The sequence below is a fragment of the Streptopelia decaocto genome (assembly GCF_964273445.1).
Source record: "Streptopelia decaocto genome assembly, chromosome: 2".
In the NCBI taxonomy this organism is placed as follows: Eukaryota; Metazoa; Chordata; class Aves; order Columbiformes; family Columbidae; genus Streptopelia; species Streptopelia decaocto.
In genome coordinates this window covers 98,051,224-98,339,581 of record NC_138655.1, presented here as the reverse complement: position 1 = coordinate 98,339,581, position 288,358 = coordinate 98,051,224, and the positions used below count along the sequence as shown (strand labels likewise).

The window sequence follows — 288,358 nt, the reverse complement described above, 5'->3', positions numbered from 1 at the left end:
CAAGTGAGACACTGCATGGGGTAGGGTGGCTGGTGGTTGGAGTTTGGTTGTTGAGGATTTTTAGGGTGTTTTAGCTTCGTTGTTGACGTTTAGTTGATTTAGATTGGTTTTTAGCTTGGTGATTGTAGGCTGGTTTCAGCGATTCTATTTAGCTTTGGGTTGTTTGCTTGAGGTCATTTTGGTCAGGTTATGTCATTTGGTTTCATATTTTTGAGGTTGGTTTAGATGGGTTGTTTTAGGTAGTGTTATCCTTTATCAGATTGTTTTGAAGTTGTTTGAGATCGTTTAATGGTTGTTTTAGGTTAAGATTGGTTGGTTTGGGTTTGTTTAGCTTGTTTGGTTACAGGTTGCTTAAGGTTGGCTGAGAAAAGCCGGTTTCGATTTTTCGATTTTTTTAGTTTTCGATTGTTTTAGGCAGGATTTTTTAGATCATTTGGTTTGGGTAGGTTTGTTTTAGGGTGTTTAGGTTGGTTTCTTTAGTTAGGTTTAGGTTGGTTTAGGTAATTTGTTGTAGATTGTTTAAGGTTCTGCTTAGGTTGTTGGTGGCTGATTGAAGTTTTTTAAGGCAGACTGGTTTAGGTTGTTTAAGGTTGGTTTAGGTGACTTGTTCTGTGCTGGTTCAGGTAGGCTGTTCTAGCTAAGTTTAGGGCCAACTCGTGGAGCAGCAGGCACCCAGCCCAAGTGGCCCAAAGAAGCCGTGGCAAGGGGCCGTGCTCAACGCTGCAGAGGAAGGCAAAAAAACCCCGGAGACGCTTGCTGTCCCACCTGGGGGGGAAAAAAGCCTTCCTCCCCCCAGCTGCAGGGCACGAGAGGCCATCTTCCTGGTGCTTGAGCAGCAGGCAGAAACCGAGCCAAAAGGGCCCAGAGGAGCTCTGCAAAGTGGTCATGCTCCATGCTGCAGAGGAAGGCAAAAAACCCCCGGGGACCAGTGCCAATCTGCCCCGGGGGAAAAAATTCCTTCCTGACCCCAGTGCTGGCGATCGGCTGTTCCCTGAGCATGTGAGCCAGACCTGGCTCCCTGTCCCACAGGCTGCTCATGCCCCCCAGGACCTGCCCAAGCCCTCGCCTATCCTACCCTATCCTACCTTGAGCTGGAGCCACCTCCCGGCCTTGGGAGACTGCCGAAATGCCTCTGAGCTGATGGACCTTGGGGGCAAGAATCCTTCCTGTGCCTGGTGGGCACCAGTGGGTGTTCCAAGCACAGAAGAAATTCCCTTGGTCTCTCCACTGCTATCCAGCTGAAAAGGATTTCCATCCATGAGCTGAGCTTGGAAGGTGGCCCTGCCAGCAGATCACCTTGCAGTGGAGAACCTCCAGCAGCCTCATGCAAGCTCTTCCTCCCTCAGCCCCTGCCCTGTGATTCCACCAGCTCCTCAAGTGCTTCCTCTGGGATGTGTTGGGGCTGCCCCCGGGCCAGCTCTGGCAGTGGACACGGGACCCGGCTGCTCCTTTGGATCCTGCCCAGGGCATTGTGAGTGCTGCATTGCCGGGTGCTGGCATTGTGACACGGGGGTGACAGAGCCACACGTGTGCAGCCCCACCCACCCCAACTCCGCCCAGCACCCTTGGGAGGAAGCCTTTGGGGTGCTGGCCCCAAATCAGTCCCTGTCGTCTACAAGACAGGGGAGTAATCAACCTAAACATGTCCCTTTTTTGCCAAAAAACAGTGTGGATTTGTTGCCAGTCCAGCCTCACTTCCAGTACTTCTTCCTACAGCCCTGTTACGAATTCCTGACCAAACCTGGGAAGAAGAAACAAAATGCCAGAGATGAGAATTACTGAATGCAACAAGAAGACACAACAGAGATGACGGAGGAAATCAGCAAGAGGGGAAGGAGAGGAGGAGCAGAGGACATGTAAGCAAACAAGATCCTTGAATCTCACCCCATCAAAGGAGTGATAGAAGGGTTCCCAAAGACCAGGCTCTGAATAAAAAGCATACCTCGTAAGCTTCTGTCTCCAGGTCTCTAATTTGCTGCTCAGCCTCAGGTCTGCTCTGACAGTAGGCCACATTTCTCTGCCTCATTTCAGCATCTGGATGCGTCAGAAGAAATGTGTGAGCTGCTGCAATAGCCTTTGCAAGGTTATGAGCCTAAACAGGGATGGGAAAATAGGAAGGGGGGGAAAAGGGTTAATGGGGGAAAAAAAAATCAAAGTTCACCAGTTTTTGTCAACAAATTTTCCTGCAGCTTCTAGATTCCCAGCTTCCTTGTACTGAAGCCACGGTCTTGGCAGATACAATTGTACACTAGATCTGATACAATTCTTCTCAGTTTTACTAACAGATGCATAATGAGGAGGTTTTTTTTAATGTTAAAATCTGTTATTGCTGCAGATAGCATAGATGATGACTTTAAGTTAACAGAAGAGCATTTTTCCCCTCCACTTGCCCTGTTCATAAAAATAAGTATTTCCACCTACTTGTAATGATACAGAAGCTACAGAAGAGGAAAAAAATGACAATAAAACCATAGCTCCTTCCTCAATGTATTAAAAAAATCCTTTTAGATTTCCTGAAACTAAAAGTGAAATCTAGCAGGTTTTTTAAATTTTTGCTTTTCTGGAACATAATATTTTGTTTTTCTATTTTTTTTTAATATAATTTAAGTTCTCTTTAGTGCCATGGAGTACTAAATCAGAAAATCCCTCAAATAATCTCTGAAGAAATAGCAGTGTTGGATGTTTAATAAAACAACCATCAGTGCAATTTATTATCATATTCCTAACTTAAAGACGGCTCCATGAAAGGACAAGTGAAGTAGCTTATATTTTCCACAAGTTACAAGGTTATATACAAACCAATACTGCAGAGCAACTGTTTATATTTGGGCTTTTAAAGAGTAGTTTGGTTATGTACTATACTCTTACATCAGCCTCAGTAAATATCCCCTAATTGGCTTAGCAGCTAATGTTTCAATCTTTTATGATGTGGTAATTGTATTAGCTATCCATCCTAGCGTTATTTCCCGTGTTCCTTTCACTATTGACATATTTGGTTTCTCTAGCCATTCAATCCCATTTTCTGGAGCCATCCTTTTGTATGGCTGAGCTCTTGAAGCTTCCAAATGTCAGTGTGAGTTCCTAGGAAGACACGGTCACCTAAAAAATCTCACCTTCATCCTAACAATAATTAAACTGTTACTTGTCTGCTGTGTTAGACAAACTAACCATATTTCTCTCTGCTCTTTTGCTTTTCACACATTTCTTTCAACTTGCTAGTGACCTTCACTGCTGCTTTCTGGAATGTCTCCCATTTCATTAAACCTCTTTTTTTAGCAGTTCATTTGACTTTAGATATCTCAGTTATCTGACTTCTTCTTGTACAAGTCCCTGTCTGTAATTACCTTTCTATTCTTTCACTTAAAGCAGCTTTGTCTGTACCCTAAATCAGTGCTGGTGACCTTTCCTGCAATAAGCTTGATGACATAATGTATAATTGTCACTTATTCCAATACCTTCTCCTTTCCTTGCAATTACTTTCCAGGGTTCTCTCAGTGGAGAATTTCTCCTCTTTCTCGAAGGCTGCTGTGCTGTTCCTAGATGAAAGTATCCTGTAGAAACTAAGTTAAATGTCTCTTTTAACAGGACTTCACTGACTTGCTTCCCATAGCAGTTCCCTGAGTACAGCTGAAGCCAGTTGCAGTTTCCTGTTGCAACTGCAGAGAGCAGTCGAGACCAGACGGATCAGAGGATTTCCAGACGTTTTTCTTTCAAATTGTCTTTCCCCGTTTCTCAGGAAAAAAGTCTTGATCTGAGCATCTTACTCAAAACAGCAGCTGCTACCATTTTTCATTATGAAAGTACTCTACATGATTTGCCTACTCTCATTCCTTCAGAAACTTGTTTCTTCGACATGGGAGAATAAACAGCTCATTTCAAGGCCAGATCAGAATTCAGTAATTCCATTAATGACATCCAAAACAGATACTGACTGAACAATATCCTCACAGTGCAAGGATATTTTATTCCTTCAGAGGTAGATTCCTGTGGAACACTTGCTACGGTATTTGCATGATGCCAACCTACATCGGGAGAGGCAGGAACGTACAACGATTTGGTGCAGCAAACTGGCAATATAAGCTATTGCGCAGGAATGCACAAATGCTCGGATGTTAGTGGATACACAACTCAGTCACTTGATCCAAGTGTGATCAGAAAGAAAAGGGCTATAAAGAAGAGACACCTCATTTTTCTTTATCATATGTTTTGTATGTAGCTTTCTGCTTCATGCTTTATAAAGATGAGACATAACTCGTTCCAAATGATTAATTTCAAGCTAGTGTCTCCAGGTATTAAATACAAAATATTTCCTATGTCATGTAGGAGGGTTAGATTATGCAATTACCCACAAACATTGTTTTAGTCTCTATGGTTACTCAGGTGATTCTGGCATTTTTCTTCCACACCATTGGTTGCCAAGGATACAAGTTGTTATAAAATACAGCAGCTACAAGCCAAGATATAGTCCTCCTGCATGCAGCAGTTATGTATAATAAATCTTGCTTGAAGCAGCATTTGAATCCTGAAGGCGTTCTCTCTGGAGTTCTTGGAGTTAACCAAGCTAATAAGTTTGTTATTAAAGGAGAGGATGCTCACCAAAGCTATCAAAGATAAAACGTATATGGCACATTGCCTGAAATAAAGCACTTGAGTGCCTTCTGGCAAAGACTAAAATATGCTGATCCTAACTATATTATTCTCAAATAGAATTCCAATCCAGACCAACAGAAACTGAATCAGAGCAGAATGCTTTCTCCATTTAAGGACAATATTCCCTTACCAAGAGAGATATTGTCCTGCACTGTAAAACAGCTACTTGTAAAAAAGAATTACAAGTATTTGCTCATGTCTGCTGCATTATGTAAACTGGCAAAAGGAGACAAAACTGCCTATAAATGTGAAAAGCGACAGAACAGGAAGCGCACTCAGCTATGTTTACATTTTTCTGCTCATAAAATTGCAAAGACAACTTTATGTGGATTTTCATATGTCTGAGTTATCTGAACTGCAGGGAGGTTACAGAGGTGAAACAGCTGAACTGTATTCAGAAACTGAGCCCTTAATGATCTACATCACATCGTGTGTTAAAAATAAATGCTGTTTGAAATCATGCAGTTCATATATATTAAAATATAACCCCCTGTATTTTCATTAGAATACAGTTATCTAACATCTAAGTTTTTCAGTTCTTTCAAATTTAAAAAGTAAAAAAATACATGTGCTTTTCTAGACCCGTGACCCCAGAAAAACCACCAACTTGCTGAAAATTAATCACTTCTTATTGTGTAAAAACTCGACAATTGCTACAGTGTGCATTATATCATCCTAGTAGCTATAATATTTACCCTTATAAAGACAAAGTGAAATAAAATTTTAAAAAACCTTCTGCATATTGTTGCTGTCCGAAATGACAGAACACATTTTTCAGCCATCATGTGACTCTGAATTAAAAAATACCTTTTCTCCCATGGAAGTTTTCTTTTTTTACAGATGTTGATTTTCTGCTTTAAGTTCTAGAAATCTTGAGTATCAAGTATCTAAACTGAAATATTGAATTGCTTTTGTTGTGTCTTGTGATTTTTTGGAACTGTTCTTGTCAATGAACGTCTCCATTTCCTTTTATAGGATGGTGTATTTAAATCCAGTCACACAGACTTTTTTTTTTTTTAATCCATACTGAATTTTATTTGTAATTTAGTTGTATTATTGACAAAATATTATTGACAGTAACTTTTTAAATGCACAAGTTGTATGCAATAATTAGAAAAAATAAAAATTAAAAAAACAAACCAGAAATGGCTTCCATTTCTGAAACACCCACTATTCTTCTAAGTTGGCTAAAGTTAATGGACAGTCTGACCATCTGCTTAGGAGCATAAGAATAACTTCCAGAGACCCTGAGTTTGCCTTTTAAAATATTATATTGCAATTTTAAATGCTTGATTGTTCTTATACTAAGACATCACAGAATCTGTGAGAGGAGTTTGATAAGCTGCAGAACAGGAAAGGTTGTTTGAGTTTTTAAAATATAATCAGGTGTTTCTTTTTCTTCTGTCAAATTGCCTATTTTCCTTTTTTTTAAAGCATATTTTACTGACTTACCTCAAAGTCTGCATCTTCAGTTTGTTAGCTGATAAAGAATGCTAGTAGTAAGCTGATTAAACAACTCCATGAAGAGATTTGCAAATTTATAATCATCATACTTTATTTAGGACCAAATTCAATTCTGTTAACTGTAGTTGGGCAATGACTTCTTAAGCTACCAGTGTTATAAACCTGAGGCATTGAAATTACATTTGGAATTCATTAGGAGGTTGCAAGCTTCATGTGAAGCCACCCTGAACTAAGCAGAAAATGTTGTAATAGCTCTGTCAAAAGTGTTGATATAAAGTATACAGCTAAATCTTTGCCATCTTCAGGCTTGTCCTGAACATAGAAATAAAACCTGGATGTTTAGCTCCAACACTAGAGAGCTTTAGAGTCCAGGATTTTGATTTAATCCATTATTTGAGAGCTGGCTGAAATCACCTTTCTAGAAGAGCTGTAATCTCATCCATGAAACATGCTTCTGTGCATCAGAAAGTAACTGTATAGACAAAACTGTAGATCTAGTAACAGAGAAAATATACTGCAGAATTTCAGCAACACTGCAGAAAATGGCAAAAAAAGCAAGAATATGCTGCACAGTGCATGGTGTGGGTGTTTAGGAAATCGGACTTTTCTGAACCACTTTGAAAATTCAACCTCCCTATGCTTTCTATCAGCTACCGAGTTGTGGGAGCTTGAAGCTTTAAAGCTTTGTATGTTCTTGCCAACAGATGGCATGGAAAATAAGAGCTAATACAGTTTCAAAAAGAACTTGGGTATTCATGGACTAGAAATACACAGATACAGAAATACCACAATCAGCTCACAAACACGGAGCCAAATACAGCTACATGCTCAGCAGATATTAAAGCTATCGTATATTTTTCCCTAGCCATCTGCTTTTGGTAACAACATGGGACAGGGTACTGCAGTAGATGAACCTTTGGCTTGACTGCACTTCTCTAAGAAATGTTTGACATGCAATTTTAGAAAGAGAGTAAGAATGAGTGTTACATGAAATATTCTGCTCAAGATAAAATTACACTGTGAGATACAAACCCACTTAAAACTCATCTTGGCTTATTGCAAACAGCTTGGATTTTCTTTCCCAGGCCCTCTATCACTCCCTATAGCTATAAACAGTACAGTGATATAGTTATAAAAATGGACCATGATGACACCATTCCTTTTTTCAAAAATCTGTCTGCTTTAATATCCTTGTTCTAGTCAGCTATTCCTTTCTGGAAGGGCAGCCTTGCAGGGCCATTTCTGATAGAGCACCCTTGCCAGCATGGACAGAAGGTCACAGAGCCAGTTGAGAAACCAGAAAGGCAGCCAGGCCAGTCATTTTACTCTAATTAAATGTGTGTGAACAATGTCAATGTGTTTATATTCCTCTGTTTCCACAGCTGACTTGTTTTTACAGTCTGATTAATACTATGGGAATCAACTATTGCAGGCAAGAGTGACAAACTTTCAAAGCATGAGGGAAAGACCCACTGCAGGGATCAGAAAGGTAAAAGCTTCTTGAAGGGCAACCATGATGTGACAATTGCAATAATACTGCCATAATATTTTAAAGGAGCTATTCTCAACATGCCCCAAAAGCTTCTAACCAGTAACACTTCACTTAGGAACACCAGTGTGAAGTCTCGTGAAACCTAAGCCAGAAAACTCAGAACTTGATTTATTCAGTTATGTTCCCAAATAACTAAAAGCTTGTAAAATCCTAAGATACGTATTGCTTTTTAGAGGACAGTGCTCATGCATAATAGCAGGAGAAAGAGTGCTTGGGGTGGGTTTTTTCTTTTCATTTTGAAAAGGTTTTTCATTTGCTTAGACTCTCAAGGAAACGATGACAGAGAAAAACAGGGTTTAACATGGTTTCTCATGTTACCATACTGTGTCTTTTATATGTCTTTCATACTCCTTTGGTTTATTTGTGGTTTTACAAGGAAACATTTCAGTGCAAAGCGAATTGGACTGAACCTAGTGAAAAGAACAATATTGTACGAATATTCAAGCCTGATCCTAACCCTTACATAGACATGAGAACTGGGACTGTGATTTAAATGACACCAGTACTGTGAAATTTAGGAGTCTAATATCATAGTTTTATATGATGCAAAAAAAGGACAGTGTTGTTGAGACTCACAATGTCAGTTCACAATTCCTGGCATTTTTAAGGAGTTATAATACTTGTGCCCCAGTTGACTTCAGACCTCACGAGAGGTTCTCTCTCTGTATCAGTAGCTTTGCCAGAGCAACTCTTCCCGCAGTTGGTGGGCAGCGACAACACCCACAGAAGGCACCAAGGCCAGCACGAGCAAATAGTGCTCACACCTTCTGATTTGCTGCACACTCTCTTCTTCCTCACTAAGAGGAAATAAATGATTTAAGGTTTGTTGCTGTCACCACTTGCATCTCCTTCCCTTCTCTGGTAGTTGCAGCCAAAGGATTCACAGGGAAGGTGAAGACAGGGGATGGCGATTTAACATTCCAAGGATCCTGGAGAAGGGGAAAGCACAATAAACTCATGGTTTGGCAAAGAAACACCAGTTTACATGGCATCCTGCATTATGGTTACTTTTGTTGATGTAGGCACCTTCTGGACTATTTTGAAAAATATGAAAAAGGTTGATGGCTGATGTTGTAGGATATGTTTTTAATTTGGGGAAGAAGGAAATGAAAAAAGAGTGTTCAGACCTGTCTGGTTGGTGTACAAAATTAAAGTCCTTGAGACCTTAACTGAGATGTTAAAAGAACAGAGAGTGGAAATAGTCAACAAGGAGAGAATAAAGATGGCAGTAATTGCACAGAAGCAGACAGGTGTGTTTTGCTGAGTAACTGGCATGATTTTCAGCTGTATCAGCCCAGTGTTGTTTGAAAATCTCTGCTAAGGTCACGTTATCACTTCTTTGTATTTTGGTGTGTTTTTATCCAGCAGCAGGGGTTACAGAATGACTCCACTTAACTTCATTAAGGTAAGATTTCCAGGCTTTTTGTTCACTAAGAGTACAAAAAAGACTAATAAAGATACATAAATAGCATCTTTCTATTTCTTAGAGATGAGGCATGTTGTGGAACATTAGCTCAGAGAAAACAGAACCCCAAGCAACTGAGATGGAACCCCAGCTGCCACAGCAGTAACAACTGAGAAAACAGGAGGCTTAAACAGGAGATGCAGTAAGCAGGAATGCTGCTAAATTACAGCATGAAAGGAATGGAATGGAATGGAATGAAAGGAATACTGTATCTGCAACAACCCACAGTAAAATCACTAGTATATAATTATTTATGGATTCACGAAATGGATCTATTAACATAAAGAAAAGTTGTAAAACTACAGTTTTGATTAAGAAAGAGGGTAAAAATATACATTTGCCTCAATGTAAGAAAATGTATTTCAACAAAACAAAGAAGGAAGGGATTACACCATGTCTCTCTAACCTTTTGCGCTCTTACTAGATTTCCTGATACAGTCACTAATGGAACAGAGAAGCTATGAATAATAAAAACCTACTCAGACATCATTTGTTGATGCAGAAGCTTTACGTGGACTGGCAGTAGAAATAATGTGTGAGTACAACTGATAGTGCTGGACAAATATGGCCAAGAACAGGAACTCACCTCATTGCAGCTTTCAAAAATTCTCACAATTACTGAGGAACCAGAAAAAAAACCTGTCTCAGATGCCTTGAAGGTGAATTTTTCAGTATTGGCAGACAGTTCCTCAACCTGAAACAGATTGAGGGTTTTTTTTACCTGTTTAAGATGGAAGGTAGGGAAGGGGTATTTTCAGAAAAGCACAGTACACTCTAACAAAGGTTGAGTATTGGTAACCAAATTAGCTTATCTCTCAAACTCCTTCTTCTGGAATAGATGTCACAGGGAAAACTCCAAAGCAACTGGTTTAGCAGAGCGGGTTAGTGGGGGAAGGAGGGCAGGGTGCAGGGTGACTGGCAAAGCTGGGACGGAGGAACCTTCTCGCACACCACAGTAGTGTTATGTCTCAGGCCAGAGCTTCCCTGTCTCGGCACCAAGATGCTCAGAAGGGCCATTTGGCAGTGACGGGGGGTGCGTGTCAGAGGCAGACTCCAAAATGCTCCTGGATGTCTGGCGGTGAGTTATTTGTCCTGGGTGATGGCAGCTTCACAAGGCTTTTGTGTGATCAAGTGAATGCACTTACTGTGGGAAGGTAGATGGAGGTAACCAGATCAACATTTACCTAGAAGTCTATATTTTGAAGTTTCAATGATTTTTCAGATAACATTACAGCACACTTGCTGAGCTTATTATTTCATGAGGGTTAAGCCTATTAGTTCATCAATAATATGAAAGGCAAGAATTGGATCAGCAAGGAAATATCATCTTAGCCGCAGGCATCTGCAGCGATACTGCTTTCTCGGTCTGTTCCACCGTTTCATGGTGTTCCTGGAGTTTGCAGATTGTGAACAGGCACCAGGTGCTGCTGCTGTGTTTCTTGAATGGGACCTGTTTGCTCTGATGCCTTTCTATTTGCACGGGACGTGCTGTGTCCTGCTCATTCAACAGAGAAGGCAATCTGCGTGAAAGAAAGTCAAGGGTGCTGGATCGGCTACTCCTGTGCAGAGAAAGCAAACAGGGGGACAGTCATTCCTCTCATCCTTTTCCCCGGCTTTCACTGAGATGGCGGGAGGCACCTCCTGACAGGACATACAGAGGACTTGTCTCCCTAAGCCTGTGCTGCACTAAGGAGCCTTTTGCATACTTTTGCCACTCCATCTGGTGCTTTTACACAATCCCGCAAAGGACTGGAGGAAAACCCTCTTCCCCCTGTGGGTCAGTAAATCAAGCCCCAGGGCTGGCAGGAAAGCTGCAAGGCGTGAGAGATGGGGCTGCCTCACCAGGGAAAGACAGCCAGGCTTCCTCTCTCCGCACACGCTTCAAGTCAAGTAGCCGTGGTAACATCGGAAACAATACAGCAGTCTTTTTATCGATCCTTTTGTGTTGCTGTTAGAATAATTATTAGGAATTTGCACAATCCTTTTTCCTTCAAATAAGCAGATTTCAGTCTCCATATGCTGACCAAAACAGCCAACATGCAGAAATCACAGAAACTGAGGAATGAAAATTGGCAGAGCAGAAAAATATATTTAAAACATTTATATATATACATATATTTATATATGTTTTTATATATATTTATATTTATAAAATATATTAAAATATATTTTAAAAAGTGTCAACAGACAATTCCTCTAGGCTTCTTCCTAGATCATCACAAGCAATCCACTATTTCAGGTCAGAGATTTAATTCCTTGCTTTACAGAGCAAGCACATGAGTTATGGGCTCCCCCTAACAAGGAAGATTTAAGTAGGTTCAGGAAATGTCATATACACTATTGTTGAAAAAAGCTGGTAAGGAGGGAATCAGAAGAAGAGGTGAAAAGAAGAGGTAAAAGCATTTGTATGCTTAAGAGATTACATTTTTATGTCTTTAGAGCACTTTTTTTTTTTTCATCATCCTGTAGCACCTGCAAAATACCATTTACCTCAAGTCAAGGACTTACAATTCATTGGAGACTAAGAAGAACTTGACAATACACTAGCATCACTAGTAGGTGGAACAGAGAATTTGGGACCTTAGGCTGGTGCAGATCAACATGAAACCTTTGCAATGGAAGTCTGAAATTCACAGCTCTTTGCATTTTATTTCACTTGAAATCGCTTGCTTAAAATGTTGCTAAGATGGACAAACTTAAAGTACTTTTCTATGGTACATGAACTTTGGTGCTGGGTAGCAAAACGCCTCTTTCCAAATGGAAATAGCCCAATTATTCTGGAGTCCAACTGTAAAAAATCAAAGAAACAAACCATTTCTGCACGTTCTTGACTACAAACGTACCAGAGTCCCTTGGCAGAAAATGTGAATGGGGCAAGAATCAGGACAGAGCAAATTGAAAGACACAGAAATGTGAAATACTTTATTGGAAAGCTATGCTGTATAAGCTATGGGTACTCTTACAAAGGTTTCAGAGGTACTTGCCGTTGGGACGTGGGGCTTTGCCAGCTGAGCAGTGTCAGGTCCCTGGCCCAAAGTTTTTCAGAAAATCAGACAGGTAAGGATCAGGAGGAAGGCGGAATGAGGACATGTAGCCTGGGGGCAGCACAGCTCATGCCAGACGGGTGCCAGACTCCTGCTGGGAAAAATCCCGACCAGGAGTGACAGTGTCCCCAAAACACACATGTGGACACAGAGCAGTGAAAAGACATGCAGGGGACAAGGGTCTGGGGACTTCCATGCAGCATGACCACACGAGAGTGGTGGGGTCCGACCTTCCAAGCCCCTCGGCAGACAACAGGGACGCCGCGGTCGCCTTACGAGCGCCGTACACAAAGCCACGCAGCACAGAGAGCTCGGCTACCCTCGCAGGACAGATCGTTGGTTCAACATCTTAAGACCTTTGCTTAAGGTCTTAAGACCTGGGAGCCTCTTGCTGCTTTATATCCCGCAGCAGCACCGAGGTCGAGCCTCTGGAAAGGTAAACCCCCTCTCGGGGTAATCCTGCAGGAGGTAACACGGCTCTGCTGCACCGGGACCCCGCTGCGGGGGGCGGCACCGGAGCGGGACCGGCATCACCCGCCACGGCCGCAGAGGGTCTAACACCGGCCAGGTGCGCCGGAGGCGCCATTTGGAGCTCGCAGCCCGGCCGGGGGGCGGCGCCATTTGCTGCCCCCAGCGTCGCTCCCGCGACCCCTCCTCAAGATGGAGGCGCGGCGTCTCTTCGCCTCGCTGCCGGCGGGAGGTCCCCGCGCTCCCGCTTGGGACGGAGTCGGACCAACCTCGCGTCCCCCATGGGGATCGCTTCCCAGCCCCTTCTCTCCCTTCCCCGCGTCACCGCCGCTGCCCACAGGTGTGTCTCCCTCAGCTGCGGCCGGCTTGGCGGCCTCGGCGGGCGGTGCGTGTTGGGCGGGGGTCTCCGGGCGTCGATCCTGCGCGAACGCGGCGGCCGCCCCCGGGAGGCGCGCGGAGGGACGGCGCCTGCTCCTGAGTCAGCAGCGGGAGGAGGCGGGAGGCACCTCGCCGCCCGGCCCGGCCCCGCCGAGCGCCCCCGGCCCCCAACACCGCGCTGGCTCCCAGCACCCCGCGCTGAGCACCCGCGCAAGGAAGGGAAGGAGGAAGGGCGCCGCGGGGGCTCCGCCGGCTCCTGCCCTCCGCCGCCGGCAGGTAGGCTCGCCCGCGGCCTGGGTGCGGCCGCAGGTGTCGGCGCGGGTGGGGAGGCGGGGAAAACCGAGTCGGCGCTGCCCAGCTCCCCGCTTGGGCTTCGGGTGACCGACCCCCGAGCTGAGCGCTGGGCGGCTGCTCCGGCTCCCCGGCGAGGGGCTGGGGTGGAACGTGGGCGAAGGGCTCCGGAGGAGCTGTGAGCGCCGTGCTGGCGGGACGGCGGTGGCGGTGGTCCGGGCTGCGGGGAGTTCTCCCTCCCTGCTTCCTCCCTCCTTCGTGTGTGTGTGTGAGACAAAATGCGTGTGGTGTGTGTGTGCAACCTGTTAGGCCGGGAGCGTGGGGAGAAACAGTAGTGGGCTGTGTTGCGGGAATGTTTTTATGTCTGGCTGTTTAATTTGCAGATACATTTTAATATATGTATGTAAATAAATCTATATTTTCATATATATATATATATATTTGTGTATGAAGGATCAAGCAGTTTTGATGGGATGTTTCCTAAGTGTGCGTGTGCATTTAGCTGTGTCTAATCTGAACGCAGAAATCATAGCTTTTTGTATTCTCCATGTGTGCATGTATATATATTTGGATATTTATATATCCAAAGAACGTAAGAATATTACTCTTGCCAAGTTGCTTTCCTGTCTTCTGCCCAATTATGTGTTTGTTACAGCTTAAACGTGTATTTATGTGTGACAGGTGAGCAAGCTACTAACATGTAGTACGTGAAATGCTTTGTCAGATTGCTTTCTGAAAAGCGGAGCTTAAACAGAAGAAAATACTGCATGTGATTTTTATATCGCTGCAGTTTTGTGTGCGATCTACATTGCGATTGCTATACAAAAGCAAAAGACAGTTCCATCATTCTTCTGATCCCCTTCAGGAACGTATCACAGATAACCTACGAATAGTCAGATCGTTGAGGGAGCAACTTGAAGCACAAACTGTTCTGCCCTCTGTCCCTCCCTGTCTGTTTGTGCTGTAGGAGTGCTCTCATGTCTGCATGATAAGATAATGGAGTTGATATAGGGTATACTGGCCTTTTAGCTCTTTGGGGTTGACTGTGTATCTGCTTTTGCCTTTACAATATCTTGTAGTAGGAGACTGATCCTCAGCCACGTAAGTCTAATACACGTTTGTTTTGTTTGATTATCCTCTCCTTGTATTTGGGAAGGTTGACAGTTGCAGTCGCTGTTTCACAATTAGGCATTGTCTTGAACCAAATCTGAATCATTAGAAAGCTGCTGTAATACAAAGGTAATGGGTGATACTGTGTCTGCTCACTTTGGTAGCTTAGATGATGTGGGTTGAGCAGCTCAGCATGGTGCACATCAAATTGTATGTCTGGGTGGTACAGGTGAGGTGAGAGTGCATGTGTGCAAGCTTCACAGGCTGGTGCTTTTCCTTTGAGCTCAATGCAACAGAAAATGCAGCTGGATTTTATATTGTTGAAACTAATTGGAGTTATGATTGTGGTGTGTGGAGGAGGCTGTGCTCTGTAGATGCTCGTCCAGTTTAGTCTTTCCCCACCTTTTCCTTCAGGCAGTACCGTGATGGAGGGCTGGAGGTGCACTTCTGTGACACTCCTGAAAACTTCAGGTTCCACAGAAAACGCATGCAAATATGAAACTCTTACAACTCCACCAGTTGCTTGTCAGTGAGCTGCGATTCTGTCAGTTCTAATGAGCCGCATGGAGTGAAGGAGTTTTGGTGAATTGGAGATTGTGTGGTTTAGTTCAGCTGTGTGCACAGCCGACCTCTCACCGTGTTAGTTTTGGATGCTGAGCAGGCTGCTGATTTTAGTGGTGGGGAGGTGGAAGAGTTTCCATGGACAGGTTTCAGAACCTGCTAGTGAAATCTCCATCAGCAGTGCTTTAGAAGAATTTGATCCCCTCTCCTCCCTCTGTGTACAGATGTGGTACCTGTTTCAGATGGAGATCTTCAGACCCTTTTTGGCTGTACCTTCTGTGATGCCGAATAAAGTAGGCTTGCTGTGGGCTTCTTCGCATATTGGTTGTATGGACTTCACTTTTAGATCTTTCCTTTCAGAAAAAGTGGTGATGTTTTATGTTTGCCAGTTTTGATAGTGATAGTAAATGTATATTCTTAGTAGGAAATTGGCGATTAACCAGGTGCTATATATCCATCAGTCTCCAATTTCAGCACTCCAGGGATAGCACAGAACCCCTGTAATGGATATTGTACCCATGGGGAGAAATCGTTCCTACTGTCAGGCAGTTAGTTTTCAATTTCTGTCACAAAGTGTCTTTCTGTACAAATTTATAATCTAATTTAACTGCAGATATCGTTGCTCTTCCATTTAAGTACCTAATCTCTTTCTGAATGGTGCCAGGGTATGACTGTGGAGTACTTTTCAGGATGATGTGACTTTGTACTGAGCAGAGGCAATCAGTCAATCCAGTTGGAGGTAATACAAATATGGTTAGCCTGATGCCAGTTTTCAGCTAGTTAACCTTGACAAAGAGGCGGTTTGGTGGCTGTTTCCTGTCCTGATGCTTTTTCCTTGCTAAATCTGTACAGTTTATTAACTCTTTTGCATGTTACGAAGAGTTTCACTTGTTAAATATAGGTGGATTTTAAAGAAATAAAATGTGCTCAGTTATCTGAGGTAGGGCTCCAGAGGTTTGCATCTTAGGGGAGGGTATGTGCACGTGTGCTTTCTCTCTTTATAACAAGCAAGTAGTATATATCCGTATATAACAGTGTATATATATCTGTTTATAACAAGTAGTTTTCTGAACAGGAGAGTTATTGAAAATTTCTGTGAATTTATGTCGTGTGGTCAAATAAAGATTTTTCCATTCTCTTTGCATATGCCTCTACATTTTTTCTAGGTAGTCCTCTCTTTCTACAGTTTGCACTGATGGTGCAACACATGGGCTACCATTTTCAATTATGGAAGTTGGATGGCATTTTTTGTGGGGTGGGCATGTAGAAGTTCAAATTGCAGTTTTGCCTTCTCTGGCTTGGTATTTTTACAGAAGTGATAAGAATTACCTGCTGGTAATCTGTTCTCTGGTTGAAATCCCTCAATGGCTTAAAGGGTAGTGTAAGTAAAAAAAGGGACCTATTTGCAAAGCAGTCAAGTAAGCTTTTTCTCTGCAGGAGACCAGACCATAAAACTTGGCATGGTCATGTGGGTGAAAAGACTTCCCTCTTTCCCGCCCCGCTTTCTTAGCCAAGAAAATTTACTAATTTCTCTGCTCTTACATCAACACACAAGGTTTCAAGTGTAGAAGTGGATGTACAGCATCCAACTGCATTGAGAGTCTTTTCTTGAAGGTGATAAAATAGCAAGGTACAAATGGAGAGAGTATTTATGTATTTTACTTGCAAGATACTGTTTTTTTTTTCTGTCTGTCTCCTGTTGTACCCACACCACCTTATGGGAGCTTTTTCCCTGCAGGGTGTGCGGTTGTATCTCAGGCAGTGTCTGGGTGTTCAGCACTCTAACATCAAAAACGGTCAGTTAGCTTTGTTGACATTAGCGCTTACTTTGCTGGAGCCAATCTCTGCCAGTCAATCTGTGAATGGCCTTTGAAGGCTATCGTAAATTAGATGCACTTATGTAACTTCTAAGTCTGGTTTTATGACACCATAGTCTTCTAATACAAAAATGTTACTGAAAATCCTAGCGCATCTATTTGACTTCAAGTGTCAGAGTGTTGTTTTTTCTATGATATGGTGTATTGTTAATTAATGAGGATAATATAAATCACCTAGAGGCCATAAAACAGAAAGTTTTCTTTTCATTTTAAGTGAAGTGGGTTCCAGAGAACTTTTGCAGTAAAACTTAAATTTTAATGTAGTAGTTTTGGATTGTGTCCCTCCACAATGCTTGTATCATGGGTATTATTACTGCTACTATGTTGAAGTGAAATCTAGTAGCTGATTTTATTGCAACAAGTCAAATTGCACTGGACAATAAGTAATATAAAAGCTTTTGCTCCCCTTTATGTAGGTGGTATTGCTTTGGCTGAAGTTGTAAGCTTTCATTGTTTCAAGACAACCTCATGTTTTATGTGGCGGCCAGCCTCTACGTTTTGGAGATAGTGAGTGTCTGTGGTTTCCTTTGAATTGTGAACATCTCTGCAATCAATGTCCAGGGTTCCTATATAGTATATTTACAGACTCGAGTCCTCTGGATCTGCAAATATTAGCTTTGATGCTTCAGTAGAGATCAAGTTACAAGAAGAGTTGATTTTACTTTTTTTAAAGTATTAGATATTAAATAGCGGTATTAATAGTTGCAAGAGTTTAAGTATCAAAAATGAGATGTCCGTGTTCGTGACTTTGTCCCATGAAATTTTTCTTTAAGAAAAAAAAAAATAATCCAGTATTTAAAGTCTTGATGATCTGTGAAAGACTGTAAATCTTGTGGGTTCAAATTGTCAGGCTTTCTCTGCAGCAATGAGAGAGAGAATATTTTTTTTCTACCAGAGGTTGAGACTTCCAAGAATTACTGTAGTTCAGGAAATAGCGCTTCAGGAAAAAAATTAAAAATCCTAAGAACTGCAGTACAACAATTATTTGAATCCATTAATAGAGTGCTTATAGTCTTAAATGGAGAAAAAAAAATCCTCTTAGTTTCAACCCAGTGTTATAGAAAAGCTGTTTTTGTAGTTTTTTTGTAGTCATTTTTGACCTTGAACAAGTGCAAAATCAATAAATTATCGCGTTCTCCGCACTTACGTGATCCAGTTTGAACTATCTATGTATCTTTCTTATAACTCTCCTTAAAATTTACTCAGGTTTCTCCAAAAGCATCAGCTCTTGCTTACACATCGTACCTCTGCCACAGGAGGATGTCTCGGTGTCTAGTCACAGCCTGCTGTGCAGTGTGGCTCGCTGTATTTATTGCTTTCTGTCGTGATGACTCTTGAACTAGAAGTGGATTGAGACCACACAACTTTGTCACACAGACCTTCATGCGGCCGTCGGACAGTAACAACTTGGAGCTTTGCGAGCTTGGAAGAGATTTGTACCAAAATTTTTGTGTATGTCTCCTTCTTCCAGGCAGTCTGCTAAATCTCTTTTTTTCCATCCAAAGCTCAAAACTGATCTTATGTTTCTTCTGTGATCTGTTTTCCTGTTGTAAAAATAGTTAAGTACTGGAAAAAGATATATAGAGATATTCTGAAATACCCTTCATGGGAGGCTTATGGCAGGTTAGATAAAAGTTGAGAGGACGATATCTTGCTTCTGGGCTGTGGAAGGGACAAGATACCATCTTATTGCTTCAAGCTCTCTCACTTTCCAGATCTCACTTCATTTTCACTGCAGAGTACATATTTTATGATAGCAGAGAGAACTGATAAGTGAGGCCATGTTTTGTGAAAATGGAAGACATGTGGAAACCAGAGTATGATGGTTTAGAGGAACTGTCTTATAGTTCACCTCCTTTCTGAGGGCAGATATTTCCATGTCCCTGGCCTGTCAGTGCAGGGCTCTTGGGTCTCTAATGATCTCAGTCTGCACTACTAACTCTTCCTGAGGTTAGTTTTTGATTAGTGGGTGCCCCCTCTCTGCTGGTCTGGCTTACCTTGAGGCTATACAAATGTCTGTATTGCAAATTAAGCAGTAATAATGCTGAATTATTCTGACCTTTTTCCCCTTATTATTGTATGCCACTATATGATGTAAATCCCAACACTAATAACAGTGATTTAATTTCTCAGCAGAGCAGTTCCACCATTCATTGGTGTTTCTTAAATATTTTTTTCTTCTCTGTAAATAATTCTTGACACCATATATGCCTGCTAAGCATCTCACCTTTAGGATTTCCACTGTTGTTTGCTCTCTCCACAGCATGTGTAATAAAGGCTACTTAGATCTTGTGGAATGAAATTACTCTTTCTGTGAACCACTGCTGTTTTGTTTTTGTTTGTCCAGTTGTGCCGCTTGACAGAGCTGTGGGTGTCAGTGGAACACGTAGTCCATCCAGTATAACAGGGCAGGGTATTTTCAGCTATTCAGTTTGTTGTTTTGTCACCATTAACTTGCTGTTTGTGCCCTGAACTTGACTGAGGAAATTGATTTAGAGTTGGGACATAATGCCAATCCAATGTCAGCCTTCAACAAGACCTGTGGGAGCCCCTCTGAATAAAGCAGAGAGACACTGGCAATTATAGCTATACCCTGTAGCTGCAATAGCTTGCCATCAGTAGTCATTGTTTTGTTTTCAAGTATAGGTCCCTATAGTTATTATAGAAAATTGTGTAGGAGAGGAAGGTGACTTTGCACAGGTTATAAGCATTGATGACTCTCTGATATCTTCCACATCTGCTGAAGGGCTTGAAAATTATTCTCTTTATTTAGATGCCTGACCTCTGGCTGTATTGATGGTGTGTGTTCTAGTAAAGCCTTTGACACAGTTTCCCACAGCATTCGTCTGAAGAAGCTGGCAGCTCATGGCCTGGACAGGCATACTCTTCACTGGCCAAAAAAATGGCTGGAAGACCAGGCCCAAACAGTTGTGGTGAATGGAGTCAAATCCAGTTGGCGGCTGGTCACGAGTGGTGTTTCCCAGTGCTCAGTACTGGGGCCAGCTGTTTAATCTCTTCATCAGTGATCTGGATGAGGGGATTGAGTGCACCCTCACTAAGTTTGGAGATGACACCAAATTGGGTGGGAGTGTTGATCTGCTGGAGGATAGGAAGGCTCTACAGAGGGATCTGGAGCAGCTGGGTCATTGGGCTGAGGCCAGTTGTATGAGGTTCAACAAGGCCGAGGGCCAGGTCCTGCACTTGGGTCACAACAACCCCAGGCAGCGCTACAGGCTCAGGGAAGAGTGGCTGGAAAGCTGCCTAGAGGTAAAGGATCTGAACATGAGCCAGTGGTGTGCCCAGGTAGCCAAAATGGCCAACAGCATCTGGGCTTGTATCAGGAATAGTGTGGCCAGCAGGACTAGGGAAGTGATCGTGCCACTTTACTCAGCTCTGGTGAGGCTGCACCTGGAATCCTATGTTCAGTTTTGGGCCCCTCACTGCAAGAAAGACCTTGAGGTGCTGGAGCAAGTTCAGAGAAGGGCAACGAAGCTGGTGAGGAGTCTGGAGCACAAGTCTGATGAGGAGCAGCTGAGGGAACTGGGGCTGTTTAGCCTGGAGAAAAGGAGGCTGAGGGGAGACCTATAGGTAGTCTATAACTACCTGAAAGAAGGTTGTAGCATGGAGGGTGTTGGTCTCTTCTCCCAAGCTGCAAGTGATAGGACAAGAGGAAACGGCCTCAAGTTGCACCAGGGGAGGTTTAGATTGGATATTAGGAAAAATTTCTTTGCAGAATGGGTTATCAAGCATTGAACAGGCTGCCCAGGGAAATAATTGAGTCACCATCCCTAGAGGTGTTTGAAATATGAGGTTCTTAGGGACATGGTTTAGAGGTGGACTTGGAAGTGTTTGGTTGTTGGACTCGATGGTCTTAAGGGTCTTTTCCAACCAAAATGATTCTATGATATATGTTGGGGAATGACCTATTAGAGAGCAATGTAGGGGAAAGGGACCTGGGGGTCCTGGTGGACGGCAGGATGACCATGAGCCAGCACTGGGCCCTTGTGGCCAAGAAGGCCAATGGCATCCTGGGGTGTGTTAGAAGGGGGGTAGTTAGTAAGTCGAGAGAGGTTCTCCTTCCCCTCTACTCTGCCCTGGTGAGACCACACCTGGAATATTGTGTCCAGTTCTGGGCCCCTCAGTTCAAGAAGGACAGGGAACTGCTGGAGAGAGTCCAGCGTAGGGCAACAAAGACGATGAAGGGAGTGGAGCATCTCCCTTATGAGGAAAGGCTGAGTGAGCTGAGTCTCTTTAGTTTGGAGGAGACTGAGGGGTGACCTCATTAATGTTTATAAATATGTAAAGGGTGAGTGTCAAGAGGATGGAGCCAGGCTCTTCTCGATGACAACCAATGGTAAGACAGGGGTAATGGGTCCAAACTGGAACATGAGAGGTTCCACTTAAATATGAGAAGAAACTTCTTCACAGTGAGGGTAACAGAACACTGTAACAGGCTGCCCAGGGGGGTTGTGGAGTCTCCTACTCTGGAGACATTCAAAACCCACGTGGACGCCTTCCTGTGTAGCCTCATCTAGGTGTTCCTGCTCCAGCAGGGGGATTGGACTAGATGATCTTTTGAGGTCCCTTCCAATCCCTGACATTCTGTGATTCTGTGTGTAAGAGGTGACAATGTAGTTCTGCTTCACTGCTCCCTTTCTCTAAGGGAGAAAATTGAGTTTGCATTAAGGTCCAGGTGAACCAAAATGCAGGGTGAGATTTTGGGTGGAGGAGAGGGGGACAATTCAGGCAATTCCTTTTCCTTGGAGAGCTGTTGTATTTTGTGTGTTATCTCCCAAAAGATGTTGTGGTCCTGATCAGCAATTGCAAATGTTTAATAGACCGCGAAGTCAAAATGCTTGTATTGAAGAATCAGTTAGAACTCCCCCTTCTTCTGTTGGCTAGAGCACTGACAAAAGCTGCCCTCTGGAACAGAAAAATACGGCTTTCAGATTAAGGCATATAGGTATAATACATATATATCATACCTGCATATACACTTCTTAAGGCTGCCGTCCCTCATGTAGCTAAGAGGGCCAGTTAGGCTTGAACCCTCACTAAGTGTGGAGATGACACCAAATTGGGTGGGAGTGTTGATCTGCTGGAGGATAGGAAGGCCAAGAAATTCCAGCAGTCATTACCAGCAGTGGTGTCTGCTTGTATTCTTACAAAAATAAGAGGCTTTGTGATATCACTGAAGGACAGAGATTCAGCTAGAAAGTTAATCTTGTGGCTTTATTTTTAACTGCTGGAATCTCATGGAATCTCATCTTCTTAAATTTTAATGTCTCTTGTGTTTGTGTGATGAAACTTGCACGTGTGGGGAACAGTAGAGTATCATGAGGAAGATAAGAGGAGCATTGCATGCATATACTGCAGCGGTGTTTACTGTCTTAACTGTTTAAGAAAGCATGAGGTTTCTGGTAGTTATGTTCTCATCTGTGCACTGAATTGTGGTGACCCATGTGTCTGAGCTTGATCCTAATATCAGGAAATGCAAGCTAATTTTACAGTGAACGCAAGCTCTTCTGTTATGTGGACATTAAACATCAGTAGAATTATAGCCACAAAGACGCACAGGAGGTCACAGTGCTGCTTTTGTGCATTCACTGTATCCTCACTTGGTGTGTCCTGTAAGGATTCAATGAAAATTGTGCATGCACTCCAAAGTCTACCATTCTGTAGCTTTGGTAACTCATGCTTCCTTAATTTAAATAAATAAATAAATGCTGCCATCCCCCTTGCCCCCAATAGTGTTTGCTCTATCTACAGGGTTTCTGAAGTCAGGACAAGCAATGCTGCAAAAGTCTGGATCATTTGCATGGTCTCTCAGTGTTTTTCTTGGTATTGCTAGAAGTAATCATGTGGTCTCCTTAGTCAACTCTTCTGTAGGATATAGAAGCAGTGACTTGTTTCATTTTAATGGCAGTGAGATAGTAAAGTTGGCCTTGCAGAGGAAAAAGACCCACGAAATAAACAAAAATATTTTTCTGTGATCTGATCAGTGTTAATTCTGACCATGTGATATTCTGATACCAAGCCTGATGCATTTTTCCTTGGGCTAAAGGACTGAAAGTCTCTCTTGGGCATCTGTTCCTTTTGACTGCTCTGGGAATGAGGGAAGGTTACAGCAAATGCACAATATCTCGGAAACCTGGAGTTTTGGTAATAAGCTACTCTGCAAATCACTTTTTTTTCTTTTTTCGGGGCTAACAATTTTTCCAAATCTAGACAGATTTCCATAGAAACAGGGAAAAGGCTGTATGTGAAATTATGGTTTTACTGTAATAATATCTTCCTTACCACTCAGTCTACTGAGGTATATGGTGTATGTGTTAACAAAGTGGAAGTACTTATTAGGTTGACCATCCTATCTATGCTCTTCTCATTCTCAAAAGCAAAAGGAACATTTAAAAAACTGTGGAAAGGTTAAATTTATTAAAAAATATACACTCTGTCTGGCTCCCTGGTTCGGTTTGAAAGTTCTGAAATAAAACACTAAATAAAAATAATCACTTTGAGTAATGCATTAGAATAAATGTGCAGAAGATCAGTAGGTGCAGGTGTGTGCTAGTGGGTTCAGCTCGAAAGGCTTAAGAAATCATCTGTTTTCAGCTGGAGATCACTGTCTGCATATCTGAGTGCCAGGATGGATTCATGCTTGACCAACCTCTTAGTCATTTCATTATGGGAGTCTGGCCTGGTAGATGAGTGGAGAACAGTGGATATTGCCTGCTTTGACTTCATTAAGGCTTTTGACACTGTTTCCCTTAATATCCTCATAGAGAAGCTGTTGAAGTACGAGCTGGATAAGTAGACAGTGAGGTGGACTGAAAACTGGCTGAATAAATGGCTGTGCCCAAAGTGTGATGGTCAGTGGCACAAGGTCTGATTGGAGGCTAGTACTAGAGGTGTACCCCAGGGGTCAGTCCTGGGTCCGGTCCTGTTTGACATGCTCATTAATGATCTGAGTGTTGGGGCGGAGTGTACCCTCAGCACATTTGCTGACTCTCTGGACGTGGTCCTTGGCAGTCTGCTCCAGGTTGCCTTGCTTGACCAGGGGTGGTTGACAAGGTGACTTCTGGTCCCTTCAAACCTCAGCCATACAGTGGATTGATTGTTTGAGTCTGCATAGTTCATTTCAGTGTAAAATGAAACTATTTCATTTGCATCGCCTTTACAATAAAATTAAAAGGTGATGTTCCACGTTGTGGGACCTTCAGGACTGACTTAAACACTCTTCCTCTCCCATGCTGAAGTGCTCATTTCTGTTCAGTTGCTGATGATATTGTACCTTGACGCTACCCAGGGCTGAGACATCTCAGTGGCTGCATTCTAAGCAGGAAATTTGGAATCTCTTGGCTTAAAAATATAAGAACTTTTGGGTTTTTTGTCTGTTGCAAAACCACATAACTTTATAGTTGATGGAAGGACAGAAGAGCAATTGGGGAATGCAAGACAGTAAAAAATGGCCCTGTTGCTGAAGAGTTTGTGTCACAGATGTGGTAACTGGAATCATCTAGACAACCTGTTGGCTCTTTCCAAGGTAAACCCTTACTACATTAATCCTGTTCACTACAGAGGAGCACAGTTACGTGTGTTCTGTCAGGAATTGCTTCCTGAGAGAACATCTAACTGCAGATACCAAAATAGTGTCATACTAGAAGCAGTGTAGTGTTGTTGTATGTAGTGTTTTGGCTTTTTTGATGACAGTTATTTCTTGTCATCAGAGGTAGTTTTTCTAATTGTGCAACATAATGAATAAAGTGGGAGACCAGCTTACTCTTCAATGTTCTGACTGCTCTGCAGCTCCCTTTGGAAGGGGACTTTTGTTGGTGTTGGATAGAAGGAAGATCACAGAAGTCTAGTTATATTTTAAATCTGGTGTCATGCTTTTGGAAAGCTAATGATAGTCTTCCCTGTTATTGCAGGGAGTTTGCTGAAAGCCTTACATTTTTGTACTTGGAACTTGGTTTTCAATCTAATTTATTATTTTCCTTTTTTCTTGCTTTAGTGATTTTCTGTGGTCATTTTGCTTATGTCTTGAGCAGAGTTAATGTTTGTACCACAGACTTGACAAGAAGTTGTCAGAGTCCAGTATGATCATACTGGTTTCCTTTAGATATTCCGCATGTGAAGGTTGTAAAGTTTAATATCAGATTTACTTATTTGGAGATACTTTATATGACACAGGATTTCTGATTTAGTGGAGCAGTACAACAAATACTGAAATCACAAAGCGAATGTGATAATGGCAAATGGCAAAATACAGCAATGCCAGTATAGAGTTCAATCGCAAACCAACGTGGTTCTCTTTGCTGGTCTCCATAATAAGCTTGCTGTCGCAACACTGGGCATCCTCCATCACCGAGAAGAAGCGCGTGGGTTGAGGCCAGCTCAAGCCTGTTGCTCTCTTCAAAATGATTTTGTTAGCTGTTTAGCTTTATACACTGTGTTGGGCTGAGCCACATATTAACTTCCCCTATGCTGGACTGGCTGGCTCAGGGAGACATTCACAGTCCTTAATGAACTAAATGAGAGAAAGATTCACACCATCAGTTAATCTACTCAGCTGTTGATAGGTGTTTAACAACATCTATCACCTAAAACACAGGCTAGCCCCTGGTCCTCTTCATGTTGAGATAAATAAATACATGGCTTGCTTTGCAAAAGGTGTGATCAGGCTCATTCTACCCTATTACCTCAGCTCCCTGGGCACATTACTCTTGCCCATCTCCTCCGAACCTTCTGCCATTGTTGGGATTTATTGGTCAGTCACAAAAGTGTAAGCTGCAGACCACGGTCCAGTTGCTCCTGTGCTTTACAGAGGTGCTATCTATAAAAGATCCTTTATCAGCAGAAGTCCAGCTGCTGAGCTGCTGGACTTTCTACTCCAGTTCAGTCAGCCTTAGCAAGAGTAGCATGTCCAAGTAACTTACTTCTACCCTTTGCAAGGGGAAAAAAGCAAAATGGTCTTTCATCATATAAAATTGTGTGTGGTAAGGAACCCAGCCAGTTAGCAGCATTTCTATGGTATGTAGATATGGGCAGCTGAAATATGAAAGTCATTACCTTTACCAAGTCATGTAATGAAAATTAAAGCTAATTGACTGGGATACTCAGCCTTGAAGGGTTGTTCTCAAACAAACAAACAAAAAAAACCAAACCAAAACAACAACAAAAACAAAAAAAAAAAGCCAACCACCCAACACTGCCTGTGTTTTCATGTACAGAAGAGTTTTGTGGTCAGTCACCTACTTAGAATCCTTTATGTGGGAGGAGTTGTGAGTTTGGCTAAACTAACTTTTCTCCTTGCTTTGAATTATTCCTTCCTTAGTAGACCTCTTGTTGCTTAGGCTGCCTTATTTGGATAATTTAGTGCCTTTGCAAAGAACATCTCCCTGGAAAGTCTGGAGAAGTGTCTGCTTGTATTACCTTGATAGCTGGGAGAGAATAGCTTGAGGACTGCCACAAGAGCGGACTTAACTCTGCATGGATTTTAGCATGGCCATACTGTCCATTATTCCTTGGTTAGGGGTACCTGTTAGTTGCTGTTTAAAGCCAGAGCAAAACCAGGGTCTGGATAACTGCAGACAGAGCATTTCTAGGTTTTGAGGTACAGAAGCCCATGCATGCAAATATTTCTGGGACATTTCTGCATCTCCAACAAATGAGATTTCCAGGTAGGTGATTTATTCCATATCTTCAGCTTACCTGATCTGTTGTCATCCATCAAGAAGTCAGGAAGTAATAATAAAGCCTGTATTTAACTTGTCTATTGGCTTTTACTGTGACATTCTAATTAACACTCACATCTGACCTATTTCTTCCTGTGCTGTCTGTTGCAGTGCTCATGGCCACAGCAGGGTACTAAATATTAGAGGAAACCAACATTAAGACCTACAGTTTCCACGCGGCTGGTTGGAAAAGCACTTGTTGCTGCCTTCCTGGTGCAGCATGGCATTTGGACCTGGTGTTCTCTGCCTGCTACTGTGGGCAGTAACAGGTAGGAGTTTACTTCTTACGTGTCTGAGTCACACAGAACAAGTGAAGCAAATGCTCCTGGAGTGTGTATGCAGATGTGAATGAAATATGAGTAAGGCAAGAGCTGGGAAATCTTGTGACTCCTCAGTGCGAAAAGTTCTTGTAAGATACAGCTTCATGACCAGCAGCTGCTTGCAATGGAGGAAGGCAGTTGTGAGTACCTGTTGGCAGCCAATTTCAATAGGGCTGTTTCAGAGGAGATGTGTGGGGCAAGAGGGGGTTGTGGGAGAGTTCAAAGAGTTTTGCTTCTCTTTCTCTTGCAGGACAGCAATTTAAGAATGATGTATTGATTTTCTTCTAAGCTACCTTTTTTTTCCTGAAGTATGGTTGAATTACAAGAAGCATGAATGCATTTATTTATGTCTCTCATCTCATTATCTGCTCTACAGACAGACATTATCTTTGGAAGACCACAGGAAGGTCCTGTAAGAGATAGGTAAATTATTTCCAAAATCAGACAGATGGAGAATTACGGTAATTCTTAATACTGTGTCTATGTCACAGGGAGACTTAATGTGGTACAGGCAGTTTTGACATGGCAACTACAGAACATTATATGCAAATGTGGGGTTAATTTCTTTAAAAGACAGTGTTTTAATTATGTCTGTGGAGATACTGGCAGTATCTATATTAGCAGGAATTGAGAAACTAATACTCCTGTAGTATAAACAGGATTGGCTGTTTCATGAGGGAGAGCCTTGCTGATGTGCTGAGGCTTAAACTGACTACTGAGTTTGGAAATGTTGGATGAGGGGGGGGATAAGTATTAACTACAGCTGTGCTCGTAGATGGTATGAATTAGTCCTCAAGATCACACTGATGATCTCATAGTGCCAAACTTTTTGAGGAGGAGATGGAGCTCGGGTTTTTGTTGCTATAGTGAACAATTATGCCATTTGTAAATAAATAAAATACAATACTCTCCTATGAGATATCAGGTACCTGCTGTGGAGTCCATGCCAGCATCTTTAGAAAAAAAGACAAACAGCAACTTCAAGAGAAGGCAATAATATGCAGTAAATGCTGAATTTTTGTTGTAGACAGTGTCACAGTTTTATGCTTTTGATAATGCTGTTAATTGTTAGCAGGCTAGAGTATCCTCCATGTGTATATAGAAACTCTTGTTTTCATTCTTTAGTTGCAATTTTGCTGCACTCTCCTGATTTATCTGAGAACAAGGCCATTACACTGAGACTGCTGGCTGTATTCCAAGCCTCTCCCTGTATCTCGGGTACCAGCACACAGTGTTTAGGGGCTAATACATTCTACTATCACATTTTAGTATAAACTTTAGTATTTATTTATTTCCATCTTAATAATTTGCAGTATTTTCCATCCACTTAATATTAACTCTAACTGAACTGGAAGATACTTGCTGATTTCCAGGGTATGTTTGCTGAAATACATCAGTGAATACTCACCTTTGTTAAGTCAGAAGGACTTCTTTTTTTGTGCAGGCTTTAAGGTGAATTGACTCAGGCTCAGGAAGTTGCTAGATGTTTGTTCTCAGTTTTTTTCTGCACATGAGGTTGTGCTTCTAAAGGTTACTTTTTCTTAAAAAGAAAAAAACAAAACAACTTACCACAACTTTAACTTAAGGTAATGAGAAGGTTGACTTAATATAAGAAAGGCTTGACGTTGCATTGTTGAGACAATAGAGAAGTAGGCTCTTTAGTGAACATTTTCAAAAGGGCATTGAAGGATATGCTCTGGTTTGTCGAAATAAATTGAGATGGGCTACTCTCTCCTGTTTAGAAGACTTTTAATATTTTTTTTTTTATTTTGTGCATGGCGGTTTTTGGTTAAAAGTGTTTGCTTTTCATGAATGTGGTAGGTTGACCCTGGCTGGGCACCAGGTGCCCAGCAAGTCCTTTTACTGTTTCTCAACAAGATGGGAGAGAAAAATGTGATTAAAAGCTTGCAGGTCGAGATCAAGACAGGGAGATCATGTATCATTTACAGTCAAGAGCAACCCAGACTTGACATAGGGAAGTTTAATTTATTTCCAGTTAATCACTGTTGGATAATGAGAAGAACAAATCTGAAAACACCTTTCCCCCTCACCTCTCCCTTCTTCCCAGGCTCAGCTTCACTCCTAACTCTAACTCCTTCCCCCAAGTGGCTCAGGGAATGGGAAATGAGGGTTGCGATTAGTTCATAACACTCTGCCACTCCTTTCTCCTCACACTCTTCCCCTGCTCCATCGTGGGGTCCCTCCCACAGGGTACAGTCCTTCACAAAGTTCTCCAGTGTGGGTCTTTCCCATGGGCTGCAGTTCTTCAAGAACTGCTCCAGCATGGGTCCTTTCCAGGGGGTGCAGCTCTTCGGGAACAGACTGCTCCACTGTGGATGTCCTGTGGTGTCACAAGTCCTGCCAGAAAATGTGCTTCTCCGTGGGCACCTCTCCACAGGTCTACAGGTCTTGCCAGGAGCCTGTTCCAGCATGGGCTCTCCATGGCGTCACAGCCTCCTTCGGGCTCATCCATCTGCTCCAGCATGAGGTCCTCCACAGGGTGCAGGTGGATATCTGCTCCACCGTGGACCTCCGTGGGCTGCAGGAGGACAACCTGCTTTATCATGGTCTTCACCATAGGCTGCAGGGGAATCTCTGCTCCCTCCTATGTGTGGAGAACCTCCTCCCCCTCCTTCTTCACTGACCTGGTTGTCTGCAGGGTTGTTTCTCTCCCATTTTCTCACTCCTCTCCCCTGGCTGCTGCTGTTGCACGGGGGTTTCTTTACCCTTTCTTAAACATGGTGTCACAGAGGTGCTCCCAGCATTGCTGATTTGCTCAGGTTTGGCCAGTAGTGGGTTCCTTTTGGAACTTGCTCAGTCCGATATGGGGACAGCTTCTGGTGTCCTCTCACAGAAGCCACCCCTGCAGTCCATTTCCCTCCACCCCCCAACTGTTGAAACCGTGCCACATAAAGCCCAATACGATGAAAAACAAAGCTAGAATGGTAGGCAGATGACCTAATGGGTACACCTGTCTACCACCAACTAACGTTTGTGTCTGTCAGGAGACTTGAGCTGCATGTGGCAATACGTGTTAGTGTATACCATGTACCATGCTGCTGTCACTCAGCATCTCATGCAATTTGGATAATTGACTCCCCAAACCTGTGGGTGCCGGTCTTAATTTCTCCACATAGGCATTCCTTATAATTCCGGTCTCATTTTGTTGCCTTGTATCCATTCATTGATGAAATAAGTTTATAATGGCTATTAATAAAAATTGATAGTTTGTATGCTAATGTATCTAAAAATTATTTTTTTCCTATGAGAGATAGAAGATACTGCTTTTCACCACAGAAACAATGGTCTACTTTGCAACTGGGAATCCAACACCTTGGAATCAATTCAGTTTAGTTCTCATCAGTTGTATTCTAATCTGCCATTTGGGGCAGACCTTGCAAATACTGCTATTGAAATGCGTTTCTGCAAATATAATAGCATTCTCATGGCTGACTCTCAGTTTTCTCACACTGTGTGTTCATATTGTGGTGCTTTGTTCTGAGATTAGCCACTCCAACAAAAATGCAAAGATGGATTGGCAGGTAATTGTAGTCATGGGTCTTGTGCAGTCTGGTCTCCTGTTTTTAACTCCATGCAGCTCAGGCACAGAATACATGACCTCGCAGAGTCTTTGACAGATGTCACCAGTATCCTTTACTCTAGGGGAGGCTGTTTCTAAATACATTACAAACCATCAATTTTCAACACATTTGACCACTGCTGGTCTTGGACTTTGCAGAGTGAGATTAATATCCTTTTCTTCCCATCTATCTAACGCATTAAACAGTCCAGGAATGTCAAAGGACACTTCAAGATGTAGGTGTGCCTTTGAAATGGCACTGAAACCACTAGCCTGGGCTCACAGTGTATTCTTTGTTACTTATACTGCCATGGCTAGGTGTCCTAGTAATGTGTTCTGGTTCACACAGGTCTTTCTAGAGAGACAAGAGGTTGTAGTGCCTGATTATGATCTCTGAGATTATAGTGAGTTATGCAGTATGCCAGGTTAGTTCACACTGTCCGTGTCTTTGTCGGAAGTGGTCTGGTGTGTCCTTGTGGAGGGATGTGGTGGCTGCACCCGTGCATCTACCCTTCTAGTCTCCAACTGCAAATACTCAGTGCCGCTGATGGGACCATCTGTTGAGTGATTCAGTGTGCTTAGGTGCTTCTGTGTAAATTAAGGGGAGAGTGCACTGTGGCTTGGATGAATTGTTTTGACAGGCCAGTTGTGGTCTGCGGTTTGGGCACAGCTGGATTGTGAACATATCCACAGCCTGGTTAAAAAAAAAAAGAGAGGGGAAGGGAGAAGTGTTCTTTAGGTGTGTGGTGTCCTTTTCCTTTCCCTTCCCTTTAAATAGCACTTGGTTGATTTATCAATGACAAACAGGGATGATAACAATTCATGGAATTAAAATTATACTTGGAGAGGACCATCAGGCCCACTTAACTAATTAGGAGATTTGGCAGATCCTGGACACAACATGTGAATTATAAACATCACTAGGGCTGCTGTAATGGCCACAAAAGCTTTGCAGCTCATTATTTGTAGATGTAACTAGAATACTGTTTGCTTTAGCATTGTGTTGAGGATTTGCTTTTATGTAATGGAGCTTTTTTTTTTTTTTTTCTATTTGTTCTCCTTCTCCTCCCCTTGCAGTGCTTAATCTGCAGTCAGCGTCCTTACTGAGGCCCAAAAGAACACTTCGGTGCCCCAGATGTATCCCTGTTTAAAGATCTGTGAGATTTCAGGGAAAGGGAGGGCAAGCACCAAATAACCTAAAAGCAGCCTGTAGAAAAAGAATGAAAGATTCATAGTATATGAAGTTGTTAGCTTTTGCTTGAGGAACTGATGCTGTTGATGAAGTTCTCGGTAATATGGGTTTTCTGGTTTCCAGGGCAGTACTTTCTGTAGGCCCTTACTAAAGCTGCTGGAGCATAAGCCTTTTTCAGCATTTGTGATATGAAGTGTGCTTTTTAGGGATTTGTAACTGCTGTGGAAATTGACTCTAGCTTGAAAATTGGAATTTAAGTTATCTTTTTAGGTGATGGCAGTTAAACAAAAAGTTATTTTTATTTTCCAGAACCTTATCAAAATTGTTTAAAAGTATTATGGTGGCAGGAAAACCAAAACTTATTTCTTACTGATACAGCATCTATTCTCTCAGAATTCACCAAAATGCGGTAAAGGTTACTTGGATAGATTAAAAAAAATATCATTAACCCTAAAAATTAGAGTGGAAATGGTTAGTTGCTTAAAGAGAATGGAGGGAGCAGATGTCAAGGCAACAGGGAGAGTCCTGCTCTTCCTGTAGGAACCTACTGTAGGACCTTCCATGCTCACGTAGTTCAGAGGCTGTGAGCACAGTGTGCTTCAGCTCTCAGTCCTGTGCTGCCAGCAAGAAGGTAATGGGATGTGGTTCTGGTCAAATGTGGCTTTCCTTGGTTCAGGGTCTGATCCGAGCTCTTCTCTGTTGCACATTACCTCTTGCCCCTTCTTTCTCCTTCTTGTTGTACTGCTTGCTGCTAAGGAAAACAACTAGACCAGCCCACAAGTGGATAGTTCTGTCCTTGCAGGGGTAATCAGCCATGATGAACCCCGTGTTTGTACAGTGTCACAATTTGCTGCTCACTGACTAAGGAATATTTGTATCCAAGTCATTCAAGTGCTTATGGTTGTGTGAGGGAGGAGAGCATCTGTTAGGTTTTGCAAATAGTCTCCATGTCCAGTTGAGGACAGGTCTCCAGCTCCCTGCAGTGGAGGAGCAGCTGTGTTCCTGCTGGGCTCTTGCCATCGGTGGACTCATGTGCCAAGAGAGATGTGGAAGAGTGGTAGTGTGCAGCTCAAAGAAGGGTGTGGATGTTTCCTGAGTGAGGGAAGGACTCTTTTTAAAATGAAGCTGTATTCCACAATGTGACTGTTTATTAGGGTTTTGGTGGGGGCTATGGGTTGGTTTTTTTTAGGGTAACCAGCTTGCCTGATTAGGTCTCTGGATATGTCAGTGTTGGCCTACTATAGACACAATAAGGTCCAGCTAAAAGGATGGGGAACATGCAGCTTGCAGAATTTTTAGGCTGTTGATAGCCCAGGCACCATGGTGCTTTCAGGGCTCATAATAAAGGGAAGCCATAGTTCTGTTAGTAACCTGGAATGAGTACTTCTGAAACAGTAAACAGAATTGCAAGATGCTGGGTTTTTTTTGCCATTACTTGTCAGAATAGAACAGTGCTTTAATTTCTGAGTTTAATTAACTAAAGGAAAACAGCTGTGCTGTGACCTCAGCCAGCAAATAAGGGTTTAGGAATATTACTGTGTGGCCTTTGTGTCACATTTTTGGTACATTTTTTGTAAATAAGAGACCTCGCTATCTCTTACTTGAGCCCATTGCAGACTGGAGATTGGACAGGGTGAAGGGAATATGAAATCAGAGGTCAGATTAAGTTCACTCTTTGTAGATCTTATGTATTTTATGTCTGAAGACAATTAATGGACGTGCCTGGTGTTGGACTGAAATAGCCTGCTAAATTAATCCATTCTTGCCCACCTAATGCTAGAATTTAAATTGGGTGTAATTGTAGCTGAAGCAAAAGATAAAACTGATTACTTTCATATTTGGATTATACTTACATTTAATTTAGAGTTGGCAGAGAGAGAATTTTATTGTTGTACAGAAATTCTGGAGTTTAATGTTTTTTCCTTATTGGAACGAAACAGAGGCTTTCTGGCATTTAAAAATAGGGGTAGCTAAGATCTGTGGCTATGATGCTTGCTTGGGCTATTTGAGTTCAAAGTCATGCATTATCTTAGGAATATGCTAGACTTGTTTCTCTCTGTGGCTAATGAAACACCATTAATTTTGTGGGAGCTTGTCTCTGCAGTGTGATAGCTGATGTATCAACCTGAAAGTGTCAGAGTGAGATTTGAAGCTTGCTTTGATGTCAGAATGAGTGCAGAGTTGAAGTCTGGCCTGAGGTTAGAGCTTTGGATTATTCCAATTGTGTAAGTCTGTCTCTGAAACAAGAATTGTTGGTCATTCTTTTCTGAACAAATAAATAATAAAACTTTCAAATTTCTTTTAACAGATTGGTCACTTTCTCCTTCAGGGATGAGGTAAAGAAGGGAAGGGATGAAAACAGCCTTCAAAGGGTTTTTTCAACCCACTTTAATAGTGCTGTTCCTAAAGCATTAGTTGTAATGAGTTGTTACTGACCTAATATTGCACATTCACACAGAGTCGTGTTCCTGTTTTACACTTTTAAAGGCCTATTTATCATCTTTCTGCTGACTTACAGGATTAACTAAGTTGGTATGGGTTGAAAAGAACAGAATGGTTAAAAGGGCTGCCTGATTCCTATACTTCATTTTAACCCAGAGCTCTGCTGGCCGCCTGTCCTAAGTTGTGCACACAGCTTAAAGGAAAGACTTGCAATGACAATTCAGAGTCACTGTCAGGGTCTTATGTTCTTGGACGTGAAAGGAAATGTAGGGAAAATATTTATATGCAATGTAAAAGAAAAAAAAATGCACAAATCCTGAGCATCTCCTGGGTACAGATAAAGATACTTCATGTCTGGGATATGTCAGAACAGAATAGTTTGTTTGAAATTCATGTTCCCTTGAACAGATTTTTCACTGAAAGTGTAAAGTGGAAGAGTAAACAGCGTCCCAGCTCTATGTGAAGGAGTAGCTGGAGTCAAAAAAAATGCTACTTAAAGCTATTTATCCTTTTTTTTCAGCTTCCTATTCAGCTATACCTATTTGCAAGCCATTGATGTTTTTAAAAATTAGCTTTTGTTTCATGTTTTTCCTCACCCCATATAGCCAGCTCTGCAAAAGCATCACAAAGTCTTGTCTTCTCTGTCCCTCACTGTGTGGTGCAATTTTTTTTGTTTGTTTTGGGTTTTTTGCATTGAACCTAACCTACTTTGCAAGCTGTACGCTCATCCCAGGCGGTATGATGCCCCACAGGTATTTCAGTAGCTGTATTCAGATGATGTATTGTGAAGGAGTGCAGTGCAGTTCAGCGCAGGAGATGTGGTGGGAACTGTAGTGTGATGGTTGGACGCATTGCATGTGCTGGAGAATCTCTGCATCTCCGAGGCTCTAGGTCATGGTCAGACCTAAATCCTGTTGCTAGCCTATTCCTACTCCTTCATTTCATTTTTCCTGCCCATCAGTTCAACATATTTGAGGTAAAATTTGTCAGTCGAGCTACCTTTTTATTTTTTTCCTGCCATATATTATTGTGAATAATGAGGTTTCTCCTGCCAGAACTTTACTGTTAATGCTGTGCACAGCAAGCAGCGTCAACTTTGTCTTCCATTACTGTGTTAACTCCACAGGGGTGGCATCTTGTTTTCATTCGTTGAGTTAGCAAGTCTAGTTGAAAACCATGTTAAGAAGGGTGTCCTGATTTTACTCAGCTGTTTTTTGAAGCATGATCAGAGTTTTTAGGTTCCATTTTGGAGAGAGAAATTCTGAAGCACAGTTATAACCAGTAAAAGAACACCTAGAGAAGATGTTAAAAATTGACTGAGATATAAAGTATGTTGATTCATACTTGATTTAAACATTTTATGCTCAGTCTTTGATGTACTGTGAAAATAATTCTGGTGTCATACTGAAAGATTACAGCTTCACTGTGGAGTGAGGAAAGATGTTCCCTAATGGAGCGAGCTTTTGGGATTTCACATGAACTAGTGGGTAAAGCAGTGAAAGTTTGAGAATTATGTTGGTGTGAGGGACTCTTCATGAAGTTTAAGTGAGATGGCAAATATTTCTCCTATGTAGATTTTTGCTGCCTTCACACTCAAATGAAACAATGACATGTTACAGCATCTTAATAGCATTTTAAAACATGTTTTGCTCACTATGCTATGAGGGTAATGGAGGTACTCCACAGGTTTTTTGTGTTCCCTACTCTGTTCTTGTTTTTAAGTAGTGGCAGCTCTCATCTCTGTATTTGTATGTGTAGCAAGGGAGTAAGAGGTACTTTGCAAAATTATCAAGATTCTACAAAGAAAAATCTCTGAAGTACAAATACTACTGCAGAGGGACCTGCTGAAAAAAATAGTGGTGACATTAGCAAAAGGAAATTATCTTATTTAAACAGGGTACCACCTGTCTTTTTCTTGTCTCCTGTGATAAGCCATTTTTGGTCACAATAAGCTATACTATGGGTTGGTTGTGGTGTTGTGCCTTATGTTGGTGGTGTTGTTTCAGGTTCCAGATGTGAGCAGTGCAGAGAAGGCGCCACGTATTCAGGTGCGGTAATATCTCCGAACTTAGAAACCACTAAAATTATGCGAGTTCCTCATGCTATGTCAGTGTCCGACTGCATCGCAGCATGTTGTGATCTCTCTGGTTGTGACTTGTCCTGGATGTTCGAACGACACTGTTACATCGTGAACTGCCAACACAAAGAAAACTGTGAACCTAAAAAAATTGAAACTGTGAAGTCCTATCTTACTTTTGTGCTGAGGCCTTCTCAGAGGGCAGCCTCACTGCTAGGATTTGGGCAAGTGATCCCAAGCATGGTCCACTCTGTAGGACTCCAGAACGAGCCATCCGAGGAAATGAGTAGCCTGAAGGAGCTGTCTCTGTTTGGCAAAGATCCCAGCCTTGAGGAGATACCTGAGTACATTGATGATTATAAGGAGTTGGAACAGGACCCCTTTCAGGTGAGCATCAAACATGAGCAAAAGGAGAGCATGGATTATGCTGATTGGGCCCTCATGGTGGCAGGTGAAAACGGTGTCAACTCTTCTGTGGGTGATGATGGAGATAACCAGGAAGACTTTGCTGAAAAGAAAGGAGGGGCTGGAAAAGTGGAAGGCCTTCTGAATAAAACCAGCTCTGAATTGAACTCTGCTAGTGAACACTCCCTACAGAAGTTGTCATCTCTCCCGGAGGTTACTCCATTCCCTGAGAAGACGTTTGAAAGTGAAGCAGCTGTTCAACTTCTTTCACAACCTGATGATGCTTTGCAAAAAGAGGTATGTTTGCCCCTCAGGAAGCAGGCAGAGTATGGTGAGGCCGCTTTGCAATTGTTTTATTTTTCAAATCAAATTAGGTTATTGCTTTGTAATGTAACGCTAATACTCAAATGATTTACAGTTCTGTTACAGTGTAGAGAAGGCCCGAGGTGAGAGGGTTAACTAAATAGATAGATTAATTGCTGAAGGGCTTCTTTTGGAACATTGTGGGGTTTCCTTGGAAGTGTACAGATGAGTGGGCTTGGACCTGGTGTTGTAATAGTGTTACATTATTCTTCCCTTCTGAACCTTGCTGACTCATTAGAAGTTAGCTGAGCAACACTGGTGGACTCTGTAGTATCCAAAGGCCAAGACTTGTAAACGTAAGTTCTTCCATCAATAAAATTAAGCCTGTTTTATGGGTTTCATGTTACTAATGCATAGTGGTGTTACAGATGTAATGGTGCTGAGTAAATACCTTTTATAATGGTTGAAAAACATACGAGCGGCAAGGTACATAAGGAGGGACAGCAGTGGTTTTGAGCCATGATGTACAGTGGGGTAAAGTAGATAATGTGTTTTTGTTCTCAGAATCCTTTTCTTGAGGCTGTCAATAGGGAAAAAAAAAGTTAAATACTCAAAACCTAATGTAGGTACTTAAGTAAGATGTACCTGTTCTGTGTTTGTGCCAACCAGTTTGATCAGTTGGGCTTAAAAGAGTTCTGTTTCCTTAAGAACAGGGTGGGATCAGCTGGGAAGCTGAAACAGGCTGTAAAGCCAACTTTTACTGGGCTTGAAACACATCCCTGCTAGAGGGAAGACGAAATTGAGGAATGTTAGCTGTTTTGCTCTAAATTCCACCAGATTTTGTAACCAGCAACTACTTATCTCTTGCTGTAAAAATGAGAATTGATTGCCATTACTGTAGGGAAGAAAAATACATGTAAATAAGAAAGTTGCATGAAGTCTCTGTTAACTGAGGTTCATGGAGGGGATGACTGAAATGGCAAAAGTATGTTTAGAAAACAGCAAGTCTTAAGATACAATGTAACTTAGTACCATTGCAAGCTAGAGATGTGACATTTTCCGGGCTCCACTTTGAGATCTTCTAGATATTCTGAGAACTGGAATTCTTGGAGGGCCTCTGGGAGTGCATGTGGAAGAATATTTGATAACAGAGAAAGTGCTGTAGCAAGTTAAAAAGCTGGTACTGCTTCTGTAGGCAGAGTTGACAACAGAAGAATTGTTTTAAAAATATCTACCATGCAGATCTTGAAATGAGCTTAAATTAACTTTGGAGTTCAGGCGAGAGGAATGGATATTATTGTTTTTTTTCTATTAGTATGCAAAAAGTATGTATAAATGTACATATGAAAAGTATGATACCAAAGTATACTGTTCCTGCTGATAGAATTTAAGAGCAACATTCACTCACTAGAGTTGCCGTTAATTCTAACGAAGGGCAATAGCTGAGCTGTTCTTACAAAGTTAAAATTAAGGAAACCCAACCACTGCTGTACTAAGTTCATTTCCCATTTTTCCTTCCATTTCCTTAGTTTCCTCCTGCTAGGGGAAACTAACAGGCATCTTTTAGTTACTGCCTGTGCTGTGTGCTGGAAATGAAGCCATGGAAAGAACCTGCAGTAGCTCTGTGCACCACCATGTTTATGCACTTGGGCCACGCAGTTAGACTTGAAGCTTGCCTGCATTGTGTCTTGCTGGCAGACGGAAGCCACCTTAGCACTGTGCTAAGTTTTAGCCAATTGTCAGGATGTCTGCAGACTTAACTGCTTCTGAATTGTGCCTTAGGGGAGCCGCACAACTTTGAGTTCACCTGAAGTATGTGGCAAACAGACCTGAGCAAATTTGTCCCCAGTCTCTAATGAATCTTGTGAATACAGTTTTATGAAAGTTGAGATTTCACATCTTGCAGTGGTAACAATATATATGGGTAAGCCTAATTTGCAAGTCTCTACTTTGATTTTGCCACCCCAGCCAGAATAGAAAGGTTTTGCTTTCTTTTTGTGCACTGCCTGTGTAGATGGGAGTTTATTGTAAAGTGAAATGGAGAGAAACCTATTTCTGACTGGGACACAGAGGAGGCATTCCTGTATGGTCTTCACATTATGCTAACACAACCATTGAAATTCTTGTGGAAGGGCTGAGGAAGGAGCTTGCTTATTTCAGTGCAGAAGGAATGAAGCTCCAAAACTAGGTCCGTCTTTAGCCTCAGCTGGTAGTGATGTTGAAGAGCTGATAAGACAACTGTAGTTAGAAGGGGACCTAGCAGAGCTGTGTTGATGTGATAGCATCAAAAACTCTTCATGAAATGTATTGTCAAATGACTCTGAAGTCTCTCAGTGTATGGAGAAGTTAAGAATCTGCAGAAGCAGAAGGTTTTGAGAAACGGCCCAAGCCTGTGCAGCCTTTGATTCCCAAGTAGGAATCCTTGGAATGTAGACATTTGTAGAGAAATGATGATGATGAGCAGTTTTGGCAGACACCTTTCCCTGGCTTTCCCCAGATTCAGTCCAGACACATCTCCTTTCCCCTTCCTAGTCTCCCCTCCACTTCTTTTCACTGCACATTATGCTTAGTCCCTTTGGTGAGGTGACAGGTGGCACAGGAGGTTTGGGTTAGTGCATGGCAGTTTCCTTTTTGCCACTTGTTGCTTCTTTTCTGCGACTGTTCCTTCCTTCTTGTTTCCTCTGCCCCAGCGTGGGCTTCTCTGCGGGCCTCAGACCCCGGGGAGGTGGCATGAAGTGCCTCCTTCCAAGAGGTTGTCTCCAGCCCTGTGACAAATAATGTCCCCTTCCCCATGTTCCCTCCCATGTCTCTTGTTGTGCATCCCCCCCACCTCCTCCTGTGTCCTCTGCAGCCCCAGTGGCTGTTGCCCTTTCTTAACTATGTCTGAGTGGTTGCAGTGTTGGCACATGGTGGCTTGTTTCCATCCATTGCCAAATGTCTGGGACCACAGGGGTGACCTCTGCAGCCAGTCCCCTGCCACCCGAACCCTGCCAGTTATGCCTAACACCAACTTCTGGCTTGGCTTCAAGTTTTTCTGGTTTGAGAACTGCACTCGTGACTCTAGTGAAAAAGATTCTGCCTGTGATAAATTCAGGTGGTGGGATTTCCTACGTATGTGTCTCTTTCTTCAGCAAGCAGACGTCTTAATGAAATTGCATATGGGTTGTTTGGGCATATATTTGTGTTCCCTTCTGAAAAAATGTTTATTTGGAAACCAAATTTTAAGTTCTTATATTGTGTTTAAAATGCAAAGATGTCTTCAAATAGTTTTCTCACTTGTATATGATCCAAACTACCTCTCAAACTGTTATCTTTTTGTATAGGTTATGAAAATGTCAAAGTCTTAAAACCAATTTTGCTAATAATTTTAATGAAATACCCTATGTTTATTGCATCTTATGCAATAGTTTCCTATCTTCTGCTTAAATCTGCCGCAGCAATTCTATAGATCTATGCTGACGTGTTCCCTTCTGCAGCTTCCAGACAAAGCTGTTTTGACAAGCAAGACAGAGCAGGGTGGCAAAAATGCAGTGCCTCCCTTCATGGTACTCAGTGTCCTCAGGTGCTGTGTTCTTTGAGCAAGGACCTAGAGAGAGATTTTTAAACTGTGAGAGGAATCAAGCACAGGCCTCTGGAGTCTGTGCTCCAGGAGCATCCTGAGTATAGGGGGTTTCTGTATGTGACATAGGAGAGAGCCTATGGGGTTTGTCAGTTAACTCAATAACCTGTCTTTTGGGTTTATGTTGAGTTCAGAGTGATGTTATGAACTGTCACCCTGTAGTAGCTCAATAACATTAATATATTTAGAAATCTGTACAGAGTAAATGCTGTCAGGCTGCCCAAACCAGAAATCTGCAGGGCTGCCCATCCTTGAAGTGAGATATCTGTGCAGTATTAATTATGTTTTTAGAATTGCCAGTTAGCTGCTGATCTTTTAAGCAAGGTGAGGTTTTTCAGGTCTTAGTCAGATTCCAGCTACTACCGTGCTGATGATGCAATTTTTCAAACATTTGTTCTATAGGTTAGGCCTTATGTGATTCTTGAGTTTGTTGCATTTGCAGGAAAAATGATGCAGTCAAAATGCATGAAGCTCTACCTAAGAAAGCTTAAGATGGCTGACAGAATGTGATGAAGAACCTTTTAATACCTGATTGGTGTGCCTTCAGAATTGATGTGTAAGAGTTAGAATAAAGTGGAATATCAGAGATGTTCATATCTTATTTTGGCTTTGTTTCAGTTTTGAGGCCTGCAAATGCTGAACAGCCCTGTTTAGTTAAAAATGCATTGATTTGAGCCTTAGGGGATGTACAGGACCCCTGAAAGATGTTTTGATATTTACCTGTCAGAAAAGTTTCTTTCTTTAAGTCTGCGCATCATGTCATACAGTATGATGGTTTGCTCTTTTGCAGCTTTTCAACCACACAATTAGTAGAGGTCATATGTGCTTGAAATCGTTAGACAGATACCTGAATGCAGAGAATGAGGGAGAAGCAGACTGGTGAGAGAGCAGAGTTTCACTGCTGACAGAGCTGCTCTCTATAAGGCTTTCCAGACAAACAAGAAAGAGAAATGGTACTGCAGTTATGTAGTAGTCATATGTGCAGAGGGACATGGAAGAAACCCTGTTGAAGAAGCAGTCGTATAAAACACACCACTAGCAGCCCTTGAGTCACCCGAGTCTTGATCAGTTGTCTGTAGGAGTACTTGAAGAACATAATTCCTTGTGGGGGGAAGGGAGGTTGCCTGGAGGATAAGGATGGAGCAAGGCAACATGTTTGGGCTTGTGCTTCCCATTCACAGGGAGAAAAGAAAGCATCCAATCTGTGGGGTCAGCTGGAGACCAGAAGTGGCAAAAGATCCCCCTTGGCATGATACTGTTGCCTGCAGTGTAACTTTGAGCTTCTCCAGGGAATTCCATGGCTCTTTTTTTTCCTTTTGGATTGTGGGGGCATTCTTGTTTCCTGTAGAAATTCCCAGAGATTTGCACTAAAGTCAGACCCTGAGAACCAAAGGATGTGAGCCCTCAGAGTTGGTGTGTTTATAATACTTTGTAACAAGCAGTAGTGGTTGCACAGATAGGTAAAAGCAAACAAAAAAACCCACAAAGCCCATACCAACAGAACTGCCTACCCTACTCATGCCCAGAAAGACTCTTTCTTCTTCATTTCAGTTCCCAAGCTGGAATTTAGGTTAATCTTGCTCTCTAAATCTATTTCAGTGTATCTCTCAGTAATAGTTTCTGCCTGAGAGCTCATTTTCTGATATTGCCCCTGCCTCAATTATCTGCTGCCTGCTAATGTTCTTAGTTTGAGCTATCTTTTTGGCTGTGACACTGCTACAGATGTGACAGTGCCACAGGACACCTTTTTGCCTGCAGAGTCTTGCCTGGGCTTGCTGACTGAAGAGATGTTTGGTGCAACTGCAGAAGAGAGAGTCCCATGAAAAGTACATTTGAGGTGACCTTGTCCTTGTTGGTTCTATGAAGCCAGGATGGCTGCTTCTGAGCTGATAGATTGGCAAAGGACCAGGAGAGGAGGAAAGGCAGAGGAAGCTCCGAAAAGTAGATTTCCCTCAAATTTGGAAGGCAAAGAAACACTTTGGTTTGCCAAAGTGTTATAAACAAGATCCTCTTTTGAAGATGTGGAATCAAGCATGTAAAAGAGAGCTGTCTGGAGGAAAGGCCTTTTGTGAAAGTATGAGGCAGAGTGGGCTTGAGGCTCTCCCTGTGTATGATAATGTTGTCAAGGGTGAGATTTCTGTGGAGGGTCCAGGTTTGGCAATGCTGAAAGTGCTACCTTGGAGCTGCAGTCCCTGATCCTGCTGTCAGCGTCCCAGCTGCCCAGAGGGATCTTCTTAAATATTGAGCAGAGCTGGAGGTGTGGCCACAGAGATGCTTGTGTTGTCTGTGTTATGGACTCATCTGGAGGTGCAGCTCTTGGTGTGGTTCTTGGCATCTTCATGGGGTAGGCAGCCACAGTCCCCAGCACTGCTGTTGGTGTCCCAACTGCACAGGAATTATTTTCTCTCTGTCCTTGTTGAGGACAGTGATGAAGCTGCAGATTACTTAATGCGCTCTGTTCCCTTGGAGGCTTGGAAGCAACAGTCTCTGGCATTGCTTTCATGTTCCCAGCTGCACAGGGAGCTCTTTCTCCTGTCCACATCCAAAGTGGAGCTGCTCTGATTTCCTAGGAAGACAAAAGACTGCAGAGTGGAAGTGGAGCTCCTGAAATATGAAGAGAAGCTGAGACCTGGGATAGTTCAGCCTTAAGCAGAGAGGGTGGAATCTTAGCAATGGATATAAATAACTATGGCAGGAGTGAGGAAAATGGAGCCAGGCCCCTTTCAGTGCTGTCCAATGGCAGGACAAGAGGCAATGGGCACAAATCAAAATACAAGGAGTTCTATTTAAACACTGAAAACTGGTTTTTTTTTTTCTTTTTTCATTGTGAAGATGGTCAAACACTGGAACAGGTTTTCCAGAGGGGTTGTGGATTCTCTGACCTTGGAGATATTCAAAACCTGAGAGGATGTGGTCCTGAGCAGCCTGCTGTGTCTGACCCTGCTTTGAGGAGAGGGCTTGGACTAGACGATCTCCAGAGGACCCTTCCCACCTCAGCCATTCTGTGATATGAGTGTGAATTTTACCCACCTTCATAGTCCTGTTCTTCAGTTAATAGATTATGTACAAATAGTAGCAGTGTGTTATGTCTTCATGTGCCACACATAGTAGCCATAATTGGCAAAGTGCTTTTCTCTAAATGTTAGGTCAGAAATAAGTCTTGAGGGTGTAAGGAAAAGCTATTGGCCTATTGAGACTAATGTGTCATTGAAAGGTGATGGCACCTGAAAGAAAGGGGCAACGTAATGGGCAAGGCTAACACAGTGCCGAGTTATTCCTGCAAAACTTGTGTCCTTTACTGCAGTCCTGATTTACTAACAAGGTGGGTCAGTGAGAACAACACTTCTGCTTAGTGACTGAAGTAGGGAGAGTTAGGCCATTTTATTAGAGGTGAGGAGGTAAGAAGGCATACCATGTTCTGGTCTGAGTTGATGTAGTAAGAGGCAAGGATTCTGTTATGTTTGTGTGTGTACAGCGTGAAGACAATAATACTCAGCACACAGACTTTCTTTTGTTTGCTTTTAAAGGTTTATGGCTCTATTTAGACCTGTTCTACTGTTCTTTATTATTTTGAGAACTGGTAGCCTTAGCTGTATTCCAGATGACCTCATTTTGATGACCATAATCTATGCTGTTCTGCATCTGAAACTTGGAAAATGATTAGTATTTCTTACAAAAACTGATCAGTAAAATAAACAACAGTCCTCCATTGATAGATATTCTGTATAGGAATAAAACCACCTAGTAGCATAAATCAGTAAGCTCACCCTACATGCTGTTTAAAAAACATACCTCTAAATCTAGAAATGTGAAAAATGGCTCACTTATGACAACTCTCTCTCCATAATTCATTTTTCAGGCTGCTACACCTTCCTCTTCTCCAGACAAACTGGATGTCTCCCCAGGTATGCCAGAGAAAACCCAGACCCCCACAATGGCCCCAGAGAACGTCACTGAAGGTGGGACCATGCTACTTCCCACTAACACTGTGCCGCCCGAGCCCATGCAGCAATTCACACCACCTGCTACTGCTGCTGAAGCAGGTAATGTTTCAACAGAACTGGGGATCCAAGGGGTAGCTGCAGGTTGGACAGCGGGCAGGGATGGTTTTATCACTGTCAGGCTTCCAGCCTATTGTTAGTTATGAACTTGGTCTTATCCAAACATAATATCATACCACTTAAAGCCTGTAGACTTACAGTGACGCTACAAACTCAAGACCCCTTAGCCAGTTACTTCTGAGGCAAAACTATGACCGCTCCGTCATTAATGGGAAAGTATAACTCTAGCAAATACAACAAAGTAAAAAGCAGAGATTAACAGCCATTTCTTAATGAGTTAATTTTTATGCTTGGTAAGAAGTACCTGGAGTTTCAGAATAGTCTCTTCTAGCCATACTGTTATTCTTTTGTGACTCTTGAGAACATTGCTCCCTCCCAGAAATTCTTCAGTAGGGTTTCTACTACTTACAGTTGTCAGATATGCAGCAGTGTAGGTGGAACCTGAGGAATGTCAGCCCTTAATAGTGGAGAAGCCAGGCCTTCAGTAGGGAAGAACATGGCCTCCCCATCCTGGGGGGGAAAAAAAAAAAAAAAAGTTTTGCTTTAATTTCAGAGCTTGTCAGACTTCAGCTGCAGAGCAAAAGTTTTTATTTTGAAAATGATGTGTTTAACCACTATGTCCTCTAGCTGTCTTAAATTCTGTGTGTATATTAGAGTATTTCCGTTTTCCTGCTCAGCTTGCTGTGTCCTTGTGCACCCTGACAAAGGGTTGGAAAGGCCACAAGAAGCAGAGAAGCACAGAAATGCTCTGTGCTCTTAATGTACTGAGGAATATTGAGAACTAAGCCCTTTGCTTCCTGGTAGAGCAAGTCTGGTTTGGGACATTCTTGGCACTCTCTGCCAAACCGCAACCTGCCAGCCAGGACAGCGGTAGGAGGTAACAGGAACAGATGAACTACAAGAAATCCCTCTCCAAGGCAATGGATCATCAGTACAGTTGAGTGTTGACTAAGCAGCTCCTCCTTCACGGGAGGAGGTTGAAGAGGACTCAAAAAGGAGCTTGGAAGAAGTTGAAGGAAAGTTTGTGATTAATCTCTCCCTAAGTACTGCTTTGTGCAAGGATTGCCCCAGGTTTATGTGTTCTGAGCCCTACTGTCTTGGAAGTCTTGAAGACAGGAACTCCTTCTCTCTTTCGGTCATTACCCTCATCTAGCTGTTTTATTCTCATCTTATGTGGAGGTCAAGTAGAAAACTCGTCTCCATTGGTGCCTACAGTGACTACCATGAGCAATTATGGAGTCTTGGGTACATTTAAGTATCAGTGACAGAAAGTTTACTGTCAATGTGGCCTCCTCATCCATTTTTAGACCTGTAAGCTGCCACTGCTGAGTAGCCTCTTGCTCGTCAGGGTTTGTAAGTTGGACATTTAGACACTAGTGAATGTTGCCTTTGGAGAACCTTTGTTCTGTGGGTTCACAATGTTAGAAGGAAGACATTTGAAAACTTTGAAATAGAGGTCTAGGGGAACCTTTCCTGAAGTTGTGCTTTGTTGAGTTTCTGTTGGGGACTGGATTTGTGGACTCTGGCATTTTTGGAAGAGGAGAGGAGAGAGTTTTCACAGTTGAGAACTGGGAAGGTGTTCCTGGATGGCAAATAGATTGAATGTGCAATTCAGCTACAAAATAACACTTTTGCCATGCTATAAAGGTGGGATTTTTAAGAGGGACACTGAGCTGGACATTGAGGCATGCCTCACAAGTGCCACACAAACATAGAAGTAGTACTTCTTGGTGAAAGAAGGTATGATATCAGAATTCTTATTCCATTTAATGAGGTTTGTTCCAGTGCAGATGACTTTTTTTGTCTTCTGTAACTGAATGCTTTTAATTCCTGCACTTCCATCCAATCACTAAGAAAAATGTATAACTCTTTATACAGGGCACTGTTACCTCTGATATACAGCAATAATCAGAATGCTTTTCTCTAAAACAGAAGTAGGGGAAATGACACTTCATATTTGGGGAAGAAGAAAAATTTTTGCTTGGTAAAAGGCGAAGGAGCCATAGTCATGATTATAATAGGATATTATTTGATTATGTATTGAGGATTTTTTTTTCTTATCCTTGCCTGTTCATTGTAGAGTGTTTGTAAATTTTACCTAATCTGTTACAAATAATATTTGAAGATACTAAATTTATATCCATCCAATCTGTTAAAACATAATGTACTTATTATGTCTTAAATACAGTAAAAGAACTTATTGTGTCTGCTGGAGATAACGTACAAGTGATACTACCCAAAAATGAGGTTGAACTGAATGCCTTTGTTGTCCCACCACCGCCTACAGGTGAGTTGAATGGCCTTGGCATACAAGGAGATGCAAACACTGCCAACCTGTAAATGCAGGCAAGTCCTGAGTTATGTGAACATCTGTACATCAGGATAAAACCATCTTTCTTATCTCCTACTAATACCTTTTTTGTGGTTCCAACTGCAGAAATTATTATTATTATTATTATCCCTATGGATTTTAGAGACTTTTTTGAAGTGGCTGTTATTGTCAGAACCTGAACTCATTAGCCAGATGGTTCAACAGAAAGCCTGTAGTTTCTACCAAAAGATGATGTGGTCTAGGTTATAGTGTCTTGATGTAAAGCAGAGAGGGATGGGAAGTAGTTTCTGAATGCAACATTTACCTTAAAACTACCAGCTTCTGAACTGCAGCAGTGAAGAATGCACATTTACACACATAGGTAGCTGTGTAAAATGCATTCACTTCATGAGAAGCTGGTTGTTGTGAAGAAGTCAATTATTTGTGAAGTCCATTACATCCTTGCTGCTTTACCAAGTTACAGCCCACCATGGAAATTCAACATGTAGTCATACTGCTTCATTTTGCAGGCTTAAACGGTCTTAGCTGTCATGATTTTCTACTATAGCATTTTATCTGATGGATGGTGAACTTGATTTCTTAGTTTCCTGGGTTTATCTTGAAGGCAAAGCTGATTACTCTTATTCTGTGTTATTGCTCTTAGAAACAGCCTACACCTATGAGTGGAGCTTAATCAGTCACCCTGCTGACTATGGTGGTGAAATGGAGCGCAGACACAGCCAGACCTTGAAGCTCTCTCATGTAAGTGAACTGTAAGCTCAGGCTTGTTGTGTTTCTATGATCCTTTTGCAGGAATCCAACTTGTGGGGAAGGGCGCCTCAATTTAAGAAGTTTGACTGCCAGAGTCTCTTGGCTTGCATGTGTCACCAAATCTTTGCCAGATTAGAAGTGTCTTTTTCATAGTGCTCTAATGATTTGCTAAGATAGAGTAAAAATTCGTAAGTGATTACTTTGTATTCCCCACTTCTGGGCTGTGACTAGGGGCCTTTTGTGTATGTGTTTATAAAAGGAACTCTTGGTTTCAGATATACAAATTTTTCTCTGTTTACAATATGATTGGCAGATTTATGCATACTGCTTTTGTATAATTTGACAAGTAACACAATTTGTTTTGTTTGTCTCAGTTATCAGTGGGACTTTATGCCTTCAAAGTGGCGGTTTCTGGTGAAAATGCCTTTGGTGAAGGTTTTGTAAATGTCACAGTCAAACCAGGTAAATCAGTTGGCTGAAGTAATGAAATTAATTTCTTTAATGCAAGTAGTTGTACAACATGCTCATCTCATAGTCTGTCCAGGACATTTGGTAGTCTAGCCACGCAGAGGTGTTTCATATCTTGGTACCTGTAAAGCATTTTAAGGAAGTAAAGATCTTGCTCACTGTGTTTAAGTGCTCTCTGGTCTTGTACCCTCCTGAGGTAAGGCCTGAGACAGCATCATGCCACCTTTTATGGTCCCCTTTTCCAGTACAGCCAGGAACAGCAATGAGGTGCTGAACTTGTTCTAGCTGCAAGTTACAGTGCACAGGTCTGATCTGAATTATACCAGTTAGAAGTGGCTGCAGCAGAAGAGTGCTGCATCAGCACTATGCTCCTCAGTAACCTTTTCTCTCCCTTGTCCAAAAAGGACAGCAGGTGCTGCAAAGCTGTCAATCCTAGATTTGAATCACTAGGGACTATTGATCTGTAGAGTTAAGATCAGTTTTACTTGAGCTTTCACTAGATTTTTCCTGCCCTCTCCCTGCTTTCTTTCTCACAGCAGTCAGAGTTAACCAGCTGCCAGTTGCCATTGCTTCACCCCAAGTGCAAGAAGTTTCTTTGCCTACAACTTCTACATTCATTGATGGCAGTCGTATGTAGTGGACCATCCTGTATTTTTAATATACAGTTGCAATATTATTGTTTCTCAATTACATGTGAAATTCCTCCTTCTCACTCAGAAGTTTCCTGAATCATCATTTATTTTGTAGATTTGAGTCTAGTTATAAATTATTTTAATAAATAAGTGATAAAATGCAGCCTTCCGCTTGGGGATTGAGGTGCAGCGTCAGAGGCTGCTGCATCCAAACAGCAGCTGCTCTTACAGCTTCTTCCTGACCTGCCCAAAGGCCTCTGTGCCAGTACACCTGGGCCCACAGCAGAGAGCTGTCACATAGGGTACGATGAGATGGCATTAATTAGGTTCATAATTACTGAGAGCAGACAAGTTGGAATGTGCATGAAGAATTTTTTTTGTTTGGTTGTTTAGATAAACTATACCAAATGTAACTTGGAATCTGCGTTTTAACAGCTGTGGTACATGAAACCTGTTTGATATGCTAGAAAAGATAGTTGTAGCAAATCAGTTAGGTATCTGTGCATGAAAGACTTGAGGATTAATTCTAGCAATTGCTACAAGAATTTGATACGTTTTTCTTTAATGAATGTAGAAAGTATAGATGATACGAAGATAGTGAGTTACCACTGGGAAGAAATTAAAGGTCCTTTGCGAGAGCAGAAGGCATCTGCTGACACAGCTGTCTTGCGCTTGTCTAACCTTGTTCCTGGAAACTACACTTTCAGGTACCTGCACAGATGCTTTCTTTGGGGGTTTTAACTGTTTCTGTGATATCAGCTAAATGTTTGTTTCTCTTTGTGCTCACATGTACCTCCTAAAATGAAAAACTTAATTTTTCTTCTGCATGCTGTTACCCTTCATTTTGCATGGTGGAGGGACATAGGGAACAGGTTTATTTAAAAGTGCTTGCAGTGATTTTGTGATACTGATGTCATGATACTTTATAGCACAGAGTTATGCAAAACAAGCTATCAGAAGTTACATACCTTCCACTCCCACCACTAACAACTGTGACAGAACATATTTATTTATGTATGTATGTATGTATGTATGTATGTATTTATTTATTTATTTATTTAGTCCTGACAATGGAAACAAAGTTCGTGGTTCTGAGTGCTTTACTTAAAATCAGAGTTCATTTTCTGAACTTCTTAACTTAAAGCCTGGTCTGCACAGATGCATACTTCCCACTGACCCAGCCTGGCTTATTTGGCTGACAGTGGGTAACAGTTTACCAGTCAATATACTGTGTCTCAGTGTAGCATCAGCAGAATGTTGAAGCCAGTGAACATATATATTAAATGTAGTGCTTTGCATAAGCTTCACTAAAAATTGCATATTCAACTTTCATTCTGTGTTCTTTACTGGAATTGTTCCATATTGTACAGTGGCAGAAATGAGTGTACGATTTTTATCTGTATTAAAAAGGGCAGAGCTTACTTACAAGCTATGTTCTAAGTGTGTTCCAAACAGGAACAGGGCAGGGACGTCAAACCTGTTTTCACTGAGGGCCACATCAGCCTCGCGGTTGCCTTCAAAGGGCCAAATGTAATTTTAGGACTGTATAAATGTAGGAGTAGTTACATTTGGCCCTTTGAAGGCAACCGCGAAGCTGATGTGGCCCGCAGTGAAAATGAGTTTGACATTCCTGCCCTAGGGAGTTTAGAAATCACTTGCTATATCTGTGCACTTTTAGGGGAGTCTGAGGTACTTGAACAAATAGCAGTGTGTTCAAGCTTACAGGAAATCAGCTGGTCAACAAAATCCAGTGCTCCTGATACGCATGGATGTGTACCCATCGTAAAAGTATACGTTCCCTAATGACAGAACTAATGACCACTAGTTTTGTTCCCACTCAGGGAAGGCTTCAAGAGTGGCTCCCTTCCATGTGGTCAGCTGTATGCAGTTTTCAAAACAGAGGTCAATTAGAGATGTATTTGGTTACCACACTGTGGAGGGCAGTCTTTTATCACTTTCAGGTGCTAGCAGTCTCATTTTAAGGTGATTTGTTATTGTGTTTTTGAGAAGCAGTGGTTTGTCATTTTAAATGCAGTACTTTTTTAGTTTTGTGACTTGACATCTTCAGTAATCTGAGCTGATACTAAGCTCTGTTAAAATTAGTAATAGTGTGCTGCAAAGAAGTAAGAAATTAGGAACTGCTGCTGTGCTATAAGCAGAGCTTCTGAACACCCAGAGTAGTTTTGGATGTAGGTGTTAACAGGGACTGCTCTGCTATGGGTGATGAACAAAATCCTTGTGTTTTACTGAGTAATGTTTTTTTTAAAAAAAAAAAAAAAAAAGAAAAAGGAAAAAAAAGAATTTGCAGTCAAATCAGCTTGAAATGATGAAGTTGCCATTGACTGCAGTGAAAGGGTTTCATCTAGGATCCAGAATAGCTACACTTTTTTTTCCTTAAAGGTTGAAAGCTGTGTTTGAAAACAGTCTTCTGAGTTTCTTTCCTATCCTAGTTGAGGGATATGTGTTTCTGAAGCAGAAGTTCCTATAATCTAATCGGTGGCTCTGGTTTAGGTGGTTTTTGAAGAAATGACAGAAAAAGTTAACCTTTGAACTCAGGACTTGGCAGAAGTCCATCTTAATAGATTTCCAATATTGGTTTTCCTGTTTATAGACTCACAGTGATTGATTCAGATGGAGCAGCCAACTCCACCATTGCATCTCTGACTGTCAACAAACCAGTGGATTACCCACCTATTGCCAATGCAGGACCTAATCAGGCAGTCACCTTGCCCCAGAACTTCATCACGCTGAATGGAAACCAGAGCAGCGATGACCATGAAATTGTCAGCTATGAGTGGTCACTCAGTCCAAAAAGCAAAGGCAAGGTTGTAGCAATGCAGGTATGTTTATTTCTTCCTTCCTGTGTATGAGTGGAAAGCTCTTTTATCTTTGCCTCAGCACAAGCAAACCCCTAAGTAACTACTCAGAAGCACTGAAATATCTAGAGTGCTGTCACTTTTTTTTTTTTTTGCTGTTCCTGTCTGATTTATTCTGCTCTTATTTTAGATACTACTTTTAATTCCTTCTCATAATTTTTTTTTCCATTCCTTGTGGCTACTTCTGATTCTTGCTGTTGTTTTGGAAAGACTTTGAGTTCACAATGTCTGTCCTTGGGCCCTAGAGCCTACTCAACAAGTTTCTCTCTTCTGAGATGATGGACACGCTGAAAACTTGTTTGATGAGAATGTGGGGATAGTCAGGGTTTCCTTGTAACACTTTCTCCTGGAGAGAGAAGTTTTCTCCAGGAGCATTTTTCAGTTTCTTTTTGAGAGCCTAGTAATCTTTTTCATGTCCCTAAAGCTGAGGATGCTGGTCTCAGGTATGTTACATGGTTAGAATGCAATGTAACGAGTAATTTATCAAATCACTTAGTTCTTATTTTCCTCTTTATCCAAACCACCCCCCCCCCAAACTAATTGCATTGGGATTTGTTATTTCACATATGAGAGATGCCACAAATGTTAATTTTATTAGCAAAAAGACCTATAGCTTATGAGCTTATATAGATATGAACCTAGTACTGCTGGAAGAGTACACTCAATGCAGAGTTGTCTTGTTTAATATTTTTTCCTACAAACCTATCTGGCTGTGATCAAATCAAACTTGATTTTGAGTTTAACAATTTTTATAAATATTATATTAAAGAGTGTCATAATGTTTGTTTTCAAAATGTATCTAAGGAAATGGAATAAGCTGTAGTAATTTCCATCAGTGTTTAATTTCTTAATGGAGAAAGTTAATGTGTTTCACAATTATTGTTCAGAAATAATGCAGCAATTATACCAAAATAAGAAATTAAGGTTTATTGTCTATAGATATTTCTCTGGATTGGTAGGGACAATTGCAATAGTGAATATGTTACTTCTGTCTGTGCATCAAATTTTAAGTCTCCTCTTTGTCTACAAGGTGCTTAAACTGCTTGCTCAAACACTGTATGAATTAACACAAATGTTACTTTTTTCTTCACGTTTGCTCTGTAAGACCTTTCATAATCCATGTGCATTTCTGTTTTATCTCATTCTCTTTATCTTTCTAAACGCTGTGTAGGGAGTGCGAACGCCATACCTGCAGTTATCTGCAATGCAGGAAGGAGATTATACATTTCAGCTGACTGTCACAGACTCTGCGAGGCAGCGGTCCACAGCTGAGGTCACACTGATCGTACAGCCTGGTAGGTCACCTGCAGGCGCGTCTGGGTCCCTCAGGGCTGGGCCAACCTGGTGTCTGAGCACTGTCCTCAAATGCATCATCTCCCCGCATTGCACCACTGAGCTGGCAGTCTGGATGTCCGGTATCCCTGCGTCAAGGACTCTTACAACTCCATTTTCTGTCAAAGCAAACAGTCGCAACAAGCATAGAATCGTGGGAAGTCCATGTGGTGATCCTGAGGGCTCACGCCAGCCTGGTTACATAAGGTGACCTGCACAGAGATATGTTAGAGTGTACTTCTAAAAACTGAAATGTAGCTCTTGTGTTTAATATCCTACAAAGTCTGTTTTGCTAAGCTGTTCAGAGTATCAGTCAGTGCTTTGCTCAATTTCATTGTTGTTTTGCAGTTCTTCTTCAAGAATCCTTGTGTGACTTAAATTCTCACAAGAATTGCATTGCACTTTCTAGTGAAAAGTGTCAAGCAAGGAATTTCAAAACCTGCATCTTTCACACATTGGTTTGGATTTGGGATTTAGTGATGAATGGGCCCAAATGGTCCAGGCCTTGTGAGATATGTTTTTTTAATGCCTTTTTTTTTTTGTGTGTGTGTGTGATGTGTTTGCCTGTTACATCCAAAGTGACCTTTTCTGACCATCCAAAGGTCTCACATTCCACCATAGAGAAATGTTTTCTCTGTCTGTTGTTGCTTATTACACATCTTTTTGTAGATGACCCCTTCTGGGAAAACTTTACAGCAGGCAGTTACTGCAGAAATCAAGATTATGAATTGGAAGTACAGCGTGTGGTGGTGTCTTTTAGACTTGTCATAGTGTGGAACTAGAAAGATGCTATCACTGAAGTCAGGTCTAAGGTTAAATAAATATCTTGGAAAATGGTAGCATTGCCAGTTTTACCGTGCCACGAAAGCAGAGGTTGAAAACAGAATCACATGTTATATGTTTCTGCACTAAATCTGTGAAGGCTCTAAAATGGTATTAACTTAGTGGTGTTGTGCTGACCTTGGGCAGCAGAGCACCTGAACTAGTATCTTTGCGGGCAAAGAACCATGTTTGTGTGGGTGACTTTGAAAGGAATGCAGTTATGAAACCAGGAGAATACCCACCCCACTACTCTTGTTATAAAACATTTCATACAATGCATTGAGCATGCTGCAACATTTTTGGAGTGTGGCTGTGCCTTCAGATATGACTGTGAAAAAGGGAAGTACTTGCTGTGGGATTTGGCTTGTTGCAGAGCTGGTTTCTCCCACCTACTATTTTCTCCTGGCTTATGCACATTACTCTTGTGATTTGTACCTTTGAGCCATTATATCTAATCCGTAATATAATATTCTGTATAAAATCTTCCCTCTGATTGACAATCCTTGCCAGTGACTACCAGCAAATGTCATATACTAAATACTATTTTTACAGAAAATAACAGTCCTCCAATAGCCGTGGCTGGCCCTGACAAGGAATTGACCTTCCCAGTAGAAAGCACTACGCTGGATGGAAGTAAAAGCCAAGATGACCAAGGCATTGTCTTCTATCATTGGGAAAATATCAGGTATCTAGCGATTTTACTAGTCTCTGGTAAAATAGAGAACAAAGTGATTTGGTTCCAGAGCCTCTTATGCAATGGTGCTGGGTGGTACCCTGTTTGAGAACTGCTTTGAGGATCTTTCTGCTCAGATGGATGAGAGTCAGGAATTTTAATTTCAACTTGGAAAGCTTAGGCAATCTCTGTCTGTCTTGCAATGTGTAATTTTGAGACCTTCTGTTTATCAAGTTAAGAGAAAATAGACAGGAACTTCTACATCTCCTGTTAAAAAGTGAGCAACAGGCTTGGGTTACCCTCCTGTAATGTACAAAGTTTTCCCATCAGTGCTTAGAACTGGGGTTTCTCAGTCACTTGTTTGTTGAATAATAAAGTAAATTGACAATGTTTAGCTTGAACTTTCAATAGTAGGTGACAAAAGCACTCATGAATGATGACAGAAAATGTTTTTCAAAAGCTTGTAATTGTATGTTTATGTGCAAACTAATTGATCCTTAAGGAAAGGACAAGATATTAGCTCATGCAACTGTCATACCTATGGTAGAGAAAGGTTTCCTGCCACCCTGTATGTGTTGTGAGTAACTCTTAGAGCAACAGTGTTTGTGGGCTACCATGAAATGGTACACTAGGAGGTTGTACTTTTGGGTTGTGTTTTCTGCTCTTCTGATAACTGGGTATGTGATGCTTGCGTGCTTTGAATATCTTTAAAATAATGGATTTATGAATTCTCTGAACTAAACTCGTGTCTCTTATAGCTCTTTAACCATCAGCACTTACAGCAGTAGTAGAACTACAATATACATAAAAGAAAAGGGCTTGAGCAGTGCTGTGGAAAGAACAATTTGGCTGTCTGTGCAAGAGTATTTTTGAGATGTTTTGTTTCAGTGGGCCGAGCTCTGTACAGATGGAAAATGGTGACAAAGCAATAGCAACTGTGACTGGTCTTCAAGTTGGTACCTACCGCTTCAGGCTGACTGTGAAAGACCAACAGGGCTTAAGCAGTGCATCTGTGCTGTCTATCACTGTGAAGGAAGGTAAGCGGAGTTGCAGCTTCTTAGGATATTGTGGGCAATGTGCCAGTTAATTTAGTCACTGACAGTGTGTAAAGGAATTGGAATAGAAAGGGAGAATGTGTTTGTTGTCATTTGCCAAGGGTATTCAAGATGAGTTATTGCTGGTTTGTAATAAAGTAGTGTTGTCAGTGACTGGTAGAATTAACTTCTCTGACCGCAAGCTTTTTTAAAGTTAAATATGTGCAGAATTAACTGTAACAAAAATGCCCTGAAATACTGTTTTTGACCGTGGTGTGTTTGCTTCGTTAAGAGCATATGTTTTTATTTTATTAAAGTTAAACTTTGAGCAGAAAAGCAATTTTACCGTGGGTTTTAAGTAACATCCAAGAAGTGAGGTCTCAGGGTATACCAGTTTTCACTTAAAAGTTTAACATTAAAAGACCTGTATTTATTTTGATTTTTTTTAATACAGGGAAACAGTTGCTGTGGTGGGTGTGGTAGTTTGGTTTTTTGTTTTTTTGTTTTTCTCAACATGCACGTGGTAGGAGATGCTTTAGGTTAATAATGCCTATTGTATGAGATAATAGAACCATTCAGGTTGGGAAACACCTTCAAGATCACAGAGTCCAACCGTTAACCTGAAATTGTCAAACTCACCACAAAAAACATACCTGTATTCACCACGTTTACGCATCTTTTAAACACCTATGGGGATGGTGACTCCACCACTTCCCTGGGCAGCCTGTTCCAAGCCTTTCTGTGAAGAAATTTTTCCTAATATCCAATCTAAACCTCCCCTGATACAAGTTGAGGCCATTTCCTTTCATCCTGTCACTTGCTACTTGGGAGAAGAGACCAACACCCTCCATGCTACAACCTACTTTCAGGTAGTTGCAGACAGCGATCAGGTCTCCCCTCAGCCTCCTTTTCTCCAGGCTAAACAGCCCCAGTTCCCTCAGCTGCTCCTCACAGGAGTTGTTCTCTAGACCCTTCACCAGCTTTGTTGCTCTTTTGACATAGGTATTGTCAGGTATTCCTGACAGATTTCATAGCTTTGACTTAGGTTGCATCCTCAGGTTTGCAGGCAGTGATAATCCAACTGTATTTTGCCTCATGTTGTTCCTTAGGGAGTGATTTTGAGCAATCTCTGTGGACCTATCTCCTTTTAAAGAAGGTGGCATAATAAATTTCAAATCTTGTTTGGTCCAGAGTTTGGCTTTCTGTTGCATACCGTGTTTTTTGAAAGGAGCAATGCACTCCGACTCTGCAAGTATGGTACCTGTACCATTTATGAAGTGATAGTAGAGTTATGTAAGAATCTTAGCTGCTGACTTTCTTGAAAACAATGCAGCCTTGTTTCTTTTTTGCTTGATATCACTGCAGAACAAGTGAATCTTGGAGAAGAAACTGGACTTAGCTTTGCACATGTGCATTATTGGTTGAACTTTTTCAGTTTAAGTTAGGTTTTAGTCAGAAACACATGGCAACAGCTCTGCCCAGATGTTTCTCATGGTCTCATTCATGCTGTGTAGTCACAGTATGTACTGACTACAGTCATAGATTCAGTATTAATATATTAAGTGCTCCAATAGCCAAGTTTAATCAACTGGTTTATTTGGAAGAGACAAGAAAATCATTTGTATCACAGAGAACTCTGTGCTGCTCTGGAGAATAGAGTTACAGCCAGTGCCCTGGAGACCTGCCCCAGAGTGAATTATTTATGTCCAACCTAAATACTCAGACCAGCGAAGTATTTCACTCAGCCTCACAGCTTCCTGGAGTTCTGTCTTATCAGTTGTGTCCTAAACAAAAGTCAGTGATGTCTGGTTTCTGGAAGGAGAATGTGTTCATGTTTCTGTGGTGGTTTTTGGCCATAGTCCCAATGCATGGCTTAATTTCACTGCTAGCGGTAGCAAAAAGCATTTGGGAACTGGGGTTTTGCTCTTAAGTTTCCTGATTACACTTTCTCTAAAACAGACACTGTTAAGATATAAAACCTTACGTGAATTTCTATTAGGTCATAAGTGATTCTCAAGATGAGAAGAGCCCAGCATGGTGATCTCATGCTGGGCTGTGTTTCTAAGCAGATAAAAAGTCTTTTTGCTTGACTGAGCAGATCCGATACCTGAATTATTGTGAAACTGTAAATAGAGTACCCCACAATGCTTTTTCAAATAGGTATTTTTTGAGTGGTACCTCTTATTGCCATTCTCCTTATGGTGCAGCTCTGCTTTTGTCAGGTTGTAATAATCCTGGAGCCAAATTCTGTATACTCGCTCATCCTTTCCCTGTACTTTTGACATGAGATTTTGTTGTTACTGCCTGTAGTCATCGGGCAAAGAATTGCAGTGTGGGTGTATTGGCCATGGCATGTCACGGTTTGCATGTCTTGAAAGCAACTCCTTCTCCTCCACTATTTTTATGGCTAGAAAACAACAGTCCACCCCGGGCGCATGCTGGTGGGAAGCATGTTCTAGTGCTTCCAAATAACTCTGTTACCTTGGATGGCTCAAGGTCTGCTGATGACCAGGGGATTGTGTCCTATTTGTGGATTCGTGATGGTCAAAGCCCAGCAGCTGGGGTAAGTTTCTTGAAGGTTGTAATGAGTGAAATTCAGCTCTTGTGTATGCATGTAGCATCACTGTAGCAGGACAAGCAGCTGTGGCTCAAAAGAGGCTGTGATGCATGGTGTCTTTCTGATTTGTCTCCCCTGCTCTCTCTAATGCTTTGGTTCAAGGGACTTGTGATATTTTCAGTACAGCTATAGGATATGATGGCTAAGTAGGAAGACTGCAGCAGTGTGGACTTAGTTGGGAAAGACTTGAGATAGAAGAATAAAGTTGTGTCTCTTAAAGAGTAATTGGTGATAGTACAAAGCTAATGTGTTTGAAAGAAAAATAATCTGAAATACAGGTACTACAAAGGAGAAAGAGTCTGAGAGCGCAAGAAATACTGATAAAGACTAGGGAATCATGCCTGGTACCAGATGAGGCAAAACTTGCAGCTTAAGATAAAAATGGTGTTTGGCACTAGGGGAATATGTCCCTCGCCAGGCAGACCACAGGGAATAGTCAGGGTCCTTAGGGCAGTGGAGTCTGCTCTCCAAATTGGGGCAGACAGCAGAAGTACCTCATGATAAACTGAAGTTTATGTGTCAGCTACTGAAACTGTGATAACTTCTTTGGCCTGTCTGCGCGAAGTGTTGTGGACAGCTCTTTATCCTTCCGTCAGGAAGGTAGTGGCAAATCAGCAGGAACTGGGAGAGGACAAACAGCGGAATGATAACAAAGCTTCTAGAAGCAATTCACACGAGAAGAATTGAAGAGCTGTAGCTTAAATATAGCTGACAGAGATGGTAGCTGGAAATATGTGAACTCCAAGGAAAGGAAATAATTTGGGAGTTCAGAAAGCAGAACTAAGGATACTGGAGTAAAATGGAGAAATAATAATGTAACTGTCCCAGATTTCTCAAGTACTCATCTGTTTGAAATGTCAGCTCTTCTGTCTGGGGCTCTTATTTAATGAAAATATCCATACTGTGCATACATTCTCATTAACTGCCACATCCAAATTTGCTTTAGTCTTCTATGAACTGTGGGTAGGTCACATTTGTCCCAAAAGCCAAAGCAAGAGCTCACACTGTCATACCAGATACCTGACTCGGTAGTCACACCTGCAACTTTCTCTGAGCCTATCATCATCCCTGTACCTTTTTTTGCAGGATGTGATCCATGGCTCAGACCACGAGGCAGTACTGCAGCTAACTAATCTGGTGGAAGGAACCTATACTTTTCACTTGAAAGTGACAGATGTTAAAGGAGACTCAGATATTGATTCAGCAACTGTTGAAGTGCGGCCTGGTATGACAATTAAAAGGTCATCGATACGTTGTGAATACCTCATCTTTGTTCTCCTTATTTATTTATTTCAACATTGACAAGATTCTCTCAAGTTAAAACACAAAGCAAAGAGGTCTCTCTCTTCCTACATTCTTATTTTTCTCTTAATAGGCCCCAGTGTGTTAGAAGAAGACATGTCAGGATTCTTAACTACCAGTTACATCATTGCCTTCCTGGAAGCATAAATAAATAAAAGTCATACTTCCTAGTTAGTATTTTCATTAAGTTTTTGTTGCTTTTCATTCATTGTAGGTTGGTTGTTTTTTTTTTCTGGTTGTTAATCAGTTTGGCCATTGGGAAGAAATGGGAGCTGAGCATTAAGTTTTAGGTGCAAATGCTGCAATTGTGTGTTTGATGGTTGAAAGTGTGTTTTTATGCTTATTTTCCGTCTTTCATCCTGAAGGACAAAAACAAAGCCTGAAGAGTTTCAGTGTTTTTTAAAATTATCTTTTCATGGTTTGATATTGCTCGTATGTAGACTTGTCTTCAAATGCAGGCTAAATAGCTATGTGATGGAAGTCTAAGTTGAGGTTTCAGGAAATGAGTCTGAAATATTGGGTCTGTCAGAGATTTCTTGTTTGTCTGGTTCCTGGGCAAGGATTTTATTTCTGTCCCTGACTTTATTGTTGAATGTAGTCACAATAATTGGCTCAGGATTCTCATTGGATATCTGTGGAGCTAGTTTTGTTTGCAAGGCACTCTAGGAGTTCAAGTGTTATTTATCAGAACCCTCAGTTTGTGAAGGTAAACATATTTGGTATTTCTCAAATTGACGCATCCTCATTTAGACTCACACAGTCTTGCATGCTACTGTATGAGTCCATCTTTGCCTCCCTTTTCCTGGCTGGTAGCCAGTAGTAGATAACAAGCAGGGAATTTAGGAATTAGACTTACCTTATGCTTACCTCTGACCTTAGGATGGCAGCATTTAGGGGAACAGAAGTTGCTGTTCCTCACAGAAATGTATTGATGCTGAACTGAAGTACATACTGAAGTGCTTTCTTTCAACTGGTAAGCTGGATTGCTATCTTAGGATGCACCAGGTTTGTTTCAGAAGGAATGTGAAAATGTGGTCTAAATACTTTTGTAAGAACACAAAAGGGTTGGGTTGTAAGGGATATGGGTCTTATGCAGGAAAATATACTATTAATAAGTAATATATTAGTTGTACTGCATGTTGTCTTCAGTTGGTACTGAAGTATTTGCCAAGCTCTGAAAGAATAGCATGTTTTTCTGTCAGATCCCAAAAGGAATGGTCTGGTAGAGCTGATTCTGCAGGTTGGAGTGGGACAGCTGAGTGAACAGCAGAAGGACACCCTGGTGAGACAACTGGCTGTATTGCTGAATGTTTTGGATTCAGATATCAAAGTTCAGAAGATACAAGCCTACTCAGATATAAGGTACGAAGATATCCTACTGTGCCAGGAAGATTTGTGATTTTCATTGACTCTTACAGAGCTCATAATTAGTTACAAAGTAATATTTTCTAAGACAACAAAAATGTTATACCTCTCAAGAGTATATACTTTAAAAAGTATATTTCTTCTGTTGTGGTAGAAGATTGATGAAGTAAGCTCTCTGGAGGCTCAGAACCGAAGTGTTTTGTTTTTAAAAAATAATTTAAAATTATCTCTAGGTTCTTTTTTATTATTCCTTTGAAGAAAGCAGGTGCTGGATGGAATGAGACAGACTTTCTCACAGTAGAAGCAAGTACTGTATTTCAAAATAAGGTTCCAGCTGTATCTGATCAAACCTGTTTTACTTTCCTTTACTTCTAAGTATTTTATAAACATTTTCCCAGGTACTTGATGATGAAAATCCATGTTTTTTGCAGAGAAGACTACACAGTAGATACTCCTAAGTGTGGTATCTTCCTCTGAAGTAGAAATACCCTTTCTGCTTGATCTAGAGAGCTAGAGATAGCTATGCATACCCAGAGAAGTTTCTCAGCATGATTGATAGAACCTATTGACATGAGTTATCTTTAAATTACTTCTTGTTAACTACTTGGTAATTTAAAACCCATTTAGGTGTCTGATTAGCTCTCAGGGAACCTCTTAAAAATTAAAATAAAACAGTTTGGAAAGTTCAGCATTTATAGTTATGATACTTTTAATCACAGCTTCCAATTACTGCTTTTCAGATAAAAATGTTCCCTGAAGTGCCAGATACAGGACGAGATTGATACCACCCAATTTAAAAAGAGCTGGGGGGCGGGAAAGGGGAGGAGGGCTCCCACATGAAGTCATCTGGCTCCCTTGCTCTGAGCTTTTCTTCCTCTTAAATTCAGTTTCCTCAAGATACTCAAACTGCTTCAGAGTGCATTGTGACAGGTTCTAGATGAGAGTGGGAAAAACAAATGTATACATATGGCAGAGTAAGGAAGACCAGGGAGGGAATTACATTTGCTGTAGTCTATGCCTTTCTTCAGTGAAACTGGGAAGCCAGAGAACTGTTGGTGCTCCTGGCTCAGAGTGAAGTCCTTGGCGTTTGAATGGAGTTGACTGATCCCTGATCTTAATCTTGTTCCCTAGTCTTTATCAGTGGTGACATTTGCTTTCCAGAAACAAAAAAAACCCAAAGGCTGTAAACTGAATGCCTGACAGAAGTGATCTTTGACTGCAATCACGACCTTAGCTGTTCTTCCTGCAGCACCTCGGTTGTGTTCTACGTGCAGAACGGGCATCCTTCCAAAGTGATCAAGGCATCGGATGTCTCGCGAACTCTACATGTGCAGCTTTTGAAAGAGAAGGCTGACTTTCTGCTTTTTAAAGTCCTGCGGGTTGACACGGCTGGTATGTTTTGGATTGTGCTTGCTCATCTTGGCACTTTGCAGGCATTTGGCAAACACAGCACCTGGAAGCAGTGCTTGAAGGCCTTGTGTCTGCCATCTGGTGTCTGGTCTTGGATATAGCTTTCCAAAAGGTGACATTGAAACCAATGCTTAAAATACTTGTTCATTTGTGGCAGACATGCCAGCTACTCTTTTAAAAGACATCATCTGTAACAGTAGGCAAAAGCACATCTTAATCTGGTCTGCATCAGGAAGGTCTGTGCAATGAGTATAGAGTTACCTCACTTATACCATCTTTTGTTGAAAGATTGGCACAACTTAATATAGCCATAATATGTTTTGTGTCTCTGGTTCCTTCACGGCTTTTAGTGTTCAGTAATAGGCTTGTGATGTAACTTGGTTTTGTCTGTCTGTATCAGGCAGAATGGTCAGGTGATCACTGTGTTATAACCTAGTCTTCTATTATTTGCAGTGTAGACAGGCCACTGGGGTTTCTTATAATGAACTTTCTCTTTTCCCTAAAAAGATGCTTGAACTTCTAAGCCTACTTTAAACTTTGCTAGTAATGTGAACCCTTTATAATACTCAGGTATTACAGATATAACTTCTCCATAATTTAAAATCAGGACGTAACTATCCAAATGCAAGCAGAGTGAGCTCTGGCAATAAAACAGTCACTGATTCTGTAGTAAATTCTGTCTTTATTTACTAGTTGAAAAGGAGTGTTGTGCTATTGTAACTGTATTTGGATTACTGACATGCACAGATGTCACTTGAAAATATGCATTAACATTTTTCTTGACATAGCGAATCTCCTACTTGGAGTTTTATGGAGAATAAATTTTTATTTTAGTATGATATGATGCATTGATCTAGAAATAGCTAGCTACTATAAGTATATGAGATATGTAAATGTTCTGGCCTCAGATGCTGTAATTCAGTTTTGAAATACACTTTAATTTATGGGTATGGTGCTTGTGTTCTGTTACCTGAGAACACTGATATTCCTCAGTTCTCAGCTACTTTAGAGGTTCTTACAAATATGTCATAAAGGAGAAGGTCTGAATTCCACAGCTTCAACTCATCTTTATTTCTGGTTAGAATAAACTGTTCTTGACTTGCATACAATTTCAGTATTGTTATGCATAAGATATATTCTAATCTTTCTCTTCACAGCGAGCAGTCTCCTGAACTCTAAATCTGTTTAACACGTAACAGCAAAGGAAAGGGAGGTTTAAAAAATATCAGAATGTTATGAACTAGATGCTTTACCACCAATCTAGTCTCACAGTAGGAGGATGCGTGACAAGTTGTCCATTTACACAGCTGACCCTATGTTTTATTTTGTTCTTAGCCTGTCTTTTAAAATGCTCTGGACATGGACACTGTGACCCCATAACAAAGCGCTGCATTTGCTACCAGCTGTGGATGGAAAACTTGATTCACCGTTATCTAAATGATGGAGAGAGTAATTGTGGTGAGTTTGGGTGTTGTGGGATGTATTTCAAGAATAACTCATCATCTTGTGAGATTGCTGATTATTTGCTGGCAGAATTGGGAGTGCTTAGGAGATAGATGCTGAGGGAAGACTAGAACAATCTGTTTTCCAGCCAAGCAATATCTTTCTATAGAAAGATATTTGAATAACATATTTAAATTATAATTTCTTGATAGTAGTAGCCTATATTTAAAATATTTTAAAAGTATCACTATTTTTAAAAGTATCACTATTTGAGGAAAAAAAGCATGAAAACTTTGTCATAGGAGATAGGTCTTTGAAATTATTTGGGTCCAGTTGGAAAGGTGTTGAGTAGTATGGACACTGTAAAGCTTTTGAGTAGCATTCATCTGATTGTTGCAAAGCTGAAAAAGAGGCAGGAACTTACATTCTTTGGGTGGGTGGTTAAGGCCTCTGTGCTAGAAGTATGATCTGACCCAAGGAAAGAAAACACTAGTGTTCTGGACTAACCTATATAGTCACCTTTAAAACCTCAGCTTTTTAGCATTATTAATTTCACTGTTTCTTTTAGTTTACCTGTTGCACCTGGGAAATGCAGTTTAGTTTCACCAGCTTAATCATGTCTATATTCTGTGGCACATCTAACATATCAGTTAAGGCTTTCCATTTCAAATATTTAATAGTTTTAGTTTAACTAAATTGGTCTTCCACTTAAGTTGTAATAAAGCTCCACTCTGAGTACTGTGCACTCTTGGAAACACTTGTTGAGCAATGCACTAGTTTTCAAGTAAATCTATAGAAATTTATAAGAAGCTTGCTACAAGCCATTAAGTAACCATGGCCCAATTGTCTATTAGTGAGAGAAGACTAATTGACCAACCAGAATGGGGATGATAGGTTTTAAGCCTGAGGCTGGGACCTCCTGCTGCCATGCCCTAGTGCTGTGTTGTTCCATAGTGTAATAATAGCACTGAAATAGTGAGTATACACATGTTGGAGTTCACATTATTGCACGTCTCTGTATCCTTCTCCTGTTCTCCTTGATTTACAAATGTAAGTGTGCAGGTAGAAGGATCTCTCTCTAGTTGGCTGTTCTTTTAAAGCACTAATGAAATGCCAGATCCAGAGTACACCTATGGTTTAATTAAGGAATGACAACTGAGGTGATAATCATGCCCTTTTGACTTTCAGTTCCCACATAGACTTGAGTTGTCTTGGGATGGTAAAAGGTATTGGAGTGGAAGAAGATTTTCAAACATGCACTTTCAGTCTGGAAGCTTAAGAATTTTTAGGGATTCTTCTGAAAATAAGAAGGTGCTAAGTTCTCCTAAGTTCCTGTTGCCACTCCCCATTCCTCAGGACTGGTTATTTTAATAGAATTTTATTAGAAATTATCCTATTCATATTACTTTACAAAGCACTGTTCTGTTTCTTTTTGCAGAGTGGAGTATACTCTATGTGACTGTATCTGTTTTTATTTTGGTTGTGGTCATGGTAGGGCTTGCCTGGTTCTGCATCTGCTGCTGCAAAAGGTATGTGATTTATGTTTATTTTTGATCGGGTATATGTAAAAACTGCACACAACTGCCACATCTTAGTCCAATCCTTGGCACAAAACCACTGAACTCTTTTCCGACATGTGAGGAGCTTCCTGTGGCTATTTCTGCATAGACATACTTTTGCTGAAAAAAGGAGTGTCCATTTGTGGCTCTGTGCTCTTTCTGCATTTTGAAAAACAAAGCCGATGTTGGAGTATACTTCATATTAAGAGATAATTTGTTAATATGCTGAGAGTATACTGCAGGTCTTCATAGTCTCTCACTGAGTCCTCTAGGTCCTTCATGCTAATAAAAAAATGTGGCACACCTTCAAGATTGCTGACATAGGAGTGTTCTAGGCCATGGGAAGGGAACTGCTCCCAACCTGGTGGCTCCCTTGGACAGGGAGGATGGACATGTGGGCTGCATCTGGCTGCAGGCCACTGTACTCCAGTGATCTCAGTCACGCAGACTTCTTGCTTCCTCCTTCCTTAAACAGTTTTGCCTACTACTGTGTGTTGTTTCCCTCTCTGCCCCCTCTTCTGTCTTTCCTAGTGAGCCGTTAAGAAATTCTCTTTCAAGTGACAAGCCCCTGCAAGTTCTGTCACTAGAGCAAATGTTTTTGCTGCTGCTCAAAAAGCCCAGCAAATAGCTAGCTTTTTCAGGTGTTAGCAGAAATCAAGCGCTACCAAAATCTTTCTGGATCTTCAATTTTTTCTAGGTTGTCTTTGCAGTATGTAAAGGATGCTGTTTGAAATGCATGGGAGTTGACACTGATTTCCTTTTTATGGTTAAAGGAACAGTGCTGTTAGTAGAAAGGTTTAACTGAATTGTGTCCCACTCCACCGCCCCAGTGTGGGGTGGAGCCTCACAGGCATGTGTAGATTTGATGAGAAAGGGATGGTTTATGGAGTTCAGCTCTTTCTGTCCTGTGTCTTCATGTGGCTTGTGCCAGGGAGTGAGGCTGGTTGCTACAGATACGTGTAGAAAAGAGGAGGGAAATGCTGCACCGTACAGGATGGCAAGTGATGCCCTTTGCCTTATGGAAAATACAGGAGAAAGATACTCTAGTAGTCCAAGATGTGGCTGGAGTTTTAGAGGTTTTAAAGGCTTTGAGGTGCCAAATGAATTCCATTTTTAGGAAGACTGTAGAGGGGAAGCCAAGTGGTTGGCTGTTGCTGCAATGTCAGCTGAGCAGTAGGTGTCTTCTCCACTGTGAGCTGTGCAGTCTGCGTGGGAGAGCTTCTCCAGCTGTTGCCAGAGTCATTCCTTGCCTTAACAAAGGGCATGTGCCACCCACCCACCCTCCAAAGTTATGAGAAAGAGGGCCAGAAAAATGCCTGAGGTGTGACAGCATCTTCTAGGAGGTGTCCCCATAGTTTCATGCATGAATGCCCTTATTTCTACTGTGAAATCCTTTGTTCCTTCTTGATCCAATACAATAAGTAGTTCTGTGTCTGTTCCTCTAGCTCCAGGAGTTTCCTTCTGTAATACTGAGTGGATGAGTAACGCTTGCAAATAACTGAAAATTAACGTAGAAATGATGATGTTTGAAGCATTGCAGAAGTGGATGCTGGGGAAGGATTTAAATGAAGAAAGAACAGCTGGTGATTTGCCTGCAGACTAGTAGGGCTTTGCCCCTGCATATATATATATGAGGGACCTGATTTCCATTTTTGTCTGGTCTTCTCTGTAAGCATAATGAGACAAGCACAACTTAAATTTTCTGAGTTAAAATAAAATACTGAGGACTAACCAATTCTTACAGAAATTTTATTTGGAAGTGAACTTATGTCTACTTTGTGTCTAGTTACTATGTTGAAATTAAACAAACTGAACCTCTTTGGCCTAGGAAAGCAAGTCAGTCTTTCTTGCTTTCTTCATCATTGTATATGAGAGAGAAAATAAATTATACCTTCTGTTCCAGATTGTACAGCTGCTTGATACAGGTATAAACTGGAACAACTCTTCAAAGTGGAGATCAGAAAGAACATTAAGGTTCTGTATATTGGGGTATGCGTATGAAAATGGAGAGGGAGCGGACTTGTGTGCATACATGATAACTAAATGTGGTAACTTCCTTTTTAGCAGAAAGAGGACAAAGATAAGAAAGAAAACAAAATATACCATTCTAGATAACATAGATGAGCAGGAGAGAATGGAGCTACGGCCTAAATATGGTAAGCACTGTCTGTTTCAGCTGGGAATTCATCCACCAAGCTTATAGTCAATGTATTTGAACTGACACCTGCAGTCAGGAGGTGGCCTACACATTTGGGAATGGCAGAGGCAAGCATAGACAATTAAATGGTTGGTGGAAAATCATTTATTTTGTAAGGCTTTGGGCTCAGCACTGCTCTAAGCTTCTTGGTTAATCTTAATTTAGAACATCTAATTGTTCCACAGACTTTCTCCATGTAATGCCTTTTCCCCTACACACACTTTAATTTGGAGCTGTTTTTATTGCTGCACAGCAGTTTCATCCTGGCCCATAAGTGCCTTGTTAAACATCAGCTGCTACCTTCTGCTCACATATATTTTGATTTATCTGAGTTTCAGTTTTTGGCAGGGAAATATTGGAATCCAGGTAAGTAAAATCATCCTGAGAAATTGCTGTCCTAGAACGACAGACGTAACATTTCTGTAGAAACCATGACTTTTCATTGCCACTAGTGCTAATCAGATAGTTGAGTGGACAGACTAATTTCCAGATTCAAGCTATTAAAAGTATGTTAGCTATATACTAAGATAATCTGATTTTTTTTCAATTTTAAATGTGTATATTCACATTTCGGAGCCTGCAGTGAACTAATTGTCGGTGGTGGCAGTGGTACTTGCTATTATGCTAGATTGAAGAGAATGTTTTCACTTACCTTGCTTTAAGCAGCAGAGGAAAAGATGGTTGGTTGTTACTAAGAAGTGAAACATTTCTAATGAGCTTGTTTTGCTTTTTTTATTGTCAGGTATAAAACATAGAAGTACAGAACACAACTCCAGTCTGATGGTCTCTGAGTCAGAGTTTGACAGTGATCAGGACACTATCTTCAGTAGAGAAAAGGTTGAAAGAGAGAATCCTAAAACCCTCATGAATGGATCCGTCAGAAATGGAGTTTCCTTCAACTACAGCTCCAAAGACAGATAACTGAATGAGGGTAAACGCACAGAACATGCTGGTCCAACACATCTGAAACATGTTGGCCGACCTCGGTTTTCCAAAACAAAAAGCGTCCTAAAATATCAACTAATTGCAGATGAAAGGGTAAATTTCTAGCACAGTTAGGGGAAAGAAGGAGGAAGGATTAGATGGTCTGCTAATTCCTTTTGTTACTGTTACAAGAACAAGGAAAAGCACATCTTATTTCTTGCATGTCCCATGCTGAATGTTTACTGGACTTCAGAAGGCCTTTTTTCCTCTAACAATGCTACAAAAGTAGCCAGGGCTGTTACGCTACTAGCAGTGGTGAGATGCATACAGATTCATGTCTGTGCTCCTAGCTCGCTCTCAGAGAAGCAGTGTGATGGTGACGCTGACCTAAACAGCAAAAGCAAATATAGATTAATTCCCTTACAACTATGGAGAGCTGTAAGTGACCACAGGCTTCATCTTCATCATAAGTTTAGGTTGGGAAGACAAAGAGAGAACATTTTCAGTGCATTGTATTTATCTCTGACTATGCTTTGTGACTTCCTTTTCTAGGGTAGTGCTCATCAGATGGAAATGTCTTTTTTTTTTTTTTTAAGGAAGTTTACAATTAGCAGTTGCACTCAATCAGCTGTAATGTGATACGTCTGTGTCCTGTAGGATGCAGTGTTCCCTGTATTTACCTAGAAAGTATGGTGCCTGCAGGGAAGTCCAGTGTCATGTTGCTTCTGTAATGATGAACATCCTTTGGGTCTCTGGACTCTGCCACATCCAGCCAGGAAACAGTAGCAGGAAGGACTTGGTGTGATGTACCTTCAGAAGCATTTTGAGCATCCCAAACAACTTTTTGCTTAAAGAGCTCTTTAAAGGAGCTCTGGACCTTTTGAAACTGAAGCCTCGGCTGAGATGAGTTTTCATCTGTCAGCCTCAGTGCTTAGTTAAAGAATGTGCCAGGTGTTTGTGTAGTGGAATGCTGGGGCCAAATAACCTACGTGGAGCCGGAGGTTCAGTGTCTACCTTCATTGTCTTGGGAAGTGGTACTGAGAAAGATTTAGCTTTAAAATTAGATTGTTTTACTCTTTTTTTTCTGTGGCTATTCAGTGACTAGATGTGCTGGTCTGAAGAGGTCCTTTTATGTGTTTGGGAAGGGTAGGTGTGTTCAGAGTTTTGATGTTCTTGTTCTCAATCTGGATTTCTTTACAGCATGTTTGTTAGGCTTTAAAGCCATGCCCGTTGCAGTTTAGCCCCAGTTCCCCTCCAGCTGGTAGCTAAAACCACGTGCTGCTCGCTTGCTCCTCCCCCACCCCCTGTGCGTTGGGGAGGAGAAGCAGAAAACAAAGGTAAAACTCGTGGGTTGGAATAAGAACAGTTTAACAGAACAGCGAAGGAAAGAAAACAAACAAACAAACAAACCCAGTGCTCTGTCACCCTCACTGAGAAGTTTGTTCTCATATTTAAGTGGAACCTCTTGTGTTCTAGTTTGTACCCATTGCCCCTTGTCCTACCATATGTGTGCTGATATGGGTAGGAGTGGCCCCCCCCAATCCCCACTACCAGGGTGTTTACTGCTTCTAAAGGCCAACACGGAGGCCAGTCAGTGAGAGGGATAATCATCACATCTGCGCCTGAATCGAAAGCATTCTTTTTCTCCTAATCTCACTTCCAGGCCCATATATGGAAACTAACTTAGATGGTTTGTCCAAAGTCAGTTTTTCTGTGAAAGCAACCACAGGGGCTCCGGTAGAGGCAGAACCTTTCTGACCTCTTTCCGCATCTAAAGCCTTTGGGACACATGCTCTGAAGGGTACCAGTCGCGCTATATGGGTCCCCTGTTTAATAGTCACAGGGGGTGTTAGGACTTGCAACATAATGCCTATGGGTCCAACATAATCAGTCTATTAATCCAGGCAAAACAAACAATCCCTGTCTTGAAGCAGAAGAGCGACCTATTAAAAGCGCACTCAATCCATACCCTAGGGGCCCCGTTACTGTAGATGGAACTCCACCTGGCATCAGTTGTGTGATGAATAGAGGAGACCTTCACTTTCACCTGAACATCCAGCCCAACTCTGGCAGCTGAGGTGCCAGGAGGAGCTGTCCTTCAGTACCAACCACTTCTGAAGCAGCTCGAACCACTTTGTATGCTGACAATATCTCCTTTTCACTTGGAGTGTAGCGGGCCTCGGACCCTCTGCATCCCCAACTCCAAAACCCCGGGGGTCGACCATGAGTCTCTCCTGATCCTTTCTGTCAGAGGCTTTAGGTAGGGCCATTTTCCCCAGCTGCGGTGTAGAGCACATTTTTAACATCTTGTCCCCTCAGGACTGGCCAAAGAGCCACGGCATGGACTATCTCCCACTTAATTTTTTCAAAGGCTTGCTGCTGCTCAGGGCCCCACTCAAAATAATTCTTTTTCTGGGTCACCTGATAGAGAGGGCTCACAATCTGACTGCAGCTTGGAATGTACATTCTCCAAAAACCCACAACCCCCAAGAAAGTCTGTGTTCCCTTTTTTATTAGTTGGTAGAGACATAGCTGCTATTTTGTTGACCACATCCATTGGAATTTGATGATCTCTGTCCTGCCATCTTCTCCTGAAAACTGGATATGTACAGGTCACTTGACCTTACTTTGTTTTATAGCAAAACCAGCTTGCAGAAGAATCTGGATTATCCTCTCACTTTTCTCAAAAACTTCCTCTGCTGTGTCACCCCATACAATGATGTTGTGAATGTACTGCAGATGTTCTGGAGTTTTGCCCTCTTCCAGTGCAGCCTGGATCAGTCCATGGCAAATAGTGGAGCTGTGTTTCAACCCCTGTGGCAGTCGATTCCAGGTGTGCTGGATGCCCCTCCAGGTGAAAGCAACGGTGGCCTGCACTCAGCTGCCAAAGGAATAGGGAAGAACGCATTAGCAATGCCAGTTGTGACACACCACTTGGCTGCCTTTGATTCCAGTTCATATTGGAACTCTAGCATGTCCAGCATGGCAGCACTTAACGTAACTTCAGGCCACATTAGTCTACTGTTAGTCTCTGCTCTCCGTTGGGCTTCTGCACTGGCTAGATGGGACTGTTGAAGGATAGTGAGTCTTACTTGTTTCGGGGTCCTGTCCAGGAAGCCCCAAGCTGGAGAGATTCTTTAATATTGTCCGGAGTGAGATTAAGACACAAGCAAGGTCAGATGCCACTTAACTTGGGAACTTCGTTGAACACTGGTAAAGAAGATAGTGATAGAACACAGAGAAAAAGAGTAGGAAAGTAGGAAACTTAGCAAGGATTAGGGATGGGTTTGAGAGAGAAAGATTACCAGCATGGGTCCAAGTGGCTTCTCTGGTAGGTGTAGCGGTGCGTCTCAGGGGGGCGGCTTGTCCATCACTCACGAGGTGGCTGCCCCTTATGTCCCTGAGAGGTACACACATGTGGCTGGTCGGTGATGGTGGGGTCTCCAGGTTGTACATGTGTGCTGCGTGGTCATACAGTCTTTTATAAGGCACAGGGTTATATTCTGGGATGTGGTTTCCCCTGGCAACAGCACAAGCTGCCCAGTCCGCACCTTTGCACACACTCTCATGGGCAAAGGGAAAGGGCCTAGCTTCTTACAGGTCTTGAGTTCATCCTTTAAGACATGTTGTATGTTGTGGGGTCCGCTCCCATTCTCTGTTCTTCTGATGCAAATAATATAAGAGGCGGGCAAGCACCAAGAACCCCAATTTATGCTTTTTCCAATAACCTAATGTACCCAGCAACTGCTGCAACTCTGTCCTGCTGTCTGGAGTCTGCCTCTTCTCAATAACTCATAGGGCATCATTGGGTATCACAACTGTTCCAGCCGTTCACCAAGCCCCTAGGAATTTGATTTCTTGTCTGGGACCTTGACATTTGGAAGGTGGCATGTCTAACCCGTTGCAAGTCAACAGGTTCCAAATGGTTTCAGCTACTTGCCCTACCAGTTCTTTGTTACCTCCACCAGCTAAGATATGACCTGTGTATTGATGCATGTGAACACCCAATGGCATCTCCACAGTATGGAGGAGTTCAGCCAAGGCATTGTGGGCAATAGTAGAGGGAGAGTGTTTGTGCCTTTGCAGGAGTTGATTAAAGATGTATTGTGTCCCTTCCCAGGTAAAGGCAAGTTTGGGCTTCTTCTCAGCTCTTCGGGTAATCATTAAAAAATGCTTTTAATATCGAAGGCGGCCATCCAGAGGTGAGCAGCTGCCTGTATATTCGGGTGCACCTGCCATGTATGACATGTGCACAAGTGGGTTCATACTTTTGATTCTCCAATGCACCTAGCAACAGTCCCCAAGGCTTCTGATGCTGCACTGAGGAGCATTTATCCTGTGTCCAGCCCTGCATTTATTGGAGAACTGAGTGTGGCTTCAACAGTCATGGTGTTGGGAGAGGCTGTGAAGAGCTAAAAAGGGCTAATGCAAGTGCTTTCCATGTTTGTTCCCATGCCAACCAGCAAGATGTGGTGTAAATGGTATGATTTACTTTCTTCAGAAGCCAGGTTTTAACTGTATGTGTATGAGGGTTTTAGGCTATTTATTGAAACAAATCTATTTTATCTTACACTCTTCCTTCCTGAGTGTGTGCATATATATTTTTAGATAACTTCGTTAATAAAATCAAGGTCAGCTTTTGATGTCTTTCAGTTTTTGCTCCAGGTATGTTAACATAATTCTGCAATGTTCACTTTAAAGCATTCCTGATGAAAGTTAAGGCCCACTCAAAATACTATTAATTTTTTTTTCCTTTTAAAATCAAAGTGTTGGGCTTAATCTACTCGGCACAAATTCCCAAATTCTTCTAGCAGGAGTTATGCTCTTGGAAACGTGCATTTAAAAAACAAACAAACAAACAAAACCCAACAAACATAAGCGACTACAGCTTTGTATTGGCCACGCTGCCATTAATGTTTCTGCTAAATACTGTATCCATTGTGCCTTTATGTATAAACCTATCTTTTAGGACATGTCAGTGCAGTCAGCAGCATCCTTCAGTTTTATGCACTCAATCACTTGTGTGTTTTGGTTTTATTTTTCATTTTTAAAGCTGTTGCTCAAGCCTAGCAGGTTGTTATTTCAAGGAATTAAAATTCAGGCATCTTTTTTGAAAAAACTGAAGACTGATTCTCTAGTAAAACAACTACAGGAATCATAAACCTGCTTTCCTCTATGCTGTGGAATTCCCAGGGCTATTCCCCCTCTCACACACACACTGTGGGCTCAGCTCTTCGGATTGGTAGTAAGTTCATGTGCCGTGAGAACGTCTGCATGATTTGGCTAAGGATTTCTCACTCTAACAAATAAGAAACATTAGACCAATTTCTTATTGCATAAGGCTTTAGCAAGCGGAAGTTGCTTACTAAATTCTGTTCTCTAGATGATGCTTTGACATCTTTCTTGCTAGCAGTGTTTTAGTTATGTTTTGAAAGTTGAATATAGTTTACATTTTTGAGCTGCTTCTAATTTTACTAGTTTGATTCTTCTGCCTCCTTGGAAGGAGAAGTCATTCCTCTTACATTAAGACCAGGCTTGCTCTTAATACAGGACTTGCACAGAACTTGAAAACTATAGTTCGGAGCTCTTGTGAATTTGTGATATCATGTTTGTGTCACTTGGCCAAGCATGATTTTGTCAGGAATTTAGGAGAGACTATAGCAAGCTTTTTATCTTGATGAAGTATAATTTTTATTTCTACAACTGTTGCTTCCTTGTGGAAGGAACCTGGAATGAAAGGGTCAAAAAACTAGCTGTTAAGATACAAACACAATGGCAGAATTCTGATGCTAGCTTTCTGTTTTGGGTTATGATGGGTTTGAAACAGGTTCTCAGTCTTCACGTTCACCTCCACACGCTGTTTTCCTTCATATAGTGGAAGAATGCTGGCAGCTTCTTTGTGAAATAGGAATGGGGATATTTCCAAGAGTCTCATCCACACTGAGAAGCAGAGGAGACTAGAGGTAGCTTGTCAAGTATGGCTCAGAGTCCACTGAATATAAAGAATTCCATTTGGCACTGGCAAGATACTGCCTCCGTTTGAAGGCAGACAGTGTGCTGATACTTACAGAGTCTCATAGACTTGATGTAAGTACTGGATTTTCATTTGCATCTTGCTTTTACATTTATACATGCACAAGCAGAGACTGTCCAGCGATGTAAAAGGACTGCCTTTGTTTGCATTTTAAGTAAGGAAACTTTCTTAACCGTTACTGCCTGAGCCTTTAAACAGGTTCAGTACTCAGGTTCTGTCCTCAGCACAGTGTATATGCAGCATGAAACTGCCGTGCTGCAACAGGTCATCGGCTTGTGTTTTTAGTTTTCGTAACAAAACTGCTGCTGCAATACGAAGCAAAATTTACTTTGCCCAATTTGCTGAGATACATATCCAAGTTCTCAGCTTTTTGTATTAACTGAATAGATTGATGAGAAGTTCAAGAAAAATGTGAACAATCTAGTTGCAGAGGATTGTTTATTTGGGAAAGGAAAAAAAACGTTTATTCTCGTTTCATGTGTAAGAATACATTTTCAACTATGTCCTTTTAGGTGAACAGTATTAGCAGTCTCCCTCTGTCAGATGCATCAGATATAGGTACTATTCAAGCATCTGTTTTGCGTTGCCAGCTGTGTTTGCTTATATGATATAATTTTCCTTTTCTTTCTTTGTCTCTTGTGGGCAAGCAGAAGTGTGCACACATGCAAGGGACTTAACGGTGTGGGAACTTAACAGAGAGAGAATGAGCGCTTGCATATGTTCTCTATGCTGGATTTAAACTTTGCTTAGATAGTTCTGATGTTCTTGAAATAATTGAGTTCTTAGACAAATTTCCTGTTCTTGTTTTAAGCCTCAAGTGAAACTAGTTTTACCCGTCAATATACTTACAATGGGCCATAGTCAGCTGGAACTTTGGGACAGTGGTAAATTAAATTACAGCTGCTTTAGTCTTATGAGCCATTTATGTGACGGCTGAGAGACGTAAACTCCTTTAGACGGGAAATGGGATAGAGGTGTATTAGAGTTTCTTAACATCAGCTATTGCTTATCATTGATCCCTACCTAGAGTACTAATCCCATATTTCTGCAGCGAAGGAGAACCCATTTCACATACATTTTAGGTCCTGAACTCCCCAAAGCAAGGGAGGGAACCTTAAAAATAAAATTTTAAAAAGGAAGGAGAAAAGGCAAATAACTTTTTATTTTGTATAGGCTACAAATCAAGTGCAGATGAGCTGCACATCAGTAGTTTGTCTCTGTATGGAAGCACTTCTCCCTGTGGGTGGATGGGTGAGCTATTACAGAATTTGTATTAGGATCTGTTTCTGTAAAATGTTATTTATTGCAAATCATATAGTATTGTAACTGGAACCATTTCTGAGCTGAAATCACTACACTTATGTAACTACTAATAAAGTTTTGTCTTTCCTTCTAGGAACTTGTCAGGTATTCTTTCAGATATGGTATCCTGTATCCTCCACACTCAGGTCAGGCTAATAGAGATATGTTGTATTGCCATAGTTTATGTCTGTACTCAAACATAAAAGCAGTACAGTATCTGATCCCTTCCTACTGACAAAAGCAAAACAGTATCTTTTTTTCAGAGAAGTAACATAATTCAGTACATCAGAGAGCAGAAAAAATAATTACTGTAGTTCATAGCAAGAGTTTCCGTGTGGTACTTGTCCTTGGGTTTAATTGGCTGTGTGTAAATATTGACCAGTGCTCATGACAAGTGTGGGAATTTCACAGGTTTTGTGGCTTATTCTATAGCAAACCCAATACTTAAGTGTTTGTAAGTACAATGGCTGCTTTGCAGTAATCAGAGATAGTAGTGTGCAATATAACCCAAAATACTGCTGTTAGCTAGGGGTAGATTATGCTCCCTGTTTCCAAACTGGAAAAGAAAAATCCGTGGAACGGTGTGTGTGAAGTTTGTGCTAAATCTTGATAATAAAAGGTACTATGAGATACAAGTGTCTTTCTGTAAGGAAAAAAATATACACCATAAAAGCAACTTTAATTGTATTTGGCTACAAGATGCCAAAGTGTACGTGGTACCTCTTAAAATGCATGACTCCTACAAGGGAATACTGTCTGCCGAATGAGCTGATGAGACAGAGCATCCTTCATTGAAGAATGGAACCTGCCTGTTATTGCACTGCACATTTCAGTAACATCAGTAGCCTCCCCCCTCCCCTTGGAGGAGGCTGATGCACATCTCTATGGGCTTGTGCCACAGACTATTGTCAGTAGTGATTCCTGAACAAGCCACTTGTGCTGAGCAGCTTCAACATCACTGATAAAAGTGAATAAACCACCAACTTCTTGTGTTTTGGAAGGCAGGGAGTTTTGACATTGAAAGTGCTTTTTTAAACAAGTGCTAAAATTCACTTAGAACTTCTGAACACATTACATAAACCTTCGAAGATAACTCTACCCTTCCATAAGCAGTAGGGCTGGGACAAAGGGCATGACCATTTACAGCAAGACAGTTACTTCAATGCCAAGTCAAAGCACGGAGCGTTTTTTACTTACAGGATTGCCCAACTCCCAACATGTGCCTGATTGATCTTCAGAACAGTAAAAGCTGTTTTACTCTCTGCAAACCAGTTAAACTGCTGGTTATGTTCTGTGGCTTAATCATGAAAGCACAACTAATCATAAAAGCATAAAATATTTCTAAAATCACCACTGCCTGAGAAAGAGACTGCAGAACACTAGCCTGCTTAATAATTTCCTTCATCTTGAGGAGAAGTGCCATCTGCCAGCTACTGTAAGCAATACTAAGAACTAGATATTGATCAGGCTTCATATACTTTTTAGTAAGACTGATAGTCTATCTTCACTGGTATTGGATCAGTGTTACCAGCCTCCTCACTTATTCCAAGCACCCAAGGTATCTTTGCCAGCTTAGCATAACAATGTACCAGCGTTATCTATAGTGACTTGCCAGAAAAACCTTGAGCACTGTGATTGGAGATAATTTCTGCCTATTTAAGCTAAAAATGTTAGTATCTAGTAGAACAGGTAAAGGTAGCTTAAGAGTTTACTACACAAAGAAGACAGGTGGGTGGGGGGGGGTGTCAAACAAAGGGCAGTGTGGGAAAATAAAATAGAAATTGGCTATGACTGATTTGGGTTGGAAATTAGAAGACAGTTTCTGAGGGTTCAAAACTGTATTAGCTAAATGGAAATTAAAAAGCTTCCAAAAATCTATTTTAAATCTTAGTAAATGAAGTAAAGAATTATGCAAGTAATCATATCCTGAAAGCAGGGAAAGACACTCTGATCCACAAAGCTTATATCGTGTGGTAAAATGTTTGATACAGCATAGAAGACTTACGTACAAAATGACTGATGGCATTTTACTGTGTCAAAATAGTCTCATCTATTTTACTTAGATTCAATGGACTGTAATTGGGGTAACCCAGATCTTATATCTCACCAACATGTGGATGCAAAGAAGTGTCTTTTTTCCAGCACTAAATCTGACAGAACAAAAAATTCTGTGCAGATCCAAGACTGAACTTGATGTGGCTGCTATCAGTTTGTCAACTCAATATTGAATAAGGTATTATAATAAACCACAAAATCCAGTGCTGTCACAGAACTTATTTATTAACTGAAAACATATTTTCCATCACAGTTTTAATATCCAGAAATTGCTAAACTGTCACAAGTGTAATAAACATAAATAAGGTGTGAGAATTCAAGTATATCTTTTGTTGAAGAATCACAGCTTTTTCTATGAAGACAACTTTAAGATTATTTTGTGCTTAACTGATGTAGACCTTACTGACACAATGATACTATGCTGGAATCCAACCACAATCCAATCTAGACAAAGGTAAAGTTTATTAACATACTTTAATTATGGTTTGTGCTTGTTATCAGGCATAGTAAAAGGTATTATTTGCTACCAAAAAAGTAAACATTTACTCAGTGCATTTACATTGCTATTCTCAGAAAAGACATCAAGATTTAAAATGCACCAATGCATTCAGATCAGTAACTCTGCAATTAATAGAGCAGCAGGTTAAAGAATTTATCCTCCAACTGCGCTGTCCCAAGAAGTACACCCACATTCAAGACTGCACTGTCATACCGCAGTAAATGAGATAACTTTAATTTCGGCCTTATACTGCAGTTCACAGGCAGAAATATTTTAAGTTGTGCAGTTGTGGTACCCAGGCACCAAGTTATGACCTTCTTCTGCCTAGTTAATCTTTCCAGTAAGAACGTATTGGCAGCCAAGGCTGGCAAACAGCTTCCTCTTCCACAACACTGTATTCCCCAAATTCAGGCAGGCTCTGCACTCGGTAGTGTAAGCTTATAAGTTGGCTGTAAGAAAGCTTCTTGCAACTAGTGTAGAAATAGGCCATTCTTATTTTGTTCTTGGCAACAAGCACAAATGCTGCAACTGGTAACGGTATTAAGTTCTCACTATATCTTAAATGTGCATTTTTGGTGCATTGGAAATTATTGGAAGGGCAGTAAGTGTCCTTTAACCACCCTTTTCTTGGCATGATGCACACACACTCTACTGACAGTTCATGTGCTCCAGACCCACCTGGTCTCAAGTGTTACACAAATATAACCATAAAAAATGTTTAGAAATAATAAGTAGCAGTCAATGCTACCTTATGTGCGCTTTAAAAAACTCCCGTGAAACTCAGTTCTGGCTTGCTTCCCCCTCACCGCCCCACCAAGTCTTGTGTTATCTGGTACCTCTTGGCCTGATTGGATAGAATACCTTAAAATATTCCATTTCACAGGGTACATTCATTAGTGTATAGGAAGAAGAGCTCTGTTGCCTTCTTTTATTTTTAATAATTAATGGGTAAAGCCCCACCAAATAAAGTTAACCAACACAGGAAACAAAATTTATACCCTTTAGCCTCTGCAGTGCTGATTTATTAACAATGTACATTTTTTAAAGTACTTCCTTTGACTTTCATTAAAATAATATTTAAACAACATTGTTTATTTTGTATTAAGGAAGCTTTACATCATCTTTTGAAGATGACAAAATACTGAGGTGATGTGTAGAAGTCTCACCTCTAATCACTTCTATTTAAATCTTTATTAGGTCACACGTTAGCCACGTTCAAAGTTTTTTAAACCTTTCTCCCTAGTTGACACCTGTGTAACCACTCCTTGTCTTGGACTGTCCTGTTCCCAGGACTGCTGGGGCTCACAGACATGAAACAAGGGGTGCAAGCTGTCAGGCACAAATTACAGCCCTTTGCTCAGAAGCCCAAAGCTGCACAGCTGGCAGCTCTGTAGCCAGCATTAATATGCACTGAAAAAACTGTCCCGTTTGCCTGCATGGATACCCAGCTTAAGCTAAAAGCAATTCCTCTCCTCTCTCCCACAATTAAAAAAAAAAAGACACACCTGATTCTAAAAGAAGGTCACAACCACATTAGAAAACGTGAGTAATTACACAAAATTCTAATGGGAGACTGCCTTCCCCAAAGCCTCCCACATCCACGCTGAAACCATCAGAGGCAGTAGAAAACAGTGGTCTAGTTTCCCCCTGCCATCGGTTATGACCTATTTTCATTATGCACAAGTCTCCAAGTCCTCCCAGTTACACAGGGGCAATCCAATAAGAATAAATGTGGATTCTTCCCTACTGATTACTAAAAATGATGGACATTGTGATCATATTGCTGAAAAACTGAATGTATACAGAACATGTAAAAATATGTGGCAGCACAGAATACAGTAAATATCTCTACACATACAGAACAGCGTTGCTTAGTTTTAAAGAAGGTAGAAGTTGAATTCATACATATTTCTGGTTCAAGAAGCTTATTAAAACTACAACACTCTATTCCAAGCTCTTAGGATTGTGCTTTATGAAGATTTTTACAAGCCTGCAAAGCAGACATATTTTATTTCTAAGTATTCATCGATGCCATATTTTGAACCTTCTCGCCCTAAGCCAGACTCTTTTACCCCACCAAAAGGACCCTCCACCGAGGAGATTATTCCTTCATTAACACCGACCATTCCAACTTCCAGCTGTTCTGCCACTCTCCAGATCTGAGCTGGATCCTGGGAGTAGAAATATCCTGCCATGCAGACACAGAGATACAGGAATGAAAATTAAAATCAAGAATCACAATTGCAGAAGAGTATTAAAAAAAGACTTACTGACATTGAAAATCATCACCCTGTAACACTAAAGCTCATAAAACCACACAAATGCATTCCTCTGATGGAAACACGTACCTGCTAAACCTACATTAGCTGCGTTAGCTATATCAATAGCTTCTGCTTCAGTCTCAAATCTGTCAATACAAAGAGAAAAAATACAAATGAGCCCTGCAGTTCATCTACTGTCTTGCAGACTGACAAGCAGCCTTATCAGAAGTAAAAAAGTCAAGATGCAAAACATCTAATTTAATTTGACTTTGAAACAATGGAGGACTTTCCACCACTTCTCTTAATTTAAACTGCAGTTAAGTTGTTAAGATTGCCTTTATCCTCCCTCGGTACTGGTACCTAAAACATTTATTTCACATGGGTTAGCCCACTGATTTTCCATCAGTAAAACTTAGGACTAGCAAATCACATGAAAAACTGCAAAGTCCTGCCTCCTAGTTCATACTACAAATCATGAAAATGATGGTTTTGATGCTATCCACCCTTGCCTCACTGCGAATACAATTGAAAACAAAATACTTTTCAAAAAGTTCAAGAGATGCTAAAATCAAGTCAAGAGAGAGAAACAAACAAACCACATGCCCAAAGAATGTTTTTGCATGTGTATCCCAGTCTTATTACAAGACTTGTGTGATCATACAATAATATCTTTTGGCAAACTGTCACTCTGATCTTATTTATTCAAAATAATCTCTCATTGTTTTTTTTAATTGCTATTTTTAATCTCGAAAATGGATAATCTTACTTGATAACTGGTGCTAAAGGACCGAATGTCTCCTCTTGGGTGCAAAGCATTTTTGTTGTAACGTTACTAAGTAATGTTGGCTCAAAGAAATTCTTCCCCAAGCTGTGTCGTTTCCCTCCAGTCACAACAGATGCTCCCTGAGAAACTGCATCATTAATATGTCTCTCTACCTGAGGTACGCAAAACAAAAATTTTAAAGTCAGCATGTAGGAATGAAAAATAGTATATGTTCCACTGAAGAAATAATACTCTCCACTATTAAATAGAAGATTTAGAAGAGAGGGTTCGAATTTTCAGAAGACCATTTGCAGTACTATTTAAAATTTCTCTTGAATTTTTATTTATCTCAGTCTGCCATAATTTCAGAGTGATAATTTATGAGTATGGACCCGTCTCATGGATATTAGAGATTCAGCTTTTCTGTTGAAATTAAATATTGCATCTAACAAGAGAAAAAGTCTTTGTAGGGCTAAGAAGTACACCTGATATTGGTGATCACAGACTACGAAAACAGAAGTACATGAATGTCATTTAAAGAGAAACAACTTTCAAGGTGATACTGGCAAGAACATTTTCTACCCCCTACATCTACAATTCATCCAAAGACAAGAACGTAAAGAGAAAGCTAAAGTACCAGTTTCCACCTAGATCACTGTCCTTGGAAATTACAGGAAGACAGTGACTATATACAGTGCTTGCTTATTTGTATAGATAGATGTATATGATACACAGACATACACTATACTTTTGTGATGCACAAAGGGAAGGCATGAAGGAAAGACATTAAAGTATTGTATTGTTTGTCTCCCAAAAACCTCAAAATATTTTCATATTCTGTTGTTTTGTAAACTGAATGAATCTGGCAGCGTTCAAGTATAATGGGATTCAAACCAAGCCTGCATATAACTGAGCCATAGGACCATAGAAAGTATGAACCACATTACTTAATAATCTTTAACCCCAGGAAGGGTGAAATATTATAGAAAATGTGACTTAATGTGATTTAAAAAAAAAATCCTGGAGTCATGAATTATCCAAAACAGAAGACCCAAACCATGCCTGTAGGGTTTCAAGTGATTACAACATCCAGAGCTCTGGTATTTTTAACCTCAATGTATTATTTTGCTTAGCTTTTGCAAAGAGAAGCACTGTTTTTCAAAGTAAGTTGTCATTCACAGTGCTTCACAATTGCAGGATCACCACACAACTCTGACAGTGTATCCAGTTTCAGTAAATGTTCTTGAGACCGGCTAGGAAGTAACCAGGAGAAAGGAGTTTCTCCTAAAAGAGGAACCTCTTTTTCCCTCAGTGGAAATAGGGGAATGATACATTAACTGGCCACATCTGTTCATCTATACATATACACAGACTGGGAGAACAGAACACACTTCCAGCCACACTGCAAATACATTCTAACAAACCAAGCATGAAAAAAGTGAAATATAAATCTAAAGTTACTCTAGGATCATAAAAAGGAAATTAAGATGTGAAAAATGAAATCTGTTATTTATACCTTCTCCACTGCTTTTTCATTGATTAGCGGCCCTTGGGTAGTTTTTGCATCAAATCCATTTCCAACATGTAGTTCTCTTTCTATAGCTTTAGCAAACTTTTCCACAAATTTGTCATGGATTCCTTTTTGCACCAGGAAACGGTTTGTGCAAACACAGGTCTGAAAACAAACATGAAAAACAAACAGTAGTTTATATTGTATTTAATCCATCCATGTTCATTCTGGCCTCCATGCCACAGTGTCAGGTTACTAGAGTGATGTGTCCTCTGCCTCTTCTTCACCCAAAGCTCTTACCTTGCTTTGCCATCTCTTTCATCACCCCTCTCACTTTAGAAATACAACTTTAACAAGCTGTCAGTGCATGAAATATGCCACAATGCTACATTTAAGTCACTTAACTTCGGAAAAGGTTTTGTGAGTTACACGGATTCTGATGTATGGATCAACCAAGGTCCAGAACCTACAAAAAATACCTTCCAATTAGACTGCAGAATCCTGGACTGGCCAGCAGAACCCCAAATCACACTTGGTGATGTGCATTTATTTTTCCTAAGTCCTTCATTATCTAAGTTTGAATTTGCTTTCTTCCTGCAATTTAAGTGCTTTGAATGGCCTACTTATCTGTGCTACCCCTTTGCTCTGACTGCGTCCTATTTTGATTGCTACAGCCTCTCAAAAGTAACAGCTACTTTATCCTTCTATGCAGCAGCCGAGGTGCCTTTTATGTTAGATCTTGTCTGATCTGGGTCTGATCACTCAGTGGTCCATGTCCACATTCCATTATTTTGTTTCCTTTCTTTCTTGCCAAGATTAGTCTTATGTTTTCTTCTTGTGTTATTCAAGCAACATTTTCCCAACCAAATGACCTCCCGATCCCAATGAAAACTTGCTGCTTCTCCCGAGTTGGAGATCATCAGCTTCATGTTCATGTCTAGAGGTAATGCTCACAAAGCTGGAGCAGTTTCCACACAGCCCTGCTCAGCTGACTGGTAGGGAAAGTGATGGTCTTAAACATTTTTTTACTCTAAGTAAAATACATTTAAAACAATGTACACTTGAAGCCTGTCTATCACTTATTTAAAGCTACTTATTGTGGAAAAATCTATCCATGAGTGTCTTAACAGATTTCAATCCCCTTAACTCCTGCTGGGTGCTTTCAGAACACAAAAGAAGACTTGAATTGAACACACAATCTTACACATAGAAGCATTTATAATTAGACTTGAAGCCTTTATTTTAAAAAATGGCTAGGCAGGTTATAAAACATAATCCTGAGACTTGAGGCAGGATGGTGCCTTTTCATAGCTCAAGTTCTCCAATAAATTTAATTCTGACAAAGCACATGACAAAATGCTTTATCACTTCTCATGCTCTTGCAAGGGGTCCTAATGAACATTTTCCTTCTCAGTGATATTATAGACTGCCAAGTATAAAATACATGGTATTTTACAGTGGTGTTATTCAGACTTGCTGATAACTTGCCCAGAGCCATGTGCCGCTCCAGCATCCTCCTCTTCGTAATTAAGTGTTCTATGCTTTCCTTTTTCATAAAATAGCTTATTTACAGCTTCAACTATACGTACGGCTCTTCATTTTGCAGAAACAATGACAAAAACGTTACTCTTACCTGACCTGAGTTTCTATACTTAGAAGCAAGGGCTCCTGCAACAGCACGGTCCACATCAGCACTGTCAAACACTATAAAAGGAGCGTGGCCTCCAAGCTCCATGGAAACTCGCTTCACCGTACCAGCTGCGTGTTTCAGCAATATCTGTGGGCAACAGAGGAGACACAGAAACCTGTACCTCTACCAGATGTGAACTGTGGAACCACAGACGGAAGGCAGTGAAAAACTTAACTCTGACAGGGAATTAATCTGCATCTTTAATGCTAGATCATCTGTTTTCTCCTGCGACAAAAGTGAGGACTAATTTCCTTTATTTAAATTTTAGAGATGAAATTCTGGCCAAGAAATAATGAAGAGAAGAAATTTCACCCCCTTTAGTTCAGGTCAGGCTTTTATACACTAATATTGTCACTCTTGTTTGCTTGTTCTTTTTCGGTACTAAAAATCTTGACTAGTCTTACAAAATTTTTCCAAGATCTGACAGAATTTGGCATTAGGATTTGCCTTGATGCCAGACTACTTCTTCATTCTGCATACAGCCATCGCATAGAATTCTATCATCTTCTAGCCACACTCTGCAGTTTTATTGATTTCCTTAGAGATGGTGACAAGATTGCTTATTAATTATGGTGGACAGGAGAGGTTCAAAGGCCTCACTTCTCTAATACCTTCTCTCGACTCCAGAAGCCATTCCAGAATAGTACCTTTGAAACTCAATTTCAGTGTTCTTATTAGCACGTTGTCACCCTATGATATGAAACAAGACCATGTTGTACAGAACTGTTGCACACAAGCATCCTTCTGTGACTTACTGATACTAAAGTACATAGACAGTATCTCAAGAAACACACAATTATTTGCAAAGTCTGTGTACAGCAGATAGAAAAGAAGGCTCTGTATAAAGGTACACACTTTCACCCTTCTTTTCCAGTATAACCATAGTAATAATCTGCAAGAATATGCTGTGCACTTATGTACCTTTCCTGTTGCTGTAGAGCCAGTGAAAGATATTTTGGCTACCAAAGGATCAGTGCACAGAACTTCCCCTACAGCTGGTGCCTGTTGTCTGGAACAAGGAACAACATTATACACTCCTGCCGGAATTCCAGCCCGGTTTGCAAGCTGCAACAAAAGAAACACAGAATTTGCATTATCAGTGCATTTTGTATGAGGAATAGTCACTTAATGTTTACTGTTTTGAAGAAACCAGTAAGTCAATGGAAGCCAAAAGTGCACAGCACAACTAGTAACAGATGCCATGGCGTCAGGACAGCAGCTTTGCTCAGGTTTAAGCTGTCTGTCATTCAGAGCCACCAAAGGAAACATATAAAAACATTTTGTGTAGGTAAATGGCTGAGTTCTCCTTGAGGCTCTAGACTTTATTAGAGGTAACTTCAAAAATTCTTACTAACCTAAAACCTCTTGATCAAGTCAGCCAGTCTGCCCTTCCTTCATGTACAGAGCTGGCCAAAGCTACGTTTAAAGCCCCTCTGACTCCCTGTTTACAGCTTCAGCCCACTGCTAAGGCCAAGCTTGGCATAAACACTCACCTCCCCAAGAGCTAATGCTGATAGAGGTGTGTCCTCTGCAGGTTTCACTACCACTGTACAGCCAGCTGCCAGAGCTGCTCCAACCTTCCGGGTAATCATAGCGCTGGGGAAATTCCACTAGGATGAGAGAAAAAAGTACAACCAAAGTTGGGGAAATTTTGCCTCCTGTTTTTGAAGAAATAGCTGACATTTGCTGTAATTATGCAATAGCCTAAATAAATCTGCATGATGTGCTTTGTCCCAAGTGAACACTACAATGAACCACTGCCAACCCAAGAAGCAGCGAGTACAAGGTAGAAAAGAAACTCTACAGGGGTGTTTGCCAGGGCTGGAGGAGCCGTAAGGCCAAAGCCCCATCCTTTGGGCTGAACTGACAACCTTCACAATTTGAAAAATTCAGCTGTGCTTACTGGGGTTATAATGGCTGCCACTCCTACTGGCTGCTTCAGCACCAGGATTCTTCTGTCTTTCGCAGATGCTGGAACGACATCTCCGTAAACCCGGCGAGCTTCCTCCGCAAACCACTCCAGAAATGAGGCAGAATACAAGATTTCACCCTGTGCTTCTTTCAGAGGCTTCCCCTTTGATTAAATCATATTGAAGATACACTGTAAGCAGCAGACTGGTGCAATAGAAAGAAAATCAAGTCATTTTGGAGTTCCTGTTCTTTTTCGAGTACTTTATAATCCTCTATCATGTACACTGTGATCTCCAAAAAGGACTATATGATCGCAGCAGCAATAGTTGTGCAGCTTCAATATACTGTAATTGTATAGTCAACATTTTGTATGTTCCTGGATTCATACCTGCCCCAGACAAGGAGGAAATAGCAAATGTAGCATGTATTTACAAACTCCGCAGTTAGCTGCTACTACTGTTCTGAGGAAGATGTAAGTCCTGGCAAAACAGTTAAAAGTCATGGCAAAACAGTTTAAAGTTCATGCCAGGGATGTTTGTTTTGGTGAGTATTACTTTGGACTACCCCCAGGTCCGATCGCACGGACTGAATGACCATCAGCAGCTGGGACACCACACTGCAGCTGCTGAAGCATCTTCCAGCATGGTTTTATCCAAAAGGATACCAGCCCGCGAGCTCCCAGGGTGCTCTGTGATGCAAACCAAAGTACAGAGTGAATCCAACTTCTACATTTGCTTTAGAAGTACTGCAATTTCTTCAATGCAGTCAATGAAAATGATAAAACACAAACATTTCTGCCATGACGACCATGGTCTGGGCTGATATATGCTTTTGAAACCATGAAGCACAACGTGGGTCTGATTTCCACCGGATTGTTAGGTACTACTGTCATCAAAATAATGCATTATATGTTATGTCAGAAAGACAAATGTTTGGAACATTTTCCAATGACCTACCCTGGTTCCCTGAAAATAAGACCTACCCCGAAATTAAGCCCTAGCATAATTTTTCAGGATTTTTGAGGATGCTCAAAATATAAGCCCTACTCCAAAAATAAGCCCTAGTTGCAGTTCAGAATAAAGTGAATTTAAATAGTGTCCAGGCAGCTATACAGGGAAAAAAAAAAAGTAAAATTAATTGACAGTAGAATGCAGCAGGACAGACAGACCCTTCAGTAAGAAAAGCAGACACCTGACAAACAACTGACAGCTGCGTTACCAATGCACTAAAATCATGCTACATGGGCAAGAGGTGCTCATTTATGGAAACCGCTATTGCTAGACATGAGAAACTGGGGCCAATGGTTCTAAACAAAATAAGAGTCACAAGAAATTCACGATGGAATTCAGGGTTTGGAGAGTTATGATGATGTTCCAGCATGTGATGTGACTATATGTGAATAAATGTTGATTTTTTTTGTTCGAGAATAAATGTAGATTGTTGTTCATGGAAAAATAAGACATCCCCTGAAAATATGCCCTATCATCTATATGCACCTATATGCCCTATCACCTATATGAATCTTTTGCAGCATAAATTAATATAAGACCCTCTCTTATTTTCAGGGAAACGGGGTAACAGAGCGATGTGAATGCACAATGAGCATGACAGGCTCAAATTTTTTAAGTAACGGAAAAATATATGGTGGCTAAGTGGTGAAATGCACACGGGGCGTTTTGACGGCTGTCAGTTTTATACCAATGCCAACATTTCTGAAAAGGCTGAACGCCGGCAGCGGGCACACCCGCGCTCCCCCGCCAAACTCACGTTCTCGGCCGTTATGATCCTGGCCAGCTCGTCCTTGTTCTCCAGCATCAGCTCGTACCACCTGCGGAGCCGCCCGCTCCTCTCCTGGGGAGAGAGAGACAAGGCAGCCGTGGCCGCCGCCCGCAGCGAGGCCGCGCCGCTTGCGACCAGCCTCTCCGCGGGGGAAGCGGAGCCGCCAAAACCCCCGGGGCGGCCCCGCCGGCCCGCACCTGCCCACCCCGGCCGCCTCCCGCCCGCGGTCCCCCCGCGGTCCCCCCGCCGCCATCTTCCGCCGCCGCTCACCTTGGCGGGGAGGCGGCCCCAGGCGGCGCCGGCTTCGTGTGCGGCCCGCACGGCCGCCCGCGCCTCGGCCGGCCCGCAGTCGGCCACCCGGCCCAGCTCCTCGCCGCTGGCCGGGTCCTGCACGGGGAAAGCGGCGGGCGTCTCCAGCCAGCGGCCGCCCACCAGGCCGCCCCGGCGCACCAGGGCGGCGGGCAGCGCCGAGCTACCGCGCCGCGCCGCCGCAGGACCCGGGGCCGGCGGGGGGAGAAGGAGGAGGCGGCGGCGGGCGGCGGCAACCCGCTGCGGCAGGAGGCTCGCCATGGCCGTGCGGCGGCGACAGGCGGCGGAGCCCGGAGCGAGCCCGCCTGCACCGCCCCGGAGGAGGGGCCGCGGCACAAGCGGCCTCTCGGCGGAGCTGGGCGGTGCGCGGGTAGCGGTGTTCGCTCTGCCATTGCAGGGGTAGCGGTGCGGAATTGAGGGGCTTCTCAGCCGGGTATCCCCAGCCCCGCTGAGACCCCGCTCCGGAGGGAGAGGGTGGGCTTGTGCGTGGTGGTTTGGCTGCAGGAGCACCGGCCCCCGGGAGGCTGAGCTCGCCCTGGGCCTAGCCCTCGCCACCGGCTCCCGCGGCAGCCGCGGTCGGTCTCTGGCCCGGGGGCCGTGCGGAGCCCCTGCCCGGCCCCACCGTCTCGCTGGGAGCGGCGTGGCCCGGCACAACCAGCCAAGCTCACAGCCGTACGTGCGGCAGGAGCGCTCATCATTGCCCCCTGTAGAGAAACCAGGCTTTCAGTCCGGATCGTAAAACCCAAACTTAAGTGTGCGATGTCCTGTCAGCTCACCAAAGCTTACGAATTTGTATTGCGTACAACTAAGGAGCTATTGTGTTTCTACCAATGCCACTTTGGCAATAGGCTCTGTTTTTTTTGGGAACTCTGACATAGTAAGGCAAACACATCATGAGCCGGATGAACTGTGGGATGCTGTTCTCTGCCGTGCTTTTGCATGTTAACAGAAACCTCGCTGCTGCTGCGCAGTGATGGCAGGAACACTGCCCTAACCCAGAGATACTACAGCATTCAGGAGGGGAGAACACCTATAGGTTATTTCCTTTTTTATAAGTTATTTTATTTGAGATAAAGAAAAGCATTGGTATAAGCCTCTCAAATACGGCAGTCATCTACTTGCTGTGTCAGCAATATGTCTGAAAGAAAAGGCATGCTCTGTAACCTACATTTCAAAGGTCAGAGTGCTACTGCTCCAGACTTCTGAAAATCACAGTTCGAGGCAGCATCATGGCTGGTTTGAAGATCTGGTCTGTTTTGCTGGTTGTACTATGCCATTTCTGCCAAAGATGTAGCCCGAGTGGCATTTCAACACATGTTGAAATAGGTAAGAGATGTTCAGAATTAATTTTCCTGTCTTCTGAGTTGCTTCGGAAGATAAGTAAATTCAGATTTATCTGTAAAGCAAAGGGAGGAAATAAAGTAATGAGCATTCTGCAAAATTAAAAAAAAATGTTAACAATACATAGGATAGATTTGTTGTAGTTTGGTTTTGAGGTTTGAAACTTTATTGGTTTTATAAGCAAAATGCTTGAATTGTTTTGGTTGCGTATTTTTCCATCTCTTAAAACACAGGCATTATGTAACTGGAATGTTTGTGTCTGCGAGTCTTACGCAGACAGAGTTTGGTTTGGAAGAAGAAGATGAATACTCAAATTATGGGTTTGTTATATTTAAACTAGAGAACAACAGATCATTTGTGGTAGCTCTGTTTTCAAATCAACATGTATTAATTTTGCCATACATGCATAAAATAGATAAAATGCTGTAATGTGATTGTATCTATGACTAACATGAAAATTTTGTTGAGTGTCTCTTTGTGGTAGGTTGCTATCTGTAGCCTGAGCAGCCTAGATTTGTAGAGAATCACGGAGAGAACTGAGTGAACATCAAAGTGGGGGAATAGTTCTGTTTTGAATTTGTTTGCCTGTGTGTTTTATTTTATTTTATTTATTTATTTTTTAAATCTGTTTTCTGTAGGTTTTGCAAGAACACTCATGAGTAGTGTGAGGTTATTCTGAAACACTGACTCATAATAAATTAGCAGTTTTAAGTGTTTGCTCTTCTGTTTCTGGTTCTAAATTTGTTGTTCAAACAGATAGTAAAACATATGATGTTGTCTCTGTTCAGGTAATCTTCTCGGAGTTTAAGTACTGAATATATGAAATTTTGAACAAGTTAAAAGCTGGAATAATTCATGCCATTCATTTGAGGCTGAGAGTATGTTCCCCTACTGAGTGTTGTACCCTTGGTCTGCATCCTGCAACTGTTCACTTTTCCTAGTGATATGTCAAGAAATGCACAGTAATTGGTAGGAGAAATCACACTGCCTGAGGTTAGGGGAGCGTGTCTGTCTTTGCAAGTTTGGGGCTCTGAATACTGAATACGAGCTTCTGAAAACTTGAAATAACAGACGTGGCAGAATAGAGTGTATTTGCAAGAAATCTACTCAGAGAAACAGATCTGGCCCAAAGCAGTAATTTTTTTTTTCTAATCAAGAAAGCATATTGCAGAAAACTTGCATTTATGTAATTTAAAGATCTTGGTTGACTGAGAAGTAGTGTGTACACTGAAATATGGGGTCATAGTTTACAACAATTTTTTTCCATTTGTCTGAGAGTTACGTTAAACTGGGGTGAGCTCTGCTGCTGCTAAAATCAGTGCTTCTGTTAATTTGCAAATAAAAGTCAGCGATGGTAAAATACTGAAAGTTCTTGCCAAATCCAAACACTGAGTATTCCAGGGAAAAACAAACAAAAACAAAACAAAAAACCCTACAGTGTAGAAAGGAATTCCTCCCACTCAAAGCCAGCACCAAAGTCTGCCCTGGACAGACTTCTGAAAGTACTTTTAAAATTGTGAAAAGCTCTGCCTGTTCAAAATGTTGGTCATGTTCCGTGTGCTCGGCAGGGCTGTGCTGTGTCCTACTTGGCATGGCCTGATTGCTGGGGGCAGGTCTGAGTGGGGAGGCTCTTCTCTCCCAGGGGCTCCCGTCAGACCCGTGGGGCTCTGTGGAGCTGTGGGGATCCACCACGAAATTTGTCGTAAAGGTGAACTTGTGGGACTTGAGCCCACAAGAGTAATGAGGGAAGTCTCAGGGATGTGAGACACAAAAAGCAAACTGCCAAATGGAGACTCTCTGACACTGGAGAGATGTGTGTTGTAATGGCTGAGCCTTAAAATGATGGACTTTTATTGTTAAGTTATACCTGTCTTGGTGCAAGATTGATCCTTCAGATATCTTACCATATTGGTACAAGGATGGTTTAGATCAGTGGGTAAAATTCAAAGTGAAAGATCATTTGAACCCACACAGTTTTGTCTAGATCTTATTCTAGAGTGAGGATTTATTTGTTTGTTGTTGGGGTTTTTGTGTGTGTGTGACATTTACATTGTAAGGATCAGTTTTAATTCAGCATATTCTGGGTTGTCTTGACCAGTCTTAGTTTGTAAATAGCTTCAAGTGAGGAGTAAAACTTATTGTGGGAAACCAAGACGATAACCCATGCATGCAGTTTCAACCGAATAATGTTAGAGGCAACGTTGGGTATTTTTAGAGTCGCATTAATAGACTATCCCTGGTATCTAACATTAATTAGGAGACTTCATTAACGAAAAGTGATGTCATTTTGTTTCATTCTCTTCTTATGATTGCTCAGTAAATATTTTGGCAGTAAGAATATCTGCCTATTCAGTGAATAAATAGTATTATTTACCTTGCTGACTTTAGATTTTTGTTGGGTTTTGTACATGTTAAAAATTAATTAGTGTAAAATATCCCCATTGATTCCTGAGGCACCTTTTTCAATGTTTAGGGCAACAGTGAAACTTAAATACAATTCAGGTGAGTCCTTTACAGCTAGAACTTTGTGATCTGGACTCAATGTGTGCTGGGTGTGATTTCATCAGTTCTCTCCTGTAGTTCAGTTTTGGACTTGGGGAGTTCCTTTTCCCTGTGATTTCGGCTTTGTTGGTCAGCTTGGGAGCTGGGGATTAAAGAGAGAGTGATGAGACCTCGGTGCCCAGATGTGCCACAGAAACAGCATTTCCTTATTAGCTGCCTAGGTAAGAAAACAGACACTCTCACACATACAGAATTTTTTGAGAAATCATGTTTCATGCACCTGTGCCACTTGGCTTAGATATTGCAATGCGGGTTATTCTGGTTTTGATAATGCTTCTACCCAAACATGGGCCTGGCCACAGTGTACCTGTAAATCAATACTTCAATATGTTGTTTTTCAGCACATAGAGCTCTGGAATTTTTCATTAAGCATGAAGGGAATGTTAATTATAGACAGGTAGGAAGTGCATTGTTGCTTAATTTTGTACACTTTTCTTCTGAATGTTTTTCTGTCTTCTTTTCTTTATTATTTATTCTCAGTAATATGCATGTAAATACTGTGCCTAGGCTGTATTTTAACCTTTTTTGTTGAAAATCATTTGACTACTGAATACTTTTAAAAATATGTAGCAATTCTAGTAATGTGTATATACTGTGTGTGGTTTCTCGCATGTTTTCCCATCTTCTTAAATCATACCCTCTGTGAATAGTTGTATTAGAAGAATCAGTAGAGGACTTTTGGAAAGCAGATTTAATAAACATAAGAACAGCAAAATTACCGTAAGGTTTTGAATTTAGTCTACCACATGTCATATACCTGATTTCTGAATGCTGCAAATAGCTTTTCCTTTCATGGGCTGTATCCAGCAGAGCACTGTTAGCATGTGGACAGTTTTAATAAACGCATAAACAAAACATGTGTGTTTTGTGCTTAAAGACGATATAAAGAAGACTATTTTGTAAAACCTGATCTTTTATCAAAGTAGATCACTCAAGGGAAGTATTTACATTGTCTGGTGTAGACAGCTATGCTGTGATTCACAGGATGGAAGTTGGCAGCTCAGGCTTCATGTCTAGTCTAAGAGGAGGAGGGCACCTTCCAAAGGTGACTTCACCAGCACCTTAGGTTATACAAATACTTTCCTACATAGCTTTTCAAATTACAGTGTATACTGTTTAGTTTAGTTTATTTTCACTTACAAGGATTTGGTGGCAGGGGGTGGAGAGGGGAAATTATGGGGGATGGTAACAACACTGAAATAGCATATTTTACCAATATAATAGTTGTATCTTGATGGATATTTAAATTTTATCTTCAATATTGGCAGTAAACTGTGGTTTTGTGCTGTGTAATAACATTCTGGTTCCTTTTTCCCCCATCCTTTTCCTAGTTATTACTAAACCACCAAGATGCATTTCAGGCTGGGAGCATTTATCCTGATGCCTTTTATCCTCCAATCTGCAAAAGTGGTAAGAAAAGCCTTGTAAGTCAAATATTGTAGCAACTGCACTTTTATGTGAAAATCCTATAGAATTTAGTAGGGTTGAAAACAGTTGTGTTGTAAGAAATGAAGTATGGCCCAAAATACCTTCCTGCTAAAGCATCCATCATTTTTGTTAGTATTTTGAGCTTTGAGTATTGTAGAACTTTATGAGAAAATGATACATTTGAAAAGGCTTTTAGAAAGTAACTTCTGGAAAAATGTAACTAATGTGTAGGCAATTGAATAGAAGGATGCCATTTGACTAAATTAGCTCACATTACTGAGTACTATATTGGGGAGAAACTGAGAGGACAAAATGATATTTTTTCTATGTCTTAGGGAAAAAAATTAGCAAATGGGACAAAGCCAGCCTGTCCTCCAATCCTCCAACAATGAGGTATTAGGATGTTTAGGGTGATATGTAGTTTGTGTGAGTATATCTGACTAATTGGTTGTTGATATCTTACTGAAGATCTAAAGTATCGGAGGTGATTTATTTTAGTGGGTCATTCAGATCCATTACAAAGTGTTCTCAGGTTCTTTGGTTTGCCTCATCTTTTACATGTTTTTCAGCTGAGTGCCAGTGCCTCCACTTATCTCAGTATTTGTTTTGCATGCCTCAAACTGCAAAATCCTTGTTTGTCTTTCCAAGGACACTTTCACCATCTTTTCTCATCACCTGCTCTAGAGATTTAAATCACACAGTGGCAGATAGACTTCTCATTGTTGCTCAGTCTTAGGTTGTTTATGCTGACTGTTGTTTGTGCCAACTACAACCTCCTTGGTTCATATTCTGATAGGCAGGTTGCCCCATCCGTGTTGCCTAACAGGGAATCTTCTCTGTTGTTGTGTCGAGGTGCTCAGTTCGCATCCAGCCCCTCTGCTCTGGTGTTTTAATACTGGTTTTGTCTCCTGTCACTCACTAGGTCACTGTTCCTGGGCTTCTGCCTGGCTCTACTAACATATTTTCACAAACTTTAGTCACTTTTGTCTTGTTGTCAGGACTGATGCTCTCCTGGGATTTCTTCAATTCCTGCCTTAACTTGGTTATTTCTATCTACCTTTTCTTTCGTTTCTAACAGTTTTGACTTCTGCCTTGTACCAGGCCAGGGATCAGAGCCTCCCTATTTGCAAGCTCCAGTCCACATTCCTTCCCTAAAGTTGGGGTCCATTTTGCCTTGTTTTATACTTGCGCCACTTGTCAGCAGTCTCCTTAGAAAAAGCTGAAGAAATAGATGATACCTCTCCAGATATGAGCTGTTTTAACAGTGTGCCTCTAGATCAGGAACAAAACATTCAGACTGCCTTTCCAGGCAGGAGACAAACATAGATATAGAAGTCTACTCTGAACGTTTAGTTTTGTTCCAGTAAATCACATCCTTATGTTATCTAGTGCAACTGCACTGTAAAATGTCATGAGGCCAGGAGGTGACTGAATCACCCACAAGGTCTGCTCTCTCAGCTTCAGCATTTAATATACCTTGACCTTTTGCAGTTTCACAGTTCTGTGTGAAGAAATGCGTACTCTTCCTCCAGGTGTACATACATACTCTTCCTCCAGGTCTGAACAATCTTATCTCCTGCCTATCTTTTTCCCCCTTAGAGAACTTAATATTGTGGTCCTTGGTCTTGTCAAGTCAGCATCAGTGTTAGATCCTACATAATCTCTTCTGCACAAATCCAAGTGAGAGTAATAATTGATACTTCAAAGGAAAACCTGATTTCTCCTGCTTTCCTTTGCCCTTCTTCTGCTCCTACATTGACTGTATCTTGGCAAGGTTGCCATTCTGTTGAAAATGATGATGAAATAGCCCTCCTCTGCCCCATGGAAACTGATACCTGTCCCAAAGCATGGTGTTTTGAGTTGGCTGCCATGCCATCAGCTTTTCTGCCGTACAATTTGATGTATTTATTTAGTCAACAGCTTCTTTGTCAGCTCTCTTTATCTCCTGTACTTGGGAAGCTGTTTTTCATTGCACTGTACCTGCTCACAAGCACAGGGAAAAGGAGCTGGCACAAAATTTGCAGATGCTTCAAACCAGAATCATAGAAGGTAAATCCAGTATCTCTTTTGACAGTATAAATTATCACACACAGTATCACAGTATGTTTGGGATTGGAAGGGACCTCAAAAGATCATCTAGTCCAATCCCCCTGCTGGAGCAGGAACACCTAGGTGAGGTCGCACAGGAACATGTCCAGGCGGGTTTTGAATGTCTCCAGAGAAGGAGACTCCACAACTTCCCTGGGCAGCCTGTTCCAGTGCTCTGTCACCCTCACTGAGAAGAAGTTTCTTCTCAAATTTAAGTGGAACCTCTTGTGTTCCAGCTTGATCCCATTACCCCTTGTCCTATCATTGTTTGCCACCGAGAAGAGCCTGGCTCCATCCTCATGGCACTCACCCTTTATATATTTATAAACATTAATAAGGTCCCCCCTCAGTCTCCTCTTCTCCATGCTAAAGAGACCCAGCTCCCTCAGCCTTTCTTCATAAGGGAGGTGCTCCACTCCCTTAATCATCTTTGTTGCCCTACGCTGGACCCTCTCCAGCAGTTCCCTGTCCTTCTTGAACTGAGGGGCCCAGAACTGGACACAATATTTCAGATGTGGTCTCACCAGGGCGGAGCAGAGGGGAAGGAGAACCTCTCTCGATCTACTAACCACCCCCCTTGCAATACACCACAGGATGCCATTGGCCTTCCTGGCCACAAGGGCACAGTGCTGGCTCATGGTCATCCTGTTGTCCACCAGGACCCCCAGGTCCCTTTCCCCTACACTGCTCTCTAATATGTAATCTCCCAACCTATACTGGAACCTGGGGTTGTTCCTGCCCAGATGCAGGACTCTACACTTGCCCTTGTTAAATTTCATTAGGTTATATAAAAATATGTCTCATTTGGCTCTTCCCATATAAGTGGATTGCAAAACATATTGTCTATACGATATGAAATTGAACAAAAATATATTTTTATATGAAGAAGCCCTTTTCTTTTGTTTCTTTTTTTTTTTTTTCTCAAAAAAGAATAAATCAAATACTGATATAATTTTATTGCAATAGGAATATTCCATGATGTGTCAGAAGACACTCACTGGTCACCATTTCTCAATGCAAGTATTGACTACATCAGAAGGAATTATCCTCAGCCTTGGGAAGAGGTAAGAAAGTTTGATTAACTTTTGATTTTACTTTCTACAGTTTTCTTCAGCTTCACTTGTTGTTGCAGTTTCATCCTTTGGGAAGTGTAGAAAAAATACACATTTTTCATTTAAAGTCTCTGCTGACATAGGAAAATTTGAAATCCTGTTTTCATCTTTACAAGACAAAAAAGTTAGTTTCCATATTAAGTCTACCAGTTATCTCCAATGTGGTCTGGTGCTTATGATACCTTTCATAGGTCCAGATTTTCAAATGTTGTTGGTGGTCTTGCCTTATTGGCAGATCTAGTTGAGTGTTTGCCACTTGAAAAGCAGACATCTTTTAGTATTCTCACTTGTGAAATCTTGGACTTAGTCCAGATTGCTCTTTTTTATGGTATAAGAGCTACACAGGAGGAGAAGAAAAATAAATTGTCAAAGTGAGAATTATTTTAAAGGTAATATTGTTTTCCTTACAGAAGAATTTGCTGTTCTTTCTCTGCTCAGCAGAGTCATACAGGTGGAGCCGAAGTTGAGAACATTCACCCTTTAAAACCTTAACAAGTCTCCCTGCCTTTTGACTGGCCATTAGTGGTATTGATCTTGTCAACTGTTAACCCTTGGGAAGTATAAATTTGTCAAAAACTATGATTCAGTTACAGTTTTTTGAAAGACTTCTGGAACTTAGAGTGATTCAGTGCAGAAGAGCCTTTTCTGGAGAAACAGAATTTCCATTGCTGATAGATTTATTCCAAATAACTTTTCTGTTTGTAGGAATGAGTAATTTCATACCTGGGCTTTATTCAGGTGCTTTTACAGTGAACAGCACTTGCACAAGGGTGTCTTTCTCTCCTCTGTGTGCTTGCACAGCACCCATGGTAGCAAAGGGGATTCACTGTTTGGAAGTGGAGATGTTTGTCCAGAAAAACACTTTAGTACACGTCTAACTTGAAGTATACAAGTTGTCCTGGCATCAACCATGTAATTTTATGGCCTTGGACTGTATAAAGTGAATAAAGCTTCTCAAGTCACAAAAAGTGACTCCAGCATCAAAGAATGAGTGGTCAACACTTTGTCATGCTAAGTTCTTGGATTTTAAGAGTTTCTCACCCATATCATTGTAAAATGCACTTTACACAAATGCACTTTACACAAAATGCTCAACTCTTCTTAAAGACAGGAGTAAAATTACTGATGTTACTGCAAGTGGATTGTTGTTGTGTAGGCTACGGAGAAGCTGGTGGCTTTCCTGTTCGGAATCGCCTCACATATGGTGGCAGATGTTAGCTGGCATAGCCTGGGCATCGATCAAGGATTTCTAAAGGCCATGGGAGAAGTAAGCCTGTATTATTTTATTATTGATATAACTGGATTTACTGAAATTGATAGGTTAGCTTTGGAATCTGTTGGGGAGGGACGGAAAAAGCTGGAGCCCTGTTTTAGGAAGATTTTCAGAAAGACATAATGTCACAAACTCTGTAAGAATGAAGTTGGTCAGGTTTGGGACATGTAAACTCAGGGCTGCTTATACAATTTGTTTCCGTAATATGTTTGTATGGAAGGATGAGTAAAATAAATGTACAGTTCTCTTGTTTTTCTCTTTCTCCAGATTGATTTTCATGGTTCATACTCAGAAGCTCACAATGTTGGTGATTTTGGTAATGTTTCTGTTTGCTGATTGTAGATCCTTCTATTGGAATAACTAATCCCCTTCAAAACCACAGTGGGTGATTCTGGCTCTTACCCTGTGCAATGTAGGAGCCAAGAATGAGTCATATGGACACTGTATTCTCACTCCTATTGCTTGCAAAGCCCTGCTATACCTGTCCTCCTGCTCCAAGTTTTGGGAGGTGTGATAGGGCATATGGACACTTGTATTAAAGCCAAAACACAGGCTGAAGGGTGCTAAGGTTTAAATGGTGTCACTACTGTGATTTTAAATTTTACATTATTCTTATTCTTTGGAAGTATAAAATATGCAGCATACTTTCAGGTGAACCATTTATGTATTCTAAATGTATAGTTGGAAGATCTGCTATATAAACACAAATAACATAGCCATACATAGCTTCATCCATGCTGTTATCCATAATATATATTTAATGGCTTTGGTTTGTTAGGCTTTGTGGTTTTTTTTTCATTCTTCCAACCACAGGAGGAGATGTATTGAGTCAGTTTGAACTGGACTTCAGTTATCTGGCATCAAAATGGTAAGATAATGAGGTTGCTTTCTTTAATAATTATTTCTTCTTACTCTGTATACTCACTGTGTTTTAACAAAATGCTGTCTTTCGTTATCTTTCTTTCAAAAGAAACTCCTGAGGCTATTGGAATTTTTCTGAGTTTGATATTCCTCACATGTTTATTTACTGTTCCTTGACATGAAAAATGGGAAGGTCCAAAGAAAAAAGAGTTTTACTTATAGGAACTTAGTAAGAAAACTTAAATTATTTATCTCTGAAGGGAATTATAAGTAATCATATATAAAATCATCAGTGAAAAAGGTTTGCTGAAATGTCCTAGTGATTAGTTTAGTAATTTGGTAAAATAAATCTCACTTAGATTTCTATGTAAAGTTTTGGAAGTTGAGGATGTTTATGGTTATAGACGCTATGGAATTCAGACAGGTTTTAAAAGCATTAAAGAAAGCAGCAGTTCTAGATATACACAATTATTTTCTCACAGTTTTCAACTGATATAAAAAGCTCACATGCCTTTAGTTCTGCTAAAAAGTAGGTCATTTGAGTCGTTTTGTTTAAGTAGGATGTAGTTCATTTAGGTGCAGAAGGCACAGCTCATCATTACTGAAACTCTGGCATAGCTGTGGGAAATGTCTCTGGCTACAAGTAGTTTTGGCACAGCAGAGACCTGAAGATTAAGTGATTATCAAGTCAGGGAAACAGTGTGAGGAGTGCGGAAACTCCACCCACAGTAGCCAAAGGGAATCGTTCTACAGATTTCTGACTTTGAACCTAAACAAGAACAGAGTGGTGTGCAAAGAGTGACTGCACCTGCAGACCTGGTCTTTCTGGCGTTTGTAAATCTTCATGACCTTCTGTAGTGTTTCGAAAATTAGAATATTTTAAAGAAGGCTATTGCTATTACAGAAGCTGTAGTCTTTTATCGGGTGATGTGGAAAAACTCTTATTTTAATACCTTTGTCTTGTTTTTAGGTATGTACCTGTCAAAGACCTAGCAGCTATTTATAAGGAATTTTATGGAAGAGAGATCATAACTGAAAGCACAATTACTGACTGTACTTACCTGCTGTTTCTTGAACTGTAAGTTGAATAGCTTTGTCTGGGTTGTCATAAGTGAAACATATGTAGGAAAATGATGATAATCCTATTTGAAATGCCTTATGCATTGAAGCCAGCAATATAGACTCCCTACTAGACCTCAAAATCTTAAGACATTTAGGTTTTTTTTAGTGGCTATAATACAGATTTGGACTGCTTAATGACTGTTAAATTCATTATTACACCACAGATTCAGTATCTTAGCTATTTAATGAATTTATGCATTTAACATATTTATGCCTATTTCTTTGTAAACAGCTGTATCCTCAAGTACCATTGCATTGTGGCATGTTAGCAAAATACTTATCATGTACTGAAGGAGTAGTGTACATACCTAAATAGATGGCTTACTGACACTTTAGATAGATCCTTTGAAGTCCAAGAATAATTCTAAAGATACTTTTGATATCTGGCAATGTCTGCTTTTGAATATCCTGAACAGCCTAGGTCTATCCTTTATTTCAGTTAATTACCAGTAGTCATGCAGCATTTATGAACATCATGAATCCTTCCAAATAAGGGGAGCCATAAAGTTAGCATCATTCCTTCTCACATTACAGCTTTAAAAAATGTATTAACAGCCAACAAGGAAATGTAATGACTTGCATAGTATTTACCATACAGAAACCTTGAAAATAACAGTTTAAATAATTAAATATTATTAAATGAAGCAAATTTATTTCTGAATATTATTTTTTTTTTCAGGCATGGAGAAAGGCTTGCTGTTGCCAAGGTTGGTTTTCTGTTTTCTTTAAAAAAATGAGCATGTAGCATGAAGACAGTATAATCCATTTTACTAAGTATGTTGTTTGTCTCTTAGCTTTTTCCAACATATGCTATTAAATCTCCATTTCTGGTGGAGAAGTTTCATGAATATTTCCTTGGAGGAGTGGATGACATGGCGTTCTGGACAAACAATATTTTTGAGCTGACAAGCCATATGCTAGAGAATGGAACCAGGTATAGCATGTTTCCTGCAATATGAAATGCAGTAGCCAAGTGCTGACACCCATTAAATTGTTCTTCTCAAGGCAGGTTCTTTCGTAGAAGAGGTGCTGAGCTTTAAATCCTGACTTGGATGAAGGGCTGTCTTTTACCCAAGTGCACAGGATTACCCAGGCCTTGAGTTCTCATTTATTGCATGTTACTACATTACATGTTATTACATTACATATTATTCCTTTCCCTAGGCTGAGAGGGAAAATTTGAGGCATTCCATAGTCAAGGGCCTGATTAAATGTTGTGTAGCCATGCCTTGAGGTTCTGCCTGGCCTGGCAGTCTGAGCTGTGGTTGCACCTTCTGGCTGCTGTCATCAGGCAGCAAAGATGCCCCTTCCTAGGGGAGATCAGACACTGCCTTCAGACATTTATGGTAAATAGGATTAGAAAGAGTAAATACTCTAGTATAGGAAACACAGGCTTGTACTCAGAATACCGTAATTTTATAGAAGCCTTGTACTGCTCTGTCACGAGTGTAACCTTACTGTAAATAATTTCATAAGACTAACAGTGTCAATTAATTCATCCATTGATATGGAAAATATCACTGTAGCTATTTTGGGAAATGATGTTTGAAAGACAATACGGCATAATCTGTTGTGTTCTTTGTTCCAGAATGGCACTTTCATTAAAAGTGCTTTAGATTAACAGAAATTGCAGGACATGTTACTATAAATTACAATAACTCCTTTAGAGTTATGTAAAGACGTGAGATTCATATAGAATCTAATCAAGATCATTAAAATAATCATAAAAGGGATTTCTAAGGATTATAATGATGCTCTGATTTTGAATAATCAGGGTTACTTGAGAAAACTGATGACTTCTAACAGGAGAGTCAGTGAGGATAAAAGTTGTATTTTTAGTTTCACTTCCATTGCATGAAAATCTTTAAACTGTATTCTGCGTACTTCTTTAGTGGCTGCTTCCTGCCTGAGAACCCTCTGTTCATAAACTGCACAAGAGAGCACAAGGGCAGCTATGTGTAAGTACAGCTCTGAGGGTTCAAAGATTTGCTGACGGGAGTCCTCTGCTAATACGGACAGTGAGCTATTGAAAATTGGAGATCTCTTGGTTTATCTTTTTGTGTGTGAATTTGAGATTCTCTTAATGTGAATAAGTAAGCTATTGAAAATTGGACATCTCTTGGTTTATCTTTCTGTGTGTGAATTTGAGATTCTCTTAATGTGAATAAGTAAGCTTCATAAAGGGGAACTGCAGAGAGCCTAGGAGAGACTTTTACCTTCCAGCCCAAGGACAAGAAGACTTACCTAGCACTTGAAGTGCTAAATCTTCACACTTTATTTGGTTGTCACTCTTTGTTCTGCTAATCTTGAAACTGCTGATTCATGTTTACCCTTACCATAGCTAAATTCTCTCCTGATTTATGAACAGAAATATGGAACTCAGCTGTTTGGGGCACAAGTGTATATATTCCTCTAGCAAACATCTCAAGAGATACCAGCTTAACTGGTGTCTCTTGAGAACTCCATTTATACATGGGAGAAATGGCCACCTGATTGCATGCAATACATTTGTTTCTCCTAGCTTTATCATAATACTCAAGTCATTTAATTCAGTTGTATAAATTGTTATTACTGCCTTCTTTATTTTAGCAGAAACAAGCAATCAAAACATGAACATCAAAAGAATGCAACTTCTTTGCTTACAAAAACACTTGAAAAGAATATAAATTATACAGAGAGAGGAGTTCACTTCGACATACAGTCTTGGGCAACAGTAAGTGAGAAATTCAGAGGTGTCAGGTAAAATTCGGCTCTGTATAAAATTGTTTTAATATCTGTCCAAAATGCTGCGTGATGGAGCAGCATGTCTGCATGTTAGCATTAGCCCCTGACTTCACTTCGTGGAGATACCAGTGCCATTATTAAGCTATATATTTATATGTATGTCATAAATACTAAATTTTTCCACTTTGGTTGTCGTATAGTGAAGTTACAATACATCTTGCAGTGCCAAAAAAGACAAAATAGGTTTTTAGTATTTACACATTAGTATTTACATTTTACAGAATGAAATGATCACTTTTGGGGGTTGAGAAGTCCCCCAGTGAATAATTAACAGTGCTCCATTTAAAGCATACAAATTTTTATCTCTTTCTAAAATGATGTGTATGACCTGAATCAGATCCGCTTACATCAATGTGATGATTTGTGCTGTTGGTGACTTTCATTTGAGGTACTCCATAATGTTCTAGCGTTTCAGTCTGTGTTTTGGCTGTTCTTGTGTCTCTTTATTATTTTTATTTCAGAATTCCCTCCGCTTGCTAAAACGTGCCTTTACAACCTATGCCTGGAGAGTGTTAGAAGCTACACATCAGAAATCTTCTAAGCACATCTCCAAACCCACAGCTTCATATTTTCTGACCACACCTTATGCTAGACTTGGATGGTTGGTAGTTTTTTTCCTCCCACTTCCCCCTTAATTTCTGAAAACTTTGAGGACCCACCAAAATATTCATACTTATTCTTTGCATACTCTTTAAAAAGTGACAGTTCAAATCAATTAGTGGTACAAATTTGGCTGAATGGCTTATATTGTCTGGCCAGAACAAGAAGTTAATCTGTAAGACCTTCCTTTCAGATGTTAGTATAAGCCTCTTTCTGTTGGTACTGAATAAAAAAGTATCAAGAGCAAAATTTCCATTTGGCTGGAATTCTAGTCAGATAACCCCTTTCGTTGGGAGGGTTGTAAAAGGGTAATAAAATAAATTTGCATTGCTGCTCATCTTGTGTTATTTCTTCTGACTCAAAAACCAAAGATTTAATTCTTGAATTTACTTTGCAGCAGTGAAATTAACAGTAATTAATTATTTTCTCTCCATATTCCATCTCTAAACTCCAACATGTTACTGAGACCTGTCACCTCTTTGCTTATCTACTGTTAAGTCTATTGGTTAAATCAGAGGTTCAGTTAAAAAGATACTTAATTTCATCTTTTGTATTCTATTGCCATGTGCAAGCAGCCCTTCCTCATGCTGCTTGCTCTGATTGCTCTCAGGTGCCTTGTGTCACTAAGTAAAAAGCAGTTCCTGCAGATCTCAGATGCATTAATGGAAGATGAATCTTCAAGGCTCTGTTTTTATTTAGTTCAAGAAAGTAAAAATCAAAAATATAATATGAAAAATGCTGCGTAGATTTTTGGAAAAACAGAGGTGGAAAGGCAGGTTTTGTTTTACCTGAAAAAAGTAAAAGTGTTTATTTTCTGCTCATGTTGTGATAGTCTGGAAGCTAATACTATGATTTTGTTGACTCCCTTGCTATGCAGGGCAGTGATCTCAGCTGACCTAAACCAGGATGGATATGGAGATCTGGTGGTTGGAGCACCAGGGTACAGCACACTGGGCCGTGTTCAGATAGGACGGGTGTATGTGGTCTATGGAAACCAGTCAGGTTTGCCACCAGAGGACATGGATCTAGATGGGAAAGCCGATCAAGTACTACAGGGTTATCAGGTGAGGGGTCAAGTCAGATGTTTGTCATTTAAATGTTTTTGCCTGTGAATGTGCTAAGTTTTCTCCAAGCAAACACCTCTCCTGGTAAAAGGATGTCATATGCTTTTCAAGAAAAATAACCCTTACTTAAGTCACAGGAGGAGTTAAAGCAATGGTGAGCTGTAGGTTCACTATTATTACTGTGCCAGAGAAGAGGGGCTTAAGAACATAACTTGCCTTCAAATAAAACTGAGGGAGTCTCCCTGTAAGTCACAGTATAGCACATTCAAGTCCCTGCATTTAAGAAAATATTGTGATTTTTCTCTGTCTTTTTCACCTAAAATTATTAATTCAATATAAATTTCAATTCCTTTGAAGCTACATTTTTTCATTAATTGATAACTTCTCAGAAAACCATTGCTTGCCTTTACTAAGAGTACACGTTCTTTTAAAAAAATGGAAAACTATGATTTGATATGACAGTGACTGGCTTGTAACTGAAAAGCAGGATCCAATGACCTTTTCGAGTAATAAAGATGATCCTTTGTAGAAAATACCTTTATTCACAAAGAAGAGAATAGAGGGAGATGAGATACATCTCCTTTTAATCTGTTTCTCTGGCTATGAGCTGTGGAGTAACAGCCGCTGTCTTCTTACAGAGTGTTTTAGTGGTTCACAGCTATAATGCTGCTAACAGGAAAGATCACAAGCTTAACATCAATGGTCACTAGGCTTAGAAGAGGAAATAGTGAAGCAGCACCATATCATGTTCAGTTATTGTGTATTTTAGCACCTCCACATCCTCCAACATAACAGTTGACTGCAAGTTAGTGTATTAGTATGCCAGTTATTACTTGGGAGAACAGTGACACTAAGAAAATCTGAAGAATTTTTGGGTTAGGTTTTTGTCATGTCTGTTTCCAGTTCTTTCTTATGCTATGATTGCAAATGTGCATTAGGTTTTGATGATGGTTTTGCCTTGAAAACATCCACTATTTTCATGAGAGCAATCCCTCTTCTTTTAGCCTTCAGGAAGATTTGGTTCTGCCTTGGCAGTCCTGGACTTCAATGAGGATGGTGTGCCAGATCTGGCCATTGGAGCACCTTCTGTGGGATCTGAGTTTCTTACTTACAAAGTAAGCCACACACATGGGTTTGCTGGGCTTTTTTCCTCTCCAAACAGAACATTTTTATTTATACACGTTTTTAAACAGTGAAATGAGAGAGAAGATTTCTGCTGTTGCTCAGAATGCTATTGTAATTTAAACACAAAGGCTTATAACATTTGTGGGTACTTTGACTACAGCAATGACAGCTATATGTATTTCTCTTTCAATGTCCTTTTTGCACATTAGAAATCCAAATCAAATTGCAACTTTGCAGCACTGATGTGCTGGAAATGTAAGGAGCCATTCATTAAATACAAGCATACCCTTTTTATTTGGGAACAGAGAGTCTAGAATGGACATCATGCATCAGTGAGCATTGTCACAGACCAACAGATGATATCTAAAATATGGTGTGAACACAGACACACTTGCTAAAATAATCAAGTTACAGAGGTTTAATGACTTGCAGCTTACTAGATAAGCCCATGTAATGGTCCCTGAGTATTCTCAGCCCATGCAAACTGAGAGGCAAAATGTTTTGGTTTAAACCACATCCATTAAGCTTAAAACTCTTCAGAATTTCAGATACTAACTTAGCTGCCTACATAGGAATTTAAATGCTTTTCTGTAGACCCACTAGCTTGGAAATTTGCATGTATCTGTTGTATTGCATTAAATAATAATTAACAAAATTTAAGCCACCTGAATGTATTTATAAGGAATAAATATACAGTACACTGTCCTTGCTCCTTACCTGCAGCATGATGAAAATGTACTTCTCTAGTTTGTAGCCTTGTTATAGCAGTACCCATTACAGTATAGCTATTCTTAGGTTTGGGGTAGCAAATACAGTATCGTGAGAAGGCTCTGGTAGGAAAAATTAATAGCCCTTGCAGAACTGTTTCACTCCTTGTGCTTTGTCTTGGATTTCATACTTGGTGCTGACATGGAGATGCTCTCATGCTGTATTTGCTTTTCCTGTTGTTTAGGGTGCGGTGTATGTCTATTTTGGAACCAAAGGAAGAGGCTTGGCATCTCAGCCAAATGTTACCATAACTTGTCAGGTATGTTGATCAGGCTGACATAAGGCTACACACACAGGAGGAGAGATAAAGGGGAAAAGGGCTTATGGGATTAAAAAGAAGAGTGTTAAAATCAAACTTCTAATTGCAAGGGAATTCAGACTGATGGGGATGGTGCAAGCAGGTGCTTGCCTAGGTTGGTTGTGTCTGGGAAAGACACTTGTACTCCAGTGCAGGGGAGGCAGCAGGGTGAACAGAAAGATGCGTAGTGCTCCAAAAAACCCAAAGAAAACAAAATTGAAGTCAGGGAGTGGGAGGGTAATTTGATCAGAAGCAGACCAAGGTAGCTCTTTAAAAGTAAATTGCTCTATTTTGTTACAGAATTGGTGGTTTCAGTTCCATTTCAGGCTTAAACTAACTTTTTATTGCAGTATTCCTACTGTAATCTTGGTTGGTCCCTCCTGGCAGCTGATGTTGATGGGGATGGAAATGCTGATCTGGTTGTGGGCTCTCCATACGCACCTGGTGGTGGGCAGCAGAGAGGATTTGTGGTTGCATTTTACTCTTATTTCAACAGGAGTGACCAAGGTAATATTTATTGGGTAAATTCACCCTCCCATATTTTACATGACTGTTAATTTGTTCCTAATTAGTCATAGGATAATTCAGGTTGGAAAGGATCTCGGAGGTGTCTAGTCCAGCCTCCTACTCAATAAGGGGACAGCTCTGAAGTCAGACCAGATCGCTCGGGGCTTTATCTACTCAGGTCTTAAAAACCTCCAGTGACAGATACTGCACATCCACTCTGAGCAGCTGTTCCACTTCTTGGCTGTCCTCATAGGGGAAAAAAATGTCTTGTTACAGCCAGTATGAGCCTCTCTTGTTTCAGCCTGTGCTTATTGTCTGTTGTCCTCCCACCATGCATGGTGAAGTCAGAGGCACAGAAGGCACTAAGTACCCCAGTATCCTGGGCAGAGCCTGTCTCCTTGTTAACCTCCTCATAGGTACTGGCAAGCTGCTCTTAGGTCTGCTCTAAACCTTCTCTTGTCCAGGTTGAATAAGTCCTAGTCCCTCAGCCTTTGCTTACAGGGCAAATGCTTCAGTCCCCAACTATCTTGGTGGCCCTCTACTAATTTTGTTCCAGTTTATCAACATCTCTCCTGTTTCGTTGGATCCAAAACTGAATAATGTATTATAGGTGTGGTCTAGGGAGGAGTAAAGAGGGAACAATCACTTCTCTCAGTCTCTTTGATGTGCTCCTGCTTATTATAGCCCCGGATGGTGTTGGCCATCTCTGTTGTTAGAGCCTCAAGCTCAGCTCTCTTCCACCCAGGATCTCCAGGGCCTTTTCCACACAGCTGCTCCCCAGCCTCTATTGCTGCAAGAGCATCTCTTTTCCCAGGGCCAAGGATTTGCATTTGTCCCCTCTGAATTTTGTGAGGTTCCTGTCAGCCTGTTCCTTCAGCCTGTCTGGGTCCCTCAGAGTGGTAGCCCTACCCTCAAGTGATAGTCCACAATCTCCTGTCAATTGCCAACTTCATGAAAGTGCATGTTATTGCCATCTTCAAATAATTTATACTAATTAAAGTGTTTAATAGGATGAGAATAACGATGGACCCCTAAAAGCACTCTGTCACAGGCATTCAGAGCACAACCCACTAACCACCGCCCTGTTAGGGTGGTCATCTCAACCAGCCTTTTCCCACCTGGCTGTCCACCCATCCAGACTGCAGTGTCCCAGCTTGGATACAAGAACATTGTGGGAGATGGTGTTGAAAGCCTTGCTAAAACAATGGATTCAACCCTGTATTGGTGATACCAGGGCGGACTCACTGATCTTCTGTGGAAATTTGTACATGTACCTCAGAAGATGAATTTTTGTCATTCTGTGTGCTCCTTCAAGGGGCCAAAGAGGAATACTACAAGCTAATGAGGACAGGTGATGAGGATTGTTGTGAAAGACAGAGGAAAGGTCACATATGGAGCTACATCAAGTTAATAGGGCTTGGGCAGAATACACAAGTGTTCAGAGCTTTGTCAGAATAATGTAGTTGAGATTTCCAATAATGCTTAATTTCTGTAGCTTGGTCTACTTCATGTAAAATTAGAAACCACAAGGAAAATGGGTTTCAAAACACTGCTGACTGACATTTTTGCAAAACCAAAACACAGAATGAATTATTTTGGTGAAAGCCAGAATTATTTGAAGCTCCTCCCACCCTTGAAGAATTACAAGTTCCGATAAACAGTTTAATGTTATCCTATCCCTAAAAAGGAATCACTAGTTTAGGGCAGGCTTGGCTGATAGCTTTCATGTACTTTGTGTAGGCTATTGCAAGGATTTATGAGTAAGCTGTGTTGAATAAAGGCTTTCACAAGCTGACTGCACAAGCGAAGTTAGCAGCAGCTGGTGCCGTATCATGGACAGTGCAGCTTTGCTTATAGAAACTTGTTGTCATAGGATGAATCAGTGGAGGCCTGATAACAGATTTTTCTGTGCCAGGGTACACTGAGATTTAATTTGTATTTTTTTGGTCTGACAGGACTTCTGTCAGTACAGGATGCCAACTGGATGGTGAAGGGGGACGAAGATTATGCTTGGTTTGGATTTTCACTTGACAGCTGCCAGCTGGAGAACAAAACATTACTACTGATTGGTAGCCCTACCTGGAAGAGTTGTGCTGGGTGTGTTGTATATGACAGCTTGCTCTCTCCTCCATTCTGCCCTGCTTCTGCAATGTTTAAGATTTGTAATAGATTAGACTTCCAGCTTCTCAGGAAGTTTCCTCTTCGTTCTGGTTAGAATATTTTTATTAAATTCATATTTTTATGTCTTCACACTTCCTCGCAAAAAGAGAGGGGTCTTTAGACCCCCCCCGTAGCAGGGGTGTCAAACTCATTTTCACCGGGGGCCATATCAGCCTCATGGTTGCCTTCAAAGGACCAAATGTAATTTTTGGACTGTATAAATGGAGGATCTATAGAGAGGGTCTTTGTGATTTAGAGACACTTAAGAATTTCTTGGGTTTTCTTGGGGAGGAGGAGAGAGGGCACAGAAATGCTGACAGGTAAGCTCACCTAAATAATCTGATAGACAGCACTTACTTTGCGATAGCATTTTTAAAAGCAAACCGAACACAAAAATGTATTGGGTGATAAAGTAGTGGGTGGACAAACTAAGTCTGTGCTCTAAATGTCATGTAACTAGTTAGAACAATCATAGGAATTACTAAAATAGATTTCTAGAATTTGGCAGCCACTATTATTCCAAACTAAAATGGGAAAATATTTTAAGAGGAGTAATCCTTGCTAAATGTACAAAAATATGTTGTTACATACAAATACATTCTGCATTGTAATTCAAGCTGCAATCCCTTCGCGTCGGATGTTGGGCAGAGTGTTGGGAAGGTCTATGGGTATAACCCACCAAGCATAGAGCGCCGTTTCGCCGTAACTGGAGACAAGGTAAGGCTCCTTCTGTAGTACAGGACCTCATGAATAATTTGAAGTAAAGTGACATTCTGTAGAAATGACATAGGTATTTCAAAAATCTAACAGGCGATGGGCAGAATGGGTTTGTCTCTGGCCAGTGGTGTGATGTCTGTGGCTGGGATCACAAGGACAGTTTTGGTGGTGGGTGCACCTACTGCAGGTATGTCCTGAATATCAGAAACCATTTCTGCTTTGGGATGTTTGTTTCTGTATGACCAGAGAACAGATAAAAGCTAGTTAAAAGCTAGAAAAGAGACCTTTAATTTGCCATATAATTGGAAAAAAATATTAGAAATAATCACTGTAATCACCTATGAGTGCCTTGCCTGTAGAGTTCTCTCTGCCATGCCTAAACTTTTTTTTTTTTTTTCTTCCTTAAAATTAGCTTAGCAGCATTACTACCTTGCATTATTTATGTGGCAGTGATTTGCTAGTACACTGCATATTTATTGGAATTTAAACAACAAGGTATTTTGTCCTTATTCTGGCAGTAGGCAGTAAGGAATTAGAAAAGTTAAAACGTAGAACTCTTTAACTTGAATGCATTTTTACCCTGGTATTATTGCTAAGAGATTGGTTTTATGCTAATTATTATCAATGCAGTATAAGGTTTGATCTTATTTCATAAACTATATTAAATTTGTCCATGGTATGTAATGCCAAGATTACTTGCCGTCAATGTATTGCAAGTATTAAACCTGAGTTCTGGTGTCTGATACTCAGCTTCCATTACCTTTGTTTTTTTTTTTCAGATAGCCTGTCGAGGATTTCATTTATAACCTCAGTGCTGCACCAGGCTGGACTGGTGCTGGTATATGACCTGACAGACAGCACCAAGCCTTCTTTGCTCAGCACATTCAGTGGGGACAGGAGGTTTTCTCGTTTTGGAGGAGATGTATTTTTAAGTGACCTGGACAACGATGGACTAGGTAAAGCTTGATGAAGCTGGATCAAGGGTGAAATCTTTTATTTTGGGCAACAGGAAGACTGGTTACCTACATACTCACACAAGTGCTGAGCACAGTCTGCTTCCTCAATTGACCTGTCCCAATATTCCATTGTGCCCATCCCAGGCAACTCGGTCAGAAATTGAAACATTTTAACGGTCATCATTATTAGGAATTGTGGCATCTAGAGGTATGTAAATGCCAATTCACTTCTGCTTTGGTTTAGCGTTCATTAACTTCCGATGTGTTGTGTCATTCTTGTAATATTTGCAGATGAAATGATTGTGACATCCCCACTCCGAACTAATGACGCCACCACAATACTGTTTGGTGGGACAGCTGGCTACGTTTACATTTACAATGGGAAGCAGGCGTCCTCAGGGAATGTGACAGGCCACTGCAAATCATGGACATCTCCCTGTCCTGAGGAATGGGTAAGAAAACATAAAAATCAAGTCAAGACATGAGGTCATAATGACAACTAATTAATTACATCCAGTACAAATATCTAGTGCGTTCTGGCTTAGTTCCAGAAAACAGAAGGTTTACTTATGTTTCTGAATCCGTGTGATTTGGCTCCTCCTGGTTTTTCTTGAATTCCTTTGCTGTTTAGGAGCCAGGGTTATTGTACTGGTCTTCTACCCTCCTAGTGTGGTTCTCTCCGCTGACTTTTTATCTTTTTTTTATTCTTCAGGCACAGTATGTTCTGATTTCTCCTGAGGTAAGTAATCAGAAAACAAACTACGGAGAGAAACAAAAAGGTCCCACTTAAAAAAACTAGCAGCATTATAACAAGTAATGTTATTTTACAGGAACTATCAAGATTTGGGAGTTCTGTTATCACTGTCAAATCTGAAAGAAAGGTGAGAAAAATTACTGTAGTCAGTTGCCTCAAAACATCTACCTTATTTGCATCTACTAGTCAACATCTCACATAGGTATCTTACTCATTTGCAGAAGTCTTAAGTGCTTTACATAGTTTTCATTTAAGTCAGCCTCTGAACTGATAATTAAAACCATTTTATAGGTGGATGAACTATTGAGTTGCCAAAATTTTGGCACTTGATACCTGAATTGAAAAGAGATTGCTTTAAAATGGCCGGATATCTAAATTACTTAGGAACTGACTGACATAACCTGTGTGATTTACGGAGTTCTATGTGTGAGTACTGAGAAATCCTCCATGCTGGGCTGAGGAAGTGTGCGACTGGAAGTGTTCAAAAGGCATTTAGACAAGGTTCTTATGGACATGGCTTAGTGCTAGAGTTAGGTTATGGTTAGATTCGATGATCCTGACAGTTTCTTACAACCAAAATGATTCTGTGACTGGTCTTCAACAAATGGTGTCTGACTTCTTGCTGTTAAAACATGCAATGGAGAAAACCTGGAACTGTAAATTCTTCTAACTAGGCTAGGGTGCATAATCCAGCACCTAGAATACAGGCATCACTGACAGTTCCCGCACAAGTGCGAGGCCGTTCTCCAAGCAGTTGTGTTCCTTTGCTATGGCACCGCTCCAGTCCACACTCCAGCTTAATCTGTATTGATCTTACCCCCGAGGAACAGTTTCTGTTGGCAAGAAGCGTATTTGACTGCTTCCAGCTTCTTCCAGTCCCCAGATTAAATAGTCTGTTTGCTGAATCGTTAACTGCTATTCTGATGAGATGGGTTGCTCTCTTGTTTCTCCTTATCACATTTCTGTAGACGCTACTGATATGGACAAAATCTGGTTTCCATTAGAGAAGCCTAAGGCAGCCATGCACCTGGAGTTGCATTTTGCTAACCCTTGTTCTGTATCTCTGCAGAAAGAAGTTGTAGTGGCAGCAGAGAGAAGTTCGGCGAAAGCTCGGCTTGGTGGAAGGCTTTTTGTCTACTCGCTCTGAAAGTTCATGGGAGCCTTTAAGACCAGGGCACAGCTGGTATTACAGTGAAGAATCTCAACAGTATCTGTGGTACTTTCCTTAACCCAGACAAACCAACAGAGACACATGACAGATAGATGACACAGATAGGTAGGTAGGCTGCTAGGTAGTATTAAGGGAGGGAATGATGGTCACTGTTTTTAAGTGAAGGGGAATATAAGCATTCATGGTGGTTCGACTTACAAACCAACCAAAGCTATGTCAGTCATGTAGAAGTGGAAATTAATTATCTTGCAAGCAGTAGCATCGCTTCACCTAGAACAAACCTGGGGCTGAAATGAGCAAAGGCTGGATTTTGGTAGTAGTATTTGGCTGTATAAGGAATGTTCAGTGGTCACCTTCTTTGCTGGTCAGATTTGAGTATTTTCTTGACAAAACCAGGAAATAATAGCATGTAATTTACAACTCCTTGTAGACTGTGATTAAGATAGGGATTCTAAGCAATCAAAAATTGCTGTAAAAATAAGCAGCATAGAGGAGTGGCAGCTCTAAGCCAGACAAAAAGGTGGGTGCCAATCACGACTGCCTCTGTCTCTAGCAAGTCTTGGGGGCCACCACATTCATGTTGTAGAACAGCTGGGATCTCCCACGGAGAAAAGCACAAATAAGACTGATTAACCTTTGGGAAGTGCTCTTGCTTTCGCACCTGTGGCTGAAACTACTCTGATACCCTTTGCTTGTGTTTTCATGTACAATTCCATGACTATGGTAACTTAGAATTGTTAACAGATTTTATTGTTAACAGTATTGTCTTCAACTAATTAACACTAGTTTTGTATGATGCAGGTTTAACAGTGTTTATCAATTACCTATTAAACAACTTGAGCAGCAAGACGTGATGCTATTATTACCAACACTAGTCCATAGACACATATGTGTATGTATTGTCTCTCTCTTGCCTCCTTCACAAACATACAGCGTTATTTTTATTTTAAATAACACAAGTTGGTGGAATACCACAGAATTCTAAACATCATGCTCAAAGATGATACACCTTAACTTACCTTCTTAGGAATAAAGGCAGAACATTTTCCTTTTTAAATTAAAATTGATGAAACTATTATATTCTGTAGCAATTCCATTCTGAACATACAGCCTCCACGGGTTTTGGCTTTTTTCTGTGTATGATCACAGAGTAATTTTATCGCACATGAATGCATTTTGATTACTTGAATTTTAAGAAAACCATTACACATTTGCTTATGTCTTTAGAGAGAAAGGCAGTCTGGTAAAAGATGTGTCTCTCGGTGCTTTTATTGTGCTGTAAGTCAGTTATATACAGGAAAAGGAGTCAATACAGTTCACAGAAGCCTCTCTGCACAAAAGACAGAGCTTGAAAAGCTTATGTTAAAGCTTCCCAAACAGCTGCACTAACACTTCTTAGTCCTGGTCTAACGCAACTACAACTTGGTTGAAAACATCAGCATCCATATCCCTTCACACAGTGGGCTTTCCTGGGGTTTATCAGCCAAGGTATGAGAGCCAGCATTTTTTTCCACTGGATTGCTCAGGTTAGAGTTTTTACATCTCCACCTGCTAAGCAAAAAGGCTGCAAAAAATCAGCTAAAAAACTCAAAACATTACAAACCCCATTGATTTTCTCACCTTCTCATGCCTTTTCTATCTTTAGTCGAAGTCACATAAAAAGCAAGAACAACTGTTTGAAAATAGTTACACACACCTGATTTTAACCAAACTAGGATCACAGACCTGCATTATTTTAATGTATGTACCTTTTTATTTCCATTTTTCACTCGTTAGTCCTGAGTAAAAATGTTCACAGCTACGGTTATTATCTTTTCAAGTCCTGCCAGTACAGTGATTTATCTGGTGGCACCTATGGGGATAAATCACTGTAGGCTACAGGGAGGTTAAAAAATCTCAAATGAGAGTTTGTGACCTGATTTAGAAGGATTTCATGCTCTCTCTACAGACTGAGAGAAACCAGTGGAGAATGACACCCTCAAGAGTTCAGAGGTAAGTCCTAAGAAAAAAATACAAATAGTGGGCATAAGAATTTTACTCCTTCCTTCAGTCCATCACAGGACAGCAGGTTTCCACACCCTTGACTAATCCAGCTACATGCTGTGGTGCACACTAGTCCACGCTTTGTCTTGTCTTCTTGAAGAAACGATAGAAAGCAAAGCCCAGCTTAACAGGAACACAACTGGTCTGTTGATTTTTACCAGCATTTGAATCAGTCCTTATGACAACTAATTGTTAAACTGCAGCTGTAGCAATGTCTGTTGAAACAGCAGCAGATGGCAACACAAGTGTACATTATCCAAAGGCTTGCTTTTCCTGTTACTAAAACTGTAAACATTTTGGGCCTAAGTTAATTGTTATGGAACACCCAAGATAAGTAGCTACATTTCAAAGCCTGTTATTGCTCACCTAAAATAAGGGAAACTTATTTCTAGTTACTGCCAATTTAAAGGTGATGCTTCACAAGAGATGTTAGGTATGATTTTTGCTTTGGAAAAAAAAGTTTCTTAAAATTTTCTTAAACTTTGCTTAAAAAAAGTAATTAAAAAGGCCAAACCTAGGGTGGATTTTTCTTTTGACATTAGAAGTCAGATTCCTGGCTCAGCACCATTGATGAATGCTGACTTCTGACATCTTTTAAGCTGAAAATACTGTTCTCTTTTAAGAAAGGCCATTACGTGAAGACATACTTGACACAAACACTTGAACTGAGAATGCCCAAAAAAGTAAGGCCATGTACGTGATACAGAAAACTAATGGAACATACATGGGGTAGAGGTGAAACTGCTATGGAAACCATGTTGCTGATTTACCTTGGGTTTTTCTCCTTGTGTGAGCATTAAAATCTCACCATAGGTTTTTGGCACAAAATAAATATTAAATTAGCAAGTTTAAAAATTCTTGCAGTTTTCAATAAGGAAGAACAAATCCAAGGAGAGTGTCCAAAGTCCACCCTGTAAAAGTCTCTTCATTCCTGCTGTTCCTATTGGTTTGTTAATGTGCTTCTGCTCAGCCCAAATGTTTCTGCTTTAAGGTTGCTCTTTATCTCCACTCTTCCAGCTGCTGGTTGGGATTTTTTCAACACTGCAGGAACCTACGGCAAGATACAAAACAGCCTGTGATTACATAAGAAGCTGCTCTATATGCAGCAGAAGGAAATAAAGTTTCACAGAGATCTGAAGTCTGTTTTTTCTCCCCTTATTTTCAGAACACCGCATCTGGCTTCTCCCTCCCTAAACCCCTTCCGTATATTTCTCCAAGCCAGAGTCAGGATGTGCTTGAGTTGGTTTTGAGCAACACTTGAGGATAATTCAGTTAGTTGTAGCCATAGTCCACAATCCACAATGAACTACTTCCATCTGCCTCTTAGTGGGAAAGCAGAGAAAAAGGAGAATTTATTTAGGTCTCCCTTTCTTTTGTCACTTGTAGCAACTTAACTTTTGATCCCAGTGATAATTCCCTGTTATTAATATTACAGTGCAGAAGAGAGGCAGACAATACAGTCCCATTAGCTTTGGCAGGAAAGGGTGAACAGGGAAAGAGACCCATACAAAATCTTGCTCATCTGAAGACAGTCTCCGCGGAAATCTTCACACAACTCAGTACAACAGGGCTCTAGGACACCATCATCATCAATGGCAAAGATTCCCGGGATCATGGGAAGAGCTATGACAAACTGCAGATTTGCAGTGAGGATATCACAACCATGGCATCATTCTCCAGAGGGATGTTACAGCTGTACAGATGTACAGTCTTCATTGTTCTTTTTACCTTCTCTTTTACAAGACAGGGACTACAGATCCAGAGTTAGTATGTGGGTGGGAGGAGGAGGGCAGCATCCGTTACGTCACCTGCTACGAACAGGCTGCTGTGGCAGCTGAGAAGGCAAACCAGAGCTGCTTCCACCTTTGGCCTCAGCTTCCCTTGGGCTGCCAGGTGAAAGCAAACACAGCATGTCCCAAGGAACAGCCTGCAGCTTTGCTTCTGGCAACAGTGAGCAGTATCTTACTGCTCAAGTGTATCTTTGCCAATGCTGGGCCTTCCCACCTCATTCAATCCAGCCAGTGAGAACCTTCTCCTTTGTCAAGGAGCAAACACTGAGCTGAAGTCCCCCATGCTCTGTGGCCCAACCTTCTGCAACAGCTTATTTTCTTCAGAAATGGGCTGTACACGCAGACCCTGAAGCAGAAGCCCCAGCCAGCCATACATACATGAGGAGGTAGTGGAGGTTCTAGGTGCCGCCCAAGGAAGGAAAGCAAGCGTCGCCATATCAGACCACTTCCCAGAAACATAATCCCCGTCACCAGCCAAAATATTCTGGGGTCCTACCAACAGAACATTCCCATTAGTCACCCAATTCCCTCTTCAGAAAAGGGATTAACCAAAGATAATCTCTCACTCCCCACCAGTGTTCTCCTTTATGCGAGGAAGTGGTAAACTCTCTACCATCAACAACCAAGCCCTGGGAAAAAGGCTGTTTCATAGCAAAGCATTTTAGTTAGGAATCACCCCAGTGTGTTCTGTAACTACCCCATTCCTTCACCAGGAAGTCTGGAAATTCAACCCTTCTGTTTAATGGATTTGAAGAAGAAGTCTTTTTTTTTTTGTTTTTTTTTTTTTGTTTGGTTTGTTTGTTTTTGTTTTGTTTTAAAGATAGCACGTGCAATTTTAAGTTTTTACCCCCAGTTTGTACCTGTCCCCCGCCCCGAGTTTAGGTACAAACATGTGATTGACAGTATTTCCTCTGGTGTGCTGCAAATGCCCTGGCTGCTTGCCAGATACCCTTGTACCCAGAAAACAAAGCTGGTCTTTTCAGAAGAACAGATGATCATTAAAGAAATCTTAATACTGCTTTATAGTCAGTCCTTATACAACAACAAATTTGTCTTCCTGTTTCTTTTCCACTGTCATGACATCAAAAAAAGGCTGCAATACCGTGCAGTTACCCATACGGTAATTTGCTTACAAAAAAGAGACTACATGAATACACCAATCACTCACTGCACTCAATTATGTTCATGCACTAATATAAATCTGGAACTTTACCTACAGAAATAATTAAGTTGTACTGAATATAAAATATACTGTAAGAGCAGGGCCCAGGTTTTATGTCACTGATCAACACAGCACTTGTTCCTTACCTCTTCAAGAGATGACTCCAAGTTCATACCAAATGCAACTCCTATGAGTCCAAACAAAGACAGAGAGAAAGTCCCCATAGTCAGCTGCAAGTTCAGTCTCATCATCACATTACGGTGGCTAAAGAAGGGAGAAACATCTGTAAGGGGAACCCAAAAATTGATTTGCTGCTGAAGTTTGCAAATTCCATACAGCATGCACTAAAACCAAATGGTGAAAGAAAGGAACTCATGCTGGAATTAGGCAACCCAGTGACAAAACTCATGAAACAACAGTATAAAGAGGCTATTGTTTTGAAATTGCTGCATCAGTATACCTCCAAGGCAGCAGGTTCTGCTTAATCATCAGCAGACTTTCCAGCATCACTCACTCCTTAGAGGTGTATATACATAGATTAACAGTAAATTTCCACAGAAATTTGTGTTCTCTCACTACCAACTGGCTGAGGTTTGTATTCACAAGAAACAAAAATTTACTGTTACCTTGCAAATAAATATACTTACTAAGAAGCAGAGTCAGTAAATGCTGCAGACTACAAACTTGAGCCTTTTTTGGAAAATTCCATATACAAGTCTTCCCCAAAAGGATTTTTGTGGTTTCCTGATGCAGCATCCACCAACTGCTTTTAGAGGTTAACTCCTCAGTTAAGAGGAGAAAGAATATAAAACACTGACCTCAGAGACAGAGTGGCACGTGCTTGCACACGCAAGCTAATTATTGTTCAGTAAGAAAGCTGACTAATAGTCAAAACTGCAACATACAGAGAGAAAAAAGACTTGATCCAAAGCTTTTCATTTTTCTATCACTTCAGAGTGATAAAACAACTTGCACTGAACAGCTGAGTAGCCAAGCCATGCTTTTACTTAAATAAGTTTTGGTTTTGCTGAATTAAGAGTAAACTTTCCTAAGCAGAATTTTATTGTGCCCCTACATTTGCAGACATTTCCTCTAGCGAACAGCTCCCCAGAAGCACCTTGGAAAAATTTGGTCTCTCCTGCTAGTGAAAGCTGATGTCTATCTACTAGAGAGATTTTTACATATACTAGTTAGGGTGTCTTGCTGCTTCGCTTTGCTTTATCCAGTTCACTGATAAGAAAAGCGCAATGCAGCTTCTTGTTATATGACTGCAAGTCCACTCAAATCCTCATGAAGATGGAATTCCCCAACTTTCCTTGCAGGCAGAGATTTGAGAAAGCCCTGGCAGCAATAAATTCTGCTCAGCTTTTGGCAGTCCAACAGATAAGAAGGCTAACCTGTCCAGGTTGATAAAGATTATGCTTTCCGAGTCGTCGATCAGTACTCTGAGTTCACGAGCTTCATTTACAAGATCTTCTGCTTGTCTGTAATAATTCTCCAGCAGCAGCTCCATTTCCTCTGCATGGTCAATCCCAGATGTACTCTCCTCACTGTGAGCAACAATTTATATGTTTCTGGTTAGTGACATGTTGTATAGAAGTGTATTAATGATGTGTTAAGACAAGGCACACAAGCTGTGGGGAAGAGCCAAAAAGAGTGCTGACACTAGATCTCAAAATCCAATCTTTTAAATTAAGAACTTCCATCAACACCTTAAAATAAAAGGTATATTTTTATATCTATCAGCTGATCAGCATAGGCAGTCAATTATTTTGAGTAAAGCAGTTAGCATTTTATGTGCTAAAGCTATGCACAACACATCTTTTTTTCAGATATTAAAAAGTTATAGAAATTGTATATTCTTTCTAAAGTTTATATTAGTATAAATGTTTATATTGTTATTAAGTTACTATAAAGTGTTGGCACTTTTGAAAGGAGATGCTTAATTTCTTCATGCCCTCAAGTGGTGGAAGCTGGTAACAGTGCAGTCAAAAACTGGAGGAACACCATAAAAACACACAAACAATGATACAGTGAGGAGTATGTTGTAAGTGTATATTAAAGTAGTTTAGTTCTAAGGTGTTTCAGCTAGACACAGTAACTACTGCAAAATGTTCTGGGAGCACGAAGCAACCAAAGAACAAGCATCAAATGGAAGATGCTGCTCTCCTAAGTGAAGACTGTCTCAGAGACTTTCATTTTACTTCATGATGTGACTGCTGGTGCAGCAGCCTTCTCTGGAGCACATACGTTTCTGGTGGTGTACTGGACTGTGCTCTGTCTAGATGGAAGCTGACGCACCCAAGATCCACAAGACTTTGGAAACCAGTAGCAAAGCCAGGAAGATTCTTCATCATTTTTTCTTCTCTGGTATGATCTCATTTCTCTATGGAGACTAAACTTTTTAAAGAATCTCCTCCTGGCACTGCTGCTGAACACACCTCTCCAAAATGTTTTTTCCAAGAAAACAGGTGATGTGCCTTAAGAATCAAACCACATAAGCTCCCTGGGGACCTTTAACAGAGTCCCTGGTTTCTCTCTTATTGGGCAGAAACTCTGAGTTAGCCAGGCTGATTTTGAAGCCCTCCAGACCGTGGGATTTTATTGCATGGAGATGAGAGGACTTGTGGACTTGAAAGCCTTAGAGCACTATCTGCTGTACTACAGATTCAGCTCAAGGTCCTATTTGATGAGTAACTCTCTGTACACTGGTTCCTCTGTGGATATACAAAGGGAAAAAACAGGCATAAGGACTTGAAAATAACTGTCATCTGACTTGCTTTCACTATTAGCCTCCATCTGTCTTATGAATCTTTGACAGTCTGTCATCCCTTCACACAAAGATGTTCACCTGGTCTTTCTGGGCTCAGCTCATAATTCCTGCTGCAAATGATCTCTGATCATGCACACCTGGGTTCCTCCACACCTTCTCTGGCTTCTTGAGTTCATCAAACATCACACATCACCTGCATCACTGCTGAGGCCAAAAGAGCTGCCCACACACTGCCAGCAAAACATGCTCTGTGGCCAGTGTTCCATTGTGTGCCTGGTGCACCAGCGGCCTCGCAACCTCCTGTGATGTGGTTCCAGCACTCCACACAACCTCCTACCAGCTCTCCTATCTGTCTGCAATAGTGGTCTCTGAAAGAAGGGATGACTGAGGGTTTCTCCCCATGAGAGAGATACCTCAGTATCTTTCTTAGATGTTCCCTACACACTGTCTACCACAAGAAAAGAAGAAACCTGCCAGCAGCTTGTATTAAGTCCAAAGGAAAGCTGTAAGCAAAACCAGGATGAAGACCAGCTGCTGGTGCAGCAGCAGCCTGGAATTCAGAGCCCTCCCGATACTGCTCCAGCAGATGCATTAGAAATACAAGTGACGTCCCTCTTCTGGAATACCAAATTTCTGCTGCACATTTAGAATAACGTCTGCAGGGCAAGAAACCATCTCCTGATTTCACACATACAATACTGTGTAAATAGTGTTAATATCTACATGCAATGTGGTTAGGCAAAAGTACTATTCAGCAACTTCACAAATGACATGAAAGGTTGTATTTGTTACCTGCTTAAACATAAAATACATTGTATGCCCAAATTTCAATATAGTTCAGCCCCAAATATACTGGGATCTGATACGCATTATCTTTTTGCTCTTTAGTGCTGCTGCTGCTCTGTGCTGTCTTTCACCAGAATTTGAAAATGCAATAGGACTATTTCTGCATTTACATTCCTCCTGAAATGCCACTCTTCTGGTGCACAAGACTACTCCAGGGCCTCTTTCCTTCACGTTCTGCAGGTGAGCAAAAAGCTAGAAGCAAGGGGTTCAGAAGGCTTCTAACGAATGAAGTGTGGTGTCTGACCTATTGAAGGCAAGCTATAAAGCCTCTTTTTTTTTTTTTTAAATTGTGAAACTGAAGAAAATTCTCCCACAAAGTGTTAATTTGGATTAAAAAATAATACTTGGTTTTCTTCCTCCTGCCATCCTGCTCCCACCCCAACACATACTACTTGAGCTGGCCTACTATGCCAAGTTCTATTTGAAACTGCATAATTTGACGACTGCTCAGAGTCCCTCTCCAAAATGGCAAATACAGTGATTTCTGAAGTGGGAAGCATTAGAGCTTTAAAAAAATAGTCTATCTATTTCTGCTTTTGGCAGGGAACACCCAGTTTAGTGTTAAAGTTCTTCTTAAACAGAACACACTTAAAAAAAAAAAAAAAAAAAGTGGTTTCAAAATATACATACAATACTTGTGGATCAGTCCATTTAGATAGACAGAGCTCTTCTATTAGTTCTTCTTCATCTAAGATCTCCAGAATTGTTTCTTTGAAAACTTTAAGATCTGTTTCCAGTTCTGACAAGCTGAAGAAAGAACAGGCAAAAGGTCAAGTAATCCCCACTGGCACCAGTGCACAAAGGTAATCTCTAAATGACTTTGCCAGCCAGCACCCTCACCAGACACAGTGGCCAGGAAGACTTCCTTGCAGGGTTCTAAGAGCTGCTTCAAAAAATTCTCTATGGACCACACACTAAACAGTGGCAGTGATCTGTCTGGGGACCAGCAAGCTACAGACATACACTAACAGGGATTCAGATATTTCCTGGATATATTAATAAGTCAGACAAGAACAAGCACTCCATGAGCAGGAAGGGAGTACATATTTACACTGTCATTTCAGAAGCGTTATTGGATGAAGGTACCAATGTATTAGCACTTGTAACTTTAAAGCATAGATCCAACAGCTAATCTTGTTTTCCGTTAAGGGGAACATTTTCATGATGTTATTTTACTCTCTTAGGTATTATTTTGTTGTCAGATGCTATTTAGGAAGCTTGAACATATTTCTAACAATTCAGAATAGATTTCCCTTTTCTGTTTTTCCTTGTATCACTAGGCATTTCATACACCGAATTTTACATTTACAAATAGGACACACAACCCAGCACTACAGTATCTAGGAAATTCATATCAGATACCATTTTTCTAACATTTCATTGCACGTAATTGTCTATGGTCATCTTCTAGTCTCTTCACAGCTTACTCTTATTTACCTCTTGCCATTTTGCAGGAGAATGTGTAGTTTAGTCCTATCCACAGACAAAAGCTTGGGGTCCACTAGAGCTTCCAGTGTCTCAAGGATCTGAGGCTGCAAGGTGTTAAGTCTCCCCTGCAGTTTGCTGATCTAGATAACAACATGATCCTTTATAAGAATTAAAGCAATCCCTTTAGAATGATTTGGGCAACTGACTCCTGTCGCTGAACACAGAATTCACAGTAATAGGCAGTTAACACAATCTGCTTTCCAATGCCCAAGAAATACTCGGTATAGGGATACCACTTAGAAGATAAAAATCAGTGCAAAGTACAGCATTTTATAAAAAGTGTTTGCTCTGAACTGAAACCCAGTGACAACCACATCAAAAAGGCTGATAAAGCTAAACCACTATTTGTCTAGAAACGTCACATTAGCAAGCATAGATATTTAAGGATAGCTGGGAACTCACTATCTGACTTTGACCCAAGAGGACAAAAAACCTCAGCACTTCTGAGTGACTTCTATTAAAAACTAAAACATGTCTTCAGAAAGGTAGGTACTCTGACTTGTTTTTTTGTCTGTCCAAATGATGGTGAAGCCATCATATGCTTACATAAGTTGTTTCAAAAATGAACTTTCCAATTAGCACTTTCTTGGGAAGGGAACGGAAACACACATGCATAGAAAATAATAAAAAGTAAACCAACAGAAGCCAAAAGTAAACAAAGACTTCCTAAAATAAGCGTGGAATACATATAGAAAAATGTATGTACAAATACTAATGCAAGAAGAAAATGATACTGTCCTTTCTATGAAGCAACAACATCCAAACTAATTTAAATAAAAATTATATAGCTCACCCAGTACTGCAGGATTGCTTCTATGGCTCGGAATTCAAAGGGCAGGGAATACGTAACTAGTTGACCTTCCCCAGCCAGCTGAGACGTTAGTTCATTGAAGACCCAGTGTTCCAGATTTAAATTACGATAATCTAGTATCAGAAGAAACTCTGGTGTTATGACAGCCTTCAAGAACTGAAAAAGACAGTACATGTAGGAGTCTGAAAAAAAAAATCTCTGAAGACTTCTGTCTTCTCATAACTCTGTACTGCATTTGACAATTTAGGCTTTTATAAAGACACTCTCCAAATGTCTTTTCAGGCAGGAAAATAACAGAATCTCATGCTAATTGCAAACCATTGTATTGCCCATGCTTCACACACCAGACTGTGCTAGTGGTGGTACAACTGAGAAGAGGCTTCTCCTAATTCTTTACTCCTGTGGTCATGTTAGTAACATTTCTCCTGTGCTCAACTAGGAAAATGGTCAATATGTTCTGGTGGTAAACCTGTACCTCTGATTGCTTGATAAAGCTTCTAAGACTCACTTGCTGTTGGACTGCATTATCACAGAAAGCTGGTATGAAAAGAACCATGCAAGAAAATACAAGTGCAAGGATAAGATGTGGTTTCAGTTTATACTCAGCCATAGGGAAACCATTACCTCCATTCTCACAATGATTCTGTTGTTCCTAGTCGCAATGCTCATTAGGTGTTGAAATCTCAGATCTCGAGCTTGAAGACCCAATTCCTGGTACAATTCTGTTTTCTTCTTTTCTATCATAAAAATATTATTAGATGAAGACATTTAGGGGATAAGCATGTATGTTCTGAGATTACATTTTAGTCTGTTACTCAGTCCTGCAAGAGAAAAAGAAGTTGTGCTACCTTTAAAACAGTTTTTCTCCCACTAATTCCTCAATATAATTTATTTTTTTTACGAAGCTTAGAAGACTGTATCTTGAGTTGAAAGAGAAAAATTCTAGACAAAAGTGAAAAGGCCGGCCATGACAATTAATTTCATGTCACAAACCAAGTGACTTGTGCAAAAGCACACATAATCCTACAGAAAGGGAAATACAAGGCAGGGCAAGTAGCATGCTGGTCAAAAAGGGAAAAATAAAAATTATCTTCCTGTGAGAGATGATATATGCTATTTTCAAAATATTACTTAAAAAGATACAAAATTTGTAACAATAAAGATGCTATGAAGACAAATAGAAGGCAGCAAAACAGAGGAAATGTTACAACATCGCAAATAAACAGTGAAGTATCCCAAATATAATTTTCTACCCCATGCTGATTCCTAATTGGGCTTTTCTATAGGACAAGGGAAAAAGAAAACCAAAAAATAAACAAACAAAACTACAATGAAAACTCACCAAAATAGGTAGTATTTCCCTCTTTGTCAAGCTTCATCTAAAGGAGGGGAAAAAAAAAAACATACTTTTTTTCACAACAGTACTATAAAACAAGAAATCAATTTCTAAAATAGTTTGCACTTGCCCAGAAGTCAAATGGAAAATATGCTATGAAGAATAAGCAACTCTTTACGGTTCATCCCAATTAAGAAAAATATAGCACCAAATTGCCATATATTTCACTGTGTTTGTATATACACCAAACAAAAGCAGCGTCATCTGCATGACCACATTCCTAGGTACACCTTGGGAAGGATCAGGCTTGTTTAGGCATGAAAGGACATCCTACATTTTGGATCACAAATTTTGCTATCTCCTCTGGAGCTATCTGAGAAATTCACAAATAAAATTTTAAAAGTAAAGGCTACCTCAAATTGGGTACTTAGGCCTTGTGCCCATGTCGAGTATTGCATTAACATGCTGTTGAGCTAATAACTTGCATCTAAATCGTTCTCGACCTACCACTTGTCATTGAGAATATTCATTTAATGCTTCTATTTCCTAGTAAAATTGTTTTATTGGAAAAACTGCAATGTCTACTTTAATCAGAAAGTTTGCTGTTTTGCTTATAAACCATGTAGCTCAATTCCATACTACTGGCTTTAAAAATAACTTTCCAAGAATGAAACATACCTGAGCATACACTCCAAGAGTGCTGCAATAGGTGTTACGTGGCCACAAGGATCTAGCTGCCTGCACCTTGTTGCAGAATGACTGCTCTTCTTTCTCAACAAGGAGGCCCTACCTTCCCGCTGTGTGCTACTATCAATCAAGTAGTTTGCAAATGGCTTCCAGACTCATTTTAAAAAAAACCAAAACAAAACAGAGAGCTCGTTTTTCCTGGAGTCCTACATTTGTTCGGAATTGCAGATACCAAAACACAAGAACAGTATTTCTAAAAGGCATTAGCAAGCCTTGACAAGCTTAATAGGAAACCTTCTGACTGCGGCACTTCTAAGCGTTGAACTGCCTTCACAATTGAAGCAAGAGAACCTCCAGCAGATCCTTATATTAGAAAAACATCCTGATGAACTATGTGTATGATAGCTGGTCTGCAAGTCAGAATACCTTAAAGCAACAATTTAGAACTAAGAATGTTCTCTGAAAGATTAATCCATCTGTGCTTATGATGGCTTAAAGAAAAAAAAGCACTATCATCTTTCACAAGCTACCCTCGCTGGTTGAAACGCCTGCACATACTTACCACTGCAAAAACAGGAGACACACTAGCCAGGGTGGCTTGGGAGGCCTCTGTTGTGGCACGTTGATACAGCTGACCTGAAGAAACACAAGATAGTTCTACTTCCAGCACATGCACCTCAATTATGGTGTGTCCTGCTACAAGCCATCTATATAATGCCCAGGCACAGAAAACTAAGCAGCCTCCATGGCTGGAAGGCCCCTACTAACTTGACACTCGCCCCGCAGCACTGGGACAGGAGGCCGTTACCTCAGCGACACAGCCACAGGCGGTTTGGTTTCCCAGCCCCCGCCCGGGGTGTCCCACATCCTCCTCTCCCCGCTTGCGGTACTCGCACTGGCAGGCCTGCGGGGCGCAGAGGGGCCGCCAAGCGGGATAAGGGCCCAGCCTCAGCCCCAGCCCCGCCGCTTACCCGCCCAGCGCAGCCCCCGGGCGCACGGTGGCACGGCCACCCCCGCGGGCCGGCCTTGGCCTGGCGGCTGTCCCGGGGCGGCCCGCAGGCGGGACCCGCCGCTCGCCGCGCCCGCCCAGCCGCGGAGCGCGCAGCAGCAGCCCCGCGCGGCCCCGCGGCGGCGGCCCAGGGCGCGCGGGAGTAGCCCGGCACACAGCATGGGCGCACACAGCATGGGCCCGCACAGCTCAGCCCGGCCCGGTGCGGCCCCCAGCGCGCAGCCGCGGGAGGGAGGAGCGCCGGCGGGTGACGGATTACCCCTGCGCAGCCTGGGAGGAGCAAGGCGGGTGGCGGTGCTGCTGTAACGGACTGGTCAGGGCAGCTGGGCTAGAGTGCGGTTCTGGTTGGGGGGCTGGTGGGCGGTGGCTGCGGGGGCGTCGGTAACGGAGAGACGGCCGCATCTGCAGCACCCAGCATGGCCCCGCCAGCCGCCGTCACCGCGGCGTATGCGGCCCTGCAGTCGCGGAGGTGTCGCCGCAACGGCCGGGCAGCCCCGGGCCCTGCGCCCGCTTCCAGAAGCGCACCGTGAGGCGCGTAGCACTCGCGGTGGCCGGGATCTGCCCTACCACATTCGGCCACTAGATGAAGATTTAATCTTAAAATGTGGGTTTTTTACAATTGTAGAGCAATTGTGCCGCCAGTAAAGGTCTTGCAATTAAATTTCTTTGCCCAACTTGTGTATCTAAAATAGAGAAGCTGGTTTTTGGAGATGTAAACGTTTAATTAGCAACATAGCAGGTTGTACTATTATATGTCATTTGTAAACTGCTGCTTCCGTGTGCGAAAGCCCAACACAGCTAGCAGGAATATCGTTTCTTTGGCTGGTTCTGCGGAAACACATGAATAGGTATGAAGGCAAAGCGTGCGTTCCGAGCCCTGCAGCAGGACACGTGAAAATGTACTTGCAGCACTCACTAGTGGGGAAATAAAGGAGGAAGTGGTGGTGCTGCTGCTGATCTGTGCCGCACGAGTGCCCCAACACAAGTGCACAAATCTAAACACTGTCTTGAACATGGGTCAGAGTTTCAAAGACAAGGTGGTGGGGCCACATTCTGCACTTGGCTGGGCTGTAAGGTAAAGGAATTTGAGGCAAGTCATCTGAGAGCAGACACTGTTCCCTCCTTCCTACACCACATCACTTGTGCATTTGTGTGTGTTTGGAGGTACATGCATTAACATGCATAGATGAGCGTTTGTTCAAAGTGGATTCATATGTACAGAATGAGGGGGATGGTTTATGCACACTTCACACAAAGATAAATTACTTCACAGTGAAGTAATTAAATAAAACAGTTCCTCAGTAGTTCTATACAGCACGTCTGTTTAGACTGAAACCATCAGAGGTTTTCAGTTTTAGGATAAGCATGCCTGAATGGAAATGTTGGCCTCCTTTATGCTTGATAAAAAGCTGAAATCTACTTAAACTGAATATTTTAGCTCCAGTTTTGGTTAATCACAGTAGATGGCAGTATGTACAAGACTAATTTAATACTCTTGGCAGTCAGAGATACTGAAACAAAATTTGAAAATACCAGACAGCACAGAAAATACCACGAGAGAGTAGGAAATGAACATGCACATTGCTGGCACCTAACTGTAGCTTATGTTGATTCTGTATGTTTGGAATGCAAAAGCTAGGGAAGCATCTGAGGAATATCTGCCAGAAATTTACATTTAATGAATTTGCAATAATTCTCACACAGCTGACATTTTACACTCTTTGGTGAAAAGGGAAAAGATACTGATCTATTTGTTTTTCCTTTGTCCATCTGTTATTCTGGCTGCTTACACAACAGATGTGTTGGAAATAGGATGACATAACTTCACAGCCAATATATACTGATCTGAATTTTGAGATGTATGACATAAAAGGCCAGTATGCCAGGAAGCATTGGTATTGTATCTCATTATAGCTGCGATATCAGTCGTCATCATAACGGTCTAGAAGGGTAGACAATAACCAAACACCACCTCTGTCGTTAGGCCAGAAGGCAAAGCATTGGTCTGAACTGGCAGCCAGGGATAGGTTATGAAACATAGATATAATGTCTAATTTTATACTATTGCTGGCAAAATATAACTGGGCATCTATTTATTGCAGCTTGAAATACCAATGAACTGCTTGTTGCTTCCACTATACGCATATGTCAGGTATCATGTCTGTCCTGCAGTGCCAACCTTTGGGAGCAGTTTGCCATATTTAATAAAAAAAACACAGGTCAAGCTCTTTTGCTGTTTGCTGAAGAAGCTCCTTGACACAAACGGGCATGACAGCAATTCTCCGGTCAGCCAAAATGAGAGGATAGCTCCTGCACAGGTGTGCTTAGCCATGAAGTTGCCTTCCAAAACACAAACTATTTGTCATGTTGAATTACGTGAGCAACTAGTTCCACTGCCAGCTGAATGTCTGTGCAGACATGAGAGACTGGTCTGATTGCAGCCAGGGTATATGGAAGAGAAAGAGCAGAAAATCCAAAGAAAAACACACATAAAGAGAAGGAAATAGGAGGAGTTGTCCTTATAAATCTCTACTGAAGAAAAGCTCAGAGAACTTTTTGGTAAAATTATGGTAGAAAGGCAGATAGATATCTGTCTATGGAGAAATTATCTCCCAATGTATGACTAATACATTTAATCAATCCTGTTTATATACAAAGATGTGACCAAACCAAATACCTTTTTCTTCTCCTAAAAGAAATGCTCATAGGAGCCCCATTTTATTGACATTGCGGGGCGGGGGGAAAAACAAACAAAAAAAACAGATTAACCAAAAAAACATAAGTTGGCTTCCAGACAGTAGATGAGTATCTAGTTAATAGTGAGTGCAGCTGAATAAGAAAAGGAAAGACCCCATGGAAAACTTAAAATATATAATGTTCACATTTAGAATAATTTATCATATGTGAATGAATCAGGACTACTCAGTTGATAATCTCAGGTGCCTTGATCAAAGGTAGCTACAGTAACACAGTGATAAATTTTTGCCTAGAAAGGGTGACTTCACTTTTATTATTCTGTACAAGACCATATAAAGACCACATGAAAGGTATTTTCCAACTTTCTTCCTACTTAAGCTAACTGCCTGGAGTTTGTTTCTTCATGGAGAACCATTTCTTCATGTGCCTCTAAGGATCTGCCAAAGCCTTTTCCATATGTAACCCTTTATCACCTCAGCTGTCTCAAGAATACTGCTAGAAAAGACCAGTATAATAAAAAGCTGTAGCTTAAACTGTGATCATCTATCACTTTTTTTTTTTTTTTAAGCAAAAATATTGAATCCTGGATTCTAAGGAGTTTTTTATTTGGCAATTGTTTAAGTGAAATTGCTATGACATGGTTTTTAAAATTTACGACTGCATCAGTGCATCAGTATTTTGTTTATTCCACTTAGTGTGTGAAACTGTCAAAGCAAACAGTCCAGTTACCCCCGAATTACAACAGGGAAGAAAGTTGCGGATATTGCTTAGTGTGATTTTTAGATAAGCTGCACCAAGTTCTAGATATTAGGTGTGATTCTCAGCACTGTGTGCAATAGAATAAGTTGAATTTTGTTCCCCAGGTTTAGAAACTTTATTCTTACCCCTTCTGTACATTCTAATGGTCTTCAGCATGAGGAGATGTTCTTGTCTTCATGTTCTCATGTTTTGCTGGCACCCAGCCTTGTTGTCAGGGACATACAACAAGCTGCAAAATAATTTCTGGTCCTGGCATGGCAGAAACCTCAAGGCATTTTGCTGCAGAAAGAGGGACCCTGTTTGATGCTTTGTCACTATGCCATGGCTGTGTTCTCATCACATCTCAAATGTGTGCTTGTTACATGACTTCAGGTCCATCATGTGATCCTGACACACGACCTGACTGACGTTGTCTCATGTATCAACCTCAAGGTCTGATATTACTTTATCACTAGATTACTTGTCTCTCTGCATTTTTCTTAATCGTGTCAGAGGGTTCAGCAGCTTGGCTCGTCACTGTTGAGAACGTGATAGGAGCTTAGAAACTGAAACAATAGTGGGGATAAGAGGTCAGCACCTGGAAACGCTAGAAGGATCAAATTCTCATGGATGAAGGTCCTGCTATCATGGGCTGAAGCATTCAGGCTCTTCTTAGCTTTCCGACAGTGGTTGTACTTAGGCAAGATGGAAAACATGCTGACTTCATACTGTATTGGAAACACTTTGTTTTTGTTTTGCTTTGTTTGTATTACTGAAGAAAATAAAATGTGTTCTGAAAAGGCTGCTGTGAAATCATGGGCTCTGTAGCCCTCGGTAGGTGGGCCAGTCATGGTTGCTTCCCAGGGGCTGAATTTGAAGGTGTCCTAAGAGTAAGAAAATGGTGAGATTCCAGTGCAGCACAAGTAAAGCAACAGAGGACAGAAATGCAAGCAACTGAATTTGAACAATGAAGTCTCTAGAGGCACAGCTATTAGCTATGTAAAGGTTAAACTATGGGCAAAACTCTGCATTACAATTCTTCAAAGGATTCCTAATGTGCTCCCAGTTTTGGACAAAGATTTTGCCCACCAGTTCTAGGCTGCTTTAAGGCTAGCAATCCTCTGGTGCCACTTAAGAAGTATTTTATTGCAATCTGCAAAAGTGGTTGTAACTAGTGTGGCCATAGGCAAAGACCAAGAATATTTTGCAGTAGTACAAGTGTCAAAAAAGGGACATGATTAAAATATTTGGTGGCTTATTCCTATGGCAAAGATGTTGTGTGTTTGCAAATTAGGCATAAGATCACCAAAAGTGGTGGAATCTGGCACAAAATTGCAGATAGTTGATATATTACTACTTGACTACAGAATTGTGTGAAGCTCATAATTTTTTGGTTTTACACATAAGCATATTTTCAATACAAAATTTCATGTTGGGTTGCAATAGATGAGTGTTAAACAGTATTAATTCAAGGATGCTTGGTTCTTCCCTTTATTATTTAGAAGAAAATTAGAGTAGAGAAATTTAAGTGTTAACCAATAACAGTAGCATATTTGACTTCCCTCACCCTGAAATTGCTCTTTTTGTAATGGTTAACAGCTCTGTTGTAACTCACAGCAGGGGGTAATTTTCCCCTCAGAGGAGGTAAGATAAAAGGAAAGAAAAATTCCTTCCATCACTATGTCGAAATCCATTTGGAAGAACAATCATTACTGTACACTAAACAATTCCAGGTAGGAAGGTCTAGACCAGTTTTAGTCTTGCGACAATCAAGGAGGAAAAGGGGCTGTTAAAGGAATTCAGGTTTGAATTTAAGGCATTTTCTGTTTGTTGGGTTTTGTTGTTGTTGTTGTTAGTTTGTTTTTTCTCTTTTCTCTCAGGTTTTATGGCTTCTTGTACCCAATGTGTGGCAAAAATCCAGTGGAATCAAAGTCTCTGTATTTTATCATGCAGTTTCCTGGAAAGAGCAAAGCAGACAACATTAAAAAGTACAGCCAAAAACTGTGTCCCAAGCATACCTACAGGGTTTTCATGTAAAGAAAACTTCACTGCAGTCAGAACTTGTTTGGACACATCAGAGACCCATCTGTTCATTGGATAAGCCCATAAGGTGCACACTTGTTTGATTTTTAAAATTTTTTAACAATCTGAGATTAAAAAAAGTATCTACTATTCTGATAATGCAATATGCAAAGACACTTCTCAAATATTGGACAGTCTGGAGATGTTTGGCTGAGAATTATCAAAGAAAATACAGATTGAAGTGGGTCATTTGTTTACCAAGTTTTTTAAATAGTTTAAGATGAAAGTGGTATCAGGATGATTTCATGACCTGATACACTTAGCTGTGAACTTTAAGGGAGTCTTTTGATGGTGGTAGGAGTTGGATCTGGTCCCTAGTATATGTATTAATATATTTTTTTCTATACACTATACTGTATCTACTATGTTGAATTACAGAAATTGACTTAGGAAAGAGTGCAACATTAACCTGATTTGACTTTATGTTCTTTGAACAACAAATGGGTTATTTTACATTTTTGTCTCTTGTCCTTCTGTGTTATTCTGTTGATGTATTTTTGTTAAAAATAAATTGTGCACAAGGATATTATTTTCATTTCTCAGGCTACTGTTCATGATGTATTTTGAATTTGAGCTTGGTTTAGTGGGGCAAGTCACCTCTGAATCTGATTAACTGAAATTATCCAGCCTGAATTGCAGGTTTGGGCTAGCTCAGCAGAAATTATATTAGCTCTTGTGATAGATCCTGGATTCTTAAGAGAATGAATTATAACAGACTCACTCAACCAAAGAATGATAGGAGTACTGAAAAGCTTCTAAATATTTCAGGAATGCAAACAACTAAATAAACTTAGCCAGATACTGGGGGAATACAGTTTAGTTTTGTGTTACTAGTAAATTTTGCCCGTTCAGATTGGAGGATGGGGCAAAAGCACCCTAACAGTGTCTGTAACATTTACATATCATCACAAAAAGACATTCAGAGGTCATCATGTTAGTATGCCTATTAAAAAATCAATTGCCCATACATAGACTCAATTCATTTGTGTAGTCCAAGAGCCTCATGTGAACCCCGCTGATAATTTTTTTTCCCCTGCAAGATCACGGCCCAGCTTTATTTCTGAGTTGCAGCAAATGTAAACAGCAATGGCAACAGGCGACCTGGAGCAAAGACCCAGTTTTCAGGTGGGATTTTTAGTAACTGACAGGAAGAAAAGTAAGAACAGAAAAAACACTAATTGGTATGATTTTTCAGTGGTTCTTTTGGTTTGTATCAATACATGGACCAGAAATGGTAATCGTTAGATGTTAATAATGAACCAAAGACAAAATCAGGCACCAAATAACTAAACCTGCAGTGGAGAATGCATCAGAATCAGCAAAGCAATACGGCAGAGAAGCCTGGACAGAGAGCCTGAAGCAGTCACCCACGTTGTAGAAATTGCTTTTTGGTAAGAGCTGTGGCTTGTCCCTGCCTGCACCTAGGGGCAGCTGCCTAGGAAGTTCACGACCTTCGTCTGGAAGGTCTGGTAAAAGTCTGTTTTATTCTTGAGAAGGGAAACGATGACCCTTTAGTAAGAAAACCCAAGAAGAGCTGGCCGGATGTGAATGAAATACATGTTTTTCAAGCAGCCTTCTCCTCCGACACAGCGGCGGGGCGAGACCGGCGGGCGGTTACCCCGGTCCTCCCCGGCACCGTGTGACGGGCGGCCCCTCCACGGCGGGGCGGTGGACCGTTACCGGTGAGTAACGGCCGCACGTCACGACAGCTCCGCCTCGCCCCGCCCGCGCTCGCTCTCTGTGGGAGTGCTGATCCGCCTCAACTCTCACTCGCCGCCGCTCCCCCGCAGGGCAGCAGGCGGTCGGCCGTTCCCTTGTGGCGGGGATCCCCGGCGCGCTGCAGGGGAGAGGCGGCGGTAGACAGCGCCTCGGCCGCCGGGAAGGAGGAGGCAGAGCGGGGACTTCCCTCCCTGGCTCAGGTGCGGAGCCCTTGGTCGGGTTCCCTCTGCCGCCGCTGCCCCGCGTCCCTCTCCCCGCCTCTGGGCACGACGTCTCCTTGTCCTCCTTCCCCCAGCCATCGCCTGGTGAATAATTCAGCCGTGTTTTGCGCTGGCCCTGGTTTTTGTCCTGCCCCTGACGTGGCCGGTGACTCTGGGTCTGTCGGTCTCCGCGCTGGGCAGGGGGGAGGGTGAGCACAAGCACAGGCGGCATCAAGTTTCCCGAGGAAAACGGGGCCGTAGCGGCAAAGCCGCTTTCCTTGAGGGCAAAAGTGGAGGATAAAGACCCTGGGAGGCCATGGGTCCCATGCACTTCCTGCTGTTTGGAACCTCTTCCATGCAATGTTGTCGTTGTTTTCTATTTTTTTTTCTCCTGGGTTAGGGTAATTGGCATTAACCACCCCAGGCGCCAGGGAGCAACAAGAGCTGGTTGCCAGGAGGCGCCGCTCGCTGAAGGGCTGAGCAGGACTGCGCCGCAAGCCCCGGGGAGGCTCTAAGTCCCTCCTCTGCCTCCCCGGAGGTGGGTCCTGGTGCCCCGGTCCCGGCGCGGGTGTGGGCGCTTCACTCCCGGGAGGGAGTTGTCAGGGCTGAGGTGAGAGGGGTGCTCAGGCGGGAACCCTCTCCAGACTAAACAGGTGCAGGCAGCGCGGTGGGTCGGTGTGCAGGAGGTCCGAAGCCACCGAGCATGACGAGCGCCGGCACGAAGGGGTCGTGGCTCTCGCAGCCGACAGTGAAGAGCGTGCTGGTGTATCGCAACGGGGACCCTTTCTTCCCCGGGCGCCGCATTGTCATCAATGAGAAGAAAGTGTCCAACTTCGAGGTCTTCCTGAAAGAGGTGACGGGTGGGGTGAAGGCACCCTTTGGAGCAGTGCGTAATATCTATACCCCCCGGGGCGGGCATCGTGTCCGGCAGCTGGAGGAGCTTCAGAGTGGAGAGCAGTATGTGGCTGGTGGCAGGGAAGCCTTCAAGAAACTGAAGTGAGTGGCTAAAAAGTAACGTAAGATTTATATAGAGCTTGAACATCAGCATTTGGGGATTTGGTACTGTGTCAGTTCTTCAGAGGTCCCCCAGCACCCCTCCCTTTTTATGAGGTATTGCATAAAAAGGACTTAAAGGCTGTGACCCAAGGCAAAATGAAAGGTAGTTCTAATGGATAAAACCGCAAAAGAGCTTTAGAAGCAAGCCACAGAAAGGCTGCTGTTACCATCAGTTGCATAGTGCCATCTCCTTGACATGACGATAGAAAATGAGAAACAGCCATTTAACCCAAAGGATATGCGACAGTGGCATGTTGTGATGTGTGTGCTTAGCTGTGCGGTGAGTGTCAGTATTTGCGCCCTGTGTTAACAGGGAGAAAGCTGTAGAAAGGTGGAGTGTTGACAGTCCTACTGTGAAGTTGATGTGCCTGGGAATTTAATTACCAACGCTTCCTTTCCTGCTCATTTTTAAAAAGTCTAAAATATTCTATGCAGCTATCCATCTCTCCATCATACTGGTTCATTTTGGGTAGGCTTATAGCCTTTTTATTACAAGAGTAACTGGTCCTTCCTTTTATTGAAAATATGACTGCTTTCTTTTCCCTACCTGGACACCAAGAATTAAGCTGACAATTTCTCTATTTTCTAGTGAGTAACTGGGAGAATATAATGGAGGAGATCTGGGCTTTTTGGTGTGTTTCATGAGTGGCTCTATATGTGATCAGTAATGGTTGTTAGTTCTGGTGGTGGATTTCAGGGTCTCAATTGTCTAATTACACATTTTGTTCAGTCTTTGTGGGTATTTTTCCTACTGTTAAATTAAAAAAAAAATCTCGAAATTAGCAATCCCTTTTTAGAGGTGGTTGGAAATTTGTATGTTAAGCTATCAGTTTTAGAGGACCTTGTTCATCTTGGTTGTGTATAGTTGAGGACACATTTTTCAGGAGAGCTCATTATGTTTCAGGACAAAACTCTCTGTGTAATGAACAGGATCTCTATCAGCACTCTTACAGTTTTTGTCACTGTCTGCTTCTGAAGATTTATTGAAGCTTCTTGCACTTCAGTGGCAAAACTAGAGAGAAATATGTATGACAGGCTGAATGTAAATCCCCTTTCCCTCTATACTCTCTTCCATGTCAAATGCAGCGTTCAACTCTCAAGATCTACTATATCTTTTTGATACGAATTCCTGTGATTCTGTGGGTGGCTTAAAGTTGTTAGTTATCAGCACATAATGTTTCACCTCCCTAAATGTGTTTTATGTTTGACAGGCTAAAAGTGAGTAAGTGTTTGGCATTAGCATGCCCTGGGTAGAGAATTGGTCACTCTGGATTTATTTTAGGTGGAAGAAGAATTTCTTATTGTCATGCTGTGTTTTATGGTCAGAACTTTATGGTGAGAGCTTTTCAGACCTTTATGGTTGCAACATGCAACAAAATACCAAAGTATTTAAGGTCAACAAAGAACATACTTTAAGAAAAGCTAACCGGAAGGACTTAGTAAAAGCAGGCTGGTTCATATATCCCATGATAGTATACCATAGTCCTGTGCCACAGGGAGGATGAAAAAAATGACTTGAAATCTTTTCCATTTCTGTGTTCAGAGTTGGAGTTCTTCACTATTAGTTTTTCATTACATAGTTTTGTAAATGATGGCAGTGCTTTTACAAACATTATTTAAGACAACCTGAAGGGCTTAATGTTGATCTTGTTCTTAACTGGGTTGTAGACAGAATGACAAGTAGAGAGATGTATTAGCCAGAAAAGTCAGAGGAGAGAGGGGTTTAATTGAAAGAGACAGTTTTCCGAAAGGAATTGAGGGAATTAAAGAAAAGAGCATATGTTTCTTGATATGTCACAGGCAAAGATAAAACAGTTGCAGCTGTGGGAGACCAAAGAAAGCATCTGCTCTAAAGGATCTGAGTCTGGTCTGATAGCAGCAAGAAGTCTGTACATTTTTAACAATTTTCTTGCAGTGATGCTTGTTGGACACATTAATTGCTGTGACAGACTATGCAGGGCTAAACTTTGAAATTGAGGCTTGTGGCACCAGTGTGTGGGAGCATAATGGAAAGGAGAGAGTATTCAAGGAGAAGCAGAAGCTGAAAGTGTCATCATTCTTCTTCAAGCAGTGGATTTGTTTCTTCTCAGATGACTTATACTGAGAACTGAATCTTTTTCTCACCTCTCTGTGGTGAATTCTAGACTAAATTGCACTTGGCTTTAGCACGTGAAGCTCGGTCATTCCAAGCCCTGAATCTTAACCTCTTGAGATAGGTAGGTCTCAGGGTATAGAGTCAATCTAAACTGATGATATGTTTCATTTTTAACATAAAAATAAAGTAATTGACATTTAAAAATTCTGCTTTTAGAAAAGTAAGCAGAGATTTTCTTTAATGGAAGAATTATTAGCCAATGTTGGGAATTTTTGTAATATATAGCAAGCTTCCCAGCTGGTTTTGTCATTTACAGGTGTACTAAATGAATACATGCTTTTTTGGTGTATATGCAGTGAGGTGCATCAGTATATTGTAGTTGCAGTTGTGAGAATCCACGTTCAGGCCTGCAGCCCTTTGGAGTTCTGTGACTCTCAACTTCCTGAAAGAAAGTTTTTTTTTTTTTTCAGGTGCTACCCTACCCTCCTCCTTTCTTTGCCCATTTACTTGTATATGAGATCATTAATGCATGGTAGATTGTCCTCTCTCCATCAGTGTCTCTTTAAACAAGACTGTAGTTTCATCACTGGCTTGGAGAGTCACTGGGTGGAAATATTTCTGCTTGCTAGAAAGTGTGAATACTTTTGTAAAGTTTTTGGTCTGGGATTTTTTTTGGGTGCCCTTGTCCCAAGAAAAGCTTTTGGCCCTATTTAGACCTTTTCAGATTTGTAGATCCCTGAAATTTGACAATTTAATTCCCAGACCTGTGCATAGTGAATTTAAGCCTTTGACAATATATTTGCTTTTCTTTGCTACTTTTTTTTAGTTCACAGATGCCCAGAAAACTAGAACCAGAGTCAGCAGCTGTTGTTACCGGTTGTTGGAACTATTTTGTCTGAGGCATTTATTTCTTTGTGGTCTTGTAAGCCTTAGGATTTCTTTGGTTTGGTCTCAGGAGAACTCTTTCCTTTTTACATGGAGAAGCTTGCAACCGTTGATTTTGTTTCATTGTAAATAAGAGGCTTAGATACTTTGTTTTTCAACATTGTCCAATATTGCTAAATTTACCTGTTACAAAGCATTGGCATGCACTTTCAAGCATTACCTGGAAGCCTTGCTGTGTCTTACTGTCCCTGCACACCGAAGCCTTGAAATCCTTGTGACCATTCTGTGGCACCTTGAGAAACGACCACCATTCCTTCAAAGAATTAATGATTTCTTTTTCCTTTCCCTTTCCATTTCCTTTCCTTTCTTCTTCCTTCTACACTTTCATCCAGGTCTCAACTTTTAGTAGGCAGAAAAGTTTCCTCTAGTGAACAACTCTAAACCCAGTCATTAACTACAGAGCGTGACGTTACGGAAGGGCTGCAGATGTATTGTGATCTCTGAGGTCTTTTGGTGAGCCTGCACTGATGCTTGCCATCAGATATACCTGCCGTTCTCAGCTAGGGTCTTCTAGTCTTAAAAGCCTGTCAAAGCACCTGCAGATTCCCACTGTAAGTGGTAACAGGGAGAACCCATGACAAATGCTGATCACCTACTGTTGGATTAGGTGCTCCTGGCATAGAATAGGTGCCCCAGCCATTCTTGTTCTCATGTTTAGCTCTTGGCAGAAGGTGCTGAAAGGTTCTGCTGTCCTCAGTTACAACTGCCCATGAAGGTGTCTCTTTCTACAGCACTGAGAACTAGAAACATCTTGCAATGCAAGCACCTACTGAGAGCTGCATTTGTGAGAAGAGCCGCTCTCATGGCTCTCGGTGTGCTGACAAAAGACAGGAGTTAGTGTAGTCCGGGTGCCTGGACAGTTGCCTGTTTGTCAGTCTGTGGGTTACTCATGCTTATTTAATTCCCTTTTTTTGGAAAGGCAACATACAGCTAATCCATCACTGTGTCTTTAACACATTTGTGTTAATGTGGTGTTCGTGGCAATATGTACTCTCTGGTGGAGAGTGGTATTGTTCAAATAGATGTATTTTGTTTACTTGTCCAGTTGAGGCTTGTATTTTGTCTATTCATAAAATAAATCTGAAGATGCTATTGGTTCATCACAACCATGAGAAACTAGGATGTACAGTGTTCAGATATATCCACATCCTGTTGAAACGCAAGTGGTGTAGATACATTTAAACTTTAGCTGGTGCCCTAGATTAAACTTGGGTATGGAGGAAAGCTTTAGATTTGTCAGAGATTTACTGTGAGAAACTAAGAAGCAAAATGGTGACTTTGAAATATGGTAAGTTGATATCATGCTGAGATTTATTGATCTACCTCACAGTAGTATGTGAACTTCTTTCTGACAAGGGGGTTATTGATAGTCTGTTCTAATCACCAGTGACTTGGAGAAGATGGCTGCTTCTCTCCTGTCTTTTGTGTTAGCCCAGAGGGCTAGTCTGCAGATTTATATTAACACTTTTTCATTAAAATCTTGAATTAGTTACTTTTTATGTTACTTTGAGGCATGGTAAATTTTAAAAGCTTTGTGTATGAAAAAAGTGTAGAAATATATATCTTGTGTAAGTTAGCTGCTTCTGTAAATAATCAAAACTGTTTTCCTTCCACAGCTATTTGGACATTGGAGAAACAAAGAAGAAACCTGTCGAAGTCAATAATGAGGTAGGATGTCTGAAATATTTAAGAAGTAAATCTTCAGTTAATGTCAGTGATATTCCTGCATTTGTGCCTGATTTTCTTCAATATATTTATTATGTCTAATAATAATACAATTACCTACCATTCTGAACATATTATTTCCATGATGATGACTCTGGTTGCTCTGAGCATGATGCACTGATCATCTTCCTCTCAGCTTTCTGAATTGCCACATCCAGTTTAAAACTTTATGTAAAGAAAATCTCCTGTTGTCTTCATTGGCTTTGAAGTAAACCAGTATAAACCATTCATTATCTCAGCTTGCTTTCTTCTTTCCTTCCTATTTGACTTATGTTTGCAATCTCCACAATCTCTGTGGAGAGCTTAACTCCCCAGGTTGAGTTTAACTTTGTGATTGATTTATTTGGGGAGAGGAGTCGTAAAAAAGAGATGAAACCTAGTAATAGTTTACATATTTTTATCTGGGCTTATGAATAACACAATTGTTTTCATGCCTTAATCATTTAGTCCTAGGAATGAACTTTTGGGGCGTAATGACAGAACACCTAACTATATTTCTGTTAAAATGATGTGAGGAGACAAGTTCTGTTTTCACTTTTTTTTAAGCATTCACTTAGAAATCAAAAACCTAGATGTGTTTTTAGGACCAGGAGGGGCAGCAGTATTGCTACATTTTTATTCTCCTTGATTGTTCTGGATTTGCATCAGTGAACCAAAATATAATGACCATGGCCTTGAGGGTGAGCAATCACTGCAATAAATGTCCTTGTGCCACAGTACTCCTGAGCGCTGCTTGCGTGTTCAGAATTGGTGCAGGATTTTTTGTTGCCTATGTCAGGAGAGATGGTCTTGGGGCTAGTAGAGCTGGCTTGCCCTAGACCAAGTTTTGGAAGCACATTGCTGCTGGCCTGGTTGTGAAGACAGTTTTTCTGTACCTGCATAGTTTGTATCAAGGATCTGAAAGCTTTAAAAAGGTAGCACAGAAACGTATTTGAGGAATCCATGATCAGTGATTAAGGATTATAACATCATGCTTAGGTACAAGGGTATCAGTTCTGCTTGTATGAAGCACACTTAATTTGGCATTTCCTACTTGATGAGTGTTTCTTGGTGCAGATTTTTCTCCAGTAAAACAATTACAAATATCTATTTCCCATTCCAGTTAGTGAGGAGGAAGGCAAAAGGAAGAAACTGTTATGCAGCAGCTGTACATTGTGCATTTGTATGCAGCTGTAGATTTTCTTTGGTGTTAGGTGAACTGCCAAATGTTTGACATCTGCTTTTGGGAGTAACTCTAATGTTGTTTTTCTAAGGCAGCATCTCAATTACTTTAAATTTGCATATAATTAGAAAATATATGTCAAACTAGAATTAAACAAGAAAAAAATCATGTTCAAGATACAGTGTAAATACGGTGGCATACATTCAGAAAGAAGAATAGATGTGAAGTATAAAACATTAATTTCTTACTAAACTCTCTTCTCACTTTTCTCATGGAGTGACAAGACAGACTGAGCAGTCCATCAGAAGTAAGTTTCTCTTCTTTACTGGAATCTGTGAATCTGAAAGGAAGTTCTCAGTTCTCCGTCTCATGTATTCTGGGAACTCATCTAATGAAATAATTTAGTGTCCGTTCTTGTAAGGTGCTGAGATTTAACATTTAGGAACAGGTTCTGTCACTGACCAGACCAATAAAATTTCTCTCGGTTATGCCCTGGTTTAGTTTTAGCTGGAGCTTCTCAAATACCGTGATCCTGTTGGCCTGTAAAGTGCACCTTGCCTTACCTGACATGTTTGAAGCTAACAGCTAGTAAGCGCTTGTGTTACCTGCGCGTCCTCTACAATTGACAAGAGGAGCTCAGGGGAAGATTTCATCAAAGTGGTCTTAATGTAAATGTGTTGTTACAACCCAACAATGAACCAATTGTATAATGTTATGTACTTCATTAAATACTATCTATATCTATTTAATGTGAGAAATGGAATATGCCAATAGATGTGATTGTCTGTAAGATGTGTTGGAATAGTTTGGGTATCAGTTAGAGCTGGGTCTTTTAAAAAAACAGGTTTCAAGGTGGTCTTCAATTAAATCATATCATTATCAGTACTTCTGATAGCAATGATAGATTCCTTTAATCCAGTGTCTAGTTTCTTAAAATCTAGTTTACCAGTCTAAGGCCTTCAAACAACTGAAATAAATGGGCCAAATGCTCAGCTGATGGAAAATAGATATTTTTTATTGACCAATCAAGCCAAGGTATGGGCTTGAACTTACAGCCTTGTTTTTCTGGGTGAAGTTTTTTGTATAGACCACTGTCAGTATAGGATGATGAGTGAGGGAAGGCCATGCTGAAATCTTATTGCAGGATCATATAATTTATGATAGAAGCAAAGGGCATGAAAGTGATACAGAACGCTTATTAAATGTTTCTAAGTAGCAGGAGTTTCAGTAGTGCCACTTCGTGTGATGTCTGTAGTTCAGTGTTCATTTATTCAGTAGACTTTGAGCCATGCCCAGGGCCAGGAAGGAGATGGCATGCTGCTGGTTATGCAAAAATACCAGTGGTGGTTGCAGTACTTAAACAGTCACTGGATTTCAAAGATAGATGTCTTTATATCATTTTTGCTTTTGCAAACCTTTTTCAGACTGTTGTACTTAGGCACATGATGAAGAGAATAGTTCAAGAGAAAATTAGTAATTGTCAGAAGAAAGGAAGGAGTTTAGAACGGGAAAGGCCTGCAAGATCCTTTTCACTTCAGAACATCAGTCTGCAATTTGTTCAGTTTCATATGAACACGTGATTTCAGTTCCCTGGTTTCTGAAATGATCTTGATGCAGTAGTGTTTGAACAATTATCAAGCACAATCTCACAAGTTATTCCCTGCTGCATGCTGCCAGAGCTGATGGGATTTTAAAGCCACATCTCTGTCTTTACTCACTTAATCCGCTGTTATATGTATTCAGGACTTCCTTGCCTGTTTGTATTTTGCTCTTCTTAGCAATAGCAGCAGCATACCAGTTTAGGAAAAGCCCCTTCGTTCTCATGCTGCTGTAACACCAGCAGCACTGTTTTCACAGTGCTGCAAATTCAGTTGACTAGGGGTCTGCATGATGGTCAGAAGGGTGAGCCATGGATTATGAAGAAAGGGAAAAGAAAGATCAAATCAGAGCTAAAAGCAGTGAGCAGCAGCATTGGAGAGAGGCTGCCTGTATGAGCAAATTCGTGTCTAGCTCAAGCATTTTACTGACATGGCAATACTCTTTCCCTTCTGTTTTGCTGTTTATCCCAGCAGATAAGTGATGACATGTTTCTTGCACTGTTTCATTGTGGTAGTTGTTTTACATGGAAGGCTGGAACAAGTTTCCTAGGAAAAGTCTAATTTTTCAATTCCTGTTGGATGGCTTCTGCAACAAGCTAATCCCCCAGAATTGTCACATACCATCTTAGGTTAGACTTTTTGAGGAAAAAGTGGGAGCAGAGAGTAAGTTCAGAATTTTGCCTTCTCCCTCTCTCAGCCAGGGACAGCAGTAAGAGTGAAAGAACATACTTGTCCCAGAAACATGGGAAAATTGTGTGTCAGTTTCAGCAGATGGTAGCTATGCTCTTGGCTATTTTAAATCCTCTGGCAGAGCCCTCACGTTGTAATAATGTCTTAAAACATTTTACGGTTACATTACTGGTAGGGAAAGTAGTAAAAAGATTTCATCCTGACCCAAGCAAAAGCCTTGATACAAGCTATTCCTCAGGTATGTTTCCATCCGTCACTTGTTTTGGCAACTGAGCTTCTTGTTTTGCAAGAGAGATCCCTTTTGTAGTGAAGACTATCTGCAAGTACAAATACATTTTAAATGATGTGCTTGAGGAATTTAACAATCTCTTGAGGAAGTATGGACATAGTTACCATTTGTTTGTTATAAACTTGTTTGTAAAAGGTACTGAATGTTATTTTCCAATTATAATGTGTAAAGTATGGAGGCACTAGGCACTGTCTCTGATCTAGATGGTCTCTCCCTGTGTGCTCAAAAAGATGAATTTTACTTGTTGTTGGGGCTGGGTAAGCTGCTGAAGAATTAACTGAGCTTTTGTGTTCGCAACTCCTGTGAGCAACTGTTTGTTTTAAATTCTCTTTGTTTCAGAAAAATGTGTTCAGGTGAAACCTCCTTTCTTCTTTGACTTCTTATTACCAAGAAGTTTTTTTTTTTTTAACACTATAGATTTTGCAGTGTGTTAATGTAAAAGCAAAGAATTGCAGGCACCTAAGAAAAGCAGATGTATTTTGATATCGAAGCAACAGTCTCTTGCAACCAAAAGAAAAAAGAAAGGTTATAGTGTCTTTATGAAACAGTATCTATTATCAAAAGTTCATAGTAGACCCTCATTAAGCCCCTTTACTGACCATTTAGATGGATTTGCCCTTGGTCGATAGCAGATGGATTTTTTGGGGGTAGTCAAAACACTGGGATTTTTTGTTTGCGCTTTTTCTACTACTACTCTTCTTTTTCTACTGGGCTTCTAGGACAAGATGATTGTGTAGCAAGCTCTAACACAAGTGATTTTTGTGCTGCTCAAAATTCATTGTCATTTGTGTTCCACTTGGATTTTTTTACTGACATATTCTAGAAAAACATTTATAGAGTTATTTAAGAAAGCTCTACTTACACATCTTACCCTGCATAAGGCACATAAAGAGTTAGCTCTACACTATAGAGAGATGATGATGTAGACTCCTTTCCTTAGGTTCACTGTGTTTTCTGTGACGTTTAAGCAATGTAAACATCCCGGTCCACAATTTTATAACATTTGCTTACTTACCATGTGTTTGTAACATTATTAGCCATCAACTAGGAACTGTTGTAGGGCAGTAAATATGAAAACAAACATTGTAAGAGCTGGCTGGTTGTAGGCAAGTGAGTGACTGATTGAGGAAGGGTCACTTTACCCAATTTCTTTGGGTGGTGGGTTCATTCTGGAGTGCAGTCATTTAGCATTACAAGTGGCTGTGTGTGCCTCTGGGACTGTTGGATTCAGTGATGGGTATCAGGGGCTCTGGTGAGGGGGATGCACTAGGGACTTTCTGCCCATCACCTATCAGATCTTGTCCTTCCTTCCCAGCTCCATGTTCATCCTATGTTCAGACTAGGTACCCTCTGCAGTTCTGTTGCCTCACATGTAGAAGTTGTGTCCTGCTCACATTTTCCAATCATTCCTCACTTCTTTTTCACTGTTTTACATAAATGTACTTTATTATTCCATAAGGCTATTTCAGTTGCAGCTTCTTTTGTCAGGTGGTTTAGGTGTGGTCATATTTGGAGGAGTATTCTAGGATGGAATAATCATTTTACTAATGATTCTTCAAAGGATTAGAAAAGATTCCTCAAAACTCTTGTACATGTACGACCTGAATATTTGCATCTGAGTCAAACCCCAGAACATCTCTCTCTAGTGAAAATACTGGATAATTACAATGATTTAAAGGAATGTTTGAACATTTTGAAACTTCTTTTGATTCAGTGCCTGTCTGTCCTCACACATTGGATGACACAGACATGTGCTAGGACATCAACGAGAGTGTGCTTGCTAGCTAGGGAACTTCAGAGAATGTGTCTATTCCTGTAATGAAGCTTGACCGCAGCACGAAACTGTGACTGGCGGAATGTGCCTTCTACTGGTGGTCTCCAGCTGCAGCACATCAGCTTAGTGCCACTCCTGCTGTGGGGTCTTGTGGGTCAGACATAGCTAATCAGCAGATCGCAGCCTGGGTCAGTCACCCACTGCATTTTTGGTGGGATACTGTGTCAGGAAAGGCTCCTTAGTTGTCTAGTTCTGACAGAAGAGGGAGGCACTGTGTTAGGGGGATGTGAGATTAAAAATACAATGCTTGAGAGTTGGTAGATATGAACTTACCATCAGAATTTTCCAGAACGGCATTGAAGTTGTTGCTGTAAGAGGGTGGTAAAATACTAGAACAGGTTGCCCAGCAAGGTGGTAGATGCCCCGTCTCTTGAGACATTCAAGGCCAGGCTGGACAGGGCTCTGAGCAACCTGATCTAGTTGAAGATGTCCTTGCTCGTTGCAGGGGTTTGGACTAGATGACCCTTGAAGGTCCCTTCCTACCCAAATTATTCTATGATTCTATGAAAAGTATTTTGAGGACCTGCCATTTCTCTGTTTCTCTCTGTTCCTCCATAGTTTAAAATCAGGTTGGTTTAGTATCATTTATGGCAATTGTTTCATCTGCATCCTTTAAGTTCATCTTTTTTGTTAGGCAGTGGAGTCACCACTCATCTGTCAGCAATGATATGATTTGATTAATTTGTAAAAATTGAATTTTGAAAGTTTATAATGTTGTCTTGATTTCACGAATGATTTTAATATATTTATGCTGGATATACCTTGTCCCTAATGTACTTGCTTTTTTTTCCGAGTACATTCTCATGAAAAATCCCAGTATTTATAATTATTGTTTACTTCAAATTTAGCATTTATCATATATGACAAATAATGTACAGGTGTAATCATGAGAAAAAAGTTGTCATTTTTTAACTGAGTATACTTTTGATTCACTTTAAGCTGCAGATAGAAGTTGTTTATTCATGTTTTCTCTGTACAGGAGATAGTTTTGTGAGGGTAAGAGTGTGCCTGAAAAGATACTAGAAATTATGCCAGCATGTGCAAATTACAGCTATTTTATGTCAAAATAATCTATTTTCACAGAATATTATCTCCTCATTCTTTCCTAAGAATTAGAAAGAAACAAACATAATTTGAGCTATTCAAAATTACTGCACATAGAATATTTTTATGTCTGGAAACAAATTGTGTATAAAGGTCTACTTTATATTCTGTGCCAATATGCAAAACTAAACCTCTTGCTACTCCATATCTGAACAGTTACATTTCTCCTACTGCTAGTGTCACAGACTGAGTAAGGAATTTCTTATTTTCTGATACTGAGTTAGGAATAGTATGTGTAGTTTAAAGAATAAGACTATCAAAGTGCAAAATTAAAAAAGATGTGAAATACATCTTTAATCTCCTGACCAACATCTTTAATAGTTGAATTTTATATATCATTGTTTGGTATTTAGTATCCTGGTAACTTAATTAGCACAAGACGACATACAAAGCAGATACTCTTCCTGAGTGTTCATCATCTAATACCAGGAGGAATCAGGGAAGAACTGACTAGACATCCAGTTAAAACATAAGCTGTGTCCTTTTTATCTAATTAGGGCTGTCAATTAATAAAATCTATCTTTATATGGTTTTGTATATCTGAATTGTGTAATTTTTGAGTATTTTAATTAACAGCTTGCTTACAAATGGATTTAGTGGATTTAGAGGCTTTGGTTCATGCCACTGGAGAATTTCATGGTCTGTATTGAGTTTGATATGAAAGTCGGTCTCCTCCTCGATTAACATATCTGCATTGTTCTGTAGTGTAACTGCTCTTTCTGGTCTCTGAGGAGGATGGGAGGAAGGCAAGAGATGCCAGTATTGAAGTTTTTAATGGGGCATGTTAGTCTTATTAAAAACTTGTTGCTGCATACTAAAATGAAATGGAAATATTAACAGGTTTTATCTTTGATTAAAAATGATGGAAAAAAAATTTTTTTTGGTGGTTGCTTTTGTTCTTCAGCTGTCACTATTCACAGGTTCTGGCCCTTCTGATCAGCCACAAAGGCCAGAGACTTTCTCTTGCTTTAAATGAATCTAAGGAATTTTAAAATACACAAATTATGAGAGGCAAAAATGGTCAGAATTGGCAGTATTATGTCCGTGACAGAAATGAGTATCAGGATCTATTTTGCTTGGATAAAATCTGCATTATTGATGCCATCATTGTGTGTGTTGTAAGCACTGTAGGATATAACATCATGCAAATCAGAGAAAAAATAGGAGCTGTTCTTGGGATTCAGAAGCAATACAGATATTATCTGTTTTGGGCTACTGCACAGGCCAAATGCCTGGGCAGATAGGGCCGTGCCATTGTCTGATTTATCTAAGCTGAAGGTCTGTCCAATGACCTAAAACTATGAGAGATCCCAAGAGAAACATTTTTATTTCCAGGGCTTAGCAAGATGGGGTGAGACCCCCATATACACAGGGGATATTAACTTCATTATACTTACCACAGCTGAAAAGGAGGGTGATTTACCTTGGAGGTGAACAGAGTAGCTTTAAATGCTTTGGGAATTTTGTAGGAGTTTTGCAGTCTAGAAGGCTCCCTGAATCAGTATATGAACATTTGTTCTGGCATAGTTTGTTTCTGGCTTATCTGTGCTTTATGTGGGCTGAGAAGTTTGTGTACTGCTGCAGTGTTGTGACCTATTTATGTAAGCTTGGAGATATGCTCAGTTAATAGCAGTTGGTGCTTTGTATCCACATCAGCAGAAAGGTGAGTAGACTCTTGCTGAAGGCTGTTTTGTACTATCCACTGTACCATCTAGCAATGTGAAGTAGCCAGGCAAACATAGATTATCCAAGTTAATTACTGTGTAGGATAACTGAAATGGTTTTGTACGCACCAAACACCGCAGTGAGTTTGACTCCGAATCTTTCATCAAAGTGTATAAAAATACCCATTTAAAAATGTCATGTTTCTATGAAATAGATAAGATAAAGTGTTTCCTGTGCTGTAATAGCTTTAGAAAACTTATTGTTCTAATTTGCTTTTGATCACTGAACCTTGAACATTCCTTTCTTTCACATCACACAGCGGTGATGGTGTGTATAAATTGGGTTTTGGTTCTTTTGACCCTAGTTCTACCCTTGGGGAATGCAAATATTTGTTCTCAATTTTCGTGGGCACATTGATTAACAAACAGGCCATTGTAACAAACTGGCAAAGCCATGGCTCATTGCCTGAGCTGATAAATTTGGAATGTGACATTGTGTTGAAATATTTAAAAATTCAAGAGGTTAGTTATAAAGTGACGTGAGTAATGAGTGAGATGTTCGTAGCACCCAAGACTACCTTAATACAGCAATAAGAAAGGCTAGCTCTTAAACCTGTTTAAATCGAACCAGCACAGAGCGTTTGGTTCAGGGAAATTATGTTTTTTGACTGTTGTTTTGCTGCTGTCCAGTATGGCTTTATAAATATGTGTAAACCTGTAAATCTAGCAGTTGTTCAGTTGCCTCCTTTGAAGGGGGCCATTTCTGGTAAGAAAAGGAAATAAATCTGATAGCCATACCATTTCATAGCTATGGATAACTAACCTCTGTCTTCATGGCAGCCTATGAAAGTGCTGCCAGACCCCTGTATTTGGCATATCTCTTATTATTTAATAAACACTGGAAGGTAAAGAAAAGCTAAGAATGACATGTTTCTATTTGAAACTATTCTCAAGTACATAGAAGTAACCTTTTTAGAAACTAAATATGCAGCATGGTACGTTCAGGGGACAATTAAAATACTATTTAATTAACTGTACACTTTTCTGATAGAGAAGGATCGATTCTCTGAGGTGTCACATGCCTCTTGCAAGTCCCAAGTAGCCAACAGGAGGTTGAGTAGCTTGCTGAGTCTGTCTGACTTTCCAGTCAGTATTTTAAGAGTAAGTGTGAAAAGTACAAAGTAGCCTTCATAGAAGCAAAAACTTAATGCATGTGGATCAGCAAATAGGCTCACACCAACCGAAACAATACACATAATTTTGCAACATCTCCCTTTTAGGTATTGTTTTCTACATTTTACTGGTTAACACACTTCTAAAGAAAGAAGTGAAAACCATTCTTTTTATCTGTGTATTTCAAACCAATATGTGGGTTGCTGAGAGTCCTTACATTAGTAGCCAGTCTCAATTATGATTTCCTTGTAATGCCATATATATATAACGTTCTTTTCCCAATGTAACACTTATTTGAGTTAGAAGCATTGCATGAGCAAGTCCATCCGTAATGTTCTAAAAAGCAGTAACATGTTTGTAGCTGATCTTCAGTCTTTCATGTGGTCAGCTGAACATAAACATAATAGGAATTTTTGCATGAAAATTAAATTAAATTGATGTATATATGTATGCATACACACATTATATACATGTATACACAGGTGGGTATGCACACACTAATTCCAAATGGTTTTCTTATAACAACTATTTTTCTCATGTGTACATGTGATCATATACCTGTGGTAATGGTTTGGCTGCTGACCTTTTGACCTTTTTTTTTCTTCTTTTGGCCAACAGTCAACAGTGGAAGATGTAAGTACCTGAAGCAGATTGTGAAATGTCTTGTATATGTTTGCTAAGTGTTTCATCTGTGTTTGTTAAATTTTGTGACTAACATATTTTTAGTATAAGGGAAAAATGTATAGAATTTTGTTATAAAGCAGCTGTGGGAGTGTGGATTTTTTTGCCATGTGTCAGTTAGATCCTGATCTGCCCCTTGGCTTTACATTTTCAGAGGGATGTTAGGAGGCACTCAGCTGCTGCTAACATTCAGCAACACAAACTCCACCACAGTGAATTACAACTAAAGATGAAAGCTGGGCTCTGAGAGACTCTCTGTAGAATGTATTCTGAAATTCAAGTGTTGACAGAGATCTCAAACACTGCAGATCTGTCCCCACTCCCAGAATGTAGCCTGTATTGAGTTTAGCTGCTTTGTTTTTTTTCCAAACTCTGCAAGGTGCTTCGCAAAGTTGTTTCACTCCTCTCTGAAGAAAAAAAAAGATCCTCACTTCTATTGGTATAAGAGGCACTGTGGGAAATAACAAATTCTTTGTAGAATAGAAAGGTAAACATTATGGTGGTTTTGAATGTCTGCGACCCCATGGTGTATTTCCAGTTGTGTTTAGTTCTTGTTGCCTTGAAAATTCTCATGTGATTGGTTGCCTCCAGTGTACTTAAAGTGCCTTCTGAGTTTCAACTGATATAATGCTTTCTCCTTCTACCTCTGAATGCTTTGTGTTGCTGCTGTATGTACTCAGATGAATATCTCATCACAAATTGTGAAATGTTGGCAACCTTTGTTAACAGGATATGGAAGCTGCCCTTGAATGGGTCTGTTAAAACAAGATGAAAATGTACAAAATTTAAAGATAAAATCATAATGAAGCCAGACCATTGATTAATGGAAATCCGCTTACAGTTGCTGACGTAAATGGGAAAGTGCTGATTTACATCAATTGAGAATGTGGCTGGTGAAATTAAAACAAAATAAAAGGTTTAGGGGGCTAGTGATGCTGGTCTCTTAATGCAAGCACAAGCTTTCGCCCAGGACCACGTCATTGTTAATATGTAACCCTGCAGTGCCAGGGGGTCAGGATACTCTAGAGACTGCAGCACTGTGATACCTCCTACTAACGAACAGCAGCAGAACCATGTATTCTTTAATTAAATCCTGGATCAGGTCTTCCACTGAGGTGTTTTGACATAACTCCATATACTTCAAAGGAACTAGATTGATTTACAGTGGCTGAGTACTTGGTCTTTTATTAATGTATACTTCTGTATATTGAAATTATGTTCCTTGCTTTTCATAACTATAACTAGTTTAATATTGGTCAGACAGAAGTTGTTCTAAACTCTTTGGGGTAGGAACATGAAGACTGTGCCAAAAAAAAAAAAAAAAAAAAAGAGAGAACAGGACAGTCAGGTGAAATAGAAGAATAATGTTTAAAAATGTGGCTTCAGAGCAGGCTAGGGTTGCTTGTGCTGAGTTTTTGCGCTGCTATACTTGGAGAGCTTGATATGCTATGCTGTAGCCAGAACATACATTTTGCTTTGTTGGAATACTACATTATACTATATGTAGTTGCTTGCATATCTGCGTGCTTGCCAGCTTAAAAATTAAAGGTGTTGTACACAGCATACTTGCAGCACCTCTGTGCAGCCACTTCTTTTTGTTTTTCAAAAATTTCTTACAATCTATATATTTGTTTTATTCTTTCCTCTCTCTCATTTGCACCATCAGAGTGTCCCTGTGTCCTGGATGTTTATCTTTCTTTTGGTCCCCAGAGCAGATCAGCTATAAAATGAACCTTCTGGGGGCAGGCAGCTCCAAAATCCTTAGTTATCGCTTCTCTTCCAGACAAACAGAAATAGCCTAAACATCTGTCTAAGAGCATGTGGACCCCAAGAAAAGATGCAGTATGCTTGTAGTACACTTGCAGTATGCAGTTCATGTCATGTGAGGCAAAAATCTCTTTAGAGAGTTCTGTGCCATGGTGGTCCAACACCTGCTTAATTTAGTCTGGGCTACTCTGTTCCAAGCTCCCAGAAAACGAAGTCTTGTCTATGCACTGTACTAAATACCTGTGGGTGTTTTAATGGTGTCATAGTCATCTTAGTGTTGCCGTGCACTGATTTTTGTGGTGTTACATTAGCAAATGTAATATTACACTAACGTATTCTTTTCACCTTTTAATATAGGAGGTACATTTGATTTAAACACGTTTAACAAAGCAATGAAAGACTGTATTTTGTTCTAGTTTAGGCTGTGTTTACGTATAAAAGACAAATATTAAGTCTCTGTCCAAGCTGCTTCTATCTTACAGTACCTTGCATTTTGCTTGTTTAAGAATAAGGCCAACTTGTTAGCTCACAGAAGGGTGACAGAAATATTACTAACCTTTTGAGAGAGTAACCCAGAAGACTTGCAAGCTGATGCCACAGTATCTATTATTGACAAGAATACAATCCTCTGAATAATAAATGAGCTCTTAACATCTGCCAGGTTGCTTGTTTTCCCAGGGGCCTGGTGACTGGGCTGTATGCAATAACATGATGGCCTTCTGAGGAACCTGCATCAACAGTAATGGTTTCATCAGCTTGAAGGAACAAATAAATAATTGGACACACCTGGGACTATCTTGAAGAGCTCCTTTAAACTTAGTGAATGCCTTCTAACTAGTTCCAGTAAAGTGTGGGTCATTGAAACCTAGTGTTACAGACTGGATTAGAGAACTTAGTTTGATGGACTGTTTGGAGTGTGAGGGAGCTTGAGCATTGGTATCAACAGCATAAGTGAGCATCAGGAATAGATGGGGAATCAACTTTTAGAAAAAGTTGATATAAGGCTTACTAGTTACGTATTGAACACTCTATAGGGGGTTAGCCTGGTAACCCAGCAGCTATGCAGAAAGGTGTAAGGGCAGCCAAAGTTAGGTCATTCCCATTTTGGATGCAACTTGTGTTTGAAGTCTAAATGCTGAAGTAAACAATCAGTTATGCTCTGAAAAATGTGTTTTAAATGTTTCTGCAAGAATGGCTGAACTCCTAAATTATTTGGCAGTCTCCACAAATTTTGCTACCTCACCTAATGAGCTGTATGATAACCACCCCTTACTCTCTTTCCAAGCCTGTAGTAGCAGGTGTGAATCTTCCACCTAATTCAGAGCACACTGGAATTAACAGCAAGTATGTGAGTAACTACTCCTACATTTATACAGTCAGAAAATTACATTCAGCCCTTTGAAGGCAACTGCGAGGCTAATGCGGCCCACAGTGAAAATGAGGTTGATACCCCTGCATTAATATATAATTTATGTACAGTCTAGTACAAAATTTCCCACTGTATGAGGCCAAGAGAAACATGGATCTATGAAACAGATCTTAAGGAGTAAATACACTGCCTACTAACTTGCATAAAGGGAAGATTCCCAGCCATTCTGGGAGCCTGGGTCCTAGTCTGGTCCATGAGCACTGCTGGCACAATGCAGTAGTAATATCTTTCTTGCTGTCTCTCCTCTTGTAAAATTCTCTGGCCAAAATATCCCTTTGCACTGAGCTTCAGATCACTATGCCACTACTGCTGCTGGGTGTTTCTGTTTCATCATGCTGCTGTGCAAGGGCTAATTCTGCCTTTCTCTGTCCATGACCAGCACAGGCTTTCATGTCTTGTGAGTCTGTCAGAAAAGGGACAATTGTGAGGGCTATGCTGCTTACAAGGGCCTTTGAGAAAGGCAAGAAGCCAAAACTGAGTTGAATTCAGCATAGATATTCTTCTTTTTTAGCAGACATTGAGAAAAGTTTTTGTTCAACAGATTTACCTGTTGCTGTTTTCCAGGAATACCAGTTTTGCTTTTGTTTTGTTGGTTGGTTTTTCCCCATGAGAGCTATCTTAGCTCCAGAATTTATGTGCTTGGTGCAGAATTTGCTGTGTGATGTTCTTTGGGTTATGTGGGAAGTCAGATTTGACTATTTTAATAATCATTTTAGCCAGTTGGGAATATCTAATAGGTTGAGCTTTTGCTTTTTTCAGTATATACAAGAGAAACAACTGGAAAGCAGTCCTGTCAAATGCTAAATGAAATTGTGTGAAAATCCAAGCAAAGACTTAAAGCACTGGAGCCAAAACCATTTTCCATAAGTTAAAGGAGAAGTATTGGTTAAATTATTAGCACAGAGTGTGATAAAACTGCAACACATCATGTCATTAGGCTGCTTTACATAGTGACTGGAACATTGCTAATTTAAATAGACTTTGTACATCTGTTTGAAAGCACATGTCTGTGCATGCCAGCTATTGAATCAAGCTTTTAAGGTCCTTCTTAGAAATACACACAACTTGTTAATGCATGTACTATGACTTTCAAATTTTTTGGGGGGTTTGACAGCTTATTTTGATTTGCTAATTATGGAGAATTTAAAAAAAAATCTTCCTAATGATTTTAATGATTTTGAGGTTTGGGTTTATCTTTCTTCTTCTTTTTTTTTTTTTTTTTTTTTTTTTTAAATTTGAAGGTGTGTTTGTAAATGCAATAGGGAATCCTAGCTAAGTGGTATTGTGTAACCTTCTGTTCAGTATAATGGCATTAATGTTGAGGCACCTGATTGCTCTCAATACAGTGTCTGTTCAAGAGTACAGGATATAATACTGGGAGTTAAGTTGCCTATGATTTATTCTGAGAGCTAAAAATCTGCAGTTCACCTCACTTGTGAATCATTGCCCTAAATGGACACAGTATTCAGCAACCTTTATAAATCACTAGCGGATGTGGACAAGAGCGAAACTACTTATTACATAATAGCAGAGCGATCTAGAGATGGCATTTATTGTTATAAAGAGAAGATAGTTTAATTGTCTGAGCCATGGCTATGATCAGTAAAGACTAAGAAAGAAAGAACGGCATCTGAGAGTGTTGCTTTGGGTCTCTAGGAACAACAATACCAAAGATGTCCATACCATTCTCACCTCTCAGTGGAAAACATACATTGTGCAGTGCTGCACTTTGGTACACTATGCTGTGGTTATTATTCAAGATGTATATAAACCTGCAGCAGTAATTATGTATAGTCTGTTAGTGGGTGAAGCTGGAATGGAAAAAAATACATGTTTTAAAAACAGGAACTTCTTTCTGCAGACATGCTGCTCCCCTTGCTGGTGGTGGTCAGAGGAAACTCGTTTCCAGAGTGAGGACTGAGTAATTTCTAATTCTTTTTGTCCTTGCAGGTCAAGCCAGTTACTCACAGTAGAATCACTGTGTCAGCACGGTTTCGAAAACAACTCCAGGAGCCCTACACGATTTTGTAAGTAGAATTTTCAGTTAGTGAGCTACCATTTGGGGGTCAGAGTGGTGGTAGTGGTGGTGTCCTAACCTCAGATGATTTTTTTTTTAAATGCTCCTCCAAGTTATTTTACTGTGCTTTTTTTCAGCCTTATTGCTAATGGAGACCTAATTAGCCCTGTAGCACGCCTCCTCATTCCCAGGAAAACACTGAATCACTGGGATCATATTCTTGAAATGGTTACAGGAAAAGTTACCCTCAGAAGTGGAGCTGTTCACAGGTATCAGGAACCTGAATATTTGCAAGTTACATTTGATATGCGTAGATATGTTTTTAAAACTCCATAGATAGATATAAAGGATCATTCCTGATTCATGGGAAATTCCACTATAAGAAAATTAAAATACATTAGAGAGCCACAAAATGGAAATATGTTGACTCCAAGTAAGCGTCAGGTTTCATTTCAACTGCTATTTAAAAAAGGAAAAACCTCAATTTGTTTCAACTGTTATTTTTTAATTAAATATTTAGTTAGCACACATGTAAAATACAATAATAATGCAATATATTTAGTATTAATAATTAAGTTACATGTCAGAATTAAGTAAATGAGTACGGTCAAGTTGGTGAAGATGTTTGGAAAGCAGAATAATAGATGCAATCCATGTTATCTTTTTATTTTGAGAGTTCTGTTAGTTCATTTCGGCAAACAATTTCAAGGAAAATATTACATATTCTTTGCATTTTGAAGACCTATGCTATGACTAGGGTGTGCTTTATATTCAGCCAGCTCAGCCTCCTAATAAGAGCCAAGGACAAAGCTGTAGCTGGGGATTTGCCAGTTCCAGTGTCTGAGCTGGTCTGAGTTGTTGTGGTATTCCAGCAACAGGGATTTGCCTCTTGGATAGGTGAGTTTCAGTCCCTTAAGGCTTTTACAATGTAAAATAAGCTGTCTAAAATAGGATTTGGTAATTCCAAGTTTTAGAGCAAAATGATATATGTGGTTTGCATTACAAACATTGCAGTGTAAATGGGCTGCCAAGGTGTATACTGACAAATTACTGACATTCCAGTGTTGTCCCATGCAAAGCACATTACAGAAATCCGTTCCTCAGGTGGGAAAGGGCCTTTTGTGGAAAGTCATTCTTCACAGCTTACACAATATCTGAGGCTAAGCTTGCAAAAATCTTTCTCAAATCAGCGATAAGGTAGGCTTTCAGTTTTTCTGATTGCTTTGTCAGAGCTGATACAGACGATAAAAGATTTAAGTAATGCTGTCTGTTGACTGTTAGCTCTCATCTGATTTTTCCTCTCAGCCCTGCATTTCTTTGCTCCTATTGTCTGGCTGCTTAGAACTTTTACTTGCAGTAAAGTAAACCTACATATGTGTTGCAGTTTTCTGGGTCTGACTCTCAACTAGTGTAACTCAGAAGTAAGCAAAGTAACAGCTGTTTACAACATACCAATTGTTTCTGTTCTCAAGTCGTTTAGCAATTTAAACACCTTTTGCATTCTATTCTCGTTACTTGATGCCACTTCTTGGTGAAATGGAATGATGTACATGAAAGCATAAATCATTCCATACATAGCCAGGATTGCTTGTGAGAAGTTCCCTTCAGTGCTCAGTTTTAATCCTTTAAAGATAAGATAATGTACATGACATTTTGAATTATTTAATGTTTTCCTTTTTCTGGTTTTCTATTAACCCGGTTTTCATTTTCTTTTCCTTAAAATGCTAGGAATACACATTAAATACATTAGTAAGGTGATTGTTGTTCTTTAATAAGTTACATATTAGTTGCTGAGGTTTACTGAAACTATGTTAGCATTAGGGGAGGTCCTGTAAGACCATTGATGCTGGGAAAAGATAATTTCTCCTTAAAGAAGGATAAATAGAATCACAAGAACCTGCATTATGTATATGACAGTTTTTCTTTTCCATGTCATTAAAAGACATACAATGCTGCCAAGTCTTATGCGGTCTCATATGTGGCTTTACAAAAAATATTGATCATCTCCATCAGAATAGAGATGTAAGAAAGAAATATGAGGGACTGTGCCTGGGGATGAGGTACAGCAACCTGATGGGCAGGTACCTGGTGCATCGACAACTGGGAATTTAGGAATATTGGTCCTGCAAGTTGTGTCTCTGCTGTCTCCTTTGTCAGCCGATATGCTTGCTTTGTTTTGGCTGCCACTTTTTGGCTTGGGTTCAGGTGGGAAAAAGGGAGTCCACTGACATCCCACAGGACAAGACCTAGGTCATCCCCCAGTGACCAGAAGAAGTGATCACAAGGACATCTCTGTTGCATAATACTAGCCAGAGAGAACCCAGCTGGTCTTTGAGTGGTTGTGGCCAGGTGAGTGGGTAAAAGGCTTCAGAAGTAACTGTCACAAAACTTGTGTGATGCTTGTTAATCAATAATTAGTTATTTGTTTTAAGTTCCATTTTTTTTAAAATGCATTTTTAATTTCATTTTAATCTTCAGTGACTGATTATGTTTGATTCAGTTATTGTGGTTATTATTTTCAGAGTGAAAAATACAACTAGAGATTACCAGATAATCCATAACATTTTGGGAGTTATATAAAGCAAACAACTTTTGTGCATCAAATATAACATTAAAATGCAAGTAAAGTGAAATATCAGTTACAAAAATCCGTAGTCACGTGTGCAGTTACCCCTGTATGCCTGCAGCACCATACAAATACATAAAACAGTTCTTAAACTTATACTGGTTTGCCATTTTTTTGCGAGTTCCCCAAAGCAAAATGTAATCCAGTAAAACATAGTGAGATTAACTCGGAAATAGGCTTCTTGCTGAGTTTTAGATTGCTTGCTTTATTTTCATTGTTTGTGTGTAACTGACGTTGTCTGTGGTAGTGAAACATAAATTGCTCTTTGAATTGCTGGCATGCCTGTAAAAGGTTTGAACGAAGAAGTAAATATGAGTAATACCAAGGGGGTGCTTCAGAGTTAGCATACCTCTTCACAAGGAAGCAACAACATGATAAAGATTTTTAAAAGCTGCAATGTCACCTTTGAGAACTCTGGTCTTTGCACTTAGAAAACCAAAGTACTTCTTTATAGCAGAAGGCACCTAGAAAATCAAGGTGCTTTCATGGGTGGAATATAAGAAAGACATGCACAGACTGGAGCATGCACAGCAAAGGGCCATGAAGATGAAGGTCTTGAAGATACTAGTCATGTGAGGAGGGCTGGGAGAGCTGGAACTCTGCAGCCTGGGGAAGAGAAGCATCAGGGGGATCTTGTTAATGTGTATAAATACCTGGTGGGAAGGTGTGAAGAAACTGCAGCCAGGCTCTTCTCAGTGGTGCCCAGTGACAGGACAAGAGGCAATTAGCATAAACTGAAATACAGGAAATTCTGCTTGAACAGAAGAAAAAAACTTAAGATCTTTACTGTAAGGGTCATTAAACACAAACAGGTTGCACTGAGAGGTTGTGGATTCTCCATCCTTGCAGTTGTTCAAAACACACCTGGACACTGCCCTGAGCAACTTACTCTAGTTGCTCATGCTCTGCAGAGGGTGCTTGAACTAGACTGTCTCCAGAGATCATGCCCAACCACAGTTATTCTGTGATTCCTGGTTCTATAAGCTGCATCCTTTTTTTTTTTTTTTTCCTTTGTTTATTCAAGGTTGTGCCATTGTGTGCATGAAGTTAAGAACAGCTTTTCCTCTATTAAAATATTGAAAATTTTTGCATTTTGTAAGTCAGGGTTGTTCCCAAGGCAGGCTGTTGATATTCTTCCTAAAAGGTTAATTCATAGGTGTATATATAATTTGATATCTCCTTGCATTTATACTAGCTGTTGTAGATGGCTTCTAAAAAGGCAGATAAGATGGACATTCAACATTCCTGCATTTAAGACCTAAATACAAAACTGTTAATTTTAACTTTTTAATTAACTATAAATATTGTTGAGTTTTGGAATATGCTTCATAAGAAAGAGTTTATTTATTATGAAATGTTACCTCCTTCCTCATTGTTTGGACCATCCTTAAATAAAATCACAAACGCGACAGTGAAGTGATTGGAATAGCATAGAAATAATATAATCACCTCCTCTGCCCAAGTCCCTGATTAATTTCATTTTTCTTGGTAAGGAGTACTAACAAATTATTGTGGTAAAAATCTACCTGATGTTATAGACATATTAATTATTGGCATTGTAGATGCCTGAGAAACACAATGTCTTTTTATAATGTATTATTGTATTTCCTGCTACTTCCAGCCTTACTTTACCAGCTACAGCCGTGTTCCAGCCTTCTGATCTATGCAATATAAGTGCAACATTATCAGCTTGGTCTGGATTAAGTGGACAAGTCCTGGGTTTCCAGTCATGGGGCTGTGAATGCCCTGTTCTTCCCAGATTACTGCATAGTGCCCAAAGCACAGATGGGAAGTGGAACTTGGTATGAGAAGGGTCAGGAACTCATGGAATAGATGCCTTCCAACATGTCAGGGGAAAGGCACTGAAGACCTTCTAAGTACAAATAAATTGATTTTATTTTAGAAATTATGAGAGTATTTCATCTGTCATAGTGCTTCATACTTCATTAGTTTTATATAACGTGTGATTTATGTCATTATTTTGTTCTGTCTTGTCCTTCGTTTTTTATGTAGCGACTGATTGTTGTATGACTTTCACTGTACTTTATTTGGTTTCAAATCTGGAAATTCAACATGATTTAGTGAGTTTAGGTTTATATAGCTTTCAGCACTCTTAATAGACCTAACTGAATGTTAAGGCTTATTATATTAAGCATTTTCATATTTTTCAGACTTTACACTTTAGATGGAAGACTCATTCAGAATGGGTCAGACTTGGAGAATGGACAAATATATGTTGCAGTGGGTAGAGAAAAATTTAAGAAGTTGCCGTATGGTGATCTGCTGTTTAGCAAATCTACAATAAGAAGGCCACAGGGGTAAGTTCTATAGGTGTGTGATATAATTCTCACAGGCTTGTGTGTGTCAGTTTGTTTACTAAGTACCACAAGTACAGTACAAAATAATCATTTGAAGAATGAGGGATGGGTGGATGAATTAGCATGGATGCAAAACTTCATAGACAACTTTGGAGGAAGTTGAGATAACAAAAAACAAAACAGAAAAAGAAAATTCAGAAGACTGTTTCACCTCATAAACATACCATTGATCATGCATCACAAAATTAACGTCAGAGAAAAGAAGAAAGGATTACTTTGACTTGTCTTCCCCTTCTTCCTCTCCACACCATATAAACATGTGCAGCTGAATGAGATTAGGTGCAGCTAACCCAGTCTAGATCTATACTTGCTTGGTAATGTTTTGTGGAATATGTACTCTTTTAAGAAAGCTTTATGTTTGGGTCTATTTTTTGTAGGCCAGAATTATCACATTAAATAGAGTCCTGAACCAGGTGTCTCTAAGGAGAAACTTGGGCTTTTGATATCTACAGAAAACGTGAAAATTGGGAGCCATTTCATTGAAATAAATGGACAGAAATGGAAATTTGTCCCTCAAATTGGTGTATTTTAGATAATTTGTCCCATATTCTGCATATAAACTGGAATGTTTTTTTTTCTTCTTTTTTTTTTTTCTTTTCTTTTCTTTTGTTTTGTTGTTGTTTTGGTTTTTTGTTGTTGTTTTTGTTTTTTTTTTTTTTTTAAAGTGAGCAACTGTAGACTGTAAATAACTTGAAAATATTTTGGGAAACAACATTTGCAAAAAATGAATGTAAGGACAATGAAAAGCTATGTTGATCAATTGATATAAACAGAGTTGTTGAAATTGCTGGAACTTTTCATTATAATAGTTATAAGGATCTTTCACACAGTAATTCGCTGAATACTGCTCTGAATATTTTTGGTATATAAAGTATGCATTGTGGGGAAATGTAGTGCATTTGTTTCAATAAGTGAATGATTATGCATTTAGATGTAGTCTAGTAAACAGAAATTAGTGATTCTTAGTAAAAACATGCAATGCAGAAAGCCATTAACTCTGTTGCCATAGCTGACTTGGTGTTATCCAACTTGTTTATAGATACATAGTATCTATGATAATGACAGTGTACACAGTTCTAAGATGTGGCTTATTCCTGCAGGTCCAAAGGCTCTGTACTCCCTCCGATTGTGGGATCTCGAAAGTCTAAAGGCAGTGTAAGTATCAAGTGCCATAATAAAGTTTGTTTCTAGTCTTGCTTGATTCTGGCAGATGGAAAGTCCTTTGGGCTTTAATTAAATCAGAAGAGAAAAAATCCACAGCTACCTGGTGGTATGCTTATTAAAGCTTGATGAATCTGTAGCTATTTGAAGTGTCAATTAGACAAAAGAAATCTGAGAAAATATTATTGCGGTAATGGCTGCTTTATTTTTTAGAAAACCTTCCACAGCAAAGATCAACTGTTACCTTGAGGTCTTTCACATAAACCTGGTCAGCTATCTTTGTGTATTTGTTTAATTATTTATTCAAATTTTACACCTAAAGGAAAAACACAGAGCCTTTTACAAAGCATCTTAAGAAAATCGTGTTTCTGTATGCTGGGTCTGAATAGGGCCCTGAAACAGTTTCCTATCTGATGTGTTTTGTCCTAGCTAACCACTAAATACAGAGCTTGAGCCTCCGCTGCTTTATATAGTGTTCAGTTATTTGTATGTGTACAAAATAAGTCCACTGTTGATTTAAAACAGTGCCAAATCAGAATATAAGTATCTGTTTGCATTGATCCTGTACAAGTGCAGTTCACTGTAAAAGTATAAGGCAGCAGAGTCACAGAGTCAGGCTCAGAGTCTGTCATTATAACTGTGGTAATTGATCATGTCCATACACTGTTTACAAAACCAAAAAATCTCTAAACATAATAAACAATACAAATACAAGTGTCTGTTCCACTCTGTTGAAATTCAGTCGAAGATAAACCTCAGTAAGGAACATACATGCAGTTGTTTTCTTCAATTCGATATCTACACTTTTTTACTATTATTTTTTGGGAGTAACAGTCTCCAGTTTGAATTTGAAGAGACTGAAATATTGCTGTGCCCTCCTTTCTCTCTATAGAGAAAGGGTAAGTGGTAGATTTGATGGTATTCATAGATAAATGGTAGATTAGATGGTAAAAGCTAGGTACTATTTAAATAAGATATTTTAAATAAAACTAATTTCTACTGATTATGTGAAAACTAGAAGAAACACATAAAAATGTAGTCATGTATGCAGGACTTTTTAAAGAGATGTGGGAATTTATTCAGGACTTTTTTTTTTTAAGATTTTCATTTTGTATAGTATTACCTTTAGCAGTGAGGTGAAAAGTATTGTCCATGATCATTACAGAATGAAAGGCCTTTCTGGTGGGCAAGTTCTAAAATGGCATGAATTGTTAATGCAGCCACACTAAGCAAAACAACAAAGTAGAATATGTTCATCTTCTGTGATTCAGTTAATTCTGTGTCTGTGATAAGGTGAACAGTTCCAGGTACTGGTCAGGTTTTCTGCCCTGTCTTCTTGAGTATTTCATTGTTACATGGAGTGCTTTACTAGATCTGGATTAGGAAGATACTATACCTGATATTAACTGGCAAAAGTAGGAGGCTGACAGCCTCTAATGAGAGGCAAAAATGAGGGTGCTCAATTGGTTAAGTCTTTACGCAGCCTAGAACGATATAAACAGCACCCTAAAGGGCTGCTGTATACTGTTCAGGTTTTTATGCTGTTGATTGTGAACAGATTTAGACTGAAAAAAAGGTGTATAAATAGTAAAATCTCTGGCTAGTACACCCAGGATCATACATACATCAAAGATGTAAAAATAAGGACCAGGGTTTCTGGTTGTTTCTAGATACATCACATTGCAAGCAGCGGAAGTGGTCGATGCCCTTGGTGGTGATTCAGAGGTGATGTGTTGGCCGGCTCCTCTGTTCCTGTCTGCTTGGCAGTCAGTTTTACTGCCACATGAAAGCTGTCATATTCTTCCAACTGCTTTGGACGCTAAGATTAATGCCCGTGTCTCATTTTCATAGGCAATGAATTATTCACAAGTTATATATGTTACATTTTGTGACTTTCCACACATGTATATATGAGATATAACTGTATGTCATATGCATGCATATGTAGATTCACCTAGCCATTCTTTTCATCAAATGAAACATGATTTCCTTAAAGTAAATGTGTTATTTTTTTCTGAGAGTTGTTGAGGAGCATTTAATCAGTTGCATCATATAGTAAGCGGATGAGATAGTTACAGTTTTCTGGATAGTTAAAGACATCACTTAACTGTACTGATTGAAAATAAATATGCTTCTCTAACACCTGATGCCAATCCTCAGTATGAAAAGGTTGAAAAAATCTTGATATTTAAAAACCAAACTCTGTAATTTTCATCAGTGGACATTATGTACACTTCTTTTCAGGGAAGTGATTGGCAGTCTAAATCTACCATTGGATCCAGTGACCCCAGAGAAAACAGTTCTTCACCTCAGCTTCCCAAAGGAAAAGACAAAAAAATCCAGAACCCACAGGGTTCTGTGTCCAGACGACACTTTTCTAACAACTCTACGAAAGTGAAACAGACAATGAGAGTAACAGCTTCCACAGGAGTCCTTCCAGATAATGGTCAGTATTGAAATAAACACTATTGTAGCATAGTGGCTTTTGATCTTCAGTTAAAAAAGTGAAATCATATGCTTGTATAGTTCTTGAATTGTCCATTTACTCTGGCTAACTGAATTTACAGAAGTTCTTTCTGCTTAAGAAATGTACCTGTGCATAGCCATTACATTCCTGACTTCATTTGCATGCCATGAAAGGCTGTATATGATTTTTAGTATACCTTGGAAGTTAAACTAATACGGTCCTATCTTTATGGTTTTGACTAAAGCAGAAAACATATTTTGACCATTTTCCCACTGTTCTGCCCTGCAAAAAAGTGAAGAAAAGGAGGTGGTCTGCTCAGAGGACACCATGCTGTCCCTGAGGATCCCTGGTTAGCACCTGGTTCTGTATAACAAAATGAATAGACCCTGGGGGAATAACACAGGAATGAACTCCAGTTAGCTGATACCTGCTGAGTCTAATCATACAGCAGAGCTGCTGGAGGCACTTCTAGAATTTCTCCCCCACTGTGCTGTGGCAACAATTTAGAAATTTAGTCATAAACATTCTCCTTGAAAAAATGCTTTTCTTCTCTTATGGGGTGGTATTGCCCCTCCTCCCACTTTTTGAATGGCTAGAAGACTGTCCCCTCACAGATATTGCTGCCATGCAGGGATGGCTAATTTTCCTCATTAGTAATAGTTCCAAAAGTCATTAATACAGACCAATTAATGTCTGCCAGGAGAAATAAATTATACTTTTCATAGCATCTGATGCATCTTCTCACTGCTGTTTAAATGTTTATAATTTTGCAATAACAAATCACAGTCTAAAACTTTAGTATATGTCATCCAACAGCACAGTTTTGTACCTCTATTTGTCTAGAATCGTGAGCTGTAAATTTACTTTGAGTCAGGAGCAGTTTTATAAATTTGAGTTTTAAAAGATCAATGAAATATATGCTTCTCTAATCTAATTGCATTTTCAAGAGTTAGCTTGTTGAATTTCAGGTTTATTTTAGTCTTGATTCAAATACCATTCTATCCTTTTGCTGATAAATTGACATAATTTTAGACAACTCTCTTTTGGTCAAGGTTTTTTTTTTCTTATTGAAGAAACATGATTATATTATAATGAAAGTGACTGGAAACATTTACCCTTTATAACTTGTGAAATGACTGAATATATTGTTCTTGAAGTCATCATGGCGTATCACTACTTTTTACAAATGGAGTGGTGCATGCTAAGAATGAGAGAGAGAGAAATGAGAGAGAGACTACCAGACCTGACCTCTCAGAGACGGCTTCACTTACCATTTTTGGAGGCTCAGAATCATTATGTAAGACATAAAGAATGCAAGGAAAGGCTTTTACATTTAGGCAGTTGTCCACCCTGGATACCTTCAATCTTTGATATGTTTTCTTTATTTTGAAACAGATGTGTTGACTTCTGTTGGGAAATGCCAGTAGAGAATTCTTTATATAGAGCTCAAAATCTACATGTTCTGATCTAGTCTCCTGTTCAGGGTACTGAACTGCTCTGGACCTCTACTGATGATGAGACAGATCTTAGGCAGACCTCTTACATTAAGAACAGCCAAGCCACATAACTTTTTCTGATAGGTATAGTACCATTATGGTGATTTTTCTATATGGTGATTTTTCTGGCCTGAGGATTTTTGTGAGTAAAAGTTCTACAGATGTTTCCTGGAAGGAAAGGGATACCTCTTGCTTGAGAGAAATTTCCCCTGTGTTAGCCTTGAGTTACACTTTCAGAGGTTTCCAATTGCTTTCTTTGATTTCTCAGTGGAAGGAGGAGTGCTAAAAGCAGCAAGTTTCTCTGTCCTTTCAGCAGGCAGTGACTCTTACTTTGCTAGACAGCAGACAAGTATAGGGAGATATTCACCTCTCCGTATTTAGTGCTATTGGTGCTCCACCTACTGACAGAAATGGTTGGAAATCCACTAAGCAGAAATGACTGTTAGCTTCTCACTTCAGCTTTTCCATGTTTTGTGAGTCTTGCCCAACTAGGAGAAGCTGCTCAAGGCAGCCAGTTCTCTGATTTGACCTAAAGTGTATGACGGGAGAAGCTCCCAGTTCTTTCTGTGCACCTCTATTTGTCCTCCATGTATGAAGATCTGCTAGCAGAAGTGGAAATGGGTGGTTTGATGTGTATACTCTTTGTTCTGCAAGTCTAGGTAGACCTAGCTGGTCGTACAGGCAGTTGCTGAGGGAGATGAAATCTCTAAGCTGAATTCAGACAACAGTATGGGATGAGAAATCCGGAGCCCTGTAATGGATTTCTGCTGGGGTGCAATCCCTGCTCTCAAGTGTATCTGTGTTGAGAAGGAGGTAAGCCAGTGATAATTGTTTTCTTTTGCCAAGCATGAAAAACAAACCATCTAATGATCTTGAAAGTCTTTATGACAACCACAGTGATAATTACAGACTTGTGAACATCTGCAGACTTATCTTTCCCCAGTGAAATTCCCCAATATTTGTTCATCTAGATCAATCCACAGAGTTTTATTTGTTTTAGATTTTTTCCTCTCTCTGAAAGAGGTACAGGTGTGCTTGCTGCAATAGGTTTAGTTATATCAGCCAAGCAATATACCTGAACCATATTCTGAAATAGGTGTATCTCATTGTAAGAGAGGGTAATTCAACCTCTGTATGTGGTTTATTTTCTGAACAGGCTGAGGTCTAACAGACTGGTAGAGGTGCTCAACATTTTTACAAGAGCTGATGCTGTTGGCAAAACATGAGGTTTCTTTTGACCTGCTGAGGCAAGAGGTGTGTGCCACCATTTAAACAGAAGCAGAAATGTCCTTCTGTAAATGAATGGCATTTGAGGTCTAGTGTTCAAGAAACAAAAATCAGGTATTTCATCATTAACATTAAACATTAAAATGCACCTGTAAGACCGTTAGTAGTACCTAACACTACTCAATTACTTTGAAATTGAGTGCTTCAATGCACTTAGTATATACATTTCCCTAGGATGCAACAATGCCTTTCAGGGATATAGGAAATGTCTAGACTTACAGTTACAGTTGTCTAAATGTACCCTTTTAGAATCTCTGGAGACAGTATTTCTTTTTTATTTTATTTTATTTTTTTTTTTTTTAATTATTAGTGTGATGGTAGTTGTATGGCTGGAACTATTCTTGAGTAATATACTAACAGTATGTTGTAGGTTACTCAGAAAACTTTTCCAGGTTTTATGTGTGTAGACTTTATTTTTTTAATTGAATCCTAGGTATGTAAAAAAGGAGTTAACACACCATCCTATGTTTGGTAACCAAAATCTGTCACTGTATATTCCTTTTTATTGTTCATTCCCATGTAAATGAACAGCAGGCTTCCCTCTGGAGAGTTGAAAGCACTAGGAAATAACCATCTCCATGTCGGATATGAAGGATTCTTAAATTGCTTTTGCACTTTTTTGCCAATATTTGTCTGCCTCTGAGAGACTGTGGCACTTGCAGGCAAAATTTGGAGAAGGAGGACACCTCCTGAAAAATCAGACTAAAGGTCTTTTCACTCATGTCTGACCCTGTGTGGGAGCTCCACTGTAGTCAGAACATACGTAGCTTGTAGTGAAGTAGTTCAAAGAAAATGTGCTATACTGACCCCAAAGGGACATCTTCTATGCAGTTGTCTCCCAGGTGTTTTTTCTGGTCACACCTGAAGATGGAGTGACCTGAAGCATAGGCCAGGCAGGCTGTAGGAGCTGTGAGCTGTCAGTGTGGAGTGCTGCAGCTTCAGTGTCCTCCTGCCCTGCCAATCCTCTGTGACAAAGGCTGTCCTTGACAGAAAGCCAGTGGACCATACAAATGTAGGGTTGTAGAGGTCAGCATTATGCTGTATTTCTGTCTTTTATTATTTGAAAAGACTGAACTGCTGTGTGATTTGAGATGATGTTCAGCTTACTGCCAAAGGCTTATTATTCTGTGACTTGATAGATTGTTTTCCCATCAAGTTTGTTTCTTTATTTCTCATTAACTGAGTATTTGTCACCTGTGGGACTATCAATTGAGTTAAATATAGCACAGGAGCCTGATTAAGTATTTCCAACAAATTATCTATCTGCAGATGGGAAGTGGAAGTTCTTAGCTGATTGATGTACATTTTAGGACAGAGGTAAGTAGCAGAGTAGTCCCCTCGGAAAGCTTTCCCTAGAGAGCCTCAGCAGTCAAATCAGCTTTACAGTCCCACTGACTACAACTCTGTCAGTGGGGGATCTGAGAAAGAAGTAGATGAATTGAAATAAGCAAAGCCTGAAACATTCTGCCCTTATTAGCATTGGCATTGTTTTTATGGTGCATCATAGGAGAGTCACCTGGCTCAGTTTTGACCTTTCTCTAAAAGAAAAAAAGTTCACAGTGGCATAGTCTCACTACTGTGTTTCCTTGCTGACCAAACAAACAAACCAGTTTGCCCTTTCAAGCAGACCAGGTTGTGACTAGCTTCTCTGCCTGCTTCTTTTAACATGCTAAGGTGACCTCTAGCATTCCAATGAAGCAAGCAAGAAATAAATGTTAGAAATATGCAAAGACTGAAAACATTGTAATACCCAAATGACCTAACATGTCCCTATCCTACAGCCTGTTGTTTGTGGCTCAGTAGGCTGCTTGGGTTTAACTTGTCTGCTCATCTCGTTTCCATGGAGTACATCTTGAAATAAGAACAGGAAGTGCGAGGATCATAATTTGCAGTGTTCTTTGGAAAATACGTGTTCAGGTATGTCATCTGAGGCATCAGATTCATCAGGTGGCCTGTCTGGTGCTATTTCCAACTTCCTGTATGTCAAGAAACAATCTCATTGTTCTGGTCTAAGTGTTCCCAAACACAGCTGCTACTGAAGTTGGATTTCAGCCTGCCATTATAAACTTAATTTCTGCACTTTGCAGAAATCAGTATCCTGAGTGGGCAGGTCTTCAAGCAAATCTCTAAACTAAGCCCATGTCTTGTACCTGTGTCCTGCAGTGGTCATGGACCTGCTGCAGGGAAGGCTTCGTCGCCCAAGCCAGACTATCTTTGACAACCTTTGCTCTGATTAACCCCATGGAGAGCTCCTAGTAAAGAAGATGATCTGCAGAAGAAATTCCCAACTCCATTTTTACTTGTCTTTTTTTATCCTTGGGGGACACCCCGTAGGACAGGAGTGTCAAACTCATTTTCACCAGGGTCACATCAGTCTCATGGTTGCCTTCAAAGGGCTGAATGTAACTTTAGAACTGGATAAATGTAACTACCCCTACCTTCATACAGTCCTAAAATTACATTTGGTGCTTTGAAGGCAACGACGAGGCTGCTGTGCCTCCCCGTGAAAATGAGTTGGATACCACTGCTGTAGGGAGTCACCGCTGTCTGCTGTGCTTTCCATACTGTTGAGGTGGTGTATCAGGGAGAGTTTTACTGTTTGCTAATGACTGAACCAGTTGCCCTTCAGCAGCTTTCTAGTTTATACTGTAGGGTGCTGTGACACTTTCATACCTGTGTCATTGCTGATTGTCCATCTGTGAAGTTGAAGCTGTTAATAGTGTATGTACACATTTTTTATCTTTCTTTTTGTAATGAAAATTCATAGTGAATAATATTTTGGAACTTTTCTTGTTATTAAGTCTTGTTATTTAGATTCTCTTGTAACTTTCATTAAGCATGAGGGGTGTAATAGATAGAGAGCATCTAACTTCTTTCTAAGGAAATAAACCTGTTTCTGAGGAAATAATAATTTTTTTCCTCATTGCTAGAATTGTCTGAATGTATCAATATGGCAAAGACAAATAATAATAATAAAAGTACTGAATAAAAGGGTGGTTTGGTGGGGTTGCAGGATTTACTGATGAAGAATTCATTGTATATTCATAGTTTCTAAAAATGTCAAAGTTTCTAGGCAGAAAGCTAAATGACTATCTAGATGATGCGATACCCAGTTAATGTTGGTAAAGTGAAAACAATGCAGAAGGGTAGGTAAACGGCGAACTGAAATACTTTATAGGGTGCTACTTCAGTGATAAAAGTTTATAAAAACATTGATGAAGCCAGTTTTCTGAAAATCTCATCTGATCATACAGCAGAGGTCATTAAAACACTGGTAAGATGTTGTGATATGTAGACATAAAGAATACCGAATATCACTATATATGTGTGTGTGTGTGTGTGTATATATATATACACATATATATCTTTATAGCTTGAAGAGTTTTCTTTAAACTTTATTCAAATCATAATTCATAGCTTTGTGGTTTTCTTTTGGAGTGGTTTTTACCTCCAAGTCATTATGTGAGTGTGAAATATAGCTTTTTTTCTGACTAATACGAAGTTATTCTTTTGAACATATCAATTAAATGTATGTCCGAATGCTCTTTAAAAAGTTCTTGTGTGTACTTCCAGTGGTTGATTTATGGACTGTGACTTCTGAACAAAAGTAGCAACTCCAGTGTCTTTTGTATTAATACAATAGAAGTGTGACAAGAACTCAACAGAGCAAAGAATATTGTGACTTTTTTTTTTTTTTTTTTCATTCTAAGGATTCATTACAAGTTAATGTGAATACTGTTCTACAACTGTGGAACAAAATTTGTTTAATAACTAATGAGCAGTTATTTAATTTTAACAAAAAAACTTAATTGAAATTAATGTTAAAGGTACTGAGCCTCTGGGTTTCAGAATACAAATAAGTGACTATGGCTTACACTGGCACTCAGACATTCTGTGTGCATGTTTGTACTTCTCCTGTGCTTACATGCTTTATGTACATGCCTGCTGAGGACCCATCATGTTCCTCTTTGGGTGCAAAAGGAGCCTATACTATTGGGACAGCATGTTAGGATCCAGAGGGCAGGTGAGGGTACATGTCTTTTTCTAACAATACTGTTTTTCTTCACCTGTTATTTTCAGTACCTCTTCGGATACCGAAGACCTGCGTTAACATCCAGTCCAACTTGAAAGGGCGGAATATAGGCTCTTGCTCTGTGTATTATTCCAAACTTTTCCCCTTCTCCTAATGCATACGGTCTCAGTGCTGTGAAATGTCTCCCTGTCAATAGGATCTTTCCTCAACTCAGTCCTGGTTTGTCAGCTGGTTTCTGGGTGAGATGGATTCCTGCAGCTGCTGGGTGACTAGTGGGACTGAAGTGGATGATAACAGGGCTTTAAAAGCTGGTCATGGGGGTGGTTTATTCTATGTTAAGGCCCTTCTGCTTCACCTGAAGATGACTGTATGAGATAAAGCATCCCTCTGAGGCAGGACAACCTGCCTCAGTACCAGACAGTTGATTAGCTGTGGTATTTCAGGTAGATTCAGTTAGCGGAAAGGAGCATTGCTGCTTTCTTCCCAGTTTGCTTCTGTGTTTTGAAGACTGCTTCAAACATATGTTTCAGGAACAAAAACTGAGAGGGAAGTGTGCAAGTGGCCCTTTTGTTCTCTTCCTACCTTTGCCCACAAATGCCAAGCTATAAGCTCTGCCCTTGTGGGGTGAAAAGAGCAGGCACAAGCACACCAGACTTCTTGGCATGTCTGTTGTCTGTCTGCATTACTGACTGTTAGCCAAAGTGCTGCTCAGGCTAACAGTGTTCAAACTCTGCACAGCAGGATTATTTGCAAAGACTCCAGCTGTAGTGTACTTGGCCTCACCTTTGCCTTGTCCATTCAGAAGACATGAACAGAAGTTCAGAAAAGGCTGTTTGGAGAGGCTGTTTCAGTCCCTTTCCCAATGGCAAGAAGAAAGATACAGTAAATCCTGTTTCTTGACTGTGATAGAGTTCCAGATCTGGTTAGAGGATTAATTCAAACTGGGCTTCTTGGCTTCAGCCGTAAAAGACAGACAAGTGTGTCTGGAGATGCCCATTCTCTCAGTTGACAGTGAAATTAGAAATCTAGCATAGACGAGATGCTGAAGTATCGGATGTACTGTGTATATAATTACTGCTTGAATTATGACATTTTCAGTTTCATTTTGGAGTGAGGAGTCTTATTTTGAAATGGAGATGGATTTTTGATGGAGAGCTAGAAGCCAGCTCCACAAACATAGCGATAATGATTGCTCCCAAGTACTGTTTTGATCAGCATAGTTCCACTGTCTACTCTGAAGGCTTATTACAGTTCCTCAGATGGCTTTGCAGGTTTATTCCAAAAAATTCCTTCAAATTCAAAGGCTTTGGATTGGGCAAAGGAAGCACTTATCACCATCTTATGATTTTTATTATATTTTATTTTCCTGATGGACAACAAAAAACACTCTTGGCATTCTAGTTGGCTGCATTTATCTGTCACTGATGTGGGCTAATTCATTTTAATCTGAAACCAATAAACTCTATGGTGAGTTTACACATCCACATTTTTGAGACTATTGGAACAGCAAAAGGGAAAATATTCATAGTTGAAAATATGTCCCATATTCTTTGCTGTCCTTGTCCCTGCCAATTTAGCAGTTATGTGGAATCTTCTCTCCTTTGAGGCTCAGACTGTTTGAAAGAGATTGTTTCCTGGGACTTAACATCTGAAGAATTATACTCATAGCCTGTTTAAAGCTTAACTTAATCTTTCAACAGAGTTTAGTTGGGCTAGCCATGTATTTACTTTGGATGTTTTGTTTTAATACACTGAGAATTTCACCAGCATGCCATTCATATTATAACTGATCCATGTCATAATCCTCTCAAATCAACATGATTAAAGTATTTCTTGAAGTTGAAAGCTCTTTCTGTAAGATTTCAATTCACCACTTAGAGCAAATCCAGTAGACTATGAGCTGGTGCTTTGGTTTTTGTAACCTATAAGACATGGTATTAATGTAATGGTTGGACTCCCATTGCACTGGTAGGAACCTAAATAATATTGAATATATTCTATGTAACAGTAATTGCAACTAGAAATGTGAGGATTAGAGCCTAGACTAGTACAACTGTTTCAGCAGAATTTGGACTTACGAAAGTGACAAGAAAGTTACATTTAATTATAAGGATCTCAGTTTAAGGTTTAAACAAACAAACCCAAACCCCAAACCTACATATTTCTTGGTTGGCACCACATTCTGTAAACAGTATATTGTAAGAAGTTGAAGAGGAAGGTAGCAAATTCAGAAGCATAGTAGAAAATTCTTGTAAGGGAACACCCTCACTTTAAAACATATTCCATTAAAATACAGTAGTTTAATTGTTGTTGCACAGCTTGCAGTGTAACCTCCCCACTCAAACTATAAAATGAGTTCTAGAGATAATAGAGTGTGAATTTTGAGATCTTGCTATGATTTGGAAAAGTATGATACTGGAGGTGGGATGAGGCACTCCATAGTTTTTCAGATCTAGATTTGAGTAATCTGAGGTCTTAGAAGTTAGTGATAAATTCAATGTCTTGGTTTTGCTATTGGCTAAAAAAGGAAGAAAAAGGCCAGCCCTTAATTAAAGAGAAAGCTGCACAGAATATTAGGTATGGCAGCGCTCCTGCTATTATGCTCTGAATCGCTTTCAAGAAAATTATGAACTTGCCAAAGAGTATAAACGCAAAATGCTGAATATCAGCTGTGCATTGTGAGCTAAAACTGTTGTCCATTTTTTTTGCTGACAACTTTTAGGATTAAAAAGCTCTCTGTATTTAAAACATAGACATATAGATCGTATCACTGTGTGTTGTCAAAGCAGACAAGGAGTGTGCTGAAGAATGGAAGATCATCTTGTTTCTTGTATGTAGAGATTTTACAGAACATAAGTTTATTCCCCACATAATAGGAGATAAAATCACACTTTTTAGTAAGAAATGAGAACCCTTGTTGCTGTTAGTGTGTATTGTTAGAGTGCTGAATCACGTGAGGCAGGATACACTAATGGCAGTGAGGAACTAGGATGATGGTAGACCTTGCAGCCTCTTTCTTTGAGCACATGGTGAATTTCTTTCGGTTTGCTTTTAGTACAATGAATACATTGCAAAACATGAAATTGGCAAATGGTACTTGGCACCAGGAAAGCCGTTGCCTAACTCACTGCAGGATGAAGTGTAGGTGTACTGATGCTCAGATAGGAGTGACTGGACCAGGACAGATGTTTCAGGGCTTTTGCATTTACTTTGTCATGGTTTAGCCCTTAGGACCCAGCTGTACCCAAGAGAAGGCTTAGTTTTGGAACAGGCATGGAATTAAAAAAGATGTGGCTGAATGGGAGCTGATTTGTTAATTTCACAATGCAAATGGTCTTAATGATCTGTCATTTAAATAAATGAATAAATTAGATGCTTAAAAACATGGGAAATAAATGAAGTGAATGACCAAAGTAGGGAGAAAGAAGAAAAAACCTTGTATGATGAAATGCAGTCCTTTATTTTTGTAGCTGTTTATGTGTAAAGACAAATGAGCTGTTGCAGCTAAGGCAGCTTTGCCTTTGCACTAGTGTTAGTGCATTTCCTACCAGTAAAGTAGACTGCTGCATATAAGGTCAAAATCTAGAAGCACCTTCTGCAGTGCCTGTTGGGGCAGTTAGATGTCATCAATCTACAATGGTGTGAAATCTTATTACAAATTCATCATTTTCTGAAGAAAGGAACTAATTGCTTAGAAGCTTGAGGCTGCAATATTATCAGCTGAAGGAAAAAATACATATTTTTGTAATATTCCCAACCATTTCATATGTATATTGCTACCAGTTTCTTTTTAATTCCATTACTTTTTTGATGACGGAAGTCACAGGCACACACATGCATGCAAACCTATCACCAGTGCAGTGGCTTTTTCTTGGAAATAAGCATTGTACAACAGTGATACTTTGAAATTACAAAAACCAAAAGCAAAAGCAAAACCAAAACAACAATCAGAAAAGAAAATTATGTTGTAGACAGGCATAAATGCACATGTCCTCCCCATTCCTCATAGCAATCTATCCAATTTAATGAGCCACAGATTTTTTACATTTTGTTTTTAATTTGACTTAGCATTTTTATGAGGCAACCTCTGTGGTAAGTCACATTAATGCCTTTTTTTATAGTCACATTAACTTTCTTGCTTGCATACAGAGCTTGCAGTTAGTAAATGCCTCTGATTTCCATAAAATATTCAGGGCAGACTATTATTACAATGATTTTTTTTATCCCTACTGCTAAACTTCAATCAGTTTAAAATTTGAAATGCATTAATGACTGTACAGTGCTGTAATTTGTGCTGCAATAAATGTTTTACAGTTAATGCTGGTTAGGAAAGGAGCTTACACAAGAGCCATTACTTTCTATGCTTAATTATTTAAAATATGTAGATTTCTTGTGAGTTAGTTCAATGTATAACTCAATTACTATTTAATAAAGTCATATAATTTTCTTGTTTATCAAAGTGTACAAAAGGATTCCAGCTGAAATGCTGAATGGCATCAGACAGAAAATTATCTTTGTACTTTAGACAAGGTCTGCTCAGTTATATATATGCACCAGTTCATTGCTTCTTTCTGTACATATTGAATGAGTGCATGATACACTGAACATCTGTGTATTGAGACAACAGGCAACATGTATCAGTTGAAATGTTTTTAATCAAAATGTATTGGGCATTTATAAATTTGCTGTTGCTGATAATTAATCTGTTCTGTACCTATCAGGAGATTAGCCAGAAGTATAAAATTTCTAGAAAATTCCCCTGGATGATCAGTGGACTCCTTTTCACACAAAAGAATTCTCAGGGTCTTCAAAACCAGCTTAGCTGGCATGGCTAAGGGGACAGGACAGAGCAGGTGACTCTGAAAATGAAGATCCTTGGCTGTTAAGAGCTGTTGTGCAAGAAGCATAACTTAAGCAGTCTTAACCTAGTCTTAAATTTTATTGGTTTTATTTGTCCTTTTACAACAAAGTCACAGAGGTGAAAAAGTACTGTAGGAATACGGTACCACCTTTTCTTATCTTTGGTGAAACCACCTGAGAACTGAGCCACTTATCTTGGCCAAGTACAAAATCAGAAGTCCCACACCCTGTTTATCAGTCATCATCCTTTCTAAGGTTCTGATCCTAACCTGACCACTCTGCCTTTCTCCTACCCATGGCCTCTGGACATGATTTCCAAATCGTGAAGCCTTCTGAAAGCATCCTTCCTCATGTAATTAATTTACTGACTTTTTTTTTTTTTTTTTTCTCTGATGAATATGTTCTCTTGTTCATATTGTTTGCGTGGCTCCATTGCTGCTAGCTGTAGAGGTCAGCCATAAAGTAGGTGCTGGTGTTTCAACAGCTGATCATTTGACTTTGTTTAGGGCAGGTTGAGTTGGTTCACTGTTTTTTGAGACACTACCTACCTCTCTTCAGTAAAGCTGTTATCAGGCTTCAGGTGTTCCCTTTCCTGAGAACCCTCACAAGGCTTTGAGCAGTCTGGATCCTCTTGAGAGTTCATCAGTCTTCCTTGCTATGGGATTATGGAGCTGGAGAAGAGGTGGGATAGATCATAACTGTTGAAGAAGCTCCATAGGGAAGCACTTGTGGTTGCAGTTTTCATTCATTCCTTCACCCTGAAGCCAAAAAACACTGTAAGAGTTCTTTCCCCAGAGTGTAGAGCCACTGACCAGAGCTTTACTAAATATTGTTTGTTGTAGGAATAAATAAGAAAGCAAGAAAAATACTTGCCTGACAACAGTGAGCATTTTTTCATTGTTGCATTTTGCCACACCTCCATCACAAATGAGTATGTGTGGGAGTATCTGAACATAGAAATTCAATTGCAGATAGATACTAGTAAAAAGACATTCCTCTTCTCAGGCTTTTCTGAAAGAAGATTCCTTTAAGAAGCATAAATTGTCATGGGTAGCTGCTGGCTTATTCTTTCCTCTCCTCTCCTCTCCTCTCATTCTTTCAGGCTTTTACTCTTCCACTGCATGTAACCCATTCTTTTGCCTTCCTGCCACTGTGCTGGACCCCGTTTTTTCCCATATTTTTCACCCGTTTCCTCATCTTTCTATTTGTGTCCATATCATTCAGCTTTTGCATATCCTCTCCAGTTGACTGCTCCTCTTTAATGCCTTTTCCCTCTTGTTTTCTGTTCTTGCCATTCTGCAGTTTCTTTTCCTTCTCTAAATTACTGAACGTCACCCTGCTTTAATAAAAAATAATGAGGGATGTTTGTTTAGGTTACCTCACTTCTCTCTGTATAGGGTATAAAAATAGTGGTGATTTTTAGCTCAAGACAGTCTGTTTCACACAGTGACTGGCAAAACCTGAAAAATTCCAGTCTCTTATGGTTGTGTAGACACCATGGTAAAACATCCTCACAGAAGATCAGGAGACTCTCAATAATATTTTGCTTGGCCTGTTGACAGAAGCAGCACTTACTGTGGCATGGTGAACTGAGAACCTAACTGAAATAAATCCTCTGATTTATACTTGTCAGCAAAGCTGTAGGGAGGTATTTTGGAGCTCAAAGAGCCCTTGAATCCTTTGCTGCAATTGTATTCTACTCAACTTGGAGCAAATGGGTAGAGTATGCCACATCTCAATGGTAAGGCTCAGACCTACCTTCCTTTCTTATCCCCGTATAGAGCTCTTCTGCCCCAACATTACCACGACTCTCACTCTGGCCACTTCTCAGTTTGAGGCACAGAACATCAGAAGTAGCTCTTTTCTGAGAAGCATGTTTAATCTGCAGTATTTTATGAACCATTTGGGGTAGGCATAAATGTTCCATCTAATGGAAGCGGTGGGAATTCTTCTACAGTAAGATACACTACTTATTTCTAACTTTGGTAGAGATTCCAACAGAAGCCCATAACAATACAGAATGAAGGCTTGCAAAAGTGTTTTTTTGTGTAGTTTATAGCATTTTCTAAAATGCCTTCTTGTTTTTTTCCTCCCTTAAGAGAAGTGTGTAGAAAATGACTAATGATTCAGAGACAGTGACTTGAAATATTGCATCAATAAGATGGGTTTTGTGCCCTTTTTTTTTTTTTTTTTTCCCTAAACCAAAAAGCATTTCTGAAATATTACCTGTTAAATATGAGGCAAAATTACCCAACTTAACACATTTGCTTGGGCAGTGCTGAGTAACTCGCAACACTGATAATAGTTATTATTGTGGTCTGCAAACTCCTACTAACAAGATCTTGACACAGAATCACATAAGCAAGTATTATGTTGGCCTTTCACTCAGCGGCCCTCCTCCAGATATTTGTAAATTCACATGCAAAAAGTGTAGATATTTCTATCTGGAGTAGCAACATTAGTAATTTTTAAATTTTAAACTATTTTCTTAATGTTCCATTTAATCAAGTTAATTTTTCGTAAAGTATTTTATATTTGTATTTGTATTTCTTTCACTTTTGCTAACAAAAGACAAGAGTATGTGTCCTAATGTAAGACTAATTTCATTCCTTGCCATTTTCTTTGGAATTTTTTTTCTTCAAGTGTTACAACTTTCCCATTTTTCAGTTAGTGTCATTTTTTTCCTTGCTTGTTTTGGCATGTTTCAGACCTAAGTGTTTTTCTTCCTTCTGTAACTATTAATGGTATGTGTGTTTTGGACATTTGTCTTCCATACTCTGATGTTTGTGCAGAGGTAAATAATTCATTTCCCTTTCGTTGTCAATTTCCTCTTTCCTTAAATAATTTTTTATTTCCCTTTTCTGACAACAAATCTTTTCTGCCATGCTTTCAGAAACCAGCTAATGATCTTTTGTGTTGTATGTATTTGAAATAACACTATTTTTTAACTACTTGTTTTCTTCAAAGAATATAGCTGTTCTAAAAATTAGATAATTTCCCATTTTGTCTGAATAACTGTCCTTGAAGTTTCTTGATGACTTCTGTGGTGGCCATGCTTTCCCATTGCAGCCTGCCATCTAGTTTTGGCATCTTCCATTCTGTGGAAGAGTACAAATGCCATTTCACTTAAAGTGCTTTCTGTGCAAGACAATGGACAGTGGTATCCTTGAGAGATGCTGGAAGGTTCTTCAGAGCTCTTTTCAACTAATCTGTTTTCATTTATGACCAGCTTTCTGAGCAGTCACCTGTTAGAAAGTTCTTGGAGGATTAGACTAGATGATCTTTTGAGGTCCCTTCCAACCCCTAACATTCTCTGATTCTGTGGGGATTTCAGGTTTTGCTTATTGAAATGTCCTTGTTACCAGCCTTTTGGGTGCACTCACTCTTTTGAATATGAAGTTCCATTGCATGACCTGGATAGAAACTTATTGTCTTCTTCTGTCTCTCTCACTCTCTCCTGGTTTCATGATTAAGGGTTTTGAAAATAATTGCATGTCTGTCTCCCTCTGTGGAGCTTAGTTGCTGGGTTATTCAGCATAGCCCCGAGTGTGATCTGCTCATCTAGGGAAAAGTGCTTTAAAATTGAGAACCCTCAACTCTTGAGATTAATTTTGTGGATTTGGCCTCCAGGGCCAACACATGTTCATCTCCCTTGTACTTCTTTTGCCCCACCAGAGAAAACCTGATGAGAATTACCTCTGCATCAAAGTCCTTTTACCTCTAGAGGCCACACAATCCCCATTTTGGTTAAAAGACTTGAGGATCTTGAAGGCAAAGATGTTATTACAGAGTCTAAATGATAAGATGGTGATATTAAATGCAGTTGTCTCAGACATTGATTTGATTGTTTTTATAGTTCAGTGAACTGAGGAATCTAGGACAAGGTTATTTTCTTAACGACTTAAGGGAAGGCCTTCAGCTAAGAGAGTCTTCACAATGGCTTTCAAGGAATATAATACATTTTCCTTTCAGAATATGGTAGCGATCTAGATCTCAATCAAATGTCTATGATAAGAGGCAATGAAGATAATATCAGACAAGAGAAAGAGAACCTTCTGTTCCTTAGAGAGCTCAGAAAAATGGGAAACATGAAATGCATTGATTATTTGAAAAAGTACAAGTAGCACTCATGCAGATGCATTTTGTTACTATTTTCAAGCACTCCATGTTTTTATTGCTGAATTTGTCCCATCCTTTTATGAAGAATTAAGAGGCAATCCAAAACAGCACAAGTATTTTTTCGTCTTATTGGAGTTACTTATTATGTTGCATATGAACATGTCAACATAGGACCATCTGTCTTTCTTAGATAGATGGAGGGAGAGGGAGATGATTTGGAGTAACCTGTGCTTTTAATTTCTGGGCTGTTTTCAGTTTGGGGAGAAGGGAGAGAGGAATGTGTGTCACTTGGAAATTGTTTGTTTTCTGTATGTACCTGTCTTAACTTTCCTAGTTAGCTGATACAGAAAGACCCACATTAGAAACCTCTAAGACCCCTAGTTATTACTTACACTTGGGGGAAAAAATTACTCAAGCTAAATGGTGTAAAATCTTTGCAAAATTGAATACCATTGTAACCATTAACCTTGTTCCCTAGGAGTATGTGCTTTTTAATGAGGATGTGAAGTTTCAGCTGTAGTTCTACTTGCACCTGCTCAAAGGTGGAGAGTAGCATTAATCCCAACTGTTTCTGTTAATCTTTTACTCCTTTCCTGGATCACCATGTTTGTTGTTGATTCAGAGCCTGAGATTTTTACTAGATGTGCATTGTAATGCTAATTACTAGAGGGTACTATCATTGACTGTAGCAACAGAAGTAATATGTTGTCATGTATTTAGTTTGGATTTACTCCTGTCCTTTGCCAGAATTGAAGGAACTTCAGATGCAGGGCTTTGTTTAGTGTCTGTTTCCGTTCCCCAAATCGCGCAGCATGCAAGTATTTCTTATTAAAAAGAAAAGGAAAACAAATTGACAATAATGGGAGACTGAAAACTTCGTTATAAGAAGTATTTCTTATTAAAAAGGAAAGGAAAACAAATTGACAATAATGGGAGACTGAAAACTTCGTTAGAAGAACGATGTAGTGAATGGTGGGCCAGCTCAGAAACCTGACTGCAGTTCAGCACTTGTGCCGCCGGGTGCCACAATTGGGCTTCACTTCCTTCCGCTCTGTATCTTTCCCATTGTAGGTGAAGATGTTTACAAAGCCAGAGAAGAACCATCTGAAATGTGGGGGGCAGCTGAAGTGCAGGAAGATGAAGACACTCGTGTAGAAGTTCCGCTGGACCAGGTATTGATCGAGATTGAAATAAGTGGCTTCTTTTTTTTTTTTTTTTTTTTTGAGGATCACAGGCTGTGTGTTGTTTTTCTTTCACCAGTTTCTTTCAAGTGTACAGTATAATTCTGTGGGGTTGATTGTAACAGCTCAAGGGTATGGCTTATTTTATGGGAGCTTTAGCAAAACTTAATTTTCTGTTAATGTGTCAAATATCAGTTACCTTTTCATCGTACATCATCTTGGGAACTGCACTGAGAGCTCTTATAGGGCCTAAGTGAATCAGGCCTCCCTAGCTGCTAAATAGATCCACCTGGATAACAGTCCCTTTGTAATGGTGGAGCAGTGTAAAGGGACTATGGCACAGAAGGTCAGAATTCCTGCAGTCCTGGACCACAAGTAGATGTGGATTTATCTGATTTTTATTAAAGCTGCCAACGCTTTCTTCTGTTGGAGCAACAAGGTACGTAGCCAGCTTTTTTATACTAAGATTTATGTGCAATAAATAGGTCTTGATAACTAAACATAAGATTATATCCCCTTTGCTTTACTTTGATTTATTTTTAAAAGAAACTCCTGTGAACTGAAATAATCCAGTAAATAAGTAAGTTGAAGTTTATTCTGATGAAGTGGAGAGTAGAACTGCTTGAAGTATTTGCTGAAACTTTTTTTTTTTTTTCTGCTAGTGTATTGCTCAGAAGACAATACTCTTTTTCATCTTGTCTGTTTGTAGGAATTTTCCAGCTTGTTCAACTTTGTGTCCAGTCCACAAGACGTTACATTGTGGCCCAGGTGTCTGTTGATAATGGCTTGGGAACAGCCACCTGGGCCACAAGATAATACTTCTGATCCATGCTGCAGTGTAGGGAGTCACAGAATATCCAATAGATTTCTCAGGCTAAAAATCCTCTCAACAACATGAGGAATTCTTGAGCATTTTTCTTCCTTCCTGGTGGTCAGATCAATGCTGAGAAACAGTTGTGAATGTGAGATTGTAAATAAATGGGAGAGAGGGAATTAAAAATAGTTGTTTTTAAATACACTTTTAAATACCCAGAGCACAAACAAGCTGGGCGATTTCTGAAGTGTGTTGGAGGCAATTTTCTGATGTAGGTAGTGGGACTGTTACCGAATCACAGAATCACAGAATGTCAGGGATTGGAAGGGACCTCAAAAGATCATCTAGTCCAATTCCCCCGCTGGAGCAGGAACACCTGGATGAGGTTACACAGGAAGGTGTTCAGGCGTGTTTTGAATGTCTCTAGAAAAGGAGACTCCACAACCTCCCTGGGCAGCCTGTTCCAGTGTTCTGTCACCCTCACTGAGAAGAAGTTTCTTCTCAATTTTAAGTGGAACCTTTTGTGTTCCAGTTTGTACCCATTACCTCTTGTCCTACTGTTGGTTGTCACCGAGAAGAGCCTGGTTCCATCCTCATGACACTCACCCTTTACATATTTGTAAACATTAATGAGGTCATCCCTCAGTCTCCTCTTCTCCAAGCTAAAGAGACCCAGCTCCCTCAGCCTTTCCTCATAAGGGAGATGCTCCACTCCCTTCATCATCTTTGTTGCCCTACGCTGGACTCTCTCCAGCAGTTCCCTGTCCTTCTTGAACTGAGGGGCCCAGAACTGGACACAATATTCCAGGTGTGGTCTCACCAGGGCAGAGTAGAGGGGAAGGAGAACCTCTCTGGATCTACTAACCACCCCCCTTCTAGTACACCCCAGGATGCCATTGGCCTTCTTGGCCACAAGGGCACAATGCTGGCTCATGGTCATCCTGCTGTCCACCAGGACCCCAGGTCCCATTCCCCTGCACTGCTCTCTAATAAGTCGTTCTCCAATTTATACTGAAACCTTCCTGCCCAGATGCAGGACTCTACACTTCCCTTTGTTATATTTCATTAATTTTTTCCCCACTCGACTCTCCAGCCTGTCCAGGTCTCACTGGATGGCATCACAGCCTTCTGATATGTCAGCCATTCCTCTCAGTTTTATGTGACAAACTTGCTGACAGTGCGCTCTGTTCTCTCATCCAAGTTGTTGATGAATATATTGAATAGTACTGGTCCTAGTACTGACCCTTGAAGGACTCCACTAGATACAGGCCTCCAACTAGACTCCTCCCCATTGACTACAACTTCTTTCCTTCAGCCAGTTCGCAGTCCACCTCACTACCCGATCGTCCAGACCACAATTCCTCAGTTTATCAGTGAGGAGTCAAATGCTTTACTGAAATCAAGGTAGACCACATGCACTGCTTTGCCATCATCTATCCACCTGGATATGTCCTCATAAAAGGCTATGAGGCTGGTTAAGCACGACTTCCCCTTGGTGAAGCCATGTTGACTGCCCCTAATGACCCTCTTATCCTTGATATGCCTTGAGACGGTACCAAAGATAAGTTGTTCTATCACCTTTCCAGGGATGGAGGTGAGGCTGACCGGTCTATAGTTACCTGGGTCCTCCTTCTAGCCCTTTTTGAAGACTGGAGTGACGTTTGCTTTCCTTCAGTCCTCAGGCACCTCTCCCATTGATTAGGAGAGGCATTCTGCTGAATTTGCTACTTATGAATAAAGAGGAACTGGTTGGGGTTGTGATACTCGGTGGCAGCCTCAGTTGCAGTAGCCATGAGATGTTAGGATTTAAGACCCTGAAGGAAGTGGGTTGGCAAATAACAAAAAAAAAAAAATAATCCTGGAATTCAGGAGAGTGGACTTGGGCTTGTTTGGCAAACAGTCAGGCAGGATCCTGTGTGAGACTGCCTTGAAGTGCAGAGGAACACAGGAGATCTGGTTGATCCCCAAGAGTATCTTCCTCAAAGCACAAGAACTATGCCCATGTGCAAGAAAATAAGCAGGCATAGCAGGAGACCAGTATGAACAGAAAACTCCTGACTTCATACTAAAAGAGGTGGAGTGTGGTAGGTAGAAGAAGGGATGGACTGCTAAGGAGCAGTATAGAGACATTGCCTGGGCAGGCAGGGATGAAATTGGGAAAGCCAAAGCTTGTCAAGAAGTGGAAGCTGATGCATGTGATTTGCAGTAGCCAAAATGGATTTACTATGGGCAAATCATACTTAACTGAAGTCTTTGCCTCAGTGATTAAATAGCTGGCTCTGTGGATGAAGGGAGAGCAGTTATTGTCATTTATCTTGTTTTCAGTGTAGACTTTTCTATTTGTAGGAGAAACTGGAAGAAGTGTGTTAGGTATGGGGAGGAAGATATCCTTAAGGAAGGTAGGAACTGGATTTGTGGCCTACAAGGTGGATGAAAAACTGGCTGGTTTGGTGGGACTTAAAAGATCATTTGGTTGAAATTTAACTGGCACCTATTTATGGATGGTGGTCCTCAGGATTTGATACTGGGTCTGATATTTTTTAATATGTCCATCAGTAACATGGACAATGGCACGGGATACAGCATTATCCAGGCTCAGTGGTAAAGCCAAACTGTCATTATCAGGTGATACGCACAGCTGCCTTTCAGAGTGATCTCAACAGCTTGAAAGAATGAGCTTACTTGAGCTCATGAAGTTCAACAGAGAGAAATATGAAGTGTGGTACCTGGGACAGGATAACTGCATTGGCACAGGTGGCATGGGTAGGCTAAAGAGCAACTCTGCAGGAGAGGCCATGCAGCTCTAGTGGCCAGCAAGTTGCCAGTGAGTCAGCAGTGCTCCCTTTGGGTGATGAAGGTTGACTGTGCATGCTGGGCTGCACTTATAAGAGCACAGCCAACACATCAAGAGAATGGATTATCTCCCTTGACTTAGCACCTCTGAGGCTGCATCTAGAGTATTTTGTCCAGTTTTGAGTTCTTTCCAGTACAAGAGAGGTATTTACAAACAGGACAGAGTCCAGCACAGCAACACACTAAAACATTTAGTGGGCTAGAGCCTATGACACATGGAGAAGCTTAAGGAACTGGGCTTGATTCATCTTACAGGCTAAGCAAGGGAAGGCAGATCAAACTGCTTTCTTCAGCTACAGGTGGAGTTACAGAGGGGACAGAGCCAGCCTTTTCTTTGTGTTGCACAGTGATAGGATGACGCAATGGTCAGAATTTGCAGCAAGGAAAATACTAGTTGGACATAAGAAAAATATTTTCAGCAGTGATATTGTGTAAGCACTTCCCTGGCCAGAGAGCATGGGGAATCTTCAGGATTTTTTAAAACAACTGGACAGGGCCTCAAGCAGCCTATTTTTATTTTCAAGTTGGCCCAGCAGGGCACTGGCCTAGATGATTTCAAGAGCAGTTGTCTCTGAAGTGGAGTGTGCACAGCCCAGGGGATATGAAAGACAATCCATTGGGTGCAGGAAGAAAATATTAGAACTTCGGTAGTACTTGCATGTATACTTATAAATAGGTATATACATGTACTTATGTATATAAGTATATACAGGTACTTCTATGATGGAGAGACTATATTAGTGGACAAGGAAAGAGCAACTGATATAGTCTGTCTGGACTTTTGTAAGGCCTTTGACATGATGCCGCCAAACCTCCTTCTCTCTAAATTGGAGAGATATTAATTTGATGGATAGACTATTTGCTGGATGAGGAATCATAGAATCATAGAATCAGTTGGATGGCCACATCTAGAGGGTAGTGGTCATGGCCCAATGGCCAGATGGAGATCAGTGATGAGTGGTATCTCTCGGGGTTCTGTATTGGGACCAGTACTATTTAATATCTTCATCAACAACATAGACAGTGGGATCCAGTGCACTCTCAGCAAGTTTGTGGACAATATCAAGCTGAGAGGTGTGGGTGACATGCTGGAGGGACGTGATGCCATCCATAGGGATCTAGACAAGCTCAAGAAGTGGGCCCATGTGAAGAAGCTCATGAGGTTCAACAAGGCCAAGTACAAGGTCCTGCATCTGAGTCGGGGCAAGCCCAGCTGTCAATACAGGCTGGGGGATGAAAGGACTGAGAGCAGCCCTGCGGAGGAGAACTTGGGGGTACTGGTGGATGAAAGATGACATGAGCCAGCAGTGTGCGCTTGCAGCCCAGAAGGCCAATCCTATCTTGGGCTGCATTAAAAGGAGCGTGGCCAGCAGGTTGAGGGAGGTGATTCCACTCTTCTACTCTGCTCTGGTGAGACCCCACCTGGCGTCCTGCATCTGGCTCTGGAGCCCCCAACATAAGAAGGACCTGGACCTGTTGGAGAGGGTCCAGAGGAGGTGACAAAAATGATAATGGGTCTGGAACACCTCTCCTCTGAGAACAGGCTGACAGTTGGGGTTGTTCAGCCTGGAGAAGAGACCTGGGGAGACCTTGTTGCAGCTTTTCAGTACTTAAAAGGGGCTTATAGGAAAGATGAGGACAGAATTTTTAGCAGGGTCTGTTGTGATAGGACAAGGGGTAATGGTTTTGAATTAAAAGAGGGGAGATTTAGACTAGATAAAGGAGGAGATGTTTTACAATAAGAATGGTAATAACACTGGCATAGGTTGCCCAGAGGGGTGGCAGATGTCCCATCCCTGGAGACATTCAAGGCCAGGCTGGACAGGGCTCTGAGCAACCTGATCCAGTTGAAGATGTCCCTGCTCATTGCAGGGGGTTGGACTAGATGACCTTTGAAGCTTCCAACCCAGACTATTTTGTGATTCTATACTGGCAGTATGTGCTCAAAATTTTTTTACTGGTAGGGTTGTGCAATAAAACAGCTTGGAGACCACTGCTCTGCACTTCTCTTCCAACTTCTCTATTTGTTCATCTTTGATTATTTCAGTCCTATATTTAGGTGGTTGATTTTTTTTTTCCAATTTATTTTAATTGAGTAAAAGAATACTACACATATACGTTTTGTCTTCTATCTTTAAAAAAAGTCCGAGGAGAAAATAGACAGAAGTTTTATTAGCTTACACTTTGTTTTAATTTCTGCCTGCGATATCAATCTGTACATTAACAAAAGCAACATATGAAGTTGCTGCTGTAGCCATTTTGAAGAATGGCACCATACCCATCTAAAAAAAAAAAAAAATCTGGATTTCTGTATTTTATTTTAGGCTGCTGTTTCTAAGAAGGGTCATTCTTGATGATTTATTTACTTTAATGGGAAGGAGTGTTACTCAGCTACTTTATAGACGTTATTCTTGAAGATGTGTGAATCAGGTGATTGAAACAGGGAACCATTGGGCTCATCAGCACTGTTAATTGCAGTTGTCCTTGTGATGTGTTGTGATAATTAGGATGTGTTGGGTTGTACTGATAGTGCTGACATTGGGGAAGAACTGTCATCTTCATCTTTGTTTCTTATGACATCTTGAAGTATATCCTACACTGGTCTTGACAGTACAATAATCAAATTAAAAAATGATTAGCTTGTTTATTGGCCTCCAAAGGTGTGTAAAGAATTCCTTTGGGTAGTGTAAAGTATTTGACAGTGTAAATTGGGTTGTCAGGTCTTAGTTTTTACCTTGACTGCAATTCATGTGAAATCCAAGAGCGCTGGAGACACCAGCCTTAATTCTCCATGGAGATGCTCCAGGCAACAGCTCTGCCAGTGGGTCTGACCAGTTTGCCTCAGCCAGAAGATGGTGACTGTCACCAGAGAGGGCAGAATTGCTACCTGTGCATTGCCACTTCTGTACTTGACAGTGGTAGTTACAGTTGTTGGTGCAGCTGTGAACATTGGTTGTGCTGGCAAGCTTGCAACACTAGGGACTTGCTTGATACCTCTAAGCTCATGTACCAAGGTTCATGCATTTTCCTCAGATTTTTCAGTCGCTGTCAACTGATGTTGCTACCTGGAGAAAGAACTGGAAGCAAGTGTGTTTGAAGTGGGGGGGGAGGAGGGTGTGTGTGTGTGTGGAATCAGCCATGCACGCTATTAATGATCTGATTTTCATATTTTCAGAAAAGCCAGACAAAACATCAAAATGTATTGCAACTCAAGACATGGTTTGTTTCACACTTTAAAAGTTCATGTATAGTTTCCTAGGCAATCTGACAACAAGCCAGGTCTGTCTGAGTAACACCGAGTACTTTTTATTCCCAGATAACTGAGGTTACTCAGACCTTGGAAGCATTTAGCATTTTACATGTTCTTGTTAATGCCCATTTTAAATCTTTTTAAATTCTGTGATGTAGAGCTATATAGCTTTTTCTTATCTGAACTGCCTTTGCTATTATTGCTAGAAACATGGAAAAGGACAGCCAGCCAGGGTTTGACTATCTCACATGATGCATAAATATTTACATGCCGGCTTTCACTAGAATGCTGACACTTCTGATATCCTATCATTTCCATCAGCCACATAAATAAGGTGGTGAAGATAGAACTTAGTCTTTTTCTCTTTTATGTACCTTCTCTGTCTTGCCATTTGAAGTGCATGGTTGAACAAATGCCACATTAGCCAGTAACTAAACTTAGAGTGATACTGGCTAGATACCCGCTTATGTCCTGTTCTGTAAAATGCTGCCTGCCACCTGAGAACACATTAAAAGAACAGGACTTGCTTTATTCCAGACTAGCTGACAGTTGTAATTGAACATCAAGGAGGAAAAATCAGTGTTTTGCCTGAAACCAAACCCTTCTGTTCTATATTCTGTACCAGACTTCAGCTTCGAATTACAAAATGGATAGTTTCTTCTCTTGACATGCAGACTTACTCCTGGTTGGTTATTTACATCACTGTGTCAACATCCGTGGTAACTGATGACAGACTATGAAATCAATTGTGGAAATAGCAAGGAAACAAGGTGGTTTTATAGCTGTTCTTTGCAGGGAGGCAGCAAAGCAATAGGGGTTCCTTATTTGAAGTGTCACTTAAGTGTGTTACTTGGAGTTTGCTGTTAGTAATATAAATATATTTAATGTAACTTTCTGAGAGAGAAAATTTTCTCACTTGTAAAGTTATTAGAACAAACTACTACTTTTTCTTTAATTTTATATACTTTGTGAAACAGCAGTTAGTAGTAATAGTATTGAAATAACACTGCAAGTTTACATTAGTTTGTCTATTTCCATGAGCATAGTTGTTTTTCTTCCATGCTGAGACCTTGGGAGGTGGAGTAAGTATGAAATATATGAGATATGGAGTTGTTCAGTGCATGATCCCTACCAGAAATTCAGGCATGTTGCTGTGCCAGCCTACATTGCCATGGGGTATATGATAATGGTTATTGAGATGTAAGTGATGTAGAATTAATATTCGGTGGTGTTTTTTTGTTTTGTTTTGTTTGTTTGTTTCTTTTTTTCCCCCTCCAGATTCATCACCCGCATCTCCCTCTCTTTGTGTTTATTTGTGTTGCATTAAAAGGGTTAATTTGGCAGAAACTAAACCCATTTGCGTTCCAGCTTGTCCTCAGATATTACTGGAGGCTAGGTCAGCTGAGCTTAGCTTCTGAGTGATGCCAAACTAAGCCAAAATGACCTCAAGCCAGCACTATAAATCCAATCATGCTAGTGTTATGTTGAATTCACACAGTTACAGATCCACCAATAGTTCAAAGTCAGGTTGTGATCATTGAACTTGTGTGCTTACACAGATTCACAAATAGTATAATATATACTATAAGTCTGAGCACATGCAGTGAGAGATTCTCACAACCAAATTTACAGATAATGAGATTTATTAAAGCAACAGGTTCAAGTTATTTTAAATTGCTGTTGATAAAATACACTGTCTGGAAAAAATACACTTCGGTACCATATATATATATTCTAAGATTACTATATAGTACTAACAATGTGATTACAAATACTAGCTTGAAGTCCAGGTTTCCTAGAGAAACACTCAGTATAAGCAAGTCTGTGAGTCTTACCCAAAGGTAAGACTTACCCACCTATGGGTGGGCAAAACAGGTCCAGCCTGTCAACTGATCCCACAAGGCTGTGGTGCTGTCTCCTTGACTTCTCCGTGATGGTGTCTTCCCTAACTTTCCCCTGTTGTTAGGGTATTTTATACTATTTTCTATGTTTAGGTGGAGCTCGAGTGACTCTAGTCTTACATGCCTTTGTTATTGATTGGTGTAAAATTATCTTGCTTTGATTTTAAAGGTATAGACTTAAAATAATTTGGAGAATATGCTCCGCTGGAAAGGAAGGCGGGTAGCTTTTTGGATGGAGGTTTGTTTTAGTATTATAATGAAATTATAATGAGCAAGGTTCATCCACAGGACAGGTTTCGCTGCAACTGCTAGCTCAGCAATCAGCATTTTGGGTGGAATGATGTGTTACCTCTTACTTGACAGCAAATATATGCACAGTACCATCTAGGTCTGTACCTGCCTCGCACACAGAGCCTGGCTGTGGTATCTCCACACCGCTTCACCCCTATTTTCCTTAGTGCCAGCACACTGAGCTCCCCTCGTGTGTCAATGTCTAAGGATGCAGGCCAGGTTCGGAGAGGAAACCATCGCAGAGCAGATTCCATGTGTGCCAAGAAGAGGCCTTGTGTGCTGAGAATGTGGATATAACTTTACTCCCAGTAAGTTTGCCTTTGATAATTAGTTTCAGTAATTTGCCCCCTCAGTAATTATTCCACAATGTGTAAAAATCACTGGATGATAAATTTGTCTAATGGGCACTGATTTGGATTTTTTTGGTAGATGTTGACACTCCTGGTTCTTTCAGTAGCCAATTGCTTTCCGTTATTACAGATATGTTCACTGGTTAATGCAGTCCTGATGGTGCTCATTATTCCCCATTTCCGGGGCTGTGATGTGGGACTGTGTATCACCCCTAGGTGCTCTGGAGTGTATCATCAGTGCAGAAAATTTGCACCTTTCAGTGAACATAATGTTTATCTTCCTTATTGCTGAAAATAAAATGTTAAAGTTTGCATTGAATCAACATTAAAACAGGCTGACTGCTCAAAAAGACATTCCTTGATTAAAAAGGCCAGAACTTTTCTTGAAGAAATATTTTGCACTACATCAATATGGATTTCAAAATGGCATTTGGAAAGAATACCTGCAGAGCTTTTTATGCTTCAATTTTGCTACAGATGATGCGGCTGTAATTTAAGCATTCTGGATTTTGAGTGCTGACAAACCGTCAGATAAGGCTTTTTCCTGTGTGTTCTTCCTTCAGCTCCACTTATTTACACTTAATTTTTTTTACTGTTTGTCAGTGTGAGATATGGGAACTTATTCTGGTTGGTTCCTTGCAACTCAGAATGAGAAGAGAGATCTTCCCTTGGTTTCTGCATTGGATGACTGATTTCTGAAGCTATAGCAGCAAGGTGTGATCTTTTCTTTAAAGGCTTATTTGGCCAACTGGTGGAGGGCCTTCACTTCTGAGTGAAGCTTGCAAATGCAGTTCTGTTGGAAAACTAGTGTTGACACCACTTAAAAAAATTTTTCTGTATGTGCACCTGTTTTGAAAAAATATGGCAATCCTAGAACAGACAATTTCTCAAATTCCTTAACATTTTTAGTTCACTCTAGAAGAGTCTATTTCCGGGAAAAAAAAATAATAAAAAAAAATTGTATTTTTGCAGCGTCGGTAGTGCTTCTTTCTAGATTCTTATCAATCTTGTCATTGTCTGTGAGGATGCTCAACAGATCATACTGTATTGTAGGGTGTGAGGTTTAGGCAAATTTTAATGAACACATGGAAAACGTTATGGAAAAAACTAGACATGATCGTTAGTGAAATAGATGGAGAAAAATATTGTTGACTTATGTACATCTTAGAAAAGTAAAGATCTGATCAGATTTTTTCTTGTCTGCCATGGCTGTTTTATAATTAAGGAATTCTGCAGACTTCCAGTTGCCACACGATGAAACTGAGGAATGGAGTTTGAAAAGCTGTTTTTTTCAGGTTACATAGTTTCCCTTCATTCCAGTTATACTTCTGGGTTCTATTATCTTATGAAAAATCAGATTCTGTGGATTGGATACAGGTGCTGCATTTGTTGTAAAAAAATAAACCAAAAAAACCAACAACATTCAGCATTTAAGATGGTTGGTGTTTAAATGCTGTGGGGAGAAAGACTTTTTTGCCGTCTGTCAGGAACAACTGTGCATTTACTATGTGGGAAGTGTAAGACTGATGAACCCTTAACTATTCATTTGTTTAAGAGCCTGGATTTTGTAAATGATGTGGAAGAGATGAGGGCTGCTGTCACTTAGCAACCCTATCTGGTTTGAGAACAAAATGTTTTGCTGTTGGAATCTGTGCCATGCAGCTACAAAGCATTCCTGACTGGGTAGGAGCAAGGGCAGCTCTGTTCTGGAGAGGTCTGGTGCAATCAAAGTTAAGTGTTCCTGATGCTGCATTTGTGAGATGTATTCGTGTCTGTATTTGCAACCATTAAGATTTTTGTTGTCTGCCTTATTGTTTGTCTGTTGTGACCATTAGCCAAATAAACATTTCCAAATGGCTTCAATAAAGCAAAATTATGTTTTACATTAATGCTATAAAATAATTTCTGCCTTAAATGATTGTGATATTGCACTTTTCAATATTCTAGTATCAGTCATGTACAAACGTTGTGAGAGGTTACATTAGCATCCCTAGAGGAAAAGACGCCAAATGCTTCAATGTCTGAAGATTTCCTGACTTATTACTTTTGAATGATGATGGCATTTGGTAATGTAGCTCTCAATGAATGATAGCATGATGAGTGTAATTAGAATACATCTTTCTTTTTTAAACACTCTGTTTTTGCTGAGATTAAAAATACCATCAAGCAATCATACTTCTTGAATGCAAAATGAAATTCACTCTGTTCTTCATCAGCCTGCTACTAAGTCGTGAGGTTTCCACAAGGTAAGCTGGGTCCATGTTTCCAGCATGAACCTGAGAAGCACTTCAGTTGTTTTATGTCCCTTTGGTTGAATATGTCTTTCAATATACACATACAAGTCTTTTGTCGGTGAGTCTGTTTACTGCTAGTCCATGACAAGCAAAGAAGTCACAGTCATGAAGGAACAGTTTGAAAACTAGTTATTTTAATCACTGTACTTTTGACTGGGGAACAGCAAAAGCACCATCTTCACTTAAAAGATGCAGCCAGCAATACGAGAAAGAAGGTTACTTCATATGTTGTTACAACCATAAAAAGGGCAAAATAACAAACCTTGCTATGGGTAATTCTGACTATTGGAGGAATGAGGGGAACCTCAATCCATCCCACTCCTACCAGTTTGATGCCAGTGTCAGCAATAGATGCCCAGAGCCTGGGGAAGGATCAGAGGTCATCAGGAGAGCACCTGAAGAGCAGGACAAAGGAATTCCAGCCACTCCAGCCATTAAGTCAGCTTCTTCAGGCACCCAACTTAAATGCCTCTATGCAAATACATGTAGCATGGGGAATAAACAAGAAGTGCTAGAGGCATGTGCACACCTGCAGGGCTGTCTTCTTATTGGCCTCATGGAGATGTGGTAGAATGGCTCTTATGGCTGAAGTGTTGGAATGGAAGGATACAGGCTCTTTAGGAATGACGGGCAGGGGAGACGAGGTGGGGGTGTTGCCCTCTATGTCAGTGTCTGGCTGGAGTGCATGGAGCTCTGCCTTGAGATGGATGAGGAGCCAACCAAGTGCTTATGGGTCAGGACTAAAGGGAGGACAGGGACAGGTGACATTATAACAGACGTCGGCTACTGGCCTCCTGAGCAGGAAGACTGAGCAGGTGAGGCCCTCCATAAACAGATAGGAGTGGCTTTACATTCACAAGCCCTGGTCCTCATGGGGGACTTCAGTCATCCCAATATCTGTGGGATGGACAACACAGCAGGGTATATGCAATCCAGGAGGTTCCTGGAATGCATTGATGATAACTTCCTTCTTCTAGTGATAGAGAAGCCAACAGGGAGAGGTGCTATGCTGGACCTTGTTCTCACCAACAAGGAGGGGCTGGTGGGGAATGTGAAGCTCAAGGGCAGCTTTGGCTGCAGTGGCCATGAAATGGTGGAGTTCAAGATCCTCAAAGCAGTGAGGAGTGTACACAGCAGTCTCATTACCCTGGACTTCAGGAGAACCCCTCTTCAGGGATCTGCTTGGTAGAGCACCATGAGATAAAGCCCTAGAGGGAAGAGGGGCCCAAGACAGCTCGTCAATATTCAGGGATCACCTCCTCCAGCCTCACAAGAGATGCATCCCAACAAAGAGGAAGTCAGGAAAAAATGCCAGAAGACCTGCATGGATGAACAAGGAGCTCTTGGACAAACTCTAACACAAAAAAAGGAATCCTACAAGGGTGGAAGCAAAGACATGTGGCCTGGGAGGAATACAGGGGAATTGTCCAAGTAGCCAGGGATGGCGTTAGGAAAGCTAAAGCCCTGATAGAACTAACTCTGGCCAGGGACATAAAGTGTGACAAGAAAAGCTTCTGGGGGTACATGGGTGATAAAAGGAAGGCTATGGGAAATGTGGGCCCTCTCTGGAAGGAAACAGGAGGCCTGGTTACTTGTGATATGGAGAACTTTGAGGTACTCAGCATCTTTTTTGCCTGTCTTCACCAGCAAGTGCTCTCTCCACACTGCCCAATTCACAGAAGGCAAAGGCAAGGATTGGGAGAATAAAGAACCTCCCATTGTAGGAGAAGATCAGGTTTGAGACCATCTAAGGAACACGAAGGTGCACAAGTCCGTGGGTCCTGCATGTCCTGAAGGAACTGGTGGATCAAGTTGTTAAGCCACCATCCATTGTATTTGAGAAGTCTTGGCAGTCTGCTGAAGTTCCTGCTGACTGGAAAAGGGGAAACATAACCCTCATTTTAAAAAAGGAGGAAAAGGAAGAACTGGGGAACTACAGGCCAGTCAGTCTAACCTCTGTGCCCAGCAAAGATCATGGAGCAGATCCTCCTGGAAATTATGCTAAGGAGGTGACTGGTGATTTGCTTCACCAAGGGAAAATTGTGCCTGACAAATTTGGTGGGCTTCTGTGACGGGGTTACAGCATTGTTGGATGATGGAAGAGCAACTGACATCATTTACCTGGACTTGTGCAAAGCATTTGACACTTCTGCATGACATCACTGTCTCTAAAATGGAGAAACGTGGGTTCAATGGATGGACCACGTAGTGGATAGGGAAGGCACCTTTTACAAGGGAATGTAGCTATAGGACAAAGAGTAATGGCTTTAAACTGAAAGAGGGTAGATTTGGATGAGACATAAGGAAGAAATCCTTCACTATTGAGGGTGGTGAGGCCCTGGAACAGGCTGCCCAGAGAAGATGTGGATGCCCCATCTCTGGAAGTGTTCAAGGCCAGGTTGGATGGGGCTTAGAGCAACCTGGTCTGGTGGAAGGTGTCCCTGCCCATGGCACAGGGGGTTTGAACTAGATGATCTTTAAGGTTCTTTCCAACCCAAACCATTCTATGATTCAATGATTCTATGAAGATAACCCATCACAGTCACCAGAAAAGTCCTCTGACTTAGAAGCCACTTACTTCTCTATGAAAATTACCTAAAGGAATAAGAATCTAATAATCTCTTGCCTCTCCTGTCCTAGGTTTATTGCTGTCAGGTTCAAGTTGCGCTGCTGTTTTTTTGTGATGTGGACACAGGACTAAAGTAACACAGGGACACTTCTGTAGTTCATTACAGTATATGTGTTCAGTTACCATGGGCTACAACTGGCTGAGTGCTTCCAGCCTGAGTTTCTGAAGTGCCCCTTGTTCTCTGTTATGATCCTGCAATCTCTCATGTCAACGTGCTGATATTAATATTTGATGCTTGTGTTCATTTAGTTGTGTTACAAAGTGGTGAGAGACCTCAGTCACTCAGGCCTGGAGATACGTCTGGTTCTCTGGATTTGAGGTACCCTGAGCTTTTACAGGAATTCCAAATGTAATGTACTTGTATGACTTCCTGTGAGCCAACACACTGGCTGAAAGCCAAACTCTGACTTCTGGGGTGCAAAGAGGAGCAGCAGAGTCCCACATCTGTCCTAGATATCCAGCCAATGCAGTCCCTGTATAGGAACCTCTTACTGGGAGTATTCTGGTTATTTAAAAGATAACTGATGAAAAGCTAAAAACTATGATGTGAAATATCACTGCTTTTCCTTAAGTATACAAGATCATTGCTGGCTTCTAGAAATGAGTCTGATAATTTCTGCAAGGATATGTAGGTACTTGTTTTGCCTTTCAGTATGCCCATCCTGATTTATCCTGACTGAGAGAACACAGTTTGCAGTAACTTTGATGTAAATGTAATAGGCACTTTGTACAGTTGTAGGTGGACGGATGGCTGGAGTGTGTCAATTTCAATCCCACTGACTCCATGGGACTTTGAATTATAACCAAACCTAGCAAGAACTTCAATGTGGGCTCTAGCTCACTATTTGAGGTTCACTGAAATCACTGGAACTGTTCAAGAGGTAAAGTTAAGCATGTACAGCATTTACAGGCTCTGGATCATAAAAAACTATGGTTTTCTCCCATTTTCTATTTTCCTTTCTGTATGTCTTAATATATATGCACATAAATATTCTCTTTCCCTAAATAAGAAAAATCTAACTTTTGCTAAGTATATCTCTCTTTCAGTGAAGAAGGTGTACTTAAAATAGAAAATGCTAATTTATGCATAGCTAGTAGATCAATAAGATCTCAGTAGAAAATATCACACTTTTTATGTAAAGAGTAATGTATGATTTGATGGGTGATTTTAGCCGTCAGTTCCCTCCCTACAGTCCTATCTTAGGTCTGCTGTGCATTCTGAAATACATCATCTGTGATTATATTCACATTTCAAAGCCTACCTGTGACTCTGCATGCAGTGGGAACAATACTGCATTTTAGATTACCTTGTGGAAGGTCTTTTCCTCTGGATCAATGCTGATTTTAACTTGTCTGAAATATCCATTCTAGTTTAATGCAGCTTGAAATGAGATTAAGTGAAGAATGCGTTTTGCTTTCTGATTATTAGCTGTAAACATGACTTTTTATTTTGTCTGTAGTGGTAATAACCGTTGTAGTTGTAGTAAAATGCTCAGCTATCTTGAAATTTTCAGTGACTATAAAAACTTCACACTTGCACTGATGGGATTTATTTTACCGATCTTGTTTTTTACTATTATTTTTCAGGCAATTTAGCTTGACTGGCCCAGTTAAATTAGTTGAAATCTGAGTGTTATTTTCATGCCAGTTCCCTATGAGCTTCCAGTGAGTTTCTGGGTATGGTTCTATGTGCTGTGTGTATCTTCTGTGTCACTCAGTTTTCACTCTTAAAAAATTTGCATCCACACCTATTTTAGACAGACTCTTGTGAGTCTGGCTAGCATAGCACCTTAAGAAGTTACTGCCCCTCAAATGCCCATTGTGCTTGTGTGCCAAAGGCGGCTTCCACAGCAATGAAACCAGTAAAAGCATATGCATTAGGATACATACATTTACACCATGGTGTAAGGTCTCCACACCTTCTGCAGTCTGAAGTGAGCCACCATACTAAAGTAGTTCAGGCAAGGGCAGATATTTTATTCTGATAGTACCCACTACCAGGCAGTAACAAAATGCTGGAAATAATATTATCTTGGATGACTACAACAGTGAACTGAGAAAGACTGGGTTTGTTTTTCTTCTTTTCTCACCCTCTCTTCACTTGGCATTTGTAATGACATAGTAAGCAGGTGTCACGATGCAAAACCAAAACCACTTAATTTTAGCTAGCAATGTCTGGTGCATTTAATTTGTCCCACCCTCCCCTGTATCTGGTCAGAATCTAGAGCTGCTAGTTTCCTTAGCAGACTGAAAAGAAATCAGTAGGTCACGTGTGTAAGACTAGCAGGTAAGTTCTGAGAATTTATGGATCTACAGATTCTTTGCTCTCTTTGTGTGCTGGAGGTTACCAAAGTTGGCTCAAGTTTGCTTTGGATAGTGACTTCTTTGAAGATGTCTGTAGAGACTTGGCTTGTTTAATTTTTAATTTGGTGGAAATTAGGCCAGTTTGATGTTACCAGATGACAGTGAGTTAGGAAGAGTCGAATGAAAAACACATAGACACCACTGTACTCCAAAAATTACTTATGGAGCCATAATTTATCTGGTCAGGTAACCATGTAATATTTCTAGTAATTTGTCATTCTATGGATTATTACAATGCAATAACTTGTCCTTTTTGAAGCTGTGTGAATGCAGTATTGTGCACTGGCATAATTGTCTTATGTTGCTACTTGGATACCATAGTAAAAACAAGGTGTTTCATCAAGAGGCTTCAATCAATTGTTGTTATTGCTGACTTGGTTTTTACTAATATGTTTAATGTGATGATTTTTTTTTAAACTTAGTATCAGTGAGGAAAAGAGATTTTTATAAGACATAACTTATAGGTCTTTAGCAGATGGCTGCCTGCATAAAGGAGCTGCTAATGATAGTAAAATTCCAAACACTTTTGATTAAGAGATATTCTCTTGCTCTTAGCTTGCTTACTTTAGATTTAGAGTCTGATGAGGCTGTGTTGGAGGCAGACACCCCGTCACTCCTATGGGATATTTTTCTCTTTATTTTCTTTCAAACCTTAGCACAAGTACGTAAGTCATCTTGGCAGTGGTGGTATTGGTTCACTGGAAAGTCAGGTGAATCTTCAAAGCTGAAACTGGAAGACAAATTACAACAACTAGATAGTATATAGAATCAGAGAATCATTTTGGTTGGAAGAGACCCTCAGGATCATTGAGTTCAACCATAACCTAAATCCAGCACTAAACCATGTCACTAAGAACCTCGTGCAAATGCCTTTTAAACACCTCCAGGGATGGTGACTCCACCACTTCCCTGGGCAGCCTGTTCCAATGCCTGACAATCCTTTCCGTGAAGAAATTTTTCCTAATATCCAATTTGAACCTCCCCTGGTGCAACTTCAGGCCATTTCCTCTTGTCCTAGCACCTGCAGCTTGGGGGAGGAGACCAACACCCTTCATGCTCTTTCAGGTTGTCATAAAATGGTACTGCTAGCAGCTTTATCTATAGTGAGTTTCTGTTTACTCTTCTTCAATACGGGACAAGATCCTGTTCCTCCGGTCTGCTGGTTTGACACTGTGTAGGAAAAATTAACTGCTAAATATCAAACAAATCATGACCATGCCACCCTATAGAGGGGTCTTCTGGGAAGACAAATGATGTTATGGAAGTGACCAGTAGATCTGCCTCATCTGTCTTGTGACTTTTCTGTGGATGCAAAGAAGACAGGCTGCACAATACGACTGATTGGCATGGCATGGCCTGGTCCCTAGGTAAAATGCTTCTTGGGGAACAGTTTGTGGGCCAGTGATGTATGATATTTTATTGTGACAGGATTTTATAAACAGGTATGTACTACATGCTAGAATGTCAGAGAAACTGGAATAGCTGAAGCAAAGTAGCTGTTGCTGTATAAATTAAATCTAACTCATTGCAGTTGTTATGAGTGAGGTCAAATGGATTAACCCAGTGTAATACATTTATATCTCACTAACACATTTTTTAATGTAGAATAAGAGTGCATTACGGGATGTTCATATAGAAGAATCATTTTCTGTCCATGTAGACAAACCTCAAATTAGCATACTTAGTCCCCAGTAATGATGTAATTGTGATTTTGATGTCTATCATGTTTCAGAATTGTATGATGCGTTCTAATTAAAAATGCCTCATAATGCTGCTGCTTTTCCTTTCACCAGAGGCCAGCAGAAACTGTAGATGAAGAAGAAAATGCAGAAGAGGAAACTGACAGGGAAGAGGAGACATATAAAGGAGAGGAAGAATATCGAGAAGTGAATGCAGAGGAAAGTGGGGCAACTGTTAAAGAAAGCAGTAAAGTGGAAGAAAACAAGAAGAAATTAAATGGGAATTATGAAGTTGAAGCAGAAGCAACAGAGACTGTTGACCAAGCAGAGGAAGAGGAATTTATCCATTTAAACGGCAATAAAAATGAAGAAAATGGTGAGGGAATGGAGCACTTGAAGTACCAAGGTGATCTTCACCCTGAAGAAGAAATAAAAGAAGAGGATCCTGACAGCCAGAACCAAGTGAGAATTCTTTCAGTTTGTTGTTCTTAAGTTACTGTTACTCATTCTTCTCAGCTAGTCTCTAAGTAGCTCACTCCTGTTAAGTCCTGAGGGCATTTATGAGAACTTCAGTTTGTGGGTGTCGTGGGTTTTGATTGTGGGGTGACAATAAAACCGTGTTAACCCCCTCTCCCCCCTTCAGCCCGTCCCTCTCCCCACTTTCCACTAAGGACAAGCGATCGGGAGGGAAAGAAGGACAGAGAGAAGAGAGTTGGAAAAATTAAAAATGTTTTACTAATGCTACTAATAAGAATAGAGAAAATAATACAAAATATACAAAACCAATCTTGAAAGTCTCAGCAACTGCAGAGCGGGCACCCGAAGTCCTGGATTGGACTCTGCAGCCAACCGGAGCTGGATTCAGTCTCTCACTGGGCCTCAGTTCACAGGGACAACTAGCAAAGTCCTCTCCTAATGTTGTCCATAAGCAAAAGGGACGAGATCCTCATGATCTCCCACTTTTATATGAAGTATTCACATGAATGGGATGTTATACTCAGTTGGTCAGTTTCTTGGCCACCTGTTTCTTGTTGCCCCTCTCACGAAAAGTGCATCCATTTGTTATCAATAACTTCGCATTCCATTGCTATGTTTACCAAAACATGTATCTGGTTCTCCAGGAAAATGCAGCTAATATGAAGGCTTTAGCTGACAGGGAAATTCACTAAAAGAGAAACTTGGTTTTTAACAAAACCAGGACAGTGGGAAAAGCTGTTTTCCATCTGTATAGATCAGTTATATCTGTATTTACATTATATGTCGTCCAACTGAGAAAGCAGATGTTTCTCACTATTTGATGAATCTGCATCTCCTGCTTTCCTGAATATGCTGAATTTTGAAAGAACAAATGAACAAACTTGCAATTTCCAGAAAAGAATAATCATTGTATATTTCCACACTACATTGTCCTTTAGGACAGAGCAGAAGGGTGTGTTCATGAAACCACAGTGCCTCATTATTTTGATAAGTTGACTTTCATAGAAGTTGCATTTTATAAAGGGCTCTTGCCTTTGCTTTGTGGCAATTCTGTTTCCGTTTCTTAGAAATTGGAAAAGACAGTGAAGATGAACAAGATCCTCAAAGCAAGAGGCTTTAGTTGGTTTAAAAGCAAATGTCCTAATAATTTAGGAGACACGATAACATGCTGCTGGCTTAGATGGAGAGATGTAGCTCAGAAAAATCAACTGGACTACCACGAGTGTCAGATGAACAGACCAGCAAACAAAATGTGGGAAGTGTTTTGATTTATGGGGAGAATCCAGATCTGGGAAGAGCGAGATTCTTGAGCGTCAGAAGCAGAACAACTTGCCACATATTCCCTGCCTATAGGCTGCTGAAAAACAGACTCTTCCTTTGCTTTTTGTGACACTGGGCATCATTGCTTGCATCTTGCAGCTAGGCTTTCTTCTGTTTCTGTATGACACACAAGAACATTTTTCAATTAAGAGAGCTGAGTAATATGACGTTTTCTTGGGCCCTGAATTTATTCTATGCTTGATATATTGATTTTTTGTTTGTTTTAGAAAAGCTGAAATTATTTATGGAAGTAGAGAAAGTGAGTGAGCATTCACTTTAAATGGTTATGTGGGTAACTGGATGTTTGATGAAGGAATTGGGGGGGAAAGTCTAATTTGAGTACTTTCTCCTTTGGGAAGTATATAATGTGAATAAAAATGTTAATGTGATCACTCTCAAAAAATATTTTTTGACATTAAGAATCCCCTGTGGAAATTTTAGTATGAAGAGCTAACACTGTATTGAAATGAAGTACTGATGAAGTTAACAGTACATGTCCTTTTTCTCTAGGTTGATTTCCATCTTGAACAAATGTCCAGAAATCCAAGGGTGACAATCACGAGCCCACAGGAAAGTGAAAAAAATGACCAAAGCAGTGACTATGCTGCAGTTGCATAGACAGAAAAAATGTAATGAGCAGAAAATGAAAGATTATAATCCTTTAAATATAAAGCATGTAATTTTTGTGATTGGTAACTTACAATAGGAAGATAAGTTGAGTACATATTGAGGCTTGAGATGATAATGCCATATGGAATGATACATAAACCAAACATAAATAGCTACTAAAGGAACATCAAAATATTTTTACAAGGTGATACTTTCCAGTAGAATTTGAGGGGGAAAATACAAGAGTACTCTATAGTAGTATTAGAAATAAATTAACTATTCTGTGATATAAAAAGGTTAGCAATAATAGAACAACCACCAAAATTACATTGTTCCTGAAAAAGGAAAAAAACCCACCCAAATTTGATGGCAAAACTTTTTTGCAGATGCATTCAGAAAAGAGAAACAATTTTTGACTTTTAATGAGGACATATGCAGTTTTTCCTTTAAATTACACATGATATATGTGATTTGCAGGCATAACATTAAGACGTAAGTAGAATACGTTGCATACTTAATGGACTTAGGCCCACAAAAAATGGTGTACTATAATGAGGTGTTAGTTGTAATGTTACAAAATAGTAGATTTTCAATATATTAATTAGGATCATTCACTTTTACATTCATAAATAGCACTAATGTAGTCTTATGAATGTATGTAGACAGCCTACGATACTGCAGCTTGTTCCCATTTACAGCAAGAAGCTTTGCTGATTGTCCTGCATCAATTCACTAAACAGTGAATTGTTACCGTAATGAAAAAAGTAAAGGAAGAGTATGTAGCAGATTAGTTTCAAATTAGTTGAGTTTTAATGGATTTGTAATTTAATCTATGTGAAATTTAATATATTGAAGAAAAAAAATTAATAGGCCTGGATTCGAACTGAAATTGCCATGAATCCGTTGTTACCAATGGAGCCATTTTAATATGAAACATTAGGATGAGCCCACCAGTTTTGTGTAAAAGTCAGGAACAATTTCTGCTTTTATGAATCCTTTACGCAGCCTTAGTGGTTAGAAGTGCATCCTCAGCCCTTTGAGCAAACTGGCTCCCGATAGGCTGTGGCTTAATTTGCATTAGTAAATAAGGCATTGACCCACAGTATTAGTTCTGTTAATGACAGCAATCCTATTTCTCGTACTGCTTCTCTGTTAGTAATGGGAATAATTTGTAGTTCATAGAAATAGAGCTCTGAGCATAATTTCATTAAGTATACAAAAAGAATAGTGGGTTTCCTTACCTTTAATGCTGGTAACTTATTACTATGAGAAATAAAATGTCATTGTTGCTGATTTCTTGCCATTAATACAAAAAATACATTTATGAACAAATTGAACTTGAAGCACTGTTGGAGGAACGTGAAAAAGCACCTGCCATGACTGAAACTCATATAAATGTATTCACTTTTTCTAGTAACTACGAAATATATTTTTCCAAAAGAGTAGAAATATGTAGAGATTCTTCAGCAAGTTTCTGGGTATTGGCAATGTAGATGTAAACCCATAATGTTAAAAACCATGAGAATAGGGTTAGAATGTTTTGCCCTGTGGCATCTGTGAATTGTCTATGATTCATGTGTCCTTAGTTGAGCTGTCTGACAAAGACCTGAGAGAATATTATTACATTTGTGATCAGTTCAAAATAAGCTCCTAATTTAGCCAAGCTCTTAAGCAAGTATGTCTGTGTCTTTTATTTGATACAGCAGTTAAGCCTGTGCTCAAATACTTTTGATTTCACTGGCATTTAAGAAAATATTTAAAGTTAAGCAGAAGTAAAAACCCAACACTCCCCCCAGCCCCTCCCAACAAAATGAATAAAAGTTCCTCCAGGTACCTTTATAGTTAATCTTGCACTGGAAAAATATATGCAGCAACATTGAAACCCGTCAAAAAATACTTAAGCAGCCAGAGCTGGCAGCTCTGTCTCCTCAGGGAGCCTAGGGGAACTTATCCGCAGAACCTTCGGTGCAAAGCTGACCAAGGAAGATGGCTAATGCTGCCTCTTTGCTCACTTAGAGCTGAAAAGTGAGCAGTAAACACGGGCTTAAATGTGTTCCTGAATCAAGACAAATCGCAGTAATCTTGTACTGACATTACTGTGGATGGGCTCTTGGCTAGAAGCTAACAGTGAACCAAATACAGGACCCGACTTCCTATCATCCTATTGCAGATTAAGACTTGAACAACCTCTGAGGTTTTCTTCATCCTCAAAAGCCTGAAGTTAAATTTACACCCAAAATTATCTGTTAAATGTATTTAATTTGGAGAACATTTGCCTCAAAATGTTGTACCTACAATAATATTTAGAAGAAACTGAGGGATTTATATGGTTGTACTTTTCTCCCTTTGGTTTCTATTTATAGCTTCTGTCTGCCAACAGCTTCTGTCATTTATTAACTTTTCCTCAAATGTTCAGTGTCTTCCATGCTTAGAGATTTACTTAAGAGTAATTTAAGTGCTTGAACTAAATTCTAGGGAAGTTCAATATTATAATTTTCTTTCATGGGAACATGAAATCCCTATGAGTGCTGTTCGGCCTTTAATATGTTTCCTCCTCTGTTTTCTTGTAAGAAAGATGAGATATATGTCTTCAGAACAGCAAATCAGACATTTTGGACATAGAGATGTAACCATTTTATAATATACCTTTACAACACTAAAATAATGAATTTTGTATCCGTTTTTTTTATAGAGAGAAATTAGTTTATGCATAACAAATAATTCTGATGCTAACGTAGAAATTAAACAAAAAACATACAGGTGGTGTTGCTAATAGCTTTTCTGTCTGTATTTGCCTTGTGTGATGGCTTAACTCAATTTTACATGTGAAATACATTATTTTGTTACGCTTATATAATGTTATTTTAATAAGCTTATATGCAACAGTTCTGAGGTTTTTTTAAGAATTGCTTTCTTGTTTTGGTTTTATTTTAAAAAATTATTTGCTATTAAAGAGAACTAGTATACAGATATTCCTGTGTTTTGTCTCATATCTAGTCCTGTTTGATGTTAAGTCTGTCTTTGGGTGACTGACTTTATAAACCTGGTGAGTTTGCAGCTGATAGGATTCTCCCATAATTAGAACTTAAAAAAAAAAATTAAAAAATCAGATTTGATCATTTTGATATTGCGACTGTGAAAGATCCTGACAATTTAGCTATTACATGGTTATAAATCCAAGAATAACAGCACAGTTAAACTTGCCTGTGGTTTTTAATGCCGTCATTCAGGTTAGGACTAGAGTATTGGTCTGTATATACTGTTCAGCTGATACTCAGCAAATAACATGAGTTTTATCTGTTCACTGGTAATACTTGAGAAAACCACCAAAACTTCTAGATGTCTCTCTCCTGAAATTCCTCATATAAGCAAAGCATGAAAGCATATGACATTCAAAACCCGCCTGGACGCCTTCCTGTGTATCCTCTTCTAGGTGTTCCTGCTCCGGAAGGCTGATTGGATTAGATGATCTTTCGAGGTCCCTTCCAATCCCTAACATTCTGTGATTCTGTGATACGCTTAAATCCCATAGGACTGCAGTATTCATTAATTTTTATCTAATGTTTTGGTGCTTTGACATATCAGAGGTAAAATAAAGTTAATTTCCAGAAAGAAATGGGTGAAAATAAAGAAAATATCCCCACTCAGTCTCATCTAAAGTAAAACAAAATAAACTCCTGTGCAGAAGAAAAAAAATAATAAGTGTAAGTATTCTGATTACTTGAAAACATAGGGAGAGGATTGTTGCTTGTGTATTTTGATTAATTATTCCAAAGGTACATTAAAATAGCCATTACATAATAAATATAAGTACAAAATGCGGTACTCTGAGGAAGGGTGTATTTACTAAGTAGTAATAATCAGAATGATTTAATGGGATGCAGCTCAAGGATGCGTTGTTTGGGTGGCTGATAGCCTTCAGTCTATGTTTTACTCACAAGAAGTGCATTAGATATGGCAATAAACAGGGAAGCTGTCCACTGTCTTTAGATTATTGAGCATGTGCATATTTGTATGCATCAGCTTACAGGCATGTGCGTGAACACTGCAACTGAATGCATTTGCTGTGTGTTCACACACACTGCACACACAAATAGTATTCAAATATAATAATCTAATATTTTTATTTTATCACTGATGGGAGAAAATATTATTGATTGTAGCTGAAATTTGCTATAATTATACAAGAAAATATAGCTAAATCTAGTAATAACTAACCTCATAAAAAGGTTGACACACCTCTTTTTAAGTTATATGTGTACTTTGGTGCTTTTTGAGCCAAGCTCAAAATACTTGAAACCCTGAAGTAAAATGGAAATAGCAGCCTAGGACTGACTGGGAGCTACATGAGTCATAAGGAACTGGAAAGAATTTGGAAAATTTAAGAAAGAAAGTACAAACCTTTACTACAGCACGTGATACCAAAACTTTCAAAAGTCTTTAGTATTAGCTAGAGTGTGGGGAACATCTGATTTAAATAAAGGGGCATTTTGAAACAGTATGCAGACTTCATAAAACCTATGTGGTTACTAGGAATGCCTTTAAAATGTTCATATTTTTCTTGCAGTTACCTGCAGCTGTGATGGTACTTGGCTCTAATATTTGTGATTTTATAAATTAATTTCTAATTCGATTATATTTTTGCCTTGTCCTCAGTGGGACCCAAATTTAATTCAAAAGACAGTTGAGACCTTCTACTCTCTAATCCTAAAAGGTTTCAAAATCCCTTGTTTGGTATAAACTAGAGGGAATCTAATTCTCAATAAAATTATTCACAGTTCTGTGTATCAGGAACACACAGATTTGTGGTGATGGTTAACAGATTTTCAAAGACACAGGTCTCATGCATACTATTTATGCTGTCAACTATGATTATGCATTTCAATGTAAAAACCAGTCAGATCTCTCTTCTGTAAGAATTGTTTGCCTGGATGCTCACTGTCATTTTCTGGACGCCAGCCTTTGTGCTGGCATAAAGGTGAGGCAGGTCAAGTCAAACTCCCTCTGTACAATAATTTTTTGAAAGCATTTGCTTTTTTCCAATACTCCAAAATAAAACCTGAAAAAAGTTTAAATTCCTCTCCTGAACATCCAAGTTACAGCCTCAACACTGATGATTTTCAGGAGGGTGGTCCTGCCCTGTTTCTTCCAGGTGTGCAGAAAAGCACCAGCCAGGTCATAAAACAGCTGCACGTAATGGCTGCGGCCTTGGTGGCTATTCTGGCTCTGGTCCTCCAGGCTCCCCAGGTCTTGACTAGAGAAAAATTGCCCTCCAGAAAATGATACAAAATATCTGAGATCCTGGCTGAGTCACTCCTAATGGAAGAGGCAGCTTAAGAACAAGCCTAAAACTAGATGATATGAAAGGATGACGTCCGCTTGGGATCCATATCAAAATCCTTCCTCTTCCCCTCACCACTTTGAAGAAACTGACTTTCACAAGAAGGAGAAACTTTGGCTGGTGTTGCAAAAGGCAGTAATAGCATGAAATAAAGCTTAAGTAACACGATACAAAAGCACTGTTTACCCTGTAACAACTTCCAGTGGTGCCGAAGGAATGGTGGTCTCTGTCGTTCCCCCCTTGGCACCATCTGAATTCCTCCTGTCTGTTCAGAGAGGAAGAAAAGGAACACTGAAAGCAACTCCCTAGCTGCCCTTGCCATGAAGTTAAGCACTTTTTGAACAAGTGTAAAATAAAGAACAGCTTGCAAAGGTGGCATGTAAATCAAAACCTGTACTGTAAAGTGGCAGGATGCTTTTGTTAACAAAAGGTATGTATATATAGAGTTATGTGTTTTTTTCTCACTGTGCTACCTGTGGTTTGGGGTTTTCTTCTCTTTCAGCCTTTTCCCAGAGGAACATCAGGCACATGAGCCCCACTGAGGGGTATGGGAAAAAGTTCGGCACAGAATAGGAAGTCATCAATTTGTAGCAGCTCGGATAAAGGGGAAGGTGCCAAAACACAGAGGAGGGCTCCAGCACCACCAGCCCAAGCTTTTCTGCAGTCACTGGGTCAGCCTTCAGGTGTGAGGGCTGCGGACGCTGCAGTGGAAGGAGGAGCATCCTCTGGTGGGCTGCGCTCGGGAAGGGAGCCAGAGTCTGTGTGGGTGTTACAGATCAAGTTGGTGCTTGCATCATGAACTGACAACGAGAGTGATGCTTAGCCCTAAGTCTAAAACACTTCAAGCCTCACCTTTCAGAGTAAAATAATGTTTTCACCATTGTGGAAGACTGTTGAGACATTGAACAAAAGGTTTTACAAGAAGAGTTTAAGGGAAACAATATTTCCTAAGACACACCGCATTGCTTTCAAATCTTCTTAGGGCCATTTATTCTCTCTTCTTTCTCATACTACCTGTATCAGATACCAGGAAAAAAAAAAAAACAAAACAAACAAAAAACTTAAGTTCAGCTTGTTACCTTTAAATATGAAAACACTGGACTTTCCTCCTCTTTCAAAAACTGTTCAACTCCACAGAATGAAAAAGTATTGCTAGAAGCTCATACTCCAAACCTAATGCATTATCTGGTAGGATAGATCCTGTCAAGATACTGAAAACCACTAAGATTACATCATTTATCTTTAGTCATTAAGAAAACTGCTTCCAACCCTTTTTTCTCCTGCAGCTGAGCAAGACTTGACCGCACTGTGAGCATACCTGCTGCACACTGGTGGCTGATCCAGCTTCTTCCCAGGTAAAACCTGTCACACAGTGGCTCTGACAGCATGGCCATGGCAGCAGCCTGCCCATCTTCTCCCCATTCTGGGGGAGAAGGAGCCCCCTCACCCTGCAGACCTCACCCCTACCATAGCCATACCTCCTGTGGAGCTATGCCCCTTACTCGTGGCCTTGGCTCACTTTCCTGGTGCAGGTGAATTGTGTTTAGGAGGAGATAAGCTGGTGGGAGTCTTTAGGACACCTGCTCCTGCTTGAGAGGCTGGGAATGGCCAGGCTTGGGGGGAAAAAGTGCTCCGGTCTCCAGCTGAAGCAGCTTCATAGAAGACCCAGTTGAATGTCACAGAAGCAAGGAGCTGAGAATTAGGAGACCATAAAGTCAATCCTTGAGGTAGGAGGGAATCACTATTTTGTTAGTGAGTACTTAGGGTGGTGGTGTCAAACTCATTTTCACCGGAAGCCACATCAGCCTTGTGTTACTTTCAAAGGACTGAATGTAATTTAGAACTGTACAGTCATCTGCAAGGCTGATGTGGCCCTGGTGAAAATGAGTTTGACACCCCTGACTTAGGGGATGGGTACCATCCCTTCGCCTTTATGCCCCTGAGGAAAGAAAATATCTTCAGATCTGTGATGTGTAGATTTTTCTGCTTGTCTCAGGTGGGAAGGACTTCTGGTTTCAGTAGAGAGCTGATTTAAACTTCTCTGCCTCAGTGGTGAAGGGGTAGTGTCAGACACAAGCAGTCATGCTGCTGCTGTGCTTCAGATACCCAGTTTGGCATCCTCATGTGGAAGCTGCCCTCATTTCCACTACTGGTTTCATTACTCCATACCATCTCTGTATCCTTCTGCTTCTCTGCTGTATTTGCTTCTTTTAGTTTGGTTGTGAGAAAATATATTTCTAAAAATAATACCTGTCTGTGCTCCATGTTAATTCTGACTTAGAAATCGTTGGTGCAAAGCCAGTGTCTGCTGAGAAACCTGAACTTTACACCTTCCCATGCTGTTTTCTTATTGCTCCTACTGCCCCTCAGAGTTAGCACCAAATAGGAATTAACTGAGTAAGCTAAGGGCTAGGATTTGCATCCACTGTTTAAAAGTAGTCTCCTGCAGAGGAAAGGTAAGTAGATGGAGGCTATTTCTCCTTTCCACGCAACAAAAGGCCTCGTTCAAGATGACCAAAGGGTTTGTCGTTCAAAGCATCCTGACTGTGTTGTTAGAAGTGGCTCATCCCAGGACAAGGAAGGTAGGATAGATAAACTTCTTGGGTGCTTCTGGTTGGGGACCTTGCCCTCAGGCACATCTAATGCTTGCAGATAGGTCTATGTATGCAGCTGTCTGCTGCAGTAGCATCACACTCACGCAGGAGACACAGCCAGTGATGTCCTGGTGTGGAGAGCAGGTGTGGAGATAGTTTGGTGTATGCTCTGATGTTCTTCTAAACCAACAACTGTGCAATCCATACCTGGGTGTTTTGAGGGTGAGGACTCAGTGGCCTGGTCTACACTGCTCTTGGAGAGTGGTTTGGAAACTGCCTTGTGTATGCCTGCCTGTTGGGTTGCTGGCAGGCAGCTTATGTGGATACACTTGGCAGCATACCCAACAACTAGGTATCATAGGCCTCTCAACGTGAATGCCATGCATATGTCTGCAGAGAGTAAATGATCTGGATACTGGCTGTGGAGATACTTTTATGCTGAGGCCTTTGGTTTATGCTATTGATTCAGGCAGGGGAAAATCTGCATGATCTAGAGGATGCTTTCCTGTCATACATGAGGCTAAGCTTGTATGATGTGTGGTGTCTGGAGAAAGAGCAGTTTGGTTCAGAAGGTAGTGCTGGGGCATTCCTCAGAGGGCAGTTCCCAGAGCTGGAGGAATGACAGTGAGGCAGGGGACCCAGAGAACACTGCCTGTCAAGGCAAAGATCTGATGGCAGCTCACTTAGGCATGTGGTTAAACACAATCACAGACTCACAGAATCATACAATGTCCTGAGTTGGAAGGGACCCACAAGGATCACTGAGTCCAACTCCTGTCCCTGCACAGGACAACCCCACAGTTCACACCATGTGTCTGAGGGCATTGTCCAGTCTCTTCTTGAATACTGTCAGGCTTGGGGCCGTGACACCTCTCTGGGGAGCCTGTTCCAGTGCTCCACCACCCTCTGGGGGAAGAACCTTTTCCCAATGTCCAACCTAAACCTCCCCTGGCACATCTTCCTGCCATTCCCTCGGCTTCTGTTGTTGGTCACCAAAGAGATCAGCGCCTGCCCCTCCTGCTCCCATTGTGAGGAAGCTGTAGCCCCATGAGGTCTCCCCTCAGTCTCCTCTCCTCCAGGCTGAACAAACCCAGTGACTTTAGCCACTCCTGATATGGCTTCCTCTCCAAATCCTTCACCAACTATGTCTTCTGGACACACTCCAGTAGCTTTATATCTTTTTTATACTGTGGCGCCCAGAATTGCACACAGTGCTCCAGGCGAGGCCGCACCAGTGCAGAGTAAACAAGACATATTTAAACCAACCAAATAACTCAACCTATTGCTTTCCACAGCTACGTAATTGTCTGGAGGACAGCACAAACTAGCTGCAGTCCATCCTACTGTCACCTTGAGCTACACAGGGGCTGGTTACCTGCACTGCAATCATGTCTCTTTAACAGGTGTTCATTCCAAGGGACAAAGCTCTTACCACAGCCCATGTCACGAGTACTCCAAAAGATGGTCACCTCTTACCCCTAGGGAAACCTGAGACCTTGGCTGTCGAAGTTCATGTGGCTTCTGTGGTGGTTTTGGACAAACGCTGGAGCTGCCACTACCCTCAGAGCTCAGCTACAGGACAGAGCTGAAAGAGGTGGCACTGGCTCCTGTGGCTTTACCGGGTCTCAGTGACAGCCTCTGCTCTGCTTTGTGTTGATGGTGTGTGCCTGTTCTGGGCCAGCTCAGTCACCTCTGCTTTGCAAGGGGAGGTGCAGATGAACCAAATTGAACCTTACAAAGCTGTGAGCCAGAGAGCCAGCCAGCCAGCCTGTATGTGATGGATCCTGGGGGCCCTCTCTGACAACCTGTGCCTTTTGGAGATGGTCGCAAAGTGTTCAGCAGTCTTTGAAGTCAGTGGCTTTTTTCTTGGCATAAACTCGCTCTGGTTTCAGGAGAAATCCCTTTGCAAGGGGTCAGGTGAGAGCTGAACCCAGTCTGAGCAAGAGCTGTCAGAAGAGATTTGTTTCTTATAGTACATTAAAGGGAAAAATGTGTTCTCACGCTGGTAACAATGCATTTGTCCAAGAATAAGGTCCTTGTGCTTGTCTAACCATCTGTAGTGAAGAGAATATCGATGTTAAAAGTTGTTGTTTTTTAATATCTACTTCCTTTAAGATTTTAGCCACCATATTTATGTTGTTCTAGTCACAGGTTTTAGACCTGCAGCAAGTTGTTTTCTGTGCTTTCAGTATTCACTATCTCCTCTGATCTTCATTGACAGATGACCAATATTGATGCTTGAAATCTTGCATTTTGCCAGATCTCCCCCAGGGACTGCTTCCCACTTGCCTCTCTCCTCCATCTGGCTCCCCTGTGCTGCCATTTCAGGCAGGCACATTTTGCACCCCCTACAAGATGTGCCTGGGGCAGAGGTCCCTCTCACCTCAGCCCTGCTGCTGTCCCAAAAATAGATGCAGAGGCTTAGGAAGGAAATGTCAGGGCTTGAGGTTCCTGAAGGAGGCAGGGAGAGAAAGGGCAGAAGATGCTGAAGTCATTAGGCAAGCAGACATGGAGAAATAATGACATTCCAGAAAAACTTTTCACCAGCCGAACAGGCACCCTCCTGGCCTCAGACTGGGAGGTGCCTTAGCTGGGCAATGGCCTGAATTCACGAGTCTTGAGGCTGAAATTGCTGGAGCAGCGTATCTCGTACATCGTTACATTGACTAGCTTATTAGCAGTGTTTAAAAATGATGCCCCATCTTTAGTTGCAAAAACTCATGAATGGTAAATTGTGGAAAAGTGAGCCTGCAAAAAAGCAGCTGCAAATGATTAGACAAAACAATGAAAGAAGTCATTTGATGCAGTCTCATCTGTCTGCAGGGCTATTTGCCTGACCTACTGTTAATATGCAGAGATTATTTTCATAACAGTCCCTCTGTAAATTATTTGACAGCAAAGCTGAGCTTTGCCCCGCTTAATGTGTATCGAGTGAGCTGATGCAAGAAACACATGCTGTGTGCTCTGCTGTGCATCCAGATAAGAGCTGGAGAAAATCAGGGTGTGGATGGATTGTTTGCCCAGAGCTCAGAAGGCCCTAGAAGGAGCACACATGGTCTCTAAATATCGGAAATAGAAGGAGGCTACATGGGTCTCCCCATTTGCGATGATGTTCCTTGGAGACAAACCGTGCCATGGGGATGATCTGGCAAAGCCCAAACATTGTTTCTGTAAGCAATGTGTGGGCATTAATGCCAAATGGTCAGCGCAGAGTAATGCTCTGTTAGAGATGCTTCTTTCAGCTGTGGAAGTGGTGGGATGAGGCAGGAGCGAGGCTGCACCTCCAAAGCCTGCTCAGAGAGTATCGTCAGCTCCTGACATGCAGCGAGCTGAGAGGGCAGCCTGCTGTGTAATGGCATGATGACCCATCAATGCTGAATGAACCAAAGTGCTAATACCTTTATTTTACCAAAATTGTTGCTCTGCTCTTAGCCCTTTGATAGAAACCTGCTGGTAAAGTGCATCCAACGCTCTTGCAGTCTTTTGCTGTCTGCTTTGGATTTCATGTCTTTGCAGGCTAAAAAGCCTCCCTGGTGTGCAGGTTCTGCTGCTGCTCTCCCCCTGCCAAAGCTCGCTTTCTCTCTGCTGGCTGCTGGTCAGCACACTGCAGCCTCCCTGCTTTGCTGTTGCTGTGTTCATGAAGAGCTGTTTGCTTGCACTTGCGCATGATTAACAGTCTCATACTTGGAAATGGCAGGCTGAGGCCGTAGCAGAAACTGGAAATTAAATCTGCTTTCAGGCAGTTTGGGAGGAGGGGACGTTTCTACATATCTGCCTTTGCCTATGATTCACTGTGCACTGGGAACAAATGGAAAACAGAGGGGTCAGGACAGCCTGGAGGGGGGAGGACAGAACAGATGCTGAAGGGAAGCCTGTTCTGTGCAGTGGTAGAGGAAGCAGACCTAACCTTCGGGAGTGCATGTATTAACAAAATGAAGTCACCGATCACCATGCAGAATGAAAAATGGGATTTCTTTCACAATTGCAGAGAAAACAGTGTTGTGCTAAGAGGAGTTGCATTGTAATTTTAAGCCAAATTAGGCTAAAAGAGAGGCTAGAAATAAGGTGAGCATGAAGAAACTGAAAGAAGCCACTTGAGGAGTCAGAAGGTTGGAAAAAGAAAAGCTTGGCTGCTCAAGCCATATTTTATTTGCACTAGGGAATTCATTAATGTGCCCTTTGCAAAAGGAAAAGGAGCCAGTGCCAGGAGGGTGGTCCCAGAGTGAAGCCTGCTCTGCAATTTGGTGGGGAATGAGAAAAGGGAAAAAGCTGTATGTTAGGCAAAAGATACGCGCAGGGACAGATTGCCCTCAGCCTCGCTGCCCCTCATTGCTCCCCGGCAAGAGACTGTGTCACAGGCATTTTCCATGGGAACAGCAAAAAGCACATCTCCACTGCTGCTTTGCTGATGCTTCATTTCCTGCACTAAAGGATGACAGTGTTAAAACATTACAAGGAAATAGATCTCGAAAATGTTTCACACCTTAAAACTTTCCAGCATGTGGCTTCTTCATAGTAACAGAATAATTTTCTACTCAGTATTTCCACAAAAGCCATGTGCAGCACTGATTCTCTGCTGTGAGAGATTGCAGCCTCCAGAGTTCTTAATTCTGGATATGCTCTTAAGCAACTGAAACAAGGGTTTAATGAGGTGAAATGTGTGTCGCAACATTCGCTACCACAGCATTACCAGCTTTGCTGCTGCTGAATCCCAAATGCATTTCCTATCCCAGCGAGCTTCAGCGAGATCCTGGACACTTTTTCTTTCTCCCTGACACCTGGGTAACGCCACGCATGACTCATCCTCTCTGTCAAGAGCATGTTCAGTTCTGCAGGAGTGATGCGCAGTGGGACCAAACGCCCAGCACCTGGATCAGCTCGATTCATTATGCGCCGGGTCAGCTGTCCTCTGGACAAATATTCAGCAACACTCGCACGTGCGTATCTACATGTGGGCTGTGCTTTCAGAAGAACTGTATACCCATACAGCTACTTCAGGTAAACAAGCCTAATCTTTTCCAGCTGAATTTTCAGTCAAGCTTCTAGTACAGCATTAACAAAAGGTAGGTGGAGAGAAGGGACTCAGTAATAGCTACAGGAGCTCTCACTCCCATCTCCTTCAGTGAACTTCACTATAAAACTTAAAATGTCACATTTCTTCCATGGACTGTTTTTAATTAAAAACTCTCCACTGAAAAGGTCAGGACAGCCTGACTCTCTGCCGCCCACGCACCAATAGCCAGACAGCAGTGAAAGCTAATGGCAGTAAACAAAATTCCTCCCAGCCTGCAAAGAAGGTGCTGAGGACCCTCTTCACCTGGAGTAACTAATGAAGGGCAGTGGTGGCAGCCTGTCCCCTGGTCCCAGTCCTGCTGGGTGCCTTGTAACTGCTGCCCCTCAGCCCTGTTCTTGCTAGCTTTCTTTACAAATAATACCCAGCTCCTCACCTTACCAGTCTTCTCATCTTTTCCTCCTTAACACTACTTCATCTGCTTCTCCCTCAAGATCACTATCTTATTTCTAAGCATTGGGTGCAATATGCTTTTGCCTTTCTAACATATGGCTGCCAGGGAATTGTCAGATGCACCAAAACTTACTCTGTTTCACTCTCCGCATGCATCTTTTCAGTGCTAGTGTTCAGACACTGCAATTGCATTGCTAAGCTGGGCACTTCTTTCACAGAAGAAAATTTCACTTCTGATGCTGTTGTCAACCATGATAATTATTACAGATTCAGCTGAAACTTCCAAACACATATGTTCTGGTTTATTTAACTTGTGGAAATATGAACCGACTCACAGATCACAAAATATTTTGTCAGCAAGGGAACAGCACAGTTCCTGCCATGTACCTGTCATTAGTGTGCTGGAATCTTTTTGATTCAGCACCAAAGTGACTTCCTCACCTATGAAAGCTGAAAACACAGACTGCATTAAGAGACCGGCAAGTTTCAACTGCTAATTTCTCCTTTCAAACCGAAATATTAAATTTACAGAGAAACCCGTTTGATTAGAAGGAGACTTTTCACAAAATCCATGGTTGGCTCACGCCTAGAACTTTATTCAATCCATTCAAAAAATAGACAGAACTATAAGGTGGCACATATTGTCAGAGAGTACAAATGTCACATCTTTCTTTATACATTTTAATTTAAATCCATAGATGAAGACAGTGAAATAATTGCCCTGGGTGGGAAAATAATTAAGGGTCTTCCATGAAAGGACAAGTCTTCAGGTAAGCATTTGCACAAATGTATCTGGTTAAGCATAACTCTTTCTATCCTCTATAAAAATATAAACAGCATTTCAAAATGTCTTTAGGTAAATATGTTAATGTCATCTAACATGGTACTGACAGAATATGGGGCCTGGGCATGTCAAACCACATTTAGTAATTCATACCTAGCCAAAACTAAAACACTTTGTATGAGCTTCAAACGTAACACAATATAATGAAAGAAACAGTATCAAACCAAAGTTGCTACACAAGTATGATGTTCCTCCTACCATATGAATTCCTTTATTTTGTATTTTTTGTTAACATGGCAATGACCAAGACAAAAGTGGCAGTTTTGCACAGGTTAATTGTAACTCAGGATCAAGTATAACTTGTTTTTCCCAGAAAGTAACACCGCTGGGAAGTGACATGTGCTGGGACCAAATTAAGGGCACTCACTGTCAAGGATGTTTTACCTGTGCAGTATTACTTTGATATAGACTATAGCATGTGACAGGAGGATAAGTGCAAATTACAAGGGCAGAATCTTAGCTTCCCAGACAGCAGACCCAGGCAGTAAGACTAAACAGTACTTTAAAAACAAGAAGAAAATTAAACAAAAAGCCAACTCAATGTGGAATGTAGGGTGTTCCTGGTAGAGCTGTCATAAATGCACCCTATGTTTTCCAGGGATGCAATCTGATAAGCTAAACACCTAATCGTCATTGCAAGGACCTATTGGTTCACCACAGATTAAAATGTTCAAATACACTGAATATGTTGGTCACAGGTCTAATCACATAATTTCCCTTTTCCCAATCCTAAATTTGTATTGGAGCAGGCTCCCCATCAGCTGTGTGTTTGTATAGCACAGCACTTGATGTTGTAATTGACTAGCACATATGCCAACAACAGCTGGTATTTTCCAGTTAAAGTGATCTGCAAGTGAGAAACAACACCTGAGGAAAGGGTCAGGTTTCAGATAAAGGCTGGACATTTTGAACTTTGGACAAAGTGACAGGTATCTTTGATTCTCCAGGTGCTGGCGCTTTTGTGACTGGGTTTGCATGGGATTTTATATCAGCTATTCTCTCTTTAAATCTTTGCTGCAGGTACTTTTCCTCTTTGGAATAACTTTTAGCAAAAGCAGACATCAGAAGACACGCTGCCACAGTGGACCCTCCAACACAAAACAAGATTGCTCCTACCAGTTTGCATATATCAAGGGACCCATTAAACTGAATGGCACGGGTATCCACGACAACAAAATCATCTTTCCCGAGGGCTTCGATTTTCGGTGGCACAAGAAAACCCACTACAAGAACCGTTAAACCTATCAGCATAAAAGCCGTCCCAGAGATGAGTCCGACCTGGAAAACAAACAAACAAAAAAAACCCAATTAATATGCCTTTCCAGTTTTTAGTTGGTAAAATGTCCTAGGAGGCACTTAGCTTTCACAGTGTCTTGCAGGTACAGTTCTCTTTTCTAGGAGAAGGCTGGTATTTTTTCTTTTAGGCCATATGTGGCCTCACTAGAACGAGAATATACAGAGAAACTGTCTTCTTACAACTCATATTTATATAATTCAGTATTGACATTTCTGGAAACAATGGAATATGTATCTATACATCTAACTAGTATTTCATGTCCAAAGGCCCCTCACAGACAGGAACACCGTTTAACCCCACTGCTGTGTGACTGATTACCTCTTTAACTTTAGGTGGTGGTTAACCCCACCAATTCAGTCCTGCTGATAGTCTGTGTCATATCCACCACTTGCCTTTACTCCATGAAATGTCATTCCTTTGCAGGAATTAGAAGAAAGTTGCCATTGCTGTGAACAGATCACAGAACATTTCTAGCACATTTCAAGTATAAGAGCAAATTATGGCTCACACAGAATGGCCCTACCATCAAAGCAGAGGGGTTGGATTAGATGGCCTCACAGGCCCCTTCCAACCTCCGGCGTTCTCCAATTCTGTCAAGTTCGTGGACCTTAATGGAGATGTTGTGGTTTTCTTGATCTCTAGGTCACACAGTCTTAGAGTTACTCCTGTTAACCTACCAATCCTATTTCCAATATTCTGGCAGGACTATTGAAGGTGCAGAGAAGACGCAAACTACACTTTCAAGCTATGGGTGGGGTTTCCTGGACAAGACTTTGATGTTTCAGTGACACGGCTCTTTGTGACAGAAAATCTAAAGGATCCTAAAACCCCAAGACTCCCTTGGAAGCTCACGTATCTTGGTAAAAGCACCCTGCTTTCAGGCAGATGGTTATTCAGTCATCTCAGGGAAAACTGAGCAACAGGTCTTCCTGGATGAACATCTAAACCCATTAGTTATATGGGAAAGTCTTGAAATGAGAGTTATGCTCTCCAGTAAACATCAACGGGCAGTACCTTCCAGAATGCAGAGCTCCACCTGCTAGGCGATCTCTGGATCTGAAAATCATCCTCATACTCCCAAATTGAAGCTGTGCAGTCCTCATAAAACTGATGCAGGTAGGACCGAACTCCGTAGCGTTGGTACCCTCCCTCGGTGCTGCCCTGCGCATGCTTGGACCCACAGATGTCAGCATAGGAGCTCATCCTTCCCACCTGCAATGAGAGGTTTCGTGCAAAGTGGATTGTTATTGATGTAGCGGGAGAGCAAAGCTGGCTACAAACTCTCTGGATGACACAAAGAAAAGTAGCCCAGGAGAGACCTTTCCTTCACTTTTTTCCAAACCAAGAGATGACCCTGCTAGAGCTGCATGCAGTGACTCAGCTCAAGGGAACCCAAGGCACCCTGCATCTTGGCACAGCACAGCCTAAAGGTGCTGCAGGGAACATTCCCTCCCGTATGCAGGGTGCTTGCTACCCATCTTTCACGCTAGCGTGCTACTGTGTTTCTGTGGAGACTGAAAAAAAGCAGAATACATCAGGTAACAAAAGCCAGCATCTCTCAAGGGCTCATGTTGCCTCCCATGCAGACTCTGCTTCTATCAGTTAACTATCCTTTGTAACGTTAAGAACTTTCCAAACAGCTGGGTAAGATTTTTTTTTTTTAATGTTTTTGCCCAAATTTTTGAACTGTAAGACTAAGCATAGATACAACATTCATAGCCACGAGAAGCAGAGGCAAAATATGCCCTAGACAGACTGAAACTGCATATATCCTGTACTTAAATATGGATAATTAAAAATTAAGAAGACTGAATGCCATAACAGCACCAGTCTGCTCACCAAAGAGGGTGAAATGGAAATACCAAACTTCTGGCAAACCACTGCTCCCTTGGAGAAGTCAATAATCAGGCTCCTGCTGCCGTTAATTAAATCAGAATCTTGACTGCTATGAAAACTACCAACAATGTTTCCTATTCTTTCCACTTCATGAAAGTTCTCTTAGCACACAAAATTTGTATTTAACTGTGCAGGTTCCAGGCCTGAACTTGCTTGCACAGGTGCAATGCTACTGAATTCATTAAAGTAATACCAGCCCCTAAAAACCTTGAGCAACAGGTCAGTGCTACTTAAGCTGACTGACTTCTTTTTAAAGAAGTTCAGAAAGTCCTAGTCCAAAGGGAACTGTTAATCAGTACTTGCATCTGAATGTCACAGCTCAATTTATATCAGATTCAAGCAGTTCATCTGATTGCCACAGCAATTTTACTTTGAGGGAAGAAAGTAAGGAAGTTTTGACATCCCACGGCAGCTAAGACCTCCCAATTTTGCAGCCCTTTGCCCTTCAGGAATGGGTGATCTTTCCTGGCTCAGGAATAGAGGAGGTCTTTATAAAGACCAATAATCTTGGGTTTTATGTATTTTGTCTATTTAATATGTATTTAGTTTGGGATTTCATGATCTCAACATCTTACAGCTGCAAGTCTCTCTCGCGCAACTTGTGATGAGGCTTCAAGGCCCTCGCAGAAGCCAGAACTGAGTGGCAGAGGAGGCCTGCAAGATGCAGGGGTCCCCAACAAGGGGCAAAGCTCCATCCAGGAGGGAGGAGAACAGTGCTGGCAGCTGAGCTTTGCAGAGCTGCAGGGGTAGTGCCAGGCACAGCTTCTGGCAGTAGACCCTGCTTTGAACCAGAGCTGCCTTTGCATTCCCTGCAGGCTTCCCTTTTCCACTTCAGCCGCTGTAAAGTGTCAGGAAATCAAATAAATGTTCTCCGACTCTATGGAGGGGTTTTCTGTCTGCTGATGGTACAGCATGGGTGCCCTTGGGAGTGTGCTCAAGGTGCTCGCCTTCCCAGGAAGGCAGTGAAACAGGCAGGTGGACAGAGACCTTGAGACAGCAGGAACCTCCTGGGCAGCACCAGCTGCTCACCAGGTGGGAAGGGAGAGCCTGGCACCTGGGCCACCCTGTGTCAAGTTGTATGTCGCTAATACTCATGTTTCCCACAGCAGTTACTATATTGAGATAAACTTAGTTTGTTATGCTCTTTTACAATGCTATCAGCTTTTGAATGCTATTACTTTTTGAGGTACCAAAAAAAAAAAGTTTTATGGCTATAAGTATATAATCTGAACTTTTGTGGGGAAATGCGGAAAGTTATTCTACTTTTAGTGCCTGTTTGTTCTTTTGCAGAAGAGCTCTTTTTGTTACCCTTGGGAGTCTCCACTTCTGCTGCTTATTCCCTTCCTGAAAAGAGAGAAAGAGAAGTCCTCTTATCTCACTGCCACTATTTCTTCAATAGCTACCTGTCATCTTCGACAGGACAAGCACTGAAGAGCTCTCATAAAAACATCCATAAAAATACCACAGGGTGAAAGGGCAGGATGAAGCAATGGTACAACTCACCACCGCTGCCCCAGCTCCTACACTCAGGGTCACACAGCCTGTACCTCCGGGATAAAAACAGTTCCCATTCATATCCCTCAACATGTCTTTTGGTTATGAGTAAGCAAGCACTCCACCTCCCCCATGGGAATGAGAAGAAGCCAACCAAAGGTCTGCAGAGACATCTACTAGGTCTAATCTAGGTGTACCTGCTTTAGCAGGTGGGTTGGACTACATGATCTCCAGAGGTCCCTTCCAGCCCCATCCATTCTGTGATTCTGTGACACATTCCCTCAGGTCCTTACTTAGATCTTTACTCTCCCATCAATCTTACCTCCATAAAGAAATTATGCTAAACTCCTTGTCAACTTAAATCTTTCAGGCAAGCATATTTAGCATCACATAATGAGCAAAAGGGAGGTATTTTTCACATGTGTGACTCCATAAGGTCAATGCAGGGAAGGACCAGATCTAACGTGACCAGATAATGTGGCTTGTCAAAGCTCACTTGCATTACTCCAGCTGTCCCTAGGAGACAATTTTAGGGCTGCTTTGGTTTCTCCAGAATTCAGAAAGCAGGTTGAGCACATTGCTGTGTCTGACCTAGCAACTGTAGTTCACTGCAACTAAGAAAATTCAATGTAATGTGACAGAAATCTGTATAAACACTATTTTGCCTTCACTGTCTGTAGGTTTAGTCAAGAGAGAGAAAGGAGGGTGTGGTGTTTCTAACAGCTTCATGAAGAATGGCCTAGAACCACCACACAGCCTGAAATCACTTATACTGCAAATAGATTGTATTTCTTTAGCAATCTAAAATGCTGATAGTTTTGGTCAGGAGTATGAGCAAAATGATAAATAAAAGTTTGGGAGGCAGAATAGAAAACAAAATAATGATCTTTTGCTTGAAAGAGTTTTGATAGCATCAAGTAGTATGATCTTTTATAACAGAAGGGAAAAAAAAAGGACTGTCAGCATCATTAATTCTTTTCAAGCACTGCATATTATTAGTCCTACTGAACATTCTTTATGCTCAGACTCTTGCACTTACCATAAGTGATCTCCTATCTTTTGCAAAATATCTTGTTCCTTAGAGAGAAGGCTTCCCAGCCCTACATGACTCATTGAAGCAGCCTGGTAATTTGGCCTAAGGTGGTCTCTTTTCTCAGCTGCAATGTAAACATAATGTTGTTCCTGCTACTTACAGATGGGGCAGAGGAAACAGAACTGTTAAGAACATAGTGGGAGAAAACAGTTCTCCATAAACAAGACGGAAACGCGTGTCACACCTTCAATTTACATTGAATGAATAAATACTGCAGTAGTTATGACCTCTTGAGTGTTGGTGAGGTTTTGCATGTCTCACTTTCATGGCTGAGAAACCACATGCTGCTATGTTGGGTAACTTTTGCTAAAAAGAGTCACTGTTACCCAAATCTGTATTACGTGCGAGCGTAGGACATGCATTCAGGCTGCAGGAAGTGGTTTAATCATTAAAAGTTTTCAGTGCCTAAACCTGAGGTGCCTAGGAACACGTGGGATGTATGATCACAGCTTCAGAGCACACCACTGCGTAGTAGCAATCCATCCCCTAGCAACTTTTGTTTCCATGGCAAAAGCTGTCCTGTTTACTTTGAGCTTTACTATTCTCCACCGATCTGGGGAGATGTGACTGGACTAGTGAACAGGCAGACAAAAAGATGACCATTCTCCAAGAAAAATTACCCCATAAATTTGCCAACTACTTTGCTTTCTTGTTGAAGGGTTTAACACTTTAAAAAAAATGTAAGGAACTGGCATCTGAAAGGCAGGATGAAACAAATAAGTATGCACCATTATTCTGTGACACCACACAGCCACCAAATGTAAGGCACAAATGCCAGTGGGTTCACTCAGGTGAAGTCCCGCTCTCCAGATTTACACACTTTGACCCTTCTGTTCAGAGGACCACATTCCCTCTCTTTACCTATAGAAAGAGAGACCCTGTGAAGCACAAATACTAGAATAAATAACCAGTCTCTTGACAGCGATCTCCAAAATGACCTTTCTGATGCCTCGACTACCTGTCATACCTCTGCCTAGTACTTTTCCAGGCCAGAGGCTGGGCCAAGGAGCACCTGGCCCGACCCAGTCCACCCAAGTCTAACGTGATCCCTCACACAGCCCTGGCTCCTGCACACGGGGCTGGGGGAGTGGGACCAGCAGCTGTCACCATCCCCCAAAGACGTCTGGGGTGCCCGGTTGCTTTTGGGGCAAACTCCTGCCCTCGGGGGAGAGAGCAGGGCCTCCCCCTACGCAGGGGGACAAGGCCCGCGGGGTCACAGCGGTGGCCTCCCGTCCCGGGGCGGCGGCGGCCCCGCCCGCTTCCCAGCACCCAGGTCGCGGCCCCTCGGGCCAACGGCCGCACAGGCCGGGGCGGGATCCCCCTCCGGCCGGGCACGACACACTCACGGCCGCCCGTTCCCCCGGGCAAAGCGGACGAACTCCGCAGCGCCCGCACCTCGGCGGACATCCCAGCCCGCCCAACAGACCGCCGGCGCCCCGGCCTCCCCGAGGGCGGGAGAGCGCACGGCCCGGCCCGGCCCCCCCGCACCCTGCCCCGGAGAGCCCGGCCGCGGCGCCCCCTGGCGCAGCGCGGCGCTGGGGCCCCTTCCCGCGGGCGGCGGGGCAGTGCGGCCCCCGCCCGCCCCGGTCGGGCCGCAACCCCCGCGCCCCCGGCCGGGGAACGAAGCCCGCGACCCCCGCTGTACCGCTCCCCCCCGCCGGGCGGCCGGTGCCTCAGCGCCATCTCCCTAGCGGGAGGCTCCGCGCCGTACGCCCCCCGTGAGAGCGCCGACGGTCACGGGAGCCTCCGCCGCCCCCGCCAAACTGCCGAGCCCAAGTTCGCCGGGAGCGGCGGCCCCGGGGTTACCTGTCCCTCCTGCCGCTCCCCTCGACCGGCTGAGCAACCGCGGCGGCGCTAGCTGCGGCTCTCCCGCCCCGGTCCCATCTCCGCTCTGCGCCGCGCCGGCCCCAGACACCACGTATTATGTACGGCCCGGAGCGCCGCTCGCTCCCGCTCCGTGCCTGCGCACTGAGCCGCCGCCGGGCGCCCAGGGGCGCTGGGCCGCGCTCGCCCCGCCGCCCCCGCCCGGGGGTGGCTCCCGGGGCGGCGGCTCCAGGCAGGACGGCCGACAGTCCCCCGGGCCGGACAGGCCTGCAGGTGCACGGTGCCCCTGCCCAGGTGCCCACCAAGGTCACCGCGGTGTCCTCCCTGGGTGGCGGGAGCAGGAGGGGCCTTGGGCCAGGACTAATCGCTGCCCCAGCTCTCCTCTCTTTTGATTAGCACTGAAACGTGGTGAGGCTCAATTCTCTGTCAATTTATATACCTGAGGGGACAGACATCACAATAAGTTGATATATGAGCTATGAAGAATAAGACGCTGAGATTTGGGGTTTTGGGAAATAAATTGGTCAGCAGGAGACCAAACTGGACTTTTAAGAGAAACAGAGTAAGGCTGAGGGCCAAGCATTCATAGAATCATACAATCATAGAACAGTTTGTGTTGGAAGGGACCTTCAAAGGTCACCTAGTCCAACCCCCTGAAATGAGCAGGGACGTCTTCAACTAGATCAGGTTGCTCAGAGCCCCGTCCAGCCTTGAATGTTTTCAAGGATGGCGCATCTACCACCTCTCTGGGCAAGCTGTGCCAGTGTTTTACCACCCTCATTGTAAAACATCTCTTCCTTTTTCTAGTCTAAATCTCCCCTCTTTTAAGTTTAAACCATCACCCCTTGTCTTATCGCAACAGGTCCTGCTAAAAAGTCTGTTCCCATCTTTCTTATAGGCCACTTGGAAGTCCTGAAAGGCTGCAATAATGTCTGCCCAGAGCCTTCTCTTCTCCAGGCTGAACAACCCCAACTCTCTCAGCCTGCCATGGATGTCCTGGGTCTGCCCTAATACCAACAGGTTCATTGTTCAGTGGGAAAGGATTTCAAGTAAGCAAGTTTGGAGAAGTAAGGAAGCTGGTGAGGGAAGAGTTAGCATAACAAGGCATTAAGAGCTGGGGATGCTAAAAGGTATCCCACAAAGAGGCAGTGTGCAGTTCCTCTGAAAAAATAATGAGAATGTAAAGGGCAAGAATGCTGAAGAGTCATTTTAATGCTCTGTACTGAAATGCACACAAAAATAGAGTATTGTTACATGCAGAAAAAAATGAAGGTGCATTAAAGCAAAATGGGGTAGTATTAGCCAAAGGAAAACGTAGGTCTTTTTAAAGTGCTTAAATTGCTATAGTACATGAAGAAGGTGGAATTAATGGTGGTTTGATTAATAGCAATGCCCAAGCTCCTTTGAAAAAAACCTGCATTTGATGACAACAGTAAATTTGGGCAACTGGAAACGAGGAATCATAAAAATACATATTAAAAAGAACAAGTAAGGGATGACATTTGGAGGAAGAAATGCTAGTTTCAAAGGATTTCATCCTGTCCTTCTGAAGCTGTTAGGACTTTCTTGTTTCAAGTAATGAGTAATGCCAAAAGTGGTTCTTCTGACCTGAGCAGAGCTACTTCCATAGCGGCATGCTTTTCAGTGAGTAGCACTGGCATACTCCAGCCCAAGGCAACTAACAAGGCAATAAACTGACAATTATTTGTGAAAAAACAGGAAAATACAGTTATGTGGTAAATGAGTGAAAAGCAAGATGGAGTATCAGTCTTTAAAGAGATTTCCTGATTGATTGCCCTGTAAGACTAACACCAGATTTACATGTAGTATCACAGTTAGGATTGAATGCTGCTTTATCCCAGATCAGGGAGATGTCTTCTATAGAAAAAGCAATTAAACTACATGCGCTGTCCTCTCTCTATTCACAAAGCTAGCTTCCTTTGATTAGTTACCTGCTGACAAAGGGAATAAATAAAAGGAATATGAAATACCTGTGTTGGCCCCATACAGTTTTGTTTCTTGACACAGAAGTGATATGCTCAGCGAACCAAGATAAATTAGTATTGTAGCGATGGGGACATTTGCAGTAATGCTAAAAATTATCTGTAAACTCCAAATTAACAACCTGGAAGTCTGATAATCTCAGAAATTGCTTTCAATGCACTTTTAGTGCATTAGGAAAACTATAAACTGAGTCTGAGATCAGAGCTGTTCTTGAAGTACAGCTGAGCTTGGTTATGAGAGATGTTGAACAGAAGAACGTAAATGTCTTGTTTAACCTTGAAATGGGTAACATCAATGCAAAAATGTTTTAGAATACCAGGACCTGTAGGTCATGGTGTGACTCATGATGTGATCTGCTGTTATATTAAGGGATTTCCAGATTTTAGTTTTTCTTCAGTTCTCAGCTTTCATGAAATTTAGACTGTGTTTATGCTGAAGGCTTCAGCTGGGAGTGTCATGGAGAGCAAGTATACTATTGTACCTCAAGTCATAGATGTTCCTTTGTGGAAAGGGAACCCAAGCCTAGTGCTTTCCTTATTTTCCACCTGCTGTGCTAAATGTTTGTGATGGACAATAGTGAGAAATTGTGTATTGTCATATATTGTCAAGAACTTCTGAAGGTGATGGAGTTGGTTGCCATAGATTTTACAGGCTTCTCTCTTGCTGAGAGGTGAAGTGATTGTATCAGCCAGCTTACTTAGCTTCAGGGAGCCTGTGCTGAATAGGAAGAATTACAGCTTCTGGAAAACACATTTCTTTTGTAGCAAAATGCAGCAATTGGTATGAGACTCATGTTCACTGAGTCGCAGATGTCTGTCCCTTTTTGCTTAATGGCAATGGCAAGCTTCCAAAGGCTCTTTTTTTGTTTGTGTGTTTTTTGTTGTTTTGTTTTGTTTATTTCACATGTTGCAGAAACCTGTGGCCTGAATAGTTCTATGGTAATGACATTATTGACATGGCTGTCTGTCCTTTCTTTCCTAGTGCCTGGCTCACCACCTGGAGAGCAAGGCCCGTAACATTCCCACTATCCTGGAAAACCTTCAGTTGACTTGGAACCACAAGGAGCAGTTTGGGCGTCTAAAGGTGATCCCATCCATCTCCCACACTTTAAAGGGCAGCAAGATAGAGGTGGGAGAGCTCCTTCCACTGCAGAAGTGGCTGATAGGGGGCCATGAGGAGTAGGAGCTAGTAGCTGTCATCTGCCCTGCCTCTGGCTTTGAGTCTCCTCCAGAAACTCACTGCCATTCAGGTGGACATTCTAAGTGGACAGAAATAGCGGAGAGGAATGGAGCAAAAAGGCAGAGGTCAGTTCAGGTCTGTAGTGCTTTCCTGGTGCTCTTTGTGCTGCCACTGTGGCAGTTCAAAATGACTAGACGAGTCTGTGAGGGGGAAGGTGGCAGTTTCTTGTCCCTTCCCTTGGGGCTTTCAGGGCAGATGCTCCTCTTATGATGCCTGGTATCCACACTGATTTTTGATAGCAGAACCGGGAGGACAAATCAATGGCTGTCACAAGTGCAGGTTCAACGTGCTAGCTTCAAAGATGCAAATACCTTTGCAAACACATTGGGTTCTTGCCTGCCTTTCTCCTGCCTGAAATGAGAATGGTGTCTTCTTCCAGCTACTTTTGGAGAGACATCTGGTGAGACAGGGTGGTTCTGGGGGAGGCAGCCATTGATATTCACTCTGCATACCGGGTATGTTTTTGTTTTTCAAAACTTCTGATGCAGAAGGTGGCTTATGAATGGAAGGAGTACTTTTTTCAGACTCTGGGCAGACACTGCCAGCTTCTCCATTCCTGTTTCATCCAAGGTGATTTTCCTGTTGATATTGTCTAGAAATCTGTGCTTGGCTACTTGTTTTTGAAATATTGTTATGTTTCCCAGTGCTTTCTTCAGAACATTCTAGCTAGCAAAAATGATTGTGATAATTTATCATATTCTGCCATCACTATTTTTATATATATATTTGTCCTTGTCCCCTGAGCCAGAAACAAGGAAGATGCTTCTTTCACAGTCAAAATCATAAATCTACACGCTTTTTTTCTTTCTTACCCTGAAAATGTAACCTTTTCATTCTTGCTGGTCCTGGTGAATTTAAATATTATGATACAAGGGAATATTTGGGATCTATGTAATCCAAAACATATAGACAAGTGATTGAAGATGTGGCAACGATAGGGAGTTTGTATGAAGGAGTAAACTCTTGCCTGTGAGGGGATTCTGGGCAAAGGGGGTTAGGAAGGAGGAATTGGAAGTATTGTGGTGACCCATCTTCACCCAGAGATTGCCTCCATTTATCACATTTGTGTTTCCAGACTTTAATAAGAAAAATCCTTGTTCTTGCATCAGGTTGTCTCCAAAAGACCTTTGCAGATGCAGTGTGTCTGCAGGGGTTAGAGGCAAAAAGCCTTAATTTATATCCAAATGAAATGGCAAAATGTCAAAACCACCATTTTCTAGAAGTGTCAAGCATTGGACAGCAAAAGTGTGCAGCAGTGTGTATTTTATTTGCAGCAGCTACTACTACCGCTAGACGGCTGTGTTGTTTTAAAACACATTGCCTGTGAAGATCAGTGCTTAGGAGCCTGGGTTAATTTATAAAATTTGGTTTCTCAAGGGAAGTGTAATGCATAGTCAAGGGCAGGTGACGGGAAACGATTCAGAATCAGTCTAAGAAATTCAGTTTTCTTGAGAGGAGATGTGATGTAAGGTACGTTCAAGTGCTAAGCACCCCCATCGAGAGCAGAGTTCCCAGAGTGTTGAGCTCCCAATGGGACAGACAGCCAGGGGCGAGGTTCCAGGTGTGCTGAGCCATGGCTGCCACGTGCATGAGCTACTGTGCCCAAGTGGCTTAGGCCAAGTCAGATGAGTTTCTCTCTCTGCTGTGTTCCTGCCTTCTGCACCTGTGGGGAGAAGTGTGTGAACCAAAGCATCTTTTGGTAACTCTTGCATGCCCATGCTTTCTGTTCCCATGTGTTAGGGCGCTAGAGATGCTGCACATGCCATGTGCCAAGTTCTTTGGTGTTTTGGTGCCCATATGAAAATGGGAGCATCTGAAAACTTGACCTCGACCATGATTGCTGAAGGTCATGAGGGCAACATTAATAACTGTTCTCAAAATGCCCTGGAGTATTAGCATTTTGTCTGGCTGATTGCTATCCCAGAAATCATTATACTGCTTCCTGTCAGCTTTTGATAAACTGGATGGCTTTTATGAAGTAGCCATTGTAAATTTATAATGCAATTACACTGTGATTGGTCTCTCGTATACCTTTATGTGTAATACGAATGTTAACAACACAGCAGAGTGAAGGTAGTACACAAATACAGTGTAATCAATGTTAATGGAGTTTTAAAAGGCATATTTTGATTACAAGGCCGAAGGTGGGAAGGACACCACCTTGATGTTGTTATTGCCCATGTATACTGGCAGTGTCTGTGAATGGTGGTTATCAGACGTGAACCATGTTGGCTGGAGGATGCTCTACAAACATCTGTGCAGAAGCATCTTCTGTTTCAGAGAGTTACTTGTTTTTGTTGTCTAAAACAGTGTAATCACACTGTATTTGTAATGTAATTAGCCACTACATCAAGTGCCAGTTGCCAGGCTGTCTTGATTGTCTGTTAATCTATATTTCTTGTTCAGAAAACACTGCTGAATTTTAGTGATGAAAGTGTCTCTCCAAACAATTGCTTCCCTGAGAGCAGTGAGAAGGATTAGGTGAATGCTGTCTTGGCTTTTGCAGCCAACTACATATTTACTTTCAAAAGAACTTGTATCAAACTGCAACCCAAAGACAGTGTCTGTGTTACTACAAGGCTCTCTGGAACTTCTAACCTCTATTTGGAAGGAAAAACCCCCAGCTGAGGAGAGCATGCATTGATTGTTCACATGATTTGTAAATGTTATGACAAAATAAATGTGTCAAATCTGTCCAACTTGTTTGAACAGAGACATGAGGAAGATGTTATATTATTTTTAACCAGTCCAGTAAATTGCTGTTCTGCCTTTGACCTCAAGGCCCTTTCGGAGGCCATGGGACCAGTGGAATTACAGGCAGGTACTCTCAAGAGAGCAGAACACAGTCTGTTATTTTGGAACTAAAAAATAATGGAAGTTCTGATGTTGATGATATTCAAAAGTAAATAGGCGACAATCATAGGCAGCCCAGTTCCACTCCTGTGGACACCTGAGAATGAGAAGAGTAACCGTGTGCTTCCTGATGTGTAAACCAGCAAGGTTTCAAAGCGAATATCATGCTTTTGACATTATCCTTGGACCTGCAGGCGGGAAATTTAAAACATTGCTGCCTTTGTGAAGATGTCATAAGGACGAATTGATTGATGTAAATGTTCTGCTTGTGCCTATAGTGTTTTTAAACCCTTTTGATTTCTATAACTGTATTTCACTGGGAGTGTGGTGCTCTTCACTTGGTAGAGCTAACTCAGCAGAGGACCTTTTCTAAAGTTGTTTTTGCATTGCCATCAAAAAGATTTCATTGTTTTTTGTTGCTCCCCAGAGGTAAATTACCTGCACTTGACTACTATTTTTCACTTACAAAGAGAGTGTAATAATCATTCTTTATCTGAACAGAGTAGATTAACAGTTGTGTGCAGACTTCTTGAGGAAATAGCACATGTTCCCTAACAAAATCTGTTTCACAGTCTCCTTCCTGCTGTTTGCTTGCTTGGTGTAATATGCTATTATCGGCTGGCTGCCTAAGGGTTGAAAGTGGAGTAATTCCTTTGAAGTCAGGGGTCAGTTATGAGTACTGGGCAGTCCTGAGTCCCTCTAGCCACCTGTGTCTGATGGTGGCCAGTTGCGGGTGCATGTGAAAAGATTATAAAAACAGGGCAATTGCATGAGGTTCTCTAAGCTCCCAGCTTCTGACAGTCTGCAGCCCAAGGGACTTTGAGACTAGAGGGAGTCATAGCCACCTCTTTGTGTTTAACAGCCATTAATGAACCTTCCCTAGTGAAATTAGGAGCCTCACTGCTTTTTGGATTCACTTTTGCTTTCGGCAACAGCTGCAATGGGTTATGGTCTTAATTCACCGTGAATGGGAATCTCATTCCAGGTATCTCTGCAGAATGAATTTTTCACTGGGAAGTCACTTGTTCCTTCTGCACCCTTGTTTAATAACATGCTCAGGACAACTGCTTGCTCCAGGTGTTTTGTGCAGCAAAGACTGGAGATTAAGGCCCAGATCTTTAAATCTGCTCTGGGATCTACTTGTCAGGGATCTCATTGAAGAGAGCTAAATCCTTAGAAATTAATGAGATGTAGTTGCCTAAATATTACATTTTAATGGTTTGGGCATTTATTTATTTATTTATTTAGTTCTTTATTTATAAGTCTGAGGAAATTATTATGTGTATTTTTTTTTACCACTTCATACTCTACAATGTGTTAATATCCCAATAATTTTTTGCTTGGTGCTAAGATGGTCATGGTGTCACTGACATGGTTAGGTGGGTACTGACACAGCTTGGAACTTTCACTGGATCACCAGCTACACCTTTTTACTTAGGTAGCTTTAGGGATTTTGAATGCAATCCTAATGCTCTACAGCTAGAAGTGGAAAATCTAGCATCTTCCATTCATGATAGATATACCGACATTCGAAGAAAAATCTCTAATTCTCTTTGTTTATGTTATCAGTTTCAAGACTGAAAGATACCATTATAATTTTCTATTCAACATCTCTCATAACCAAGAAAATAATTCTATTCCAACCTTTGGAATTATTTTTACCTATTACATAAATAGAACACATAATTTTACTTTGACGGGTTGTAAATTGACTGAAAAAAAAAGAGTTTCTGGACAGTTGGGAAAAGGAAGGGTTTTTTTTTTGTTTGCTTCACTGGGGAAAACAAAAAATGGAAGGAGAAGGGAAAGATTTTGAAAAAATGTTTTGATAAAGCACTATTCAACATGAAGTGTTTCAAGTGACATTTGACATGTCAAAATATTTCTATTTTGAAACTTAATCCTTCGACTCTTCCATTTAAAACAGTCATTTGATTTTGTTTAATAATGACCAAGACAGAGAAAGAAAATGTGACACAAGGAAATGGAATTGTCCCAAAGTGAAACAAAACCTCTCGTTTTGTGTCAGACCAAAATAAATGTTTGTATTTTGCAGCCAAACCAATGAACCCTTCATTTCTCCAGTTGTAGTGGGGGTAATGACTTTCTTGGTTACTTATTCCAGTGGTTAGATGGTCTAGCTGTTGTAAAGGTGCATCTCGGTCATAATTTGTTTAATGACATTGAACTAGACTATGGCTTTTGCAGGGGAGGGTTTTTAGTTGATTTATAACATTTTCATTTTTGTAATCAACACTGTGGCTATTGTAGTAAAGGCAATTTCTGGTAGTTAATGACTGTAATCTAAGAGAAAATAAGGTGATATTGTGATAAAGGGATTCAAAACTAATGTAGTGCTAATGCAGGCTAGAAATGAGGAACATTATTCTAACTGTAAGGCTAACTAATTCTTTTAACAATTTGACTGGGAGTTTGCTGGATTCTTCTTCATTCTGTTTCTTAATCAAGATTGGAAGTCTTTCTGGAAGATGCCTTAGTTCCCAAGAAATAACAGGCTTCATTCAGAAGAGGTCTGAAATCATATAGCCTGAATCACGCCAAAGATGAGAAGACACTTTTGTGCTTTTCAGTATTACCTTAAAAGAGAGTAACACTTCTTATCACCTGTTGGGCAATAGTGTAGCTTCATTGAAGTAAATGGTAAAATTCCCTAGACTGTGAATAGAGTTCACATTTCACTGAGTCTGCAGTGCTTCCTCAGCTTAGGTGGCTGTGTGGAATAAAACCTGAGCCTCTTTTTCTGAACCTTAATTGTATGGGTGGGAATGATAAAAGTGTTTTGCCAAGATGTTTGACTTTCTACCTGACTGCTGTAGCAATGGCATCCAAGTGCTATTTCAATACAGTTATGTGGAAGAATAGCTTTGTAGCATTTCTCAGTCTCACATTGCTTCAAGCCTTAGGCCAGGGACATTTTCAGATGCCTCTAATACCTACTGTACCTAGGCAGGTTACCATAAAGCATTTAGAATTACTATACAGAGATAAGGTGGTATGAGAAGGTCTTCCAGACTTTCTTTGTCAGAGAGATTAGGTAGTTTCTTCAGTCTCCAGACCTTTTGTGCTACCCAAAGTAGGGTTTGGGTGATTATTTTTTTTTAATCAAGCTTGTGCTAGATAATGAATTAGCATTTCAAAATAAGACTTCAGTTTCTTCATGATAGATCACAAAGGAGGAATTGGCTTGACAGAAAACCCAATTAAAACCTGATGCCACAATGTCTTAAGGGCTTCCTGAATGCATGATTAACACTCTTGTGCCCTTTGACTTCCAGTTAATAGGTATTTAATCTATTAGCCTATTTAAACCCAGCTTCAGGAGTGCATTATAATCAGGTTGACTCACACCTGTTGCCTGCGCTATAAGGGGATGAGAAGGTCAACTTCCTTCCTGGTAAAGTCAGTAGAAGGGCTATATATTTGCCAAGTAGCAAGTGGGACACAGTTCTTACTAGTTCTTTTGATTCTTTGGTGTGTGTAATAGCTGCTAATTAGCTTCACAAGCCTTGGCTTAAATTGCATGTTACAAAAGAGTGAAGTTACTTTCAAGAGCAAGTATTGTCCCTGATAGTGCTGGGTGAAAGGAAACTCATCCACTAGTTGTGTGAGTTTGCTATAATTTTGTGTACTTCTATGTTTGGTTTGTGCACTTGACAATGGTACTTCTCAAGAGATAACATTTGTGTTTTAAGTTGACCATTATGTATAAAGGCTTAATTCTGAATAAATATTTCTTCAGAAATCCTGGAGGAGAGAACTGGGTCTTGCCAGAATCTTTAATGTTTACTGTTGTTTCCATATGCTTCTGCTATGTTTTCTTCTCTTGAGATCCAGTTTGTTTGGGCTCTTATTCTGCTTGTGTATTAATTACATTCCTGCTGTGTTCTAGTCAATGAGGAAAAAGTTGATATAGAAAAGCTAGCAAGGAGCTTGCTCTTTGTTATGTGTATCTGTTTGCTTTATTAATGTGTGGGGATTCTTCTCTTATACGGTGTTACTATCTGTGAACTTGATCTTGGAAACTATGAGGTAAATTAGGAAAAAAACTTAATTTAAATCCATTAGTGTCAAGATAAACCAGATTTTTCTATCAGTTATTGTTTAATTGGACCAGATATTTATAGACTTATGGTGTCTTCTGTCTCTAGAACATGTTACCAGCTGGTTTGTATTTTTTACTTAACGGACCTTAAATGTATTTTGTGAGAGATATTGGGTGCTGTGCTCTGTAACTGTGGGAGAAAAAATAACCTGTTGTTCTTGGCTTTTGGTCTGAGAACTGTTTTTATAGCTTCATTTATTAAGGGCATGTTTTTCGATGTAGGGAGTTCTCATACCCACTGTTTTTTCACCAGAGAACATCCTGAACCTTGGGTGGTACTGAGGTAACTAATGTACTTCCCAAGAAGGAAGATGTCTTGCCAATGATGTGTTCATACCTTACAGTAGACAGCTCAATAAATAGAAACAGATAATGTACTTGGTGACTTGGGAGAACAAACTGGAAAAAGATGCAGCTATGTATTCTTGTTTCTTAGCTTTTTTGGTATCTTAGCACACATCCTTCAAAAATCCACTCCATCCTTCTGCAGCACAATCATTTGGCATATAAATATGCTCAGTGTCTGGTATATTTTGTTTGAGATAAGATAAATAGAGAGGCAGCGATACAGACTAAGTGATGTGATACCTGGCAAAGAGTTTCAGGCCCATGGATATGGAGGTCTGAATCAACCTATAATTTACTAAATTATCTGGTTGTTTGCCTTTGTATACTCTAGTGATTTCTCATTACATATTAGCAGCTGTACAGCTTTATGAAAAGGTATAAACTTTATCCTGAAGGCATGAGAAGCAATGCCCAGAACTGAAGGCTCAAATCCTTTTGAAATTCTTGGAAATACCTCAAGATTTTTGTGTTCCTAGACCAGGCAATGAGTTAGGGAGTGGAATATGGCTGGCAGCTTCTTCAGGGTTATCTGAGGTGGTGGTTATTGTAGGTGGCTTGATTTATGGTTAGCATTATGTAGGCTTATTAAATTCCTAAAATCTAGTTATTTTCTGTTTAGTAGCAACACTCAATGTTACAGGAAGTTTTGGAACTTCTATTTAAACTTGTTGTTTTATTCCAGTGAGACATAGCAGTTTACAAAGTATTTGGAGTGCACTCAGAAATGAGTTCACTTTACACTATAGCTTACACAATTTATCTGGTATTTATGTTCAAAAAGCAGTTCTGCAATATATGTTTTAGGGTATGGTGGTTGCATTTTGTATTCACGATAACATTGCCTTTCCTGGTATGCAGACACTTTGCAAAAGAGGAAACTGCCTTTAACACTTGAGAGCATATTTTGTGTAGTGAAGGTAATTTCATCCTTGTGTTTTTAATGAGAAGTATCTAATTGTACCGAACAAGTTACAAAGGTAACAATGTCTCAAAGTATGTAATTTATTATTTCTGGGTAAGTAAAATTTGATCCCAGAATTTTTGTAGCTAGCTCTGGCAAACATCATAATTTTTTCATGGATGTTTCATCAGGGAGGATTCCAAAAGTACTAATTTGCATCATATCCCTATGTGGAGTAAATTGAAACAGCTCTGCTTGAAGTTGCTAAAACTGTGAGTTTCATCTTCTGGGACCTGTGGTCATAAACCCAGAAATTCGATGAAATTTGAATTGCATTGCAGTAATCCTCATCTTGTAGAGAGGCTTGTGTTTCAAGACGTGTGGATTTTCTGAGTATTGCTTCAGAAAAAGCCAGAGACTGGCTATTAGACTGCTATGGAATTGTTAGCTCTCACAGTACTAAAATACAGCCAACAGTTCGGACAGACCTGTAGTTTAACAAAAATTTCAGCACATGGTGTTGATGCTGAGTACTGTATATAATAACTATCATGTCTGGAGTGCTTGTCTAAGCAGCCTTTGCCAGGGAGAGATCAAAATGATCCAGAGAATATGCTTTTAGTAAGAAATTCACCTAAAATCAGGTGGAGTGTGACAATACAGAGAGCTACATGTTTGTTCACTATTTTTGTTCCAACTGGGCACCCCACATAGTCTTGTGTCAGAAACTTTCCCAGCTACCTGCTGTGGAAGTCACCTTGTTTTGTATCAATCAAAATACGTTTTTTTTTTCTGCTCACCATTGGAATACTTCAGGGACATTTTAAGGAAGGGCTGGCGAAGGGCAACACGGTTTGACTGATGGGGCTCATCACAAGCAATGTATTGCTGTGATCTGTGTGAGGCAGGAGGCCTGACTGCAGTTTCTTCTTGCTATGTCCTCTGGCATAAGGAACTATATTTGGGAATTGCCTTTCCTGTCTGCTGACTCATCCATCCCAAAAATAAATGAATGTTAGGCTTTTTTTAGACCAAGGAAGCTGTTATCATTTTTATTAGTACTTGGCATCTCTTAGAAACAGAAGCAATTGTTTTTGCAATTCTCAGTACTTCTATGAGGTACATGTCTATAAGTAAATAAAATGGGCTAGGCCCTTTACTGTCGTTTTGACGGCAATATGGTATGGCTTCTGTCTGTAGGGCTACATGCATATCTGTCACCACTTTTCCTCACCATCCATGCTGCATATGACAAGTGTGCTCTGTGACCATGTCCTTGCATTGGGTGACATGGGCCAAAAATGGGGTTGGGCAGCGAGCCAACAAGTGTCAAGAGAGAGTGCTCATACCTGCACCTGGTTTGCTAGTCCAGACATGGCCATGGGAAATGGTAAAGAAATTCCAGGTTCATGCCCCAGAGTCATCTCTTCAGTGATGTCCCCCTTCTGCTGCTCCTGTGTTCACATCTAGATCTTCTGTCTGAATCTGAAGGAATTGGACTTTCCCTTGGTTCTGATCCTAGAAGAGCTTGTCAGTCAGCTGTGCTGGGAGAAAACAGAACTCATGGTCGGGGTGTATTGGAAGAAGCCTTGAATGGCTTCAACCGCATTTTGTTTGAAGTATTGGCCATACAGCCAGAGGATGATTTGTCACTTGAGGCATTTGCGTATTTGACTACTAGTCATACAAAGGGGATCACCTTTCCCTCAAGATACTTGCAAAGGGTTCCTGGTCTGGCTGAGTAGAGCTAAGCACAACTCACTACATAAATTAATAAAATAATTAACTCCTCAATTGATTCACTTTTCAAAAGCCTACACTTTTGTATTGTCTTCCATGTCACCTGTGCTTGTTAAATTAATTGCTAATCAAGGAATAAATTGCTTAATTGCACCAGGACTTTGTCTGAATCCTGGAACTATTGAAATTGCAAATTGTCTGGTCCAGTCTGCTGGGAAGTTAAATTGCATTTTAAGAGCTAACTGGATTCCTAGAGGGATGTCTTCTGTTAGACATTAACACCTTCCTCAGGTGGTGAGGTCACAATGTGGCACTTCTCGCTGCTTTCCTCTGTCTTTGGTCTCTGTTCTTGGATTCTGCACGTTTGAATTTTTGGTGATGTGGGCAAATACATTTACAGGCATACCCATTTATAAATCACAGTATCACAGTATCACAGTATGTTTGGGATTGGAAGGGACCTCAAAAGATCATCTAGTCCAATCCCCCTGCTGGAGCAGGAACACCTAGGTGAGGTCGCACAGGAACATGTCCAGGCGGGTATTGAATGTCTCCAGAGAAGGAGACTCCACCACTTCCCTGGGCAGCCTGTTCCAGTGCTCTGTCACCCTTACTGAGAAGAAGTTTCTTCTCAAATTTAAGTGGAACCTCTTGTGTTCCAGCTTGATCCCATTACCCCTTGTAATCTTGTAATAACATACAATAATATGGGGTTCTTTTGAAAATACATGTACTGCATTTTGTTAACATTTTTTCTCGTCTAGACACATGAGGGGAGAATATCTAAACACTGTGGACTGGTGCCCCTCCTGTTCAGGTTTTATTGTGTTCAGGCATTACTACAGATCTGGAAAAGAGCTAGGCGAAACTACAAACGTAACTAATCATCAATATGATATTGCATGAAGGATACTATTCCAGAGCTTCTAAACAGGATAATTGTATACAAGGTGATGTTTCTCTTGGCAATGTTGAAGCATTGTTGAATTCTTGTGTTTAGTTTTGAAATGTCCAGAAAGAGTGTGTTTGAAGATTCAGAGGTAGTAAAACTAAAAGTTTTCAGAGATATGGCCTGCAGAGGAAGTATGCAGGAATTATGCTCTGTTTAAAAAAAAAAAGTAACTGAAGATGGGGCATAGGATTTCAAGACTGCTATGAAAATGGAGATAATCAGCTGCCCGCTAACACTGCAGAGAACAGGACGTACTGCACAGCAAGAATTTCTCTTGAATAACGGGGACTATTTTTTTAACTGTGAATTCAGCCATACTGTTAAATATAGCTGTTCTTAAAATTGTTATGCCAAAGAAATTTAAGATAGACCACCTCTGTCAGGTTTTATTCTATAATTATTCCTGTCCTACTTTTTTTTCCCCTGATGACTAACTCCCACAGGAACCAATGGGAGAAAGGCATACTTGAAAATCCCCTGAATTATGTGCTGAGGTGCTGATCTGTGAAAGCCCCTACACGATAATGGGATTTAAATACTTAAAATACCCCTGAGAAATCTGAGTATGAGGCCTTCAAGGCTTTAAAACAATGACTGAAGAGCCCTGAATTTGAGTATAAATTGTTCTTATGTTTTCTAAAAATACAATTGATAAAGTGCTGAATATTTCAACAGGCTGCTCTAGCCCCTTGAGATCCACCTCATCAGATGCTGTCCTTCCTGTGGGACTGGTACCTAAACATGTCTGATCTGAGGTTCTCAGTCCCATGTACTAGTATAAACTAAGGTATGAACTGTGGTATGTATAAAAGTTAATATCCATTGATTCTCACACTTCATAGGTGCCTTCTGAAAATATTTTCTCACATGCTTCTCACAGTGGATGTTAGCAGATTTGTCAAGGATGCTACAGCTCCTGTTCAAATGACTGGTTTTGAAAATACCCAGTTTGCTATAAGATGATGATCCTCCTCTGCTCATTAGTCAGCTTTTAGAATAATCTCTCCTGCAGTGAGATCATTTTGCTGCTCACTGCAAAGATTTTTCTTGAGTTGATATTCAAGCATAAATATTTAAAGCTTGTGACCTTTGCTTCTCTTCTGTTTTTTTTTTTTTTTCCATTGCCTCCAAGCAACATCACCGATGCCCTCCTAATACCACATAACCTCTGCATTTCATTACATGCATTCAACTTGCTCAGCACTTCTATGTAAATCTTGCCAGCCCTCTCAGCCGCTCTGCACCAGAAGATGACTTATTTCATATACAGAGTGAATGGTTTGCAATTATGTGAACTGCTTGCTGTGTGGAGAGGGCTTGGGAGGAATCTGAAGCTAGATGCAAGGCTTTTGTTGTTCTTCACAGATCCTCGTATGTGAAGAGAGTTTGAACTAGATTCTTTCCTTGTACTGATTTCTTACAAGTGCAGGTTCTATTTGGGGGAAGGATTTCTTCCAAATGGCTCTGCTCCTTCACCTCTGCAGAGTCTTTCTTTGTGCATCTCCTTACAGTGAAGGTGGGTAGGCTTTGTCACGCAGGAATGAAACTTAAAAATCCACAGGCTTCTCATTTGGAGCTTGGAAAACTCTAGCGTAAGAAACAAAGTTGCACGTGGCTTCACTGTGTAATATGTGAGGCTTTTGGTGCTCATCGGACCTGAAAAATGATAATGTTCTGAGAGCACTCCATGACTGCATGCACTCTGAGCCCCTGTGAAGAAGGGAGTTGTACCTCACTTCGGTCCTTATCTGTGAGGCCATTAGAACAACATAAATAAAATCTGGAAGCAGACCTTGAACAAATCCACTGACAGAAGGTTGTATCCCACCAGTACCCTCAAAAGCCATGCTTGCTCACCTGCTTTATATGCTGTAAGCAACTGGCTTCCCACTTCACAAACAGGTAATAGAGGAAGGACAGGAATTTTATTAAGTGCAAGTGGATACAGAATTATGCCCTTTTAAAAATTTAAGATTGGCACCGGAATCTGGCTGTGCACTGTCTCAGTCACTGTGAATATACCTTTAAGGGACAAGCTTTGAAAGTTAAGTGAGAATGTAGTTTTCCTCAGCAAAGGAAAGGCAAAGCACTGCTTTTGTGGGCATGCAGCTGGGAGGCCTTTACGATAAAAGATGCCAAAAAATCAAATGATGGATGTTGTGGTGACAGTGAGTGCTACAGGTGCTTCAAGTTGGAATGCTGTTCCGAAGGCCATGGAAATAGTAGCCATAGCTTAGTCTGAACTGCATTGAGACTGGGTTTAAGCTTTCTCTCTCATATAGCAATAGTCTCTGTAGCACAAACCATGCTGTCTCCATCCCTGGCAGTTTGCAGCATAGTTCAACTGCACAATCAGAAGTGTGCACCTCCTCCATCAAAGTCACTTGTGCTGGTAGCCTGTGTTCTGGGTGATTCATCAGTCTTATGTGTACCTGAGTCAGCCTCAACCCTGACTGTTTCCATCAAAGATGCTTTTAATGGAAAAGGTGTTAACAGGAAAGGGCAGAAACAGGAAAGATGTTAACTTGGAATTTTGTATTTTGAAAGTTAAAGGTGCACTCACTCCTGCTGTATTCACTAGAAAGAAAATCAAGAAAGTAACAAAAAGCAATTAGCCATGTGATAGCTGCTCCTTGGGTTCAAGGATAAGTGGACAGTTTCCTAAAATTAAAACAAATGCATACAGCCTAAACCTGATGAAAGGGCAGATTGCAAGCTGCACACATATATCAAGAACTTGTAATTCACTTGGTTTACATAAACTAATACATAAAATCCAAGTCCAGGTGTTCAAAAATTGCTATCTAGTTGTCGAGGGTTAAGATTGCGGGGTGACAATAAAACCCTGGCAGATGTATTGTTAACCCCCTCTCCCCCCCACTTCCCCCTTTTTGCCCCTCCCTCTCCCCCCTTCCCACTCAGGACAGGCGATCGGGAGGGAAAGAAGGACAGAGAGAAGAGAGTTGGAAAAATTAAAGATGTTTTACTAATGCTACTAATAAGAATAGAGAAAATAATACAAAATATACAAAACCAGTCTTGAAAGTCTCAGCAACTGCAGAGCCGGCACCCAAAGTCCTGGATTAGACTCTGCAACCAAGTGGAGCTGGATTCAGTCTCTCACTAGACCTCAGTTCTCAGGGGCAACCAGCGAGATCCTCTCCTAATGTCGGCCATAAGCAGAAAAGGAAAAAAGGGACGAGATCCTCGTGATCTCCCACTTTTATATGAAGTATTCACGTGAATGGAATGTTATACACAGTTGGTCAGTTTCTTAGTCACTTGTTTCTCGTCGCCCCTCTCGCGAGATGTCCATCCATGCTTATCAATATGTTTGCATTCCATTGCTATGTTTACCAAAACATGGGTCTGGATCTCCAGGAAAATGCAGTTAATATGAAGGCTTTAGCTGACAGGCAAAATTCACTGAAAGAGAAACTTGTTTTTAACAAAACCAGGACACTAGTTTATATATTTGTCATTATATATACAGGTAGAAAATAAATTATTTTAGGAGTTACATTGAATTCCCAGCTGCTTTTGAGAAGGAATATCAAGGAGGATTCTTCCATAACCTTTGAGTCTCATTCCAAGGATATGGTTTTTACAGTACTTTTTCTGTGGTGTGTTGTGGTGTGGTGGTGTTTTGTTTTGTTTTGAATTTAAGTCATTAGGATAATTTTCAGTTCCATTGCTAGTTGTGAAAAATATAATCATAAGGTCTTCTCCCTCAATCCCTACAGTGACATTCTCAGTTTCCATTTATTGCTACTTTCTGTTCTTGGGCATGGTAGCGTACAGAATTAATTTCTGTCTTGATATTCCAGCTTTGTTACTTAGTGAAAATCTATCTCATCTCCCTGGTTAGGTTTTGTTCTTCAAAATCATAAGAGACTAGTTTCTTAGAAAACCATGAAAGTGAGATTTTAATTACATCATTTAAGTTGTACTTGGATACTAACCCCACTTTTAACTCATAAAGAAATATCATATTCTTTGAGTCTTTAAGCTACATTAGCCAAATTGCTGCAGTAACATCAAGCTATGTGAAAAGATTCAGCTCCATTACACAGATAGTAATTAGTAAAGTGCTAGAAACTACAGAAATACCACTTTTTGCAGTTCACGTCATACTGTTCTACAGTTATTGCTAGGATGGTGATGCTTAATTTGTTGAGCATTTAGAGGAAACCAGGGTGGTGTATGTTAAGCTTGCCAGTTGAGGGGGTGGTATGGTTAGGATGCCTGTGCTTGGGCTTCTTCGCACGGTTGTATTAATAGTAATGGTGAATGAAGTAGAAGTTGTATTTAGTCTTCCTCAGTGAGTTGGAGGCTGTTAGGAATGGCTCTGAGGAAAAATACCTGGGAATATTGAATTGCCAACCAAGCAAAACAGTCCTGTGATTTTTGCAGGAATATAAAGCCTGATTGACTCTGTCATGGGACTAATAATACAAGTGAAAGTGCTGTTCTGCTATTGCAGTCCTCTGTCAGTTCACCTTCATGCTAAACTCTTCTTTCATGGTGGTCTGGAAGGAAGCAGACTGCCTTTCTGAGGTGGTGTGTTAGAGGTTTTTCACACCCAAACTGGAAGTTACATGTGTTGCAAAAAACACAGTGAGTTTCCTTCTTGAAGTGAGACAAAATGCTGTGCATCAGCTAAAGAGTGGCACCTCACTTTTTGATGGAAAGGCCCTTGATTCCTGCTGCATTCTGGGCAGGGACTTGCTGCTTCGCGCAACACCTCTTTAGATACTGTGATCCTCACCTTTGTGTGCTCGTTTGTTTCTGCCTATGGACCTTCTTCTTGGCCCTGTGAACCTGAGGAGGAGCCGCGAGGCTGATGTGGCAAAGAGCAGTTTGGAAGCTGGCAGTGCTACCCCAGCTTAGACAGGCTGGGGTTATAAGCCTCTTAACTGGATATGTGAGAGAAGGAATAGGCAAATTTGAGAGTTCGCAGTGGGACTTGGAAAAAAAGTTAATATTGATTTGTGATGTTGGAGGTGAAATGCTGAATCTCCCTCTAAAAGAAATACTGCTGTTTGTCATATGGATATAATATACAGTTGTACACAACCCTATATGAGGATGCTCTGGTGGGAGAGCGTTGGCTTAGAAGTGTGTGCACTTATGCAGCTGTAAAACTGCTATAGTACACTAATTTAAATTCATACCTTGGGTTATACAGAATGCTTTAGATCTTGCACATCTTGGGGAGCTGGAAATAAAGCCTTGTAATTATCAATGGTATTATCAATTATGGTAATCATCTTCATGTTCTAGTAAGCAGTCCTGTATGCAGAAATGCTGAAATATAGCTATTAGCAAGTCTACATGTTAGAAACTTTTGTGCAAGGCTTGGTGCATCCTCAGGCTTATAGCCTGTAAATTGACAGGAATTTAGAAAGTAGAAGCACTTTTACAGTTGTCCAAGCATCCCAAGTAATAGTGGAAAGCATTCAAATGAAAATACATAACTCAAAGGCAAGGACTGTTAAATGTCAGCTGAGGATCTGAACTCGATTGTTAAATAAGGGATGTGAACCTCTGTCCTCTGAGGCATAAGCTATCTTGATTGAAAGAGAAGAAAAACTGAATAGTTGAGCATCACATGGCAGGTGGGCATGGACTTTCTTGTGCCTTTGTACTTAAAAGTATATATAGATCTGGACTTGTTTTCGGTGCAGGTCCTGATGAACCACTTCTCTGTTGCATGCTGAAAGTCCGCGTGTGGAACCTTCTAACAGCATGCATATCTGTGTTTTATTGCATTCAACATCTTCCAGTCTCAATTTAATAGCTTTCCAAATAAGCCTGGGTCTGCTACTCTCTCTGATTCACCACTGTAAACTTAATCATTTGGTGTTCTCAGTAAACAGATACTCTGGGAGGCAATTGTTGATTATTTTTAAAGAAATCACTGCAGGATTCCAGGCTATCATCATTGATTTTTGGGGATATGATCATGTCACCCTCCCATCACAATCTTATAACAAAGTTACTTAAAGGAATACAACCAACTCCCCATGCCCAAAAGCCACATCCCTAATTGCTGAGAATATTGAATATTCAATGTGCATCTTCAAAATTTTCCACTGTAAAACAGTTCCAGCATTTCTTTCAGCATGAGGCAGACCATTTGTGCTACATCTTTATCACAATAGCATATTTGACAGCATAGTGACTCAAGTATTTTTTGATGGCTAATGTGAAGGTATATATTTAGTTGAATTTTTAGTCCTAGAATTTCTGAACATGCCAGTAAGGTGCATCCATGTGCTTATGAATGTAAAAAGGTCAGACAGGTGGTTCACAATTTTCACAAATTGCTCTGGCAACCACAATGTGTCAAGAATGTGTGAGAGTATAAGAAGTGCTGTTTTACTTTTTGCTTCTGTGGCACATCTTATTATATTTGTGATAATTTTGGCAGGTTTCCATGCTTAGGGAGCTGTTCATGGCCACTGTCTAGCCTGCTGCTATTTCTATGGATGTTACCATGGGCACTGATGGAAGGAAATTCATATTGCACGGAAAACAATCATGGGAAAAAGGCAGGAGGCAGAAAAGGAGGAACAGTGGTAATTGTGTTAGGGGTCAGGATGGTCTTGTAACTGAAAGAGTAGTGAAGCTGTAATGGTGTTGTATGGCACAGAAATATTCAGTGTATGGCTGCTGCAACTATGGAGGGTGGGAGGAAATAATGTTCCAAGCCTAAGAGCAAATCTATGGCTGTCATATTAATAAATGGGAGCTTGTGATTCTCCAGTTCACAGTGCTAGACTGAAAAAAAACAACCAACCAACCAAAAACAACAAAACCCACCAAACCACAAAAATAACCCCAACAAAACCAACAAAAAATCCTCAAACAAACAGAACAAAAAAAATGACCGCAACAACAAACCCCCCTGTTCTTCTCCAAAGGCAACCCAGAGTGAGCATGTATACCTAATGCGCTCCTTTAGGAGCATGCTGTCTCTATGTATATATATGTGCGTGTGTATGTGTAATCACATTTGTGTGCAGCATGGAATGTATAATCTTGGAAATACTACAATACCCCGGCAGCTTCACTGATGTGAGCAGCTGTCTTAGCTGGGATGAGGACAGCACATTTGATGAAGAAGATTTAAAAAACAAAAGCAATGAACAAAACAACAACAGACCAACAACAACACCCCTTCACCAACAAACCAAACCAACCAAACAAAAAAACCCAAACAAAACAAAACAACAAAACAACCATGAAAATTCTTGCATGTTCCTTTGATCCTGGTGCTGCTGTGCAGTGTTGATTGCCCAATATAATTTAAATCCCACGTAGTTTTGCTAGTATTTGGGATATAAGAGGTAGAAACGTTATGACCACAGACCTTTGTGATTTCCTTAGTCACAAGTGATCCTTATGTGGTTGGGTGTAATGAGAGGATTGAGGCATCTGACTAGGATTTCTGATGTGCTCATTTTCAAGGGTAGAAGTTCCTATGATCCAAGTTGCAGTTTGAAACTGCCCGTCTTTCTTGATCAGTATCTCTTCTGCCTTTGTCTTTTCTACCTCTGTTTTTGTTTCCTGACTTGGAATCAGACTGCTCTTTTGTGATGTACCAGGAATGAGAGCTACTGTTAGTGTTTCTTTCTTGAGCACCTTTGTTTTGAGTTGCTGTGAAGAACATGATCTATCCAGAGGAGAATGCTGGAAGCACCTGCCAGCATGGGAGGTGCATGTGAGGAAAAGCTGGAATGAGATTCGGAGATGATATATTGGATGGATTTTTGTTAAGTATGTATTGTGGGAAAAAGGTGGCAGGAGACAATCCTTCATCCTCCTTGTGTATTTTCATTCTTCAACCACCTTCCTTTTTGTTCGCAATGAAGAAACCTGAGTGGTGTCCTGGCTCTCGTTTTCCTTCTGAGCAGCTCATAAACCTTGCCATGTGAGAAAAGTGGGCCTTTTTTGTTGTGACTGCTTGAGCACTTGACTGTCTCCTGGCTTTTCATGAGTGGCAGTTGACCTACTCCCAAGGGCCTGGTAAAAGTTCATGGAAAAAATGATTCATAGTAAAAAGTAATTTTGTACGACTCAGAGTTGTAGTTTTCTAAGCTCTTTCTGGATATGTTAAAAGTATTTCCTTAGCTTATCAATATTACTCATTCCCTAGAAAGGGAAGCATAGAAGTGTGAAAGTGAGAAAACTGATTGTATGTCTCTTTGAATGCCAAGAAAAAGTGTATGCATAAAGCGTAAATACTCCTTTTCACTTTATATTCAGTATAACTATCCTTACACTAAGTCTTAAGCATACTGCATGCATGAGCTTGCATTCTTCCCCTTCTCCCCTGCCTAAATTAAGCTTCCTTTTTTTTTAGGGTAGAGAATCCCAGGTATGTTTATCATGTCACTTATGCCCTACCTGATTCTTTGTGGTACTTTGGTTTCTATGCAAATCAACATAAGATTTAATAAAAATTTATAATGATGTTTTACATCTATCTTGCACTTCTGTAACTTAATAAACAAGCCCCAAGGCAATGGTGAATTGATTTCAGAAACTTTATCAATGATACAGGACTTCTGCTTTAAGAAATATTTTTTTAATCTAAAAGTTTAAGGTTTTAATGTAAAATCTCAGAACTTTTGCACCCTTCAGTGTAGCTTTTTTTTTTTTTTTTTGCTCTTGACACGAAATATTTGTGGCATACTGCCTTTCTCGTTAAAATTTCTATATCAGGAGCTAGTCAGCATGGACAAGTGCAATGCTTTCCTGATGAAATTGAGTCAGTACTTCCTTTCACAGCTTTTCTCTGATTTATTTTGAGGAAAGAGAAAGGAGGGGGAGAGAAGATTGCTCTTCTAGTTGGAAGCTTTATAGTGGCATCTTAATGTGCCAAAGGAGATCAAAATATCATTCATGTTTACTTGTCAGGGTTTTTGTAAGAAATTATAAGATTTAGTGCACCTTCCTGTTAAACATGTTGGTACAGTTCTCTGCATGCTGGGGCAAAGAAGGTGTTTGGGTTTTTTTTGCCGCATTTCTGTCTAAGGTAAACTGGGCAAGTGAACACCTTTGTCTTGAAAGGTATGAAGTGTCGGTGTAGCAAGCTTCATACATGCTGGTGTAAGATGGAGTTGTTTCTCTCAAGATTTCAGGAGAACTGAAAACTTCTCATGTGAAGTGCTTCTCTTTGGTTTGCTGCTTTTACTTCCACTCTTCTTGCTTTATTGCTTCATGTTTTTCCTGTTATATATGCTCATCATCCCTTGTATAACAATGAATATTGAGATCAAGTTGCAGTCCTCAATGGTCATAAAAACGCGTGGAAAGAGAAAAGAGCCCAGGTGTGTCTGAGAGCATGTGCAAGGAGTGAGAAAGTGACGTTTCTATGATTCCTCTTCTGACCTAGACAAGGGCCCCTGACAAGAGGGAAATGGGAGAACCTTCTCAAAAGACATGGTCTTAAGCTAATTTAGCATCCAATTGGTTTGGCCATTGAGAGGAAGGTGTGCTGTGCCCCTGCTGCCTCTCTCCCCTGTTGGGTGGGTGCAAAGCACTTCTGCAATGTACCATGGCTCTCTCCCTCTTGCATGAGGGAGTGGTGGGAACCCATGTTTCATCCTGGCCACTGGATGCTGGGTAATGTCTCACAAAGCAATTGTCCAGAGTCTGTATAGACTAGTATTCTTGATTTCCCTATCCAGACAAAATTAGAGTTTTGAAAACCACACTTGCAAAACTACACTTGCAAACTTAACCCAGACTGCAATTGCTTTGAAAGTGCTTTTTTGGTCTTCATTTATTGATTTAAATGAAGCTTAAAATTTAGCAAGAAGAGGTAGGACTCTCTGACCCAATAAATAGTTTCCAGACCTGTCTTGCTGAAGATGTTAAATCTCTTATGTGTTTTTTCTTGGTTTGTTTTTATGAAGGACAAATATGCTGGAATGTTACTGAATCTTTGCATTGCGTTTGGTTAATGAAACAACTCTTGGTATTGTAATCGCTGTAGTGATTAATTAGAAACCTATATTCTGAATTATTCTTTTTTTTTTTTTTTCCCCATTTGGATTTATAATGGCCATAGTTGTTTTAACTAGTAATGAATCATATGTGGTCTGCCTCTGTGTCTGAGATTTCACTGTGTTCAACATCAGAGTGAACTGTACCTATAAAAGATGCTGTCTGTACCTCTAGAAGAGGTGACAACTTCTCTACATATGCTAAGGATTTATTTTAGTAGCAGAAAGACAAGCAAACTTGTTTTTTTGTTTTTTTGTTTTTTTTTTTTCCTTTGACTGATTCTGTAAGAGTGGAGCCATATGTTATCCATTTTCTGTGTCTTCTGAATTAATTGAACCATGACAGTGTTTCCTGGCTAATGAGGCAAACGCTCTCATTTAAGTTCATATGTGGAAAGGTTTCTATCACTGTAAAAATTTTTACACAGCAGGAATAGCAGGTGCTGCAGTGTGATCAATAGAAGGAGCTGCATTAAGATCAACAATTATGCAGGGTGATAAACAGACCTAATTGAGCATTAGAGATTTTGTAAACACAGACCCACTTAGCTGGTGATGCATTTCTGTTGTTACTGGAATTAGATTTTTTTGTTGTTGTTTTGGAGAGAGAGATCTTAATGTTTGTGTCTCTACCACGATGTGTCCAGGATCTTCTAAATACAGGTGCTCCTCAGTGCAACCCTGATCTACAGATATTCTTAAAACCTACTAGACTGAGCATGTGGATTAAAGGGTTTGCAGAAGTACTCATCTCCTTTACTACCTGCCTTTCTAGCAACCTTGAGCTTCTTGGGGAGGGATGTCATCTTCTCACTTTGTGGTCTGAGGTCAGCTGCAGTCGCCTTAGATCTGACAGCATAGGGTTGCCCTAAATTGTGATAGATTAATGCTATTTGGTTTGCAAAGGCCACACTGCAGACACTCTGCTTCATGTCATGCTTAACAGAGGAGGTGATGTGCTTCATTCTCAGTGGGAGGACCTGTATTTTTTTTTCCTCTATCTCTCCACAGCCCCCCACCTCAGTTCTGCCCCAAACAATAAGTTTGGGAAAATTATTTTGGTTTCTTTTTCTTTTAAATCAGCAATGTTTTATTTTTTAAATGTCTTTGAAATGTTTGGTTTGCTCCTGTATGGTTGTGCCTGAGGGTCAATACACTAGTGCTTTCTGTGTTGTGGGCCAGGAGAGGTGCTAACAGCTTCTATTTCCAAAGCATGCTGTTTCATTAGCATCACTTTTTGCCTGTCTTGATAATCCTTACCTCTCAGGATCTGTTTTCTCAGCTTCCTGGCTGTTCTGGCTCAAAATACGACTAGAGCTGTGAAGACATGCAGCTTGAAGAACAACATATAAATACTAAAGGGTTTCTTTCCTGGGACAGGTTTTCAAAATATCACTATTTATTCTAATTAATTTACATTATTTCATACTCCTGGTTGCATGCATTTGTACTACTACTGACAGAGTTTGCACCCAAGGAAAGCCTAGCAAAGTCTTCCCATGGTAGCAGAGGGCCTGGGCTGCTCACAGAAGAAGGGCTGGAGATGATGGGTAGAAAAGGAGAATGCAGAAGAGACTGCAGAGTTAACAAATGCTGGCAAAATGGGATGCTCTGTGAGCCAAGTTTGTGGCACTGTGGCCCTGCACTGAAAATGACCACAGTAAAGACAAACTCCCCCGAACAGTTATGGTGACCATGGGGACTCAGGGGTTGTGTCTGCACAGTGCAGTCACCTCTGCAAGACGTGTACTGTTGTGGCGTCATTGTGGTTGGTGTGCGGTTGTGGTTGTGCTGCTCTGGCCTTCAGGAATTTATGTGAGTGATGTTGGGTATTGGTGCTGGGAAGTGGATGTCTATACTTTGTTGGAATATTGAGTGTGTATATATGTATTTATATATACATATGCTGTTATCTTGATTTCATCATGACAGTGATGGTAGGCACTGTCGCTTGTGTTGCCTTCACCTTTTGTGTCTCTCTTGCTGCACGTTTATTGCTTTAAATGCTTCATGTTTCTTTTCTGTCCCATTCTGTTTTTTCTGCCTCTGTGGTTAATCTCTCAGCCTGGATGCTTGTTGTCAGCATGTGTGTGCGTGGGGTGGCACAGAGCAGTCATCTGCCTTGGTGCACGGCTCAGATTAAATAGGTGAGAAAGTGGGTTACAGCCACTGACTACAGAACTGTACAGATATAAGTGTTTGTATAGAGTAAGGAGTCTCTCTAAGGTCATCTTATACCTGAGGAGCAAGTTTCATGCATGAGTTGTCTAAATGTTAGCTGATTGCTTGAGCTTTGGTGGTGGAAGAACAACATTAGCTCTTTGCCTCTGTGCAGTAGGAGAAATCCAGACACAGAAGTGAATGTGAAGCTCCTGGAATCAAACAAAATAGCAGGGTGCAAAGCTTGTGGCTTGCCAAGAGATGCTGTTACTTACAGATGAATGATTGAATATACAGGACAGTGCCTGTAGCATTCCAGGGTGTAGGGCAAAGGGAGTCAGCATGACTTTCTCTTGAGTGCTCTCAGAGATAAAGATTTGAACCTCATACACATCTTGCCTAACAGTAGCTTATTGACTGCTTTATTTCAGAATCCTAAAAAATAAAACAAATAAACAAAACACCAAACAACAACAAAAAAAATCAACAACCCCCAAAGCAAACCAATGAAGTAAAGGAGAACATCATCACCCATTCCTTTTAACAGAGCAGTGTGACAAGCTATATTGTGGCAGAGAACCATTCTGCCATTTCTGTGCTAACTACCTTCCTAGGGAGCTGTGAGACACTTCTCTTTTTGTACCTCACGTCATACATCAAGACAATGTTGTTGTGCCCTAGACTAATGACTGCATCTTACTCTCCAACTTAATCGCGCTCAGCCAAAGTGGTGTTTCAACTGGCTGTGTTTTTAAGGTGTGTCAGGCTTGCTTCATCTGACTCAGGACGATAGCTTTTGACAGCTGTCTTTCAAAAAATGCCAGGGATCTCTACATATATTCTGGTTTTATTTTTTCCCTCTTCTTTGCTTGTGTACTTCACTCTTTATCTGTCTTTCAGACGGCTCTTTTCTGTCTCCCGCTTAGCTGTTCTTTTCAGCTATACTCTTGACATATTGAAAGGGAATAATCCCATCTATGTTACAGAAAGAAAAGTTAAACTTATTGTAATATTGCTGACAGATGTTCTTGTGCTGGCTTTCTCCTCTCCCACCTCCCCTGGCATAATCAAGCACTGTTGTGTGACACTGCTTCCTAAGACAGACCCTGACTGTGTTCCATGAAAACTTTGATTAGAAAAAGAATAATCTGTGGAGAAGTGTGCAAAGCGCTCTTGTGGGATGGTCACTTGGCAATGTGTGTCTAGAGGTGCTGACACAGAGCTGCTTTATGGAGAGTGAGAAATATGTCATGGGGGCTATTGGCTGACTAAAACCCTTTGCACCTGACAGCAATAAAAAGTACCCAGGCTTTTCAGCCCCTCAATAATGATGGATCAGGGAACTGAGGTATTGGCATATGGTTTGAGATCAGAATATAACAGACAGAACGCAGGGAATGTGCTGCCTGTGTAAAGCTTTGCTTAGGGTAGTCGAATGCTGCACTTGCAGCCTCCTGATTATCAGATCCCTCCTTAAGGGTTGTGGGACCAAGTGATATCTGGCACGAGCAGGTTTCTCCTGTCTTTTGAGGTGCTGTTTGGCTCGGATGCAGCACAAAAAAAAAAAAAAAAAAGTAGTTAGTGAGGGCGTCTGTATCCCGTTCTGCTGCAAGAAATGGAAAGCAGATTTGATGGAGGTCTGATCCTTCCCTGCTCCCCATGGGAGATTAGGATTGTCAAAGTGAACAGAAGACTCATAAACTAGTGGAGAATACAGTTAATTGGGAAGATTTATAGGCTTGTTAGCAGGAATGTTTCTTAATTTAAAATGTCAGTGTATTCCCTGAAGGGACACATTACTTCTTGTTGAAGCCTTAATTGGAGTGGCTAATCTTCAGTGCTGGGACTAATAATAATAATAATAATAATAAAATCCTTCAGTTTCAACCAGGAAGAAAGCTATTTAGATTTTACAAGCTGTAAAAGTGTCAGGATCACTGCTTTTAGCTTTTCCTCCTGAGGCCACAGAGGAGACTGAAAGGCCAACAGCAGCACTGGGCAGTAGTGGGAAGGTGTTTCCTTCAAGTATTTTTCTTAGAGCCAACTTGAAAATATCATTACTTTTTCCTTGACTTGAACAGTGATGCTAATTGTCTCATACTGAAATTGCTTCAAATATGTATATCTTGATAGGCTGCAGTTTTAATGCTCACAGTCTGGGTCAAATTAAGATATCTTTCTGGAAGTGGAATTTTTTTAAATGTTTTCAGTATCACCAAAGGTCAATGTCTGCAACCAGGCCATGCCAATGGAAGTGCTCTAGATGTGATTTTAACGTCCTGTATCTGTGTGGATGGTACAATGGCCTCTTGTCTCATATTTCTTCCAGTGAACCTGCTGAATCTTATGTTTTATGACTTTTATTTTAGGCTCTTGTTCCTTTCCGCTACATTGGGAAAGAGCAACAATAGCTTATGTATAAATAGGACCTATGATTCTGGACTAGAGAGTCTGGAGTAGAGGCACAGGTGCAATGAAAAAGGAATAATTATTCTCTATTACTCAAATATGTGTACCTACAGAGATAATGCAGTAACCATCTAAAGTCCTCCCGATGCTTTGGATTGGGATAATGTGTAGAAAGTACTTAGCCAGCCAGCAATGGTGGTGTGTAGAATAGTTCTCCTGAGAGAAGGAAATATTACGCTGCTCTGTGCTACTTAATATTGAGTGGTAGGACTGCTGGTGGTGCAGAGCTTCCTGGTGAGCATGTTCAGGCTCTGTAGTCTATGGCCACCAACAGAGGTCAAAATAGCTCTCTGAGGTTCCCAATGGAAATCTGGAAACCATCCCTCCTATTGGGTTCATATTGGGCCCATGTGAAGGCCAAGTGCAAGGATCCTGCACCTGGGTCAGAACAATCCCTGGTATCAGTACAGGCTGGGAGATGAAGGGATTGAGAGCAACCCTGTGGAGAAGGACTAGGGGATACTGGTGGGTGAAAGACTGGACATGAGCTGGCAATGTGTGCTTGCAGCCCAAAAAGCCAACTGTATCTTGGGCTGCATCAAAAGGAGCATGGCCAGCAGGTTAAGGGAGGTGATTCTGTCCCTCTGCTCTGGTGAGACACTCCCAGAGCACTGCATTCAGCTCTGGGGGCCCTAACAGAAGAAGGAAATGGATGTGTTGTAGAGGGTCCAGAGGAGGCCACAAAACCGACTGAGAGAGTTGGAGTTGTTCAGCCTGGAGAAGGCTCTGAGTAGACTTTATTTTGCATCCTTTTAATAGGTAAAGGGGCCTACAAGAGAGATGGGGACAGACTTTTTAGCAGGGTCTGTTGCAATAGGACAAGAAGTAATGGTTTTAAACTAAAGGGGGAGAGATTCAGGCTAGACATGAGCAAGAAATGTTTTACAATAAGGGTGGAAAACACTGACACAGGTTGCCCAGAGAGGTGGTAGATGCCCCATCCCTGGAGACATACAAGGCTGGGCTGGACAGGGCTCTGAGCAACCTGATCTAGTTGAAGATGTCCCTGCTCCCCATGCAGGATGGTTGGACTAGATGACCTTTGAAGGTCACTTCCAACCCAAACCATTATTTGTGGATTCTATGCATTAGGAAAAGGTTCTTCACTGAGAGGGTGGTCAGTCACTGGAAGGGGCTCCCCAGGGAGCACTAAGCCTGTCAGAGTTCAATGAGTGTCTGGACAGTGCTCTTAGTCACATGATTTGTGAGAGCAGGGAGTTGCACTCAGTCCTTATGGGCCCCTTCCAACTTGAGAGATAGTGTGATTCATAGAGTATGTGCTTTCTTGTCTCTTTCAACTCCCTATTTTGGATGCACCTTATGAGCCCTGTCACTGAATTGCCTCTATAAATGGCTCTCCCATGAGAACAAGTAGCTGTAGGATGTTGAGGATATTGTTTCTCTTTCCTTCCCCTGGGAATAAATTCTTGTTAATTGGCTAGGACTTTCTTCTATCTCACCAGGCCCCATATCTGGCACAGAAGGGCACTAGTTTCTGTAATTACTTCCATGTAACACTAATTAAGCAATAAGACACACCTTTAGAGACTTCTGTGGGCATGAGAATGTCAGGTGACGGATGACTTTCAGTCAAGTATCCTAAGCCTAAAGATTCACCTGCTGGATTGTCCTACAACTGGAAGTGCCAGGCAGGGTTAAATGTGCAGCTGCAGCTGGAGGGGCCCATGGGAGCTGTGGCAGGCAGGGATCTCAAGGGAGCATCTTGGATGGGAGCAAGGCAGAGGGTAGTGGTGTGAGATTTCCATGGCAACGAGGTGTCTGACTATGGGTCATCTATGACTCTAGTGCAGAAATAACTCCTTAAGCCTTCTGTAAATAAATATGTGCCTGGAGTTTGATCCTTCACTGGTGTAAGCTCAGACTTGTCTGGTTACTTTTGAGATATGACTCATGCTCAGAACATATAGCTTGTGGGAAAGGGAAAAATACAGTTCCTTGATGCTTTCTTACATTTTTAGAAAATCTTTCTCCTTTTAATTGAGATGTTTGTGTATTTTTTTTTAAACAGAAACATAGGTTCCTGAAGGTATAATTTATGTCATGTAGGTTTGGTTTGAGGTCTGCCACATCTATTAAGAGAATCTTCCATAACTTACAGTTCATTAGAGTAAAGGTGAAAGCACCTTAAATGCCTTTTGAATTTGAAATTCTAAATTCTGAAGAGCATTTCCAGAGTCAAATCCTATTTTGCAGCATATGCAATGCTTTTAAAAAGCCTGGGCTCCACTGCTTAGAATTAGAACTTCTGTGTGTTAAAATAAACCCAGAAAAATCACTATGGAGTGATGCTGATGGCCAAACCAGTTGGAGTGCATAGAAGTATAAGTATCTGACCAACAAAAAAGAGAAAAATTAAAGAGAAGAAAAAGAAAACCTCCTATCTAGTTCTCTTTTCTGTGCTAAGACTGAAGGTGGCTTTTAACTAACTTGTGACTCCATGCTTTTAATGTTAAACAATTTTATTTTCTAAGCTTTTCAGTATCCCAAATAGTATCCATTAGAATCATCCTTTTGGTTTCCTTAGCAACTGAGGCAATCAATTCAATGACAGTTTCAACAGCACAGAAAAGCACCAGCTTCCAGAGTTATAGACAGACATACAGGTAGGCTGAAATCTGTTTGTCTGCAGACCAGCTTTATTTCTTTCTCTGGTTCTTTCTATTTTATTAGTTCCAAGACATGTGATTAAACACTAATCTCTTCAAATTGTGTTGTGCTTGTGCATCTGTGATCCTTGGTGCTGATTCCACAAGATTCTCAGATCCACTCAGCCCAGCTGTGAGTAGCTCGATAGTTGAGCTTTACACCATGGACCACTTCTTCATTTTCATGATATGGTGGTGGTGAGTTACCTGTAAACCTTTAAACTATTTACGGGAAAAGGCTTTTTTCTTTGTATAGTTCTTTTCATTTCTTCAAAGTCTGACAACTTGATGCACTCAAGTTGTGCATAGAAGCATAGAAGATGGTCGCTGCACTAAGGAAAACGTGACAGCCTCAGCTGCTAATCCTGAAGCATGGACAGAAATGTTGTTTTGATGCTGAAGTTCATTTCTATCCCTAAAATAAAATAATTAAGGGTGTTATATCGAGCCTCTTGAAGTGGTCCCACAGGTTCCTCTGGGCAATGACCCAAGCTAACCCGCAAACATAAAAGTTAAACAATAAATACAATGTATCCTTCACTTAGTTCTGGTGACCACTGTTGCAAAACTCCAACAGTTCCTGTATTAGTTTCACTGGTCGGTAAGACCATGAGCATTGTATCCATTGTAACCATGAATAGATTTCTTGCAGGTTTCTGAGTTCAGAGTTGGAAAAAATCAGGTTGACAAATCAGGCTTGCTCACTGTCATGAGTGCTGGTAATAGTACTCGCCCCCCTGAAGTAACAGGACGCTGCAGGATGAATCACAGGCTGTTTTGGGACTCTGCTTTCCCCAGATGCTTTGTGATTCAGTTCCTATATTGCTATGAAGTAGCTGTGACAGAAGCTCAGGCTGATGGCCATGGAGAACTTTAATATTCCAATATAACTTATGCCTTTTTTATTTTTTTTTAAATGTAGGTGTGTCTTCATTGTTTTGCTAATCTAAGCATTGGAAATGACTCAACATGATATTAGTACCATTGCCTTAATTTGATCTGAGGTGGAGGAGGAAAAAATCGCAGTCTTCTAGGCATTTAGAGATACTTCTTAATAACTTAGGCGAGAGCTGACATTCTTCCATAGTTATGTTTTGACCCTGACATAACGTAAAAGTATTCTGTATGGCCGTATGCAGGTTTTTCTTTTCCATCTAACAGACCAACTAGCTTACATCTAATTGGATACACATAGCTCACTTATCATGACCAAGTCTCCTCATGACTGTGTATGCATTTAATCCCACACACTTTTTTTTCCCCCTCCTCCTCCACTTATTTTACCCACCTTGATGTTTTTGGCAGAATTTGACACAACAGATCTGAGTGCAGCCTTTTTTTTTTTTTTCCATTCCTTTCCACTGGTTAGCATGGGGATGAACAACAGTTACAGGGAATTGCAAATTATAGATCCAATGTTTGTATGCTTAATGTACACTTTCATTTGACACGCAGATGCTGTAGTGATGGTACAATTCAGTTGTTTCTCCCAACAAAAAGCTAGGTGTTGTGGCTTGACTCCAGCTGGCAACTAAGCACAACACAGCTGCTTGCTCACTCACCCCCAGTGGGATGGGGCAGAGAATCAGTAAAGTGAGAGCTTGTGGGTTGAGATAAAGACTATTCAATAAGCAAAACCAGTGTGCGCAAGCAAAGCAAAACAAGGAATTCATTCACCACTTACCATCAACAGGCAGGTGTTCAGCTATCTCCAGGAAAGCTGGGCTAGATCAGGTGTAATGGTTATTTACACCATTACATTCCCCTATTCCTTCTTTGCCCCCCAAAATATATACTGAGCATGATATGGTATGGTATGTGTTAGAGACAAGATCTACAAGCAGCAGCACATCCACCAAGCCAAGGCAATCAATTCTCCAACAGTATGGAATATCTCTTCGGTCATTTGGGGTCAGCTGTCCCAGCTGTGTCTCCTCCCAACCTTTTGTGCTCTCCCCACCTTCTTGTTGGCAGGCCAGTATGAGAAGCTGGAAAGTCCTTGACTGCTCAGCAACAACTAAAACATCAGTGTATTATCAATGTTGTTCTCGTACTAAATCAAAACACAGCACTATACTAGTTACTAGGAAGAAAACTAACCCTATCCTAGCCAAAACAAAACACAAAGTATTGATCTTGACCTTCAATGCAATCTGTATGCTCTTAATAATTTTTAATGGCTAACAGAAGTAGAGGTTGAAAGTGTGAACAACACAGCAGCAAATGACTCATTCTCTGTTGACCAAGTGACATGTTTGTGTGTGTATATCTTTGTTAAAATAAAGACTGCAGAAAGGACTTAAAACCATATTAAGCGAGCTGATGTTTTTTTGTGCTATTAAAGATGTGGTTCATGAATCAAACATCACAGTACTTGTGACTTCTGATAATAAGGACAAACCACACATTATGAGTGTTCTGTTATGTTTAGATACCTACTGATCTGGAAAAGCATTTAAAGGACCCAAACAGTAATGAACATTAGTTAAGGAACCTTTATGAAAGGAAAGAGTAGATTTTCAGAAATAGTTGTGGAGTTAGCTGGGACAAGTTCAAATGAGATAGTCCAAAGATAAAAGCACTTTTGGATAACAAGAGGGTGAAGTTCTTTATATGAGACTTCTGTATGAACTGTCTCCTGTTTTCATCATTAATGCTTAAAAATAACTTCACTGTGGTAGATGTGTATAATCTTTAATTTCTTTATATTATAAATATTTTTTATATAAATCATATACCACATAAAATCAGAACATATGCATTGAACTGATGATATCAAGTGATTTATTTTCCCCTTTTCAGGTGGTTTCCCTGCAAGGAAATAAAGTGGAATAACCTTACACCACACTAGCTAATCTTGGATGTCAAATCTTTTCCCAGCAAATTGATCTGCAAGTGTAGTTGCATTTGTTATAAACAAAATGCTGTGTGAAAGCATCATATTTGCTAAGTAGCCACAGCAGCAGGAAATATTATTGAACTTTCAGAAAAAGATGAATGTTGATACAAGGTTTCATGTCTTGTTCCACTCCACTAACATTTGTAAGCCAATGTTTTTCTTAGGAACTATGTTAAATTTCAAGCGTTGTATGCCACTACTCATGTCAGCCACCTCAGTATAGATTTGGTGTTAAAACAACATCACCCTAAGTGCTTTGAGCAGTCATCCTTATCATGAGAGGCTCTGTTAACTATCCTGTGAAATGAGCTTGTTGGAAGAAAACAGCCTGGAACAGGGAATGAGTTAGTTGCCTGCCATCAACCTTCCTTTGACAGCATACTTGGATTGAATTCTAGTCTGGCAAAGTGTGGCTCAAATATACCGCTTGTTTGTCTAAAAGTGTTTGCAGCCACTGTTCTTAGCAAACAGCTCTGCTGGGGAAGAGGTGCCATTAGCAGAGCAATGATCCTGGAAACAGTTCTCTTGTAAGGCAGCTCCCATGTTAATCTCTCAAATCTTTTTTATTAAAGAAAAAAAAATGGGGTGGATTTAAAAATAAGCAGGAAAACTTTTTTTTTGTCCTTTTAGGAAGTCATTACTTAGCAAAAATGGGAGTTACTGTGTTCTTACTGATAAGAGCCTTAAATGTTTTCTGCTGGATGAATGAGTGCTTCCCAGGTGCCAGCAGATACATATTGTTGTTCCTGTGATCTCTGGGAGCTGCTGCATTGCAGTCAGAGTCATTTGCTGGGGTGTTTCTTCTTTGGCTCTCGTGTCTTCCTTTTTCTTCATCCTCTGCTTGGGTGAAGATTGGCATATACCACCCTGATGTGCCTGGGGAAGGAGCTTCTTGTCAGCTCTGCTGCCTCCTTCCTCACTGTACAGAACAGTGTCTGGCATTTTTATGAGCGCAGAGAAAACAGATCAGACTGTCAGAGTGGGTTTCAAAATTTCCTGTCAATCTCGGTGAAATTTTCAGTGAAGGTTCAACTAACTGCATCCTCACAGCTCTGTTTATTAATTTCTGATTTGCAGATATGCTAGTAGAAGTGGCAAATTGCCTTCCTATCACTGCAACAGAGGTAAAACAAGGTAAAATTGGGTGATGGCTCATATACTGCAGGCTAGGTAGTCTTCTGCTGAAGAAAAACCATCATACTTGAAATTAATATTTTGTCTGTTTAAACCTGTGTCACATTCATAAGGTGGTTTCATTGCTATCCGTCTACGACCTGCTTAGTATGGAGCTGATTATTCAGCAGCTATTTGACAGGCAGTAGCTGAGACTTTCCATATATAACATTGGTAAAAAAGATGAAATTGGTGGAGCGTTCAAGCTGTGGAGATATGGTGGGATGGCTCCTATGACTGGAGTGTTGGAGTGGAAGGATGCGGGCACAAAGACAGGCTGGGTAGATAACGGATTGAGAGTGGCTCTGAGGAGAGAGACTTGGGAGTGTTGGTTGATGAGAATCTCAACATGACCCAGCAATGCGCACTTGCAGCATAGAAAGCCAACTGTATGCTGTGCTGCATCAAAATAAGTCTGACCAGCAGGTCCAGGGAGCTAATTCTGCCCCTCTGCTCTGGTGAGACCCCACCTGGAGTACTATGTTCAGCTCTGGGGCCCTGAGCATAAGAAGGACATGGACCCGTTGGATTGAGTTCAGAGGAGGGCCACAAAAATGATCAGAGAACTGGAGCCCCTCTCCTATGAAGAAGGGCTGAGATAGTTGGGGTTGTTCAGGGTGAAGAAGAGAAGGCTCTGGGAAGACCTGATAGCAGCCTTCCACTATCTAAAAGGGCTCCGTAAGAAAGCTGGAGAGGGACTTTTTACAAGGGTGTGTAGAGATAGGACAAAGGGGCAATGGGTTTAAACTGAAAGAGGTAGATTTAGGTTAGGTATAAGGAAGAAATTCCTCACTGTGAGAGTGGTGAGGCTCTAGAATAGGCTACCCAGGGAAGTTGTGGATGCCCCATCCCTGGAAGTGTTGAAGGCCAGGTTGGATGGGGCTATGAGCAACCTAGTCTAGTGGATGGTGTCCCTACCCATGACAACGGGGGGTTAAAACTAGAGGATCTTTAAGGTCCCTTCCAACCCAAACCCTTTTATGATTCTGTGCTAAATCAACACTTAATCATTGTAAGATTCGTCAGTTTTGGTTTCTGAGACCCTGGTTTCCTATGGATAGTTATAAATTTAGCATTCAGCTTAATTCCTTTTTCATTCATCTTCAGCTCCCAGTGAAATATCATTGCCATCCTACAGATTCATTTGACAGCATGAAACAGCAAAATGATGCATTTTCATGGTAAGTATTTTAATTTTGGATTGCTTATAACTGTAGTGCATTCATGACATGGTGATCTGAAAGTGCCTGTGGTCTAAGCAAGCCACAGAAACCATCAGTGTTTTATGAGTTTACCAGAGTGCTAACCTGTAAGTTCCACAGGAATTTCATGCTCCCATTTTAGAACAGGATTTCAAAGAAGACAGGTACTTATTTTTAGAAAAAAAGTGTTTAAAGGGGCTTTTATTTTGGGGACATGGGCAGAGGAGGCTGTCTCACTCTGGGTCGTAGCCTGAAAAGGAGCACTGCAAGTGTGCTCCCATACAGCTAACCTGAGAATGCAGTGCTCTTGCTCAGACCATGTCAGGATTCATTCATGTTTGTGAGCATCAGGGGTGTGGTTTGTAGAGTAACTTGAATGAAACAAGGCTTTTTCCAACAGACTATCCTAACAGTTCTTTCTGAAATAAACAGAATGGGTCATGACTCTTGGAGCTGAATTTTATGAGAGACAGTGCATTTTAGATAATGTGATCATGGTTTTTACCTTTGTTTTATATCACAAAATGTTATCAGTGTTGAAGTATTTTGTCAAGAAATGTTTGACGAGTATTGCAAACTGCTTAATCTTGCCACACTCCCAAGGTGCCTTGCATTTTGTGCTGTGAAGACTGGCAATTGGACTGGTTGATGCACATGAATGTTTTTAGTTTAACAGGAGAAGCTTGCTTATTGATGATTCCTCAGTAGCTCTTTCCTCACAGAAGATGTTTCTACTTGGAAACATTTCATGAGGGTAATGCACATTTATACAGGCAAGAAGTGCTAGATGCTCCTCAGCAATTACCTTTTATAGTGTTTAATTCATTCTCTAACCTCAATCTGATATAAAAGCATTTCTCGAGAGCACTAAACCGTGTAACATTGCAAGCAATTGCATAACTGCATCCTCTGATGACATCTGTTGCCATTTGTTTATAGGTGCTGTACATCTGTAGCAAATGAGAGTCAAGGGTGTCTCCTGAGGGGTGTCTGACATTGCACTGTCGTGGGCATGTACAAACATGAAGCACTGGCTGTGCATTTCCTGGTGACATTAGACCCAATGCCAGAATATGAAGGATGAATACACTTTCGCCAGCACAATCTCAGATATTTTTTTGTTGTTAACAGATGTGGGAGATTGTACGCAGTCTTCTGTTAACTGTCAAGACAGTACTAGAAGCTAACTTTACTAGGTTTTACAGAAATGGTATAGACTTGATCCAAAAAGGTATGATTGCAGTGTGCCACAAACTTGAGGCACAGTTGACTTCCACATAGTTTTTGCATGTAGCATCTCTGTTGATGCACTTCATATCAAGTTTATAGCCAGGAAAGCAAAACAAGGAAGAAGGCAACATGATAGCTTGCATAGGGACTGTCAGTCTCTTGACACAGGGAGGGGCCAAACCATATAATGTTGGACAAAATGATGTATTTCAATTTCTCCATATTGAAGTTGATGTTAATAGGGCTGATCTCTTTTGTTAAGTACTTTAGTATTTACTGATGAAAAAAATGAGATAACAGATAAGCTGCTGTAAATCTTTGAAGTGAAATTGTGCCTCAAAACTTAAGTGTTTAATTTGCCTTACTTTTCTGAGTATTTAAATTCTTCTGAGGCATAAGTTTCTTTAAAGGAAGAGATGTGATAGATCATTAATCACAAAATTAAATTTCACTGTTCTGAACTTATTTTTCCATTAGCTGAAGCACCTAGTAAACACAAAAAATGTATTCTTCAACAAATGAGTTCTTGGAAATTTTCATGCTGCCTCCAAGAAACATGTACTTTATGTCAGAATGGGAACAGCAAATTACATCTCCTCAGGCTAAAAAGAGAAAAGAAACCTTTAATTGCTTTTCCCCATGATATAAAAAATGCCCTTAAATCTTCTTAAAGAAGGTTTCTACTCTGTTTCAGAATAAACAATCTTGATCTGTCAGTATGGTGTGCAATGATTATTTCCCAATATGCAGAGAGTGGAATTTTAAATACTATGTAGGCACAAATGAGTAATATGAAAAGAGTCATCCCGCTTCCATCAGGATTCTTGGCTGACCTAAACCCTTATTTCTTGAGAGGTGGTAGAAAGGAAGTCTGCTTTTAATGTTCATTGTGTGAATTGTATATGTGAAATCACACACAGTTGAGTAGTGTTTTAGCAAGTATAGCTGCAGAGGAAAGTAGTTACAGTAGCTGGGAGTAAAGACTCTTGTCTAGTAGAGCTGGTAGGCGAAAAAATAATCAGATGGTACATTTTTATAATGAGCTTTTAATCAGGGCTTTTATAAAGCCATAGCAAACAAGCAAAGTGTGACACTCAAAATCACAGCCAATGTCAGATTGTTTATGTAGGAGCTCTGAACAAATACAAACCTGAAATGCCTGTGGGTGCTTAAGAGACTAAAAAATCCACCAGAAAGTAAATCATTAGACTTAATTAATTCTGTTGCAAATAAAGACATTCAAAGACATTTTCTCATTGCTCAGATCAGATGTATGGTATAAAGCATTCCGTTATTCAAAGGAAGAACAGGACTTGGAGAGAGTGACACTGCCTATAAGAAAGGCAGCAAAATGGAAATCTACTGTGGATATATGTATTTCAAGGCTAATTAAGGGTTAATTCATGTTAAGGTAGATGGATGACTTGGTTTACTGTTGTATGTTAAAGCTGCACAAATGCGGACTTAAGCCTTATTGCAACATTTGGTTTTGGGGTAGTGTTGCTGAACCATTTTTACTTGTCTAGGTAATGAATATGTGAAGAGTAAGTCTTAATCCATTTGCTAGGAGGGATTTGGTCTACAATTAGGTGTGGAAGACATACGAATTTTGATAACGTTAATGAGATTTGTTTGGCTTAGTGCACTCTTGGTGAATGATACCAGACTCTATTTAAAAACAGATTTTTAGTATATAGTGGTTAAAACCCTCTTCCTCTGATAAATCGGGTCCAGAATATTGCCTCAGCTGATCACAGTTGGAAATGAACCATAATCACCCAATACCTGATAAAACTTCACAATATATTAGAAAGATTTTCTTTGAGTATTCATGTTAATACTAAGTAAACTGTTCAATTCTCATTGCTGTTAATGACTGGTAATAGTACAAGACTTGAAGCTAAAACACTAGTCCAATTATTTTTGGGAGTATTATGGGTCCATTATTAATAAAAGAAATAAGATGGTTAGATTCATTATAGCATGATATCTTTTCCAATCAGAAGCACTGGAGAACATGGGAAAAGATTGTTTGAAAGATGGTATCTAATTTTTAAAGCTGTAATGTTTTTCAGCTAAGTACTTCAAGTTACATCTTAATGATACAGATTTCTTAACCATTTCAATTCCCATTTCCCTCAGTACAGGACAGAAATGGACCCGTTGGAGAACATCAAGAGGAAGGCCAACAAAATGGCAAAGGGCTGCAATGCCTCTTCTGTGAGGATAGGCTGAAAGTTGGGGTTGTCCTGCATTCAAGAAACTTAATATAGTTTACAAACAGTGCTCTTCCTTACACAGTCGGAATGCACAAATGAATTGATAGAGAGGCCCAGCAGCTGTGCCCAGACCCTGGCCACTAAGGGCAGGGTGAGGAGAAGAGAGGGGAAGGAAAGAGAAGAGGAACAGAAAGAAGAGAGGAAAGGGACTTAAATATACCATGAAGTCCAACCACCTGACTAGTTCAGGTCTGAACCAAAGTTAAAGCATTGTCCAAGTGCCTCTTAAACAGTGATGGGCATATGGCACCTACCACCTCTCCAGGAAGGCTGTTCCAGGGCTTTTCTCAGGAAAGAAAAGTTGTTTCCTCATGTCAAGGCCAAACCTCCCCTGGTGGACACAGCTTTGAGCCATTGCCACCCGTCCTGGCACTGGGTACCAGGGAGAAGAGCTCAGCACCTCCCTCTCCCCTTGTCCTCCTCAGGAAGCTGGAAAGAGCAGTGAGGTGGCCCCTCCCTCAGTCTCCTTCTCTCCACACCAGACAAACCCCGTGTCCTCAGCCGCTCCCCGCCGGACATGTCTGCCCGCCCCTTCCCCAGCTTTGCTGCCCTTCTTGGGATGCGTTCAAGGACCACCTCATCCTTTTCAAATGGTGCTGCCCAATGGTCAGGATTGCATTCCCATACTGGGATCCCCCATGGTATGGGAATGGCAGTAGTAGAGCTCCAGCTAATTCTTTCAGGACATGCTCTTTCTGCATTCCTTGGCCTTGTAGGACCCTTTGCAAACAGGAAAGCCTGGTCTTCAAATGCATTGGCTACCAGTTTTTCATTTGCAGGTGTAACTCAAAAAGGAGGATTTAGCTGTTTTTCATGGTTTCTTTTTTTAACTTAATTAATAAAGTTCCTTCTATCTTCATGCTGTCACCAGTGATTTCATGAAAACGCCGTTTTCAGGTGGGCGTACAAAACGCAAGGTATCTTCAGTCCTTCTCTGTAGCGATCTTCCAGGTGCACAGGGACTCTTCAAGAGCGGCAGTTTCCTTTTGGTGTCGGATGGCCACCTGGCCAGCCAACTCCTTGCCCACATCAGCGTTGTCAGCAACAAGTTTCCTTTTCACTAAATGCCTGCAGCACTCCTTGAAAAAATCATCAGCAAGCTTTACACAGACTTCTGGGGGAGTCAAGCTGATCCCCACAGACAGCAGTGCCACCAACTGCACCGCACTGACCCACTAGTGTGTCATCTCCTGCAGCTTTTTCAGCCTCTGGGCTGATTTGGCTCTTTCTCCACTCAAATGTCGAAAATGGCCATGCAGTTACTGCCAGCTGTGGCTTTTTCTTCCCGCGGGGGAAGATGCCCAGGCTGAAAGTGGCCTCATGTGTGGATGCCCCCCCACAGTGCAGCTGTAGCTCAGCCAGCCGGCGGACAGCTGGATCTGTGGGTTGTGACTGCATGGGGCTAGGCTCCAGCAGGCTACCGATGGGTGAAAGCCTCAGTAACACACCTCTCAGGTTCCACCCTTCCTGCTTTGCTGCCATCCAATGGAGGAAACCATGAAGTTCATGGTCAGCTCTCCTGAGTTTGGATAATGCAGAAAAACATGGTTTAAGAGAAGCAGGCTTCCTGCCTTCTCCAAAAGATGCACTCATTGTCCACAGCATCTTCTGGAGGTCATGGCATCCATGAACCAGAAAAAGCTGTATCTTATGGCATGTTTCTATGGCCCCCATACTCCATACTAGCTGAAGCTCTGACTGAAGAGATAACCTGGCATCAATCAAGCATGGGTGAAGAACTGCAGGTGACACAACGCCAGGCTGAGTGTCATGAGTTTCTCTGTAGTTTGGAAACGTCGGAGTAGCTCATTGTTCTTGGAGGCATGAGCAGATCCCAGGGTGACTACAAGCCATAGATCTGACACAGGCAGTTGCCTTCCTGTGTGTCACGCAGGATAGCTCTGTTGGAAAGACAAGCATTGTGCAAAGCCCTGCTGAGAACTCAGCTGTACTGCCAGGGACCTCTCTCATTCCTCAGGTTCAAGACAGATTGGTTCTGTCTGTGATGAAGGCACACGGAGCCTAAGCAGTTGATTAGGCGCATGTAGGTTGTATAGAAGGGGATGACTAGCAGGAGCGAGACAAAGGCTAAGAGGGCTGCCATTGCTTTCAAGAAAGATGTCAAGAATGAAGGCCAAAGAAGGAAAAGAGCTCCTGAAGCACAAGGAAAAAGATGGTCAAGAACACAAAGCAATTCAGGACTTCTTTCTGAGAGGACGATGTCCCCATAAGCAGGCTAGTAGCAGGTGTCCCTTGGTGTGTTGGTAAGGAATGGGGAGGAAATCCTTTGTGCTCTCCACGTCTCTGCAAAGCTTGTGCAGAGGGCACCAAAGCCCTTTCTTTCACCTCTGGCATGCCCACAGCCAAAGGAAGAGCTGGGATAGAAATGCCCTTCTTTGCACAGTCAGAATGCACAGACAGATTGACAGGGAGGCCCAGCAGCCATGCCCAGAGCCTGGGCACCAAGGGCAGAGGCAGCCCCCAGGGCCTCCTGGGCACAGGGGCTACCTTGGGGCCAGCACCCCAAAGGCCTGACTCCCAAGGATGCTGCACGGAGGGGTGGTGGGCGGGGCTGCGCTAGGGGGGGCCCCATCACCCCCGTGTCACAGTGGCAGTACCCATAGCAGTCACAATGTGTCACGCAGCAGTCACAATGCCCCAGGGCGGCATAAAAGGGAGCGTGTTCCCGCGTCCCACTGCCAGAGCTGGCCCGGGGGCAGCCTGAAGACATTGGGAGCAGGTCCTTGAGGAGCCCATGGAACCACCTGGAGCAGGCTGAGGGAGAAAGACAAGAGGGAGGCTGGGCCAGGCTGCTGGAGGTTCCCCACTGCAAGGCTGGCTCCTGGCAGGGCCACCTTCAAAGCTTATCTGATGGAGGGAAATCCTTTCAGCTGGAGAGCAATAGCAAGAGCAAGGGAATGCCTTCTTGAGGAGCACTGCAGAGCTGGCTGTCCTCATGCCCTGCAGAGTCAGGGGCAGCAGCTGTAAGAAATGGGATGCAGAGATGTTGCCAGGGGTCCCAGTTGGAGCAGCCACTGGTGTCCTGCCAGGCATGGGGAGGATTCTTGCTCCCCATGGTGATCAGGCTGGGGGCATTTGGCCCCTCTCAGAAGCACCTGAGATGGCTGCAGGTGGAGGCAGAATAGGGCTTGGGCATCTCCTGGGAGGCATGACCAGCCTGTGGGATGAGAAGCCAGGTCTTGCTCATGTGCTCAGGGAATAGCCGATCGCCAGCACTGGCTGGGGTCAGGAAGGAATTTTCCCCTGGGGCAGATTGGCACTGGTCCCCGGGGGTTTTTTGCCTTCCTCTGCAGCATTGAGCATGACCACTTTGCAGAGCTCCTCTGCTCCCTTTGGGCTTGGTTGCTGCCTGCTGCTCATGCACCACGAAGATGGCCTCTCATGCCCTGCAGCTGGTGGGAGGAAGGCTTTTTGTCCCTCACGGTGGCCTAGAAGTGTCCCCAGGGGGTTTTTGCCTTCCTCTGCAGCACGGAGCAGGGCCCCTTGCCACGGCCCCTTTGGGCCGTTGTGGCCAGGGGCCTGCTGCTCCTGCTCCATGAAGGTGGCCCTCGTGCCCCACATCTGGGGGGAGGAAGCTTCCTAGGCTCCCCAGGCAGGCCCCAAGGGTGGCCCCCGGGCTTGCTTCTTGTCCTCTGTAGCACTGAGCACAGCCCCTTCGTGTCAGGGCTCCTCTGGGCCCTTTCTGCTCAGTTCCTGCCTGCTGCTCTTGCACTGCCAAGGCACCACTCGTGCCCTGGTGCTCTCTGGCTCTCGTGCCCTGGTGCTGTCTGGCTCTCTTGCCCCGTGCAAGCTTGTAGCAGGAGCAAGCTCTGCTCTTCCCTGGCCTCCATTTCCCTAGGCCTTCTTGCCTGTGCAAAATAGCCAGGGCTTGGAAGGGCTCCAGGCTCACTGCATCCTCCGGAGCTGCCACTTTGCAGCTCTCCTTGCATGCAACACAAGTGCAGGGCAGGCACAGGAGTGCTTGTCATGCATCACTGGCCAAGGAGCACAGCGGAGCAAGTTTTGGATGGCAAAACAAAGCAAGTTTGCAGATGACAGCAAGCTGAGTGGTGCCCTCCATCCAAGAAAGAGCTGGACCTGTTGGAGAGACTCCAGAGGAGGCCACCAAAATGATCAGAGGGCTGGAACACCTCTGCTATGAAAACTGGCTGAGACACAGGGGCTTGTCAGCCTGGAGAAGAGAAGGCTGTGGGGAGAGCTTCTTGTGGCCTTTCAGTACTTCCAAGGGGCCTATCAGAAAGATGGGGACAGACTTTTTAGCAGGGCCTGTTGCGATTGCTCAGGGGCTAATGGTTTGAAACTAAAGGAGGGGAGATTCTGCCTAGACGTGAGGAAGTGTGTCTTCTTCTTCAGCCTTTTTGGCATATGGGCTCATTAGGTACATTTCAGGGTTTCTGGACTAGATGATGCTGGAAGCTATTCTATGAATTTGTGATTCTATGATTCTCTGTTTCATTGTTTTCTGAATTATTTTCTTCATTTGTGTTTCCAGAATGGATTCATTTTTATCAAGACCTCAACTCTTTTCCTATATTATGGCATGTCTTAGATCTGTTTTGTTGTTTTTTTTTGTTTTTTTTTTTTTTTTTTTGGAAGTTGGTGCAGGGGGAATTACATTAAAAGCTTTGTCCAGATGAGTCAGGGAGATAATATCACAATGTTGTTCAATTAAATGGATATTGGATGTTCAGTTTCAGTTTGATCATTACTTAGCAGCAATTTTTTGAGAAGTAGTTGCAGTAAACAGACTTCAGAATTTTATTATTTTTTTTTGTATGGTATCTTTTTAAGCATGTTGACTAGCACTGACTTACTGACTCCTATTAGGTTTACCCAGTTGTCCTTTTTTTGGTCCTAGCCCAATCTACTAGCATCATTACATTAACAAAAGTGTAATCAGTTTTGGTCAACAGCTCCATAAGAGAACTGATAAGATATTCCCATTCCCATTCTTTAAATGGCAGCATAAAGATATTGGTTTAGATGATATATTGTGTGGGAGACCTTGCATTGGGTAGATGATAGCACTGAAGAGGTATTATCATGGCTTAAACCAGATCTTCACATGTTTAGTTCAGGATATCATGACTCTTGTGTTAGTTCTGTCATGGAAACTATTAATTCTTTGAACACAAAACCAGCATGGAATAAGTTTAAATACAGTATTTTGTTTCCTGACCTTTTTTTGTTTGTTTGTTTTTGTTTTGTTTAATTTTTTCTTGCTCTAGTTTTTAGATATTTGAATAGGAGAGAAAATTGGATACCAGACTTTGTTAACCTCTTTAAAGGTGGTTCTTTCTCTGTGTGTGAGGTTTGCTATTTCTTTCAATAGGCTGGAATTTTTCCTGGTCCCAGGGGAATTCATACTGAAGTTATTGATGTCAGCTGGAAGATAGCTGGTGATGGTGTTCCCTTCATGTCCCAGAGCTTTTTTTCTGATTTGAAAAAGAGAGTGAAGGTAGTCCTGTCTCTCTGTGGATGGGGAGCCATTTCAATTCCATGCTTGAAGGTCAGGAGAAAGGAGCACATTGGCACCGTGAAAACCCAAATTCTGCAGGACCACCAACCATTATAGTGAAAGATCATATTTGGTACCTTATCTTTACTCCATTGGGAATAATAAATTTGATTGTCAGTATCAGACTGCGTGAGAACAGTCATGAAAACAAAATTGCTCCTGCTGTTGGGGCACCTCTGTGCCTCAGAGTAGAGGCCAGTGCAGCTGGGTGCTAGGCAACTAGTGGTTTGCTTGTGTGACACTCCCAAGGGTTCCCTGATGATGGGGTTTTATGGTGTCTAAAGCCAATCCAGCATCTAACTGCAGGCAAAAAGGGTGGTTTCTCTGGCTCACTTACACCAGAGCTGGCTTCAGTAAGCTGATTAAAGGAACGGAGACTTAGTGGTTTCTGTTTAGGGAGTATTTGCTGCTTAGCTTCCAGCCTGTACAAAAGAGTTTACGACAACCCATGGTCAGAGATGGAGGATGGGACAGGAGGGCCCCTTTTGGTGTCACCTTGCTACTAGACTGTCCTAGGCAGAGGTAAAAATGCTCTTAAAATGCTTAGCTTTGAGTACTGGATGTATGCCCCAGGTATACTTCAGCAAGATGTGAAAGTGGCATTGAATAGATTGACTTGTTTTTAATTTGGTGTTTCCTCCTTCCTCTGTCTCTTAGCAGCTCTTAAATGTAGTGCTCTGAGAAGATCACAAACCAAAGAAGTAACATTGGAGCTAGCTCAAAGACAGGCTATTTTTTGACAGTCAGTTTCATCCTCATATATTCCCTGCAATAAGGGCTGTTTAGGGGTGTGCATATCCAGAACAATATGATAAACCACAGGCTATGAGACAACTAGATGACTGTCTTGCTGGTAGCAACCTTTGTCAGGGCACGTTACAATACACGTGTGGATAATATTATTATTCTGCAAATAAACAGGCCCATAACCTTGACTGATCTAGTATATTGTCACCCAAGACCAGGTCTACACTAGAAAAGGTTTGCTGGTAGACTTCTGTTGTCAGCTTCTCTTAGGGTTCAACAAGTAAAAATATTTTTGTATGTAAAGCTCCTATTCTGCAGGCAAAAGCATCTATTCGGGTCATTTCAAAGACTGCTGATAAATCCTTTCTACCTATATGTATTTTACTTCTTACCATAAAGACCTTGTACATAGACAAAGTCTGAAATGCCAACTAGCTCAATTTCCTTCTAATAAGAGATGTGGTGTGCCCTTAAATTCCTGTGTCAGGGGATCTGCTAGTTCTTCCTCCTCCCTCCAAAGATGCAACTAGGATTCATTGGTTCTTAAGGTTATTTACAGTGTGGGGAGTAGAGCAATGCCTCCTCCTCACCCTGTTGTAAGTAGCCTAGCTATGGTATTTATGCTCAGAAATAGAGAAGCGAACTCTGTTAGCTACAATGCCATGATCTGCATTTGCACTGCCCCCCTCTTCCCCCCCCTTCCCCCGATTTTCCTTAAATTGCTTGTTTTCTCATTGTCTTAACCTGAGTGGAATAAAGGCTCTGGTTGCAGGAAGAACTGGGAATTTCTAGGCATGTTATACCAGCTGAGCTCATGATGCTGTTTTAATAGTCTATTGGAGATGACTCAGCCAGCTCAAACTGTGTAAAGTCATCAATTATGTATTGCTAAGTTTTGTGTGTTGCTGGTCTGTGGAGATCATTAAGTCTGGATGAAAAATTACTGTGGAGAGGTGATGCTTTTTCTCTCTTGCAACATCACTAAAAATATTCAAGCGAAGGTTGTAAACAAGGATGTTTCCTCTAGAGCAATTGCAATCTGAGTATTTAAGGGACTATTCCTAATTTAGTATTCTGTGCTCATTCTTTCTGATACTGACCTAGCCAAACAGCAGTGCTTACTGTCGCAGTTAAGAAGACTTAAGTTCATCCACATGTACATTTTTGCTTTAGGTGTTGTGGCTTGGTTTCCTTAATAATTCTTCTATGCTGTTGCACAAAATCGTATTACTCAGCTATGACTCACTGGATTTCTGTTCACGTGTCATTTCGCAATGCGAACTGAAATGAGATGAAAGGGTGCATTCTCTTGTGTGTCCTCTGATCTAAGTACTATTATGATCTGCAATTTTTAAGGAGTGATGATTTGGGGGATGTTTTTTTTATTTATTCATTTTAGTAGTGATTTTGCAGTTGTAGGCATGATATGTTTGAGGCAAGGTTTGTAAAAGTGCTAGCCTGTTATTTAGCGAACTGATGCAGTTAGAAAAAAATATTCAATTTTCTGGGTGCAATGTGTCCTTCTTAGATGGTCCACAAAAGCTTAATTTCTCATATATTCACATATATATTTGTAGGTAGATTTATTTGTCCCTCTCCCAACCTAACCACAAGAAGATATTGTGATCTCATTAACCTTTTGGAGCCTAGCAGTTGATATTAGTAGCTGCAGAAGGTGTTCTCTTGCCAAGAAAACTTGTGCAAGCCTAGCTCCCCAGAAGTGGGATCCATAAATGCAGAAATGGCTTGTAAAACTTTTTCTGGTGTTCTTTATCTGTAGTTCTTTTCCTTTCACTTTTAAGAGAGCATCTCTTGTATAAAACAGGTGGAAGTTTAACCCTACTCTGAGGAAACAGGGAGCATTCTGTTCAAAACTTCACCCAGTGTGTGTCAGATCTTCATGTCACAGCTAGGTCCTCACAAATGTAGTCTAGTGTCTGCCACAGGACTATTTTTACAGTATCTCTTGCATCCAAATATTTTAGTCTGTCATCTGCTGATAAGACTTGTATTGTGGCAAGCAAAAATACTGAAGTACCTGAAAATTATTCTCACAGAGTTTCAGGGTGGCACATGCTCTGAGGCTAAGCTTCAGTAATATTATCCTGTGGAACAAAAGGTAAATAAATAAAAAAATCCTAAATTGGGAATCTGGCTTATTGTCTACTGCATCCAAGATGGCTAGTAGCTAACTCAGCCATCAGGCAGTATTTTCTTAGTTTTAACACTGTATTTGGGACCAAGTTCAGTTCCCATTATGTATTAGTAGCATTAAAATGATACTTTGCATGTGCTGCCTGTGGGTGTTTGTAGAAAATAAACTATCTAGAGGATTTTATAATACCCTGAGATTTAGAGATGTCTAAATAGTGATGTGTGACTGATAGATTTGAAATACAAAGGTATCTGAACTTTAAATTGGTAACGCTAATGCCTTTGAGCAATTTTGCATGACTTTCCAAATTTGATATTGGATTAATGTTGTGAGGTTTTTTTCACACAGAGTAAATCTCACTGTTTGCCTGTGCTCTCCCCCTGCCCCTTAACTTTTGCTAAAGGGAATTCACATTTCAGAGAAGCTGAAAAATAGTAATCAAAACTGATGTTCCCAAAATCAGTGGGGTGACTTGGAAAAGTTAGGACAATATTGTCAAAGAGCAAAAGGAGCTATCTACTTTCTATGTGTGTGCTTTTTCCCCCAAACCTGCACAGTGACAAAACCTCATAAAAATGTGCATTATCAAGTACTACCAATGAATCATCAGATGCCATGAAATGTCATAGCAAAAAAATTCTTCTTGGGACACTAGCTGAAAACATTCTGCTTGCTGTTTTCTGCTACTAGGCATGTCTCAAGACAGAAACATGAAGTGGAGCTGTGGAAAATGGACTCCCACCTTGTGTGACATTCACTTTCCCTTAAATCTCCCAAAGCATTGCTGTCTACCATGAAGAAGGTTGTGCTGTCTTTCATTCTGCCTCACTGACCATCCAGGAAGGTGGAGGAAGATTCCAGAACTGGTCCTCTTAAACTGATTTCATTTTAGGGAAAAGCTGACCATTAATACTTTTGCATTAATGTAAGCTTGATGCTTCGTGCTCATGGTACAGATGAATAAGCTGTTGCAGAGAGGCCAAAGATCAATTATTAGCAAACAGTGTAGTGAAATGTTACTGCAGGGACTTCTAAAGAGCTTGCTATAATGCTCCTAATGTCATATTTAAAATCAGACTGTGTTCTTTCTGCAAAATTTACTATGTGTGTGCTTTCAAAGACTCTCCATTTAAGTCATATTTTGCTTGATTATAACTCAGACTTACCCTGTAGCACAATTCATGATTTGTTTTTCTTTGACAAGAAGTACAAAACCTCAACCCTCTCTCTCTCGCTCCAGGCAATTTACTCTAATGGTATTGACTGTTCCCACTCCAGAATCTTTCCAGTCTGCTGCTACTGAGCACCTTTTTGGAGGCAGCTGCTTTGTGCATGTGTGCACACATGCTCTCTTGCCCTCTCTGGTTTCATTAGTTCACAGTGTTGCAGGGCTGCTACAGGGCAGCTTGCTCCTTTAACTACCTGTGTTTGCTAGTCAGGCCCTGGATTCATGTCCTTGCTGGGAAAAGATCAGAGTGGTTGCTTCCTAGAGAACAAGAAGACTGTCAGATGTTGTAGGGTCTCCTAGAGGCCAAGCAGGTCAGTATGTTGATAGACCTAGCAATTAGGATGGTGGCTTTGAAGGCCGACTCTTGTGGGGCTTGAGAGCCTTTTGCACTAATGGTGTTGGAGTGTGTAAATGTAACCTAACCAGAAGGCCATGGATCAGGAGCACTGAGATAGAACCCAGAGGCAACAAACTTATGGTGATGGCCTGGTGTACAGCGTGTACAAAAATATTTCACTTGGCTTTGATACTGGAATTACTTGTTTTCTTTGGCCTCTTGTGCTTGTATCCATCCTCAGAGACCTGGGTACTTGTGCAGCGGTGTGTTTGTGATCTCCAATGTTGTCAAGTTTTTTTTTGGTGCTATGTATTTAAAGGACATAGTTTTCCACCAGTGCTGCAGCAAGACACCAAAAAAGAACTGTGAAAGGAGAATGGAAAACAGCAGAGTAACATTTTTCATTTCAACTTCTTTGACAGCTGTTTCATATTGAGACCAAATAAGAGTACCAATGAGGGTATTTCTATCTGAATCAAAATGCGGCAGCTGTTTTGGGGGAATTTGGCATCACAGTTGCTTTTCTCTAAGTTTTCCTGTCTCAGAGGATCAGTAAACATTTGATACCCCCATTCAGAGGGAGGATGAGGGTAACTTGTACCTTTCTAAATCTGTTGCCTTACAAATGTAAAACAAGACCACTGTGTTCAAAGAAACTAAAAACAAGCCCCAGATCTTCCTGAAATCTTGGTCATATTTATAAATGCCTGGATAAAATGTTTTTGCTTCCAAACAGTGTCCAAATCTCCCAGCATCTCTGCCCTCTGCAATCATTAGCGTGCTTGGCCCTTGCTGTCTGTCTGTATGGTGGCGGATGCCATCAGAGGAGCCGGCTGGGCAGCCTGGAGCCTGAGAGAGAGCAGCCGCGTTTTATCTTCTCTGCATTGCCTTTTGCTTCAGCTGCTGCAACGTTTCAAAAGGGCAGGTTTAATGGGCTGTTGGCGGGGGGGGGGATATTCAGTCAAATATTGAGAATGCATTTTGATTCATTCAAGAGCTGAAGGTGGCTTGAAAAGCCTTTTTATTATTTTTTTTTTCCTTAAATCCAGGATAAGTATTATTTGATTGCCTTTAATAGCATAGTGTATGTAAATGCCTTTCAGTAGTGCACAAAGGAAAACGGTTTACAAAGATTACATCTTACCACTGACTTTAAATGAGTATTACTCTTTGAAGCAAAATCTGGTTTTACTTCCCTCAGAGTGGGTATCAAAACAAACAAGCAAAAACCCAGGCACAAACCAGTCCATTTCCCATTACAATCAATTTGGCAATTAGGTACTTTCCTGAGGCTTACAAGCTGAAAGTGAATTAAATTATGCCAAGTATTTTTCCCATGTAATGTTCAAAACTACATTAACCTCCCTCACCAAAACCTAGGAAGAAAACGAACTCTCACATTTCATTTCCTCTTTCCTGTTCCATCCTCCATTATTATTTCTTGCTTATTTCTATGAACTGCTGAGGTAGGAGTTTTTTTCTCAGTGGGCCAAATCCATAGAGAAATGAGGAAAAATTAGCCCAAGTTTCTCTGTGAAATTATTCTCATTTTTTTTCCCCCTGTGTTGACTTCTCTTCAAACCTGGGTAGTCCTAGAAATGCTTTTACTCCTCTTGTACTGTGTGAGTGGACCCAATTATTTCTGGAACTGTGTGTCCAAGCCTTGTTCACAGGGTCAATATTTGTTTCTTGGTTTATTTGGGTGTGAGTGTTTTGTTGATTTTTTTTTTTTTTTTTCTTTTTTTCCCTCTTGGGTGGTGGGTGATACTCCTTCATTTCTAATAGTAATAGTCAAAATAGAAGATGCCTCTTCCAATCTGAATGTCACCACAGAGACTTTCATTTGTTTTCCTGTTCTTGCTCAGTTTTTTCCTCACTTCTGCTGCTGTGTTCCTTCAACCTACTGTCTTTTTGGTGGTGCTTCAGTCAACAAGTTTTGATAATCTAAGTGAGCCTTCCTTTTGTTGCACTTTCACATAATGAGTATCGTGTAGATCAAACAGAAAGCTGCAAGCTTCTGTCTTAATGTACTTATAAGCTTCAAAATTAGTGTAAACAATTTCAAAACCTAAAAAATGAAGGATCTAGAATAAGGAGCCATGTCAGCCAACTTGCACATACTGTCCAGTCGGCATGCTGTTGTTTTTTGTCTGGAAGCAGTTATTTCCATCTAAGGAATTATTACTAATGTAAATGCTGACACTTGCCGCTCTCATTCCACATGATCATTCATTATTCTACTTTTGCTTTGCAAGCTCTGCTAGAGGGAGCCTGGGATGTATGAATACAGAAATTGCACTAAAGGTTCAGATTATGCTATTTCTGATGACAGCTGATGCTTTAGTGGAATTAAATGCAGCCAATTATGAGATAATAGTGATCTGAATTTCTTCTAGATTTTTTTCAGAAGTTGACTCATGCTGTGAATAATTTTAATCCCGGTTTTGGGTTTTTTTGGTGTTCTTTTTTGTGTATTTGTTGTTGTTGTTTTTGTTGTTTTTGTTTGTTTAGGGTATTTTTGTTGAGCTTTTGTTTGTCCATTTGGTGTGGGGTTTTTTTCAAATTTTTGAATCTAGTTTTATGTATTCTTATAAGGATTAAATGGTTATGTAACTTTTCTGAAATCTTCTAACTCTTGACCTCATTAATGTATTTTTATCAGTTTTCATAGACAAATTACACAGTTTTCCATTTTGAAAAGATCACAGATACACAATTGTTATATTTCAGCAAGCTTGCTTTGGTCCCACAAACTAGGATGCCAGTTTTCTTGTATGTCATTGTGTCTGTTTGCTCTCAATATCTAATAAGTCATATACATTTTTCTCCTTTATTTGATTGTGGAGTGTGTGGTTTTCAAGCACTGAACCCTGTACTCTGAAGAGAAATTGTATAGAAACAACTTAAATAGCAAGGGGTCAATAATGTGTTTCTAGTGCGTTGCCAGGCTAGGCACAAGATGTTGCAGTTGCCTTATTCAGTGTGTCTTGGCAACAATTCAGTCTGTATATACACAGATAACACAAGCATTTTTAATGCTCTTGGGAGCAGAGCTTTAAAGCTGGTGTCTTGATTAACTGAGAAGTGTATATGTTATGGGTCCCATGGAAGTGTGATCTTACTTTCGAACTCTGAAGGAAAAATTAAAACACAAGAAAAAGTAGGTCCCAAATTTACATCTCTGGGTCAGAATCACATCAAATAATGTTCTATGAACCTATTTGGATTTACAAACTAACTCTTGCAGTCCATTTTCAGTCAGTGCCAATCCTATATGGAAATGTAAGCTGCCCTTCAACCTCCTGTAAGAACAAGGGGATGAATATGCTGTGGAGAGTTTAGCTGAGCTACGTTGATGGTTTTCAAAGTTGATACTATCTTAAAGGGGAGAATCATTGAAGAAAGAGTATCCATGACAGAGAGTGTATCAACATGCAACTAAAAAAACAGGAGCTGGGGAGAGGGAAGGATGCATCCCTTAGTTCTGATGTCTCCTCAGATTTGTAGTTGTCTGTACTACGGGGATGTTCTTTGCTTCATAATGAACTAATATGACACTACTAAATGTAATGTTTCTGTATTGACTGTATCAGGTCATAGCTACTGTCTTCAGTTGGAGTACTTGCAGGTGCAGTGGGAGACCTTGTCTTCCCTCTTTTTTATAGTTAGAAGAAAATGGCAAAAATCACAGTGTATATCTGTCAAGTTTCACATCTGTATTTGTTTAAATATCAGAAACCATTGCAACTTCTTCTAGCTGAGGATTTCAGAACATTAATTAACTTGAAGTTTTGGTTTTAAAATAAATATTTACAGATAAATCACAGGGTGGTTTTATCTTTTGCCGTTGGGGGTAACGTGGTTGTCCATGCCTCTTAGTTTCTCTACTAGTGCCATCTGGTGACGAAATGTTATTATGGAGCCCTTCCTTCTGCAGCTGGAAGCATGCAGAGTGGGTTTGGCTAATGACTGAATTCGAATGTCAGGAGGAACCCGTTATGAGGGCACCTTGGATCTTTGCAGAGGGATCAAGCTAATCATCCACTGTCCAGAGACTGATGCTTTAGAGGCACTATTCATCTATGGTGAATTGATTTTAATGCTGGAATGATGAGCTGAACTACTGAACTGCTACACTTTGTCATCTGTCAGGGCTGAATAAGCCACCTTTAAGGCAATTTGGGCTGAGGCAGTAATTTGGTCTTGGAATCAGTGGTCATTATCTCGAATTTCAGCTTGTCACCTTCTGACAGGAGGTTCAAAGGATGGACTCCTTGCTATACATTTGCAGTATGTTTTTGCTATAGGAGACAACCCTCTAAGCCCTTTCAGACTCTTCTTACTTGACTCATCAGTTAATGATGCCCTGCCCTTTTAGTCAGTACCATATATATATATGTTTTTCTCACTAGTTCTTTGCTAAGGTCATTTTAGGGTGTCTAAAGACAACTAGATTTTTAAAAAGAGATCTTCCCAGAACATGGTTCAGAAATGGTTTGAAATTCTTTTTAAATGGGAGATGAAAAAAATGTCGTTTCTCAGCATCTAAACTGAAATATTTTGTGTGTTGTTTTTTTGTTTGGTTGTGTTTTTGTTGTTTGTTTGTTTTCTGAAGTACTTGTTGCATAAAAGTGCTCTGTCATAGTGTTACAATGATGGTTTGGCTCGTAGCACTTAGGCATGCTCAGTAACTGTCTCTGTTTCTTCACTATGATTCCTCTTGTATTGCACTGTGTTAATTAGAGGCTAGGGGAGCAAGAAAACAAGGTACCTGGTAAAGTATGAATCTAGCAGGAAATTAAGAAAGCAAGAAATAAAGTAAGAGCGGAAACAGTAACTTCTGGCCTAATCTCCACAGCTGGAACTTCAAGGGTCCATGTGAGCTGCCAAACTGTTTGCAATAACTTGCAAAACAACACTGGTGGTTAGTTGTTATGCTCCTGGCACCGAAAAATTCTCCTTGGAAGCTGCAAAGAGAAGTCAGCCTTAGGCTACATCTTACCTGTTTCAGGTCTGAGGTTGGAACTGTGTACGAAAGGAAAGCAGCCTGTTCTCACGGCCTACCTGAAACCCTGCGGGCTTTGAGGGGCAGCCAAAGCTGTGAGACTGGAGTTTATTTTGACTGCTTTATTAATCTCTTCTTTCTGGCTGCAGGGGAAATAATGGACTTTGATGGTTCCAGGAAAATAAAACATACACATGGAAAATGGATATATGTGTAGATAAACTGCTGATAACAAGCACCTGCTATATTATTACAAAACTTGATAATGTATTGAGAGAAGTGACATCTCCATTATAATTGTTAGAATAACAATTTCTTCCTGGGAAAGTACGCATGAGTTTATAGATGTGTATTGTACAAATGCACATATGACTATGTAGAATTATGCACTTGCCTACACACACTCCTAGGAAAGGGCCAGAATTTCTGAGAAGAAATCCTGGCCTGAGTTGTTGAGGGCAGGTGCTCAGTGCTTTCTGAAAACTGAGCCTCTAGCTGAAGACTCTTGGTCTGCAAGCACTCAAAATCTTTTTGCATCTCTTGTCCACAGATTCATAGGCTCCGTGACTAAACAGAAATTGTGAAAACCATATATAGCATCTTCTATAGTTAGGTTTGTGTTGTTTCAGCAGCACGGAACTGAAATGGAGACCCACTGAAGCTGAAAAAGTTAGCTGGTGAGGATGCTCCATTGGCCAAAGCTGTGTGCTGAATTCAAAATTAGAAATGTCCACTTCCAAATCTAGTTTGAATGTAGCTCAGGACAATGCATCAGATATGACCATACTAGGCTTCCTGAGTTGTCTATCATTTAATGCTAAAATTCAAGGGAGCTTTCTGTTAGTTTTGTACAGCATTTCTAAGAAATCTCAGCAGATTGATTAGAATATCACTTATCCAAGAGAAGTGCGCTACATTTCTTACTTAGAAGGATTATCTTCAGAAGTTTATTGTCTTTCCTGAAAACATAACCAGTGCTTACTGGGTTTAAATCAAAAAGCACAATTTTTAAAATGTATCCAAGCATTCTGCTTAAAGGCATTATGGTGGGACTTTTTATTTTATGCTCTATCCCTTAGCTTAGTCTGATATTAATTTCTTTGTTCTTCTGGCTTATTTGGATTGTGGGAATATAGACAGAATCTTCAGGAATTGAATTTTGTTTTTTTTAACCATTGTGTTATAGCTATATATGAGGTTTGTTTTTCCGTTCAAGGCCATCATAAGTAACAGCTGGAGAAAGTTTGAATACATCTCAATGGTTTTTGTGTATGTATTGAGAGGACTTTGTGAATGATAATGTAGTGATGTTTAATCGCTTCTGACATACAAGGAATGTCATAATTGTTTGCGTCAGATAAGATGGTGTGAATAAGTACACTGAAGAATCCTTAATAGCTGTCCATTTCATTAAAATATACTGTCTTGATGTTCATTATCTTCTTTGTGTAGAACTGCAGAATTTTGTATTTGTTGACTGTCTTGGTTTCATGAACCTGCACATATTTTTGCATTGTACTGAGTAATAAAAAAGGAATGAAACTCGTTTCCTGACTCAGACTTTGGAATCTGTTGTTAACACAGCATTCATTAGTATTTGAGTCAGGATGTGAACCTACAGACTTCTCTGAGTCTGCTTTGCTTTGCTTTGGCCACTGAGGTCCTGAGCTGAAATCTTTAAGCTAAAACTATGCAGAAATCAGAGGCAGGCACTTTCCAACTGTGCTTTATTTGAATTCAACTCTATCAAGCAAGTTTGTATTTTGATACTCCTTCTACTTAAAAAAACATCTTGTGGCACCAGCGTACAATAATGTGAGTCTACAATGCCAAACAGTTTTGTCAAAAGGCAACACTACAGAATTATTTACTGAAAGAGCTGTGTTGTGAAACCCTGGTCTTGATTGAGAATTAATCAATTGACATTCACCATTATTGAAAACAGTCTTAAAGATCATTGTTTTATTTATGTTGACAAATCAGGGACATAAAGATATTTTGTTTAAAGAATACAGTGCCCTAAGGCCTTGCTGGCCTGGTTTGGCAAAGACATGGAAGATGCTTGTATATGATTCATGCATTTCATCTTGTTTCATGAAGACATTTCAGCAATGGAGAAGAATGAGTCATAAAAGACAGTTGAAGGTCAGCGATTTAGAGGGCTAGAGAATGTGTCTTTCTAGAACAGACATAACAAGAGACAAGATGCACTGACTACGGAGAGAAATTTCTGAGGTGCATGGTTTAGGAGGAGCACAGCCCAGTGAGAGGTTGTGGTCCTGTTGACTATGAGACCTAAGGTTCCTATGTCTTTCCCTGGAGAAGACAGCCAGTGCTGCTTGAGCAACTGATGTCAGTATCTTTCCTCTTGCTGTGTATCATGTTATTTCCTGTCTCCCTCTGCCTAAAAAGAGATGCAACACAGAACTGTTTACATTAAAAATGAGTTGCTTTTGAAGGGAAATGGACTGTGATTACTGTTGGATTCTGTGCATTAGGTCCTTTACTTCCTTTTCTCCCTCTCCCCTTCCCAGCAACTTCCCATTGCAGAGTCTACAGTCCTCCAAATATTGTGTATCTTCTGACCGTGGATGAATGCAGAGGATGCCCTTTTCCTTGTGCTCCTCTCAGTCGCTATGTTCAGCTGCCTGCTTTTATTAGGCTGTGTTGGCTGTGGCAATGTGGGATGGAGTCTGCATCTGTCAGATGAATTTCCATCATGGTTCCCCAAGGAATCATCAGGTCACAGTGAGCATCTGTAACACTGCTGTGCCTGCTGTGCAGACTTGCCACTGCTGGTTATTAGTGGATAATTTTAATGACAATCAGAGGGGCATAAGGAGCTGTTGCTATTTAAAAAAAAAATTACAGTATAAGTTAAATGTATAAATAAATCTATATTTATACAAAGAAAGAATAAGAGCAAGAGTTTTAACCCCTGTTCTGAAGGTACGTTCCATTCTGGATTTATTCTTCCTTTTATCCAACCATAATCAAATAATGCGAAGCAGAGGAGCTCCAGCAGATAAGAATGAGAGAGATGCTTTTGAGAAGCCAAAGGAATGGCAGGAAGATGTGCCAGGGGAGGTTTAAGTTGGACATGAGGAAAAGGTTCTTCACCCAGAGGGTGGTGGAGCACTGGAACAGGCTCCCCAGGGAGGTGTCACGGCCCCAAGCCTGACAGTGTTCAAGAAGAGACTGAACAACACCCTCAGACACATGATGTGAACTGTGGGATTGTCCTGTGCAGGGACAGGAGTTGGACTCAATGATCCTTGTGGGCCCCTTCCAACTCAGGACTCAGGACATTCTATGATCTATGGTCCTCTCTGCCTGGCCCTGCGCAGATGGGTGGAACAATTTTCTATGGTGGGAATGCTCACGTTCAATCCCATTGTTTTAGACTTTCAGGCCGAGGGGTTTGAACTACCTTTGGTAAATCACAGTATGTATCACAGTATGTTTGGGATTGGAAGGGACCTCAAAAGATCATCTAGTCCAATCCCCCTGCTGGAGCAGGAACACCTAGGTGAGGTCGCACAGGAACATGTCCAGGCGGGTTTTGAATGTCTCCAGAGAAGGAGACTCCACAACTTCCCTGGGCAGCCTGTTCCAGTGCTCTGTCACCCTCACTGAGAAGAAGTTTCTTCTCAAATTTAAGTGGAACCTCTTGTGTTCCAGCTTGATCCCATTACCCCTTGTCCTATCATTGTTTGCCACTGAGAAGAGTCTGGCTCCATCCTCATGGCACTCACCCTTTATATATTTATAAACATTAATAAGGTCCCCCCTTAGTCTCCTCTTCTCCAAACTAAAGAGACCCAGCTCCCTCAGCCTTTCTTCATAAGGGAGGTGCTCCACTCCCTTAATCATCTTCGTTGCCCTACGCTGGACCCTCTCCAGCAGTTCCCTGTCCTTCTTGAACTGAGGGGCCCAGAACTGGACACAATATTCCAGATGTGGTCTCACCAGGGCAGAGTAGAGGGGAAGGAGGACCTCTCTCGATCTACTAACCACCCCCCTTCTAATACACCCCAGGATGCCATTGGCCTTCCTGGCCACAAGGGCACAGTGCTGGCTCATGGTCATCCTGTTGTCCACCAGGACCCCCAGGTCCCTTTCCCCTACACTGCTCTCTAATATGTAATCTCCCAACCTATACTGGAACCTGGGGTTGTTCCTGCCCAGATGCAGGACTCTACACTTGTCCTTGTTAAATTTCATCAGGTTATTCCCTGCCCAGCTCTCCAGCCTGTCCAGGTCCCGCTGGATGGCAGCACAGCCCTCCGGCGTGTCAGCCACTCCTCCTAGCTTGGTGTCATCAGCAAACTTGCTGATAGTACACTCAATTCCCTCGTCCAAGTCGTTAATGAATATATTGAATAATATTGGCCCCAGCACTGACCCTTGGGGCACTCCACTAGATACTGGCCTCCAACTAGACTCCGCACCATTGACTACCACTCTCTGGCTTCTCTCCCTAAGCCAGTTTGCAACCCACCTCACTACTCTATTGTCTAGACCATACCTCCTCAACTTAGCTGTGAGGATGCTGTGGGAGACTGTGTCAAAGGCTTTACTGAAGTCAAGGTAGACAACATCCACCGCTCTGCCACCATCCATCCACCTTGTTACATTCTCATAAAAGGCTATGAGGTTGGTCAAGCATGACCTACCCTTGGTAAAGCCATGCTGACTGCCCCTAATAACCCTCTTATCCTTGATATGCCTTGAGATGGCACCAAGGACAAGCTGTTCCATTACTTTCCCAGGGACAGAGGTGAGGCTGACCGGTCTATAATTACCCGGGTCCTTGGTGCCTTTATCACCAATGCTATAGGTATTTCTTCTCTGTCTTATTAGACACATGGCTGCTTCTCATACCTGGTGGGATATTTTGACCCAATTGTTTAAACCCAAGAGACCTTCCTGTCTGAAGACTTAGAAGCATTTCAGCAAAATATGTAACTGGATAAAATCCTTTAGCCTTTCTGGCTGGATTGTTAGATCTGTGAGGATGTCTACAGGCAACTTATGCCTTCTCACAGAAGAACAGATTTCAGCTTAAATTCAGAAATGTGTTGCTTGAAAAGGTTTCATTGGTGTAAAAAGTACAGTTTTATGATGATTAACTCTTAGATCTACTTGAGAGCAATTTTAAGAGGCAGAATGTGGGCAGGTACCAATTACCTGTCACAATTAATCTGCATCTTATTGTACATATTTAAGAAATCAATGATAGTGGGTGGTTAGAACTGTCTCATTACTACTAATTAATATGATAAGTTTTTAGTAGGCCATTGGCAAAATAAGAATACCAATTAAATGTGATGTCAATAGTCATTAATTATAGGAGAACAGATATACTTGAAGTCCAGTAACAATGGTGGGAAAAAAATGTGCTTTATTCAGAGACAGTTCAGTGCATCTCCTACTTGAAAAGCAGGTATGTATTTTACCTTAAATATTTTTTTTAACAGAAATCATGCCCAAGTCATACTTTCAGTTGTTCTTGGATACTAGTAAATGAAATTTTGTGGCTACTTGATACCTCTCTCATCCTGCTTCCTGTATTTTTATCTTTTAAATGTTTCACCAATAGTTCGGAATAGTATATGGAAAGTCTATGTGTATTAAAAGGGTTTAGTTAATATAAACTCAAAGTAATGTTTCTCAATATATCTTGAGTTCTATTTCTAGTATTCATCTCTTTCTCTGCAGTAACTGCTACTTAGGGTTGAAGGAACAAACCTATCCCTTCATAAGGATGTTTGGGAAAATATGGCTATAGAGTATGTAAAAATGGCCAAATCTGACAAAATTACTACAGAGATATTGAAAATCAGAGTAAAACCAAGAAAGCCAGGAAAAAAAATATCTGGAGTTGTGTGGATGATCTGTTAGTTTTGCATTAATGGTTTTGAAAAATGAAATCTTAAAATCAGGTCAAATCTGATTTTTACATTTTCTTTGCTAAGCTGCAGACATCTGCTTTAGTTAGATAAATAATTTAGCTAGAAGTGAGTTACTTTAATTAAAGCAAATTTAGGAATTGTTAAACCTTCATTTTTAATGGAAAGGGTAAGATTCAAATCCTTCTTTGCTTCATTCAGAGGTGGGATTTGAACCCATGTTTCCTACCTCCCAAGTGGGTGCCAGGATGATTGCCTAGTTCTATCTGTTCCTTTGAAGACACAGTAGGTGAATACTCATCAGATACAAAGACTATGCCAGGTGAATTGACCCAACTTGCATGCCACTCCTTGGTAGAACAATGGACACAGTCAGGCTTGAAAGGACCACTTGGGGTCTGTAATCCAGTCCCCTGCTCAGGGCTAGCCATGGGGTCAGATCTGGCTTCATGTGGTTGGATCATGAACATTTCCAAGGATGGAGACTGCCTAACATCTCTGGGTAATATGCCCTACTCCTTCACTGTCTTCACTGGGAAAATGTTTCTCATTATGTCTGGTCTGAATCTCTCACAAGTCAATTTGTATCTTCTGTCTCTTGTCCTCCCACAATCAAGAGTAGAAGAACCTGGCTCCACGTCCCTGATAAGCTCCTCAGAAGTATTTACAGGCTACTGTTAGGTGTCCTTAAATTAATCTTTCTTTCAAGTTGAGCAAGCCCTAGTCCCTCAGCTTCTCCTCACAGGGCAAGCACTGCAGCTCATGACCATCCTTATTGCCTTCTGTTGATCTTGCTCCAGTTTGTCAGTGTGTTGTTTATTTTTTTCTGTGCCTGTCTACATTCAGTTACTATTACTAAGTGGAACAGGTTTAGCAGGTACTTCTAAAGATTTGAACACTTTCAGTTAGAGTGCCTCTTCAGAGCTATGGAGATTTCAGAGGAGCTTTCAAGTTTTTTCTCACCTTCAGTGCTCAGCTCAGTGTCTCAATATGATATAGGACTTTAATGTTACCAAAACTATAACTACTGAGATTTTTAAAGCTTCACTGTTCTGCAGGATGGAGATTTCAAAATAAAGTGTAAGTTTTCAGCTCTGTCTGTTAGACAAGTTAAACAACCTTTTGCAAGTATGGAGCCTTCAATGAAACAGGAAAAAAAAAATAATCTGGAAATTCTGAAATTCTACCTAGAAGCTGAAAGTAATTTTTAGCTCTCATGTTGTTCCAGGGCTGGAAGCAAGAGCTGCGTTCCTATAGGGAAAATGGAAAATGTCTCCTTTCCAATTATCTAAATTTCTTTTTCCAGCTGGTCATGTCTTATTTGACTTCAATTTTGCCATGATTTTCATATCTTTAATCAATTTTTCAAGGTGGAAGAGAGCACTGGAAAGGAAAGGTTTGCAGGTGTCAGGAAGGGGCCAGGGGGTTGCAGAAGGGTTTTTTCTGCTGTAGCTATTGGTCCATGCAGCTCCATTGGCATCAACTTGAGCAAAGACCTGTGCAGATACAAAGTGGGAAAACAGCTGTTTGGGCAGCCTAGCTCCACCAGGTCATGTGTAGTCCCAGGCAGATACCTCCTTGTTCGGTGCTAAAGGCAGGTACTGTCTCATTTAAAAAAAAACCTGGCCTTTGCTGCTGCTGCTTGGCAAATTGAGGAAATCCATGGGAAAACTATTATTAGGGACCCACCCACATATCTAATGGTTATTTTTTCTAAAAACTTGGAAAAGAACACAGGAAAGAAGAGCATTGGAGACAAAGAAGCTTAGGGCCTCAGAAGTACAGGGGATAAAGCTGGCTACTTTTTGTTGCTGTCATGATATAGAAACTGCAGAAACTTCTTGTGTATATTTTTCTGTGCGGGCAACATGCATGTGTTAAGTGAAACATAGCTGGAAGGAGTTTGGTGGGGCTCGTAGACTGGCAAGAAGGGACCTGATGGGTGTGTGTGGTGAAGCTGAAGAAGCAGCTGCCTGTGCTGGTCTCTATTTGCAATTTAGATGGAGCATTTGCCCTTTGAGGAGAGACTGAAGGACGGGGCCTTGTGCAGCCTGGAAAAGAGAGAGCTTCAGGAGGACCTAACAGCAGCCTGCCAATACCTCTGAAGAGCTTATCAAGAGAATACAGCCAGATTCTTCTGTAGTGAGCCATGGAAGAACAATACAGCAAATATAAATTGACTAGAGACCTCCTGATGTCTCTTCTGATCTTAATTTTCCTATAATTCATTTTCTGTTATCATAATGATCTTCCCCCAACCCCAAGGACATATCATTGATGTATTATGAACTTTTAGCTCTGTGCCTTGTGTCGATGTATAGGAGGAGATCATGGCTCTGACAGTGTATAATAACTGGTGGTTTGGATAGAAGGAGGAGAACTACCGAGTTAGGAACAGAAGGGTGAATTATGAAGTTGCAGGGAAAAGATTTTGGAGATAGGGAGAGAGTAGGGTAGCTGAAAGCCATGCAACAAGTTAAGTGAAATGTCTCTTTTTAGAGAAATGTGTGTTGCTAAAGAAACCTCTCAGTCTCTATGAAGGATATAATAACCTCAGTTGTAATATTTGAGACTGCATTATTAATGTGCTGCTAGATACAAATGATTTGACATGAGAGAAATAATAGAAGAACTGCAAGTAGTGTTTCCTGATGGAGGTGGAGAGGCTGCCGGAAAAGCTGCACTCTAGCCATCCTTCCAGATTTTTATGAGGTTTTCGTTTCATGTAATGGGGAGATTTCTGGGGTTTTGTCAGCTTACTTCATCATTTTATTTTCATTCAAGAGCTTTACATTTGGCTTTGTAGCAGAGTAACCCCTTGGGTTACTTACTGCACATGGTTTTGAATGCTGTTGTACAAATGTTGATGCCTCTTGTATTAATGAAGTTTCTGCTGTGAGTGCAGGCAGCTCTGCCAAGGTGCTTTTTAGAATCTGATTAATTATCAAGCAGGGCAAAAGCCACACTTTTTCCAAGGACTCAATATATAAATCATTCCTTTTCTGTGTTAAATTTCAGAAAAGCTCTTATAATTGGAAGGGGATCAGCAGCCTCCTCTCAACATCTTGCAAAATAATTTCTTTACTGCTCTGACCCTAACTACCACCTTCAAACTGTCAGGTTTTAAATGATCAAGTGTGGCATCGTTTTCA

At 40.9% G+C, this 288,358-nt stretch overlaps 6 protein-coding genes and 1 long non-coding RNA gene across 13 annotated transcripts in view; 4 read left to right on the top strand and 3 right to left on the bottom strand.

The window, feature by feature from the left end:
- LOC309436193 overlaps positions 1 to 1,975 on the top strand; it is a 4,994-nt gene extending 3,019 nt beyond the window's left edge. The window contains exon 3 of the long non-coding RNA XR_014183305.1: positions 1,717 to 1,975. This is a non-coding gene — a long non-coding RNA (uncharacterized lncRNA). The remainder of the gene's footprint in view (positions 1 to 1,716) is intronic.
- A 34,224-nt stretch (positions 1,976 to 36,199) lies between these two features.
- On the top strand, positions 36,200 to 68,326 carry KIAA0319 (the record flags this gene model as incomplete). The annotated part of the gene is made up of 19 exons (XM_082045869.1): positions 36,200 to 36,907; positions 44,392 to 44,575; positions 46,782 to 46,880; positions 47,569 to 47,666; positions 48,050 to 48,137; positions 48,680 to 48,772; positions 49,350 to 49,482; positions 51,387 to 51,615; positions 52,823 to 52,946; positions 54,358 to 54,490; positions 55,367 to 55,515; positions 57,924 to 58,075; positions 59,216 to 59,354; positions 60,634 to 60,793; positions 62,046 to 62,188; positions 63,542 to 63,664; positions 65,088 to 65,178; positions 67,273 to 67,364; positions 68,148 to 68,326. The coding sequence occupies exons 1-19, from the start codon at positions 36,215 to 36,217 to the stop codon at positions 68,324 to 68,326; spliced, it is 3,102 nt and encodes a 1,033-aa protein (XP_081901995.1). The 5' UTR covers positions 36,200 to 36,214.
- Positions 68,327 to 77,924: 9,598 nt separating this feature from the next.
- On the bottom strand, positions 77,925 to 88,729 carry ALDH5A1 (aldehyde dehydrogenase 5 family member A1). 4 transcript variants are annotated; one of them, XM_082043933.1, is made up of 10 exons: positions 88,404 to 88,729; positions 88,122 to 88,205; positions 86,347 to 86,517; positions 85,937 to 86,053; positions 85,365 to 85,508; positions 84,387 to 84,530; positions 82,760 to 82,918; positions 81,247 to 81,416; positions 80,568 to 80,626; positions 77,925 to 80,407 (listed from the first exon to the last, which is right to left on the bottom strand). In XM_082043933.1, the coding sequence occupies exons 1-10, from the start codon at positions 88,701 to 88,703 to the stop codon at positions 80,202 to 80,204; spliced, it is 1,554 nt and encodes a 517-aa protein (XP_081900059.1). In that variant the 5' UTR covers positions 88,704 to 88,729; the 3' UTR covers positions 77,925 to 80,201. The 4 variants fall into 4 exon arrangements, with proteins under 4 accessions (XP_081900059.1, XP_081900061.1, XP_081900062.1 ...); XM_082043935.1 differs by lacking the exon at positions 84,387 to 84,530; XM_082043936.1 differs by lacking the exon at positions 86,347 to 86,517.
- A 693-nt stretch (positions 88,730 to 89,422) lies between these two features.
- GPLD1 (glycosylphosphatidylinositol specific phospholipase D1) lies at positions 89,423 to 114,249 on the top strand. Of its 2 annotated transcripts, none has more exons than XM_082045387.1 (25): positions 89,423 to 89,768; positions 92,687 to 92,742; positions 93,677 to 93,755; positions 96,828 to 96,925; positions 98,130 to 98,240; positions 98,514 to 98,562; positions 99,060 to 99,114; positions 100,078 to 100,185; positions 100,909 to 100,936; positions 101,024 to 101,163; positions 102,122 to 102,187; positions 102,822 to 102,942; positions 103,475 to 103,614; positions 104,491 to 104,677; positions 105,682 to 105,792; positions 106,755 to 106,829; positions 107,219 to 107,375; positions 109,331 to 109,472; positions 110,153 to 110,252; positions 110,346 to 110,439; positions 111,032 to 111,208; positions 111,500 to 111,660; positions 111,921 to 111,947; positions 112,039 to 112,089; positions 113,032 to 114,249. In XM_082045387.1, the coding sequence occupies exons 1-25, from the start codon at positions 89,672 to 89,674 to the stop codon at positions 113,107 to 113,109; spliced, it is 2,508 nt and encodes an 835-aa protein (XP_081901513.1). In that variant the 5' UTR covers positions 89,423 to 89,671; the 3' UTR covers positions 113,110 to 114,249. The 2 variants fall into 2 exon arrangements, with proteins under 2 accessions (XP_081901513.1, XP_081901512.1); XM_082045386.1 differs by having other exon boundaries at positions 102,819 to 102,942.
- A 137-nt stretch (positions 114,250 to 114,386) lies between these two features.
- Positions 114,387 to 127,634, bottom strand: MRS2 (magnesium transporter MRS2). Of its 3 annotated transcripts, XM_082045389.1 has the most exons (11): positions 127,041 to 127,611; positions 126,632 to 126,705; positions 125,389 to 125,425; positions 124,671 to 124,783; positions 124,029 to 124,202; positions 123,185 to 123,315; positions 122,378 to 122,494; positions 119,526 to 119,678; positions 118,275 to 118,392; positions 117,345 to 117,458; positions 114,387 to 116,227 (listed from the first exon to the last, which is right to left on the bottom strand). In XM_082045389.1, exons 1-11 carry the CDS (start codon positions 127,252 to 127,254, stop codon positions 116,117 to 116,119), a joined length of 1,356 nt encoding a protein of 451 aa, XP_081901515.1. In that variant the 5' UTR covers positions 127,255 to 127,611; the 3' UTR covers positions 114,387 to 116,116. The 3 variants fall into 3 exon arrangements, with proteins under 3 accessions (XP_081901515.1, XP_081901516.1, XP_081901517.1); XM_082045390.1 differs by lacking the exons at positions 114,387 to 116,227; positions 117,345 to 117,458 and adding an exon at positions 118,776 to 118,894 and having other exon boundaries at positions 118,274 to 118,392; positions 119,510 to 119,678; positions 127,041 to 127,634; XM_082045391.1 differs by lacking the exons at positions 114,387 to 116,227; positions 117,345 to 117,458 and adding an exon at positions 118,776 to 118,894 and having other exon boundaries at positions 118,282 to 118,411; positions 119,510 to 119,678; positions 127,041 to 127,634.
- A 7,583-nt stretch (positions 127,635 to 135,217) lies between these two features.
- On the top strand, positions 135,218 to 202,277 carry DCDC2 (doublecortin domain containing 2; the record flags this gene model as incomplete). Its single annotated transcript, XM_082045388.1, has 11 exons — positions 135,218 to 135,510; positions 140,227 to 140,278; positions 150,468 to 150,482; positions 155,677 to 155,753; positions 155,881 to 156,012; positions 160,541 to 160,687; positions 161,848 to 161,902; positions 164,153 to 164,354; positions 181,242 to 181,342; positions 199,891 to 200,238; positions 202,084 to 202,277. The coding sequence occupies 11 exons, from the start codon at positions 135,218 to 135,220 to the stop codon at positions 202,189 to 202,191; spliced, it is 1,530 nt and encodes a 509-aa protein (XP_081901514.1). The 3' UTR covers positions 202,192 to 202,277.
- A 13,872-nt stretch (positions 202,278 to 216,149) lies between these two features.
- Positions 216,150 to 224,175, bottom strand: NRSN1 (neurensin 1). Its single transcript, XM_082044535.1, has 3 exons — positions 224,012 to 224,175; positions 218,737 to 218,934; positions 216,150 to 217,703 (listed from the first exon to the last, which is right to left on the bottom strand). The coding sequence occupies exons 2-3, from the start codon at positions 218,923 to 218,925 to the stop codon at positions 217,305 to 217,307; spliced, it is 588 nt and encodes a 195-aa protein (XP_081900661.1). The 5' UTR covers positions 218,926 to 218,934; positions 224,012 to 224,175; the 3' UTR covers positions 216,150 to 217,304.
- Between the last annotated feature and the right edge of the window lie 64,183 nt (positions 224,176 to 288,358).

Coding starts and splice junctions, on each gene's coding strand:
- ALDH5A1 (XM_082043933.1), bottom strand. CDS start 88,703: ATGGCGAGCCTCCTGCCGCAGCGGGTTGCCGCCGCCCGCCGCCGCCTC. Junction 86,054..86,346: donor TGGCAGCCATTATAACCCCA/GTAAGCACAGCT, acceptor CTCTCATCCTAG/TGGAATTTCCCCAGCGCTAT. Junction 80,627..81,246: donor CCTTTAGCACCAGTTATCAA/GTAAGATTATCC, acceptor TTGTATTGACAG/ATTTGAGACTGAAGCAGAAG.
- MRS2 (XM_082045389.1), bottom strand. CDS start 127,254: ATGCTGTGTGCGCCCATGCTGTGTGCCGGGCTACTCCCGCGCGCCCTG. Junction 123,316..124,028: donor AAGCAATCCTGCAGTACTGG/GTGAGCTATATA, acceptor GTTGTTATCTAG/ATCAGCAAACTGCAGGGGAG. Junction 116,228..117,344: donor AACCTCCACTACCTCCTCAT/GTATGTATGGCT, acceptor ATCTTGCCGTAG/GTTCCTGCAGTGTTGAAAAA.
- GPLD1 (XM_082045386.1), top strand. CDS start 89,672: ATGGCTGGTTTGAAGATCTGGTCTGTTTTGCTGGTTGTACTATGCCAT. Junction 100,186..100,908: donor TACCTGCTGTTTCTTGAACT/GTAAGTTGAATA, acceptor TTTTTTTTTCAG/GCATGGAGAAAGGCTTGCTG. Junction 102,188..102,818: donor GAGCACAAGGGCAGCTATGT/GTAAGTACAGCT, acceptor TCTTTATTTTAG/CAGAAACAAGCAATCAAAAC.
- NRSN1 (XM_082044535.1), bottom strand. CDS start 218,925: ATGAGCTCCTATGCTGACATCTGTGGGTCCAAGCATGCGCAGGGCAGC. Junction 217,704..218,736: donor GGAGCTCTGCATTCTGGAAG/GTACTGCCCGTT, acceptor TTTGTTTTCCAG/GTCGGACTCATCTCTGGGAC.